The sequence below is a fragment of the Mobula birostris genome, chromosome 11 (genome assembly GCF_030028105.1).
Source record: "Mobula birostris isolate sMobBir1 chromosome 11, sMobBir1.hap1, whole genome shotgun sequence".
Classification (NCBI taxonomy): Eukaryota; Metazoa; Chordata; class Chondrichthyes; order Myliobatiformes; family Myliobatidae; genus Mobula; species Mobula birostris.
The window spans coordinates 28,353,172-28,641,529 of record NC_092380.1 but is presented as its reverse complement, the minus strand read 5'-3'; the positions used below and the strand labels follow the sequence as shown (position 1 = coordinate 28,641,529).

General features: G+C 46.3%; 5 protein-coding genes and 1 long non-coding RNA gene across 19 annotated transcripts; 3 read left to right on the top strand and 3 right to left on the bottom strand.

The window, feature by feature from the left end:
- The first annotated feature begins 89,450 nt into the window (after positions 1 to 89,450).
- On the top strand, positions 89,451 to 119,058 carry LOC140204650 (carbonic anhydrase 4-like). Its single transcript, XM_072271346.1, has 9 exons — positions 89,451 to 89,686; positions 102,358 to 102,422; positions 103,186 to 103,215; positions 103,585 to 103,752; positions 106,320 to 106,468; positions 106,813 to 106,902; positions 107,394 to 107,466; positions 118,140 to 118,303; positions 118,807 to 119,058. Exons 1-9 carry the CDS (start codon positions 89,451 to 89,453, stop codon positions 119,056 to 119,058), a joined length of 1,227 nt encoding a protein of 408 aa, XP_072127447.1.
- Positions 119,059 to 123,369: 4,311 nt separating this feature from the next.
- On the top strand, positions 123,370 to 210,156 carry stk36 (serine/threonine kinase 36 (fused homolog, Drosophila)). 8 transcript variants are annotated; one of them, XM_072272002.1, is made up of 27 exons: positions 141,796 to 141,884; positions 142,908 to 143,069; positions 143,348 to 143,488; positions 147,233 to 147,310; positions 148,415 to 148,545; positions 151,981 to 152,230; positions 152,466 to 152,559; positions 153,004 to 153,173; positions 153,481 to 153,662; positions 160,742 to 160,838; positions 166,976 to 167,122; positions 168,609 to 168,788; positions 170,156 to 170,244; positions 177,259 to 177,364; positions 177,799 to 177,949; positions 179,892 to 180,007; positions 185,493 to 185,600; positions 188,434 to 188,526; positions 189,028 to 189,122; positions 193,595 to 193,652; positions 193,930 to 194,040; positions 195,387 to 195,461; positions 195,886 to 196,048; positions 197,421 to 197,568; positions 201,874 to 202,030; positions 206,390 to 206,886; positions 207,624 to 210,156. In XM_072272002.1, the coding sequence occupies exons 2-26, from the start codon at positions 142,959 to 142,961 to the stop codon at positions 206,861 to 206,863; spliced, it is 3,525 nt and encodes a 1,174-aa protein (XP_072128103.1). In that variant the 5' UTR covers positions 141,796 to 141,884; positions 142,908 to 142,958; the 3' UTR covers positions 206,864 to 206,886; positions 207,624 to 210,156. The 8 variants fall into 8 exon arrangements, with proteins under 8 accessions (XP_072128106.1, XP_072128104.1, XP_072128103.1 ...); XM_072272001.1 differs by having other exon boundaries at positions 153,001 to 153,173; positions 166,979 to 167,122; XM_072271999.1 differs by having other exon boundaries at positions 153,001 to 153,173.
- Positions 126,572 to 141,720, bottom strand: rnf25 (ring finger protein 25). 6 transcript variants are annotated; one of them, XM_072271993.1, is made up of 10 exons: positions 141,656 to 141,720; positions 140,535 to 140,609; positions 139,568 to 139,670; positions 138,807 to 138,874; positions 135,301 to 135,370; positions 134,876 to 134,947; positions 132,441 to 132,581; positions 131,840 to 131,929; positions 128,446 to 128,580; positions 126,572 to 127,532 (listed from the first exon to the last, which is right to left on the bottom strand). In XM_072271993.1, the coding sequence occupies exons 1-10, from the start codon at positions 141,676 to 141,678 to the stop codon at positions 127,065 to 127,067; spliced, it is 1,245 nt and encodes a 414-aa protein (XP_072128094.1). In that variant the 5' UTR covers positions 141,679 to 141,720; the 3' UTR covers positions 126,572 to 127,064. The 6 variants fall into 6 exon arrangements, with proteins under 6 accessions (XP_072128094.1, XP_072128095.1, XP_072128096.1 ...); XM_072271994.1 differs by having other exon boundaries at positions 131,840 to 131,926; XM_072271995.1 differs by lacking the exon at positions 131,840 to 131,929.
- A 15,995-nt stretch (positions 210,157 to 226,151) lies between the features above and the next one.
- Positions 226,152 to 238,966, bottom strand: LOC140204964 (pseudouridylate synthase RPUSD4, mitochondrial-like). The gene is made up of 7 exons (XM_072271992.1): positions 238,749 to 238,966; positions 237,047 to 237,218; positions 236,554 to 236,755; positions 230,946 to 231,039; positions 229,257 to 229,407; positions 226,790 to 226,887; positions 226,152 to 226,663 (listed from the first exon to the last, which is right to left on the bottom strand). Exons 1-7 carry the CDS (start codon positions 238,908 to 238,910, stop codon positions 226,436 to 226,438), a joined length of 1,107 nt encoding a protein of 368 aa, XP_072128093.1. The 5' UTR covers positions 238,911 to 238,966; the 3' UTR covers positions 226,152 to 226,435.
- Positions 238,967 to 253,946: 14,980 nt separating this feature from the next.
- pus3 (pseudouridylate synthase 3) lies at positions 253,947 to 272,762 on the bottom strand. 2 transcript variants are annotated; one of them, XM_072271991.1, is made up of 4 exons: positions 272,031 to 272,762; positions 267,034 to 267,533; positions 266,306 to 266,496; positions 253,947 to 264,030 (listed from the first exon to the last, which is right to left on the bottom strand). In XM_072271991.1, exons 1-4 carry the CDS (start codon positions 272,487 to 272,489, stop codon positions 263,645 to 263,647), a joined length of 1,536 nt encoding a protein of 511 aa, XP_072128092.1. In that variant the 5' UTR covers positions 272,490 to 272,762; the 3' UTR covers positions 253,947 to 263,644. The 2 variants fall into 2 exon arrangements, with proteins under 2 accessions (XP_072128092.1, XP_072128091.1); XM_072271990.1 differs by having other exon boundaries at positions 267,034 to 267,560; positions 272,031 to 272,761.
- LOC140204965 (uncharacterized) lies at positions 267,577 to 271,818 on the top strand. Its single transcript, XR_011887726.1, has 3 exons — positions 267,577 to 268,386; positions 269,684 to 269,865; positions 271,029 to 271,818. It is a non-coding gene; the product is annotated as an uncharacterized lncRNA (long non-coding RNA).
- Positions 272,763 to 288,358: the final 15,596 nt, after the last annotated feature.

Here is a 288,358-nt window from a genome sequence, read left to right as displayed (position 1 = left end):
ATCCATTCCTGCCCTGGTGCCAGCCAAGTCTCTGTAATGGCCACTACATCATAATTCCATGTATGTATCCAAGCTCTCAGTTCATCACCTTTGTTCCTAATGCTTCTTACATTGAAGTACATGCAATTTAGCCCTTCTGCCTTGCTGTCTTTACACTGTTTATTCTACTTCTCTTTCCTCAAAGCCTCTCTGTATGTTAGATCTGGCTTTACTCCATGCACTTCCTTCACTGCTCTGTCGCTCTGGGTCCCATCCCCCTTGCAAATTAGTTTAAACCCTCTCGAACCATGCTAGCAAACCTACCTGCAAGGATATTGCTCCCCCTCGAGTTCAGGTGCAACCCATCCAATCTGTACAGGTCCCACCTTCCCCAGAAGAGATCCCAATTATCCAAAAATCTAAAACCCTGCCCCCTGCACCAACTCCTCAGCCACACATTCAACTGCCGTCTCCTCCAATTCTTACCATCACTGTCACGTAGCACTGGCAGCAATCCTGAGAACGCCACCCTTGAGGTCCTGTTCTTCAGACTTCTGCCTAGTTCCCAAAACTCATACTTCAGGACCTCATCCCTTTTCCTGCCTATATCGTTGGTACCAACATGTATCACAACTTCCAGTCGCTTTCCCTCTCATACCAGGATGTCGTGCACCCGGTCAGAGACATCCCGAACCCTGGCACCCGGGAGGCAACAAACCATGCGGGTGTCCTTTTCACGTCCACAAAATCTCCTGTCTGCTTCCCTGACTATAGAGTCTCCAATGACAACAGCTCTCCTCTTCTCCATCCCACCCTTCTGCACCACAGAGTCAGACTCAGTGCCGGAGGCCCTGCCACCGTGGCTCACACCTAGTCGGTCGTCCCCGCCAACAGTATCCAGGACGGTAAACTTATTATTCGGGGAATGGCTACAGGGGTGCTCTGCACTACCTGTCTGCTCACCTTCGCTTTCCCCCCTCTGACTGTCACTCAACGACCTGCTTCTGGCAGCCTAAGTGTGACTACCTCCCTGTAGCTCTCATCTATGACTGCCTCATTCTCCCTTATCAGTCAAAAGCCATCCAGCTGCTGCTCCAGATTCCTTACACGGTCTTCCAGGTCGCCCAGCCGTATGCACTTCTGGCAGATGTGACTCTGTGGGAGAGGGGAGTTCCCCCAAGACTGGAGTTTTAGCACTGGAGTTTTATAAAGCTGCAACACAACTTCCTCACTATTGAATTCAGTGACTTTACTAATAAAATCAGGCATATGCCTTCTACCAACCTATCAAACTGCAGACACATGCATGGAGATATTAACTCTAATGCATGGTCACTCTGAACATCAACACTTAAGGGTGCTAGCACTAACTACCTACTGTCCCTATACATTTGATCACCCAAAATAGAGGTACAATTTAATCTGGCCACATTTTCATGACTCAATTCACCAACTCTTGCAGCAACAAAAGTTTCCAGTACCTGATTGTTTGTGTAAAGCTCTTTCCAAGATATTCCATGTATTATTTCAATTGACTGCATTTAGTTTCCATAATGAGAAGGTGCTGGACTTCGTGAAATGCTCAAATAATCCTGGCAATGGTGCTCCCACACGCTTTTGGGGCAGGAGTTCCGGGATTGAAATTTCAGGAAATTGACGGGCGATATAACAGCGCTATGTGGTAACAGTAACAATCTTCTTTGCTAGTCATTTGTGCTGTTGGCCATGTAGTCTTATGGGCAAGGTGTCTGATTTTGGTGACAAGTACTTGAATGAGCAGAAGATTGCAGATTTGAGTCCTGCCATGGTTGTTTGTTGTTGCACAGACAAAAGATGTTTTCTGCTTTTCCTTAATGGGTGGAGTTGTTACCTCACAGCCTCAGGTATACAGGTTCAGTCCTGACTCCTGTGCTACTTGTGCGGAATGTGAGCTTCATTGATGGGAATGTCAGAAGGTACAAATCAGTGAAGGTTAACTGAAGGTCAGGGTGTTGTGTTGCTTGACAGAGATTAGAGAGGTTAAATGGCCTCCTTATACATCATACGGAAACGTGCAAGTATGGATTATTCACTGTCAGCTCAGTTCAGATTGGACTGGGGTTTGTATGCGGTGAGTTTCCCAGCCACCTGGTTTACCTGCTGATGGGTTACTGGTGTGGGTTCTGGAGTTGTTGCTGGAGTAACATAGATTGGTAAATGAAATCCAAACCCAAGATTATATCTGATACCTTTCAAGTTTGCAAGTGGAGGTTATCCATCGTGATTGTAACTTGCAATTTGTAGATGATGTGGGAAGATCTAAACTCCTGGGGAGGTGATTGGGCTTAATTTCTAGATGTAAGGAGCATTGTGATGTAAATAACTGTTGGATTAATCCTTTGCTTCTCAAACTCCCACTCTGCCACGTGCATTCCCCTGTAACTGAGATACAAACAAAAATGAACACTGGGAATGTCCATTACACAAGTAACTCAATTCCTGATTTGCCACCGTTCGCTAAAACTCAGAGTCACAGAGAACTACAGGACCGAAACAGGCCCTTCAGCCCATCTAGTCCATGTGGAAACATTTAAACTGCCTAGTCCCGTCGACCTGCACCAGCACTATAGCGCTACATACGTCTTCCGTCCATACTTGTTCTAAACGTTGAAATCTAGCTCACATGCACCACTTGTGCAGGCAGCTTGTTCCACACTCTCACAACCCTCTGAATGAAGAAGTTTTCCCTCATGTTCACCCTTAAACTTCTCACCTTTCACCCTTAACCTGTGACCTCTAGTTGTAGTCACACATAAGCTCAGTGGAAAAAGCCTGCTTGGATTTGTCCTATCTCTACCCCTCATAATTTTTGTATACCTCTGTCAAATCTCCTTTCAATCTTCTATGTTCCAATGAATAAAGACCTAACCTATTCAACCTTTCCTTATAACTCAGGTCCTCCAGTCCCAGCAACATCCTTATAGATTTTCTCTGTATTCTTTCAATCTTAATTACATCTTTCCTGTAAGTAAATGACCAAAACTGTACACAATACTCCACATTAGGCTTCACCTGTTTCTTATACAACTTCAACATAACATCACATCTCCTGTACTCAATACTTTGATTTATGAAGGGCAATGTGCCAAAAGCTTTCTTTATGTCCCTACCTACCTGTGATGCCACTTTCAATGTATCCCAGATCACTTTGTTCTACCACACTCCTCAGTGCTCCACACTTCACTGTGGAAGACCTACATTGGTTGATCCTACCAAAGTGCAGCACCTCACACTTGTCTGCATTAAATTCCAACTGCCATTTTTCAACCCATTTTTCCAGCTGGACCAGATCACACTGCAAATCATGATTGCCTCCTTGCAGTCTACTACACCCCCAATTTTTGGTGTCACCTGTAAATTTGCTGATCCAGTTAACCACATCATCATCCAGATCATTGATACAGATGGCAAACAATCCAGCACTGATCCCTGTGGCACACCACTAGTCACAGGCCTCCTGTCAGAGAAGCAACCATCTGCTACTACTCTCTGGCTTCTCCCACAAAGCCAATGACTAGTCAAATTCACTACCTTATCTTGAGTGGCAAGCCACCTGAACCTCTTGACCAACCTTCTATGTAGGACCTTGTCAAATGCCTTCCTAAAGTCCATGTAGACAACATCCACTTTACTGATAACTTCAAAAAGTTATGTATGATTTGTTAGATATGACCTATGATGCAGAAAGCCATGCTGAATATCCTTAACCAGTCCATGTCTATCCAAATACTTTATATATCTAGTCTCTTAGAATACCTTCCAATAACTTTCTTACTACTGATGTCAGGCTCACCAGCCTATAACTTTGTGGTTTATTTTTAGAACCCTTCTTAAACAGTGGAACGACATTGGCTATACTCTAATCCTCTGGTGCATCACCTATTGCTAAAAATGATTTAAATATCTCTGCTAAGGCAACAGCAATTTCTGCATTTGCCTCCCACAGGGTCTGAGGGAACACCTTGTCAGGCACTGGGGATTCATCCACCCTAAAGTCCATGAAGTTGATGCTGCTTTTCCTCATTTTTAAGCACTCTGTGTCTGTCTCTTAAGTAAACACAGATGCAAAAATTTCATTTAAGATCTCCCCAATTTCTTTTGGCTCCACACAAGGATAACCATTCTGATCTTCTAGAGGACCAATTTTGTCCCTTGCAATCCTTTTGCCCTTAACATAACTGTAGAATCACTTAAGATTCTATTTATCATCTTGTCTGCTAAGGCAACCTCGTGCTTTCTCTTAGTCCTCCTGATTTCTTTCTTAAGCGCTCTTGTCATGATGCACTCCCGAAAGACAGGACCCAGTACAGAGGAACGGCAGGTTTTCTCTAACACAGAGGTCGCTGGTGCTGACTAAACCTGGGAGCTGTGGCCAGCAGGCTCATGACTTGACACAGGAGTGGAGGAGCAGCAGGATCCTGAGGAAGAGATGGAAACAAAAGGCTAGACATAGGAACACCAACAGAGCCTCAGAGGAGTGATTGAGCAACACCGCAAGCCAATTCATTCTCTCCAACACAATGATCCTTGCTAAGGCACTGAATGGGAGACCTCTTTAAGGAATGTGGGCAACATGTACCAGCCACAATTAACTTAACAAGATTAAACCAAAAGCTCAAGGACTTAACAACTCTAGTTAAGATATTGATTAGAGAATACAGATGCCCAAGAACCCAAGAAGCTCAATGCTCTATAGCAAGCCACAGGATTCATGACAGCTCTCTTCCATTTTTTTATACTCCATAAGCACCTCATTTGTTCCCGCCAGTGTCACAAACAAGGGTCGTATTTAAAAGTTATTTAAAACTGATTGTATTTTCTCAGTGTCACCTCATGGGTATGCTACGGGTCTTGGATTATTGAACTTTTACGTCTTTGGACTAGTTCCGGATTCCCACTTTATTTTGCAAATGGCTCATTTGGGATCATGGGAGTTGTTAAACTCTCTTTGTATTTATCACTTTAATTCAATTTGGGATAATTTAATTAGTGTGATGTTTTCAATATCTTGCATTGTAGTTGTGGTCTTTGGTGATTATTGCTTTGTCTGGACACCAACGTTGCCTGATTGGTCCTGAATTCCGACGAACTTCAGGGACACATGCTAGCCCCTCTTTGCTCAGTCATTGTGGATCCTTGTCTGGTGAAACTCAAACCGAGTTCTTCTGTGTATCATGAATGACTTATGTTCTCCAAGATTCTAGTTAGCTTTGCTGGTTAATTTCTGTAATAAAACATTAGTTTTGTTTGAATTGCCGAAGCCCCTGTGACTTCTGCACTTGAGTTCACTAGTGACCCTTACAGTGCATCAGAACCAGAATAATGAACTCGACATGTGCAATCAGATCTGGTGAAACAGTGTCACAGTCAGTGAAACAGCAGGAAATGGCCACGTCTCTTTAGCTCAGGAATCAAGTACGCCACGACCTCGGGTGTAGAGTGCTAATAGCTCCCTAAATCTGCCTACTTTGGAGAGCTTTGATGGGAGTTCCGAGCGTGCCGTGTTCTGGTATAATTGAACTGACACAGCACAGGTTTCTTACTGAATGAAGTAAAGTGACTTACATTATTTCCTGGCGCTTGGTAAATCTCTAGAATGGGCAATAGCTAAGTGGGAGAGAGACCCTCCTGAATCACTCCATCGGTGGGCAGCAGGCTCCTGCGAGACTTCTTGGCATAAGGCAGGGGTCAAGGAGCATGGCGGACCATGCAATCGAATTCAGAACTTTGGCTCCGGAGAGTGGATAGAATGGTGAAGCTCTGGTGCCCATGTTCTACAAAGGGCTCAACAACAGTCTTAAAGATGACCTGGCAACTCACAATCCTGTACCTAATCCTGATGGGCTAATCGATTTAGCCATCAGTCTGGACATCCATTTGTCAGAACGGCACCAGCGGGTCCCCAGCTCATTTTCTACCTCCCTCTCCCTCCACCAGCCACTTCCTCCTACATCGTTGACTCCACCAGCCACTTCCTCCTACATCGTTGACTTACTCGGTGGATGCCGTCGATTCCATGCAGATGGGCAGGATCCACCTCTCGGTTGCTGAACACGTAAGAAGATTTGAAGAAAGACATTGTCTGCAGTGTGGAGAATTGGGCATTGCCCTGTCATGTACCCCAAGAGGTCGGGAAACTCTAGGGGCCATCCAGCGAAGGGAGATCTGTGACAGTCCCTGGGACTTCTCTCATAGGTACTTCCCCTGGGTTACATTTACCCTCTTGTTTGATATGGAATCAAACGGAGTTTCCCAATCGGCTATTTTTTGACTTGGGTTCTGTGGGTAACTGCTTAGATCTAGAGGTGGCACGACAGATGGAGCTCCCTATCCCTATGTTTGATCATCGTGTTACCGCCACTACCCTGGACGGTGGCCCTCTTGAGCCGGCTAAGGCTTGTTAAATTTCTGGATGGTTGGGCTCTTGGATTGAGAACCACTATGAAACCTTAAAGTTCCACTTGATCCATTCTACAGAGATCCATCTGAGTTTTGGGTATCCACGTTTGTCACAACATGTCCCTGTGATTGAGTTATTGAGTTATTATGGGTTGGTCCCCTAACTGCCAGAGTATTTGTTTTTATTATCGGCTTCCCAGAATCATGAGTGCGTGTTGTTCTGATTGCCAGAGGTCTAAATGAAGATCCTTGAGCCTGTGTCTGACCTTCCTGAGTTAGAAGTTGTTAACGATATTAAGAGAGGCCCTCCTGAATACTCAGATGTCCTGGCAGTTTTTAGCAGGGAAAGGGCCACTTTGCTGCCACCCCAGTGAAACTATGATTGCACCATTGAGTTATTGCTGGGTTCCTTCCCTTCCTGAGGAAGGACGTCCTCCCTCTCTGGTCCCAAGACTAAGTGCTGGATGATTACCTCAAAGAGCTGTTGACAGTGGGGTTTATCTGCAGGGGAGGGGGTTTTCTTTATTACAACGAAGGACGGCAGCCTGAGACCCTGAATTGATTATCGTGATCTTAATAAGATTACCATTAAAAGTCGCTACCTTCTACCATTAATGAACTCAGCCTTTGATTTGCCGCAAGAGTCCAAAGTTTTCGTTAAATCGGATCTCCGGAATGCCTACAATTTAATGTGGATTTGTCAGGGTGATGAATGGAAGAAGGCATTCAATACCCCCACTGACCATTCTGAATACCCAGTTGTGCCCTTTTAGGCTTGTTAACACCTCAACGAGTTTTTCAGGCATTCGTTAATGATGTCTTCAGGGAGACTTTGTCTTTGTGTACCTAGACGATATTTTGACTATTTTTCAAGTTCTTAAATTGAACGTCTCCCATGTTTGTTATGTTATTCGGTGTTCATTAGCAAAACAACTTAATTGTCAAACTAGGGAAGCGTGAATTTCATGTCCATAAAGTCTCCTTTTAAGGATTTGTTATTTCCCAAGGAGACTAGTAAAGGATCTGGATAAAACTCGTGCCGTTCAGGACTGGCCCGCTCCTACTTCTTTCAAGCAGATTCAGAGATCCTGGGGGTTTGCTAACTTCTGTAGGAGATTTATTAAGATTTTTAGCTACTGGGCTACTCATCTGATTAATCTTACCAAGAAAACGTCCAGTTGTTTCTGTTGTACAGCAGCGGAATCAGCATTTAACGATCTTAAGAATCATTTTATCACTGCTCCCATATTGCAGCCACACTATCCTGATCTGCCCTTTAAAGCTGAAGTAGACACTTCCAACATTGGTGTAGGGGAAGTCTTGTCCCAATGTTCCACTACCAATAAAAAGTTGCATCCCTGTGGTTACTTTTCGAAACAGTCGTCACTAACCGAATCCAATTAAGATATTGGTAACTTGGAGTTGTTGGCTGTTAAACTGGCCTTAGAAGGGTGGTGGCACTGGTTAGAAAGGATAGAGCCTCCATTTATAATTTAGCTTGTATCCAGAATGCCTAGTGTCGTTGGGAGTGCTTCTTTTTACATAATATGTCACTGATTTGGATAATGGAATCGATGGTTTTGTGGACAAGTTTTCAGACAATACAGAGATAGGTGGGAGGGCAGGTAGTGTTAAGAAACCAAAATCTAAGAAATCTTATATGGTATCTGAATAGACTTGCACTGATTAGACCATAGGACATAGGAGCAGAATTACACCATCTGGCCCATCAAGTCTACTCTGCCATTAAATCATGGCTGATCCTTTTTATTTTCTTCTCCTCAACCCCAGTTCCTGGCCTTCTCCCCGTAACCTTAGATAGGTTCTTGACTGGACATGGCATCAATCTCTGCTTTAAATACACTCTACGACCTGGTCTCTACAGTTGCATGCGGCAACAAATTCCACAAATCCACCACCCTTTGGCTAAAGAAATTTCTCCGCATCTCTGTTTAGAAAGGGCGCCCCTCTTTCCTGAGGCTGTGTCCTCTTGTCCTAGACTCTCCCACCATGGGAAACATCATTTCAACATCTACTCTGTCTACGTCTTTCAACATTCGAAAGGTGTCAATGAGATTTCCCCCCTCTTCCTTCCGTATTCCAGCGAGTACAGACCCAGGGCCATCTGGTGAACCTCCTCTGGACCCTCTCCAGCACATCTTTTCTAAGATAAGGGGTCCAAAACTGTTCACAATACTAAGTTTGAGGCCTCACCAGTGCCTTATAAAGCCTTAGCATCACATCAGTGCTCTTGTATTATAGACCTCTTGTTCCTCACCACCAACTCAATCTGCAAGTTAAACTTTACAGTGTTCCACACAAGGACTCCCAAGTCCCTTTGCATCTCAGATTTTTGGATTTTCTCCCCATTTAGAAAATAGTCTGCACGTTTATTTCTACTGCCAAAGTGCATGACCATGCATTTTCCAACTTTGTATTTCATTTGCCACTTTCTTGCCCATTCTCCTAATCTGTCTAAGTCCTTCTGCATCCTACCTGTTTCCTCAACACTACCTGCCCCTCTACCAATCTTCTTATCATCTGCAAACTTGGCAACAAAGCCATCTATTCCACCATCTAGATCATTTATATACAGCATAAAAAGAAGCAGTCCCAACACCGGCCCCTGCGGAACACCACTAGTTACTGGCAACCAACCAGGAAAGGATCCTTTTATTCCCACTTTCTGTCTCCTACCAATCAGCCAATGCTCTAGCCATGTTAGTAACTTTCCTGTTGTGACGGGGTCCTGAATTACCCCTATGAACTGAAAAGAGAGAGAGAGAGAATTGTTCAACACCAGACGACTTGTTATTAAGAGAGAGAGAGAGGCAAAGACTGCTTTGAGATGGTGTTATGGTTTCTCTGCAGCATGTTTACACTTCTGCAAGATCACTGGCAGCTTCCAAGTTCTTGCAGAGAGAGAAGGGAGGAGCTGCTTGATGGATAGCTGGTGTTCAGCACGGTGAGATAAATAGAAGGTCAGCTGTTAGACCTACAGACACATGGTTTTGGACACTGAATGAGCTCTGTTGTGCCCACAGAAAAAGTGTGTTTTGGAGGATCAAACAGGTGGATCGATCAGTGGCTCTCGCAGTATGAAAAGGGTGTGATCAGTGGGGAGTTATTCATGTGTCTGACCCTCGCCTGGGTTGATAATTCCACCACAGAAGAATGGTCCCTCTTGTTGCGGTCACAGTCGGTGACTTCTAAAGGATTTTGAAGGACAACAGGAAGATCGACGGCGTCAACTCACCTGAAGGCTCAAATCTCTCCCTCTCTCTCTCCATCACTACTCAACTCAATACCACGAACTGAACTGAACTTTTCTCATCATCGTAAGACTATCTAATTACCCCTAGACTTGAAGAAGCTCGGTTTTCATATATTTCCACACTTATACATATCTAATCATTGTTAACCTGTCTGATATATCTGCATTTATATTACTGTATTGCGTAGTTACTAATAAATACCATTAGTTAATAGTAATACCAGACTCCAAAGGTGTTTTCCATTTTTGCTGGTTCTTTAACCCGTCACGGGGTATGTGACACCTGTAATACCATGGGCTGTTAACTTGGTAAGCAGCCTCATGTGTGACACCTTGTCAAAAGCCTTCTGAAAGTCCAACATCCACTGCATCCCCTTTGTGTATCCTACTTGTAATCTCCTCAAAGAATTCCAACAGGTTCGTCAGGCAGAATTTTCCCTGAAGGAAATCATGCTGACTTTGTTCTGTCTTGTCCTGTGTCACCAAGTAGTCTATCATCTCATTCTTAGCAATTGATTCAACATCTTCCCAGCCACTAAAGTCAGGCTAACTGGTCTATAATTTCCTTTCTGTTGCTTTCCTCCTTTCTTAAAGAGTGAGGTGACATTTGCAATTTTCCAGTCCAAGAGTCCAATGATTTTTGAAAGATCATTTCTACTACCACAGCAATCTCTAATACTACCGCTTTCAGAATTCTAGGGTGGAGTTGATCTGGTCCGGTGACTTATGTACCTTTAGGTTTTTCTGCTTTTCAAACCCTTCTCTCCTGTAACAGTAACTGTACCCACTTCTCATTCTTCACACTACAACACCAGGCATACTGCTAGTGTCTTCCACAGTGAAGACTGATGAAAAATACTCATTTAGTTCATCCGTCGTCTCCCTGTCCCCCAATATTATTTCTCCTGCCTCATTTTCTAGTGGCCCTATATCCACTCTCATTTCCCTTTTATTTTTAACATACTTAAAAAAATCATTTACTATCCACTTTGATATTATTTGCTAGTTTGCTTTCATATTTCATCTATTCCCTTCTAATGAATTTTTTAGTTGCTCTCTGTAGGTTTTTAAAACTTCCCAATCCTCTACCTTCCCACTAATGTTTGCTTTGTTGCATGCCCTTTCTTTTGTTTTTACAATAGCTTTGTCTTCCCTTGTCAGCCATGGTTCTACTATTTCACCATTTGAGCATTTCTTCATTTTTGGAATACATATGTCCTGCACCTTCCTCATTTTTCCTAGAAACGCCCACCATTGCTGCTCTGCTGACATCCCTGCCAGCAGCTCCTTCCAATTTACTTTGGCCAACTCCTCTCTCATACCACTGTAATTTCCCTTACTCCACTGAAATACTGCTACATCAGACTTTACTTTCTCCCTATCAAATTTCATGTTGAACTCAATCATATTGTGATCACTGGTTCCTAAGGGTTCTTTTACCTTAAGCTCCCTAATCACCTCTGGTTCATTACATAACATCCAATCCAGTATAACTGATCTCCTAGTAGGCTCAACAACAAATTGCTCTAAAGAGCCATTTCTTAGGCATTCAACAAACTCACTCTCTTGAGATCCATTACCAACCTGGTTTTCCCAAATGACCTGCATGTTAAAATCGCCCATGACTACCATAACATTTCCCTTTTGACATGCCTTTTATATTTCCTGTTGCAAACTGTGTTCCACCTCCCAGCCACTGTTGGGAGGCCTGTATATAACTGCCATCAATGTCCTTTTACCCTTGCAGTTTCTTAACTCAACCCAAAATGATTCGGGTTAATCAGCATGGCTTTGTGTTTGTGTCTAACTATTCTTATGGAGTTTTTAGGACTTTACCGAGGTATTTAACAAAGAACCACATTGGGGATTAGTCAAGATGGTTCATCATTCAGCATTCAAGATAAGGTAGTAAACTGGATTTGACATTGGCTTTGTGGGAGAAGTCAGAGAGTGGCAGTAGATGGTTGCCTCTCTAACCAGAGTCCTGTGACCAGTGGAGTGCAACAGGGATTGGTACTAGCTCCGTTGCTGTTTGTTATCTATATCAATGATCTGGATGATAATGTGGTTAACATAGAAACATGGAAACATAGAAAATAGGTGCAGGAGTAGGCCATTCGGCCCTTTGAGCCTGCACCACCATTCAGTATGATCATGGCTGATCATCCAACTCAGAAACCTGTACCAACCTTCCCTCCATACCCCCGATCCCTTTAGCCACAAGGGTCATATCTAACTCCTTCTTAAATATAGCCAATGAACTGGCCTCAACTGTTTCCTGTGGCAGAGAATTCCCCAGATTCACCACTCTCTGTGTGAAGACGTTTTTCCTAATCTCGGTCCTAAAAGGCTTCCCCTTTATCTTCAAACTATGACCACTCGTTCTGGACTTCCCCAACATCGGGAGCAATCTTCCTGCATCTAGCCTGTCCAATCCCTTTAGGATTTTATACGGTTCAATAAGATCCCCCCTCAATCTTCTAAAATCCAATGAGTATAAGTCTAGCCGATCCAGTCTTTCAACATATGAAAGTCCCGCCAACCCAGGAATCAATCTGGTGAACCTTCTTTGTACTCCCTCTATGGCAAGAATGTCTTTCCTCAGATTAGGGGACCAAAACTGCACACAATACTCCAGGTGTGGTCTCACCAAGGCCTTGTACAACTGCAGTAGTACCTCCCTGCTCCTGTACTCGAATCCTCTTGCTATAAATGCCAGCATACCATTCGCCTTTTTCACCGCCTGCTGTACCTGCATGCCCACTTTCAATGACTGGTGTATAATGACATCCAGGTCTCGTTGCACCTCCCCTTTTCCTAATCAGCCACCATTCAGATAATAATCTGTTTTCCTGTTTTTGCCACCAAAGTGGATAACCTCACATTTATCCACATTAAATTGCATCTGCCATGAATTTGCCCACTCACCTAACCTATCCAAGTCACCCTGCATCCTCTTAACATCCTCCTCACAGCTAACACTGCCGCGCAGCTTCGTGTCATCCGCAAACTTGGAGATGATGCATTTAATTCCCTCATCTAAGTCATTAATATATATTGTAAACAACTGGGGTCCCAGCACTGAGCCTTGCAGTACCCCGCTAGTCACTGCCTGCCATTCTGAAAAGGTCCCATTTATTCCCACTCTTTGCTTCCTGTCTGCCAACCAATTCTCTATCCACATCAATATCCTACCCCCAATACCGTGTGCTTTAAGTTTGCACACTAATCTCCTGTGTGGGACCCTGTCAAAAGCCTTTTGAAAATCCAAATATACCACATCCACTGGTTCTCCCCATCCACTCTACTAGTTACATCCTCAGAAAATTCTATGAGATCCGTCAGACATGATTTTCCTTTCACAAATCCATGCTGACTTTGTCCAATGATTTCACCGCTTTCCAAATGTGCTGTTATCACATCTTACATAACTGACTCTAGCATTTTTCCCACCACTGATGTCAGGCTAGCTGGTCTATAATTCTCCGGTTTCTCTCTCGCTCCTTTTTGAAAAAGTGGGGTTACATTAGCCACCCTCCAATCCTCAGGAACTAGTCCAGAATCTAAAGAGTTTTGAAAAATTATCATTAATGCAACCACTATTTCTTGGGCTATTTCCTTATGCACTCTGGGATGCAGACCATCTGGCCCTGGGGATTTATCTGCCTTCAATCCCGTCAATTTACCTAACACCACTTCCCTACTAACATGTATTTCCCTCAGTTCCTCCATCTCACTGGACCCTCTGTCCCCTACTATTTCCGGAAGGTTATTTATGTCCTCCTTAGTGAAGACAGAACAAAAGTAGTTATTCAATTGGTCTGTCATGTCCTTGCTCCCCATACTCAATTCACCTGTTTCTGTCTGTAGGGGACCTACATTTGTCCTAATCAATCTTCTTCTTTTCACATATCTATAAAAGCTTTTACAGTCAGTTTTTATGTTCCCTGCCGGTTTTCTCTCATAATCTTTTTTCCCCTTCCTAATTAAGCCCTTTGACCTCCTCTGCTGGACTCTGAATTTCTCCCAGTCCTCAGATGAGCCACTTTTTCTGGCTAATTTGTATGTTTCTTCTTTGGAATTGATACTATCCCTAATTTCCCTTGTCAGCCACGGGTGCACTACCTTCCTTGATTTATTCTTTTGCCAAACTGGGATGAACAATTGTTGTAGTTCATCCATGCGATCTTTAAATGCTTGCCATTGCATATCCACCGTCAATCCTTTAAGTGTCATTTGCCAGTCTATCTTAGCTAATTCACGTCTCATACCTTCAAAGTTACCCTTCTTTAAGTTCAGAACCTTTGTTTCTGAATTAACTATGTCACTCTCCATCTTAATGAAGAATTAATGAAGAATTCCACCATATTATGGTCACTCTTACCCAAGGGGCCTCTTACGACAAGACTGCTAATTAACCCTTCGTCATTGCTCAATACCCAGTCTAGAATAGCCTGCTCTCTAGTTGGTTCCTCGACATGTTGGTTCAAAAAACCATCCCGCATACATTCCAAGAAATCCTCTTCCTCAGCACCCTTACCAATTTGCAGATTAAACCAAGACTTGCGGTACAGTGGACAGCAAAGAGGATTATCAGAGCTGGCGGTGTGATTGCGGCCAGCTAGAAAAATAGGCTAAGAAACACTGTATGCATTTTTTGATATTAACTGTAACCATTGAACCACTGAAAATAACAGATGGAGTGTAATGCAGACAAGTGTGAGTTGTTGCAACCAATCAGGGTAGGTCTTACACAGCGGTAGGGCATTGAGGAGTATGGTAGAACAAAGGGATCTGCAATTACAGGTCCATTATTCATTGAAAGTGGCGGTACAAATACATAGGTTGTAAAGAAAGCTTTTGGCATATTGACATTCATAAATCAAAGTACTGAGTACAACAGATGAGATGTTAAGTTGAAGCTGTATAAGACTTTACTGAGGCCCAATTTGAAGTATTGTGTGTAGTTCTGGTCACCTACCTACAGGAAAGATTTAAATAAGCTTGAAAGAGTACAGAAAAAATTTACAAGGATGTTGCTGGGACTGACAGACCTGAGTTATAAGGGAAGGTTGAATAGATTAGGATGTTATTCCTTGGAATGTAGAAGATTGAAGGGAGGTTTAATAGATGTATACAAAATCATGAGGGTTAAAGATAGGGTAAATGCAAGCAGGCTTTTTTCAACTGAATTTGGGTGGGACTACAACTAGAGGACATGGGTTAGGGGTAAAAAGTGAAAAGTTTAAGGGGAACATGAGAGGAAACTTCTTCCCTCAGAGTGTGGAATAAGTTCAATTTCAACTTTTAAGAGAAATTTGGATAGGTACATGGATGGCAGGGATATGGAGGGCTATGGTTTGGGTGTAATTCGCTGGGACAAGGTAATTTAAATGGTTTGCATGGACTAGATGGGCCGAATGGATTCTGCGCTGTACTTGTCTATGACTCTATGTAATGCTGAGACCTTGTAAGGCCACATTTGGAGTATTGTGAGCCATTTTGGGCCCCATATCTAAACACGTGCTGACACTGGAGAGAGTCCAGATGAGGTTTATGTGAATGATCCCAGGAGTGAAAGGGTCAGCTACCTAGAAGATGAAGTAAAATGAAGAAAATGAAGTCACTGTCCCAGTGAGCAAATGGGACATCTTGCAGACAGCTTACGAAACTACTGGATACTTTTCATATAAATATAATTTTTCTTTTGAACTGTGATTGATTGTGGTCTGTAATTTCCCTTTTACAAATATATTTTTCAGCCAACTGAAAAAATCTGGTGCTTCTGTGATCTCCTGGAGGATTCGGCATGGATGACATTATGTATCAATTCCTGATGGTGGATCATGAACCCATGGTTAGCTCCATTATTCCACTCTGATTAAAGCACTGAAAGTTAAAATCATTGAGGGTGTGAGCGGAAAACAAACAGGTTCAGCAATGTCTCCCATGTTTACCAATCTCTCTTGCAATTGCCATGGCAGGAATCTTGGGTCCCACGCTGTTGGTTGTGGGAGTTGCTTCTGGGCAGTCTCACCTCAGTGCTAAATGCAGCTGGCAGTGTGGACTTTCGGGGACCTTGTAATTCATATACCTTGTGTTCTTGTTTACTTTTCACTATGCATGATTTGATCAGGGGCTTCCTGTGGCCATTGGCATAGCACTGAGGACTCACTATTGGAGACTTTGTGGTTAATGTGACTTATTTACTTTTCATTGTTTGGATGATTTCTGTTTTAAGTACATTATGTGTTTGATGGTCTTGTGTGGACTTTATTCTTTGAAAGGTTCTATTGTATTTCTTTGTTTCGTGGCTGCCTGAAAGAAGACAATCTGAAGGTTGTATATTGTACATCTACTTTGATAATAAATGTACTGTGAACTTTGAAGACCTATCCTTGACCGTGCATTAGGTGGCAGGGGTACACCTTTAACAATCAGAATCAGGTTTAATATACCAGCATATGTTGTGAAATTTGTTGTTGTGCAGCAGCAGTATATTGCAATACATAATAAAATCTGTAAATTACAATAAGTATTAATCCATCTATCTATACAGTATATATATATAGCTATATAGGGGTGTATGGGGTGTCAGGGAGGGGTAGCACCTCTGGTGGGGGAACATGTCGCGTCCTTTTCAAGGCGGTTAGTCCACCTTTGGTCCCCACCTGGCACTCAGCTCTCACCTGTGGCTCCCTGTAGCTGTTTGCATGCGACAGCAGCCACACCCCGGGCAATGACCTCGACAAGCCGGCTAAACCAGGTGAGGGTAGCCAGCGGGTCTCAAGCCCTCGGTGAGATAGAGAGTTGTCTATCCCAGCATGTGAAGACGGACTCCGGCGGATTTAGCAGACGAGACCAATGGAAGGTCCAACGGTCAAGAAAGCAGTCTCTGCAAGCGTCGTGGAACGTGTAGAGCAGGACAAGACACAGAAGACGTCCTGGTCATCCACTGCGCCTAGTCCCATCTCCAGCCGTCTAGACTCTGTCTTGCCACTGGATCCAGATGGGAATTGGGAAGAGAGAGTGAGGCTGACACTGCGCAATTCTCCCTCACTTAAATCCAAATCACGCGCTAGGCTCGACACCATCATAATGGTGTCGAGGTCCTCATCGACATTGACGATGGACAAACACTTTGATAATAAATGTACTGTGAACTTTGAAGACCTATCCTTGACCGTGCATTAGGTGGTAGGGATACACCTTTAACAGAATCAGGTTTAATATACCAGCATTTGTTGTGAAATTTGTTGTTGTGCAGCAGCAGTATATTGCAATACATAATAAAATCTGTAAATTACAATAAGTATCAATCCATCTATCTATACACTACATATATATATATATATATATATATATATATATATATATACAAACGTATATGCAGTATATATATTGCAGTGTTGGTGCATGGCCACGTGGTTAAGGCATTCGTCTAGTGATTCGAAGGTCGCTAGTTCGAGCCTTGGCTGAGGCAGCATGTGTGACCTTGAGTAAGGCACTTAACCACACATTGCTCTGCAGTGATACTGGTGCCAAGCCGTGTGGGTCCTAATGCCCTTCCTTTGGTCAACATCAGTGGCATGGAGAGGGGAGACTTGCAGCATGGGCAACTGCTGGTCTTCCATACAACCTTGCCCAGGCCTGGGCCCTGGAAACCTTCCAAGGTGCAAATCCATGGTCTTATGAGACTAACGGATTCCTATATAATATATATATATTGCAAAAAGAGAAAAAAGTATTGAGGTAGTGTTCGTGGGTTCAATGTCCAGTCAGAAATCTGATGGCAGAGGGGAAGAAGCTATTCCTGAATCATTGAGTGTGTGCCTTCAGGCTCCTGTACCTCTGATAGTAGCAATAACAAGAGGGCATGTCCTGGGTGATGTCTTTAATGATAGATGCCTCCTTTTTGAGACATTACTACTTGAAGATGTCCTAAATGTTGGGGAGGCCAGTTCCCATGATGGAGCTGACGGTTCATAACTTTCTGCAGCTTATTTCGATCCTGTGCAGTGGAGCCCCATACCAGACAGTGACACAACCCGTTGGGATGCTCTCTATAGCACATCTGTAGAAATTTGCAAGTGCCTTTGGTGATGTACCAAATCTTATCAAAATCAGAATGAAATATAACCTCCGTAACGCCCTCTTTATAACTGTATTGATATGTTGTGCCCAGGATTGATCCTCAGAGATGTTGACACCCAGAAACCTGAAATTGCTCACTCTTTCCACTTCTGATCCCTCAATAATGAGGACTGGTGTGTGTTCTCTCACCTTACCCTTTCGGAAGTCCACAATCAATTCTTTGATCTTACTGACTTTGAGTGCGAGGTTGGTCCTGCACCACCACTCAACCAGCTGATCTATGTCACTCCTATACACCTTCTCATCACCGTGTAAAATTCTGCCAACTATAGTTGGTGCATCATCAGCAAATTTATAGATGGCATTTGGGCTTTGCCTAGCCTCACAGTGATGGGTGCAGGGAGACTAGAGCAGTGGATTAAACACTCATCCTTGAGCTGCACCACTCACTTCAGGCCTTTCCTGATTTCATTCTGATTAACTCGAACATTCATCTATTATTGTCTCCATATTTTCAATTGGACTGAATTGGAATATCCCACACCAACTTCACATGAAAACCTAACCCTTAGTATCTTTTAAGCAATAAGAGAGGGATCTGTTCAAGAGCAGGAAACATTGAAAAGAACAAGTCTTGTTTGTCTGAGTTTTATTTTGGAGTAACAAGATGGAAATCTGTGCAAGTGTGGGAACCATTCAAAAGAACCAATCTCATTACGTGTGAGTTTCACTGGAACCAATTAAAAAAGTAAGCTTTAGCAGAGTGGCCATTGTTGGAGTGGACGGGGTTAGAGTGGGCCACTGAAGCTTTGGCTAGAAGAGGTGAAGGCCAAGGTCCCTGTGGCCAATTTTAATTGACCATTGTTTGAGTGGGCCAGTGAAGGAGTCTGTGGTCTGAGGATTTGACTCATGAAGCTTTGGAAAGGAGGCACAGGTAGGTAAGAAGGTAAGAACAGTTAAAGTTTTTTTTAATTGTCAACTAAAAATATACCAAATTACAATTAATTACAGAGTGTGGAAGGTGCATGACGTGCAAGCCAGTAAACACATTGTGGTTCAGGATGACCACATCTGCAGCAAACGTTGGTGACTTGAAGAAATCATGCCTGCAACATTTAACATTATATTTAAATGATCTGCATGGTGGAACTGATGGCTTTGTGGCCAAGTTTGTGGATGATATGAAGGTAGCTGGAGGAGAAGGTAGTGTTGAGGAAGCAGGGACTTTGCAAAAAGATTAGGAGAATGAACAAGGAAGTCTATCATGGAATATAGTGACGGGAAGTGTATGGTCTTGCACTTTAGAAGGAATAAAGGTGTAGACTGTTTTCTAAATAGGGGGTTGAATTGAGAAATCAGGGGTGCAAATGAGCTTGGGAGTTCTCATGTATGATTCCCAAAAGGCTAACCTGCAGGTTCCCATAGTAGTAAGGGAGACAAATACAATGTTAGCATTCAGTTCAGGAGTATTAGAATATAAAAGCAAGAATGTCATGCTGAGACGGTGTAAGATAATGGTCAGACCATATTTGGAGTATTGTGAGCAGTGTTGGACCCCATACCTAAGAATGTGCTGGCATTGAAGAGAGTCCGGAGAAGGTTTATGTGAACGATCCCAGGTGTGCAAGGGTCAGCTCGTGGGGTGTTTAATGGCTCTAGGCCTGTAGCTGATGGCGGATAGAAAAATGAGGGGGGAATCTCATTGGATCTCACCAAGTATTGAAAGGTCTAGTGGATGTAGAGAGGATCTCCAATAGTGGTAGAATCCAGAACGAGTGGGTGCAGCCTCATAATAAAAGTATGTCCTTTTAGAACGGGGATTCAGAGCAATTTCTTTAGCAGAGGGTGTTGAATCTGTGTAATTCATTGCCATCAATGCTGTTTGAGATGAAGAAGCTAAAGTGAGATGTGTCTGTATTACAGTGGAGTAAAGGGAACTACAGAGGCATGAGAGAGGAACTGGCCAAAATTGCACATACACATCACCCAGTGTCACATTACATATCAGTCCATGTATACAACAGTTATCTGTACATTGTGTTTTATAGAATTGTTTATTTTTATAGTATTTTAGAATGTGTTTTATTGTATTTTGTTTTGTATTTTATAATGTATTTAAAACTATTTCATTTTTTTATCCTGCATCAGATCTGGAGTAACAATCATTTTATTCTGCTTTACACTGATAATAAAGTCAATGGCATCATACCTGATTCCGACTGTGAATGCAGGGATGTGGAGGATACACAGGAGGAGGACATTCATTACAATTTGGCATCAGGATTGGCACAACATCGTGGGTTGAAAGGTCGGTCTAGTCGTATACAAAGTGGAACACCCAAGGGAAACACATGTACGCAGGGTGAACGTGCAAACTGCACACAAAGGCAGTGACCTGTTTCTAGTGGTAAGTGGCAAGGCTCATTGCAGGACTGTGTCCAAGTGGAGTCACAGAGTAATACAGGAATACCACACGGAAAAGGGACCAAGACACGATGAACCACAGACACTGAGATCTTGAGCCACAGACAATCTACTGGAAGAATGAGAATCAGAATCAGGTTTATTGTATAAAATTTGTTGCTTTGTGGAAACAATACAGTGCAAGATATTAAAACAATCATCATAAGTTACAATAAAAAATAACATCTTAAATGGGAGAGTTTTTTCAGCATCTTAGTCACTGCCTTGTTCTTGCTCCTTTGCTTGCTGTTGTCACCATTTTCTAGGAGACTATTTCTTTTTTTCTATGCATTGCCATCTTAAAATAAATGTTTCCTGTAAAGAGTAATAGCAAAGTCATGTTCATGATTTCATGGGCCCTTCAGAATTCTAGTGGCGGAGGGGAAGAAGCTGTTCCTAAGACGTTAAGTGTGGGTCTTCAGAATCGTATTCCTCCTCCCCGATGGTGGTAATGAGAAGAGGCAATGTCTCCAATATGAGTGTCCTTAGTATGAACGCTGCCTTCTTGAGGCACAAGCTCTTGAAGATGCTCATGCCAGTGGCAAGGGTTGTGCCCATGATGGAGCTGGTTGAGTCTTACAACCCTGCGCATTGCGTCACTGTACCAGGCAGTGACGCAACCACTTTGCACCAGTCTGGGTGCTCTTCATTGTACATCTGTAGAACTTTGACCGAGACTTTGGATATTGAATCAACTTGAACTGCAGATGATATATAACCATATAACCATATAACAATTGCAGCACGGAAACAGGCTGTCTCGGCCCTTCTAGTCCGTGCCGAACTTTTACTCTCACCTAGTCCCACTGACCTGCACTCAGCTCATAACCCTCCATTCCTTTCCTGTCCATATAGATATCCAATTTAACTTTAAATGACAACATCGACCCTGCCTCAACCACTTCTGCTGGAAGCTCGTTCCACACAGCTACCACTCTCTGAGTAAAGAAGTTCCCCCTCACGTTACCCCTAAACTTTTGCCCTTTAACTCTTGTTTGAATCTCCCCCACTCTCAATGGAAAAAGCCTATCCACGTCAACTCTATCTATCCCCCTCAAGTTCCCCCCAACCTTCTACGCTCCAAAGAATAAAGATCCAACTTGTTCAACCTTTCTCTGTAACTTAGGAGATGAAACCCAGGTAACATTCTAGTAAATAGTAAATATCTAGCCACTGGCATGCATTCTTTGTGATTCCATCACATGTTGGTCTCGGGAGAGACCTCCTGGGATGTTGATGCCCAGGAACTCGAAGCTGCACAGGGGGAGCATGTAAACACCACACAGCACAGCAGTCTGTCGGCAATAGCAATGGACAAAGACAAGGAACCATGTTCTGGCAGAGCCACAGGCTCAGAGAGTGATTCCAAATGGAAATGGGAACCAAATCACGATGGACTACAGGTGCTGTGACCTAGAGAAACAGACAACCTTCTGGAGGAGCTCTGTGGGTCGAGCAGCATCTATGCGGGGTGGGGGGGGGGTGAGGAGGAATTGTCAATATTTTGGGTCAAGACCCTGCATCAGGACCAGGGACAACATATTACTTCACCATGTTGACACTCATTGTACACATCAAGCCACACAGAGGGATCTCAGAGAGATCTTCCCCTCACTCCCTGCACAGAGTAACCTGTACTGGACACACACTGACCCAAGGGATTCTCTGAGCTCCCTCATCTCTCTACACCCAGTATAACCTGTAACCCTTCCCCCCCACCACACACACACACACACACACACACACACACAATGACCCACCCCAATGAATCTCACGAAGGTCTGTCACCACTGTATACCTGTATAACCTGTCCTTCACAAACAATGACCATCCCAGGGCATCTTACCAAGCCTCCTCACCCATGTATGCCAGGTATAACCTGGACCCCATACACACTGACCCACTCCGAAGTATCTCCCCCAGCTCCATCACCAATGTACGCCTGGTATAACCTGTACTTGCCAACACCCTGACGCTCCCCGAGGGATCTCATTAAGCTCCCTCATTCATATACACGTAATATAACCTGTGCCGCCCTTACACTGACCCACTCTGAGGAACCTCACCCCAGTACCCCCCCCCCACACACACACACACACACACACACACACACACACACACACAGTAACCTATACCATGCATACAGCACCCACCCCATGGACTCTCACCAAGCTCCCTTGCCACAAGATCATAAGATATAGGAGTGGAATTAGCTCATTCAGCCCATTGAGTCTGCTCTGCCATTTGATCATGGCTGATTTACTATCCCTTCCAAAAGCATTCTCCTCTTAGCTATTGACACCCTTACCGATCAAGAATCTAACAACTGCTACTTTAGATATACCCAGTGACTTGCTCTCCACAGCTATCATTGGCCATGAATTCCACAGATTCACCACCTTCCCTCTTAAGAGATCCCTCTTCATCGTTGTCGTGGCTATCTCTTGAGGTTGAGGATGATGGTCTTCGTTCCGTACAGAGTGAAGATGCCTGTGTGTGTATTTGTTTAACGTGTACTTGATGTTGCACTCCAAGAAGCACACGATACTTCACAAATCAACCAACTGATTCCAATGGCATGGAAACCACGACGATTGGAGCTGATGGATTTGTTGCAGCCTTCATCCACCTTCACAGCCATTGAGTTCGAAGTAACTTCATCCACCTGTTCCACCGTTGAACTCTTGGTTGGATTGTTCTTTGTCAGGGACCTCACCCTCGACCTTACCGCCATGGGTGACCGTATCAGTGGCATAGCTCCAGACGGCATTGCTCTCGGGATCTCAGGACCACAACAAAGTGACAATCCACAGAGAAGTCCCTCTTCACTCCTGTTATAAAGGGATGTCCTTGTATTTTGAGGCTATGCCCTTTGACCCTGGACCCCTCTATAGGAAAGACCCTCTCCATGTCCACTCAATGTAGGATTTTCAATATTCGCTAGGTTTCAATGAGATCTCCCCTCACTCTTCTGAATTTCAGTGAGTTCAGGTCCAGAGCCATCAAACACTCCTCATATGTTAACCCTTTCATTCCTGGCATTGTTCTTGTGAACTTCTTCTGGACCCATCCACAAAGCGGGTATGTCCTCGCTTAGGTGAGTGTGATGGGAGACCTAGGCGAGGATGGTAAGGTGCCAAGTGCTGGAGAATCCGAGACTAGAATCAAGACATGATAGGAGACTGAGACAAGGACAGGGTTCTAAACTAGACACCAGATGAGAATCCAAAGTTGAGCTGATGATTGAGTGTTGAGCCTCGGTTCAGGTGCTCTTTAAATATTAAAATCCTGGCCCCAAAACTGGCCTTCAAAACATGGTAGGGTAGGGCTGAATCGTTAAGGGTGCTGTGCCAGCTATCCATATTCCAGAGAGCTGGAGTGGATAAACCCCAAAGCTGGTGCAGTCGGGTGCATGTTGTAATATGACACCCTCACCTATGTCCGACCTCTGACAGACCTGGCTGCTCAAAGACGTCATGATGGTAGTCACGGATGAGGGCTGAATCCAAGATGTCCATCCCAGGAACCCAGCACCACTCATCGGGTTGAAATCCTTCCCAGTCAATGGGGAACTGCCGGGCACCTCAAACAGTTCGTGAATCCGGAATTGTTTTTATGGTGAAAATCTGATCCCCATCAACAAATCTGGGTGGCAGCTGGGCTGATGGTGGTGGAGCTAAAGGACTGGTACTCATAGGTTCCAATTTGGATTTATGGAAGGTGGGATTGATCTTAAGAGTCTTGGGAACTGCAAGGTGTAAGCAACTGGGTTCACTCTCTTAGGAACCTTGAAGGGTCCAATGAACTTGGGTGCCAGATTCCTGGATTCCACTGGAGAGGTAAATCCAGAGTAGACAGCCAGACGTCTTCCTCAGGCTGCAAGGCCTATCTTTCCTGCAGTTGGCCTTCAGTTCAGCCTTACAGGTAGAGGCCAACAAAATCTCCCACACCCTAGTCCATTTCCCCTTGCAGCATCAAACAAGATTTTCAGTAGCAGGAACCCCAACCTTGGCTTCCTGCTCAGGGAGGAGTGGCAGAAAACACCCAAACTGGCATTCAAAATGGGGACATCCCACATGCAGAACGTTGTATTGTGTTGTAGGTGATCTCTGCCTGCATCAAATGGTCACACCAATAGTCTGTTCTTTCTGAGACTTAGCATCTCAGTTTTCACTCCATATCCTGGGTCACCCACTCCATCTGACTGTTGGACTGTGGGTGAAACCTGGAGGAATGGCTTGGTGCAGCATACAGCCCCAACCAGCATAGAGAACACCCTCCAAAAACATGACTTGAATTGTGGACCACGATCTGACACAACGTCCACCCGAAATCTGTAGATTCTGAAGACCTGATGAAGGACAATGTCAGCCATCTCCACCACTGACAGTAGTTTGTCCAATGCTATGAATTTTCAAGCTTTTGCAAAGTGATCTACAACCGACAAGATGATGGCCTTCCTCTCGGAAGGCGGAAATTTTGTGACAAAGTCCATGGAGATGTGTGTCCATGGTCTGTCTGGAACAGGTAGAGTGTGAAGGAGCCCCTGAGGTTGGGTGGACAGCTCCTTGTTCAGGGCACACACCTCACATGCCTGCATGAATTGTCAGATCTCTGTAGCAATTCCAGCCTACCAATATTTCCTCTTAATGAACTTGAGGGTTCATTTTAGATTCTTTGACCCTGGTCGATGGGCCAGAACAAAGCTAAACCAGTTAAAGAAAAGAGACCACCTGGCCTACCTGGAATTCAGTCTTTTGGCCTTCGGGTTTTTGTGGACTGTCCATACAATAAATGAGCTCTTGGCCCCCTCAAGCCAGTGATGCCATACATTCAATGCCATCTTGACCACAAACAGCTCTCTATTTCTGATATCACAGTTCACCTCTGCTGGTGATAGCCGCCTGGAGAAGGCGGGACATTGATGCAGTTTATTGTCCGGTGTCCACTGAGACAAAACCGTTCAACCCACTCTGACATCTGAGGCATCCACCCCCATGATGAAGGAAAGGTCCAGGTTAGGCGAGAGCAAAATAGGACATGTTGTGAACTGCTTTTTGTGCTCTGCAATAGGTCCCATAGATCTCTTATTTGGTACTGTCAGTGGAGACACCACTGAACTGAAATTCCTGATAAACTTACAGTAAAAGTTGGCAAATCCCAGGAATCGTTGGACTCGTTTCACATTGGATGCCTGTGCCAATCTTTGACTGCTTGTGCCTGAGTAGGATCCATCTTTAGATTGCCAGAAGAGATAATAAAGCCCAAAAATGAAACTGTGGTTACGTGAAATTCGGATTTCTCCAGCTTGACATAAAGTCCATGACTTAGGAGCCTCTTTAAGATATCTCTGACATGAGCAACTTCCTCCTCAATGGAATTTGAGAGCATTAGGATGTCATCCAAGTAGACAAAGGCATACTTCTGGAGAGCATCATTGAACACATCATTTATGAAGCCCTGGAAAACTGCTGGTGCATTAGCAAGTCTGAAGGGCATGACCAGGTATTCACAGTGCCCTGTCAGTGTGTTGAATGCAGTCCTCCAGTCATCAACCTCCTTTATGTGGACCAGACTGTATACACTCCGCAAGTCTAGCTTCGAGAATACTCTTGCCCCTTGGAGAACCTCGAAGACAGTATTCATGAATGGAAGAGGATAATGATTCTTGGTCATTATGTGATTCAGCCGTCTATAATCAATGCATGGTTACAGGCTTCCATCATTTTTCTGTATGAAGAAGAAGCCTGTGTCAGCTGTGGAGGTGGAGGGTGGGATGAATCCAATTGCAAGAGCATCTTTTGTGTACTCCTCCATAGCCCCTGAGAGCCCGTATAACTGACCCCATGGACTACAAGTACCAGGCATTAGATCTATTGAACAGTCATAAGGTCAGTGTAGTGAAAGAGTTGAAGCCTTTCCCTTGCTGAAGACCTCTTCCAAATCCTTGTAGACAGAGGGGATTTTGACTGTCTTGGGTGTTGCAACTGCCCCCGAACATCCCTCCAAGGATGATTCCTGAGGCTCCTTTGGTATACGGATAATCCAGCAGACCTCTGAGTCTCCTCCATAGATTCACTAGAGTCTTTGATCGAAACAGAGTCCAAATTGGAGTTCTTACCTAATTCCAGAGATTTGACCCTTAGAGTCCAAATCTTCAAATTTTCATCTGTATCCTCAGATGATGACAATGAATTGTCTTTGTCCTCCTGGGATTAGACTCCAAGGGACTACATTTGGAGCTTTTCCCTTAGACAGGACCTGGCTCCAGAATTTTTGGATACCTCCTTGGCAGGCTTCCTCTTGCTCCTGAACAAAAGACCCTTTCCCTCCAGTTCCAGTGCACCTCCGATGAGACAGGTTCGGGAGTCATACGGTCCTGTTGACTGGAGCCAGCAAGTCTGCTCTTGGAGGCAGAACTGTGTCTCCCCAAGTCTTCAGGTTACCCTGAGCAAACGTCTGCCTAGTCCTCAACCACTGGTCTCCGGAGTGTCTGGAGGTCAAATCACCAAACCAAAAACATTCCCTCTTGCAAAGACTTGATCATGCGATGATTATCCCTTCCTCCCAGTTCACAGAAGGGTTATGCTCAGACCGCCAAGAGTGTTTGAGGATCAGGGTAAGTGAGGAGAATCGAAAATATGAAACCAGATGTCTTCCACCTGCTTCTGTATCCTCATTCACAAAACCAACATCTACTGCACGATCTGCCCAGCCAAGAGGACAACGTTCAAAGTAGTTGTAGTCATATGCTGGCTCAAATCCTGCTGAGGTATGCTGAGCCAACAGGCTATCCCCAAGTCCAGGAATTTGCCAGCTGCCCACAAATGCATTCACCTCTCACCAGTTCTTTCCCTGGGAGATCTCCACCTTCAGCGTGAGCAATGGCTGCTGCCATCACGGTCCTCCTAGTACTGGTGGTCTTAGAAGTTCTCTCGACTGCCGCAGTTTTGGACATTTGGCCGGCAGGTGACCTAACTCCCTGCAGTAGCAGTGGCAACCTTGATTCCCGTGCCAGGACCTCTCATTGGAAGAGAGTCTTGTGCAGCCGATCTGCACTGGCTCGACAGGATCTTGTGCAGAAGAAGGGCTGGTCATTGTCCAAGGTTGATAAGTGGAACTGTGATGTGTTGAGGCCCAGAATCGGAGAAAATCTCCAACTTCCGTTCCCAATGCGCCGTGGCCCAAGCCAGAGCTCTCCCAGTCAGGAGAGAGATCATGAAGACCACCTTTCCACGCTCCATAGGAAACCGGAACGGCTGGATTTCAAACGCCAGCGAACACTGAGTGAGGAAGTTGTGGCAAGAACCCGGGTCACTGCCGAATCTCTGCGGGATCGGAAGATGGGCTGGCCCCACAGAGTGACTGACAGCCTCACCCGAGTGACTCAGGCTTCCTCCAAGGGAAAGCTGCGCATGGCGACCTGGAGGTCAGGCGCTGTCTTGAAATTTTCTCGCTGCGGCTCGTTACAGCAAATGAGAGGTACCGATATCCCGCTGGGTCCATGTTTGGCTTAATCGTACTGAGAAGAGAGACCTGTGCAAGGATCTAAGGACCAAGTGTGAGAGTATTCGAGACGAGAATCGAGACACAATACGAGACTGAGACGAGGACAGGGTTCTAAACGAGACGTAAGACGAGAATCCAAAGTAAAGCCGACAGTTCAGCTGCTCTTTTAATATTAAAATCCTGGAGTCACAGCATGGCCGACAATTGGCGGTGTGCACCTGAATCTTTAAAGGGGGCGCGCCAACTACCCATATGCCAGGTATTCAGAGCGTCTAAACCGCGAAAGCTGGCACAATCGGGTGCATATCATAATAGATGCGGTTCTCAATATATTCCAAGTGCGGTCTGACCAGTGCCTCATAAAGCCTTACATTACATCCTTACTTTTGTATGCTAGCCCTTTCTAACATTGCATTTGCTTTCCTTGCTACAGACTCAACTTACAAGGTAACCTTCAGGGAATCCTGCACAAGGACTCCCAATCAACGCACACAAAATGCTGGAGGGACTCAACAGGTCAGGCAGCATCTATGAAAAAGAGTAAACAGTCGGCGTTTCAGGCCGAGACCCTTCTTCAGGACTGGAGATAAAAAAGCTGAGAGGTCAGGTGAAGAAGATCAGGGGAGGGGAGGAAGAAATACAAGGTGGTAGGTGATAGGCGAAACCGGGAGAGAGGGAGGGTGAAGTAAAGGGCTGGGAAGTTGATTGGTTAAAAAGATAAAGGGCTGAAGAAGGGGGAATCGGATAGGACAGAAGGCCAGGGAAGAAAGGGAAAGGGGGAGGAGCACCAGAGGGAGGCGATGGGCAGATAAGGAGATAAGGTGAGAGAGGGAAAGGGAATGGGAAATGGTGAAGGAGGTGAGAGGCATTCCTGGAAGTTCGCGAAATTGATGTTCATTCTATCAGGTCAGAGGCTGCCCAGACAGAATATAAGATGTTGCTCCTCCAACCTGAGTGTGGCCCATCGCGGCAGAAGAGGAGGCCATGGTCTGACGAGGGCACCAAGTCACTTTCCACCCTCAATTTCTGAATTTGCTCCCCTATTTAGAAAATAATTTACACCCCTATTCCTTCTACTAAAGTGCATGCCTATACACTTGCCTACATTGTATTCCATCTGTTGCATGACTGTATTGTTAGATCCAGTTCAAATTGAGCCAACAGTGATGACACAACAGTGGTTGGCCTCATCAACAATGATGAGACAGCATACAGAAAGGAGGCAGGTTGTCTGGTACACTGTTGTGAGCAAAACAACTTGTGTCTCAACATGGGCAAGACTAAAGAGATGATGTGGACTTTAGGAAAGTTCAGGCTGACCACTCCTCTCTGCACATACACGGTTCCCCCTTGGGAGAATTGGGAGCACCAAGTTTCTGAGGATGCACATAATGAACAGTTTCGCCTGGTCCCTCAACACCACCTCTTTGGTCAAGAAAGCACAGCAGTGTCTCCACTTCTGAGATAAGTGAGGGCCCCCCCTCCCCCACACATTTTTACCAAGTTTTACAGGAGTACATCAAAACTGCCCTGACCAGCTCCATCTCCGTCTGACATGGGAGCTGCAAATCATCTGACCACAAGTCCCGACAAATAATTGTGAGGACTGCTGAGTGGATCACTGGGGCCTCCCTTCCACCCATCAGAGATATTTATCAGGAGTGCTGCCTACTTAGCATTGTCAATGACTCCCATCCATCCAACAATCTCTTTGAATCCCCTACCATCAGGAAGGAGATACTGTAGCATTAGGACAAGAACTGTTAGCATGAGAAACAGCTTCTTCCCCCAAGCCATAAGACCACTGAACTTCCTTCAACCACCCAGGTCTCATTATGTGTGAAATGCCAATAACGTTATACAGTTAACTTTTTAAACTTGTGTCGTAAATGCACCTATTACTTGTTAATTAACTGGTGATAATATTACTTCATGTGTTATGTGTGTGAGTTGTATGTACTGTTTTGTGTACCTGGTTATTACATGTGTATGGTTGAAAGTCAATAAACTGAACTTGATCCACCATTTCTTTGCCCAATCTCTTCATCTGTCCATGTCCTTCTGCAGGCTCCCTGTTTCCACGACACTGCCTGCCACTCCATCTATCTTTGTATCTTCTGGAAACTTGGCCACAAAGCCATCGGTTCTGTACACTCAGAACCTGGTACCCCACACACAATGACTCACCCCAAGCTTCCTCTCCCCTGTACACCCAGAATAACCTGTAACTCCACACACAATGACCCCCCCCTGTGATCTCGCCAACCTTCCTCGCCCCAGTGCAGCCAATCACTCACCCTGTTTACAGTAACTGTCCCATCCAAATGTTGGGAGCGTTTTTGAGCCTACCACCTCAGGATTTTAGAGGGAACATGTGCCTGCAAAGGGAAACCATCAGCATCACAGAGGAATTCTCAAATCGCACACCATCATTGCCAGAGGTCAGGATCGAATGTGCGTGCGTGGTGCTGCACTGACCACATCCTGCCTAGTGAGGGTGTAGTGGAACAGCATCAGATCCAGTTCACTGCTTACCTGCTTCTATCTTCCCATCTGTCTCTTCATCTTTCTCTTCCACTTACACTTTCTCTTTCTCCATCCCTCTCTCCTCTCTCCCACCTTCTTCCCCTCTCTACTGTCTTCTATCTTGCCATTCCTTCCTCCTCTCTATTCTCTTTTTCCCTCTCTCCTGCTCTTACCCCCTCTCTCACCTCTCTCCCTCCTTCTCTCTGTATTCACTCTCTGCTGCTCTCCTCCTCTCTCCCGTCCTCCCCTTATCTCCCCCATTCTGTTCCCTCTATTCCTGCTCCTCTTCTCTCTCCTGATCTCTCCCCTCTTTTCTGTCCGCTCCTTCCTCTATTCCCTCTCCCCATTCTCTGTATTCCCTCTACCCCACTCTCCTCTTCCATCTCTGTTTTCTCTCCCCCTCCCTCTTCTGCATTCCCTCCACCCATCTCTCCTCCATCTCTCCTCATTCTGATTCTCTCCCATTCTCTGTTACATTTTGCTCCTCTCTCCCACCTACTGTTCCTCCACATTCTCTATCTCTACTTCCTGCCCTTCGCTGTGCCTCCTTCCTCTCTCTCTGGCCTTCCCCCTGTCTCCTCCTCCTCCCCTTTCCATCTCACGTTGTCTGCACTATCTCTCTCATTACTTTTGCTCAGACCCTCATTTTCCACCCATCCCTCTCTCTTTCTCTTTCTTCCCTCTTCTCTCCTTCTCTCTTGTCTTTCATTGCATTACACCATACATTGGTTCCTTTCCTCTGCACACTACTACTACCCATCTGTCTTTCTCTCTCACCTCCCTCATTCTCAGTTCCCCACTCCCTCTCTCCTCAATATTCCCTATTCTCTCTTCTTCCCACCCTGTGTTTCTTCTCCCTCCCTCACATTACTCTCTCCCTCCTCCTTTTCTCCATTCCCCTCCTACACTTTCTCCACGTTTCCTTCCTTTCTTCGTTCTCTCTTTATTTAGCACCAGCTATCTCCCTCCTGTATTTTCTCTCCCACTCTCCCACTAAACCTTAGCACCTCACTTTTCCCTCTCCCTTTCTCCTTCTCTTCATTCCCTGTTTTCTCTGTCTCTTCCTCTCCCTCGCTTCCCACTCTCTTTACTTTTCCCTCCAGCCTATCACACCTCGTTTTTGTTTTCTCCCTGCTCTCATCTCTCCCTTCCGTTGTTCTCCTCCTCTTTTCCTCCCTTTTCTTTCCTCATAATCACTTACTCAGTCTTCCTCTTCTTCCGCTCTTCCTCTTCATTCCTGACTCCCTTTCTCTCTCCAGTACCACTACCCTTGTCCCTATGCTAGCCGACAGACTCGGCAACCTGCAGACTCCGCACAGACAGTGCCAGAGCTCAGGATCTAATTTGTGTGTACAGTGCTGCACTGACCACATCCTGCCTAATGGCGGAGCAGCGGGATAGCATCGGACCCAGGGCACTACTTCTCCCAGCTTCTATCTTTCCTTCTGTCCCTCCATTACCACAATAACACCCCCCTCACCCCAACTCTGTCCTTCTCTCTCCATCACTCTCTCCTCTATCCCACCTTTCTCTCTCCCTTCTCTAATGCTCTCTTTTCTCTCTCAATCTCTCCTCTCTCCCCTCTCCTTCTGTGTTCTCTCTCATCCTTATCTGCAGCTGCAGAATTATCTGCAGCTTAATGTGAAAAAGATTAAGGAGCTGGTGGTAGATCTGAGGAGAGCTAAGGTACTGGTGACCCCTGTTTCCATCCAGGGGGTCAGTGTGGACAATGTGGAGCATTACAAATACCTGGGGATACCAATTGACAATAAACTGGACTGGTCAAAGAACACTGAGGCTGTCTACAAGAAGGGTCAGAGCCGTCTCTATTTCCTGAGGAGACTGAGGTTCTTTAACATCTGTCGGACGATGCTGAGGATGTTCTACGAGTCTGTGGTGGCCAGAGCTACCATGTTTGCTGTTGTGTGCTGGGGCAGCAGTCTGAGGGTAGCAGACACCAACAGAATCAACAAACTAATTCATAAGGCCAGCGATGTTGTGGGGATGGAACTGGACTCTCTGACGGTGGTGTCTGAAAAGAGGATGCTGTTGAAGTTGCATGCCATCTTGGTCAATGTTTTCCATCCACTATATAATGTACTGGTTGGGCACAGGAGTACATTCAGCCAGAGACTCATTCCACTGAGATGCAACACAGAGCGTCATAGGAAGTCATTCCTGCCTGTGGCCATCAAAATTTACAACTCCTCCCTTGGAGGGTCAGACATCCTGGGCCAATAGGCTGGTCCTGGACTTATTTCATAATTTACTGGCATAATTTACATATCACTATTTAACTATTTATGGTTCCATTACTATTTATTATTTATGGAGCAACTGTAACGAAAACCAATTTCCCCCAGGATTAATAAAGTATGACTATGACTATCCTCTCTTCTTCTATCTCTCCCCTTTCTTCATTCTGTCTCTCTCCCCATTCTATCTGACCTCTTTTTTCTTCCTCCCTTCAGTCACCCACTCTCCCTAACTCATCATTCTCTCTCTCTCACTTTTCTGATCCTCCTTTCCCTCTGTAACCTTCCCATCCTCAATCTGTGCTCTCTATCCTATCTCTTCTTCTGACTTCCCCAACTCCCAACCTCTCTCTCTCTCCTCCTTCTCTTTCCACCCCTCAATCTCTTCATCTCACTTCCTCGACTTCCTCTTTCTTTCTCTTGCTCCCTCTCTTTTCTTTAACCTTAATCAGCCCATCATTTCCCACCCTCCCTCACTACTCTTCCTCTCTCCTTTCCTCCCCAGTTCTCTCTTGCCCCATCACATCTCCTTTTGCCTCAGTGTGACTCCTTTCCTCTGTTTATCCCCCCACCCAACTCTCTCTGTCTCTCTCCCCGTCTCTTACATTTTCAGTTCCCCACTCTTTATTTTTCCTATTCTCTCTCCTCTATATTCTCTACTCTCCCTTCTTCTCACCTTCTCTTTCTCTTTCCCTACCCTGCCAACCCCTGTCTGACCCCCTTCTCAATCCCTCTTCCACAGTCTCGCTCCTCATTCCCTTCCTGTGTTTTCTCTCTATTTGTCATCTCTATCGCACTCCCATTCTCTTTCTCTTTCTTTCTCCCTCAATCTCCTTCTTCATCCTTACTCAGCTCCTCCTTTCCCCTCACTCCATTTAATTCTCTTCATCTCCCATTTTCTCTGTCTTTCTCTGTCCTGCGCCTTTTCTCTTTCACTCCTTCCACCCCATTTCACTCTTCTTTATTTTCTCACCTCCCTCCTTCTCCCTCATCCTCTTTCACTCTTTCTCCCTCTCTCCTCACATTCATTTACGTTCTCTGCCTTTTCTCCCCCTCCCTATCTCCTATTTCAAAGGTTTCAAAGGTACATTTAATGTCAGAGAAATGTATACTTTCCCTCCCGTGCATAAATGGCAGTGAGCAACAATCCCCCCTCCCCCCACCAGCAAAAAAAAGCATCAGCACCCACCACAAAGCACTCAAGCGTGAGCAAAGCAACAGCAAAAACACAGACTTGCAGTACTCCAAAGATGACTAGTTCACCTGATATTTGACATTCCACAGGCTCTCTCTCTCTCCCTAATAAGGGAGAAAGAGATATCTCCGTTTCACAGTGAGAGGGGACACATAACAAACAACTCACTGGTTTACAATGTTAGAAATTCATTGTGTCGCTTTTTCTAAGCTCTGTGCCCAAAGATCTTGGGTCTCTGGGCACACAGCCTTAGATCTTCCATCTCCCATGACACACGGACCTCCTGCACGGAGATCCCCCCGTCTCCAAAGCCACAAAATCTCAGTCCTCTGAAAGCAAATTAAGGTCTCAGGATGAGCTCTTGATGTGCTGAATAACAGCCATTCGTGAAACCCCGAGAGTGGGTCCCATGCCCGCAAAAAACCATATTCAGCATGTAAATCTGAGTAAGGGTCTTCAAAAGAACCCTGAAAGGGAAAAATAGAGATATTAAAGATGGAAATAGAGCTGTTTCCGATGATGCAAGCAAAGGAGTTGCCGTTAGGCGCCATTAATCCTCCTATGCTCCTGACTCTCCTTGTTCACCACACATCCCCTCCCCACCTCTTCCCTTTACTCTCTAGATCAGGAAACCTGCAGTCAGGATCAAACCTGTGGGAACAGCGCTGTACTGACCACGTCCTGCCTCACAGGGGTACAGTGAGACAGCATCAAATCCAGGCACAGCTTCCTCAAGATTCATACCTCTGGGCATCTGCTTCCTCACCTCCCCATCTGTTGCCTTCTCCCCACCTTCTGCCACCCCCCCATCTCCCCCATCTCCCACCTCCCAATCTCTTTCTCCCATACTTGCTCTCTCCGCACCCTTTTCCTCATGCTCTCTCTACCCTCTCTTTCACCTTTCCCCCACTCTCTCTCTTCATCCTCTCCTTGCTCCTCAGTCTTTCCTTTTCTTCCTCTCTCAGATCTCTCTCTCCTCCTTCCACCCCTTCTCTGTCTCATCTCAATCCCACTCTCTGCACCTTATCTTTCTCCTTCTCTCTCTCACTCTCGCCTGACCTGCCCATCATTTTGCATCTCTCCCTCTCCAATTCATCACTCATTCCCCACTTTTTACTCTCTTTCCCTTACATTCTCACTCTCAGCCACTCTCTTTCACTCTTCCACTCTCCCTTTCTCTTTTCCATCTCATTTCCACCATCTCTTATCTTTCTCCTTCTCATTTTCACCTAATCTGCCCCTTATTCTGCATCCCCTCTCTCACTCTTTCACTACATTCCCTGCTTATCTCTCTCTCTTTCCATCACCTCTCATCTCATTTCATTCTTCTCCCCATTCTCTGCCAACTCACCTCTTGCTTCCCTTGTTTTTGCCCATCCTCTCTACCCAATGGTCAATGGTTCTTTGACTTCACTTTGGAAACAAGGGTGTTGTCAGGGCATCCACATGCCTGGCCAGTTCCACACCATCTAAGTTGAACCATTCTTTGGAGGGCGACAGGTTTGATTCTATGTGAGCTGGGCATGGAGGCCATTATCTGGGCCTGTGCCAATGATGTACTCTTCATGCTGACGAAACCTGTTGACATGCCAATTTTAACTCTTGATTTAACTTGCGCCCTATATCCAGGCTACTGTTTGGGGGCCTGTAGATAACTCCCATTAGAGTCTTTTTGCCCTTACAGTTTCTCAGTTCTATCCATACTGACTCTACATTTCCTGATTCTGTGCCCCCTCGCAAGTGACTGAATTTCATTCCTCACCAACAGAGCCCCCCCACCCCCTCTGCCAACCTGTCTGTCCTTTTGATAGGATGTATAGCCCTGAATATTTATTTCCCAGCCCTGGTCCTCCTGCAGCCATGTCTCTGTTATTCCCACAACATCATACTTGCCAATTTCCAACTGAGCCTCAAGCTCATCCACTTTATTTCTTATACTCCGTGCATTCATATATAATACTTTTAATCCTTTTAAAGTAATACTTTTACTCCCCTCTCCTTTCATATCGATTCCTATTGCACTTGCCCATACTCTCCGATCCCTTCCTGATCTTTCTGCCCTTTTAATTCTGTTGCCTTTCTTAACTTTTCTTATTCCAGACATCCCACCTCTCCCGGAAGTTCCGGGATTCTCTTGCATATTAATAGTGGCTCCCTGATGCCCGCAAATTATATACAATATCCCGGAAATCAATTTCTTTCAGAGCGAATGAGAGAGGGGGAGAGAGAGAGAGAAAGAGAGGGAGTGAAGAGAGCGCGAGCGCACGCGAAAGAGAGAGCACGAGAGCGACCACGAGAGAGAGAAAGAGCGAGCGCGAGAGAGAGAGAACGAGAGAGTGAGCACGAGAGAGAGAGTGAGAGAGCATGCGAGAGATAGTGAGAGAGAGAACACGGGAGAGAGAGCGAGAGAGTGCAAGAGAGAGCAAGAGAGAGGGAGAGAGAGGGAGCGACCACAAGAGAGAGCGAACGTGAGAGAGAAAGAGAGCGCGAGAGAGAGAGCGAGAGTGCGCCATGGCAGAGTGTTCCAAAAAAAGAAAATATAAAATGTATGTCACCCCAGACTACACTAAAGTGTACCCCTGCCTAATAGGGGTTAAAAATAATGACAGTGTTGCTCACTGCACTGTTTGCAACAGTGACTTTTCTATTGCCCATGGTGGGTTAAAATGTAAAAGACGTGTTGAAGTGAGTTTAACAGGTGTCATTCATTCATTAGCATAGCTAACGTTATTTCAACTAGCTGGCTAGCTGCTCAGGAGCTACTCTGTTGCAGACATCCCACCTCTCCCAGAAGTTCCGGGAGTCTCCCGCAAAATTGATGGTGCTACCTCCCTGAAATGAGTTTTTGCAGGGTGCGATATCCGTTATTCTCTCATTCCCTTTAACTCCATTCTTATATTTCCCGTTCATCCCCTCCCCCTCACTACTTAGTTTAAACACACCCGTGTAGCAGTGGCAAACCTGCCTGCCAGAACACTGGTCCCCCGTTTGTTAAGGTGCAACCCGTCCCTTCTGTACAATTCATCCTTACCCCAAAACAGATCCCACTGGTCCAAGAATCTAAATCCCTGCTCCCCGCACCAACTCCTCAGCCACACATTCAGATCCCCTATCTCTCTGTTCATGTCCTCTCCAGCACAAGGAACTAGAAGCAAACGTGAGATAACCACCCTGGAGGTCCTGCTTTTTAGCCTCCTTCCGAGTTCTCTGAAGTCATGCTGCAAAATGTCTCTCATCTTCTTCCCGACGTCATTTGTGCCGACATGCACCACCTCCTCTGGCTGATCACCTTCTCCCCTGAGGACGCCCTGCAATCGTTCCGTGATATCCTGGATCCTGGCACCAGGGAGGCAACACACCATCCTTAAATCCCGCCTGTTGCCGCAGAAACCCCTACCTGTACCTCTCACTGTGCGATGGGGGGAGACAGAGAGAGGGGACAGGAAAGGAGAGAGAATGTGAGGGGAAAGTGAACGAGGGAGAGGGGCAGCAAGGAAGAGGAGGGAAGCAGAGAGTGGGAGAACGAGGGAGCAGGGGAAGGAAAAGGGATGGAAAGTGAAGGGGCAGAGGGTAAGGGGAGTGGAAAAGGGAGGTGAGATGGAGGGGAGAAAGGGAGAGAGAGGAGGAAGATAGGGGAATGGAGTAAAGGAGGATGTTGTTCGTCCATCATTGACGTCAATGAGCACCTCGACACCATTATGGTGGTGTCGAGACCAGTGCTTGATCTGGATTTAAGTGGGGGAGAGTTACGCAGCGTCAGCCTCACTGTCTCTTCCCATTCCCATCTGGATCCAGTGGGAAGACAGAGTCGAGACAGCTGGAGATGGGACTAGGCACAGTGGATGACCTGTGTCTTGTCCTGCTCTACACGTTCCACGACACTTGCAGGGACCGCCTTCTTGACCGTTGGACCTTCCATTGGTCTCATCGGCTCAGGAGGATAGAGAGTGGGAGGAGGGGATAGGCGAGTCGGAGAGTTAGGTTGGAGGGAATGAGAGGGGAAATAGGAGAAAAGGGGAGAGAGAGGATGGGAGAGATGGGATGAGGGAGGAAAGGGGATAGAGAAGAGGGAGGATAATAGGAGAGGAGAGGAGGGCAATAGGAGAGAGGGAGAGGGAGGGAGGAGGACAGAAGGGGAAGGGAGATAGGAGAGAGGGAAAGACGGACAGAGGATAGAGTGGGGGAGAGTGGGGAGAGAGGATTTGTAATGGTATAAACACTACACATCCATACTTAAGTCATTCTACAGATGCACAGTAGAGAGCTGTATCACTGCTGGGTACAGAAACTGCTGTGTAACAGGCAGAAAGGCTCTAGAACAGGTAGTCAAAACAGCCCACCGCATCACAGCATCAACCTTCCTGCCATCAAGAAAAGGACCAGTCACACATGAAGGATCCCACGCACCCTGCTCAGGGACTGCTTCTCCAACTCCCATCAGAGAGGAGGCTACGTAGCATCCACACCAGGGCCACCTGGCTCAAAAAGAATCTGGCCCCAAGCAATAAAACTTATCAGAATCAGAATCAGGCTTATTATCACTAGCATGTGTCGTGAAATTTGTTAATATAGCAGCAGCAGTACAATGCAATACGTGATAAACATAGAAAGAAAAAAATAAGTAAATCAATTACAGTAAATGTATATTAATTTGACAAGGTACCCCATGCGAGGCTTATTGAGAAAGTGAGGAGGCGTGGGATCCAAGGGGTCATTGCTTTGTGGATCCAGAACTGGCTTGCCCACAGAAGGCAAAGAGTGATTGTAGACAGGTCCTATTCTGTCTGGAGGCCGGTGACTAGTGGTGTGCCTCAGGGGTCTGTTCTGGGACCCCTTCTTTTCGTGAGTTTTATAAATGACCTGGATGAGGAAGTGGAGGAATGGGTTAGTAAATTTCCTGATGACACAAAGGTTGGGGGTGTTGTGGATAGTGTGGAGGGCTGTCAGAGGTTACAACGGGATATTGAAAGGATGCAAAACTGGGCTGAGAAGTGGCAGATGGAGTTCAACCCAGATAAGTGTGAGGTGGTTCATTTTGGTAGGTCAAATATGATGGCAGAATAAAGGATTAATGGTAAGACTCTTGGTTGTGTGGAGGATCAGAGGGATCTTGGGGTCCGAGCCTATAGGACACTCAAAGCTGCTACGCAGGTTGACTCTGTGGTTAAGAAGGCATATGGTGCATTGACCTTCATCAACCCGTGGGATTGAGTCTAGGAGCCAAGGGCTAATGTTGCAGCTAGATAGGACCCTGGTCAGACCCAACTTGGAGTGCTATGCTCTGTTCTGGTCACCTCACTTCAGGTAGAATGTGGAAACCATAGAAAGGATGCAGAGCAGATTTACAAGGACGTTGCCTGGATTGGGGAGCATGCCTTATGAGAATAGTTTGAGAAAACTCGGCCTTTTCTCCTTGGGGTTGAGAGGTGACCTGATAGAGGTGTATAAGATGATGAGGGGCATAGATCGCGTGGATAGTCAGAGGCTTTTCCCCAGGGCTGAAATGGCTAACACAAAAAGGCGCAGTTTTAAGGTGCTTGGAAGTAGGTACAGAGTAAGTTATTTCTTCAGCAGTTTGATCAGGGCATGACTGTGTAAGTGTGTAGATGTCAGCCAGTGAAAACAGTGAGAAGAGTTTGAAAGGAGACAGCTTTATAGAACGGGCTTCCGAGGAGCGCGCGAGGGAGTAGAGGGAGACAGAGTAGGAAAGCTTTGGCTCAACAGGGCTTCGGCAATAACAGGTTGAGGTGAGGTAGGTTGCTAGTGTAGAATACAGACAGGAAGAATGTGTGTGAGGCAGCTGTTCTGTGCCCGGTATCAGATGTGGGAAGTCGGGGAGATTCCCGGCCTCCTGGTCGGCCACATCCGCGCCAGGTGTGTCGAGCTGCAGCTCCTTAGGGACTGTGTCAGGGAACTGGAGATGCAGCTTTGTGACCTTCGTCTGGTCAGGGAGAGTGAGGAGGTGATTGATAGGAGCTAAAGGCAAGTAGTCACACCGGGGCCTCGGGAGACAGATAAGTGGGTAACGGTCAGGAGAGGGAAGGGCAAGAGTCGGATGCTAGAGAGTACCCCTGTGGCTGTCCCCTTTGACAATAAGTGCTTTGAGTACTTTTGGGGGGACGGCCTACCTGGTGGAAGCAACAGTGTCTGCGCCTCTGGCACAGAGTCTAGCTCTGTGGCTCAGAAGGATAGGGAAATGAGGAGGACAGCAGCAGTGATAGGGGACTCTATCGTTAGGGGGTCAGGTAGGTGATTCTGGGGACGCAGGAAAGAAGCCCGGATGGTAGTTTGCCTCCCAGGTGCCAGGGTCCGGGATGTTTCTGATCGCGTCCACGATATCCTGAAGTGGGAAGGAGAACAGCCAGAGGTACATATTGGTACCAACAACATAGGCAGGAAAAGGGAAGAGGTCCTGAAAGCAGACTACAGGGAGTTAGGAAGGAATTTGAGAAGCAGGACCACAAAGGTAGTCATCTCAGGATTACTGCCTGTGCCACGTGACAGTGAGTATCGGAATAGAGTGAGATGGAGGATAAATGCATGGCTGAGCGATTGGAGCAGGGAGCAGGGATTCAGATTTCTGGATCATTGGGACCTCTTTTGGGGCAGGTGCCACCTGTACAAAAAGGACGGGTTGCACTTGAATCCCAGGGGGACCAGTATCCTGGTGGGGAGGTTTGCTAAGGCTATTGAGAAGAGTTTAAACTAGAATTGTTCGGGGGTGGGAACCAAACTGAAGAGACAGAGAAAGAGGCGGTTGATTCACATATAGAGAAAGCTTGGAGACAGTGCGAGGGGGAGGATAGGCAGGTCAGACCGATGGTTTGAGATGTGTCTATTTTAATGCAAGGAGTATCATGAACAAAGTGGATGAGCTTAGAACGTGGATCAGTACTTGGAGCTTTGATGTTGTGGCCATTACAGAGACTTGGATGGCTCAGGGGCAGGAATGATTACTTCGAGTGCCAGGCTTTAGATGTTTCAGGAAGGACAGGGAGGGAGGCAAAGGATGTGGAGGTGTGGCACTGTTGATAAGAGATAGTGTCATGGCTGCAGAAAAGGAGGAAGACATGGAGGGATTGTCTACAGAGTCTCTGTGGGTGGAAGTTAAGAACAGGAAGAGCCAATAACTCTGCTGGATGTTTTTTATAGACCACCCAATAGTAATAGGGACATCGAGGAGCAGATAAGGAGACATATTCTGGAAAGGAGTAACAATAACAGGGTTGTTGTGGTGGGAGATTTTAATTTCCCAAATATTGATTGGCCTCTCCCTGCAGTGAGGGGTTTAGATGGGGTGGAGCTTGACTCTGTGGTTAAGAAAGCATACGGTGCATTGGCCTTCATCAATCGTGGAATTGAGCTTAGGAGCCGTGAGGTAATGTTGCAGCTGTATAGGACCCTGGGCAGACCCCACTTGGAGTACTGTGCTCAATTCTGGTCACCTCACTATAGGAAGGATGTGGAAACTATAGAGAGGGTACAGAGGAGATTTACAAGGATGTTGCCTGGATTGGAGAGCATGCTTTATGAGAATAGGTTGACTGAACTCGACCTTTTTCCCTTGGAGCGACGGAGGATGAGAGGTGACCTGATAGAGGTGTATAAGATGATGAGAGGCATTGATCATGTGGATAGTCAGAGGCTTTTTACTGGGGCTGAAATGGCTAGCACGTGAGGGCACAGTTTTAAGGTGCTTGGAAGCAGGTACAGAGGGGATGCTAGGGGTAAGATTTTTACGCAGACAGCGGTGAGTGCATGGAAAGGAACGCCGGCGTTGGTGGTGGAGACGGATATGATAGGGTCTTTTAATAGGCTCCTGGACAGTTATATGGAGCTCAGAAAAATAGAGGGCTGTGGGTAACCCTGGGCAATTTCTAAGGTAAGGGCATGTTCGGCATAGCTTTTTGGGCCGAAGGGCCTGTATTGTGCTGTAGGTTTTCCATTTTTTCAGATGTCAGGGGTAATTTTTTTATGCAGAGTGGTGAGTGCATGAAGGGCTTGTATTGTGCTGTAAACTTTCTACATTTCTATGTAAATAGTTAAATTAAAAATAGTGCAAAACAGAAATAATATTTTTAAAAGGTTGGTCGTGTTTATGGGTTAAATGTTCATTTCGGTATCGAATGGCAGAGGGGAAGAAGCTGTTCCTGACTCACTGAGTGTGTGCCTTCAGGCCTTTGCACTTCATTCACACGGTAACAATAGGAAGAGGACACATATGCATGATCAACACCTCCACCCAGTAACTCTGCCACTTCTTATTATTTCCTATCAATCACTTTATGTACAGCCTAGTGTCATCCTATGTGCTTGCACTTATTGTGTTTTTTATCTTTTGTTTTTATTTTTTTTCCTCCATCGGATCCAGAGTAACAATTATTTCGTTCTCCTTACACTTTTGTACTGGAAATGACATGAACAATCTTGAACGATTGAAGACCCACTCTTAGTTCTGTCCACCCTCTGCCCCATCTCTACACCTCTATTTCTCTCAGCTATTTCGATACCTTCCTGTCTCACACACATTGTACATCATTGCTGATTAATGGCGATCTCTGTTCTGTACAGGAATGATAAGATTGAAGGAAGTTCAATGAAAGTATTCATTCATGTGAAAGAAGTTTTACCGTGCTTGATAGATAACTCACATCAAAGGGAATGCTTCCCATTCTTCCTAGTCTAAATGGAAATACTTTATTCATAAACAAAAGAGCTGCTGCAGATTTTGTAAACCTTGACCTATACACATAAACTGCGAGAGGAACTCAGCGGGTTAGGCAGCATCTGTGGCTTGGAATAAACAGTTGATGTATTGGGCTGAGATGCTCCATCGGGACTGGAAAGGAGATGGGGTGTGTGGCCGGAACAGGACAGTGACGGGGGGAGGAGGCGAAGGAGCACAAGCTGGCAGCTGGTAGGTGAAACCAAGTGAGGGGAAAGTGGGTGCGCGATGAAGTGAGAAGCTGGGAGGTGGCGGGTTGAAGAGGTGAAGGGATGAAGAAGGAGGAATCTGATTGGAGGGGACAGTGGACAATGAAAGAAAGGGAAGGAGGAGGGGAACCGGAGGGAGGTAATGGGCAGGTGTGATGGGGTGAGAGGGAAATGGAAAAAGGGAGAAATGGAAGGGGAAGACATTTGTGAAATGGATGTTCATGCCTTCAAGTTGGAGGCTCCCCAGATGGGATATGAAGCATTGCTGCTCCAGCATGAATGTGGCCTCATGTGGCAGTAGAGGAGGACAGGGACTGATATGCCGGAATGCAAATTGGAAGTCGAATTAAAATGAGTGGCCACCAGAAAAATACCATCTTTTGCAGCATAAGTGCTCATCAAAGCAGTTCATCAGATCTCACCAGCGCAGAGGAGGCCACACTAAGAGCACTGATAGACTTCAGCTGAAGTGTCACCATGGCGGGAAGAATGTTTGGGGCCCTAAATGGTGGTGAGGAAAGAGGTGTAGGGGCAGGTACAGCATTTGTCACACTTGCAAGGACTTTAATCGTAAACGGCACATCACCTATTATCCTGACAAATTGGTCACAATAATAACACAGTCACACTGGCAGCTAGCTATGCTTCCTTAGGAGTTCAAGGAGATTTATAATGTCACCAAGAACTCTAACAAACTTCTACAGATGAAAGGTGGAAAGTATTATGACTGGTTGCATCACCATATATCACAAAGGCTCCAATGAACATGATCAAAAGAGACTGCAGATAGTTGAACGTTCAGCCAAGTCCATTGTGGGCATGACCCTCCCCGCCATCAAGTACCTTTAAAAGGTGGTGTCGCAAGAAGGTAGCATCATTCATTATGACCCTCACCATCCAGGACGTACCCGCTTTTCAATTTTATAATCAGGGAGGAGGTGCAGGAGCCCGAAGACCCACATTCATTGCTTCAGTAACAGCTCCTTCCCCTCCACCATCAGATTGATGAATGGTCCTTGAATCCACCAACATTTTATTGTAACTTACATAGAAAAACATAGAAACATAGAAAACATACAGCACAATACAGGCCCTTTGGCCCACAATGCTGTGCCAAACATGTCCCTACCTTAGAACTACCTAGGCTTTACCCATAGCCCTCTATGTAGCTCCATGTAGCCATCCAGGAGTCTCTTAAAAGACCCTCTCATTTCCGCCTCCATCGCCGCCGCCGGCAGCCCATTCCACACACTCACCACTCTCTGCGGAAAAAACTGACCCCTGACATCTCCTCTGTACCTACTTCCAAGCACCTTAAAACTATGCCCTCTCGTGCTAGCCATTTCAGCCCTGGGGAAAAGCCTCTGACTATCCACACGATCAATGACTTGTACACCTCTATCATGTCACCTCTCATCCTCCGTCGTTCCAAGGAGAAAAGGCCGAGTTCACTCAACCTATTCTCATAAGGCATGCTCCCCAATCCAGGCAACAACCTTGTAAATCTCCCCTGTACCTTTTCTATGGTTTCCACGTCCTTGCTATAGTGAGGCGACCAGAATTGAGCACAGTATTTCAAAGGGGGTCTGACCAGGGTCCTATATAGCTGCAACATTACCTCTCGGCTCTTAAACTCAATCCCACAATTGATGAAGGCCAATGCACCGTGTGTCTTCTTAACCACAGAGTCAACCTGCGCAGCAGCTTTGAGTGTCCTGTGGACTCAGACTCCAAGATCCCTCTGATCCTCCATACTGCCAAGAGTCTTACCATTAATGCCATCATATTTGACCCATCAAAATAAACCACCTCACATTTATCTGGGTTAAACACCATCTGCCACTTCTTAGCCCAGTTTTGCATCCTATCAATGTCCTGTTGTAACCTCTGACAGCCCTCCACAATATCCGCAACACCCCCAACCTTTGTGTCATCAGCAGATTTACTAACCACTTCCTCATCCAGGTCATTTATAAAAATCACAAAGAGTAGGGGTCCCAGAACAGATCCCTGAGGCACATCACTGGTCACCAGCCTCCATGAAGAATATGACCCGTCTACAACCACTCTTTGCCTTCTGAGGGCAAACCAGTTCTGGATCCACAAAGCAATGTCCCCTTGGATCCCATGCCTCCTCACTTTCTCAATATGCCTTGCATGGGGTACCTTATCAAATGCCTTGCTAAAATCCATTTATACTACATCTACGGCTCCACCTCCATCATTGTGTTTAGTCACATCCTCAAAAAATCCAGTCAGGCTCGTAAGGCACAACCTGCCTTTGACAAAGCCATGCTGATTATTCCTAATCATATTATGCCTCTCCAAACATTCATAGGTCCTGCCTTTCAAGATCTTCTGCATCAACTTACCAACCACTGAAGTAAGACTCACTGGCCTATAATTTCCTGGGCTACTCCTACTCCCTTTCTTGAAAAAAAGGGAACAACATCCACAACCCTCCAATCCTCTAGAACCTCTCCCGTCCTCATTGATGATGCAAAGATCATTGCCAGAGGCTCAGCAATCTCCTCCCTCACTTCCCACAGTAGCCTGGGGTACATCCCATCCAGTCCCAGTGACTTATCCAACTTGATGCTTTCCAAAAGCTCCAGCACATCCTCTTTCTCAATATCTACATTCTCAAGTTTTCCAGTCCACTGCAAGTCATCACTACAATCGCCAAGATCCTTTTCAGTAGTGAATACTGAAGCAAAGTATTCATTAAGTACCTCCGCCATCTCCTCCGGTTCCATACACACTTTTCCACTGTCACACTTGATTGGTCCTATTCTCTCAGGTCTTATCGTCTTGTTCTCCACATACTTGTAGAATGCCTTGGGATTTTCCTTAATCCTGTCCACCAAGGCCTTCTCATGGCCCCTTCTGGCTCTCCTAATTTCATTCTTAAACTCCTTCCTGCTAGCCTTATAATCTTCTAGATTCATATCATTACCTAGCTTTTTAATTACTTAAAGATAATTTCTTATGTCATGCACTATACTGCTGCCAAAAATACGTGACATTTTGTGACATATATCAGCGATAATAAATCTGATTTTGATACTGGCATAATGGACAGTGCAGAAAGTTACAACAGAGTGTAGACTGACTGAGAAAGAGGACAAAGGAATGGCAGATGGAATTTATTGATATTATAATAAGTTTATTCTTGTCATAAGCACCAAGATACAGTGAAAATTTTGTTTTGCATTCTTTTCATACAGATTGAATGATTACATGAGCACTTAACGTAAAACCAGGTAAAATAATAACAAGATAGAAGGCAAAACAATAAGGTGAATAATCATAGTCATAGTCATACTTTATTGATCCCAGGGGGAAATTGGTTTTCATTACAGTTGCACCATAAATAATAAATAGTAATAGAACCATAAATAGTTCAATAGTAATATGTAAATTATGCCAGTAAATTATGAAATAAATCCAGGACCAGCCTATCGGCACAGGGTGTCTGACCCTCCAGGGGAGGAGTTGTAAAGTTTGATGGCCACAGGCAGGAATGACTTCCTATGACGCTCTGTGCTGCATCTTGGTGGAATGAGTCTCCGGCTGAATGTACTCCTGTGCCCAACCGGTACATTATGTAGTGGATGGGAGACATTGACCAAGATGGCATGCAACTTAGACAGCATCCTCTTTTCAGACACCACCGTCAGACAGTCCAGTTCCATCCCCACAACATCACTGGCTTTACGAATGAGTTTGTTGATTCTGTTGGTGTCTGCTACCCTCAGACTGCTGCCCCAGCACACAACAGCAAACATGATAGCACTGGCCACCACAGACTTGTAGAACATCCTCAGCATCGTCCGGCAGATGTTAAAGGACCTCAGTCTCCTCAGGAAATAGAGACGGCTCTGACCCTTCTTGTAGACAGCTTCAGTGTTCTTTGACCAGTCCAGTTTATTGTCAATTCGTATCCCCAGGTATTTGTAATCCTCCACCATATCCACACTGACCCCCTGGATGGAAACAGGGGTCACCGGTACCTTAGCTCTCCTCAGGTCTACCAACAGTTCCTTAGTCTTTTTCACATTAAGCTGCAGATAATTCTGCTCACACCATGTGACAAAGTTTCCTACAGTAGCCCTCATCTCCCTTGCTGATGCATCCAACTATGGCAGAGTCATCCGAATACTTCTGAAGATGACAAGACTCTGTGCAGTAGTTGAAGTCCGAGGTGTAAATGGTGAAGAGAAAGGGAGACAAGACAGTCCCCTGTGGAGCCCCAGTGCTGCTGATCACTCTGTCGGACACACAGTGTTGCAAGCACACGTACTGTGGTCTGCCAGTCAGGTAATCAAGAATCCATGACACCAAGGAAGCATCCACCTGCATCGCTGTCAGCTTCTCCCCCAGCAGAGCAGGGCGGATGGTGTTGAACGCACTGGAGAAGTCAAAAAACATGACCCTCACAGTGCTCGCTGGCTTGTCCAGGTGGGCGTAGACACGGTTCAGCAGGACGACGATGGCATCCTCAACTCCTAGTCAGGACTGGTAGGCGAACTGGAGGGGATCTAAGTGTGGCCTGACCATAGGCCGGAGCAGCTCCAGAACAAGTCTCTCCAGGGTCTTCATGATGTGGGAGGTCAATGCCACCGGTCTGTAGTCATTGAGGCCACTGGGGTGCGGTGTCTTCAGCACAGGGACGAGGCAGGACGTTTTCCACAGTACAGGAAAACCTCAGGCTCAGGTTGAATACATGGTGAAGTACTCCACATAGCTGAGGGGCACAGGCTTTGAGCACCCTGGTACTGACACCATCCGGTCCTGCAGCCTTGCTTGGGTTGAAACGTTTCAGCTGTCTTCTCACCTGCTCAGCCGTGAAGCCCACCATGGTGGTTTTGTGTGGGGGAGGGGTATAGTCATGAGAGCAGGGTGGGAGACTGTGAAGAGGGGTAGGAGGTGAGAGTGGAACATGTGTTGATTGGGGGCCGACAACAGATGGCTCATGTGGGGGATGAGTAGGGGTCACAATGTCAAATCTGTTAAAGAACAGGTGAAGTTTGTTGGCCCTGTCCACACTGCCCTCAGCTCCTCTGTTGCTAGATCAGAGCAATGTAGACTGTGAGATCAAGATTCCAATTTATCTTACTGAGGAACAATTTTATAGTCTTTTAACAGTGGGATAGAAGCTCTCCTTGAGCCTGGTAGACTATTTTTTATCTTCTGCTTGATGAGAGGGGAAGAGAAACTGTCCGGGGTGGGAGAGGTCTTTAATTATGCAGGGTGTTTTCCCTGGGCAGCGTGAAGTATAGGCTCATTTCTGAGATGCACTAAAGTATGACGCAGCAATAAAAATTAGTGAGAGTCAAGGGGGAACATGCTGTTTTGCCTTTCGCCTCCTGAGGAAGCAGAGGTGTTGCTGACCAGGATAAGCTGGGCATGGTGTTCAGTCATGGGAACTTGAAGGTCTCAAGATGCACACCCCCAACAGCAGCGTTGTCGACGGGAGCATGTGCTTGAAGTCTATGGTCTCCAAGAAAATTTAACCCAAACAAGTACAATGTGATGCATTTTAGGAAATTAAAGCAGGGACAGCCAACACAGAGGAAGTTGGGATCCTGGGTGAGTGCTGTGGAATAGAGAGCCCAGGGGTACAGGTGCATGGCTCACCAAAAGTGGAAATACAGGTAGGATGGGTGGTGAAGAAGATATCTGGCATGCTGGCACTGAGACAAGATGTCACATCACAGTGGTGCAACACGTTCACGAGATTGCACTTGGAGCGCTGTCTGCAGTTCTGGCCGACCAGTGATTGGAAGTGTGGGACTAAGCTGGAGAGGGAGCAGGGGAGATTCACCAGGATATTCCCTAGTCTGGAGGGTTTGAGTTATAAGGAGAGACCGGACAGGTTGGGGCTGTTTTCCCTGCAGCAAAGGAGGTTGAGGGGTGACTTGAGGAAGGTTTATAAAACAATGAAGGAAGGGTTTCGCTAAGATGTGGGGGTGGCAGTCTTTCACCATCAGGGGAGGGTGGCACAGGTGTAAGGTAAGAGGGGAAGGACCCAGTACATCACAGCAACAGGCCCTTTGGCTCAGAATGATGTGGAAAACTAATTAAACTTGCAATTAAATGCCTAACAAACAGTCTGGCACGTGGAGAGATGTTGAGCTTTAAAAAAAAGCCATAAATGGAAGAATTCAGGGTTCATAAAGAGTGAGTACTGGGTGATAATAATCGTTAAAAAAAAGAGCAGAAGCAGCTGGCTCTATCGGAACGATTGACGACTTTGATTACATGGTGGATATTTGGATCGCTGAGCTATTGGAACAGTATTTTGAAGCGAATGAAATAGCCAAATGAGAAACAAGTGCCGATTTTGCTATGTGCATTGGGTTTAAAGGCATACAGTTTGCTACAAAGTTTGACTTCTCCAAATGACTGCTCAGAAACGAGCTTAGCAGCTATAGTAAAAGTGATGCAGGAACACTTAGGACCAAAGCCAATGTTGATTTGAGAATGTTTTAGGTTTCAGAAGTGGAATCAAAAGGAAGTGGAGTCCATTTCAGTGCCGAATTGAAGAGATTGTCTGAGCGTTGTCAGATTGGTAATGGTCTTAAGAGATTGTTTACTTTGTGGAATCTTAAAAGAAACCATTCAAAAATGACTCCCGATGGAAGCATAACTCACAGTTAACAGAGCAATTGAAATTTTCGTTTCAATTGAAACTGCAGAGAGGGACACACTGGAGTTGCAGTCAGAAATGAACGTGAGTGGGAATAAAATAGTAGCATCTAAGTAGAAACCAGCCTGTCCAAATTGTGTTACCGTTGTGACAGGGGCGTCACATACTCCAGACCAATGCAGATTTAAAGGTGAAACTTGCAGCAATGTGGGACGTATACAAAGAGCATGTTGGGCAGACAAAATTAAATGGTCTGCACAGAAAAGAGAAGATGTTTGAAAAATCAAGTTACAGTTTTGAAAGGAGCACTAATCTGCATGCTACTGATGAAAAAAATCTCATAATGATGAGCATGACACAGGATTGTGTAGCTTTGAGATTTACAGTGTGAAAATTTACAACAGACAAGCAATATGCCTTGCACCAGAGGTGAATGGCAAATTAATTAAAATGGAAATGGACACTGGTTCAGTTGCTTCAGTCATTCCACAAAATGAGTTTGAGTGACATTTTAAAGATACTGAACTGAAGCCTGCAGGTAGCCACCTAAAAACTTACACTGGAGAAAAGATAACTCCTGTGGGAATGACATTCATAAACGTGAAATACACAACCAACAAAGCACATTGATATTGTTTGTGGTAAAAGCAGGAGGACTAGAATTGTGAGAATGTGATTTGCTGAGACAATTACATGTCATAAGGAGGTGGGTAGGAACAGACCCAAGTGCAAGACACAGCCACTGAAGTACTAGAGACAGGACTAGGATACAGAGTGAGAGCAAGGACATAGACACGGAAACTGGGAACCCGGAACAGGACTGAACAAGGGAGTTAGGAGCCCAGGTTTGGACTCTGAGCCAGAGACTAGACGAGGACCCAGTACCTGGGTCTTTCCTCTGGCTCAGACCCCAGAACTAGGCAAGGACGAGGCTTGGCTGGCAGGCAGGACGAGACTGGAGTCTTAAGGCTTGAGGCTAAAGGCTAGAGACCTGAGGCGAGGCTTGGCAGGAGGCAGGAGGCTGGAGTCTTCAGGCTTGAGGCTAGAGGTTAGAGACTTGAGGCGAGGCTTGGAAGGAGGCAGGAGGCTGGAGTCTTCAGGCCTGAGGCTAGAGACCCGAGGCGAGGCTTGGCAGGATGCAGGAGGCTGGAGTCTTCAGGCTTGAGGCTAGAGACCCGAGGCGAGGCTTGGCAGGAGGCTGGAGGCTGGAGACTTGACTGGAGGCCGGAGGCTAGAGGCTCCTCCTGGGCAGGGCGCAGTACTCCTGGGCAGGGCGCGGATCACCATCCGACAGAGGCAAGGGACAGGAAGGGACAGAACCAACCACAGGTAACGGCAAGACAGCCTGGCTTACCCGACGGAGGCAAAGATTAGGAAGGGACAGAACCAACCGTAGGTAACGGCAATACAGCCTGGCTTACCTGATGGAGGCAAGGGACAGGAAGGGACAGAACCAACCGCAGGTAATGGCAAGACAGCCTGGCTTACCTGGGCGGAGGCAAAGGACAGGAAGGGAGCTAGGTACAGGGTAGCTCCATGACAAGACTGCAGGCGAGACAAGGCGAGAGTTACCAGCAAGACAAGGCAAGGCTTCTGGCAAAGCAAGGCAAGACGAGAACTGCAGGCGAGGCGAGAGTTACCAGCAAGACAAGGCAGGGCTTCAGGTGAGGAAGCAGAAGGCAGAGGAAGAGATACAAGGAGTCAGGACAAGAACAATCCAGCAGCCACGCCCTGGTCTCTGAAGGTATTTATGCAGCCAGCCCCAACGAGCATCAGCTGCCTCAATTAGAGCTCAACAAGAACAGAAACAGGGTAGACAGGAAAACCTGGAGCAAGGGTCGATGGTCCGGACCGTGAACCGGAATACGGACTTCACCGACCAAACCATGACATTACAATTTGGTTAGGGATCCATCCGCCAGTTGCATGCCGTATCTACTGCAATGAAGCCAACTGAAAGCAAATTAAGAAGTGTACTGGATGATGCCAAGCACCGTGAACTGTTGCCCAACAGGTGTTGGTGCCAGTCTCTGTGCCCCTGGTTGGAAAGAATATTAGACCAAAGAGGGAAGTGTGAAAGTGACGAAAGCACTGGTCCGAATATGACAGTACTTGTAGGCAACATATCTGAGAAAGCTTCTGATATGTTAGTCAGACATATGAAATGTGGCTTGGTTTTAACCTAGAAGAGAGTTCAAGGAGCTTCAGGAAAGATGCAAGCATTTGGCTTTTCTGAGTATAAAGAACCAGAATCTACTCTGCATGCAGTAACGATATTGCATGAAGTTCAAGTGGGAGACGAAAAGCTACTTGTGAAAGTAGATGCTAAAACCAAAACCCAGCTGGATGAATGGAAGACAAAAAGGAAAAGAGTCAATGGAGATAGGAAAACAGAGGATTTGTCAGATGATGCTGTGGATGAGGAAACCAAGAGGAAAGATCAGGTTGTTAAAGGAGCAATAGAAAGATTAATAAGAGAATACTTCAGTGAACTAAATAGACCTTTCCAAGATCAAGATGCACAAACCAGAAGGACAAGGAAGAAAAAATGTAGCTACTATACAGAACCATTTCCTACAGTCTCATAGTCAACACCTACAACCACCATGGAAGAGGCCCCAGAATCTGAGATAGTTTCATGGCCAGAAGTCTCACTTACCAAGCACTTAGACCTCCCTTGTCAGGAAAAACATAATCCCACAAGACCAAAATATACTTCACAGTGATTAAATCTTTAGGTCTGAATGGGACAATTTAAAATTTACTATGTTGTAGATGTCTGCAGGTAGTAGTTGTTTAGTATACTGTGAGTCGGAGCTTATAGCTAAGCAAGGAGGAGTGTTATGCATTTAATATTTAAGTAGTATCTGAATATTCTTGTATGTATATATATTGCTTGATTAAAGATTCTTGGTTGTTTAAATAATTCATTACCGGCTATATGTATAAATACGTTAACTGCATATGTCATCACACTACCAAATGATATGTGTGCACCTCACTAAAAATAAAAGACAAAGTCAGACCTGTATTTCAGACTCCATGTGTCTTCCTTTGAATTAATTTAATGTTTTGAAGTTACAAACCCCTTGCTCTGAGAAACAGGTATAATTCAGAATACTTAAAAGTTACTTGGACATTTACATGTATAGGAAAGGCTTGGAGGGATATGGGCCAAATGCAGATATCTGAGGACAGCAGGGATGAGTGAAGGGCCTGTTACTGAGCAGTGATACTCTATCCCTCTACACCGCAATGTACCAATTAGCAGTCGTTCATGGGCACCGCCTGCACTGTGGCTTTCCAAGTTGCAGAAAATTCTCCCTGACAAAAATCCACAGATCAATGGCCAAAAATCTAAGGCATGGAATAAATATCAAGAAAATGAGATGAAGAGTCCTTGAAAGTGATTTATAGGTTGAGGGAATGGTTCATTGATAAGGCAAATAGTGAATTTGTGTGAGCTATCCCCACTGGTTCAAGAGCCTGATGGTCAAGGGATAATAACTGTTCCTGAGCATGGTGGTGTGGGTCCTGAGGCTCCAGTGCCACCAGTGAGAAGATAGCATGGCCTGGGTGGTGGGGGTCCTTGATGATAGATGCTGCTTTCCTGCAACAGCGCTCCAAATAGTTGTGCTCGACTTTAGAAAGAACTACACCTGTGATGAACTGAGCCATATCCACTCATTTCTGCAGGATTTTCCATTCAAAGGCGTTGGTGTTTCCATATCAGGCTGTGATGCAGCCAGTCAATATACTCTCCACCACACATCTATAGAAGTTTGTCAAAGTTTTAGGTATCATGCCAAATTTATGCAAATCTCTAAGAAACTAGAGGTTGTCTTTTTTTTGTTATTACACTTACAGATCCTCTGAAATGATAACTGAGGAATTTAAAGTTGCTGACCCTCTCCACCTCTGATCACCCAATGAGGACTGGCTCATGGACCTCTGGCTTCCTCATCCTGAAGCCAATACTCAGCTCATTAATCGTTGCTGACATTGAGCGAGAGGTTGTTTTTGTGGCACCACTCAGCCAGATTTTCAATTTTTCTCCCATACACTGATTCATCACTACCTTTGATCTGGCCAACAACTGCCGTGCCATCAACAAACTTAAGAGACTGCATTGGAGCTGTGCTTAGCCTCCCCATCATAAGTATAAAGCTAGCGGAGCAAGGGCTGAGCGCACAGCCCTGTGGTGCACATGGGCTGATGGAGATTGTGGAGGAGATGCTGTTGCCAATCTGAGCTAACTAGGGTCGCAAGTGAGGAAATTGAAGATTCAATCACACAAGGAGATATTGAGGCAACGCACATAAAAAGTGGTGGTGAACACAGCAGGCCAGGCAGCATCTATAGGAAGAGGTACAGACGGCAGTCGACATTTCGGGCCGAGACTCTTTGTCAGGACTAACTGAAAGAAGAGATAGTAAGAGATTTGAAAGTGGGAGGGGAAGATCCGAAATGATAGGAGAAGACAGGAGGGGGAGGGATGGAGCTAAGAGCGGGAAAGTTGATTGGCAAAAGGGATACGAGGCTGGAGAAAGGAAAGGATCATGGGACGGGAGGCCTAGGGAGAAAGAAAGGGGGAGGGGGGGAATCCCCAGAGGATGGGCAAGGAGTTATAGTGAGAGGGACAGAGGGAGAAAAGAGAGAGGAAAAAAGGGGAAAAGAAAAAAAGTAATAATAAATAAATAACGGATGGGGTACGAAGGGGAGGTGGGGCATTAATGAAAGTTAGAGAAGTCATTGTTCATGCCATCAGGTTGGAGGCTACCCAGACGGAATATAAGGTGTTGTTCCTCCAGCCTGAGTGTGGCTTCATCTCGACAGTAGAGAAGGCCATGGATAGACATATCGGAATGGGAATGGGACATGGAATTAAAATATGTGGCCAAGATCTTCAGATATGTTAATTGGTTTTGAATGGATGATAGTACTGAATGCTGAGCTATCTTTGCTGTACAGATGTTCCAGGGATAAGTGAAGTGCCACTGAACTGACATCTGCTGTACACCTGTTGTGCCACTAGGAAGATTAGAGCAGGCAGGGGTTGGAATGCTTCCTCGCTAGCCTTGCGAAGCACTTTGTTACAGTGGATGTATGTAATTGCTGCAGGATAACTCATTAAGGCTGTTACCACATTCTTCTTCAGCACTCGTCTTTGTTAATCAAGAAATGGTAAACGGAATTCAATTCAGATAGTTACCAAGAATTGCAATTTTGGGAAGTCAAACCAGGGTGGGACTTTCAGAGGAAATTTAGGGCCCTGAGAGCTGTTGAGGAACAAAGGAACAGAAGAGTACGGTCACAAAAGAAATAGGAACAGGAATGGCCGTCTATCCTGTCGCGCTTGCTCTGCCATTCAGAAAGATTGTGGTTGCTCCGGTTGTGGACTCAGCTCACATATGCCTTTCCCTTCATAACTGAGGTGGTAAGCCAGTGGCACTGCAGCACCACAGGGGACTGTCCAGTCTCGGCTTCTGTCCACACTGTACACCTCAGACCTCCAGTGTAACTCTGAGTCTTGCCACTTGCAAAAGTTCTCTGATGATGCTTCGGTGGTTGGGTGTATCAGGGATGGGCGGACAAGTTTGTGGAATAGTGCGGGAGGAAGCACCTGCTCCGGAATGTGGCCAAACCCTGGGAGATGGTGACTGATTTTATGAAGAGGTGTCATGGTCCGGTCCGTGAAATCCGCATTCCGGTTCACGGTCTGGTCCATCGACCCTTGCTCCAGGTTTTCCTGTCTACCCTGTTTCTGTTCCTGTTGAGCACTAATTGAGGCAGCTGATTCTCATTGGGGCTGGCTGCATAAATACCTCCAGAGACCAGGGCGTAGCTGCTGGATTGTTCTTGTCCTTACTCCTTGTATCCCTTCCCCTGCCTTCTGTTTCCTTGCCTGGAGCCTAGACTTCTCTTGCTGGTAACCCACGCCTCGCCGGAAGTTCTTGTCTCGCCTTGCATTGCCTGAAGCCTTGCCTTGTCTTACTGGTAACTCTCGCCTCGTCTCGCCTGAAGTCTTATCTTGGAGCCACCCTAAACCTAGCTCCCTTCCTGTCCCTTGCCTCCGTCGGGTAAGCCAGGCCAGCTTGCTATTACCCTGTGGTTTGGTTCTGTCCCTTCCTGTCCCTTGCCTCCGTCGGGTGGAGATCTGCGCCCTGCCCAGGAGGAGCTTCAAGACCCCAAGCCTCTAGCCAAGCCTCGCCTCAAGTCTCTAGCCAGGCCTCGCCCCAAGCCAAGCTTCAAGACTCCAAGCCTCAAGCCTCTAGTCTCCAGCCTCACCTCAAGTCGCTGGTCTCCAGCCTCGCCTCACCTCGCCTCAAGCCTGATGACTCCAGCCTCGTCCTGCCTGCCAGCCAAGTCACGTCCTTGCCTAGCTCTGGGGTCCGAGCCAGAGGCAAGACCCAGATTCTGGGTCCTTGTCCAGTCTCTGGCTCGGAGTCCAAGCCCAGGCTCCTAGCTCTCTTGTCTAGTCCTGTTCCAGGTTTCCGGTTTTCGATTCCATGTCCTAGCCCTCACCCTATATCCTAGTCCTGTCCCTAGTACCTCAGCGTCTGTGTCTTGCACTTGGGTTCGTTCCCAGCCACCTCCTTATGACAGGAGGAGGACTGTGACGAGTCCTGTAATCTTTTTGGGAGAAGAAGTTGTGGTAGTGGAGGAGTACAAATACTTGGGTGTTCACCTCGACAACAAACTTGACAGGAAAACCAACACCAAGGCTGTTTACAAGAAGGAGATGAGCAGACTCTATTTGCTAAGGAAGCTGAGATCCTTCAATGTGTGCAGCAGGATGTTGGAGATTTTTAGCAGTCTGTTGTAGTGAGTGCAGTCTTCTTTGCTGCTTTATGTTGCGGGAGCAGCGTCGGTGCTGCTGATATGAAAAGACTAAAGAAGCTCCTTAAAAAGGCTGGATTCAGCCTTGGCTACAACCTGGACCCTTTTGAGCTTGTGGTGGAGAGGAGGTCACTGAGCAAACTGTTACCCATTGTGGACAATCTGGCACATCCTCTCCATGACCCTCTGAATAAGCAACAGAGCACCCTTTGGAACAGATTCAGTCAGCTCTGCTGTACAAGGATCATTACAGAAAATCTTTCCTACCAAATGCAATAAGCATATAGAACAGTTCATAGGGATCGAAGCATCAAGTCCTATTAGGTCTACTGACCTTAAGAACATAAGAACATAAGAAATAGGAGCAGGAATAGGCCATCTTGCCCATCGAGCCTGCCCCGCCATTCAATAAGATCATGGCTGATCGGTCCATAAACTCAGCTCCATCTACCTGCCTTTTCCCCATAACCCTTAATTCCCTTATTATGTAAAAACCTGACTGTTTCTTTCTTTCTTTCTTTCTTTTCAAATCTTTTTATTGTATATATAGGAAAAATAACATGAGTACGTCGAAGTAGCAACACTTACAATGCCTGAAAAAAACCCACCATCTTAAATATTGAAAACAAAATTTTGTGATAACAAAAAAAACCTTACTGAGCAGAAAAGTGAGAAAAAAAAGAGACCCCATTAGGCTTACAACCCCGGAGCCATGCGTCATACAAAAAGCTTCTAAAAATAAACATCAAACCACCAGCAAGAAAAGAAAATATACTAAAAGAATTTACAATTAGATCGTGGAAAAATTATACCAATGGTAATAACGAGCAAATGAGCCCCATCTTTTCTCAAAATCAAATAAAGGTTCAAAGGTTCGACTTCTAATTTTCTCCAAACTAAGACATAGCATCACTTGAGAGAACCATTGTGACAAAGTGGGAGCCGATGTATCCTTCCACTTCAACAAAATGGCCCTCCTAGCTATCAATGTAACAAATGCAATAACATGTCGGTCAGACACAGAAATACCATGAATATCTTGAGGAAATATTCCAAAAAGCACAGTTAATTTATTAGGTTGTAGATTAATTTTAAGTGTCTTAGAAATTATTGAGAAAACCGACTTCCAGAACTGTTCCAATATAAAACAAGACCAAAACATATGCGTCAGTGTAGCTATCTCAGTTTTACATCACAATGACTATCAACATTAGGAAAGATTTTAGAAAGTCTCTCCTTTGTCAAATGATAACAATGTACAATTCTAAATTGAATCAATGAATGGCTAGCACAAATTGAAGAAGAGTTAACCAACTTCAATATCCGCATCCAATCCTCCGTCATAAAAGTCAGATTAAGTTCCTTTTCCCAATCCTGTTTAATCTTAGACAAAGGAATCTTATCCCATTGTAATAGTAAATTATAAATTCTTCCAATAGAACCCTTCATCAAAGGATTCATACTCATAATAGTATCTAACAGGTCAGCCTCCAATATGTAAGGGAAATTACTTAAATATTTTTGTAAAAAATGTGTGTTTCTTAAATATATTTAGTGAGGAAGCCTCAACTACTTCCCTGTGCAGAGAATTCCACAGATTCACCTCTCTCTGGGAAAAACAGTTTCTCCTCATCTTTGTCCTAAATCTTCTCCCCTGAATCTTGAGGCAATGTCCCCTAGTTCTAGTCTCACCTACCAATGGAAACAAGTTTCCTATTTCTATCTTATCGATCCCTTTCAAAATTTTGTTTCAATAAGATCCCCTCTTATTCTTCTGAATTCCAGAGAGTATAGTCCCAGGCGACTCCATCTCTCCTCATAGGTTACCCCCGTCATCCCTGGAATCAACCTAGTGAACCTCCTCTGCACTGCCTCCTAAGCCAGTATATCCTTCAAGTGTGGAGACCAGAACTGCACACAGTACTCCAGGTGCGGCTTCACCAGTACCCTGTATAGTTGCAGCATAACCCCCCTGCTCTTGAATTCAATCCCTCTAGCAATAAAGTCCAACATTCTGTTTGCCTTCCTAATAACCGGTTGTACCTGCAAGCCAACTTTTTGCGATTCATGAATAAGCACTCCCAAGTCCCTCTGCAATCTTTCACCATTTAAATAATAATCTGCTCTATTGTTCCTTCCAAAGTGGATGATCTCACATTTACCAACATCGTATTCCATCTGCCAGACCTTGGCCCACTCACTTAACCTATCTATATCCCTCTGCAGACTCTCCACATCCTCTGTACAATTTACTTTTCCACTCATTCAATTACAATTTTTTCCACCCTCAAAATAGCCTTTTCTAGGAGGTACCTGGACTCAAAGCAGTCCTGTGAGTGCACCTCTGCCTCCTTGACCATACCTTTGCGGTTCTCACTACCAAGTCTCTGCGGTCTTTAGTCTCTGCTTATACAATAGGAGTCAAGTACAAAGTGTGGGTGTGGGATAGCATGGTAAACATTCTTGATGGTAGTATAACAGTGGTCAAGTGCGTTGGCTCCTCTGGTTCCATTGGTAGTAGTTGTTCAAGCTGGCCTCATTGAAATCCCCCACAATAATAGGGAAGGCATGAGCGTGTGCTGTTTTGTGCCTGCTGACTACGAAGCTTAGCTGCTATACTGCCTGCCTGATGTTGGCCTGAGCAAAAACTCCCTCGGTAAGTAAAATGAATAACATTTGACTGTGAGATGTTTCAGGTCGGGTAAGCAGTATTGAAACAGAATGGATTCTGTTCTTCCAAAATGTGCACAAAGTGGAGGTTAATGAATTTCGAGAATATTATCAGCTGCTAAATTGAAAATTTGGTCTCACTGTTTTTTCTGGCTTTTCTTTTTAAAAATTATTACATGGTTGTAAATATACTCCACATGTGATGAAAATCCACAGGGTAACATTGGGCACCACAGTAGCGTAGCAGCACGATGCCAATAAAGCTCGGGGTGTTAGAGCTTGGAGTTAAATTCTGACGCCAAATGTAAAGTTTGTCTATCCTTCTTGTGAGTGCATGAGTTTCCTCTGGGTCTTCTGGTTTCTTCCTACATTCCTTAGACATAGTGGTCAGAAGGTTAATTCATCATTGTGAATTGTCATGTGATTAGGATTAAATAGGTAGGTTTGGAAGGGCCTGTTTCACATTTCACATCTTCTGGGAGAAAACCAGTGACTGCTGTGAAAGTGCAGCTGGTGACAAGGGAAAGACCGTGTGACAGCTGGAGAGACAGCTGACAGGAGGAAATAGACCCGGGCTAGTTACCCATAACAGCAGGCTCCGTCACCTTGTCAGGGCACAAGAGCCACCCTCACTTGGCTATGGAAAGCTTAAAGAGAAATATGGCCCCAGAGTCTGCAAGAGCGGGGGCACAAGAAGACTCTCTGGCTGACCTCCCGGTAACGAACCTTGGCATGGACACGACAATGAATCAAGAAAGTGGCAATACTCTTGAGAAACCAGCAGCTGGACATGTTCTTCAGATGTGTAGGTGTGGCTCGACTAAAGTAACGTCAACTCGTGGTCTTAAAATTCATCAAGGATGGAAGAAACGTTTGAAAATCTCCAACCCAGGGCCCGCATTCCCAGATTCTGTTAAGAGGAAGGTCAAATCAGTCGGATGAAACTCAGTGGCAGGAAGAAACCCACAGTCTGCAGAGTATCAGCACCCTACGGGATGTGGAAGGAGTTTCAGGCACAAGCAGTAGTCCAAGGCACAGCCAGGTACATCGTAAAGTGGAGAACATGCAAGGACGTAAGCTGTTGGTGAAATGGCCAAAGTCTAACAGCAAGGAGTGGGAAACCATCAATGCAGATGTGAACCTGATCTTAAGTGGCATCAAGGGATCAGCAGAAAAGAAATTGGAGAGGATGGGCGACCTGATTTACAGCTACAGAAAGAAGAAATTTGGAGTGAAGGAACAAGTCAGCAGGAAAGATATGCCTCCTCCCCCCAAATCCTGTCATCTCCAGGAAATCCAACAACTGTTAAAAAAAGAAGAGGCCTGAGGAAGTCGTGGAAAAAAGCAACAGCAGAAAAAATGGAGGGCATCAACCTCCTTCAAGAGGACCTAAAACAGAGGCTCTCGAAGCTGCGCGGAGCAGAGAATTTATGGAAACGATGCAAAAAGAAGGAAAAAGCAAGAACAGACTTCTTCAAAGGTCCCTTTAAATATGTGAAAGAGAAAGAGAAAAGCTGATCCTTGAAAATATCAAAGGAAGAGGTTGAAAGACATCTCAGAACCATCCACACTAATGAGCTAAAAGATGAACCGATACTTATCCCAGCTGACATTCCACCAATCTCACCCTCACAACATCAATTTAACGTCAGCCCTCCCAGGCTGAGTGAGGTGAAAGAGGCAAGATCGGCATCAGCGCCAGGCCCTAACGGTGTTCCGTATTGTGTCTACAAGAACGCCGCAGATGTTCTGAAATTTCTCTGGAGAAGCATGAGGATTGCGTAGGAAAAGCAAGTGATCCCCAAAGCCTGGAGGAGAGCGGGGGGAGTTCTGATCCCAAAAGGAAAGGTTTCTTCCGGCATCGAACAGTTTCGCCAAATAAACCTTCTGAACATAGAGGGCAAGATCTTTTTCAGCGTGTTGGCGTAAAGACTTACAAAGTATCTGAAACAAAACCATTTAATTGGTACGTCAATCCAAAAGGCTGGTATAGCAGGTTTCTCCGGATGCCTTGAACATACCAGCGTCATATGGCATCGCTCCAGATGGCTAAGAAAGAAGGAAAGGATCTGCATGTCTTGTTCCTCGACCTGGCCAACGCCTATGGATCAGTTCCTCATTCCCTACTGTGGACTGCTTTTGAATTCTTTCAGGTGCCTGCAACAATAACAAATCTGGTAAAACACTACTTCCAGGATCTGCAAGTTTGTCTCACAACATCAGACTTCACCACAGCGTGGCAACCACTGGAAGTAGGCATCATGGCGGGGTGCACCATCTCCCCACTGGCCTTCACTATGGCAATGGAGCTCATTATCAGAGCCTCAAAATGGGTTGCAGGAGGAAAAGGGCTACAGTTTGGTCAACGGTTACCACCAATATGAGCCTATATGGACGATATAACAATACTGACGACAACTGTCCCCTGCACCAAGAGACTTCTGGAAAAGCTTCATCAAAATATCACATGGGCGAGGATGAAGATCAAGCCCAGCAAGTGCAGAAGCATCTCCATTGTCAAAGGTCAAGTCACCGATCAAAGATTTCATATTGACGGAACACCTGTCCCAACTGTTTCCGAAATGCCAGTGAAGAGCTTGGGCCAATGCTATGATGCTCAGCTCAAGGACACCGAGCAGTTTAAACAAACAAAAGGATACCATCATGTACAGAGCTCGCATCAACAAAACCTAGCTATCAGGAAAGCTCAAGCTGTGGTGCTTCCAATTCGGCATACTCCCAAGACTCATGTGGTCTTTAACAGTGTATGAAATCCCCACCAACAAGGTGGAAAAGCTCGGAAGAGTGACTAGCACACATGTGAAACAGTGGCTTGGACTTCCACGATGCTTAAGTCCTGTTGGACTGTACAGGAATGGCAAATTAGAATTACCAATTGCAAGTCTTGTGGAAGAATTCAAATGTACCAAAGCAAGGTTGGTCATGACCCTCACTGAATCTGAAGATACTGTTATTCGAACAGTGGCCCCCCGTATGGCAACGGGGAGGAAGTGGACTCCATCTGAAGCCGTTCAGAGTGCTAAGTCTGCTCTTCACATCAGGGATGTGGTTGGCCAAGTCCAACTTGGGAGAGCCGGGCTCAGGCTCGTCCCAAAGCTCCACAGTGGCACAGGGCAACATCAGTGCAGAAAAGACGGCTCATGGTGGTGGAGGTAAGAAGACAGGAGGAAGCAGAGCGACAAGCCAGGGCCATCTCAAAGGCCAAGCAGGGCCAATGGACTAATTGGGAGAGCCTGGAAAAGAGGAAACTTAGCTGGCGTGACAACTGGGCGATGGAGGGATCTCGGCTAAGTTTTGTTATCAGAGCCACTTATGACCTCCTACCCACACCCCAGAACCTGAACCAGTGGTGGGGAGAAGACCCGGCTTGCTCTCTTTGTCAAACACCTGGATCACTAAGGCACATTTTAACAGGATGCACCTCGAGCCTCACCCAGGGGCGGTACACTTGGTGGCATAACCAAGTTCTCAGACAGCTGGCATCAATCTTGGAACAGAGGCGAATCACCACAAATGCTCTCCCACAAACATCGGCAAGAAATGTCCACATCACATGATTCGTACCAGCAGGCCAACCTCCAGAGCACCATATAACATCAAATGATGTAAGCGTTCTGCAGGTTGCTCAGGATTGGAAAATGGACATGGACCTGCGAAAAAAAGCTTGTTTTTCCCCCAGATATTGCGGCTACAATACTCCAGCCAGACATGGTCCTGTGGTCAACAACAGCCAAGCTGGCATATGTTGTGGAATTGACAGTACCATGGGAAGATGGTGTCAAAGAAGCTTATGAGAGGAAAACGACCAAGTACTCTGAACTGGCAACTGAAGCTGCCCAGAACAGCTTGAAGACCAAGATTTTCCCTGTAGAAGTGGGATGCAGGGGATTTGTGGCTACATCTATGACCAGTCTATTGAAAAAGATGGGGGTGAGGGGTTATTCACTCCAACAAGCAATCAAGTCCTTGTCTAAGGAGCTGGTGGTAGACCTGAGGAGAGCTAAGGTACCGGTGACCCCTGTTTCCATCCAGGGGGTCAGTGTGGACATGGTGGAGGATTACAAATACCTGGGGATACCAATTGACAATAAACTGGACTGGTCAAAGAACACTGAGGCTGTCTACAAGAAGGGTCAGAGCCGTCTCTATTTCCTGAGGAGACTGAGGTTCTTTAACATCTGCCGGACAATGCTGAGGATGTTCTACAAGTCTGTGGTGGCCAGTGCTATCATGATTGCTGTTGTGTGCTGGGGCAGCAGGCTGAGGGTGGCAGACACCAACAGAATCAACAAACTCATTCATAAGGCCAGTGATGTTGTGGGGATGGAACTGGACTCTCTCACGGTGGTGTCTGAAAAGAGGATGCTGTCCAAGTTGCATGCCATCTTGGACACTGTCTCCCATCCACTACATAATGTACTGGTTGGGCACAGGAGTACACTCAGCCAGAGACTCATTCCACCGAGATGCAACACAGAGCATCATAGGAAGTCATTCCTGCCTGTAGCCATCAAACTTTACAACTCCTCCCTTGGAGGGGCAGACACCCTGAGCCAATAGGCTGGTCCTGGACTTATTTCATAATTTACTGCATATTTTACATATTACTATTTAACTATTTATGGTTCTATTACTAGTTATTATTTATGGTGCAACTGTAACGAAAACCAGTTTCCCCCGGGATCAATAAAGTATGACTATGACTATGACTATGACTATGACTGTGACTAAATGCAGCAGAAGAAAGCAGTAATTGGATTTGGATTAAAAGGAAAGACAACAACTGGGCTGCAAGATGAAGACAGGAGGGTATGGAACTGAGGGGGGTGTATCTGGGACGCCAGGTAGCACCTTTGAGCCCTCTGGAGATGCCGTGGGCTTGTCAACGAAACGTCAAAGAATGAGGGTGCCCACCTGATGACCCCGATGAGGTACCTACCCTCCCTCCTTGTCACCACTCCAAGCCCACTGCCAACATCGAGAGTGTCGACTTACGATAGGGATTGAAATATCAAGTCCTATTAGCTCTACTGTGTGACAGGAGAACACACATCATAGTGCAACAGTCTGTTTCATTATTTCATACATTATTATTGCACATTACTGCCTATTTGTATATTATTATTGTGTATGTTATTATTCTGTACTTTATTATTAGTTAAGCCTGCACACTGCTAAGTGTGTTTTTAAATGTTGCTGCTGTAACAAAAGAATTTCCCACTAGGGATCAATAAATTACTTACTATTAATTATTATTATTATTGTTATTGTTATTATTAACCCTTCATTCCCCAATAAGGTTGCCTCCACTGCTTCCCTAGGCAGAGAATTCCACCAATTCATTACTCTGGGAAAAACAGTTTCTCCTCCTCTCCTAAGTCTATTCCCTTCAATCCTGAAGCTATATCCCCTAGTTCTAGTCTCACTTACCAGGGTGTCTTGGGGTAAAGGTACATGGGTCCACTGCAAATGGTGTCCACAGCAAGATCGGGCGAAGAAGACAGTTAGCAAATTGGAGTTTATCAGTCAGGGAACTAAGTACAGAATTTAGGAGATTATGCCGCAGATGTGCAGGACACCGGCTGCACCTGAAGTACTGTGCTCAGTTTTGGTTGTTTTGTTATGGGAAATGTGTCATTAAGCTGGAAAGAGAGTGGAGAAGATTTACAAAAAATACTGCAGAAACTTGAGAGCCCGAGTCACATAAAGGATATTTGGGCAAGCTGGGACTTTATTCCTTGGAGTATGGGAGGAAACTAAGGATGATCTCATAGAACTGTGTAAAATTATTCCTATCGCCACCTGTAATGAGCTTGCACATTCTCCCTGTGACCACATGGATTTTTTCCAGGTGCTCTGGTTTCCTCCCACAGTCCAAAGACGTACTGGTTGGCAGGTTAATTGGTCATTATATATTGTCATGTGATTATGCTAAGAATACATTGGTGGATTGTTGTGTGATGCGGCTTGAAGGTTATATTCAGTGAATGTTGAAGGCAAGGGAACATCAAATGCCACTTATATTCTCAGGAATATTATCGAAAGGTCAATAGAAGTACAACAAGACCTATACTTCTGTTTCGTTGACTACACAAAAACACCAAGTCATCACGAAAATGCTTAAAGATATTAATATCAACGGAAAAGATCTAAGAATAATCAAGAATCTCTACTGGCAACAAAGTGCAACCATACGTATAGACAATGAGATTGGTGAATATCAGCCAATAAAGTGAGGAGTCGAGCAGGGTTGTGTTCTATCACCAGACCTGTTCTCCTGTACAGTGAAAACATCATGCGAACCATACAAGACTTACCTGGAATAAGTATAAGAGGATACAATAGCAACAGCCTCCGCTGTGCGGATGATACAGTACTGATAGCAAACAGTGGAGTACATTTACAGAAACTAGTATCTACCATCAGCACAGAGAGCGAAAGACTTGGCCTAACCTTAAACAAAAAGAAAACTGAAGTAATGGTAACCTCAAAGAAACCAGATATCCCAAACTGTAGGATTGTATTGGGAAATGAAATCCTGAAACAAGTCCACAACTTCAAGTACCTTGAATCATGGGTAACATCTGATGGCAAGTGCGAAACAGACATAAAAGCAAGATTAGCAATGGCAAGATTAGCATTGACAGAAATGAGAAACATCTTAACGAACAAGAAAATAGTGATTGACATCTGCCTTAGGACTCTCAGCTGCTACATTCTTCCTATATTGATGTATGGCTGTGAGTCATGGGACCATCACAATGGAATGGAAAAAAGAATCAGTGCGGCAGAGATGTGGCTCCTCAGAAGAATGCTATGCATATCGTATACGGACGGGATAACCAACGAAGAAGTTCTATAGAGAACGACAAAATGCACATTACTTAAAAGAATCAGAAAACAACAATCAAAATTCTTTGGACACATCATGCGAAGAGAGACATTAGAACATTTAGATACAACTGAAAAGCCAGAAGGGAAAAGAAGCAGCAGCAGACAGAATGAAAATGATAGATGGAATGATATCATGGTTAGAAGCAGGGGAGGCAACAACTACAATTCAGAGGGTCAGGGACCGTGATAGATGGAGAGACATGATCGCCCATGCTGAGCGGCAAGGCACCTGAGTGATAGAGTGAATGTACGATCTTTTTCCCCAGTGTTGGAGAATCAAGAACTGGAGGACACAAGTTTAAGGTGGGAGGGGTTAATAAGAACCTGAGGAGTGTTTTTTTTCTTATATGGAATGAGCTGACAAAAAGCACTCGAGGCAAATACAAGTTATTTTTGACAGGGACATGGATAAGAGCTATTTCGAGCAATATCAACTAAACACATGCAGATAAAACGAGCTCAGATCGGAATCTCGGTCAACATGGACTAGTTGGGCTGAAGGGCTTGTTTACATGCTATGTGACTCATATTTTCCATGGAAAGGAATGGTGCTGCTCATTTTTGAAAATATAAACCCCACTCCTTGAAACGTAAGAAGGTGTGTGCACAGGAAAACCAACAGGTTTAGGAGGGAAACATGAGGGGAAGAGACCAGAACGCCCAAGGGAAACCCACACTGTCACAAGAGAAGAATGCAAACTCTACACAGACAGGGCCGCAGGTCAGGTTAAATAATGGAACGCTCCCCATTTTCTCACCGGTCTGATTAAGAATGGATGATAAATGCCAGTCGAGTTACCAATATCTTGAGGGGGTGATTATGTAACAGGTGATCAATGCTGGCAAGTTCGCCAACATCTTGAGGAGTGAATGTTTGACTCAAAAACATGTTCCAAGAAAGAAATCTCCCAGTGGCCACACATTTTAATTCCACATCTCATTCCCATTCTGATATGTCTATCCACGGCCTCCTCTACTGTAAAGATGAAGCTACTCTCAGGTTGGAGGAACAACACCTTATATTCCGTCTGGGTAGCCTCCAACCTGATGGCATGAACATTGACTTCTCAAACTTCCACTAATGCCCCACCTCCCCCCGTACCCCATCAGTTATTTATTTATATACACACATTCTTTCTCTCTCTCTCCTTTTTCTCCCTCTGTCCCTCTGACTATACCCCTTGCCCATCCTCTGGGTTTTTCCCCCCCTCCCCCCTTTCCTTCTCCCTGGGCCTCCTGTCCCATGATCCTCTCATATCCCTTTTGCCAATCACCTGTCCAGCTCTTGGCTCCATCACTTCCCCTCCTGTCTTCTCCTATCATTTTGGATCTCCCCCTCCCACTTTCAAATCTCTTACTAGCTCTTCCTTCAGTTAGTCCTGACGAAGGGTCTCGGCCCGAAACGTCGACTGTACCTCTTCCTAGAGATGCTGCCTGGCCTCCTGCATTCACCAGCAACTTTGATGTGTGTCTCTTGAGGAGTGAGTAAGGCAGGCAGCCTCCCTCCCCACACACTCAGTCACACTCATGCCTTCTCGATGGGGTGACTCAGATGGGTGATTAATGTGGGTGGGTACCAGTAAACATAATAAATCTTAATGAATAAAACAAAAATGGTGATAGTTATCTGCCAAGGTGTTATTTGCAGTTCTCATTCTTCAATTACCAGCATACCACAAACTAATCATTCCTGTTTGGTTAGTCTGTTGAAATTACTTCTCAAGAAGCCGCTGACCATCTTTGCAGAGAGAAACAGAAGTCTGTGTCTGCCACCCTCTGTCTTGTGCATCACTGGCTCCCAGCCCTGAAGCACGGATACCTGGCAGGGTCCCAGGGAGCTCTGGTTACAGAGGTAGTTGGCACAAAGAGGCAGGGTGCTGGAGAGAGGCAAAGTGTTGCCCTTTCTGTCTCTCTCTCTCCCTCTTCTTTTCCTCTCTGCCTTCTCTCTCCCTCCTCTTCTATGTCACTCTTTGCTGTTTCTCCCATCCTCTAGGTCCCACTCCACTGTCTCTCTCCTTCCCTCTTTCTTTCTGCTGCCTCTAACCCTTTCATTTTCTCTTTCTCTCTCTCTCCTTCTCCCTTTTCTCTGCCTCTCTCTCCTTCTCTCTTTTCTCTCCTTCCCCCATCCTTTGCAAGGGTAAGAAGACCCTGATGACAATTATATACAGAACCCCAAACAGTAGAAAGGATGTGGTGTGCAAATTACAACAGGAGATAGAAAATGCATGCCAAAAGGGCAAGGTTGCAATGGTCATGGAGATTTCAATATGAAGATAGATTGGAAATACCATGTTGGTGCTGGATCCCAAGAGGAGGAACTTTCTAGAATATCTACAAGATGGCTTTGTAGAGCAGCTCGTTGTTGAGCTCACTAGAGAATCAGCTATTCAGCATTAGGTGTTGTACAATGAACCAGAATTGATTAGAGATCTTAAGGTAAATGAACCCTTAGGGGAAAGTGATCAGAATATGATAAATTTCACCCTGAAGGTAAAGAGATAAAGTCGAATAAATTGGTATTACAGTGCAATAAAGGGAAGTAGAGGCATGAGAGAGGAGCTGGCCAAAAATTGATTGAAAAAGAACACTGGCAGGGATGATGGCAGAGCAGCAATGGCTAGAATTTCTGGAAGCAATTCAAAAGTTATATACAGTACATCTCAAAGAGGATTCTAAAGGGAAGATAACAATACCGGGGCTAACAAGAGAAGTCAAAGCCAACATAAAAGCCAACAAGAGGGGGAAAATAGAGCAAATTTAGGGGGAAGTTAGAAGAGTCGGAAGCACTTAAAACACAACAGAAGACAACAAAAAAGTTGGAAAAGATAAATCATCGAATAATTTTAAAGAGGATACCAAAAGTTTCTTCAGATACATAAAGAAGGAAAGATGGGTGAGAACAGATATCAGACTGCTGGAAAATGCTGCTGGATAGCAGAGGAAGACAAGACCATGGCAGACAAACTGAATAAGTATTTTGCATCACTGTGGAAGGCACTAGCAGTACACTGGAAATTCAAGAGTGTCAGAGGTTAGAAGTGTGTGAAGTTGCTATTACTAGGAAAAAGGTTCTTGGGAAACTGAAGGTAGATAAATCATCTAGATTAGATGGTGTACACCTCAGGATTCTGTCAGAGGTGGCCGAAGAGATTGTAGAAATTAATAATGATCGCTCAAGAATCAATTGAATCTGGCATGGTTCCAGAGGAGTGGAAAATTGCAAATCTCACTCCACTCTTCAAGAAGGGAGAGAGGCAGAAGAAAGGAAACTATAGGCTAGTTAGTCAGGCCTCAGTGGTTGGGAAGATGTGGAGTTGATTGCTAAGAATGAGGTCTCGGGTGCTTAGAGGCACATGATAAAATAGGCCACAGTCAGCATGATGTCCTCAAGGGAAAATCTTGCCTAACAAATCTGTTGGAATACTTTGAAGAAATAACAAGCAGGATAGACAAAAGAGAATCAGTGGATATTGTGTACTTGAATTTTCAGAAGGCCTTTGACAAGATTCAACAAATAAGCCTTCTTAACAAGTTAAGACCCATGTCATTACAGGAATGATATTAGCATGGATAGAGCAGTGGTCGATTGGCAGAAGGCAAAGAGGGGAAATAAAAGAAGCCTTTTCTGGTCAGCTGCCATTGACTAGTGGTGTTCCACAGGGATCTGTGTTGGGACCGCTTCTTTTTACATTATAGGTCAATTACTTGGATAACAGAATTAATGGCTTTGTGGCAATGTATGCAGACATTACATAGATATGTGAAGGGGTATGTAGTTTTGAGGAAGTAGAGAAGCTACAGAAGGACACTGCCTGTAAGGAATTTGTATGTTCTCCCTGTGACTGTATGTGTTTCTTCCAGTGCTCCAGTTTCCTCTCACAATCCAAAGGCAGACCCGTTGGTAGATTAATTGATCTTTGTAAATTTTCACAGAATTGAACTGAAAATGCACGTGGACTAAGATGTTAACTGTCCTGTGCTATCACCAGTGGGATCATCAGTTGATGTGCTACATGATTAGGCTAGCATTAAATTGGGAGGTTGCTAGGCAACATGTTGGAAAGTCAAGAAGGGCCTACTCCATGCTGTATCTCAACTGATAAATAATAAAACTGAGACAGATTAGGAGAATGGGGAAAGAATGTAGATGGAATACTGCATTCCATCTGTCAGGAAGTGTATGGTCATGCACTTTGGTAGAAAGAATAAAATGATAGACTATTTTCAAAATGGAGAGAAAATTTAAAAATCTGAGGTGAAAAGAGGCTTGGGAGTCCTTGTGCAGGATTCCCTAAAGGTTAGTTTGCAGGTTGAGTCTGTGGTGAGGAGAACAAATGTGATGTTAGCATTTATTTCAAGAGGACTAGATTATAAAAGCAAGGATGTAATATTGAGGTTTTATAACACTTGGAACATTGCAAACAGTTTTGGGCCCCTTATTTAAGGCAAATTCTGCAAGAACGATCGCGGTTTGAAGCTCCACCGAGTGAGGGTGAAGTGTCTGGCAGGAGCAGCACATCGCACAGGTGTCCAACCTGGTGAGACGAAGGAGGTGCCAGGTCTGGAGTCACCCCATAGTGCCCAGAACCTCCAAGTGTTGCAAACAAATCCCTCTAGCATCAAGTCTAACAGGAGGCAGATCAAATGGCCTGCAGCTGACATGACTTCACTGTGAAAGCAGTTTGATGAAGATGTCAACCAAATTCTGGAGGCAACAGCAAAGGGAGGGGTCGATAGGAAGCTGCAAGCCATGACAACAATCATTGTCAGCATTGCAGCTGAACGGTTCAGAGAAGAGGAGAAGAAAGGTTTCAAAACACCTTACTCGGAGAACCAAAGAGCGTTGAGGATCCACAACATCAGGAAGTCCCAATACAAGGAGGCAGGAGAAGAGGAGCGCATTGGCTTGGCCCAGCTGATGTGCATACTACGAAAGAAGATCAGGGTCCTCCGCTGGGCAGAGTGGCACCGGAGGCGTCATCGTGAAAGGGCCCAAAAATGTGCTGCCCTTATCGCCAACCCCTTCAAGTTCACCAAGGAGTTGCTGGGGGAGAACAGTGGGAAACTGGCCTGTTCGCAGGAAGACATAGACCAACATCTGAAGAAGATATATATTGATCCTGAAAGAGATCAGGAGTTGGGAGAGTGCAACATCCTAATAGACCCATCTGAACCGAATGTGCAGGTCGACATGTCAGAGCTGCAACTAAAGGAAGTCAGAGAGATTGCCCGCAAAGCAAGGGTAAACTTGGCTCCAGGACCAAGCAACACATCGTACAAAGTGTACAAGAACTGCCCCAAACTCCTGCTGCGTCTGTGGAAGATCCTGAGAATCTTCTGGAGGAGGTGGAAGATCCCAGAACAGTGCAGAGTGGCTGAAGGGGTGTGGATCCCGAAGGAGGAAAACGTCACCGTGTGTCGAGGCGAAGATCTTCTTCAGCCCACACTGACCAAACATCACATCCCCAACAGAATCAGAGCTGATTATTACAGCAACTTCAGGATGAGGGTCTCTTCAGGAGCAATTACATCAACCTGGCACAAGGTGGAGATCGGCATCATCACAGGGTGCACTATCTCAGTGACACTGTTCTCCCTAGCCATGAGCATACTCACTAAGTCCGCTGAACCAGAGTGAAGAGGGCCCAGAATGAATTCTGCTCAACGGCAACCACCTATCAGGGCATTCATGGATGACCTCACAGTCACCACAGAATCAGTCCCAGGCTGTCGGAGGATTCTACAAGGGCTCGAAAAGCTGGTGGAGTGGGCCCGGATGTGTTTCAAACCTGCCAAATCAAGATCGATGGTGCTGAGGAGAGGGAAGGTGGAGAACAAGTTCCGGTTCAGCATCGCAGGCACAGTCATCCCAACCATCACAGAAAAGCCAGTCAAGAGCTTAGGCAAAGTTTTTGACAGCTCTTTAAGGAACACAACATCCATTCAGGTGACCTGCACTGAGTTGGATGGCTGGCTGAAATCTGTGGACAAGTCTGGCCTACCTGGGAAGTTTAAAGCCTGGGTGTATCAGCACAGCATTCTTCCCAGAATCTTGTGGCCCCTCCTCGTCTATGCACTTCCCACTTCGACAGTCGAAATCTTGGAGAGGAGGGTTAGCAACCACCTCAGGAGATGGCTGGGGCTGCCAAAGAGCCTGAGCAGCATCGCACTCTATGGACACCACAACAAACTGCAACCGCCCTTCAAATCCTTGGAGGAAGAATTCAAGGTAACGAGAGCCAGAGAAGTGTTACAGTATAGGGACTCAAGTGACCCGAAGGTGGCTAGAGCAGGGATCCAAGTGAGGACTGGCAGGAAGTGAAGGGCAGAGGAAGCTGTTCAGGAAGCAGAGGGAAGGCTGCGTCACAGGAGGCTGGTGGGAGTGGTCACACGAGGCCGAGCTGGGCTAGGATCCTTTCCAACTCGCTAAATGGACACCATCGGAGGGAAGGAAAGGCGTCGCCTAGTTCAGGAGGAAGTGAGAGCAGTAGTGGAGGAGATGAGGGCCTGCAAGGTGCTGGGAATGAAGCAACAGGGAGCTTGGACAAGATGGGAGAATGCAGTTTAGAGGAAAGTGACCTAGGCTGATCTTTGGAAAGCCGAACCACACCGCATCCAATTTCTCATCCAAGCAGTGTATGATGTACTTCCAAGCCCATCAAACCTGCACACAGAGTCACTGTGCTCCAAGCGAGGAACCCTGCAGCACATCCTCAGCGGCTGCGCAAGGGCCCTTGGTGAGAGATGGTACTGATGGAGGCATGATCAGGTCCTGAAGACCATCGCTGAAGCCATCAGAGCAGGAGTTGAGTGGGCAAAGCGGTCCCGACCCTCCAAGCAGACCATTGCCTTTGTCAGAGCTGGGGAGCAGCCAATACCTGTCAAAAGAATATCTGCAAGCATTCTGACCTCTGCAAGGGACTGGCAGCTGTTGGTGGACCTCGAAGGGCAGCTGAAGTTCCCCAACCATATCGCAGCCACCACCCTGCGACCAGACATTGTCCTAGTGTCTGAGTCTACTAAGCAAGTGGTGCTGCTGGAGCTGATAGTCCCATGGGAAGATCGCTTGGAAGAGGCCTTTGAAAGGAAGCTCTCCAAGTACACAGGACTGGTCAGCAACTGCCAGCAGGCTGGATCGAGAGCGAGGTGTCTCCCAGTGGAGGTTGTTTGTAGGGGATTTGCAGCCCGTTCCTTAGCTACAGCCTTCAGTGATTTGGGCATCGAGGGTGAGAGGAAGAGGAGAGGCATCCGCAGTCACACCGATGCGGCAGAGAAAGCCTCAAGATGGCTGTGGCTCAAAAGAGGGGAGCCATGGAGTCATAAGTAGCTAGCCATCTGGACACAAGCTGGGGTCTGATCAGCCCCGGCTGGGCCACTTGGAGGAGGATGTACGATGTTGAAAGACCTGAAACACCCAGTGATTCCAGGGACGTCATTGAAGGTGTGTCGAGATGCATCAATAGATGTATGCACACAGAAGAATAGATGTGCTGACATTAAAAGATGGCTCAAAGGAAGTTTACAAAAATGATTCTGAAATTTAAAGACATCATATGAAAAGTGTTTGATGACTCAGGGCTTCTATTCACTGGAATTCAGATAAATGAACAACATACATAGAACATAGAATAGTACGGCACAGTACAGGCCCTTCGGCCCACAATGTTGTGCCAACCCTCAAACTCTGCCTCCCATATAACCCCCTCACCTTAAATTCCTCCATATACTTGTCTAGTAGTCTCTTAAACTTCACTAGTGTATCTGCCTCCACCACTGACTCAGGCAGTGCATTCCACGCACCAACCACTCTCTGAGTAAAAAACCTTCCTCTATTATCCCCCTTGAACTTCCCACCCCTTACCTTAAAGCCATGTCCTCTTGTACTGAGCAGTGGTGCCCTGGGGAAGAGGTGCTGGCTATCCACTCTATCTATTCCTCTTAATATCTTGTATACCTCTATCATGTCTCCTCTCATCCTCCTTCTCTCCAGAGAGTAAAGCCCTAGCTCGCTTAATCTCTGATCATAATCCATACTCTCTAGACCAGGCAGCATCCTGGTAAATCTCCTCTGTACTCTTTCCAATGCTTCCACATCCTTCCTATAGAGAGGCGACCAGAACTGGACACAGCACTCCGAGTGTGGCCTAACCAGAGTTTTATACAGCTGCATCATTACCTCGTGACTCTTAAACTCTATCCCTCAACTTATGAAAGCTAACACCCCATAAGCTTTCCCATAATGAGGGGTGACATTTTTCTGTTTCTATTGAATATGAAAGGCCTCGATGGAATGGATGTGCTGAGGATGTTTCCTATGGAGAAGGAGTCTAAGAGCAAAGATTGCAGCCTCATACACACCCCCGTCACTTACTCCCAATGTATCTCCCCCTCACCTACCTTTCCACCGCCATCTCCCCCTTCTCTCTCACTTTCCCTGTTGCTTTGTTTGAACCCTGCCTCTCTCCCATTCCTTGCCTCTGTCCCTTATCTCACCTTTCATGAACTTTCCATCACTCTCCCTCTCTCTCACACCACTTCTCTCTCTGTCCGCCTCTCTCTTTCTCAACCTCTCTGTCTGTCTCTCTTGTCCTCTCCCTCCTACCTTCCTTCTCTGTCTTTGCAATTCCCTGTCTCCCTATCTAGCACTCTCATTTCTCAGTCATTATTTTTCTCTCTCTTCCTCTCCAGAATCAGAATCAGGTTTAATATCACTGGCATATGTCATGAAATTTGTTGTTATGTAGCAACAGTACATTGCGATACATAAAAAACCTGAGAATTACAGTAAATACATCTTAAAATATTGGACAATATCTAGTATATTAATATATAATATAATAATATTTAGTAACATGAGGAAACAAATTGAAGCAGCAGAGATGTGGTTTTTGAGGAGGATGTAAAGAATATCATGGACGAAACGAACATCTAATGAGGATGTCATGAACAGAGCAAGCACAAAAAGAGAAATAATGTATGAGATCATGAAAAGGCAACGTAACTTCATTGGACATGTGATTAGGAAAGAGGAGTTAGAATGCACAGTAATTATGGGAAAGATTGAAGGGAAGAAAGCAAGAGGAAGGCAAAGACAAATGATGATGGAGACAGCAGCCAGAGAACTGGAAATGAATACCAATGAATTGATCCACTTGACCTGAAACAGGAGTGTGTGGGCCATGGCAGTCAAAGCTCAAACTGGGCACGGCACCTGATGATGATGATGATGATGATATCTTAAAAAGTTCAATTAAATAAGTAGCACAAAAGAGGGGGAAAAGTGAGGTAGTGTTCATGGGTTCAATATCCATTCAGAAATCTGATGGCAGAGGGGAGGAAGCTGTTCCTGAATCATTCAGTGTGTGCCTTCAGGCTCCTGTATCTCCTCCCTGATGGTGGCAATGAGAAGAGGGCATGTCCTGGGTGATGGATGCCACCTTTTGATTTATCCATAAAGAAGCTACTGAGGCTGGTGCCTGTTAGAGTGGATTTCTTTTTGGGTAGATGATTTGTTAACACTTAAATGACTTTGGCCACCAGACTTCTATTTTAACCGTTTGAAAAAGGACTGTGGATTGTGTCCACCACAATGGGCTTCCTAAAAGGTGTAAATACCAGATGCTTCTGGTGCCTGATGCTGTAGTTTCGAAGACAGTCTTATCTATACATTATAAGTATTAATTGTCTTCTATGTTAGCACGTAAAATGTATTGTGGATTGAACTAAAGGCTGTGGATACCAACACAGACATGTTGGCGTCAGAAGGAAAGGATGAAATCCGAAGGTGTGATATTTGTATGTAACTTCAAAAGGAAGCGTTGTCTGTAGCTTTTTAAGTAGCGATTGCCTTTGTGTTTAGCATATAAATACCGAGCCCACATTTTAGCTAGCAGAGCTTTCTGCGGAAAGCGTCTCGGTACGTAGATACCTGCTGTACCTTGTTGTGTCGAATAAAGAAGCTGCTTTGTATCTACCAGTGACTCTGTCTCTCCGGTAATTTCATCCACGCTGCAACATTTGGTGTCAGGAGTGGGATACTTCGTGACCCGTCGTGTGGCCAGCGTTCCTAACAGTCTTAAATTGGTGAGTATTTTTCTAAAATAACACTCACACTTGGATCTGTCCGGTCGGTGGTGCACGGGTCACGAGGTAATCACGAACGTGGAGAGCAGAACTGGTAGATATTAAAGTAGTGTGTGCATGTGGATGTGTGTTTTTGTAAGTGAGGAATCTTTGCATGTTAACTTGGTTAACTTGGTGAGAGTTGGACCACCAGTTGCAAAAGGTGGTAACCAACGGTACGGTTCGAGACGTCAGCGTGGGGGTCTGTATACTCGTTCCGGGAGCTGCATTTTAGTGTATGCGTGTGCAAGTGTGATGCAAAGGAATACGGCAGGCATCATGAGTTCAGGTACCCAAAATTGGCAGATTGCGGAGGGCTTGCTTTGCTTGCCAGCAGCCAGGGCACCTAGCAAGGGACTGCCGGACCAGGTATAAGGCAGTGAAGGAGCAGATATTTTACAGCTGTGGCCTATCGGGACATGGCTGGAGACAGTGTCCAAAAGGGAGGGGGAAAACCCAGGCGAAGGTCACAGCAGACACCCAGTCACTCACCCCATTAGCAACCAGTCTGACTGTGGATCAGATCAAAGGGTTAGTGAAAGCGCCTCTTAAGGCAGAAAATGATGTGGCAGCGGGCTCCACGTTCAGCTCTGATGACTCACGGATGTACATAACGGCATTGTTAGGGGGACGGCAATGCAATATGTTAGTGGACACAGGGGCATCTGTATCGATAACAGACTTACCCTTACCAACAACCGAGCAGGCCAGTTATATCAGGGGTGTGGGAGGAAAAACAGTAAAAGCAGAAAGAAGCGAGAAGCAAATACTAGAAATCGGGGGAGTGAAGCTTCCAGTGTATTTCTGGGTATGTCCAAATAATGAAGGCACGATCATTGGAATAGACATCCTAAGGGAAGCAGGAGCTGTCATAGATTCAGGAAAAGGAGAAATAATATGGACGAGTCAGGGGCTGCGAACGCGTACAACCAACAGAATACTCGGCCTGGCTAGCATAGGCGCGGCTGCCCCGATCATTAGAGACTGGAGCCAGGATGGTGTCTATGGGTTACCCTGTCAGCAGTTCCCAGCTGTGTGGGCTAGAGACAAGCAAGGTTGTGAGCAGGTAGAGATAGAGCCAGTTAAAATAGAGGAGGGTCTGTATAAAACCCCTAAGCAGGACCCTGTACGAAATGACACACTGACCGCTGTTCAGGGTATAGCGAAGGAACAAAAACACCAGGGGATACTCGGACAGACTGCGGCCATTCCAGAACATAAAGTTTCCCCAGTTCCTCTGAGGGCAGGCATTACTGAAAATAAGGAAGCAGAGGAACACGAGGCAATTGAAATTCCAAGTGTGCAGGAGGAAACGACAGAAGCCAGCTTAGTATATGAAGAGGTAGAGGCAGAAGAGAAGGAAAAATGGAGGAGAAAAGGAGCGAAGAAGGGACCAAATGGGTGCTGGACACATGGGAATGTTGAGAAATTCTGCCGCCGTTGTATCACTTGTGCCCAGCATAACCCCGGTAAGGGCAGAAAGCTACAGCAGGTAAATCAGCCTCGGCCGAGGGGACCCTGGGATAACATCCAGACAGACTTCGCAGGGCCCCTGCCAAAAGGCAGGGGGAAATTAAAAGACCTTTGTAACCAACTTAAAGTATTAAAGGATCAAGCGAAACAACAGCAGCGAATCGCTGATCAGAGAGAGCCAGAGGGAAAAGGGATAGTTCTTCCAGAGCCCGGCGACCAAGTTATGGTGAGGGTGCTGCCAGAAAGACCAGGGTTTGCCCCCAGGTGGATAGGACCACAGACGGTACTCTTAACCAATGATACGTGTGTCTGTGTACAGACTCGGCGAGGCAGCCAGTAGAAACACTGGACTCAGTTTAAAGCATACAACTCACCCTCTTGTTGCTCCCACAGACGGAGTGGGGACCCAAGTGTACCCAGTAACCATGTAATTACAGAGAACCTAAGAGAGGAACACCAGGTGGCCATGGCAGACCTGACCACAGCTGATGAAAACATACCCGGAGAAAACGCAAAGGCAGAAAAGGCTGAGAGCGTGGCAGAAGACACTGAGAACGGGTTGGAAAACCATGAATAGCCTGCCAAAGTGTAACGACGATGGTACTCTGTAAAGAAGGCTGGTTGCTGAAGGTAAATGATTAATTTTATAGCATAGTATAGAAAATTATTTGGGAAATAGATGGGGAGGGATTTTTGAGTTAAAGCAGAGACGGCAAGTTCCACCACTTCAATGGCATTTCAGACTGCACACGGTATCTGAAAGCAGTCACCCCGAGTCTGAAGAGCTGAGCCCTTTTCAGCAGTTGGGCCAGTGATCCACCGGACAGTTCAGAAGGGGGTGCCACCAGGCAGAGGTCCTTGCAGACATTTATGTAGAGCCCACCCCAATCCTTTCCTGTACATCGATGAGAGAGAGCCCGTGGGTGCTCCTGGAAGGAGAGTTTCAGCGACCCGAGGATAAGGGGCCGAAGACAAAGGAATGTGATTTAAGATTAGCCTGCAGGCACATGAAAGGAACTGCATTCCTAAAGACTTGGAACAGCCTCTCTGCTTAACATTTGGTAGGTAATGCTAGGATAGATGTCGAGGTACATAAAATTGGGGGGGGGGGGTGGATTTTGAGACAGGGCATTTTTCTGCCCTATTTGAGCAGATCCTCCTAGGTTGGCCTTTCCTGATACAAATTTAATTTGTCCAGGAGGGCCAAGAGGAGGGACTGTTAGAGTAGATTTCTTTTTGGGTAGATGATTTGTTAACACTTAAATGACCTTGGCCACCAGACTTCTATTTTAACCGTTTGACAAAGGACTGTGGATTGAGTCCACCACAATGGGTTTCCTAAAAGGTGTAAATACCAGATACTTCTGGTGCCTGATGCTGTAGTTTCGAAGACAGTCTTATCTATACATTATAAGTATTAATTGTCTTCTATGTTAGCACTTAAAATGCCAAATAAATGTATTGTGGATTGAACTAAAGGCTATGGATACCAACACAGACATGTTGGCGTCAGAAGGAAAGGATGAAATCCGAAGGTGTGATGTTTGTATGTAACTTCAAAAGGAAGCATTGTCTATAACTTTTTAAGTAGCGATTGCCTTTGTGTTTAGCATATAAATATCGAGCCCACATTGGACTAGCAGAGCTTTCTGCGGAAAGCGTCTCAGTCCATATGATGCCTACTGTACCTTGCTGTGTCGAATAAAGAAGCTGCTTTGTATCTACCAGTGACTCTGTCTCTCCGGTAATTTCATCCACGTTACAACAGTGCCCATGATGAAGCTGACAGAGTTTACAGCCTTCTGCAGCTTGGGGCATCATGGCAGTGTAGCAGTTAACATACCGCCTTACAGTACCAGCGACTCGTGTTCGGTTCCCACCACTGCCTGAAAGGAGTTTGTACGCTCTCCCTGTGACCTTGGGGCTTTCTTCTGGGTGCTCTGGTTTCCACCTATGATTGGTAGGTTAATTGGACAGCAAGGGGCAGCACTGTATGTTAATAAATCAACTTGATCCTGTGCAGTAGCCACCCCCCACCCATACCAAACAGTAATGCCGCCTGTCAAAATGCTCTCCACAGTACATGTGGAGAAGTTTGAGTGTTTTAGATGACAAACCAAATCTCCTCAAACTCTTAAAGAATAGAGCTGCTTTCTTGCCTTCTTTATAGCTGCATCAATATGATGAGACCAGGTTAGATCCTCAGAGATATTGACACCCAGGAACTTGAACTTGCTGGCACTCCCCACTTTTGATCCCTCTACGAGGACCAGTTTGTGTTCCCTCATCTTACCCTTCCTGAAGTCCACAATCAGCTCTTTAGTCTTATGGACTTTGAGTGCAAGGTTGTCGCTGTGACACCACTCCACTAGCTGATATGTCTCGCTCCTGTACGCCTTCTCATCACCATCTGAAATTCTGCCAACAATAGTTGTGTCATCAGCAAATTTATGGATGACATTTGAGCTGTGCCTAGCCACACAGTCATGGGTGGAGAGAGAGTAGAGCAGTGGGCTAAGCACACATCCCTGAGGTGCACCAGTGTTGATTATCAGCAAGATGGAGATGTTATTTCCAACCCATATCGACTGAGGACTTCTGGTGAGGAAGTCAAGGATCCAATTGCAGAGGGAGGTACAAAGGCCTAGGTTTTGGAGCTTTTTGAACAGATCTGTAGAAATGATTGTGTTTATCACTGAACTGTAATCAATAAACAGCAACCTGACATAGGTATTGGTATTGTCCAGGTAATCCAAGGCCAAATGAAGAGCCAATGACATTACATCTGTTGTAGACCTATGGTGACGATAAGCAAACTGCATTGGGTCCAAGTCCTTGCTGAGGAATGAATTAGTTCTAGCCATAACTAACTTCTCAAAGCATTTCCTCACTGTAGATGTGAATGCTACAGGATGACAGTCACTAAGGCAGCTCATCCTGCTCTTGTTGGACACTGGTATGACTGTTGTCTTTTGACCTTCCGACTGTAGCAATTTGAACACACCCACTAGTTGTTTGTCACAAGCTTTCAGAGCCCACCCAGGTATTTCATTGGGGCCTGTCACCCTGCAAGGATTCGCCCTCTCGAAAGATGATCTGACGTCGGCTTCCGAGACAGAGATCACTGGGTCACTGGTACTGCAGGGACTCTCATAGCTGTAGTTTTAGTCTTGCTTTCAAAGTGTGCATAAAAAGTATTGAGCTCGTCTGAGAGTGAAGCGTCACAGCCATTCATAATGTTATATTTCACTTCGTAGGAAGCAGTGGCCTACAAATCCCGCCAATCGGATATGCATCCAATTCTGCCTCTAACCTGAATGGTTAGAAGTTCTTTTGCTTTTAAGATAGCCCTCTGTAAATTGTACCTGGCCTTCTTGTGTAATCTTGGATCCCCAGACTTGAATGCCACAGATCTAGCTCTCAGCAGATTATGAACCTCCTGGTTTATCCTCGCTTTTGATTTTATGAATTTTATAAACACAGTCCTGTCCATCGATTCAAAGCAGTCCTGTAAGTGCCCCTGCATCTCTCTTATCCATCCTTCTTGGCCCTCACCTTTGATGCTGCGGTCTTCAGTCTCTACCTATACTCAGGGTGTAGAAGTACAGCCAGGTGACCACACTTTCCAAAGTGTGAGCACAGTAAGCACTCTTGATGGTTCTATAACAGATTGTTTATTGTACTCCCTCATTCCCTCATTGTCTTTTTATCTCTCTTATCTCTATGTCGGCATCTCACTCTCCCTCTGACTTTCACAGATCATTAAAGCTAAACACAAACACAGCAAATAAATATCAGTCAGAACAGGTGTACAGGAATGCCTTGCCCTTCTATACTTTGAAGATCACCTGTTCTCCCGGAACTAACAATACCCCCAGCCCTACTGGAAATACCTGATGCCACGTACGTGTGAAAGAGCAGTCCCAGCACGGCTGAATCAGTGCTCTCATCTCAAGTTACCAGGTGTAGAGGCATGCAGAGAGGGAGGGAGTGAAAGAAGCTGAGGAGAGAATGAGAGCGACAGAGAGGGAGGAAGAGAGAGGGGGTGGGGGAGAGAGGAACGGAGGGAGGAAAAGGGAGGGAGAGAGGAAGAGAGAGGGAGGGAGGAAGAAAGAGAAGGAGGGAGGAAGAGAGAGGGGGTGGGGAGAGGAAGAGAGGGAGGGAGGAAGAGAGAGAGGGAGGGAGGAAGAGAGAGGGGGAGAGGAAGAGAGAGGGGGTGGGGGAGATAGGGAGGGAGGGAGGGAGGGAGGGAGGAAGAAAGAGAAGGAGGGAGGGAGAGAGGGAGGAAGAGAGAGAGGGAGGGAGGAGGAGAGAGGAAGGGAGGCAGAGAGGGGCTGGGGAAGGGACAGGGAGAGAGAGTGAGAGAGATTTATGTTACAGAGTGAGTGCATCCCTCACTACCCAGATGTATATACAACAGACATATCATTGTACAGAAGGACGCAGAGACACAGAGAAAAAGATACTGACGGAACTCAGTTAGTGTAAAGAGACAGACAGGCAGACAGAAAAAGACAGAGACAGAAAGAGAAACAGAAAAAGACACTGACAGAGCTCTACATGAGGAGGGAGGGAGAGAGAGAGAGCGCACAAGAGCACTGTGTGTTACAGTGCATTGATGCCCCATCATGCAGATGTATACACAACACACATTGTCCCGATACCACTCCCTCTCTCCTCCTATTTCTCCCTCCTTTAATTGTTGCTTGATCTCTGTGACACTTTCGCTCACATTCTCACATTTTTCCTTTCATCTCTCTCCCCTCTCTCGACTCTTCCCTTCCTCATTCTTCCCCTCATTCCCCATCTCTCTCTGCTCTAGTCTCCATCTCTGCTTCTCTCCTCTCACACTCCTTCGACCCATCTCTCCCTCCCTCTAACCCTCTCCCTTCCCTCTATCCCTCGCACTCTCTCTTCTCCATATCTCCCTCCCTCTAGCCTTTTCTCCTGCTGTCCCTCTCTCCCCTCACCGCCATCTCTGCTTCAAGACTCCCTCCCTCTACCCCTGTCTCCCTCTGCCTTCACAGATCATTGGTAGCAACCCCACCCTCAGCTGGGACTGTTCTCTCTGAATCAAGAGAGGCAGAAGGGAGAGTGAGTGTGCATGTGTTTAATGTATTTGTGTGTGTGCGTGTGTGCTGTGTGTACAGTGGTATTAGAAAGTTTAGGAACCCTGTAGAATTTTTTTCTATTATCTGCATAAATATGACCTAAAATGTGTCAGATCTTCACGCAAGTCCTAAAACTAGATAAAGAGAACCCAATTAAATAAATAACACAAAAACATTATACTTGTTTATTCATTTATTAAGAAAAATGATCCAATATTACAAAGTAGGTGAACATTTGCTTTCAGTAACTGGTGTAACCACCCCCCCCACCCGCCACATTTGTACACCAATAACTTCAACCAAACATTTCCAGTGACTGTTGATCAGTCCTGCACATTGGCTTGGAGTTGGCTATTTTAGGCCAATTCTTACAAAACTGCTTCAGCTCTGTTGGTGGGCTTCTTTGCATGAACTGCTTGCTTCATGTCCTTCCACAACATTTCTACAGGATTAGGGTCAGGAATTTGACTCGGCCACTCCAAAACATGAATATTCTTCTTTTTAAACCATTCTGTTGTTGATTTACTCTTGTCTTTCGGATCACTGTCTTGTTGCATTGTCCATCTTTTATTAAGCTTTCAGCAATGGACTGCTACCCTGATGTTCTCCTGTAAAACGTCTTGATACAATTTTGAATTCTTTGTTCCCTCAATGATTGCAAGCTGTCCAGACCCTGAGGCAGCAAAGCAACCCCAGACCGTGATGCTCTTTCTACCACGCCTCACAGTTGGGATGAGGTTTTGGTGTTGGTCTGCAGTGCCCTTTTCCTCCAAATGTAGCAATGTGCATTTCTGCCAAAAGGTTCAACTTCTGTCTCATCTGCCCACAGAACCTTGTCGCAGAAGTACTGTAGAATATCCAGATGGTCTTTTGCAAACTTGAGATGTACATCAATGTTTTATTTTGGAGAGCAGTGGTTTCCTCCATGGTGTCCTTCCATGAATATTCTTGTTCAGTTTTTTTTCTTATAGTGAACACATGAACAGAGACTTTAGTAAGTTCTGGAGATTGCTGCAGGTATTTTGCTTTTACCCTTGGGTTCTTTTTCAGCTCCTTCAGCAATGCAAGTTGTTGCTACTCTCCTAGAGAAAGTAGCAATAGTACTGAATTTCTTCCATTAGTAGACAATTTCTCTTACTGTGGACTGATGAACACTCAGTATTAGAAATGCTTTTGTAGCCTTTCCCAGCTTCATGCATCTCAACAATTCTTCTTCTAAGTTCCTGTGAAAATTGTTTTGATCGAAGCATGCTGCATATAAACAGATCTTTCTTGAGGAGAGCAGGCTCTGTCAGTAACCTGACTTTGTGTGTCTTTTTATAGGGCAGGGCACCTCTACACCCCACACCTCCAATCTCATTTCATTGATTGGAACACCTGATTCCAAATAGCTTTCATAGAAGGTATTACCCAGGCATTACATGCTTTTTCCAACAAATACGTAATATTGGATCATTTTTCTCAATAAATAAAAAGAACGAGTATAATGTTTTTATGTTATTTATTTAATTGTGTTCTCTTGACCTAGTTTTAGGGCTTACATGAGGATCAGATCACATTTTAGGTCATATTTATGCAGAAATAGAGAAAATTGACAGGGTTTGCAAACTTTATAGCACCACTATGTTATGTATGTGTGTCTTTAAGTGTATGTGTTTGGTGTATGGGTGTGAGTGTGTGTGTGTGTGTGTATATATGTATGTGTGTGTGTGTCACATGCTGCCAGAGCTGGTGGTGGGTGCAGACACTACAGTGATGTTTAAGAGGTAGTTACACAGACACATGAAGAGGGCAAGTAGTGGAGGGATATGGCACATGTTCAGACCGATGCAATCAATCAGGTCATCAGGGACACTGTCAGCCAAAGGGCCTGTTACTCCACTGTTCCATTTTTTCCATTTTCTATTGAGATTACACCATGGTGTGTAAGCATTCTCCTGAACCACTGCCCTCCCAGAATGACTCTCAGTCACCAAGAGAACCCAACAGCAGGTCAAAGGAGCAGGGAGCCCTTCTCCCGTCTCAGCAGACACATCTCTATACCCGTACGCAACTATTCAACCTCTCTCCTCATGCTCAGAGATACCTATCGTTATACAGTATGGGCCCGATGTTTCTATATACAGGCTTATATTAATTTATTTATCACATGTACATCAAAACAACAGCGAAATGCGTCATTTGCATTAATGACCAATACAATCTTGGGGCTTAGAACAGGCAAAGAAGTGGCAGGAGAAAATTCAGAAACCAGAGGTGCGGAGGGGCTTTTAGGAGTCATTGTGCAGGATTCCCTAATGGTTAACTTGCAGGTGATTCATTGCTGAGGAAGGCAAATACAATGTTAGCGTTCATTACTAGAGGACTAAAATATAAAAGCAAGACTGTAATGCTGAGGCTTTATAATGCATTGTTCAGGCCAAACTTAGAGTATTGCGAGCAGTTTTTGGCCGCTTTATCTAAGAAAGGATGTGCTGACATTGGTCAGGGTCCAGAGGAAGTTAATGAGAACGATCCCGGGAATTAAAGGGTTAATGTACGAGGAGCATTTGATGGATCTGGTCCTGTGCTCACTGCAGTTTAGAAGAACGAGAGAAGATCTCATTGAAACCTTTCGACTCCTGAAAGAGTGTGGGGAAGATGCTTCCTTTATTGGGGGAGTCCAGGACCAGAGAGCACAGCCTCAGAATACAAGGACATCCCTTTAGAACAGAGATGAGGAGGAATTTCCTTAGCCAGAGATGAGAAGGATTTACTTTAACCAGATGGCTATGGAGGCCAAGTCAATGGGTCTATTTAAAGCGGAGGTTGATAGGTTCATGCTTGATAAGGGTGTCACAGGTTATGGGGAGAAGAAAGGGGAATGGTGTTGAGAGGGATAATAAATCAGCCATGATGGAATGGTGGAGCAGACTCGATGGGCTGAATGACCCACATCCTATAGTCTTACAGCAAGCGTCACCACATACTTTCCAGTGCCAACATAGCTTGCCCACAGTGTTCAGCAGAGCAATACAGGCTGCAGGAGTAAAACAAGCTCCTTTCCCACCCTTCCATTCACAGACAGCCTCCAACCCCAGGACATACTGCCTCTGTGACCCCGACCACCAGTCCCCGGCCCTGGACTCCCAGGCCTCTGGCCTCACCAACTTTGATCTTCGACCTTCAGGCTCCAGCTACCAGACTCATCGATCCCTGGACTTCAACATCTGGGACTTGGTTTCCGGACGCACATGGGCGTCAACCTCGAGTCTCGCCAACCTGGAGTTGGTCCACTGGCCCTTATGCCTCCTGCCTACAATATCAGTCTAAGTGCCTCGTGAGCACAGTGACTGTAGCCAATTCCATCACCTACTCTGGCAGCTCATTCCATATATCCATCACTCTCAATGTGAAATTCACCCCTCAGGTCCCCTTTGAATTTTTTTCCTTTGCCCGTTTTTCCTGCTCCAATACCATCTGATTATTTTTTAAAACCTTTCTACACTTTAAAAAATCTACACTTTCTTCCACCTTCTATCATTCCCCCACTTCCCTCGCCCCCCCCCCCCCGTAATCTCTCCCGATAGTTGAAGTTCTCTGAATTAAGGTAATGTCCTGGGTAACCTGTGCCTCTCCAAAGCCACCGTGGCTTTCCAATAATGTGGACAACAGAACCTCATGCACTGTACTCTTGGTGCACCTCTCTCACTCCTCCCTCCCACTCGCCCTACAGAGACCAGTGGAGTTCATTCCATTACCCGGTTCCTCCTCTAAAGGTGCATCACTTCCCCTCTGTCGGGAGTAAACTCCCTTTGCTACAGTTGTATTTAGGGATCAAGCAACACACATCAAAGTTGCTGGTGAACGCAGCAGGCCAGGCAGCATCTCTAGGAAGAGGTACAGTCGACGTTTCGGGCCGAGATCCTTCGTCAGGACTAACTGAGGGAAGAGTTAGTAAGAGATTTGAAAGTGGGAGGGGGAGGGGGAGATCCAAAATGATAGGAGAAGACAGGAGGGGGAGGGATGGATCCAAGAGCTGGACAGGTGATTGGCAAAAGGGATATGAGAGGATTATGGGACAGGAGGCCCAGGGAGAAAGACAGGGAGGGGGGAAACCCAAAGGATGGGCAAGGGGTATAGTCAGAGGGACAGAGGAAGAAAAAGGAGACAGAGAGAAAGAATGTGTGTATAAAAATAAATAACGGATGGGGTGCGAGGGGGAGGTGGGGCATTAGCGGAAGTTAGAGAAGTCAATGTTCATGCCATCAGGTTGGAGGCTACCCTGACGGAATATAAGGTGTTGTTCCTCCAACCTGAGTGTGGCTTCATCTTTACAGTAGAGGAGGCCGTGGATAGACATGTCAGAATGTGAATGGGATGTGGAATTAAAATGTGTGGCCACTGGGAGATCCTGCTTTCTCTGGCGGACAGAGCGTAGGTGTTCAGCAAAGCAGTCTCCCAGTCTGCGTCGGGTCTCGCCAATATATAGAAGGCCACATCGGGAGCACCGGACGCAGTATATCACCCCAGCCGACTCACAGGTGAAGTGTCGCCTCACCTGGAGGGACGGTCTAGGGCCCTGAATGGTGGTAAGGGAGGAAGTGTAAGGGCATGTGTAGCACTTGTTCCGCTTACAAGGATAAGTGCCAGGAGGGAGATGAGTGGGGAGGGATGGGGGGGACGAACGGACAAGGGAGTCGCGTAGGGAACGATCCCTGCGGAAAGCGGGGGGGGAGGGGAAGATGTGCTTAGTGGTTGGATCCCATTGAGGTGGCAGAAGTTACGGAGAATAATATGTTGGACCCAGAGGCTGGTGGGGTGGTAGGTGAGGACCAGGGGAACCCTATTCCTAGTGGTGTGGCGGGAGGATGGAGTGAGAGCAGATGTGCATGAAATGGGGGAGATGCGTTTGAGAGCAGAGTTGATGGTGGAGGAAGGGAAGCCCCTTTCTTTGAAAAAGGAGGACATCTCCCTCATTCTGGAATGAAAAGCCTCATCCTGAGAGCAGATGTAGCGGAGGCGGAGGAATTGCGAGAAGGGATGGCATCTTTCCCTCCCTCCCCCCCGCTCTCCGCAGGGATCACTCCCTATGCGACTCCCTTGTCCATTTGTCCCCCCCATCCCTCCCCACTGATCTCCCTCCTGGCACTTATCCTTGTAAGCGGAACAAGTGCTACACATGCCCTTACACTTCCTCTCTTACCACCATTCAGGGCCCCAGACAGTCCTTCCAGGTGAGGCAACACTTCACCTGTGAGTCGGCTGGGGTGATATACTGCGTCCGGTGCTCCCGATGTGGCCTTCTATATATTGGCGAGACCTGACGCAGACTGGGAGACCGCTTTGCTGAACACCTACGCTCTGTCCGCCAGAGAAAGCAGGATCTCCCAGTGGCCACACATTTTAATTCCACATCCCATTCCCATTCTGACATGTCTATCCACGGCCTCCTCTACTGTAAAGATGAAGCCACACTCAGGTTGGAGGAACAACACCTTATATTCCGTCAGGGTAGCCTCCAACCTGATGGCATGAACATTGACTTCTCTAACTTCCGCTAATGCCCCACCTCCCCCTTGCACCCCATCCGTTATTTATTTTTATACACACATTCTTTCTCTCTCCTTTTTCTCCCTCTGTCCCTCTGACTATACCCCTTGCCCATCCTCTGGGTTTCCTCCCCCTTGTGTTCTCCCCGGGCCTCCTGTCCCATGATCCTCTCATATACCCTTTGCCAATCACCTGTCCAGCTCTTGGCTCCATCCCTCCCCCTCCTGTCTTCTCCTATCATTTCGGATCTCCCCCTCCCACCTTCAAATCTCTTACTAGCTCTTCCTTCAGTTAGTTCTGACGAAGGCTCTCGGCCTGAAACGTCGACTGCACCTCTTCCTAGAGATGCTGCCTGGCCTGCTGCGTTCACCAGGAACTTTGATGTGTGCTGCTTGAATTTCCAGCATCTGCAGAATTCCTGTTGTTTGTATTTAAGGATGTTCTGTTGTGCTGTGGATGGGCCTGCAATTTATGCAGGGATTCAATGTGTGTGTGTCTGTGTGTGTGTATATATGTTTTGTGGGTTTGTGTGCGTGTGGGAGGTATGCAGTGTGTTTTTCTGGGTCTATGGTGTGTAGGGGTTACATAGTGTGTGTGCGTGCGCGCACGCGTGTAGTATGTATGGGGTACATAGTGTGCGCAGGTGTGTTGCATGTGGAGGGGTATGTGGAGTATGTAGAGTAGATAGACATGCCACAACACACATACACAACAGATGCATAACACACCTTGGTGGCATCAGTTAGTTTCGCGAGACCATGGATCTGCGCCTGTAAAGTCTTGCTTCAGGCCGAGTTGGTAGAGCAGCGTCTGTTGTGGAGACCCACACGGGAGTGACAGTCTCGGCTGCAGCGACTGCACTTGAAGGCGCTGTCCTCCAGTGTTGACTTGGTGCTGATTTTTCGGCGAGTGCGCTTTTCTTCAGCAGCAAGTCTCAGCTTCTCTTCTCTTTTTAGACCACTGCGTAGCTCTAGCGTCAAGCAAGAGCGATCGCTTGCAAAGTCCTCCCACCTCTCGACGTTCATGTTCAGTGACTTCATGTCTCTCTTGCAGACTATTTGGAAACGAAGATGGGGCCGCCCTTGTCCTCCCTTGCCGGAGGCAAGCTCCCCGTACAGCAGGTCTTTCGGAATCCTTCCATCTGACATGCGATGTTCGTGGCCCAACCAGCGGAGACGGCGTTGTTGGGGCAGGGTGAAGAGGCTGGGTATCTGGGCGCGGGCCGGGACCTCATTGTCGGTGACTCGGTCAGTCCACTTGAAGTCCAGGATGCGTCTCAGGCTGCGAACGCATAACACAGACATACGCATGTATGCAACACACTCATAAATACACAAGGCACAGTTAGACTCGCTGTCTCTCCCTCCCCCTCTCACACTTACATAACACACACAGTGAAAAGGTGTCGCGCTCAGGGAGTAAGGAGCAGCGGTATCCCGGGATCTGGCAGAGAAAATTGGCTGCGGTAATGAGACTGAAATTGCTGACACTTCCCCTGGAGCCGGCCGGAGTGGCGAGAAGGAGCGATGTGACACCCCTCTCTGGCGAGCCGCTGCTGGGCAACGACTGTTACAGGAGCGGGGTAAAGCCCACTCAAGCGGCTAGCTGTGAACATCAGCGGGGCCGGCGGATAACAATTATCGCCGAGGAACAACAATCCGCAAACACTGAGAGCCGCGCCGCGCTGCAGGAGAGGAGGGGAAGGTGTAGAGAATGGAGTAGGTGAGAGAGGAGTGGGGAGAGAAGGGAGTGAGGAGGGGTTGGAGTGGGAGGAGGAGCTAGAGAGGGGGTAGAGGGGAAGAGGTGGAGGAGGAGAGGTTTAAGGGAGAGAGGAAGGGGGAGAGGGGAGAAGGAGGGGAAGGGGAGGAGGGGGGGAGGAAGAGGGGAGAGGGGAGCAGAGAGGATGGGAAGAGAAATGGGAAAGGAAGGGGAGGGGAGCGGGAGAGTGGGAGGAGTGGAGAGGAGGGGATAGGTGATAGAAAGGGGAGGGACTATGTATAATGATAATAAATGTATATTTGGACATACGAGGCCGTTTGGTCCTGCTTGCAACATCCATGCACCCAGTTTAGAAGATGCTTTGCTCGGAACTCATCCAGCTCGGTCAGTGGTGGTGCAAACAAGCCACTCTTGGTAATGGACAAAGGCATGGCACAGTTTTAAAATATTGACCCCTCCTTGTTTGTAAATTTCTCACCAGTGAGAAGATTTTGAGTATACCCTCTTAAGACCCTTTGAAATTCAATATTTTTGAAAAAGGACACACCTCAAACTTTTAAATATCAAGGAGCACAGGCCAAAACTGTCTAAATATTTCTTAATAGGAGAATCCTCTCACGTCAGGAATTAGCCTGATGAATCTCCTTTGGAATGCCTCCAGTGTTGTATTTTAAATAATGGGATCAAACCGTACATATTATTCTAAGTGTGACCTCAACAAACCTTGCTATTATTAAATTCCTACTCCTTTGCAATAAAGCCAAAATCCCATTTGCCTTCTGAATTTGTTGAATCTGGTTACTCACTATTGTGAGTTATGCACACCGAGATTCCCTTGAATGCCACACATTTGCAGTCTCTCCCCATTCAGATAATCATTTTCCTTTTGATTCCTCTTAGTGAAGTGCATGGCCTCACTTCCCCACGATTACAGGGTTACATACGATCACTATATCCCTATGCTGACGCAGAGCCACAATGTCTCCATCAAAACATACTCTTCCACCTTTCTTTCTATCATTGGCAAATTTGGAAACCTAATGTTTTATTCCCTACTCCAGGTTATTACAGTAAATTGAAAATAATTGAAGGCCAAGAACCTATCCCTGGGATACTCTATCAGTTATGTCCCTCCGACCTGAAAAGGACTCAATAATTTCAATAGTTTCCAATCCATTCCCTTACACATCCTCCAGTATCTTGGGTTCTTAATTTATATGCCAACCTCTCATGTGGTGTCATGTTTATAAGTTTCCAGGTCCTGATCAGGTTGATCCAAGGACCAATTGAGAAGCTACAGAAAAAAAAATTGCAGGATATATGCATCATAGTCAGTGTTGGGAAGGTGCCAGAGGACTGGAAGGTGGCTAAATTACTTAATTTAAGAACAGTTGTAAAAAAAGGCCTAGAAAGTTTCGACCAGTGAGCCTTACATCTGTGGCAGGTAAATTATTAGAGAGAATTCTGAGGAATAAGATATATGGGGGTGATTGATAAGTTCGTGGCCTAAGGTAGAGGAAGTCAATTTTAGAAAACCTAGTACATTTATTTGTCCTGCATTGACATACTTAGTCCAGCAGTCGTGGAGCATACGGATCCCTTCTTTGTAGAAGTCGGCATCTTGGACCTCCAGAAAGTGGTCCACAGCAGGGGTGATTGATAAGTTCGTGGCCTAAGGTAGAAGGAGATGAGTTATTAACTTCAAACTTTCTGCATTTTCACTCAAAGAGTTGAACTGCACGTGCATGTAACAAGAACAGTATAACTCATCTCCTCAAACATGAGGAATTCTGCAGATGCTGGAAATTCAAACAACACACATCAAAGTTGCTGGTGAATGCAGCAGGCCAGGCAGCATCTCTAGGAAGAGGTACAGTCGATGTTTCAGGCCGAGACCCTTCGTCAGGACTAACTGAAGGAAGAGCTAGTAAGAGATTTGAAAGTGAGAGGGGGAGGGGGAGATCCAAAATGATAGGAGAAGACAGGAGGGGGAGGGATGGAGCCAAGAGCTGGACAGGTGATTGGCAGAAGGGATATGAGAGGATCATGGGACAGGAGGCCCAGGGGGAAGGAAAAGGGGGAAGGGGGGAAAACCCAGAGGATGGGCAAGGAGTTATAGTGAGAGGGACAGAGCTTTCCGCAGGGATCACTACGCGACTCCCTTGTCCATTTGCACCCCCCCCCCATCCCTCTCCACCGATCTCCCTCCTGGCACTTATCCTTGTAAGTGGAACAAGTGCTACACATGCCCTTACACTTCTTCCCTTAGCACCATTCAGGGCCACAGACAGTCCTTCCAGGTGAGGCGACACTTCACCTGTGAGTCGGCTGGGGTGATATACTGCGTTCGGTGCTCCTGATGTGGCCTTCTATATATTGGCGAGACCCGACGCAGTCTGCGAGATTGTTTTGCTGAACACCTACGCTCTGTCCGCCAGAGAAAGCAGGATCTCCCAGTGGCCACACATTTTAATTCCACATCCCATTCCCATTCTGACATGTCTATCCACGGCCTCCTCTACTGTAAAGATGAAGCCACACTCAGGTTGGAGGAACAACACCTTATATTCCGTCTGGGTAGCCTCCAACCTGATGGCATGAACATTGACTTCTCTAACTTCCGCTAATGCCCCACCTCCCCCTCGTACCCCATCCATTATTTATATACACACATTCTTTCTTTCACTCTCCTTTTTCTCCCTCTGTCCCTCTGACTATACCCCTTGCCCATCCTCTGGTTTCCCCACCCTCCCCCTTTTCCTTCCCCCTGGGCCTCCTGTCCCATGATCCTCTCATATCCCTTTTGCCAATCACCTGTCCAGCTCTTGGCTCCATCCCTCCCCCTCCTGTCTTCTCCTATCATTTTGGATCTCCCCCTCCCCCTCCCACTTTCAAAGCTCTTACTAGCTCTTCTTTCAGTTATACCTGACGAAGTGTCTCGGCCTGAAACGTTGACTGTACCTCTTCCTAGAGATGCTGCCTGGCCTGCTGCATTCACCAGCAACTTTGATGCATGTACCTCATCTCCTTCTACCTTAGGCCACGAACTTATCAATCACCCCCTGTATCCACGTTTGGAAAGATGAGTCAATTAGGGATAGTCAGCGCAGTTTTGTGTTTGAGAGATTACGTGTTATGAACTTGACTGAGTTTTTGACAGAAAGTGTTTGAGGGCAGGGTGGTTCTGCATTACAAATTTCTCTGAAAGGTTACACCCCATTGGATCCACAGAAGGCGAGCTAACTGAATACAGGAGCCAACTTGATGGCAGGCAAGAAAGGATGATGGTGAAAGGTTGTTTTTCAGACTGGAAACCCATGACTTACATCTCAGAAGTTGTTGCTGGCCCATTATTGTCATCTACATCAATTACTTGATTGAGAATGTACAAGACATAGTTAGTTTGCAGATGACACTAAAATAGATACTGTTATAGACAGTGACTAAGGCAATCAAGAAATACAGTAAAATCTTGATCAGTAGGTGAGTGAGCTAAGGAATCACAAAAGGAGTTTGGTGCAGTTAAGTGTAACAAGTTATGAGCCCAAGGTATTACATGGAAAATTCCAGCATGGATAAAGTAATGGCTGATTGGCAGAAGGCAAAGAGTAGGAATAAAGGGAGCCTTTTCTGGCTGGCGGCTGGCTGCTGGTGACAAGTGGTGTTTCACAAGGTTCTGTGTTGGGACTGATTCTTTTTACGTTATATGTCAATGATTTGGATGATGGAATTGTTGCAAAGTTTTGCAGATGATATGAAGATGCGTGGAGGGGCAGGTAGGTTTGAGGAAGTAGAGAGGCTACAGAAGGACTACAGCAGATTAGGAGAATGGGCAAAGAAATGTCAGATGGAATACAGTGTAGGGGAGTGGTGGAAGAAATAAAAGGGTTGACTATTTTCTAAAAGGAGAGAAAATACAAATAACTAAGGTGCAAAAGAGCTTGGGAGTCCTCGTGCAGGATTCCTTAAAGGTTAATTTGCAGGTTGAGTCTGTGGTGAGGAAAGCAAATGCAATGTTAGCATTAATTTCAGGAGGACTAAAATATAAAAGCAAGGATATAATATTGAGACTGTATATGGCACTGATAAAGCCTCACTTGGAGTGTTATGAGCAGTTTTGGGCCCCTTATCTTAGAAAGGATGTGTTGAAACTGGAGAGGTTCACAAAAATGATCTCAGAAGTGAATGGCTTGTCATCAGAAGAGCATTTGATGGCTCTGGGCCTCTACTCACTGGAATTCAAAAGAATTGACAAATGTTTGAAAAATCTTATCGAATTTTCAGAAGAGGTTACTAACAAAGTTGACGAGGGTAAAGCGGTGGATGTTGTCTATATGGACTTCAGTAAGGCCTTTGACAAGGTTCCACACGGAAGGTTAGTTAGGAAGGTTCAATCGTTAGGTATGAATATTGAAGTAGTAAAATGGATTCAGCAGTGGCTGGATGGGAGATGCCAGAGAGTAGTGATGGATAACCCATCCTTCCCCTTCCCTTCCACTCCCCTCCTCACTCATCCTCTCTACCCTCCTCACCCATCTCCCCCTCCTCCTCACTTGCCCTCCCCTGCTCCCTTTCCCCTTCTCTTTTCTCATAAGACCATAAAATATTGGAGCAGAATTAGGCCATTTGGTCCATTGAGTCTGCTCCACCATTTCATCATGGCTGATTCAATTTTCCTTTCAGCCTCAATCTCTAACCCTTCATATCCTGGAGGCAGCAGAGGGGGGGTGAGATGGGTCACGAGGGCAGGACGAGGAGGGGAGATGGGTGAGGAGAGGGGAAATGAGGGAGGGGAAGGATTTGATGGCATTGGGGGAAGGAGGGGATAGGAGGAGGGAAGTGGTAGAGAGAGAGGTGAGGTGGCAAGATAGGTGAGGGGAGGAGGGAAAAGCAGAGGACGGAGGGTAGGAGATGTGGGAGGAGGGAGGGGAGATGGGGAAGGAAGGGGGAGTGGTAGAGAGGGAAGAGGGGAGGGGATAATGTTGAGGAGAAAGGGGAGGGGAAAGGAGAAGGTGAAAGGGAGTGGGGGCGAAAAGGGGAGGGAAGATGGGTAGGAGGGGGCAGATGGGTGAGGAGGGAAGAGAAGAAGGCGACACTGTTGGAGGGTGACGGGGGTGTAGGAGTGAAAAGTGCAAAGGAGCGGGAGGACTTTGCCGAGTGATCGTTTACCGGCGGAGGGAGCAGCTCAATGAGAAGGGCGGTGCCGAGGGTGTGCGCTGCTGGAGGGGCGGCGCGGAGGCAGCAATTACATAAAGTGCGATTAACGACTTTGATGCGTTAAGTTTCTGCGCGGAGACAGGCAGAACCGTCAGCAGCAACACATCGCACATACTGCACCCACAGGTGCACATTCACCTTCCAGGGAACGCAGTCCTTCTCGGTCGGACACGTATAGAAAAGCTCTATACACTAGGGTAAGTCCCTTCCTCGTTCAGGGTCGTGGGGAGACCGGGATGACTGGCGGAGAGGAAATAGGGCGAGGAAGAAAGAGGGGGGAAAGGGGGTAGGGGAGAGGAGAGGAGAGGGGAGGGGAGGGTAAGGGAGAGGAGAGGGGAGGGAAATGGGGTCAGGGAGTAGAGAGGGGAGGGAAAGGGGGTAAGGGAGAGGAGAGGGGAAGGAAAGGGGGTAGGGGAGAGGGGAAGGAAAGGGGGTAGGGGAGAGGAGAGGGGAGGGGAAGGAAAGGGGGGGGGTAGGGGAGAGGAGAGGGGAGGGGAAGGAAAGGGGGTAGGGGAAGGAAAGGGGGTAGGGGAGAGGGAAGGGGGTAGGGGAGAGGGGAGGGAAAGGGGGTAAGGGAGAGGGGAAGGAAAGGGGGTAGGGGAGAGGAGAGGGGAGGGAAAGGGGGTAAGGGAGAGGGGAGGGAAAGGGGGGTAGGGGAGAGGAGAGGGGAGGGAAAGGGGGTAAGGGAGAGGGGAGGGAAAGGGGGTAAGGGAGAAGAGAAAGAAAGGGGGTAAGGGAGAGGAGAGGGGAGGGAAAGGGGGTAAGGGAGAGGGGAGGGAAAGGGGGTAAGGGAGAGGGGAGGGAAAGGGGTAAGGGAGAGGGGAAGGAAAGGGGGTAGGGGAGGGAAAGGGGGTAGGAGAAAGGAGAGGGAGGGAAAGGGGTGAGGAGAGGGGAGGGAAAGGGGTAAGGGAGAGGAGAGGGGAGGGGAAGGGAAGGGGTAAGGGAGAGGACAGGGGGAGGAAGGGGGTAAGGGAGAGGGGAGGAAGGGGGTAAGGGAGAGGGGAGGAAGGGGGTAAGGGAGGGGGAGGAAAGGGGAAGGGGGTAAGGGAGAGGGGAGGAGAGGGGAAGGGGGTAAGGGAGAGGGGAGGGTAAGGGAGAGGGGAGAGGGTAAGGGAGAGGGGAGAGGGTAAGGGAGGGGAGAAGAGAAGGGAGGGATAGGGTAGGGGAGAGAGGAGGGGAGGGAAAGGGTAGGGGAGAGAGGAGGGGAGGGAAAGGGTAGGGGAGAGAGGAGGGGAGGGAAAGGGTAGGGGAGAGGGGAGGGAAAGGGGAAGGGAGGAGAGGGGTGGGAAAGGGGAAGGGAGGAGAGGGGAGGGAAAGGGGAAGGGAGGAGAGGGGAGGGAAAGGGGGGAGAAAGAGGAGAGGGGAGGGAAAGGGGGAAGGAAGAGGAGAAGGGAGGGGAAAGGGGAAGGAAGAGGAGAGGGGAGGGAAAGGGGGAAGGGAGAGGAGAGGGGAAGGAAAGGGGGAAGGGAGAGGAGAGGGGAGGGAAAGGGGGAAGGGAGAGGAGAAGGGAGGGAAAGGGGGAAGGAAGAGGAGAGGGGAAGGAAAGGGGAAGGAAGAGGAGAGGGGAGGGAAAGGGGGAAGAGAGGAGGGAAAGGGAGAGGGGAGGGAAAGGGAGAGGAGAGGGGAGGGAAAGGGGTGGGGAGAGGAGAGGGGAGGGAAAGGGGGAAGAGAGGAGGGAAAGGGAGAGGGGAGGGAAAGGGAGAGGAGAGGGGAGGGAAAGGGGTGGGGAGAGGAGAGGGGAGGGAAAGGGAGAGGAGAGAGGAGAGGGGAGGGGAGAGGTGAGGGGAGGGAAAGGGGTGGGGAGAGGAGAGGGGAGAGGAGAGGGGAAGGGAGAGGGTAGGGAAAGGGGAAAGGGAGAAGAGGGGGAAAGGATGGGCAGAGGATAGGGGAGGGAAAGGGGGTAAGGGGAGGGGAGGGAAAGGGGAAAGAGAAGAGGGGGAGGGGAGGGAAAGGGGGAAGAGAAGAGGGGGAAAAGGATGGGGAGAGGGGAGGGAAAGGGGGTAAGGGAGAAGAGGGTGAAAGGGATGGGGAGAGGAGAGGGGAGGGAAAGGGGGTAAGGGAGAGGAGAGGGGAGGGAAAGGGCGTAAGGGAGAAGAGGCAAAGGGAGTAAGGGAGAGGAGAGGTGAGGGAAAAGGCAGAGAAGAGGAGGGAGAAAAGGAGAGGTGAGGAGTTGGGAAAACGAGGAGGGAGTCTGTTCAGGAAGAAGGAGGGGAGGTAAGTGGCTTGCATCTCTCCAGTGATCCACTTTGCCCCCGTTCTGATCACAATTTGTTGATGATCCCTGGGGATTACCAATCGCCCAAGTAGCTGACCTCCTTGAGTTAATTATCTCTCTGGGTTACCGATCTCCAGAGTTTTTGACCTCTCTTGGTCAGTAATCTTCCAAAGTCACCTACCAATTTAGTTTACCGACCTGCCCCAGTTACTGACCTTTCCGGGATAGAAATCTTCCAGGATCTATAGTTTAGGTTACCAGTCTCTCCGAGTCAAATCTCCCCACGCTGGAACCTGCCCTCCCCAGCAGGCACACATTCCGTCTTTCTCGCACTCTTTCAGGCTGGAAACGTTCACCAATCTCCCGCTAAACATTCCCAGCAATTCTGGCTCAGGTATCCAGCTCCTGCACATAACAGCAGCCCAGGTTCATTTATATGGGGCCGGCCGGCGGTGTAATGGCATCCGCAGCGGACTTCGAGGCGACTGTTCCCGGGTTGGAATCCGGCCGGCTCCTTGCTTTCCATCCGTGCTGGGATGAGCGTCGAGCAAGCAAGCAACTCGGACTCTTTTTTTTTGTAAAAAAAAGTAGGCAAATGTTAAAGAAACGGCGAGGTTGCCGCCCGATGCGCGGAAAGGAACAAAATTCAGATATCAGACTCATTCTGGTAGCATCTGGCCTTTATTTTTCTGCGTACCTGTTCAAATAATTATAGCCACCTCTCCCACTTTCTCTGGCAGCTCGACCCATTTACCAATGCCCTCTGTGTGGAAAAATCTCTAGAGAGAGTGCCGTCCTACTTAATTACAGTCCTATTGTACTGCTGGACAAGTTGTTCAAGTCAGTGTTTGTAATTCACACACGCACATTCGCCTCCTATAAATACACTTGAGCGCACATATACACACACACACACACACCTGTCCTCTAAATGCACTTAGACCTCTATAAGTACACACACACACAGAGCTCAACACAATATTTATTACTCTGAAACCCTCCCTCCACAGAAGCAGAAGGACCCAGACCGAAGATCCTGGGGTTGGATGGAGTTTGCTGGATACAGGAGGGCACGGTGTGATGGAGCTCCACAGAAGGTGGGGGGGGGGGGGTGTATTTAGATGGAGCTCCCCAGATATAGGACTCTCAGAAAAGAGCAATGCAGATGGAGGAGAGGAGGGAGTGATGAAGCTCCCTGGTACAGGGCATTGGGGTGAGAGGGAGCTCTCCAGGTATGGGTGGGTGGGATGTGAGGCAGCTTCCCAGGTACAGGACTCTTGGATGAAAGAGAGCTCTCCAGATACAGGAGGGAGGGATGAGGGAGCAGTCTGGGTACAGCCCCTTAGAGGGGTATCTCTCTGGATATAGGAGTGGGGGTTATGGGGGGGGGTGCTCCCCAGGTGTATGATTCTAGGCACTGGGGTGAGAGGAAGCTCACCATTTGACAGCCCAATTTCCCTCTCCCTGACTCAGAGTTTTTTTATCTTCATTTCAGCCCACCGTTCCAACCCCCCCCCCCATTGCCTTCCCTCTCCTGTCAATCCTCCTTCCCCTCCCTGCAGATTTCCGTTCTCATCATGTGGAATGCTCCATCAACTAATCTTGTGTATCAGGGCCTGGTCCATACACATCCTCTTGCCCAAGGCTGCTCAGTATGTAGCCACCCACCCCTCTTCTTACTCTGGCAGTTTCCTTTCCCCTTCTCCCTCCTTCTTCAGCCACAGCACCCCCCCCCCCGCATCAATACAGCATTTCAGAGCATTATATAACACAGAAACATGTCCTTCAGCACCACTACTCCCAAGGTCTTTCCCTGAGCTGGTCCCCGTGGGACTTTATCTCTCTGAACCTTTCCTATCTGTGTACCTGTCCAAATGTCTTTTAATTGTAGCCACCTCTCCCACTTCCTCTGGCAGCTCGACCCACATCCCCACTGCCCCCATGTGGGCAAAAAAATTCTCCCTTTAAACTTTGCCCCTCTCACCTTAAACCTGTGCTCTCTAGTTTTAGACACCCCTAACCTGGGGGAGAAGGATGGTGACTGCTCACCCTCAGCCTCCTTCACTCCAGGGAAAATAACCCCAGCCCTCCAGCCCTATCCAGTCTTTACTTGTAACTTAAACCCTCCGGTCCAGGGAACGTCCTGGCGAATCTTTCCTGCACGCTCTCCAGCTTAATCCCACCCTTCCTATAGCTGGGTGACCAGAACTTAGAATCAGAATCATTACTTAAAGCCATGCTCCTGACAAATCCAATTAAATCTAACCTAACCTTGGGACAATTTGCAATGACTAATTAACCTGCCCGGTAGGTATTTGCAGGAGGGAACTGAAGGGCCCAAAGAAAGCCCATTCATTTCATGGGGAGGATGTACAGAGACTCCTTCCAGAATGGCACCAGAATTGAACTCTGGAATGCCCTGAGTTGTCAGAACATTGTGGTAACCACTACGCTGGAGGTCAGAGCCTGAGGATCTGAGCCGCCCTCATTCCCACCCCTCCGCAAGTGGACCCGAGCTCTTTCTATTCACTCCCTTCATCAGCACTCCCAATGAATCCCATTGTGTGATGCACAGACGGACCCCATCGCTTCCCATTCACTCCCACTGTCTATGCTCACAATAGAACCAATGAAAGACCTCACCCAATAGGACAGAAAAACAACTTGTGTGAAAAAGAAAGAATAAAAAAGACAATTATAGTAAATAAATAGCAAGTAACTGAGATGAAGAGTCCTTGAAAGTGCTCTCAAAGGTTGTGAGAACAGTTCAATGATGGGTTGAGTGAAGTTATCCCCTCTGGTTCAAAAGCCTAATGGTTGAGAGTGGGCTTCCACACAGAAATAGGAGAGAGGAATTCCCTACATATTGAGGAAGGAACACAGATACAGGAGAGAGGGGAGCTCCCTGCACAGATTTCCAAGAGGGAGGTCTGTTCAGATATAAAGGAGAGCAAACTCACCATGGATACAGGAAGATGGGCTCCCCAGGGATACAAGGGAGAGGGATCTTCATGGAGAGATCCCTGGATAACCACAGAGAAAAACAGGAGTGTGGTTCCTTCCCCACTCCTCCCAACCCCACTGGATCCCAGAGCGGTCAGCAAAACCCACGTACAGGGAAACAACTCTGAAACGGTGGGCGGGGTGGGGGCACCCCACCTCGCAAGGCCACTGACTGGCAAATGAGGAACAAAAACACCCTCGCCCTCTGCTCAGCCATCTCTTCCTGGAGTGCCCGGTCCCACTGCGTTCCAGCAGGGAGATCAGATTGCTGGCTCCTGCTGGTCTCAGTGGGCTTGGGTCATCCGTGTGCTCTGGTCCACTGAGAAGTCAGTGGTGGGAAGGGAAGCAGCTACAAGTTTTTTTAGTTATTGATTGAGATACAGTGTGGAGTAGTCCTGTCGGGCTCTCCGCTGATTTAACCCTAGCCTAATTATGGAGCAATTTACAATGACAAATTAACCTACCAACCGGTATATCTTAGACTGTTCCTGGGTGTCAACACCTTAGAGGATTAATCCCGTGCCCAAAATATCGATGCAATTACAAAGAAGGCATGCTGGCAGCTGTAATATTTTAATAATGATGAGACTTGGGTTTCACTTTATTTGGCACAAGTATATCAAAACATACAATTGAAATCCATTGTTTGCATCTAATCAGATCAAAGAGGTTAGAGCTACACTTCCAGCACGAACAATTTACTAATCCCAACTTGTACGCTTTACAGACAGCGGCAGGATAGCAGCTATTCAAAGTGATTGTGTTAACCCCTGTGCTGCCGTGCCAAAGTTTAGAAGTTTGAGGAGATATGGTATGTCACCAAAGACTAGCAACTTTCTATAGATGTACTGTGAAGGGGATTCTGACTGATTACAGCACTGCCTACCATGGAGGCTTCGGTGCGCTGGATAGCGAGGGGCTGCAGAGGGTTGGAAGCTCAGGCAGATGCATCTCGAGCACAACCCACCCCACCATTCAGGGCATCTTCAAGAGGCCCCAAGAAGGCGGTATTGGCATTGAGAACCCTCACCACCAGACGCATGCCCTCTTCACATTACTACTGTCAGGGAGGAGGTACGGTGCTTGAAGACCCACACATTCATTTTAGGAATAGCTTTTGCCCCTCTTAGCAGATTTTTAAACAGTCCATGAACACTCCCTCAAGTTATTCATTTTTTTGTTTTTATTTATGTAACTATGTGCTGTACCACTGGTGCAAAATAAATTTCGCAGCCTCTGTCGGTGATAATAAACTTGCTTCTGGTTCTGAAGGAGCTGTCAGAGAAGGTGGTGGAATCAGGAACAGTCCTTTATTAAAGAGGTATTTGGACAGGCAGGAAGGACAGACAAGAATCTGGTCCCAACAGAGGCACAAGAGATTCTACAGATGCTGGAAATCCTGAGTAACACCCACACAAAATGAGGGAAAATCTCAGCAAGACGGGCTGTTTGGTTCCCTCCATTAGTTGCTGCTGGACTTGTTGAGTTCCTCCAGCATTTAGTGTGTGTTGCTAATGCAAGCACGAGAGATTCATGAAGATAAAGAGGGAGAGCATTCTGACAGGCTGCATCACTCTCAGGCATGGGAGGGGGCTACTGCACAGGACTGAAAGAAGCTGCAGAGGGCCGTAAATTTAGTCAGCTCCATCTTGGGCACTAGCCTACAAAGTACCCAGGACATCTTCAGGGAGGGGTGTCTCAGAAAGGCAGCGTCCATTATCAAGGATCTCCAGCACTCAGGGCATACCCTTTTCTCACTGTTACCATCAGGCCCACACTCAGCAATTCAGGAACAGCTTCTTCCCTTCTGCCATCTGATTCCTAAATGGACATTAACCCTTGGACACTACCTCACTTTTTTAATATACTACTGTATATTTTTGCACGTTTTTGAAATCTATTCAATATATGTATACTGTAATTGATTTAGTCATTTGTTATTATTATTTATTTATTCTCTTCTATATTATGTTTTGCATTGAACTGCTGCCAAGTTAACAAATTTCACATCTCATGCTGGTGATAATAAACCTGATTCCGATTCTGGAATGTACGCATTGGGCTGTAAGGCTTGCTTTCTGTGTTAATCAATTTGGTGACAATTCCCCAATCATTTGGGGAGTCTTTCAGCTCACAACAGATCGTTGATTTCTCCTGGGAGAAATAAAAGCATTTTGTCCTCCTGAAATCGGTCATGGTATCCTCTGTGTTCTGCTTTCAGGGAGACAATGATGTTTCTAATCGCCATCCTGCTCCTGGGAATCCAACAACTCAATGCGGCTACCGGTAAGTTGAAAAGCGACTGTTCTCACTGTGTGTCTGGATCGGGGATAAGGAATTGGGAACAGCATTTGGTGTTTTTGGTGTGGGTCTGATCTAGGGATACGGAGGTGGGAATCATGCATGGTTATGGATTTGATCCAGGGATATGGAGACTGGTACTTCTCCTAGAGTGTGAACTAGGTATAGGAAGAGGAACACTGTGCCAGGTTCTCCCAGAGTGAGTCTGACCTAGGGGATATGGAAACGGGAACCGTACAGAGTTCGCCCGCTGTGTGTCTGACCCAGGAGTATGGCAAGAGGAACTGCACAAGGGATCTCAGACTGAACTCAGGATATAGAGATGGGAACTGTGCATGGTTCTCCTAGTGTAGCTCTGACCAGGGTATATGGTGATAGGAATCATTAATAGTTTTCCCAGCGTGGGTCGGATCCAGGGATATGGAGGCAGGAACTAGGCACAGTGCTCTTGGTATGGATCTGACCCAGGAGATGCAAGGACAGGATTCGTGAAAGGTTTTCTGGTTTGTGTCTGATCCAAGAATAAGGAGACAGGGACATACATAGTACTCCTAGTGAAGGTCTAACCTGGGGAGACAGACGTGAACTGTGCCTGGTGCTCCCGGTGTAGATCTAACCCAGGGGAGACAGATGTGAACTGTGCATGGTGCTCCCAGTGTAGGTCTAACCCAAGGGAGACGGACATGAACTGTGCGTGGTGCTCCCAGTGTGGTCCAACTGTAATTTTTTTCCTCTTTATTTTTTCTAGGACCTTTCTGCTACCATGACCCTGCATGTGGTAAGTTGATAAACAACAAGTACCTTGTGGCCTGTGACATGCAGTCCTCTCCACTCTTCCGCCTGAGACGAGGTATTGAACATGCCATCCTCTCCTCTGCCAGCCAGCAAGGTCGTCACAGAGAATCAGACACACATCTTCTCCCTTCTGGCACCGGTTGTCAGAGGGAGGGTCTAAGTGACACCAGTCAGTCTATGGATATCTTGCTGAGAGGGAGGGTCTGAGAGACAGTGTCAGTAGATCTGCAAAGATCTCTCCCTAAGAGAGGGGAACAGGGAAACACCCATGTATACATACATACACACACACACACACACACACACACACACACACACACACACTGGATGATTCCTAATTTTTCTCTTCTAGCTCCCGCCAAGTGGCCCGCCAAGTATCCGGGTTGCAATGGCACCCAGCAGTCCCCAGTCAACATCACCACGGGCAAAGCAGTCCGGAAGTGGAACCTCGGTCCTTTCTCCTTCCAAAACTATGACAACTCCAGTCTGCTGCTTGAGATCATGCACACCAAGAACACCAGTGAGTGGGGACATGGAGGTGGGATGCGGGGGGTGGGAGAGAAACGACACACCAGGAGACTCCCAGCCCAGCTTCCTTCAGGGGCCAGTTGGCCAGCTGGGAGCACCCCTACCCACCCCATTTTCTTCTTCCAACCCAGAGTGGCTCAGAAAGAGCACACTGTATCACCCCTCATGCTGACCTGCCATCTGCATTTGGAAGGCCTACCTCCTCACTATTTCTCTCCACAGTATATTCACTGGTAACTGGGAATCTGCCAGGGAGCAAGGTCCCTTTGTTACTCCTTAATGCCACCCCTACTGAATAAATTGCATTCAATTGACCTCAGTCTCTCTTGTGGGTTTCTGAATGAGCTATTAGAAACACTGAAGAACAGAGGGACCTCAGCGTACAAGGGCAGGATAAGCATCATGAAAGGTGAGAGGTATCGAGGAGCAGAGAGACCTCAGTGTAAGAAGCTAGGGCACACACAGTGAATGGGCGGGAGTACCAAGAAACAGAGGGTCCCCGGCGTATGAGAGGGGGGCTCACACTGTAAATGGTGGGGCATTGAGGAACAGGGGGACCTTGGTGTATCGAGGAACAAGAGGTGGAAGGGGAGGGGTTGGGAAAGAGGGAGAGGAGAGGGATTGGGAAAAGCGGATCAGGAGAGGGTTGGGAAGGGGAGAAGGTGGGTTCCGGAGAGTGGGAGCAGAGAAGGGGTGTAAGGAGAGGGGAAGGGGAGAGGGATATGAGGAGAACGAAGAAGGCAGGAGGGAGAGGGGAGCATAGGCCACACACTCTGAATGGTGGGGGGCATTGAAGAACCGAGGGACCTTGTTATCTAAGAGACAGTAGGCCACACTCTGTGAATAGTAGGGAATATTGAGGAACAGAGGGACTACAATGTACAAGGGAGGCAGATCAATGACTAACACCTGTGGTGGCGAAGTTACTGGAATGAAGTTTGAGTGACCAGATATACCAGCATTTGGAAAGACAGGTTGATTAAAATTTGATCGCACACATTTGTCTGTAGGAAGTCATGTCTCACGAATTGGATTGAGAATTTTGAAGAAGAGATCATGAAGGTTGATGAGGGTAAGGTAGTCAATGTGGTTATATGGTCTTCAGTAAGGCTTTTGTTAAAGTTCCAGATGGTAGATTGTTCTGGAAGGTTAGATTGCATGGAATCTATCAAGAGCTGCTAACCGGACAAATAATTGGCTCACCGTTGGAAGCAATGGTAGAAGGTTGAGTCTCTATTTGGAGGCCTGTGACTAGTGTTAACTACATGGGCTGGGCCCTTTGTTGTCTTTCATCTATATCAACACTATGGATGAGAATGTGCAAGGTCTGGTTAGTAACTTTGCAGATGACACTAAAATAGGTGATGATTTCAACAGCAAAGAAGATAAGCCTGATTTATACTTCTGTGTCAAATGTACACCATAGGGTGACATGCACCTCTCCAAAAAAGTAACTCACGCATCGTGGCGATGCAGACCGCAACAACTGTGATTGGTTCGCTTGGTAGCATCGCATTTCCTTCTACGCATTTCCGGTTGCTTTTCTCTGCCATGTCTGTACACTGACGTGAAATAAATGGTTGGAGACGATGAACCGAATTGTCAAATCTACTTGACGACATCTGAAAATATTTGAAATGTATTTCCTCGTCCATGCCTCTCACGAAGAAACTCAACACAGTGGCATAGAAACCCCACCGCCAACTAGCGTTTTGGCAGTGAATTGCAGAGCGACGCAGACACAACTACGCATGCTCGCTATGGCGTAGGGCTATGCAAAAGTATAAATCAGGCCTACGGCGTAGCCCGTACGCGTAAGTATAAATCAGCCTTTAGTCAAGAATTATAGGGGCTTTTTGATCAGCTGGGTAAGTAGACCGAGGAATGGCAAATGGAGTTTAATTCAGATAAGGATGAGGTATTGCATTTTGGAAAGTCAAAATCAAGGTTGGCTTTCACAGGACCCTGAAGTACATTTTAAAATAAAGGGATCTAGGAGTAGAGGTACAAGGTTCCCTGAAAATGGCATCAGGGTGATGAAGAAGGCTTTAGGCACAATGGCCTTCATGAGTCAAGGTACTGAGTATAGGACTTGTGAGGTTATGTCAGTGAGGACACTCCTGGAGTGTTGTTTAGTCTTAACAGTTTAGGTCTAAAATACTATGTTTAGATACTTAGCTGGAGAAAGTGCAGAGGAGATTTATGAGGATGTTACAGGGACTCAAGGGACTGGAGTTGTGGAGAGAGGCTAGGTCTTTATTCCTAGGAGCACAGAAGACATTGGGGTGATCTAATTGATATACACAAAATCATGAGGGGCATTGGTATAGTGAATGCACACAGAGTTGAGGAATCGAGAATGCAGAGGGTGAAAGAGTCAGAAGAAGTGGCTGGGGCAGGCTCTTTAATAATATTTAAGCAGCACTTGGACAGGTACACAGAGAGATAGGGGTCAAACATGGGCAAATAAGATAAGCTGAGATAGGCATCTGGGTTGGCCAAAGGGCCTGTATCTGTACAATCTAACCCAACTACATCTCTGCTCTGTCTATGCTACAGTCCGAGTCACCACTAGCACCCAGATGAAGCTGAGCGGAGGTGGGCTGCCTGGAACATACCTCGCCACCCAGTTCCACCTGCACTGGGGCAATGGGAGCCATTATGGGGGGTCTGAGCACTGGATGGATGGCAGGCAGGCCAACATGGAGGTGAGCATGTTGGGGAGGGTGGGTCAGAGGGAGGTGTGGGAGGGATGGGTGGGGTGGGCAAGAGAGACAAGGGGGAAGAATATGGGAGGAGGGAGGAAGTGTGGAATATGGTGGAGAGGAATGAGGGAGGAGGGGCTGGGAGATAGAAGAGGAGGGGGAAGAGGTCAGGAAGTGGGGGTGAGGGCTCTGGGAGAGGGATTAGGAAGGGTGAATCAGGGAAGTGGAGAGGATGGGGAAAGCGGTCAGGAGGGGGAGAAAGGGGAAAGGGGTAGAGCAAATGCATTGAGAGAGAGGGGTGGGGTTGTTGACACTGACACCACTGACCCCGTCTGCATCACCATCAGCTCCACATCGTCCACCGACAGCAGGGACTGAACCTGACCAACGTCTTTAAAAAGCCAGAGGGACTGGCAGTGCTGGGATTCCTCATCCAGGTGAGGGTAGGGGGGAAGGGGAGGGAAAAGGGGGGGGGGAGTGGAAGGGAGGAGGGGTTGGGCAGGAGGAAGTGCAAAGAGGTAGGGAGGAGGGGGAAGGGAGAGCGGAGGAGTGAGGGGAAGGGAGTAGGAAGGGGGAGGGTGGAGTAGGAAGGGGGAGGGTGGAGGAGGAAGGGGAGGGTGGAGGAGGAAAGGGAGGGGGAAGTGGGGGTGGAAAGGGGGAAGAAGGGGGAGAGGAAAGGACTGAGTGGGGAGAGGGAAGGAAAGATTGGGGAGAAGGAAGTATGGAAGAGGGAGTGGGGAGGGGGAAGTGGGAGGGTCGCTGGGAGGGGGAGGGGTAGGTGGAAGGGGAAGAGTTGGAGGGCAAGAGAAACTGGGAGGGAGTTAGAGGGTGAGAGGAATTGGAGGGGGCATGTGAGGCAGAGATTTACCTCCCTTTCTCTCACTTCCCGAGTGATATCCACTTCCATGACACCAGAGTTGTCTTCCAGATTGAATCCAACATCTCCGAGGACCAGTCCTGGAAAAACCTGACCAAACTTGTCTCGAACCTGACAGAGGATGGTAGGTCACACAGAATGCCAGCTGATATCTGCACCCTGACCACTGTTTCTCAGGGAGAGATCTATATCCTGACCAATGGCTCTCAGACCCCTTCTCTCAGGAGATACCTTGACATACCATAAGACATCGGAGCAGATCTGCACCATTCAGTTCATTCAGTCTTCTCTGCCATTCAATCAAGAATAATTTATTTTCCCTCTAAACCCCACTCTCCTGCCTTCTCCCTTGAACTTTTGACATTCTTACTAATCAAGAACCCAACAACCTCAGCAATAAATATACCCAGAGACTTGGTCTCCACAGCCGTATGTGGCAATGAATTCCACAAATTCACCACCATCTTCTCTCCAATCACTATTAAGTAATTAATTTAGAGCTACAACGTAGAACAAGCTCTTCCAGCCCAATAAGCAACACCAGCCAACAATCAACCTATCACAGGACAATTTACAATGACTAATTAAACCATTGACAGGTACGTCATTGGGATGCGGGAGGAAAATCACATCTCATGGGAAGAACATATAAGCTTCTTACCGACGATGTCAAGATTGATCCCCTAACTCCAATGCCTTCAGCTGTAATGGTGTTGTGCTAACTGATATTAGTAATGGGAAAAGTCTCTGTCTATCCACTTGAATTATGTCTCTTCCCATCTTGTGCACCTCTATCAAATCATCTCCTTTGCTTCAAAGAGAAAAGCTCAACCTATCCTCATAAGACTTGGTCTCTTATTAGGGAAGGATCCTGGTAAATCTCCTCTGCACCCTCCCCAAAGCTTCCACATCCTTGCTATAATAAGGTGACGAGTACTGAACACAATATTCCAAGTGTGGGTCTAATCAGGGTTTTGTAGAGATGCAGCTCTTGAATTCAATCTCCTGAATAATAATGCTTTCTTAACAACCTTATCAACTTCTGCAACAACTTTGAAGGATCCATGGACATGGACCTCAAGATCCCTGTAGTCCTCCACACAGCCAAGGATCCAGCATTAACTATGTATTATGCGAATTTACAAAGTGAATCAATTCACACTGTTCTGGGTTGAACTCCATCTGCTACTTCTCAGGTCAATTCTGCACCTTGTCAATATCTCGTTGTAACCAATGACAACCTCCTACACAATCTACTGCTCCACCAACCTTTGGGTCACCTGCAAACTTACTAAACCATCTTTCCCCTTCCTCATTTATAAAAATCAAAAGCAGCAGGGGTCTCAGAACAGACTCCTGTGGAACACTATTTGTCATTAATGTCCAAGTTGAAAGTGCTCTACCTACAACCACCCCACCCCCCTTATATGGGCAAACCAGTTCTGAATCCACACAGCCAAGTTTCCCATTCCTTCTGACTTTCTGAATGAGCCTACCATGAGGAACCTTAGAAAATATCTAAAATCCATATGCACCACATCCACTGCTCTACCTTCATCAACGTGGTTTGTCGCATCCTCAGTGAATTCAGTCAGGCTTATGAAGCATGACCCACCCCTCACAAAGCTATGCTGGTTTACCCTAATCAGACTATGCTTCTCCAAACTCTTGTAAATCCTGTCACTAAGAATCCTTTTCCATAAGTTGCCCAACACAGAAGTAATATTCACTGGTCTGTAATTACCAGGGTTATCCCTACTCCTTGAATAAAGGAATAACACTGGCTACCCTCCACTTCTCTGGTACTAGTCCTATGGTCAGTCAGGATAAAAAGATCATTGACTAAGATGCATGAGGAATCTCTTCCTCGCTTCCTGTTGTCCTTTATTAGGAGTTTGAAGAGATTTGGCATGTCAACAAATGCACTCAAAAACTTATATAGCTGTACCGTGGAGAGCATTCTGACAGGCTGCATCACTGTCTGGTATGGAAGGGCTACTGCACAGGACCGAAAGAAGCTGTAGAAGGTTGTAAATCTAGTCAGCTCCATCTTGGGCACTAGCCTACAAAGTACCCAGGACGTCTTTAAGGAGCGGTGTCTCAGAAAGGCAGCTTCTATTATTAAGGACCTCCAGCACCCAGGCCATGCCCTTTTCTCACTGTTACCATCAGGTAGGAGATACAGAAGCCTGAAGGCCCACACTCAGCGATTCAGGAACAGCTTCTTCCCCTCTGCCATCTGATTCCTAAATAGACATTGAAGCTTTGGACACTACCTCACTTTTTTAATATACAGTATTTCTGTTTTTGCAGATTTTTAAAAATCTATTCAATATACATAATTGATTTACTTGTTTATTTATTACGTTTTATTTTATTTACTATTTTCTTCTCTCCCTCTGCTAGATTATGTATTGCATTGAACTGCTGCTGCTCAGTAAACAAATTTCACGTCACATGTTGGTGATAATAAACCTGATTCTGATTCTGAACTGGGGTATATCGATGCCAGCCCCAGGGACTTATCTGTCCCAGTGCTTTTCAAAAATTCTAGAACATCCACTTTCTTAACCTCAACATGTTCTAACATACCAGCCCACTTTGTGCTCACCTCACAAACATCAAGGTCCCTCTCACTGAAGCAAATATCGTTCAGAACCTTCCCTTCTTCCTGTGACTCTCTGATCATTTCTACCCTCACTCTAATCATCCTCCTTCTCAGCACAAAATGTGGACCGTTTTGTGGTTTTCCTCAATTCTACTCACCAAGGCCTTCTCATGCCCCATTCTAGCTCTGCTGAGTCCATTATTAAGCTTCTTTCTTCCTCTTCCCTAGACTTTCCACATTTCTTGTCAACCATGGTTCCTTAACCCTAACACACTTTGCCTTCCTCAATGGAACAAACCAATCCTAGAACCCCATGTAAGTTCTCCCTAAATAACCTCCACATTTCCAAAGTGCATTTCATGGACTCTTATCTATTTCAGCTGATGCTCCAAATGTCTGCCTCATAATTTCCCCTCCTTAATTTAATACCTTCCCATACTGTCTGCTCCTATCCCTCTCCATTGCTATAGTGAAGGTCAGGGAGTTCAGAGCACTCTCTCTGAAATGCTCATCCGAGAGGCCTGACACCTAACCTGGTTCATTGCCTAGCACAAAGATCCATTATGGCCTGTCCTCTAGTATGCAGAACTACGGATTGCATCAGGAATGCTTCCCAGACACACCTCACTTACCTCCGCCCCATCTAAACCGTCTGCACTTAGAAGGTACCAATCAATTTTAGGGAAGTTGAAGTCACCCATGATAAGCCCATTATTTCTTTTTTGCACCTTTCCAAAAATCTGTCCCCAATTAATGCTCCTCAATATCTCTGCTATTGGGAGGGCTATGGTATACTCCCAATAGTGGTTGCTCCCTTCCTGTTTCTGGAGTCCATCCACACTGACTCGTTACACAAAATAGAATAGAATAGGCATCCGTTAGTCTCATGAGACCATGGATTTGTGCCTTGGAAGGTTTCCAGGGCGCAGGCCTGAGCAAGGTTGTATGAAAGACCAGCAGTTGCCCATGCTGCAAGTCTCCTCTCTCCACGCCACTGATGTTGTCTAAGGGAAGGGCATTAGGACCCATACAGCTTGGCACCGGTGCCGTCACAGAGCAATGTGTGGTTAAGTGCCTTACTATAAGACACACACGTTGCCTCAGCCAAGGCTCGAACTAGTGACCTTCAAATCACTAGACAAACACCTTAACCACTTGGCCACGCACCAACCTTCCTTTCTACAGCTGTAATATATCCATGATTAGCAATATTACTCCCCCAGCTCTTCCACCAATCTTCCAGTCCCTTCTGAAACATCTAAACCCCAAGTCATTCCTGCTCTTGTGACAGCTGAGTCTCCGTAATGGCAACAATGTTGTAATCTCACATACTGACCTGTGTTCTATGCTCCTCACCCTTGTTCCCAACTTTTCTTTCATTAAAATAGACATAATTCATTTAACCCACCCCACTGACTGCAATTTTGCCCTATCAACTGCCTATCCTTCCTCCGATACACTGCATCTAATTTTACACAAATGACCACATTCTCTGACCAATCACTCTGGTTCCCATATCCTTACCAAGCTATTTTAAACACTCCCCAGTAGCTCTAACAAATCTTCCACAGGGTCTTGGTACCCTTCAGGTTCAGGTGTAGCCCAACCTTTTTGTACAGGTCCTGCCTTTCCCAGAAGAGATACCAATGATCCAGAAATCTGAAACAATATCCCCTGCACCAATTCCTCAGCCAAGCATTCATCCTATACTTACCCTTACTGGTGCATGGCATGGGCAATAATTAAGAGATTACTACCCCTGAGTTCCTGCTTTTCAGCTGTCTACCTAGCCTCCTCATCAATTTTCCTATGTATATAGTTGATAGCACTATATACCACAACTTCTGGCTGCTTACTCTCCTCCTTTAGAATGCTGTGCTCCTGATCTGAGATGTCCTTGATCATAGCACCCAGGAGGCAGTATACCATGTGGGCCAGAGTTTTTGATGCCCATAGAATCTCCTGTCTGCTCCCCAAACTATAGAATGCTCAAATACCACTGCATTTCTCTCCATTTACCTTCTCAGCTACAGAGCCAGACTCAATGCCATATTACTGGTCACTACATCTTTCCCTGGGAAGTTGTCCCCTCCCCCAATGATATCCAAAGCAGTACAGTATACCTGTTATTGAGGGGAATGGCCACAGGGGTACTCTGCATTGTCAGGCTATTCCTTTTTCCTCTCCGGACAGTCACCGGCTACCTGCCTGCTGCAATTTAGGAATGACAAACTCCCTGCAGCGATTATCTGTCCTATCCTCACTCTCTTGTATGAGCTGAAGGTCATCCAGCTCCAGCTGCGGTTCCCTAACATGGTCTGTAAGGAGCTGCAGCTGGATGCACCTCATGCAAATGTAGCTATTAGGGAGACCGGAGATTACGCAGAACTCCCATATCTGAAGTGAAGAAAACACCATTGACACTGGAACCATTCTAGCTAGGAGAAATAGACAATAGGTGCAGGAGTAGGCCATTTGGCCCTTTGAGCCAGCACCACTATTCGCTGTGATCATGGCTGATCATCCACAATCAGTATCCAGTTCCTGCCTTATCCCCATAACCTTTGATTCCGCTATCTTTAAGAGCTCTATCCATCTCTTTCTTGAAAGCATCCAGAGACTTGGCCTCCACAGGCTTTTGGGGCAGAGCATTCCATATATCCACCACTCTCAAAGGAAAGAAATAAATTTACCTTAGCCCCTTTTCTTACCAAAATGTCTAGCTTTCCAGTCTGTACGCTTGCACAGTGGCCACTCTGCTTAAATCACACTTAGTTTTATAGGCATTTGCCAAATGCCTAATAAACTCACAACTGAGGTAGGTCATTATCCTACAATCTTCTGATGATATTGCATCAGACTCCATATCCATTAGGCCACCAAGTTGTACACTTAAGGAAACCATTCTGACTTCAGCCTATTTTATCATGTGCCGCCAAGTACCCTGAAACCTTGTCCTTAATAAAGGACTATAACATCTACCCAGCCACTGAAATCAGACTAACTGGTCCATAATTTCATGTCCCTTGCCTTTCTCCCCTCTTAAAGAATGGCATGACTTTGACAATTTTCCAGTCTCCAGAACCATACCAGAATCTAGTGGTTCTTCAACAATCACAACTAAATGCCTCTCAGCTACCTTCTCAGAATTCCAGGCTTTAGTCCAGCTGGTACTGGTGACTTATCTACCTTCAAACTTTTCAGCTTCACAAGCACCTTCTCCTTAGTAATAACGACAACATTCACTTTTGCCTCCTGACTTCCATGAATTTCTGGCATACTGCTGGTGTCTTCCACAGAGAATAATAATGTAAAATACTTAAGCAGTTCATCTGTCATTTGTTTGTTTCAATTACTACCTCTCCAGCATCATTTTCCAGTGGCCCAATGTCCGCTTTTATCTCTCTTTTACTCTCTATACTGCATATCTGGAAAAAGAACTTCTAGTATCCCCTTTTGGCTGGCTTATTATTGCCTAGCTGATGTTCATGTTTCATATTTTCTAACCTTTTTTTAGCTGCCTTCTGCTGGATTTTAAAAGCTCCGCAATTCTTTAGCTGCCCACTATTTTTTCCTATTTTCCATGCTCTCTCTTGCTTTTATGCTGCTTCAATTTCCATTGTCAGCCATGGATGTCTCATCCAAGCTTACCCCATCGTTCTGCTGCTCTAACAGTCATAACGCCATGAGATATAGAAGCAGAATTAGGCCATTTGGACCATCAAGTCTGCTCCACTATTTTCCATGATCCAATTTTCCTCTCAGCTCCAGTCTCCTGCTTTCTCCCTATATTTCTTCAGACCTTGACCAATCAAGAATCTATTAATTTCTGCCTTAAATATACATAAAGACTTGGCCTCCACAGTTGCCTGTGGCAAAGAATTTCATAGTCACCACTCTCTGGCTAAAGAAATTCCTCCTCATTTAATTTCTAAAAGGATGGCCCTTTATTCTGAGGCTGTGCCCTCTGGTCTTAGATGCTCACAACATAAGAAACATCCTCTTCACATCCATTATATCAAGGCCTTTCACCATTCGATAGGTTTCAATTAGGTCACCCCCCATACCAATAAATTCTAATGAATATAGGCCCAGAGCCATCAAACGCTCTTCATATAACAAGCCATTCAATCCTAGAATCATTTTCGTGAAACTCCTTTGAAACCTCCCCAGTTTCAGCGCATCCTTTCTACGATAAGGGACCCAAAACTGCTCACAATACTCCAAGTGAAGCCTCACCAGTGCTTTATAAAGTCTCAACATTACATCCTTGCTTTTATATTCTCATCCTCTTGAAATTAATGCTAACATTTCATTTGCCTTCCTCAACACAGACTCAACCTGTAAATTAATCTTTAGGGAATCCTGCACAAAGGTTCCCAAGTCCCTTTGCTCCTTGTTTTTTTTTGTATTTTCTCTCCATTTAAATTTCTTCTTCCAAAGTGCATGACCATGCACTTCCCGACACTGTACTCCATCTGCCATTTCTTTTGCCCATTCTCCTAACCTGTTTAAGTACTTCTGCAGTCTCTCCACTTCCTCAAAACTACCTGCCCCTCCACCTAGCTTCACATCATTTGCAAACTTTGCAACAAAGCCATCAATTCATCAATTCCATCATCAAAATCATTGGTATATAATGTAACAAAAGAATAGGTCCCAACACAGACCCTATGGAACACCACTAGGCACCCACAGCCAACCAGAAAAGACTCCCTTTATTCCCACTCTTTGCCTCCTGCCAATCAGCCACTGCTTTGTTCATGCTAGAATCTTTCCTGTAATACCATGGGCTCATAGGTTGTTTAGCAGCCTCACATGTGGCTCCTTGTCAAAGACCTTCTGAAAATCCAAGTACACAACATCAACTGGTTCTCCTTTGCCTATCCTACTTCTTATTTCTTCAAAGAATTCCAACAGATTTGTCAGGCATGATTTTCCCCTGAGGAAACCATGCTGACTACAGCCTATTTTATCATGTCCCTCCAAGTACCCTGAGGCCTCATCCTTAATAATCAACTCCAACATCTTCCCAACCACTGAGGTCAGACTAACTGGCCTATAGTTTCCTTTCTTCTGCCTCTCTCCCTTCTTGAAAAGTGGAGTGACATTTGCAATTTTCCAGTCTTCTGGAACCATTCCAGAATCTAGTGATTCTTGAAAGTTCATTACTAATGCTTTCACGATCTCTTCAGCCACCTCATATAGAACTCTGGGGTGTACACCATCACTCTATCTGGTAATTGTTCCTCTTTTCCTTACCTACTACCCCATCATTCTCTTCAACTTCTGCCATCTCCAAAGGAGTCTTACCACCAAACATAGCTCTACCTCCCACACTATCTGCTTTTGAAGAGATTGCACCCTCTGCAATTCCTTCCTCTATTCATCCCTCTCCACATATCTCCCTCTCTGCACTTATCCCTTCCAGTGGCCTAAGTGCCACACCTGCCCATACACTTCCATTCAGGGTCCCAACAGTCCTTCCACATGAGGCAACACTTCACCTGTGAATTTTCCCAGATCATCTACTGTGCCCAGTGCTCCAGATGCAACCTCCTCTATATTGGTGAGATCCATGGTAAACTGGGCGACACCTTGGTCAAGCACCTCCATTCCATCTGCTACTAGTGGAACTTCCCATTTTATTTCTGATTCCCATTCGGAAATTTAAATCCATTGCTTCCTCCATGCCAAGATGAGGAGACCTCAGGATGGAGGAGCAACACCTTATATTCTGTCTGTGAAGCCTCCAACCTAAGGGCAAGAATATTGATTTCTCCTTCTGGTAACAATTCTTCCCCTCTCTTCCCCCTCTTTCTGTATTCCCCAATCTGGTCTTTTATCTCTTCTCACCTGCCTATCACTTCCCCTGGGTCCCTTCTTCATTCACATACTCTTATGATCCACTCTCCTCTTCTATCAGATTCTTTCTTCTCCAGCCCTTCACCTTCCCCACCCACCTGGCTTGACCTATCACCTTCCAGCTAGCCTCCTTCCCCTCCCCTCACCTTGTTATTCTGGCATCTTCACCCTTCCTTCTCAGTGCTGAAGATGTGTCTCAGCCCAAAATGTTGACTGTTTATTGATTTCCATACATGCTGCCTCACATGCTGAGTTCCTCAAGTACTTTGTGTGTGTTCCTTTGGATTTCCAGCAGCTGCGGACTTTCTTGTGTTTATAAATTCTATCACTGCCTCCTAAGGGTTCCTTTACCTTAAGCTCCCAAATCAAATCAATTAGATTACACAACACCATAAACTTATGACTCAACCATAAACTATTTGAAAAAGTAATCTCTTAAGCATTCTTCAAACTGGGATCCAGCAACAAACTGATTTTTCAAATTTTCTTTCATATTGAAATCCCCAACATCTTTACTCTTTTTTGCATGCTTTTTCTATCTGTTGTAATTTGTACTACTTGGAAGCCTGAATGTAATTTCCATCATGGTCTATTTATCCTTGAAGTTTCTATACCCACACCAATTTGACATCTTCTGCTTTTATATCACTTCTTTGTAAGGACATGATTTATTACCAAGGGAACCACTCCACCCTCTCTGCTGACCTGCCTATCCTTTTGCTACGACGTGTATCCTTGGTTTTTAAGTTCCCAGCTATGATCTTTCAAATATGACTCTGTGATGCCCAGAACATCATACCTGGCAATTTCTAGCGGCACCATAAGCTTATTTCATATACAGTGTGCATTCAAATATTCTTTTCACTGTATACATGAATGATTTGGATGAAGGATTTGATGCATTGGTGGACAAGCGTGGGGATGGAATGAAGGTAGGTGGAGGGGCAAATGCAGTTGAGGATGCAGAGAGTGTGCAGAATGGCTTAAGACAGATTGGGAAAATGGACAAAGAAGTGGTGTATGGAATATAGTGTAGAGAATTGTACGGTCATGTACTTTGGTGGAAGGAATAAAGGCATAAACTATTCTATAAATTCAACAATCAGAGGTTCCAAGGGACTTGGGAGTCCTTGTGCAGGATTCCCTAATGGTTATCTTGCAGGCTGAGTTAGTGGTAAGGAAGGTAAATGCAATGTTATCATTCACTTTGAGAGGATTAGAATATAAAAGCAACTATGTAGTGCTGAGGATTTATTGGGCTTTTGGTTAGACCGCACAGAGTATTGTCAGTAATTTTAGGCCCCTTAACTGAGAAAAGATGTGCTGGTATTGTTGAGAGTCCAGAGGAGGTTCATGAGAATAATGCGTGGGAATGAAAGGGTCAATGTATGAGGAGCATTTGCTGCAGTCTCTGCAGTTTAGAAGAATGAAGGGGGATCTCACTGAAACTTTTCAACTCTTGAAAGGGTGTGGAGAGGATGTTTCCTTTCATGGGGGTGTCAAGGACCAGAGGGCACAGCCTCAAAATACAAGGATGACCCTTTAGAACAGAGATGAGGAATAATTTCTTCAGCCAGGGGTGGTGAATCTGGAGAATTTTTTGCCCTTGTATGGCTGTGGAGGCCAAGTCATGGAGTATACTTAAAGTGGACTTTGATAATTTCTTGTTTAGTTCTGGTGTCAAAAATTATGGGGGAGAAGGCAGAAGAATGAGGTTGAGAAGGATAATAAAACAATCATGATAGGTGGTGGAGCAGTCTCGCTGCGCTGAATGACCTATTTCTGCTCTTATGTCTTATAGTTACAAATATTACACCTTCAGTCCTTTTTTTCACCACTCTTCTCAATATTATTTCCATGTTGCCTGAAGTTAAATTCTTATCCCTTTCTAGACTTTCTAATTCTTCACATTGGGGACTTCAGTAACTTCTTCCACACCCTCCTTGCATTTTACTTTATTCCTATGTTTCCAAACTGTTCCAAACTGTTTCCCAACTGATGAACCCATCCCTTACTCTTTAGTTTAAAACCCAAACCTATCCAGAGGCCAATTATGCGATGTGCCAGGATCCTGGTCCTGGCATGGTTCAGGTGGATCCCATCACATCCGAACAGCTCCCTCCTTCCCCAGTACAGTTGCCAATATCCCATAAATTCAAACAGACTTCTCCCATACCAATCTTTGAGCCATATATTTAATTCTATGATCTAATTAAACCTATGCCAATTTGCGTGTGACTCAGGGAACTATCCAGATTATTACCTGTTTCTGTGATTGATTCTGACCTCTCCACCACCTCACCTGACCCCACTCTCCTCTGTAGGTGATAAACTCACACTTGATGGGGCATTCTCGATGATGGATCTCATTGGCAGCATCAACCTCACCAAGTACTACCGGTACAACGGCTCCCTCACCACCCCAGGGTGTAACGAGGTCGTCCTCTGGACTGTATTTGAAGAACCCATCCGCCTCAATGCATCACTGGTGCGTACATCATCTGCCTGTGGGGGGAGCTTTACTCTGTGTCTGACGTAGGGAGTGTGTGATGGGATGATGTGGAGGGAGTCTTTCCCTGTGTCTGATCTCAGGAGTGTGTGACTGAATAGCCTGGAGGGAGTTTCACTGTGTCTTTCACCCTAGGAGTGTGTGATGGGATGGTGTGAAAGGAGTTTCACTCTGTATTTGACCCTTGGAGGGTGTGACTGGAAGGCATGCAAGAAGCTTCACTCTGTGTCTCATACCAGTAGTGAGAAACAGAGTCAACAGGATGAAGCCTGTGACAGGATGGTGTGGAGGGAGTTTCACTCTCCCTGTCTGACATCGGTAGTGTATGATGGGATGGTGTGGAGGGAACTTCCCTATGTCTGAAGCTGGAAGGGTATGACAGGGCAGCGCAGTGGGAACTTTGCCCTCTGTCTGACCACTGGATGGTTGGTGAATGACTCCTCTCTTCCCTTCTCTCACCCCTCTACTCTCTCCCCTCACAGGTGGAAACTTTCTACACCGACCTCTTTGTCAACGCCACCCAAGGAATACACTTGCTCAACAATTTCCGCCCCGTCCAGGAGAACAGGAACCCAATCTGGGCCTCACGGGAGGCATCCCAGGCAGCCCCCACAGTCATCCCCACCACCATCCCCCCCACCATCCCCCCCACCACCACCGGAGGGAGCTCAACTGTCTGGACTCACCCCCTTGGCCTGCTCCTGCCTCTGGCTTCCATCCTGAAGTTGCTCTGAGTTCCTCTCCTCCACAGTGAATGACACTCCCTTGCCCCACATGGAGCAGGCAGAGAGGGGGGAGTTGAAGTGTTTGGAAGGACTGATAGAGGGAGCCTTAAACCATAAAATCAAATTGAATCGAATCATAAGCGCCTGATGTGACAGGAAGGTGCCCCATCCAACCTGATCCAGTCTGGTGAGGGATTGTAGGTTAATTGGTTATTATAAATTGTCCTGTGATTGGGCTAGGATTCAATGGGTGGGGTGCTAGCCAGTGCACCTTATTGGGCCTTTTCTGCAGCTGTCTCAAAAAAATCAATCAACCAATCAATAACTTATTAAATAAATACAGAACACCTAGATCCACTCCAATGGGAAGTCTGATCCAGTCCAGTGAGGAGTTCACTCTGTCCCTGATCAATCTGATGTGATGTCCAGTCCAGCCCAGCCCAGCCCAGCCCAGCCCAGTTCAGTTCATTTTGAGCTAACGGGTTGTGGAACATTGGTGGGTGCCATTAGGATGGGGGCACAAGCTTAGCACTCTGTCCTCCCTGTGTTGAGAGTCTGGACTGTCAGCTGCAGAGCTCCACAGGGAGCAGAGCCGAAATGCGGTCCCAATCACCTTCGTGTGATTGCACCCCATCATTTTCTCTGGTGACAGGTTGGGTGGCTGGGCATGGTGCCTGAATTACTGTGTCAGTTCATATTATCTCAATGCATAATTATTTCAATGATTAAACTGAATTTTATATGTGACATTGTGTCTCGTGAGAGGATTGTGTCCAGTCCATACTACATACATCTTGTTCAGTATTGGGTCCCCATAGTAGGGAGGCAGGGGGAATGTCCTGATTAAAGATGAGAAATGAGAAAAAGAAGGAAGGAGGGGAGATGGGGGGGGTGTTTTGGATGAGAATAAGAGGAAGAGTGAGTATGTGTGTGTGAGGGGAGTGGAGGAGGTTAGTTGGGAGGGGTATTTGGGTGATGTGGGGGAACAGGAGGAAAATGTTCTAATGAAAGAGGAGAAATGAGAATGGAAGAGGGGTGTTGTTGAGAGCTGAAATGAGATTGGGTGTGGGTGTGGGAGTGGGGGGGGGGTGGGAGGAGGGTAATGTCCTAGCTAAAGAGGACAAATGGAGAAGGGAGAATGTGCGAGAACAAGGCTGGGGGGAGGTTGGTGACTATGGAATGAGAAAGAGTGAGTGTGAGGCTGATAGTGGGTGGGTTGGAAGGGGGGAGAAGAAATGGGGAAGGGAGGAGGAGATACAGGAAGGAGAGGGAAGAAAGGATGGTGGGGTGGGAATGAGGAAACAGGATGACTCATCATTTTGGAATTGCCTGTTCTGTTCCCTGACAACACCAATGATACCAAAGATATCAGACCCACTGCTCCACCAGTTTACTCTGCAGACATAACTGCACTACCAGATCCAGCTCAGAACACATCAAGTTCGCTGATGATACAAGTGGTTGTCCTCATCAGCAACAGTGATCAGTCTACATACAGAGAGTTGGTAGAGCTTGATAAATGCATCTCAAAGTGGACAAGACAAAGATGATTGAGGACTTCAGGATGCGCGGGTTGACTCAGTCCATTGCGCATCAATGACTCTACCATGGAGAGAGGGAAGAGCACCAAGTTCTAAAACCTAAGTTTTTAATGCACAATCTAGCTTCGATCCCCAACACCTCCTCATTAGTCAATAAGGAATAGCCATGTCTATACTTTCTGAGCAGGTTAAGATGTGTAAGGCTCCTTGACCCCATTCTAACAACTGCCAGTGAGGCCAGATCATACAGTTTAAGGATTTGGTTAGAAGGGAGGGCATCAAATTTTTGGATCATTTGCCTCTCTTCCAGGGAAGGTGGGACCTGTACAGAAGAGATGGTTTGCACCTGAACTGGAGGGGGACTAATATCCAGAAGGAAGATTTTGCTACTGTTGCATAGAGGTGCGGGGCGGGGGGGGGGCGGTGTTATACTGGTGTTGCTGGGGATGGGAACCAGAGTGCCAGAACATATCAGAAATCAGATGTTGTTCGGACCTCAGCCAAAGTCATGAATCAAAAGGTTGAGCACGGTGCAACTAATGTTCTCAGCAGTGTATATTTCAATGAAAGAAGTATTGCAGGAAAGGCAGATGAGCTCAGGTGGTGGTATGGCTTTGTCAAATTTTAGAATGTATTATTGGGCAATTAATATTTGATATATTACTTTTTGGATTCATTATTCAGACATACATAGATGCCCTTCATGGTTGGTTTTGGAGAAAAACTCGGTGAAGGGTTTCTCTTTGGTCTCTTTACTGGGAGCTCCTCTTCCCTTTTTGTTTTCTAAGATTAGTAGACGAGACTTTAATCCCATTATTAAACATACATTAAGTATTTGGTTTCAGTTTCATAGATTTTTTGAGTTAAATAATTTTGTTCTTTCTAGTAATATCCATTCCAATTATGTTTTTAAACCATCAATTTTGGATAAGGCCTTTTTAATTTGGAAAAGCAAAGGAATAACAACTTTTTCAGATTTGATGTTAGGGGATTGTTTAATGTCTTTTTCACAGTTAGTGGATAAATATGATTTATCTTATGTACATGTTTCTAGATATTTACAAATTAAAAATTTTTTACATGGTTTGCTGCCAAATTACCCTTCTGCTTACCCACCTAATATGACAGATGCTCTCTTTCAGCTTAAACCACTTCAAAAAGGGTTGATAGCTATAATTTATAAATGGTTATTGAATTTACGAATGACATTTAATGATAAAATTAAACGTGCTTGGGAATTGGAATTTCAAGAGTCATTTTCAGATAATCAATGGAGTAAAATTTTTCATTTGGTTAATAACTCATCTATTTGTGCCCGTCATTCCTTGCTACAGTTCAAGGTAGTGCATCGGCCCATATGTCAAAGGATAAACTAGCAAGTATTTTTTCCAACATCAATCCTATTTGTGACAGATGTAATATTGAGGTGGCCACTTTAACTCATATGTTTTGGTCTTGCATAAAGCTAGATAATTTTTGGAGAGATGGTTTTTAAAACGCTATCAAAAGTCTTGGATCTGGACCTACAACCTAATTTACTTATCCCATCGGAAGCAGGAAATATTCCTGATTCTGCTCAATGTATGATAGCCTTTTCAACTTTATTGGCTAGGAAAGCCATTTTAACGAAGTGGAAGGATTCTAATCCACCTATTGTCTTTTACTGACTTTCCTCCATTATGTCCTGTTTAAGTTTGGAGAAAATAAGTTGGACATTTGATACATCCTTTAAATTTGAGCAAATCGGACGACCTTTTATTCAATGGCAGCGTAGGTTCACAAGGTTAATTCCTGGGATGGCGGGACTGTCATATGTCAAAAGATTGGAGTGACTGGGCTTGTATACTCTGGAATTTAGAAGGCTAAGAGGGGATCTTATTGAAACATATAAGATTAAGGGATTGGATACGCTGGAGGCAGGAAGCACGTTCCCGCTGATGGGTGAGTCCAGAACCAGAGGCCACAGTTTAAGAATAAGGGGTAGGCCATTTAGAATGGAGTTGAGGAAAAGCTTTTTCACCCAGAGAGTGGTGGATATATGGAATACTCTGCCCCAGAAGGCTGTGGAGGCCAAGTCTCTGGATGCTTTCAAAAAAGAGATGGATAGAGCTCTTAAAGATAGCGGAATCAAAAGTTATGGGGATAAGGCAGGAACTGGATACTGATTGTGGATGATCAGCCATGATCACGGTGAATGGCGGTGCTTGCTCAAAGGGCCAAATGGCCTACTCCTGCACCTATTGTCTATTGTCTGTATTGTCAATATTTTCATTTGATTTGATTTATTACTCTTCCAATTATTTTTTTTTCAAGTTTTAGATTTGATCAGAAAGTCTTTCCTTTTTTTTTGGTCGTATCCTCAGAATGGACTGCCCAGTTCCTTCCCCCCACCCCCTTTTTCATATAGTGTAGTGGTTTTTTTGTCTCATTTTAAAAATTTAAAGTTTTTTCCTCCCTTCATGAATTGAAAAGAGGAGAATTGGCTGTCTTCTATTATATACTACATATTAGCTTAATACTATGTATGATTTTGATAACATCTATTTCACTGTTTGTATTATTGATATATATATTCGAGATAATTCTCCTCCTGTTTGTACATATGCTCTTTTTAAATCAATAAAAAGATTAAGAAAGGAAGAAAGAAAGAAAGAAGAATCAACACATGGAATTACAATATTGTAGCCATTAGTGCGATTTGGATGCAGGAAGTGCAAGACTGGCAGCTTAGCGTTCCGGGGCTTCGTTGCTTTCGACATGACGGAGGAGACATTAAAAGGGGAGGGGTGGCATTAGTCAGGCAAAATGTCTGGACGGACTGGAGGACTCTTCGAGTGAGGTTTTATGGGTGGAACTGAGGAGTAAGAAAGATATGGCCACATTAATGGAGCCATATTAATGGGGTGCGGCCCGTGGACAACCGATTCCATGCCAGTGTGGCCGAATGAGGCGTTGCAGAAGGAACATCAACATTTTGTGGCGGCGGATGCAGCTGTCTCTGTACTTGAGTGATTGCTCCCTCTCTTTCTCTTCACGGTTGGGTGAGTTTACTACTGATTCTACAGTTGAAGAATCTCATAAAAAGTAACGCAGCAGACTGTAACACCGTAACAGCGACTCTTTGCTAGTCTCAGAGGGAGAGAGCGACTGTGGCTGTCACCAGGTTTGGATATGGCCCAAGTGTGGAGTGAGAGACGCTGAAACAGGTCACAGATTTTTATGCGAACAGTGTTAAAGGGTAAGAAAACAATAAACACTGGGCCAAACGGGATCGTTAACTAAAACTCCCCAATGGAAAACGAACCCTACACTGCTGCTGAGAAGTTAAACGAATACCGCTTGTCTTCAGATTCAGTTGACTCAACAGTCCAATTTCCTCAGGCAAAACGGAAAGATGATGCGCTGCCGAATCTGTGGTTGTGGCAGTGGCACGTCAAACTGTCGGGTAAACAATAGCGTTTGGTTACTGCAGATCATGGCTCCCTTTGGGGGATTGGTGGGTGGTGGGTGCTGATGCTTTCTGCTGAATGGAGGGGGAGATTAACCCTTTGCCGCTGCTTGTGCGTGGGAGATGGAAAGGGGGCTTTGGGGGGTCTCTTGTTTTTGTGGATGTCCGCGAAGACTAAGAATCTCAGGTACACATTACTGCATACATTATCCGATATTAAAACGGAACCATTTGATATTATAAACCACACAACAGCACGCGGAATTTTGAGGAACAAATTTGTCAAGAGACGGCAGACAGTTGCTAGAAACACAAGATTGTTATAATCGGTGACTTTAACGTTCCATATTTTGAATGGTACTCCCATGCTGTAAAAGGACTAAATGGGGTAAGGCCTGTCTAATGTGTTCAGGAAAGTTTCCTTAATTAGTACATAGAAGTCCCAACAAAAGTGTGCGATACTTGATCTGCTATTAGGCAATGAGACAGGACAGGTGACATCAGATTGTGAAGGTGAACACCTTGCATCTAGTGATCCATTACTTTCCATTGCCATTACTTTCAAAGTAAATATGGCAAAAGATAAGCCTGGTCCACAATTCTAAATTGGAGAAAGACCAAATTTGGTGGTATCTGGCATTTGTGGACTGGGACATCTATTTTCTGGCAAAGGTGTATTTGGTAAGTGGGAGGCCTTCAAAAGAGAAATATTGAGCATGCAAAGCTTGAATGCACCTATCAGAATAAAAAGTAAATATGGTAGGTTTAGGGAACCTTAGTTTTCAAGAGATGGAGGCCCTGGCTAAGAAAAAAAGGAGCTGCGTAGCAGGTATAGGAGGTAGGAACAAATGAGGTGCTTATGTAAGAATTGCAGGAGAACACTTAATAAGGGGGGGTTCAAAGAAGACATGAGATTGTCCTAACAGACAATCTAAACATGGAGCCAAAACAGTTGGGGGAGATCTTAAATGTATTTTTTTTGCTTTAGTATTTACCTAGGAGACCTACACAGTCTATAAAAGTGAGGCACAGCAGCAGCGAGGTCAGACTCTAGAGATTAGAGGAGGAGCTACTGTTGTCTTGAGGTGGATTACATGGCAATGTAATGGATGGAAGTATGGAAACATAGGCATAACTCACAACCACCAACATAGAGAAGCTGGTCTGACATGATGACATAATTACGTGAAGTTTTTTACCGTGCCTTTTATGTTCTGTTTTGGAGGACAATAAAAGTGTTGTTATAATTTCCCTTAAACTTAAAGGTCCTCCGCTGTTTTATTTGCAAAAACCCAGAGCTTGACAAGGTGTTCCACAGACCTTGTAGGAGGCATATGCAGAAATTGCGGGGGCCCTAGCAGAGATATTTAATTCATCCTTAGAGACAGGTGAGGTGCTAGAGGACTGGAGAAGATAAAGTTGTTCTGCTTTTTAAGAAAGGCTCTAAAATAAGACCAGGAAATTATAAGCCGGTGAACCTAACATCAGTAGTAGGAAAGTTATTGAAAGCTATTCGAAGGAACCAGATATATGAGTATTTATCCAATATGATGGACCGATTAAGGATAGTCAGCATAGTGTGTGTGGTAGGTCAGGTCTAACCAATCTTAAAGAATTTTTTGAGAAATTTGATGAAGGCAGTGGATGTTACCTTGAAGAGTGAAGAGTGCAGTTGGACAAAGGGATCTGGGAGTACAGGTCCATAATTCATTAAAAGTGGCATTACAGGTAGATAGGGTCGTAAAGAAAGTTTTTGGCGCATTGGCCTTCATAAGTCGAAGTACTGAGTATATGAGATGGGATATTATATTGAAGCTATACAACAGTGAGGCCTAATTTGGAGGATTGTGCACAGTTTTAGTCTCCTATCTACAGGAAAGATGCAAGTAAGGTTGAAAGAAAACAGAAAAAATTTACAAGAATGTTGCTATGATTGGAGGACCTAAATTATAAGGGAAGATTGAATAGGTTAGGACTTTATTCCTTGGAACATAGAAGAATGAGGGGTGATTTGATAGCGGTATACACAATTATGAAGGGTATAGCTACGGTAAAAGCAAGCAGGCTTTTTCCACTGAGGTTGGTTGGGAGTACAAGTAGAGATCATGGGTTAAGAGCCAAAAGTTTAAGGGGAACACGAGGGAAACCTTTTTTTTTTAAAAACTCAGAGGGCATGAGAGTGTGGGATGAGCTGCCAGAGTAAGTGGCTGCATCATTGCATGATATGGAAGCTGCAAGGCATTGGGCTGCAAAACCCAACACAGGATAGTGAGAACCGCCCAGGGAATCACTACAGACTCCCTCCCCCCATTTCTGATAATTACCAGAAGTGTTGTATATGAAGGGCCCAAAGCATTGTTGACGATCTCTACCACATAACCCACTACCATCAGTAAGGAGGTACAGGAGCATCAGGACTAGAACTGCTAGACTGGGTCTGTGAGTCTCATACATAAGTTGCCACCACTGAGGTCTTGTCACAAGGACAGCAATACTGTTAACTAATTATCTGTGCTGCACACATAACATGCATTTTGAAATATATTTTATTAACTTATTTGTGGGAACATTTTGTTTAATGTGCTGTATGTACACTGTGGTATGGAGGAACACTGTTTTGTTTGGTTGTGCATATGTACAGTCAGATGACAATAAACTTGAACTTTAACTTATTATCCGGGTGGACCACACAAGGTATTCACCCCCAGATCCCAGAGTGAATCACAATGGACTCGTCACCAACCTGTCCTGGGACCCAGACCAGATCGGCATAGACCAGACCCATCACTGACCTTCCCCTAAACCCAGTCAGATCAGCATGGGCCGATCACCAACCCCCCTTCAGGACCCACACCAGGTAAGAATACACCGGACCCATCACTGAACCTCCCCAGGACCTGACCCAGATCAGCATGGACCAGACCAATCACCTATCCTACCTGGAACCCAACAGATCAACATGGACTATCCTGGACCTAGCACCGATCATCCATAGGACCCGATGGGATCAGTACCGACTGCACCCTTCAGTGACCCTCCCTGGGAGCCTCCCCAGGCTGCGGGTCAGCAGGATCCTGTGGCAGGGGGCACCCCTTGCCAGGCCAGCCACGCCCCCTTCCCCATCCCCGCCCCCAGCCAATCCGGCCCCTCCCAACCCTGGGATGGGCACCCCCCTCCATCCTGGGCCAAGGGCCTCGAGCCTGGGGCGGACTTTTCTCAATCTCAGTCTCCTGCTGGGGCTTGGTGAGCCGCGATGTGTGTGAGGCCTCAGCCGATGTCTCCACCTCCTCCTCATTCTCCTGCCTGACACCTTGGGTCTCAGAAGGAGCCCGTGTCCCATGATGGCCCCTCCTGGCGGGGCGTGGGCGGCGGAAGGGGCGGGAGCCCTGGGGGTGTGGAGCCCGAGGGTCCGTCTGCTGAGGAGGAGGGCCAGCAGGGGAGGGCGTCGCTGTAGTCTCCTTCCGCTCCACCTCACGGGCCATGACGTCCAAGGGCTGTGGAAGTGCAAGAAACTGGGGTTAGTGATATAGTGGAGGGATGAGGTAGGGGGTTGAGGAGAGGAGAGGATGGGTGTAGGGGAGAGGGACAGAGGAAATGTAAGGGTGAATAAGGGGAGGCATACTGGAGGGAAGGAGCAGGGAGAGAGGTAGCAGGGTGGAGGAAGGCAGGGAGGGTGAGGAAGAGAAGAGAGAAGGAGAGAGAGGAAGGTAGGGAAAGGATAGGACAGGGAAGAAGAAAGGAGGACAGGGAAGAAGGAAGGGGAACAAGGAGGGAAGGGGAGTGAGGTAGAGACAAGACAAAGAGGAAGGGGAAGCATAGGGAGGGGAGGAAGGAACAAGGAATGGGCAGTTGGAGAGGGGAAAGGAGGGAGGCAAGGGGAAAGGGAGATGGGGAGAGGAAAAGAAAGGGGAGACTGTTAAGACGAGGAGGATAGAAACTCCTGTACCAGTCCCAATGTCACCTCCTGGGATCTTCCTTTACAGCAGCCCCAAGTGCATTCCTGTACCAGACAGCATCCCCCCAGGATCTACCTGTAATGGACATGATTCCCCCACCAGCCCCTCCCCCGAGCTCTTCTAGTGTCCCAGTATCTGTGACCTTCCCATACTGGATACTGACCCCCCTCGGATTCTTCTTATACCAAGCCATCAATCCTGGGATCCTCCTATAATACTCTCAGACCCAGGATCTTCCTGTATGGACCCTACCCCCCCACCCCGCAATCTTCCTGCACTGCACACCCAGCCCCAGGATTTTTTTGTACTGGACCTCATTCCCCGCGATCTGCCTGTATCAGATCATTGTACCCCTAGGGTTTTCCTGTACAGGTCCCCACTCCCTGCCTCGAGGCATCTTCCTGTAGTGTACCCACAACACAAGGATCTTCTTGTATCTGTTCCCACTCACTCTGGTCAAGCTAACGAGGAAGCGATCACGGTCAGCCTGGGGGTCTATGATCCCCCCACGCTCCTTCTGCCGGCGGTAAATCCTCTGAAGCTCCTGCCACCTCTTCACCCACGTCTCATCTGGCTGGTAGGGTTCCTGCAGGCAGAAGGGAAGATGGTGGGTGTCCAGACAGAGGCCAGTTGCTACATGTCTAAACATGACCAAGAAGTTGCAGGCAGAAGGAAGATAGACAGCTGGGAGAGCAAGGAATCCATAAGACATCGGAACAGAATTAGGCTACTTGGTCGGAGTCTGCTCCACCATTCCATATTGGCTTTTTTTTAAAAATCCCTCTCAATCCAATTCTCCTTTCCCTTGTAACATTTACGCCCTGATTAATCAAGAACCTATCAACCTCCGCTTTAAATATACCCAATGATTGGGCCTCCACAGCTGTCTATGCCATTAAATTCCACAGATTCACTGCCCTCTGAATAAAATCCGTCATCTGTCCTAAATGGATGTCTCTCCATTCTGAGGATATGTCTTCTCTTCTTGGACTCCCATAATATTAAAAAAAAATCCTCTCCACATCCCCTATATCTAGGTCTTTCAATATTCCATAGGTTTCAATGAGATTACCCCTCATTCTTCAGAATTCCAACATGTACAGGCCCAGAGTCATCATATACTCCACATTCATTTTTGGAATCATTCTTGAGAACCTCCTCTGGACCTTCTCCAATGCCAGCTTTTATTTATTTAGACAAGGGGCCCAAACTGCTCACAATACTTCTAAGCAGTCTGATCAATGTCTTCTAAAATCCTCAACGTTGAATGCTTGCTTTTATATTTGTCCTCTTGAAATGAATGCTAACATTGCATTTGCCTTCCTTACCACTGACTCAATCTGCAATATAACCTTTAGGAAATACTGCACAAGGACTGCCAAGTCCCTTTGCACCTCAGATTTTTGAATTTTCTCCCCACTTAGAAAACAGTCTACACCTTTATACATTCTACCAAAATGCATGACCATTCACTTCCCTACAGTTTATTCCATCTACTGCTACTTTGCCCATTCTCCTACTCTAAGTCCTTCTGCAGCCTCTCAACTTCCTCGAATCTACCTGCCCCTCCACCTATTGTCTGCAAACTTGGCCACAAAGCCGTCAATTCCATCATCCAAATTATTGACGTACAACATGAAAAGAAGTCGTTACAACACCGACTTCTGTGGAACACCATTAGTTACTGGCAGCCAACCAGAAAAGGCTCCCTTTATTTCTATTCTTCACCTTCTGGCTGTCAGCCAGTCTTCTAGCCATGCCCATTTCTTTCTTGCAATACAATGGGCTCTTATATTACTAAGCAGCATCACGTGCAGTGCCTTGTTACAGGCCTTCTGAAAATCCAAGCAAACAACATCCACTCACTCTCCTTTGTCTATCCTACTTGTTACTTCCACAAAGATTTCCAACAGATTTGTCAGGCAAGATTTCTCCTTAAGGAAAACATGCTTACTTTGGCCTATTTTACCATATGCCCTGCCGAAGGATCTGGGCCCAAAATGTTGACTGTACTTTTTCCATAGATGCTGCCTGGCCCATTGAGTTCCTCCAGCATTTTGTATGTGTTGTTTGGATTTCCAGCATCTGCAGATTTTCTCTTGTTTGTTCTACAATTTCTTGTCTTTTGGTTCCCTCCCTTCTTTTGAGTGGAGTGACATTGGCAGTTTTCCTGTCCTCTGGAACCATTCCAGAATCTTGAATCTTAATCCCTCCACAATCTCTCCAGGTGCCTCTTCCAGAACCCTGGAATGTAGTCCATCTGGTCCAGGTGATTATTTACCTTCAGCCTTTTCAGCTTCCAAGGCACCTTCTCCTTAGTAATATCAGCTACACACTCAAACTTCTGACATACTGCTAGTGACTTCCACAGTGAAGACTGATTAAAACTATTTATTAAGTTTGTCCATCATTACTTTGTTCCCCATTACTATCATTTCCAGTGGTCCAATATTTATCCTCATTCTTTTCACTCCATTGTAGTAATAATACATTTGACTTTAGCTTCTCCCTCTCAAACTCCAGGATGAATTATGATCACTACCTCTTAAGAGCTTCTTTGCCTTAAAGATCTCTAATCAGATCTGGTTTGCAACTCAACACCCAATCCTTCTGGGTAGGCTCAACCACAATTACTACTACTACGTCGACTCAGGCCTAGGGGGCTGGCGTCGGGCATGACGACGGACTCTCCACTTCTCCCTCTCCCTCATCAATGTGTTCAGTTCATCTACATTAGCCACGCTGCTGTCTTCTAGGAGCCTGTTGACCAGTCTTGGGAGGGTGCCCAGGGTTCATCCTCCCACGCTTGGGCTCCCGTATGATGACTAGGCTGGCAGGTAGCTTGGGGTGGTGTAGACAGTGCCCCGGTAGCTGCAGTTTTCTTGCCTCAATTTTAGTGGTGAGCATTGGTAGGTTGTTATAGAGCTCGACGTTTGTTATGTGTTGTTACCAACTCACGTCAAGAGCCATCTGGAGCATTCGTGTATAGCAACCATCTAGAGACTTTCGCATCGTCTTGGTGAGTGTCCACGTCTCTCATCCGTATGTGAGAATGGACTCTATGACTGCTATGAAAATCCTCTTTTTAAGCCCTCTGGTCAGGTTTGACTTCCAGATTTCCTTCATGTCATTCATGGCCCTCCACGCCAGCGCCTTCTGTATCTTTATGTCCTTCTCTGAACTCATCATTCTTGACCCGAGGTACTTGTAGTCAAAGACTTTCTTAATGGTATTATTTTTTACGGTCTTGAGGGTCAATGGTGGTGCGAATCCTGTTCAAGATCATCCGATTGTATAGCTTTGCTAAGATGCAGGTCAAGCTGATACCATGGTAACTATCTGTCTTCGTGAGGGATCCAGACTTGGGGACTGGGATAATGCTTCAGAGTGATCACTGTTCCGGTTTGTCACCTTTCATCAGTGCCGTATTACGTACGTCCAGCAAGATGTCGTCCAGGTCGCCATTCTTCAACCACAAACTGCTCTAAAAAGCTATCTCAAAGCCATTCTGTAATTTCCCTCTCTTGAGATCCAGCACCAACCTTCTTTCACACCAACAGAATTTCCTGTTTGTTCCTCTCATTATCTGATCGGCTATCACTATTGCCCCTCTTCCCTTCTGAGCCACCGAGTCAGAGACCTGGGCGCTGCAGCTGTCCCCTTTGGAACTGAGTCTGAGGAAGGGTAGACTGTGCCTAGACAATCTGGTGCGGAGGGGAGGTGAACACAATTGCTAAGGGTTAACCGCACCCATCCACTCCTCCTGGTGACTTCACAACCCCTGACCACACCTACCACTCCCAGTGATTCCACGGCCCCTGATGTCCCCCATGCCCCCTCCTCACCAGCGGGTGACTAGGATCGGCAGCCGATGACAGCAGGCCCAGGTTGTAGGTCAGAGGTTCCCGGCAAACAGGGCAGAGAACACCCACCTGCTAGAGGCAACAGGGAGATGCAGTGGTTACTAAGGGGAAGAAGGGTGACAGGAGGGTTCCCTACTCCCCCATCACCCTTTCTCCCTCAACCTTTTCCTCCTTCCACCTCCCCTATTTCACTGAACCGCTCTTCTTCCCCACCTTGCTCCACCCCACCAACTCCCTGTCCATCTCCCTCATCAACCCTTAAAGCTTTCCCATACTCGCCCTTCACATAGTTCCCCATTCCCCTTATCCAGCTTCTCCCTCAATCCCTTTTTCCACTCAGCAGCCTCCCATTCCTATCTCCTCTCCCACTCCCCTTCTTTTCCTATCCCTCCTCTCTGCTGTCCATCCCCTCCTCCATGCTCCCAAATCTTCTTTCCCTCCTCCCTGTCCCCTCCCCACTCCCAACACAATTCCCACCCCCCCATTCCCCCAACCTATTTCTTACTCCCCATGGCCTCATCACTTCCTTACCCATTTATCCCTCCTCCCACAGTCCCTCCCCTCCCCTCCATGAGTTCCTTACCGTCTGTGTGTTGGGGGGTTTAGAGGAGGGCAGAGGAGACCCCTGCATCCTGAGCTCCGCCTGCACGTGCTGAATGTAAGAGGCCAGGCAGTATGAATGGAAGTGGTGGTAGCAGCTGGTCCGGGTGAAGTCGTCGCTCTCCTGGGGAGACAGACAGACCAGATGCCCAGGTGGGTGAGGCAGGCGGAGCATATGTTGGTGCGGGGATGGGGGGCGGGGGATGAGGCAACTGGGTGCACCACATGCTGGGTGAGTTCAAGGTGGCTGGAGCAGAATTCTTCCGGGGGAAGAGATGACTACGACCGGGGGAGTGGGGTCAAGGTGGGCAGTGCAGGTATCAGGAATGGAAGAGGCAGGTGGAGCTGACGTTGGTGGGGGGAGGGTGGAAGATGTGGGCAGAGCTGGCATTGGGGATAAGAGGCGGGTGGACCAGCTGTCGAGAAGGTCGGCAATATAGGCACAGCAGTTTTCACTATGGGGGTGGTGAGGGCAGATGTCGGTGGGGTGGAGGCGAGGCAGACACAGCAGATATCCATGGGGGGGGGGTATGTGGAGGCAAGGCATATAAAGCAGATATCCATCCTAATGCACAGGAGAGGGGTGAAGGAGGCAGAACAAACATCAGGGAGGGTGGGCACGACGGGTGATGGTGGGGTCGGAACAGGTGGAACAAGCTTCCAGTAAAGCAGGAGCCAAGGTGTTGGCGTGGATTCACGAGGCAGGTTGGGCAGATGCAAATGGGGGGGGGGGGGAGGCAGAGCAGATGTCCCAGCGTGAGGAAGGTTGTGCAGCTGTATAGTAGAGTAGGACAAGCAGAACAGATATCTGAGTGCGGTGGGCAAGATGGGCAGAGCAGAAGACTCGGGGTGGTGGGGTGGAGTTGAGGCAGGTGCAACAGATGTCTTGTGGTGACACGGACAGACAAATTGGACATCTGGAGCTCTGTGGACTATCCACTCCCCCACCCATTGCCCTGCTCATGCCATCAATCACCAACTCTGCATCTCAAACTCCATTCCCCTCATCATCAGGAACTGCTTTGGGTTACTCTCCCCCATCCTCTCCTCATCCCTACCCCATTCTCTCCTTGTCCACTTCCTTCCACCCCTGTGCACTCATCATCCACCTCTCTTTAATTCCTCCTATGCTATCAAACACTACACGTCCTCCAACCCCACCACACTCCCTCCTCTCCTTAACCCTTCTCTTCCAACCACCTTCCCTCCACTCTTATCTCTCTCCAACCTTGCCATCTCATCTGGGATTCAATGCAGACAAGTGTTATTTAGGAGGATAGATGAGGGTAGGACTACATAGTGAACGTTAGGGCACTGAGAATTGTGGTAGAAAAGAGGGATCTGGGAATACAGATCCAGAAATCCTTGAAGGTGGCGTCACAGGTGGATAGGGTCATAACATGATCTTTTGGCACAATGCGCTTCAGAGCACTGAGTACAGGAATTGGAATGTTTCACTGAAGTTGTACAAGAAGGCAAATTTAGAGTACTGTGTGTAATTCTGGTCACATACTCACAGGAAAGGTATCAATAGATCTGAAAGAGTGTAGAGAAAATTTACAACCATGTTGCCAGGACTTTACCATCCTGAGTTAGAGGGAAAGGTTGAATAAGTCTGGAGCATAGGAGAAATAGGGGCTATCTTAGAGGCATACAAAATTGAGGGACATAGATATGGTGAATACATGGAGGCTCTTTCCTCTCAGGTAGGATGAAACTAGAACTAGAGGTCATAGGTTTTGGGTGAAAGGTGGAATACTGAAGGGTGGTGTGAGGATCAGATGACAATCAAGTGGAAATGGTACATGGAGGTTCAATTGAATCATTCAAGAGAGGTTTGGACATGTATATAGACGGGAGTGATATGGAGGACTATGGCCTGTGTGCATGTAAATGGGACTAGGTAGAAGATTAGTTCTGTGCTGTCATTCTCTCTGACTCCGTAACTCTACCCACACATACTAATTCCTGCTCTCTGTCCCACCCATCCCTCCCTTCTCCCTACCCCTCACAAACTCCTTGCTCAACCTTAAGCCCTTCCCTATCAAACATCTAATACCTCATCACCTGCTCTTTCATCTCCATTCCCTCTTCCACTAGCCTTGCCCTCGCCCCTCTCCCACTGACCCATTCCCCATGAGACACACAGCGGCACTCTCTTCTCCACTTCCTCTTCTCACACTACCCTGCCTCCTCACTGATCCTCGTCTTCCCTTTCCCTACACATCATCACCCACTGCTACTCCTCGACCCTATCAGACACCAATCACAGACCACACATCCACCGTCTCCCCTCCTCTGCCACATTCACCTCTTCCACCCTTGAATCTTTTCCCAACATTGTTGCCCACTGCTGCTCCCTCGACCCACTCCCCACCAGGCCACAGAGCACCACCCTTCCCTGTTTGGCCCCCTCACCTGAAAACAGTTCAGGCAGATGACACAATGACCAAAGGGCACATTGTTGTTAGTGAGGATCTCCTTCCCCTTCTGAAAAGCACAAGAGCAGGTCATTCAACACGACAGCTGAGTCCCTGGAGTAAATCTAGTTTCCTCACACCATCCTTCAGGAACCCCTCTCCCCCAACTGTCATGATACTGACTATATCCCAACTGATGTTAATCCACCTCCCTCACGTCGTCCCTCTACCCATGTTCTGTGTCACTGACTATCTTCACTGATTTTAATTGTTCTGTCAACGACACTTTCCTCTAGGACCCTATCACTCACTATATCCCCCCTGATGTTAATCCTGCACACCATTACCTCCAGCTCCCACCCCACATCCCCTTCGAACGCAGACCCCACATTGGCAAATCCTGCCACTCAATCCCTTGCTCACCTCGATCAACTGGTAGAGCACCTGCCCTCCTCTTCCCGCCTCTGCCTCCTCCTCCAATTCTCGCCGGATACTGCATCATCAGAAAAGGCACATTCCTGTCAGATTATCCCCAGTGAGACCAGTCACCCTCACATTCTGGCTGAATCTTTACACCACCCCACTTTGTTAAATTGATTTATGATTGTCATGAGTACTGAGGGATAGCGAAAAACTTGTTCTGCAACCTATCCATTCAGACTACTTTATCGAAGTACGGATATGTTAGCATATACTTCCTTGAGGTTCATTTTCCTGCAGGCATTTACAGGAGAAAAAGAAAACCGATAGTATTTTACCAAAAACTACATAAACAGATAAAGATCAACTTACGACCAATGTGCAAAAGAATGCAAACTGTACAAATAAAAATAATACTGAGAGCATGCGTTGTAAAAAGTCCTTTAAAGTAAGTCTATAGGTTGTACAATCAGTTCATAGAGTTGAACGAAATTATCCATGCCAGTTCAGGAGCCTGATGTTTGTAGAATAAATGTTGCTGAACCTGGTCAGGTGGGGCTCAAGGCTTCTGTACCTCCTGCCAAATGGTTATAGTAAGAAAAGGGCATGGCCTGGTTGGTGGGCATCTTTGATGATGGATGCTACTTTCTTGTGGCAGCATTATAAAACAGCATCAGTACATTCAGAGAATACAAGTCAAAAACAATAACAGAATACAAGAGGAAGTGTTATAATTAGAGATAGAGATCAGAGAGAGACGGGAGAGGGGGTGGGAGAGAGAGAGTGTCAAAGTGTTGTGACAAAGTCTGATTCAGTGGAAATCATTTTTGTTGTGGAAATAAACAACACCTTTTCTGGTTGGCTGCTGGTGACAGGTGGAGTTCTGCAGGACTCAGTGTTGGGACTGTTTCTTTACATGTTATATATCAATGATTTAGATGACTAAGTTGATGGCGTTGTGGCCAAGTTTATAGATGATATTAAGAAAGATGTGGGGGCAGGGAGTACTGAGGAAGTAGGAAGTCTGCAGAAGGGTTCAGGTAGATTAGTAGAATGAGCAAAAAGATGGCAATGAACTACAGTGTAGGGAAGTACATGGTCGTGCACTTCGGTAGAAGGAAGATAGACATATACAATTTTCTATATGGGGAGCAAATTTAGAAATTGGAGGTGCAAAGGAACTTACTTCAAAGTCCCAGTGCAAGATTCCCCAAAGGTTAACTGCAGTCAGTAGTAAGACAGCAATGTTAGCATTCATTTCGAGAGGACTAGGATATAAAAGTAAGGATGTAATGCTAAGGCTTGGAGCATTGTGAGCAGTTTTGGGCCTCTTATATAATAAAGGATGTGTGAGGGTCCAGAGGAGGTTCACAAGAATGATCCTGGGAATGAAAGGGTTAACATAGGAGGGTTTGATGGCCCTGGGCCTGTACTCACTGGAGGTTGGAAGAATGAGAGGGATCTCATTGAAATCTATCGAATATTGGAAATCCTAGATGTTTAGAGAGAATTTCCTATATTAGGGGACTCTAGGACCAAAGGACAGTATCTCAGAACAAATGGATATCCTTTCAGAAAAGATAAGGAGGATTGGTGGTGAATTTGTGGAACACTGCCACAGACTGCTGTAGGGGCTGTTATTGGATATATTTAAAACGAAGGTTGATAAGTTCTTGATTAGTAAAGGCATCAAAAATTACTGAATTGAAAAACTTACTCAATGACATTTATGAGACTGGAATAATACCAGAAGAGATGAAAAAAAAATCAGTATTTATCACTCCGCCTAAGAAATCTGGAGCAATAGAATGTGAATTACAGAGAACCAAAAATTTAATGAGTCATATCACCAAGATACATCTAAGAATTTTGGTGACAAGAGCTATACGTAAGATACAAGCTGAAATAGGTAAAGAACAATGTGGTTTTGTGAAAGACAAAGGTACAGGAAATGTGATATCGATGTTAAAGATACCATAAGAACGAGCTATTCAAGTGCAAAAATGTTTGTTTTATCAACTACACAAGAGCTTTTGATAAAGTGAAGCACAATAAGTTATTCGAAGTATTACAGGAAACTCTAGATCTATATTTGAAAGACCTCTGCCTAATCAGAAATCTGTACTGAAAACAAACTGCTGCTGTAAGAATAGATGGAGAAGTGAGTCAGTTTACGAAAATCAAGAGAGGCGTTAGACAAGGGTGTGTTTTCTCCCCTGATTTGTTTAATACGTACAGTGAAACAATATTACAAAAAATAAGAGACATCTTGGGAATCAAAGTTGGCGGTGAAAACATCAATAATTTTAGATATGTGGATGACACTGTGTTAATTGCAAGTATGGAGGAAGAACTACAAAACTTAATTGATATAGTTGTTGAAGGAAGTGCAAAAATGGGTCTATCAATTGCAAAAAGACAGAATGGATGGTGATATCTAAAAAGGAGAATCCTATCTGCAGGCTGAGAATAAACAGGGAAGACATAAAACAAGTACAAAACTTTTGCTACTTAGGAAGCTGGGTGACATCAGATGGCAGGTGCAACATGGCCATCAAAAGAAGAACAGGGATGGCAAAAGACAACTTTATGAGAATGAAGAGTATACTGACCAACACTAAACTAGGCATGACAACCCACTTCAGAACACTGAAATGTTACGTTTATCCAGTTATGTTATATGGCTCAGAATGTTGGACAATATCTAGTAACATGAAGAAATGAATTGAAGCAGCAGAGATGTGGTTTTTGAGGAGGATGCAAAGAATATCATGGACGAAACAAATATCTGAGGATGTCATGAACAGAGCAAACACAAAAAGAGAAATAGTGTATGAGATCATGAAAAGGCAACATAACTTCACTGGACATGTGATTGGGAAAGAGGAGTTAGAATGCACTGTAATTATTGGAAAGACTGAAGGGAAGAAAGCAAGAGGAAGACAAAGACAAATGATGATGGAGACAGAAGCCAGAGAACTGGAAATGAATACCAATGAATTGATCCACTTAACCCGAAACAGGAGTGTTGGGCCATGGCAGTCAAAGCTCAACCTGGATATGGCACCTGATGATGATGATGATCAAAAGTTACAGGGAGAAAGAGGAGAATGGAGTTGAGAGGAATAGTAAATCAGCCATGATGGAATGACAGAACGTACTCAATGGGCTGAATAGCCCAAGTCTATTCCCATGTCTTATGGCCTTGGGACTTACACAATGAATGGTAGTGCACTGAGAAAAGCAGTAGAACACAGGGATCCAGAAATACAGATCCATAATTCTTTGAAAGTGGTATCATAAAGAGATCTTTTCACACATTTGCTTTCATAAATCAGCACTGAGTACAGGAGTATGGATGTCCTGTTGAAGTTTTATTGATCAGGCCAAATTTATTATGTATGATTGTGGTCAACACCTACAGAAAAAAAGTTGAAAGGTCCCCACCACTCTCCACTGCCATAACAAAAGGCAAGACACTCGGTAAAACCCGCAAAGACATTTCCCACCTGAGGATCCGGTCATCTGACAAGCCTCGAGGATTCCAGATTGAGATCGATGGCGCTATGTCAGGATACTGGGAGGAGTGGGAGGGAGGAAGGGAGGAGACAGGGTAGAAAGAAGAGAGAATGGGAGAGTGGGAAAAAGAACCCCAAGCAGAAAGGGGAAATCAACAGATTAATCTCCTGACCTGAACATCAAGCTGCAGTGTTAATTAATGTCAATGACAGCGCGCTGGGGGCGAGAAGTTACTGAAGGAGAGTGTAAGGGAGGTAGTTGAACATTGGTGGAGTTATAATCAACCACATAGGCCCAGGTACAGCCTGGGCCAAATCCTAAGTCACTTAAGACTCAATTCTGAGAGCACAGTGGGAGATGGCAGCAAGTAGGGAGGAACTGCCATGGGAGAGTGTGGTGCAAAGTGAGGGTGCAGGAGGGAGGCAAGCAGAAGAGGAGGGCAGGGAAGATGGGCTAGCAGCGAGAAGGGATTGAGAAAGGATGGGGAACATGGAGGTGGTATGCTGTGTTAAGGGATGCTAAGGTGGGGTGGGGGAGGAGGGGGGCTCTGGGAGAGACTGGCAAAGTGGTGGGGAGGGTGTGTGTTGGGGCATTAATTTTCGTAGGCAGCAGGGGGGAGTGGGAGCAGCAAGGCATAAGACAGAGCACGTGGTATCGGACCACGCCTGGGACGCTAAGGGCCATCAGTAGAGTGTATAGTCTTTCGCTTCTCACACTCACCCTCTCTCACACCCAACTTCTCCACACTCACCTGGGCAGTTAAGGAGAGGCCAAGGGTGAGGCAGACGTACTGGGACTCGGTGACGTCAGCTGTAGCCGGGTGCAAGGTGATACTGAGTTCCCAAGGGTGTTGCCTAGAGGTAGGGAGGGAGAGGGTCAGCAGGCAGGCAGGCGGAGGGGGAGGGGGGAGGAAGGGGGGGAGGGGAGAAGGGGAGGGGTGTGAGGACAGTGAGGTGGGAGGGAGGAGAGGGAGGGATGGAGGGGAGGGGGGGAGGAGGGAGGGGGGGAGGAGGGGGGGGAGGGGGGGAGGAGGGAGGGGGGGAGGAGGGGGGGGAGGGGGGGAGGGGGGGAGGGGGAGGGGGGGAGGGGGGGAGGAGGGAGGGGGGGAGGAGGGGAGGAGGGGAAGGGGAGGAGGGGAAGGGGAGGAGGGGAAGGGGAGGAGGGGAAGGGGAGGAGGGGAAGGGGAGGAGGGGAAGGGGAGGAGGGGAAGGGGAGGAGGGGAGAAGGAGAAGGGGAGAAGGAGAAGGGGAGAAGGAGAAGGGGAGAAGGAGAAGGGGAGGGGTGGGTGTGGGGTAAGGGGTGTGAGGACAGTGAGGTGGGAGGGAGGTGAGGTGGGAGGGAGGTGAGGGATGGAGGGAGGAGAGGGATGGAGGGAGGAGAGGGAGGGAGGGAGGAGAGGGAGGGATGGAGGGAGGAGAGGGAGGGATGGAGGGAGGAGAGGGAGGGATGGAGGGAGGAGAGGGAGGGATGGAGGGAGGGAGGGATGGAGAGGAGGAGGTGTGTGGAGAGGAGAAGGGGTAGTGAGAAATTGGGGAGGGAGAGGGAAATGGGGGGTGCCGGTGGGTAATTGGAAGGGAGGATGTGGAGGGAGAAGGATAAGGTGAATGGAGAAAGAAGTGGGAAGTCGGGGAGGGGAGGGGAGTGGAGTGGAGGGGTGTGGGTGGATAGGGTATGTGGAGGGCTGGAGGAAGGAGAGGAACAGCTCCACAGCTACCTACCTGTTTGAATCGTGTGAAATCTTCAGCTCATCCAGGTAGATGGAGCGAAGGATTTCCAGCTCTGAGCCCAGGTCCCTGCAAGAAAGGGACAGAAAACTGTGTCAGAGTGGCAGAACAGTGGACAGGCCCTTCACCCCAACTTGTCTATGCTGAACAAGATCCCACTCAAGCCATACAGCTGCAACATAACTTTCCAAAGCCAGCATCTCAAATGAGATGATGCTGAACAGCAACGTCCATTGGATTTGTGGGTCAGACTTATTGTACTGGGCTTGTAGTAAAGCATGAGAATTTAGAGGTCTGGTGAGATGTCGGCCAGAGATGAGGGGAGTGAGATGGCAGAAGCAGTAAATAGCTGCAAGTCGGAGACCAGCAAGCCCCAGAGATTGTGGTGTGAGGACAGTGAGTCCTGTGATTCAAGGGCCAAGGTTTTTTGACAAGTTCCAAAGTCAGAGGCCTGTGATTGGCAAAGAGGAGGTCGAAGTCCTGAGATTTGTGAGTATAGAGGTTAAGCCTGAAGTTCAATGCCCCATGCGACTGTGGGGCCATGGTCTGGAGGTTGGAGGTCGGAGGTCTGGATGAGGTGTGGGTGTGTGTAGGAGAGGGGGGGAAATAGGCTTGTTTTGCTGTTTTTGCATGTTTTTCTGTGAACGTTGTGAGCATGCTCAGTTAGCACCAGATTGTATGGTAACACTTATGAACTGTCCCCAGTACATCGTCAGCTTGTATTAAATGTGAATAATACATATAAATCTAACCTGATCTAGCTGTGACTCCACTCACAGGAAACCTTGCATTCTAGTCTACAAAAACACCCAGGACCCCTTTAACATTGGAGAGGCAGAGGTCGATAGATACATGATTAGTCAGGACATGGGGAGAACGCAAGAGATTGGGGCTGAGAGGGAAAATGGCAGGGGGAGGGGGAGGATGGAGAAAGGAGGAGAGAGGCGGGGAGGGGGTGGGGAAGCGGGACGGAGAGGGAGAAAAGCGGGGAAGGGAACGGGAAGGAGAAAGGTGATCCCGGTTCTCTGGAGGTACCCTCTACTCCTGCGCCCGCCCAAACCGGCTCTCCCTCCCTCACCAGCCCTCCTCCACTCTTCTCTCTTCCCAGCTCTTACCCCTCCTCTCCTTCCTCCGCCATTTTGTAGTCTTCCGGCCGCCGGCACTCTGTACTGTCTGATGATTGGCTGCAGCAGCTGTCAATCAGATGGGGTGCTCGGCCTCTCTTGTTTCGTTCCCGAGACGCGGCGTCGGTTGCCATGGCGGCGGGCGCGGGGTCCTCTATCAGAGCTGGGCTAACTTTGTTCCGCCTGACGGGCAGTAGACACACGGGGAAGGGGGAGACAGGTGAGGTGGGAATGGAGGGAAGGGAGAGATGCTTGGAGTGAGGGAGGGAGGAGGTACAGACAAATAAATGGGGTGGTGGTTAACGGGAAGGAAAAAATTAGAATGTGCGATGGAGTGAGAGGAATGACGGAGGGAGGGGGATGAAAGTGAGGAATAACGGAGGGAGGGAGAATGAGAGTGAGAGGAATGACAGAGGGAGGGGGAACGGAGAGCAAGAGGACTGATGGAGGGAGGGGGAATGAGAGTGAGAGGAATGGCGGAGGGAGGGGGATGAGAGTGGGGAATAACGGAGGGAGGAGGAATGAGAGTGAGAGGAGTGACGGAGGGAGGGGGAATGAGAGTGAGAGGAGTGACGGAGGAAGAGGGAATGAGAGTCAGAGGAGTGACGGAGGAAGAGGGAATGAGAGTGAGAGGAATGGCGGAGGGAGGGGGAACGGAGAGCAAGAGGACTGATGGAGGGAGGGGGAATGAGAGTGAGAGGAATGGCGGAGGGAGGGGGATGAGAGTGGGGAATAACGGAGGGAGGGGGAATGAGAGTGAGAGGAGTGACGGAGGGAGGGGGAATGAGAGTGAGGAGTGACGGAGGAAGAGGGAATGAGAGTCAGAGGAGTGACGGAGGAAGAGGGAATGAGAGTGAGAGGAATGGCGGAGGGAGGGGGAACGGAGGGATGGATGCCGATGGGGGTTAAGGGGAATGAATCGAGGAAAGGATGGGAAAGGAGGGTGGGGAGGAGAGGGGAATGGAATAGACGGATGAGGAAGGAAAGAAGGGTGGAAGGAGTGGGATGGTGATGGAGAGGTGAGGGAAGCAGAAAGTGAGCAGCAGAGGAGAATAGAGAGGAAGATCATCAGATGTAGTGGGACTGAGTGAGGGAGTGATCGAAGACAGGGAGGATTGTACTTTTGCAAAAGAGAAGGCTAGCAGTCTTTCCCTGACTGTTGGAAAGGGCTGATAGGGGTCTCAGGTCGGGAAGAAGGCTAAATCCCCACATCCCACTGAACTCTTGCCCTCACCCTCTGCAGGCAGATCCGCGGCTCCTTCGCTTGGAGCCATCGTCTCCCGGTAACTCCGGGATGGAGAACCCACCACTAGGCTCAGGGTTGAAGGATTACCATGTGCTGAATCTGATCGGCGAGGGGTCCTTCGGCAGAGTCTATAAGGGCCGCAGGAAGTTCAGTGGACAGGTACTGAACCTGTGCCACCTCTAAACACTACCTCCCCAAGTCCCCTGCGCATCGCCTCCCCTGTTGTTGCATACTGCCTACCTCTACCCCCATTCCCCCAGTGACCTTGTACGTCCTCCCACCTCTTCCCCTGCCCCACCTCCTTCTTCATTGATGACACCCCTTGGTGCCCCTGACTCTATTTGACTTCTGTTCCCACCCCCATATGACCACGTGCTCCAGCCAGCCCTCCACCCTCAGTAACCTCTTCCCTGGTGACCGAAGCCCTGTCCCCGCAGGTCGTGGCGCTGAAGTTCATCCCGAAGGTCGGCCGCTCGGAGAAGGAGCTGAGGTGCCTGCAACGGGAGATTGACATCATGCGGGGTCTCCGGCACCCCAACGTGATCCAGCTGCTCGACAGCTTCCACACTGACCAGGAGGTGAGGAACTGATCGGCTTCGGCAGACTGCACCCAACTGTGGCCGCCACGCCGTGACTGGCTGTTGCGCCTTTTTTTACAGAAGTGCATTGTTACGAATTACATTCTAGAATACTAATCAGAATCAGGTTTATTATCACTGCCATACAACATGCTGTGAAATTTGTTGTTTTCCAGTGGCAGTACATTGTAACACATTAAAAGAAATTATATGCCTTTTGAAGGTGTCCTCGATACTGGGGAGGCCAGTGGCCATGATGGAGCTGGCGGAGTTTACGACTTGCTGCAGCTTTCTCTGATCTTGTGCAGTGGCCCTTCTTTACCAGACAGTGATGCAACCAGTTAGAATGCTTTCCACTGTATACCTATAGAAAATTGCAGAGTGGTCTTCAGTGATTCTCCTTAGGCTTCTAGTGAGGTATGGCCGCTGTTGTGCCTTGTTTGTGATTGCATCAATATGTTCAGCCCAGGATAGACCTTCAGAGATATTGAAACTACTCACTCTTTCCACTGCTAATCCCTTGATGAGGACAAGTCTGCGTTTCCTCAACTTTTCCTTCCTGAAATCCACCATCAATTCCTTGGTCTTACAAACGTTGATGATGAGGTTGTTGCGACATCTGTCAACCAGCCGATCTATCTCAATACTATAGACTCCTCGTCACCATCTCAGATTCTGCCAACAATAGTTGTGTCATCAGCAAATTTATAGATGGTGTTTGAGCTGTGCCTAGCCGCACAGTTATGGGTGTAGAGAGAGTTCAGCAGTGGGTTAAGTAAGGATGCATCCTTGAGGTGTGCCAGTGTTGTCAGTGAGGAGGAGACGTTATTTCTGAACTGCACTAACTGGTCTCCTGATGTTGGAAGTCAGGGATCTATTTACAGAGGGAGGTACAGAGGCCTGATTTGGGAGCTTGTTCATTAATACTGAGGGTATGATGGTGTTGAATGCTGAGCTGTAATCAGTTGACAGCAGCATGACGTACGTATTGCTGTTGTCCGGGTGATCCATGGTTGAGTGGTGAGCTAGTAAGATTATATCTGGTGTAGGCCTGTTGTGGTGATAGGCAAACTAGCAGGTCCAAATCCTTGCTTTGGCAGGATCGAGTCTGGTGATAACTACCCTCTCAAAGCACTTCATCACAGTAGAGACGAGTGCAACTGGGCAGCTTATCTGCTCTGCTTGCGCAATGATGTGATTGTCGCACTTTTGAAGCAAGATTGAAGATGTTCTTGAACACTCCCACCAGTGGATTGGCACAGGTTTTCAGTGCCCTACAAGGTACACCATCAGGGCCTGATGCCTTGCAAGGGGTCACCCTTGTGAAAGATGTTCTGACGTTGGCCTCTGAGACAGAGGTCACAAGGTCATTAGATGTTGCAGGATTCGCGTAGGTTTAGTTTCTCGTCTCCCTTTCAAAACACGCATAAAAGGTGTTCAGCTCACCTGGGAGTGAAGCGTCACAACCACTTATGAGGTTTGGTTTTGGCTTGTAGGAAATAATGGCTAAAATTAAATGACCATTACAGGGGTGAGCCATATTTCCAGGAAGCAGACCCCGATATAACCTCTGGTACCGAAATGTTGTTCTGAGTTCTTCTATTTTACTTTACAGAGACTACGTTCACCAGTAGCATAGTTGGGATTGGTGGTCTAAAGGCTCTGCATTTCAATCGTACCTGCAAACTGCCCCACGCTCACTTTCTTTTTCTTAAAGAGGAACTGCACTCACAACGTGAGCCTGTGATCCAAGAACGGCTGATTTTGAGAATCGATAGGTTTTTTGAATGTCTTAAAATGATGTTACTTATTGGGAACCTATGTCTATGACTGGATTTCAACTGTAGTAGTTCTAAACTGATGTGAGATGGATTCTTGTGAGGGCAAAAGAACACCAGATGGACATCTATATGTGCTTTACTGACAACATCAAAGCCTTCGACTGTGCCAATCATGTCTAACTGTGGATCACATTAAGACACAAGGCTGTATCAGAATATTTGATCGTCCTCGTGTGCGATCTTTATATCAATCAAGAGGCAGCAATTCGATCGGAACAAGGAGAAACAGAGTGGTTCAGCATCCGTAAAGGCATATGATAAGGCTGTATTCTCTCGTTTAATTTGTACACCGAACAAATCTTCAGAGATGCAGGAATATACAAGGATAATCAAGGGGTGAGAATTGATGGCAGAATCATCAATAATCTTCGTTGTGCTGATGACACCACAATACTGGCTGAAAACGAAGAACATCTGAAGCAAATGCCAACCAGCATCAAGTTACGTAGGCTGAAGATGGGTCTGCACCTTAATCTGAAGAAGGCTAAGATTTTGACTACTGGCAGCACAACTGATTTCAATCCTGATGGAGAGGAAATTGAAGTGGTTGACAGTTTCAGTTTACTTGGATCAATGATTGACACTGAAGTGGTAAGCAGTCAAGAAATCCAGTGAAGAAGCACCCTTGGCAGAGCAGTCATGGAGGATTAAGAGAAGATTCTTGGAAACAGGAACCTATCTCTACGTACAAAGATTCGACTTGGGCAGGTGATGGTGTTCTCAACAACATTATATGGATGCGAAAGTTGGATGGTAAAGAAGGAGGATAGGAAGCAGATCGATGTCTTTGAACTGTGGTGCTGGAGAACAGAAGAAACAAATCGGTCCTCAATGAGATCAAACTGTCTCTCTCTCGAGTCTCAAATGACAAGTCTCCACCTATCACTCTTTGGGCACATCATGTGAAGAAACAGCTTTCTGGAAAAGGATATCTTGCTTGGCAAGGTGGAATGACAGTGGAAGAGAGGAAGGCCGCCAATCAGATGGACATAATAAGGACAGCTATGAATGCAACGCTATCTACAATGAACCGCCTTTGCGAGGATCGAAACTCATTTAGGACAACTACCCATAGGGTAACCGTGAGTCGATGACTCAATGGCACGTAACAACAAATAGTCAATGGGAATATTTGATACTATAAACACAGAGACATTAACAGTAACTGATATAATCACTAACACAAACTAAATTATATGAAAATATCCCCATCCTGATTCTGGATGACTCTCATCCCATGTGGTGCCTAACTGTCCTGGAACAGCTGCATGATACCTGTGTTTCACCTCCACTGTTACACAGGCACGGACATATGCCTGGAACGTCGCCTAGACAAAAACCTCTGCTGCCCACTTCCAGGACCTATGAATAGTTATCTTTGCCAACCCCAAGAGCAAATTTACTGGGACATCTTCAGCCCTCCTTCCACCCTCCCCTTACTGGATGAATGCATTTAAATAGGGTCGCTGCACCCCTGGACAGCATGGTCCAATTGTGGTCACAGTGCCACTGGTTGGGATGGTCTGATTGTGGTCACCACGTCCTGGTCAGCATGGTCCAATTGTAGTCACCGTGCTGCAGCATCACCGTCCGATTGGAGTCACTGTGTCCCCGATAAGAGTGGTTTGATGCTGGTTGCTGCATCCCCGGGCAGGACGGTCTGGCTGTGGGCACCATACCCTGGGACTGGGCAGTTTGATTGTTGGCACCATCTGTTTGGGCGGGATGGCCCAGCTGTAGTCTCTGCACCTTTTGAACGAGTTGCATCTTGACCTCATTTCTGGGTTTGTGGGAGCGCACCATATATAAAGACAATTGTAGACATGGTGGTGATGGGTGTGGAGCGATGTCATGTCTGGTGTCTCACTCTGACTTTCTTCCACTGACTTGTTCCTTACTGCAGGTAGTGGTGGTGACAGAGTATGCAGAGGGCGAACTCTTCCAGGTGTTGGAGGATGACGGCAGCCTCTCCGAGGAGCAGGTGGGTGAATCTGTGCCAGACCACCCTACAATCTCCACAGCATTCCTCCACCCTGTTCACTCCCTTGCCTTCACTTTCCTCTCCCACCCTCTCTGATTACCTCCCTCCTCCACCCCTGCCTTAAGCACACTCTACATCCCTGTTCATCTTGCCACTGTCCTGCCCCCACCCATTACCCCTCTCGTCCTCTCCTCCCTCACCCCTTTTGCCAGCCTCCAGGTACTTCACTCTCCTCCCTCTATCTTTCTCCCCCACGTCTCTCCCACTGTCACTTACACTCCATGTCCCATTCCCCGGCATCCCCCACAAGGTCCCCTCTAGCTGATCCCCCCGACACTCCCTCTGATCCCCCCTCAACCCCCCACACACTACCTCATTCCCTCTCAATCCCTCCCTCAACCCTCCCAATCCCTGCCTCACATCTGTCCTCCTTTCCTTCTCTGTCGTCAATCCTTCCCTCCCTCCCTTCCTCGCCGCCCACATCTCTCACTCTTTCCTTTTCCTCTCTTCCTTCCTCCCCCTCCCCCTTATCTTTCCCTGCCACACCCTCTCCCCCTCCTTTTCTCTACCCTGCTGCCAGCTCCGCTCTGACCTCCTTGCTCTATTTCTAGGTCCAGGAAATGACAGGTCAACTGATGTCTGCTCTGTACTACCTACCCCTTCCCCCCCAACATCTCTCCCCCCCGACATCTCTCCCCCCGACATCTCTCCCCCCGACATCTCTCCCCCCCGACATCTCTCCCCCCCGACATCTCTCCCCCCGACATCTCTCCCCCCCGACATCTCTCCCCCCCGACATCTCTCCCCCCCGACATCTCTCCCCCCCGACATCTCTCCCCCCAACATCTCTCCCCCCCAACGTCTCCCCCCAACGTCTCTCCCCCCCAACGTCTCCCCCCCAACATCTCCCCCCCAACATCTCTCCCCATTAACATCTCTCCCCCCGCAACCTCTCTCTCCCTTCACCCTCCATCTCTTCCCCCACAACATCTCTCCCCCCCCACAACATCTCTCCCCCCCCCCCAACATCAACATCTCTCCCCCTCCTGGGTAGGATAACAGCTCCTTTCTTGCCCTGCTCTGATCTTTCTGGTCTATGTGCAGGTCCAGGAGATCGCGGGGCAGCTGGTGTCTGCTCTGTATTACCTGCACTCCCACCGCGTCCTACACCGGGACCTGAAGCCTCAGAATGTTCTGATCGGCAAGGGAGGGATCCTCAAACTCTGCGACTTTGGGTGAGCTCAGACCGGGGACCTCCCACCATTTTTGCCAGCGGCAGTGCTAAGGGAGGTCCTGAAGTGTGGTACATGGCCTCTTTAGTCGGTTCTTCACAGGAATATCTGAATTAGACACAGCACTCCCCTCGGCAACTAGGAGTGCTGGCATGGGGAAGTGTTGCAGTGAGTGGAAGTGAGTGATGAGGGGCAGGCATCAGAGTCTGGATAGGAAATGGAACATTCAGTAGTAGAGCACGTTAAAGGCTCCCATGATGTTGTGCCAACCTTTTAAACTACTCCAAGTTCAATTTAACCCTTGCCTCTCACAGAGTCCTCCGTTTATCTTTCATCCGTGTGCTCATAAATGTCCCTTACATGTCCTCGTCCATTGACCCCTTAAATATGCTACAGAAGTTGGTAGAGTCCTTAAGAAGGCATATGGTGGGTTGGCCTTCATTAGTCAGGGGATGGAGCTCAAGAGCTGTGAGGTAACATTGCAGCTCTGTAAAAACTTTGTTAGACCCTCACTTGGAATGTTGTGCTCAGTTCTGGTCACCTTATTATAGGAAGGATGTGGAAGCTTTAGGGAGGATGCTACCTGGAATAGAGGCCATGCCTTATAAGGTAGGCTAAGTAAGCTAGGGATTTCTCCTTTGGTACGAAGGCGGATGAGAGATGACATAATAAAAGCATGCAAAATGAAGTATAGATTGAGTAGATAACCAAAAGACTTTTTCCCCAAGATGAAAATACTTATAAACGTGATTGGAGGAAGGTATAGAAGGGATGTCAGAGGTGAGTTCTTCACACAGAGAATGGTGTGTGTGTGGATAGTGGTAGAGGCAGATACATCAGGCACATGAATGATGGAAAAAAAATGAAGGGCTATGTAGGAGGGAAGGGTTAAATTGATTTTAGATTAGATTAAAAAGTTGGCACAATACCATGGCCTGAAGGGTGTGTACTGTGCTGTAATGCTCTGTTCTATGTTTTATCCAATTCTCACCCCGTCACCCACCATCTGTTTAAAATAAACCCCGCCTCTGACATTCCCCTTCCCTCTATTCCTTTATTCCAGTCACCCTCTCGTACTAACCATTTCTGCCCTGGGAAAATGGTGCTGGCAGGCCACTCTGTAAATTCCTCTTATCTTCTTATATACCTCTGTCAAGTCACATCTAAATTTTCCTTGCTCCAAAGAGAAAAGCCCAAGCTCGCTCAACCATCCGAGCAGGCTCTCAATACAACCATCCGTTGTACAAGTTGTACTTTTTCAGTCACTGAAGTTGCACTTCGGAGCAGAGATGAAGTGTGCTAAGTGTCTTTTTCCACTTCCTCTCACAGCTCGTTCGATTTCTGGAGAGGAAATGGAAGGGATGGATATAGTAAGAAAACTTAAAAGAGGCAGGAGCACCGATAGGTCACAATCTTTCTCTCCTGGGGAGGGGACTCCAAAATCAGAGGTCACAGGTTATAGGAGAGAGGAGAAAGGTTTAAAGGGGCAGGTTTTCCCACACAGAAGGTGGCGGGAATATGGAATGAACTGCCAGAGGAAGTGGGAATAGCGACTACAATTAATTATACTTGGACCTATATTTGGCCTCAGAATAGGAACGCCAGGTTTCAGAGATCACAGCTTCATTATGTTGCAGGTATAGAAGTGTAATGAATGGTACGTATGCAGACCTCGACAGCTAAAACTATAGCAAACTTCTATAGATGTTTGGTGGAGAGTATATTCTTTTCTTTTTAAATCTTTTTATTAATTTTCCAAAATTATAAACAGAATAACAACATTGATACAGAGAGATTGGAATTATCTTATTGTTGATAAACATGTACAAAAAAGACTTCAAATAATACAGGTGTAATAGACTTCCAAACTCTTAATATAGTTAATCATAGAGAAAAAAATAAATAAAAAGAAAAAAATAATGCAAAGAAAACCCCCCCCAAAAAACAAAAAAAAAGAAAACTAAATACTAAACCCAAAAAGAAAGCAAATGGAACAAAACAAGGCTAGACCAATATCTTAAATCGAATATGTTCAATAATGTCGTTAACTCTGCTCCTCTGTTCATATATTTTAAGTTAATAAGAAGGATTCGGAAAAGGTCAAGTCACATCATATGAGAATGTTGAGGTGGACGGTATATTTAGTGGCTGCATCACAGCCTGATATGGAAACACCAATGTCCTTGAACGGAAAATCTGACAAATAGTCATGGATATGGCCTGTCTATCACAGGTAAAGTCCTCCCAACCATTGAACGTATCTACATGGAGCGATGTTGCATCAAAACAACATCCATCATCAGGGACCCACACTACCCAGGGCATACTCTCTTCTCGCTGCTACCATTAGGAAGAAAATACAGGAGCCTCAGGACTCACACCACCAGGTTCAGAAATGGTTATTAACCCTCAACCACCTTCCTTGGACCAGAGAAGATAACTTCACTCAACTTCTCTTTCCCTATCAATGAACTGTTCCCACAACTATGGATTCACTTTCAAGGACTCTTCATCTCATGTTCAGAATCAGCATCAGGTTTAATATGGCATATGTCATGAAATTTGTTGACTTTGAGGCAGCAGTGTGTAATAATGGAAAAAAGCTGTATTACAGTAAATATTTATAAAATAAAAAGTGCAAAAATAGAATAATAAGATTGAAAAAGTAAAGTGCAAAAATAGAAATTTAAAAAAAATAGAGAGCTAGTATTCATGGGTTCAATATCCATTCAGAAAACAGATGGCAAAGGGGAAGAAGCTGTTCCTGAATAGCTGTGTGTGTGTCTTCAGGCTTCTGTACCATCTTCCTGATGGTAACAATGAGAACAAGGCATGACCTGGGTGATGGGGGTCCTTAATGATGGACACTGCCTTTTTGAGACATCGCTCCTCAATATTTATTGCGTATTTATTATTTTTGTTGTTTATTTATATATTTGCACAGTTTATTGTCTTTTTTATTGTCAGGCTGTCCGTTCCGTTGGAGTGGTCTTTCATTGATTCTATTATGGTTATTGGATTTATTGAGAACACTTGCAAGAAAATGAATGTCAGGGTTGAAGATGTGACATACATGTACTTTGATGATAAATTTACTTTGAACTTGAGGAGAGGGACCTTGGTTTGAGTACAAACACGGCAGTCCTGTATGTAACTCTGATCTCTCTTCACTATTTGTACCCATTCCAAACCCATTGCTGTATTTTGTTTACTCCTCCTCCTCCTCCTCTTTGATTTGCTCTCCCCACTTTTCCCTCTCTCCCTCCCCCTCTCTAACCTGCTTTATGTACCTCTCCCTCTCTCTCCCCTTCCCCTCTCCTTTCTCTGCCTCTCCTTACTCGCTATTCCCCTCTCCCCCATCTCTTTGCCTTACACCACCCTCCACCCTATCTCCCTCCCCTCCCCTCCCTCACTCTCTCCATCATTTTTCTCCCCTAGCTTTGCACGGGCCATGAGCCAGCAGACCCTAGTGCTGACCTCCATCAAAGGGACCCCACTGTACATGAGCCCAGAGCTGGTGGAGGAGAGACCCTACGACCACACTGCCGACCTCTGGTCCTTGGGCTGCATCCTCTATGAGCTCTTTGTCGGCACTCCTCCCTTCTACACCAGCAGCATCTTCCAGCTGGTTAGCATTATCGTCAGAGACCCTGTCAAGTGGCCCAAGGGCATCAGCTCCCAGTTCAAGGTCAGTCAGCCTCAACCTCCCTCTGTGGACTTTGGCGGGGGTTTTGACGTGTGGGGTAGAGTGTCCATGAGGTAGGGGAGGGGATTTAGTGGGTGGGGGGAGTTGATTGGGGGAGTATCTGTGGGCTCTGGCATGGGATTTGGTGGGTGGGGGAATCGGTGGAGAATGGGAGGAATCCCCTGCCCATTGCAGAGCTTCTGATCCAGTCTCTCACCACCCCGCACCCCCAACCCAGGAGTTTCTGCAGGGACTTCTGACCAAGGATCCAAACCAGAGACTCTCGTGGCCTGACCTCCTCCACCACCCATTCGTGGCTGACAGAGTATTCGGTGAGAGGGTCAGGGAATGGCAAATGACGGCAGGGTGATAGAATATGGAGGGAGAGGTGTGGGGACAAATGTGGAGAGGGAGGTGGGACAGAGAGCTGGAGGATGGCAGAAAGGAACAGAGGGTGGGAGGCAGGTGTGGGCTGGAAAGGGAGGGTTGGGAGGGAGGGGAGGGCTTTCGAGAGGGTATGGGCTGGAGGGAGAGGGGGGTCAGGGAAAGAGTGAAGGAGGAGAGGGAGGAAGCAATAAAAGTAGGAGGGAAGTGGAGAGGGAGGTCTGAGAGGATGGAGAGGGTCTGAGGGATAACAGGGTGGGGGCTGGAGGGGAAGTGATAATCCCTCCAGCCCTGTCTGTCTCCCACCTGTCAGTGGTGGAGGAAGGGAGGGAGGGAAGAGTATGATGATCGCCCTGACTCTGGTTTTCACCCCCCCCCCACCCCCACAGTAGTGGAGGAGGAGAGACAGGATGAGGCCAGCTACAAGCCCCTGACCCTTGTGCTAAGCCCCGAGGAACAGGCACGGAAGGAAAAGCAGAGCCGTGAACGGGCACCCACCTCTGGTCACTCTCGCATCCTGAGGAAGGCCCGGCAGAGAATGCTGCAGGAGGGACGCAACAAGGTCAGAAAGAGAGGGTGAGGGAGTGGGGGCAAAGGTGGAGAAACAATGTGTGGATCGGGCTGGGGGATGAAGTGCTGGCGTGTGGGCAGGGGTGGGGAGCAGAGAGAGGATGTAGGACAGAGACTAGAGAGGAGAGAGCCTCTCTCTATACCCTGCATCCATAACTTCTCTCCATCCCCTTCCCCCATCTGGAACCCCCTACTCCTCTTCCCCCCCCCCCCCCACATCCCTCCTGGTGTGCCGGGTTGGATTTTTCTTGCATTGAAGGATCCTGGGCCATCACCAACACCTCTTTTTACCCCCACAGGACTCGAGTAATCAATTGGTCATCCAGGAGACAAACCCAAGGGTGGATTCCAAGGCCCAGGAGAGTAGGTGGCCTGCAGGAGAAGAGGCTGCTAATGACTGGATCCCAGCACACAGCGCTCATCCATGTGTACGGACCACCAGCCACCAGGGAAGCACACAGGCCCAGCAGACGGGGCAGAGGTGAGGGGGAGCGGATGGGTGTGGGAACCAGCATTGGTTGGAAGGAGGTAAGAGGACAAGAGGGGAACAGGGTGGGAGGAAACTGCAGAAGTCCAAACTTCTTCCTAATTAGGGTCCATTGATTTGGCAGGATCCCTCAAATCTCTCTCGCAAAAGTTGGTGGTGGCACAGTGGTAGATTCAGAATTAGCTTTATTATCACGGACTGTCAAGAAATTTGTTATTTCGTAGCAGCAGTACAGTGCAAGACATAATAACATTTACTAAAAGTCACAAAAAATAGTGCAAGTATCATGTAACAAGGTAGTGTTCATGGACCGTTTAGAAATCTGATAGTTTTGGGACAATGTTTCAGCTGTTCATAAAACGTTGAATGTTCCTGTACTCCTCCCCGATGATAGCAGTGCAAAGAAAGTGTGTCACAGACGGTAAGGGTTCGTAATGAAAAACACTGTCTTCCTGAGTCATTGCTGCTTGATGGTGGATCTGGTTTGATGCTGTGCATTGAAGCCTCTGCATCAGACAGTGACACAAGTGCTCTGCTGTAGAAATTGTCTAAGAGTCTTTGACACACCAAAGACTCTGCGGTGTCTACCTTATGAGGTGATGTGCTATTTCCGCCACTTGCTCAGGGCAACTCCACCCCACCACAAACCTGCCTCAGTACAGGACGACAGGGTTCTCTACATTTTCCTGAAGGCTCCTCCTTCAGTACTTCCAGGGCATTCAGGGATCAGCAGATATGTTGCAACGGAAGGCTTTGAGAACATCCTTGGAACTTGTGGGAAATGAAATTAGGAAGGTGGGTTAGAAGGTATGGAAGGAGTGAATGGGAGAGGAATGTTAACCAATGATGCCCCAAGTGGATTGAGTGGATACAAGTGACGCCTCCAAGTGGATTGGGTCATCAAGAAGGTGTGAGCCATGCTTGCCTTCGAAGGTCATGGCAGAGAATATAAGAGTTGAGACATGAAGTTGCAACTTTACAAAACTGGTTAGATTGCGTGGAGTATATTCTGTGCATTTCTGGTCTCCACAGTATAGGAGGGACGTGATAGCACTGGAAAAGATGCAGAGGGGATTTCCCCAAGACAGCAGCTGTATTGAGAGGACCGTAATCACACAGTGAAATTGGAGAGGATGGGACTTTATTCACTGGAGCGAAGGAGGCTGAGGGGGTGACCTGAGAGACGACAGCTTCAGTCTCCCAGTTATGAGACTATTGAACAGTCCCCTAGTACCATAAGACAGAGTCTTGATCTCCAAGTCTACCTTGCAATGGCCTTGCAAATAGACGGGAGGAGAAGATGGCGGCATGACGCAGCTCGCAGCGGCCACTCCGGTGGAGATATCTGTTATCTGTCAAGTAGGGTGCCGTGCACAATCCTGATTTGATGGAGACAGACGTGAGAGCACGGAGGAACATCTGGTGAAACTTCTGAAGTGCCTGCTTCGCTACCGCTGCTACTGTGTGATCCAGAATCTCCGGAGGGGAGGGCCCCGAGTCCTCGGCTTTGCTTGTTGCTCTGTGGCCGGGCGAGGTCGAAAGCACTCAGCAGAGGATGGTGCTCGGTGCTCAGTGTTGGAGGGCTGGTCGGAGGCTCGAAGTTTTCGGACGGACTCAGAGTCGGCTGCGGTCCGGTGCTTCCAATGCATCGGTAAGTTTGCGGCGCTTGGAGGTTCATGGCAGGGAGAGTTTCTCCCTTCTGCCGTCTGCATGAGATGATGGGGCTATCGGGACTTGAGACTTTTTTTTACCGTGTCCATAGTCTGCTCTTTATCAAATTATGGTATCGCTTTGCACTGTTGTAACTATATGTTATAATTATGTGGTTTTGTCAGTTTCGTCTTGGTTTGTCCTGTGTTTCTGTGATATCTTTCTGGAGGAACATTGTATCATTTTTTAATGCATGCATTTCTAAATGACAATAAATGAGGACTGGGTGTCCTCATAATCTAAAATTATTATCTGCCTGCACTCCACTGTGGTAATAAAATGGTCTGTACAGATGGCATTCAAAACTAAGTTTTTCAATGCACCTCAGTACATATCTCTAAAATAAATTATTTACCCATTTGATCTCAAGGTAATGCAAGAGAAAAGCAATTAACAGAATGCAAAATGAAGTGTTACAGTTACAGAGAAAGTGCAGTGTAGGAGGACAATAAGGTACAAAGATCACACGAGGTAGTCTGTTAGGTCTTATTGTACCGTTAATCAATACTTTTATAACAGTGGGGCAGAAGCTGTCCTTGAGCTTGGTGGTGTGTGTTTTCAGGCTTCTGTATCTCTTGCCTGATGGTATTGTTTATTATTGTCACGTGCACCAAGATACAGTGAAAAGCTTGTCTTGCATACTGTTTATACAGATCAAATCATTCAAATCATACAGTATCTACAGTCTCTGATGTCAGTATTATACATAATTGATGTCAGATCTCTTCTGTTTTATTGTGTTGCTGGTGGCCATGCTATGTTGGTGTGAAAATGTGCAGTGACACTTAAAGGTTGCCCCGGCACATCTTTGGGTGTTTTGCTTGGTAATGCAAATGACATATTTCACTGTATGCTTCGAAGTACATGTGCTAAGTCTAAATCATGACATAGTGTATTAAGGTAGCACAAAGTAAAGCGATAACAATGCAGTATAATGTTAAGGCTATTGAAAAAGTGCAGGGCAGGTAAACAATAAAGTGGAAAATCATAATGAGGTAGTGCGGTGAGGAGTCCACTTTAACGTGAAATAGGTGAGCGGAGAAAAGAGTGTGTCTCGGATGGATAGGGGTTTTGATATACCGGCTGTTTTGCAGAGGCAGTGAGAAGTATAGAGAGTCCATGGAGGGAAAGCTGGATTCCGGGAGGTGCTAAGCTGTGTCCACAACTCTCTGGAGTTTCTTGTGGTCATGGGTAGAGCAGTTGCCGTATGAAGCTGTGATGCTTTCTGTGGTGCATTGATAAAAATTGGTGAGGGACAAAGGGGACATGCTGAATTTCTTTGGTCTCCTGAGGATGTAACGGTTCTGTTCTGATGCTCAGAATCTTTATTCCCAGGGTAGGGATGTCAGAAACAAAGGCACAGATTTAAGGTGAGAGGTTAGATATAGGGTTGGCATGATGGCATAGCAGTTAGCACATTGCTTTACGGTGCCAGCAAACACAGATTAGGGTCCAATTCCAGCAGCTGTCTGTATATTTTCCCCATGACACCGTGGATGCTCCAGTTCCCTCCCACAATGTATTGTTAGGATTAGGGTAAATCATTTATGGACATGCTTTGTTGGCGCTGGAAGCTTGAAGACACTTGCTGGCCGCCCAGCACAATCCTTGCTGATTTGAAAATTATACATTTCACACGATGTTTCAATATACTGTACATGTGACAAAAAAAGGTAATCTTTCTCTTAAAGGAGATCTGAGGGATGAGTTTTCACATACAAAGAATAGATGAGATCTGCCAGAAGAGATGGTGGAATCAAATACAGTTACTACGTTTATGCGGCATATAGACAGCCTGGACAACCAAGTCTAGCTCTTAGCCTTCACGTGTGGCTTAGCTACTAAGCCCAGTGGAACTGTTTCTACTGACGAGAGAAGGGACAAAGGCGGTTTACTGATGTCTTAAAACCAGTTGCTCTAGGCAGATGGGGCTTGTTAGCTGTGGTTGGCAGCTCATGGGGAAGGCTTTGGGAGTAAACCCGAGGGAAAAATCCAGAGCTGTAGTCCCTAAGGCAGTCCTATGTTGAGTTCAACACTGACTGTCAACTATGTGATGCTGCTTGTGCCAAACTGTCAGTCTCTGCCGTTGCAACACACACAAAAAATGCTGGTGAACGCAGCAGGCCAGGCAGCATCTATAGGAGGAGGTACAGTTGACGCCTTGGGCCTAGAACCTTTGTCAGGACTAACTGAAAGAAGAGATAGTAAGAGATTTGAAAGTGGGAGGGGGAGAGGGAGATGTGAAGTGATAGAAACATAGAAACATAGAAAATAGGTGCAGGAGTAGGCCATTCGGCCCTTCGAGCCTGCACCACCATTTATTATGATCATGGCTGATCATCCAACTCAGAACCCCGCCCCAGCCTTCCCTCCATACCCCCTGACCCCCGTAGCCACAAGGGCCATATCTAACTCCCTCTTAAATATAGCCAATGAACTGGCCTCAACTGTTTCCTGTGGCAGAGAATTCCACAGATTCACCACTCTCTGTGTGAAGAAGTTTTTCCTAATCTCGGTCCTAAAAGGCTTCCCCTCTATCCTCAAACTGTGGCCCCTTGTTCTGGACTTCCCCAACATCGGGAACAATCTTCCTGCATCTAGCCTGTCCAATCCCTTTAGGATCTTATACGTTTCAATCAGATCCCCCCTCAATCTTCTAAATTCCAACGAGTACAAGCCCAGTTCATCCAGTCTTTCTTCATATGAAAGTCCTGCCATCCCAGGAATCAATCTGGTGAACCTTCTTTGTACTCCCTCTATGGCAAGGATGTCTTTCCTCAGATTAGGGGACCAAAACTGCACACAATACTCCAGGTGTGGTCTCACCAAGTCCTTGTACAACTGCAGTAGTACCTCCCTGCTCCTGTACTCGAATCCTCTTGCTATAAATGCCAGCATACCATTTGCCTTTTTCACCGCCTGCTGTACCTGCATGCCCACTTTCAATGACTGGTGTATAATGACACCCAGGTCTCGTTGCACCTCCCCTTTTCCTAATAGGCCACCATTCAGATAATAATCTGTTTTCCTATTTTTGCCACCAAAGTGGATAACTTCAGATTTATCCACATTAAATTGCATCTGCCATGAATTTGCCCACTCACCCAACCTATCCAAGTCACCCTGCATCCTCTTACCATCCTCCTCACAGCTAACACTGCCACCCAGCTTCGTGTCATCCGCAAACTTGGAGATGCTGCATTTAATTCCCTCATCCAAGTCATTAATATATATTGTAAACAACTGGGGTCCCAGCACTGAGCCTTGCGGTACCCGACTAATCACCGCCTGCCATTCTGAAAAGGTCCCATTTATTCCCACTCTTTGCTTCCTGTCTGCTAACCAATTCTCCACCCACACCAATACCTTACCCCCAATACCGTGTGCCTTAAGTTTGCACACTAATCTCCTGTGTGGGACCTTGTCAAAAGCCTTTTGAAAATCCAAATATACCACATCCACTGGTTCTCCCCTATCCACTCTACTAGTTACATCCTCAAAAAATTCTATGAGATTCGTCAGACATGATTTTCCTTTCACAAATCCATGCTGACTTTGTCCGATCATTTCACCGCTTTCCAAATGTGCTGTTATCACATCCTTGATAACTGACTCCAGCAGTTTCCCCACCACCGACGTTAGGCTAACCGGTCTATAATTCCCCAGTTTCTCTCTCCCTCCTTTTTTAAAAAGTGGAGTTACATTAGCCATCCTCCAATCCTCAGGAACTAGTCCAGAATCTAACGAGTTTTGAAAAATTATCACTAATGCATCCACTATTTCTTGGGCTACTTCCTTAAACACTCTAGGATGCAGACCATCTGGCCCTGGGGATTTATCTGCCTCCAATCCCTTCAATTTACCTAACACCACTTCCCTACTAACATGTATTTCGCTCAGTTCCTCCATCTCACTGGACCCTCTGTCCCCTACTATTTCTGGAAGATTATTTATGTCCTCCTTAGTGAAGACAGAACCAAAGTAATTATTCAATTGGTCTGCCATGTCCTTGCTCCCCATAATCAATTCACCTGTTTCTGTCTGCAGGGGACCTACATTTGTCTTTACCAGTCTTTTCCTTTTCACATATCTATAAAAGCTTTTACAGTCCATTTAGGAGAAGACAGGAGGGGAGGGGTGGATGTAAGAGCTGGATAGTTGATTGGCAAAAGGGATACGAGGCTGGAAGAGGGAGAGAATTATGGGATGGGAGTCCTAGGGAACAGGAAAGGGGGAGGGGGGAAGCCCAGGAGATGGGCAAGGAGTTATAGTGAGAGGGACAGAGGGAGAAAGAAGAGAGAGAAAAAAAAATAACAGATGGGGTACGAAGGGGAGGTGGGGCATTAACGGTAGTTAGAGAGGTCAATGTGCCGTCTCTGCCGTAGCTTTGGATTCATCAGCTGCATGGAGAGGGGGAGCCTGCTGCACCGGCAACAGCTTCCTCACCAAGTTGTACTGCCCAGGATTGTTTACTGGCTTGAGTACAGCAAGAGTGGAGCATCCAATGGTTGACCAACCAACGGAGGCCTCACTAGACAGGCAGTTAAACAACAGGATGCGGAGAGATGTGGTCCTAATATAGACAGATGGGACAAAGGGTCAGCAGGTCACAGTGGGCCAAAGGACCTTTTTCCATGCTGTACCATACTATGATGGTCATGTTTTGAGAACCCCATACGCCATAGAAATGGTGGGATTAAGCTGGAGAGGGTACAGTAAAGATCCACCAGGTTGCTTCCGGGACTAGTGGATGTGAGTTATGAGGAGAGATTAGACATGCAGGGATTGTTTTCCCTGGAGTAAAGGAGGCTGAGGGGTGGCCTAAAAGCACATCGGGCATGGATAATTTGGGTGATTACAGTCTTTCTTCCCCAGAGGAGAGGAGTCTAAAACCAGAGGGCACAGGTCTAAGGTGAGAGGGGAAAGGTTTAAAGGGGTAAGTTTTCCTACACAGAGTGTGATAAGGATATGGAACAGGCTGCCAGAGGAAGTAGGAGAAGCTACAATTAAAAGACACTTGACAGGTACACAGATAAGAAAAGTTTAGAGCAGCCATTTCCAACCTGCTCCACCGACCTGGTTAAAGGTGGGGGTCCAAGGCATAAAAAAGGATTTAGAGGTATATGGGCAAATGGGACCAGCTCAGGAAGGCACCTTCCTTGGCAGGGACCAATTGGGTTGAAGGACCTGTGTCAATGTTCAATGCACCCTATTAGTGGCAGAGGTCAATGGTGTGAGACTGCCGTGGGGAGGGAAATGGGGGGGATGGAGAGGGGCTGATGCCCTGCCAGCCTCCCTCCCCAGAGCACAAGGTATCCGTTGGTTCTCCTCCTGGGGCCTGATGAGCACTTTCCTGCCAACAGTCTTCAACAGATCAGCCGGGATTATGAGCTGGAGTTCCCCGAAGTCCAGATCTCAACGAGGATGGTGAAGAAGAAAAGTCACAGCACAGAAAATGAGGTACCATCTATTCCTATGTCACCATCACTGACTTTTTGCCATTCCATCATATAATCCCATGGTCAGACATAGAGTAAAGCTCCCTCCATACTATTCCATCGCATAATCTTCTGGTCAGAGACAGAGCAAAGCTCCCTCTATATCATCCCATCACACACACCTGGGGTCAGTACGAGGAGAATAAAATAGGACAGTGCCAATGTGTCTTTGTTAGTACAGATTTAATGGGTTGAAGGGCCTGTCTCTGTGTGGAAGGACTCCCTGGCACTACTTCCTAGGATAAGGGTAATGCAGTGAGTAACATTATCCAGGGCACTCTCCCAGGGATGTAAAGGCTGTAAAATGTGGGGCTGGATCATACAGTGGCTCAGTCAGTAGAGCTGCTGCCTTTGGGCACTGAGACTTGGGTTCAGTCCCTCCTCCACAGCTGTGTGTGTGTGTGACTGCGATTCATGTGTCGTACTAATTATGACTATAAGAAATAGAGCAGAATTAGACCATTTGGCCTATCGAGTCTGCTCTGCCATTAGATCATGACTGATTTATTAACCCCCTCAATCCTATTTTCCTGTCTTCTCACTGTAACCTTTGACACCCTACTGAACAAGAAATTATCGGCTGATGTCTTAGCCTCCACAGCCATCTGTGGCATTGAATTCTACAGGTGCACCACACTCTGACTGAAGAAATTGCTCATCTCTATTGTAAAGGGGCATCCTTGTATTGAGACTGTGACCTCTTATCCTAGACTGCTCCAATGTAGGAAATGTCCTCTCCACAACAACTTTACCTAGGCCTTTCAAAATTTGATAAGTTTCAATAAGATCCCCTTTCTTTCTTCTAAGCTCCAGCAAGTAAAAGCCCAGAGCCATCATAAGCTCCTTGTATGTTAACCTTTTCATTCCTGGGATTATTCGTGTGAACTCCTTTGGACCCTCTCCAATGCCAGCATATCTTTCCTTAGATAAGGAGCCGAAAGTTGTTCATTATATTCCAAGTGCACTCCGACCAATGCTTCATAAAGCCTCACCATTACATGCTTGCTTTTATATTCGAGTCCTTTTGAAATGAATGCTAACTTTGCATTTGACTTCCTTACTACTGACTCGACCTGCAAGTTAACATTTCGGAGGTCCTGCACGAGCACTCCCAAGACCTTTTGCACTTCTGATTATTGAATTTGCTTCCCATATACAAAATAGTCTATGCCTTTGTTCCTTCTACCAGAATGCATAACCATACACTTTCTGACAGTCTATTCCATATGCCACCTTTGTCAATTCTCCTAATCTGACCAAATCCTTCTGAGGACTCCCTGCTTCCTCAACATTACCTGCCCCTCTTCCTACCTTTGTATCGTCCACACACTTGGCCACAAGTCCATCAATTCAGTCATCCAGATCATTGACATATAACATGAGCAGAAGCCGTCCCAATACTGACCTCTGTGGAGCACCATTAGTCCGGTGGCAGCCAACCAGAAAAGGCCTCCTTTAATCCCACTTTTTGCCTCCTGCTAGTCAGCCAGTCTTCTACCCAAGCTAGTATCTTTCCTGTAATAACATGGGCTCTTTCTGCCTCACGTGTGGCAACTTGACAAAGGTCTCTAGAAAGTCCACGTAAGCAACATCCACTGACTTTCATTTGTCTATCCTGCCTATTATTTCCTGAAAGAATTACAAAGGTTTGTCAGGCAAGATTTCCCCTTAAGGAAGCCTTTTTAATATGAGCTTCCAAGTACCCTAAAGCCTTATTCTTAATAATGGGCTCCAACATCTTACCAACCAATGAAGTCAGGCTAACAGGTCTTCTGCCTCCCTCCCTTCTTAAAGAGTGAAGTGATATTTGCAATTTTCAAATCCTTTGGAACCATGTCAGCATCTAATGATTCTTGAAAGGTCATTACTAATGTCTCCACAATCTCTTCAGCTGCCTCTTTCAGAACCCTTGTGTGTAGCCCATCTGGTCCAGCTGAAGGTGTAAGCAAAATATTGAGTTTGTCTGCCATTTCTTTGTCTCCCATTACTAGCTCTCCATATCATTTTCCAGCAGTCTGATCTCCATTCTTGTCTCACTTTTACTCTTTATATATCTGAAAACATTTTTGGTATCCTCCTTTATATTATTGGCTATCTTACCTTCACATTTTATCTTTTCTGTCCTTATTGCTTTTTTAAAAAATAGCCTTGTGTTGATTTTAATGGCTTCCCAATCCTCTAGCTTCCCATTAATTTTAGTGATGTTATATACTCTCTCTTTTGCTATTATGCTGTCATAGACTCTTCTTGTCAGGCATAGTCACCTCATCCTCCTTTTAGAATCCTTCTTTCTGGGGATGAATCTATCTTTTGCCTTCTATATTACTCCCAGAAACTCTATCCATTGCTATTCTGCCATCAACCCTGCAAATGTCCCCTTCTAATTAACTTTGGCCAGGTCTTCTCTCACGCCACTATAATTCTCTTTACTTCACTATAATAATGATACATCTAACTTCAGCTTCTCCCTTTCAAACTACAGGGTGAATTCTATCATACTATGATCACTGTCTCCTAAAGGTTCTTTCACCTTAAGCTCCCTCATCAAGTCAGTTCATTACACAAGACCCAATCCAGAATTGTTTTTTCCTACTGGGTTCTACCGCAAGCTGCTCTTAAAAAGCCATCTCAAAGTTCAATGTAAATTTATTATTATTATATTTATTTATTATCAAACTAAATATATGTCTCCATATGGAACCCCAAGATTCATTTTCTTGTGGGCATTCACAGGAAACACAATAGAATCAATGAAAGACTACACCCAACAGGATGGACAAACATCTGGTGTGCAATATAAAACAAACTCTGCAAATACAAAAGAAAAAAGATAATAAATAAATATTGAGAACATGAGATGAAGTGTCCTTGTAAGTGAGTCCATTGGTTGTGAGAACAGTTCAGTGATTGAACAAGTGAAATTGAGTGAAGTTATCCCCACTGGTAGTTGAGCCTGATAGTTAAGAGATAATAACTGTTCCTGAATCTGGTGGTGGGTGTCCTGAGGCTCCTGTACCAGCTTCCTAATGGCAACAGCGAGATGTCCTGGTTGGTGGAGGTCCTTGATAATGGATGCTGCTTTCCTGCAACGGCGCTCCATATGGATGTGCTCAGTGGTGGGGATGGATTTAACTGTGATAGACTGGGCTGTTTCCACTACATTTTGTAGAATTTTATGTTCAGGGGTATTGGTGTTTCCATACCAGGCCATGATGTAACCATTTATTATACTCTCCACCACACATTTGTGGGTGTTTTGTCAAAAGTTTTAGATGTCATGCTGAATATAAGGAAGTAGAGGCACTGCCTTGCTTTCTTCATATTGGCACTTGGGTGTTGGGCTGGACAGATCCTCTCACACGCTAACACTGAAGAATTTAACTTGCTGACCTTCTCCACCTCTGATTCCCCCGATGAGGACTGGCCCATGGACCTCGGGTTTCCTCCTCCTGAAGTCAATAATCAGCTCCCTGGTCTTTCTGACAATGAGTAAGAGGTTGTTGTAGTGGCACTACTCAGCCACATTTTCAATCTCCCTCCTAAATGCTGATTCATCGCCACCTTTGATTTGACCAGTGACAGTGGTATCGTCAGCATACTTGAACGTGGCGTTGGAGTTGTGCTTAGCCTCACAGTCATTAGTATAAAGCAAGTAGAGCAGGGGGCTAAGCTCACAGCCTGTGGTGCTCATGTACTGATGGAGATTGGAGGAAATGTTTTGCCCTTCTGAAATGACTAGAGTCTGCAATTGAGGAAATCAAGGATCCAATTACACAAGGAGGTATTGAGGCCAAAATCTTGAGCTTAGAAGCTTGCAGACATTCAACAAATGAATTCTTTTAGAATTCAGCACCAACCTGATTTTCCTAATCTGTCCGCATAATGAAAACCTCCATGACTACGTGCCTTTTCTATCTTTTGTAATTTGTATCCCACATTCTGGCTACTGTTCGGAGGCTTCACATCAGGGTTGTTCTTTTTTCACCCTTGCAGTTTCTTAACTCTGCCCTTGAGGATTCTGCATCTTCTACATTAAACTACTGACACCTCAGCCCTCTGCCCACACACCCAATATTGCTCCATTCTCTACAGATCCATGTGCTTAGGAGCCTCTTAAACACTTCTATTGTACCTGTCTCAACCATCACATCTGGCAGTGCATTTCAGGCCCCCATCACTCTCTGCGTAAAAAAAAAACTTGCCCTGCACCTCTTTAATACCCTCCTTCTCAATTAAGATGCATGCCCTCTGGTGTTAGGATACTGGCTGCCTACCCAATGTATGCCTCTCATAATCTAATAAAACTCTTAAGAGGTCTCATTTCAGCATCCTGCACTCCAGTGAAAACAGTACAAGTGTGTACAATCTCTCCTTATAGTTAATGCCCTCTAATCCAGGCAGCATCCTGGTTAACTTCTGCACCCTCTCCAAAGCCTCCACACCCTTCCTGTGGTGGGGTGACCAGAACTGAATGCAGCCTTGAACTCAATGCGTCGACTAATAAAGGTAAGAATGCCAAACATTTTTTTTACCACCCTATCAGTGTGTCCAGTTGTAGGGGGGCTTGGACTGTGCACCAACACTATTAAGGGTCCAGCAGTTAACTGTGCACTCTCTCCTTACTTAAGACTCTGGTTAGCCTCACTTGGGAGTATTGTGCTCAGTTCTGGTTGCCCCAGAAGGATGTGGAAGAGTTACAGAGGGTGCAGAGGAGATTTACCAAGATGATGCCTGGACTGGAGAGCATGTTTTATGAAGAGATGTTGAACAAGCTAGGGCTTTTCTCTTTGGAGTAAAGGAGGATGAAAGGTGACTGGATAGAGGTGATTAAGATCATAAGAGGCATAGATAGAATGTTCAGCCAGCACCCGTTTCCTAGTTTGGCAATGGTTAATACAAGAGGAGCGACTTTTAAGATGATTGGATAAAAGTAATGGGGGGATGTCAGAGGTAGGCTTTCTTCCACACGTGGTGGGTTCATAGAATGCGCTGCCAGTATTAGTGGTAGAGGCAGATACTTTAGGGACACTTAAGTTTAAAGTTCAAAGTAAATTTATTATCAAAGTACATATATGTCATCATATACCCCGAGATTTATTTTCTTGTGGGCATTCACAGTAAATACAAAAGAATCACCACAGAATCAATTTTAAAAAACACACATAACAAGACAAATAGACAGCCAATGTGCAAAAGACAGCAAACTGCAAATACAACAAATACCCAAAATAATAATAATAAATAAACAATAAGTATTGACAACATGAAATGAAGAGTCCTTGAAATGAGTCACTACATGGTGGAAACAGTTCAGTGTTGGGTTGAGTGAAGTTTTCCCCTTGGTCCAAGAGCCTGATGACTGAGGGTTAATAACTATTCCCGAACCTGGTGGTGTGAGTCCTGAGGCTCCTGTTCCTCCATCCTGAAGGCAGAGCAAGAAGAGAGCATGCCCTGGATGGTGGGGGTCTTGATGATAGATGCTGCTTTCCTGTGACACCATTCCTTGTAGATGTGCTCAGTGGTGGGGAGTGCTTTACCTATAATGGACTGGGTTGTATCCACTAATTTTGGATGATTTTTCCATTCAAGAGCATTGGTGTTTCCCTATCAGGCCATGATGCAACCAGTCAGCATACTCACCACTACACACCTATAGAAGTTTGTCAAAGTTTTGGATGGCATGCCAGATAGACTCTTAGATCAGCCCATGGATGAAAGAAAAATAGAGGGTGTTTCAGGAGGGAAAGGTTAGATTAATCTTGGAGTAGATTAGAAAGACAGCAGAACATTGTGGGCTGAAGGGCCTATACTGTGCGGTACTGTTCTGTGTTCTGTGCTTGTATTTGACCTCCCAATGTGCAACATCTCAAACTTGCCTGGAATAAACCCCACCTGTGTCTGCAATCAGTCTGTATCCTGCCGCTTAACTCGGAGACCCTCTGCGAGGTCACATTTCAGGTCATGGGGAGAGATTCCAGTGGAAGTTTGGATGGGGGGATTCTGGATTACGCCCTCACTCCAGCAGTGACATGATGGTGGAGAGAGGAGGGAATGTTGATTAGCAGGAGCCAGTCACAATGTCCTATCTGTCCCCTTCAGCAGGCGGTGGACAGTGATGATGAATGGCAACAGCTGATCGAGGCCACTGACCCATCTGCTCTGCAGCTCAGCACCCCGCTGGCTCTCCTGCAGGACCCCATCTTCCGCGAACGACTGCAGACAAGGCTGGAGAACTCCAGCACACAGGTACAGGTTACAGAAGCTGCGGGGGGGGGGGGGTTCTGTTCTGGGTGGTGCGCGGCACAGAGACTCTGGAAAGGGGAGGTTGGTGTGGAGGGGCGCTGGTCCTGTGTGGTGTATGTCACAGGAATCCTGGAAGGGAGGGAGGTTATCAAACCACAAACAAGAGAAAATATGCAGATCTGGAAATCCAAGCAAAACACACAAAATGCTGGAGGAACTCAGCAGACCAGGCAGCATCCATGGAAAAGAGTAAACAGTTGACATTTCAGTCCAAAACCAGTCGTCAGGACTGAGAGAGGTTAGCTTGGGGGTGGGTGTCCCTATGGAATGGGGATGAGAGAGATCAGCAATGGGACCAGGTCACTGCACTGTGTCCAGGCTGGTGTAGCAAGGAGACCCAAGGAGGGCATGAGGGTAGGAAGTTGTCAGCGCAGGGAGAGGGACAAGGTATCTCAGGTGGTGTTCGGCACAGGGAACAGAAAAGGGTGGAGCTGGTGTAGGGGGAATGTGGTGTTCCTGTGTGTTGTAGGGTACTTCGAATCCAGGGGAGGGGAGAGGTTGGCGCGGGGGGAACAGATTATGGCACAGAAGCCTGGATGGGGGAAGTTGGTAAGGTGAGCACTGTTCCTGAATGGTGTATGGTGTGGAGCTCCGAATGAGAGATGGAGTATCTATGTGGAGAAATGGTGGGTGTTCTTGAGTCGTATACGGTATGGGAGCCCAAGCAGGTGAAGGGGAAGTTGGTGCAGAGGTGATGGTCTTGGGTGGTGTATGACATAGGAGCCTCAACTGCTCGGGAGAGCCATGCAGGGTGGTGTGGGGGGGGGGGGGCAGGTGTTAAGCATCACTGGGTGTGGGTTTGTGCACACGATCAACGAGGTGGGGGGGTTCGTGTGCAAACACGAGATCAATGACATGTGTATGTTGTGTGTGTACTCATGCAGACAGGGTGTGTGCTATGTGTATGCATGTCTGCATGTAGGCAGCATGCACTGTGTGTACACGTGCAGATGGGGTGTGCTGTATGTTTGCATACAGACAGTGTGCACTGTCTAGATATACATAGAGATTGAGTACATGTGCAGACTGGGCTTTGCATTATGTCTACACAGAGAGATGGTCTGTTATGCGTAGATGCATTGTGGCGACGGGATAGCAGTGTAAATGCACGTGTTTATGCATGCAGAAAGGATTTGTGCAGTTTATGCATGCAGATGAGTGTATGTTGTGTGTTCATGTAGATCGTATATATTTTGTATGTGCACGTGCTGACAGAGCTCAGACTGCTTGCATGTTCAGCGTGCACGTGTCCATGCCACACATTGTGTGCATGGGCAGCCCGTACACGTGCATGCAAGCTCTGTGTGTGTGTGTGTGTGTGTGTGTGTGTGAGTGAGAGAGACAGAGACAGTCAGACAGACGGACAGACACCGACCTGGACCCCCACCTGTCCATGCTGCCCCTGATCATTTCCTTCCCCATTGCGTAGGTACTGGAGGGGATGCTGGAGGGAGCCTCCCGATTACGCCCAGTGCTGCGCGTCACCACCCACCTGCTGGCCACGCGATGTGACAGGGAGCTGCTACACACCTTCTGTCAGAGCCTGCGCCTGCCCCAGCTCCTGCTACAACTCATCGGGGCTGTGCTGCAGAGTGACCATCTCCGACAGGTGAGTCACAGCCGTCTCTGTTCTTCGTATCCATCTCCGACAGGTGAGTAAGCCCTTACCCCGTTTCCTGTACCTTAGCCCCCACTGTTCCCTATCTCCCTCACGTCACCGATAGGTGTGTAACCCCTGTACATTGTTTTGTATACCTCAGCTCCCACCGTCTCCCATCTCCTCCCCTCACCCCATCCCCCATCTTCCATAACCCACCCTCTTCCCCCAAAATCTTATGCCATCTCCTGTCTTGTCTGTTGTCTCCCACCCTTCCTCTCCTGTCTCCCATCACTCATCTTTCTGATCCTGTCTCCAATCTCCCTCCCTTCTCCCATTTCACAGCACCTCTTATCTCATTCAACTCTCCTGTATTCCTTGACTCCACCTTTCCCTTTCCAACCTCCTTCCCCACCCCTCTTCTGTTTCCCTCCACTCCCTTCCCATCTTCCTACCCTCTCTTCATCCATGTCCCTGCTCTTTCTGTCTCGCCCCCTTACCACCTCATATATCCCGTCCCCCTCCCATCATTCTACTGTCCCTCCTTGCCCTTCCTAGCTCCTCTACCTTCCCTTCTTTTTCCTTCCCTTTCCCTCCCTTCTCTCGCCTCAGCTCACTTCTCCTGTTCAAGGGAGTTCTCCTTCCCAGCTCCCATCTTCCATCTCATTCCTGTTCCTATTCCCATCGCTCTCCTCCCTTTTCCCATCTAACTCCCCTACTGTCTCCCGTCTGCCACCCTGTTCCTCTCTTATACTGCCTCCCCTCCCTTCTCCCAACTTGCAGCACTTGCTATTTCCTCCCTTTCTCTCCTGACCCCCCCCCACCAATCTTGCTGACCCCACCCCTAACCCGGTCTCACCATCCGTCTCCTGCACCCTTCCACTTGCCCACCTTGCTGACCCCCCCCATCCTGTGCCTCCCACCTCTTGCACTGCACTGTGCTCCCCCCATTTTGCATTGCCACCATCTGTCCCACACTGCTGCCAACGCCCCCCATGCCACACCGCCACCTCTTGTCCGGCTCCGGCCTCACCTACTTGGCACTCCCCTTCCATCTCCCTCTCTTCACATCTCCTTCTCCTGTATGCCTTGCCCTCATCTCCTGTCTCCCGCATTCAAACTCCTATCTCCGAACATTCCACTCAATCCCCCTGCTACTTACTATAGCCAATCCCCCCCATACCCTCTTGCCCTTAGCAGTCTTACCTCTGTTTACCCTCTCCTCTCTCCCCACCTCCCTATGCCCATTGCCTTCCCATCTCTACTAACATACTCTCCCTCCCCCACCCTGTCCCTCCTTCACTCACCGTCCCCCACCCCGGCCCTCATTAGCCCGATCTCTCTCACTCAACTCCCCTCTGTCTCTCTCTGTCCTACAGCAGCCCTGGAGAGCACCCGTTCTCTGCGACCTCCTCTCTGCCCTATCTGCCTACTTTGCTGGTGACTTTGGCACGGATTCTGATAGTGGGTAGGTACCCAGCATATTTTTCATTGGTGCACTGCTTTTTCCCATTATCCAGATGGCGTGGGGTCAGTGCGCTAATCAGCCCCATTGTGTGGGTGAGGCAGAGAGTCGAGAGGTTTTTGGGAGAATAAAAGGGGATTGGCCCAACATATTGATCCAATTACAAAGAAGGCGCAACAGTGGCTCTATTTCATTAGGAGTTTGAGGAGAATTGGTATAACAAAAACGCTTGCAGGTTTTTACAGATGTACTGGGGAAGAATTCTAACTGGTTGCATCACTGGATAGTATGGAGGGGTCACTGCACAGATCAAAAAGGTCTGGTAAAATTGTAAACTTGGCCAGCTCCATCGTGAGCACTAGCCTCCTTTAACATCCTGACACCTTCAAAAGGCGAAGGCTCAAAAAGGCAGCATCCATCATTAAAGACCCCCATCACCCAGGACATGCCTACTTCTCATTGCTACTATCAAGGAGGAGATACAGGATCCTGAAGGCACACACTCAACATTTCAGGAACAGTTTTCTCTCTTCTGCAATCAGATTTCTGACTGGACAATGAACCCATGAGCGTTACCTCAGCATTTTGCCCCACTCTTTTTGCATTACTTATTTAATTTATTTTTATATCTCCTTACAGTTATTTATTACAATCATATTGCAATATACTGCAGCTGCAAAGCAACAAATTTCATGACATATGCTGGTTATATTAAATCCAATTCTGAGGCTTTACAAGGTGTTGGTCGGACCACATTTGGATAACTGTGCACAGTTCTGGGCGCCTTATCTAAGAGAATTCAAAATTCAAAGTACTTTTATTATCAAGGAATGTGTAAATTACACAGCTTTGAGATTTGCTTGCTCAGAGGTAGACAGAAAGAAAGAACCCAATTTAAGAAAAAAAAAGAATAAAAATAAAAGACCAACACTAGTTGTGTAAGAGAAAGAAAAAAAAACTCAAATCTCACAAGCAGTTGAAGCGAACAACAACATTCTGAACCAAATTGAGCCCTCAGATCCAAACCCTGGAGCAGCCAGAAGAGGACTTAAAGCCTCGCTTATCAGTTCACCATATTAGCGGGCACAGAGCACAGCAGCTGGGGCAGTCTTCATGGCGTCAGTGCCATGGAGAGAGGGATATTCATCATGGAGAACGAGTGCAACTGGCTCCCTGGGCCAGCATCTAAATTGACCAAACAACAGAACAGCAAAAGGCTCCGGTACCCTAAAGAGAGGAATGAACATCGCGGAGAGTGAAAGAAATCAGCTCTCCCCTTCGATTTGGAACACTGCTTTAATTGTCTAAACAGTGTATTGTACCTCACACTTGGACCTGGGTACCACTGCAGCAAAAGACTCTGGGCCTAGAACACGCCACCCAGCAACTCGCTCCTGGCCCAAATTTTACTGCCCAGCCCGAAGCCACTCTTAATCTCGGCAAATTAGCTCTACACTCAGAGAAATCCAACCTTGCACACGGGCCAGTTGTACAGGCATTGAATCTCCTCTGCCCAGGCCTCGACTTCTGCTCTTGGCACCCAGAGTGATGCAACCTCGCACCTGGGCCAGTTGTACTGGAATCAGAACTCCATCTGCAACAATTCTGCAACACACCATCTCGGCTCATCCCCTGAATTCACCTTGCCGTCACTCACCCCTTCACTGTTTCCAGCAATAACTTAACACAATTTACCTCAGGAAAGGTATTTTTAGTGATGTTTTTAGTCAGATTTCTTAACTTTTTAACTATTGCTTGTGTTCAGTGGTGCCATCTTAACTGGAAGTAAGGAATGTACTGGCAATGGAGAGTGTTCAGAAGTTTACGAGCACGCTTGCAGGAATGAAACGCCTAATGTATGAGGAGTGTTTGATGGCCCTGGGCTTATTCTCACTGGAACTTAGAAGAATGATTGGGGGGGTCTCATAGAAACCTTTTGACTTTTGAAAGGCCTATATAGAGTGGGCACGGAGAGGATGTTTCCTGTAGTGGAGGAGTCTGGGACGAAAGGGCATACCCCCAGATCATAAGGACATCATTTTAGAACAAAGATGAGGAGGAATTTCTTTAGCCAGAGTAGTGAATCTGTGGAATTCATTACCACAGATAGCTGAGTAGGTGAATACTAGGTATATTTAAAGTGCAGGTTGATTAGTCAGGGCATTGAAGGTTATGGGGAGAAGACAGGAGAATGAGATTGAGAGGAATAACTAATCAGCCATGATGGAATGACGGAGCAGACTTGATGGGCTGAATGATCTAATTCCACTATGTCTTCTAGTCTTACGATCCCCTTGAAAACCTCCTGGATATGAAAAGTCTGGATAGAGTGGGCATGCAGGAGCTGTCTCCATTAGTGAGTGAGTCCCAGGATCTGAGTGTATGGCCACAACATAAAGGGACGTCTCTTTAGAACTGAGACGAGGAGAAATTTCTTCAGCCAGAGGGTAGTGAATCTACAGAATTGAAGAGGATGGGAACCAGAGTGCTAGAATAGATAGTGAAGAGGTTGTGGAGACAGTTGTTGTTAAGATCTCAGACAAAGTCAGGATTCAAAAGGTTGATCATGGTGGGACTAATGTTCTGAGCTGCATATACTTCAATGTAAGAAGTATTGTGGGAAAGGCGGATGAACTCAGCATGAATCAGCACATGGAATTATGATATTGTAGCTGATACTGAGACCTCCAGGAGGGGCAGAACTGACAGCTCAATATTTTGGGATTCCATTGTTTTAGATGCGACAGAGCGGGAGGGATTAATAGAGGAGGGGAGTGTTACCACTCAGGGAAAATGTTATGGCAGTGCTCAGTCAGGATAGACTCGAGAGCTCATCCAGTGAAGCTTTATGATAGAAATGAGAAATAAGAAAGCTATAGCACGTTAGTGGGATTATGTTACATCAGTTCACGGATTTAGAGGAGCAAATTTGTTGAGAGATCACAAACTGTTGCAAGAAACCTAAGGTTGTAATAGTTGGTGATTTTAACTTTCCACATATTAACTGGGGCTCCCATACTGTAAAAGGGCTGGATGGGAAAGAGTTTGTTAAATTTGTTCAGAAAGAAATTCCTTAATCGGTACATTGAAGTCTTTTCTTGCCAGTGCGATACCAGATCTCCTTTAGAGAATGAGACAGGGCAGGTGATAGAAGTTTGTGTATGGGGAACACATTGCATCTACTGGTCATAATGCTATTAGTTTCAAGGTGATTATGGAAAAGGATAGGTATGGTCATCAGGTTGAGATATTAAATTGGGGAAAGACCAGGTTTGATGGTATCAGAAAGGATCTGTAAAGTGTGGACTGGAACAGGTTGTTTTCTGGCAAAGGTGTACTTGGTAGGTGGAAGGCCTTAAAAATTTAAATTTTGAGAGTACAAAGTTTGTATATCCCAGTCAAAATGTGAAAGGTAAGGATAACTAGGTTTCGGGAATCTTGGTTTTTGAAAGATATTGAGGCCCTGGTTAAGGAAAAGAAGCAAGTGCACGGCAGGTATAGGAAGGCAGTTACAAACGAGGCATGAGGAGTATAAGAAATGCAAGAAAGTACTTAAGGAAATCAGGAGGGCTAAAAGAGGTCATTAGGTCACTCTAGCAGACAAGGTGAAGGAGAATCCCACAGGCTTCTACAGATATATTGAGAGCAAAAGGATAACAAGGGACAAAATTAGTCCTCTGGAAGATCAGAGAAATGATCTATACATAGAGCCAAAAGAGATGGGGGAGGTCTTAAATAGATATTTTACATCTGTATTTATTCAGGAGACAGGGTCCATAGATGTGAGGCAATGCAGCAGCGAGGTCATGAACCTGATAGAGATTACAGAGCAGGAGGTGATTGCTGTCTTGAGGCAAATTAGGATGGGATTTTTTCTTGGACCTTGTGGGAAGCAAGTGCAGAAATTGCAGGGGCCCTAGCTGAGATATTTCAAACATCCTTAGCCATAGGTGAGATACTGGAGGTTTGGAGGATAGCTAATGTTATTGCATTGTTTAAGCAAAGCTCCAAGAATAAACCAAGAAATCAAAGGCCAGTGAGCCTGACATCAGCAGTGGGAAAGTTAATGGAAGGTATTCTAAGGGATCGAATATGTGAGTATTTGGATAGACAGGTACTGATTAGGGATGGTCAACATGGCTTTGTGCACAGTAAGTCGTGTCTAATCAATCTTATAGAGTTTTATAAGATAGTTAGTAGGAAAGTAGATGAAGGCAAGATTGTGGATCTTGTCTACATAGACTTTAGCAAGTCCTCTGACAAGGTCCTACATGGAAAGTAGGACAAAAAGGTTCAGTTGCTTGGCATTCAAGCTGAGGTAGTAAACTGGATTACACACTGGCTTCATGGAAGAAGTCAGACAAACTTCTATAGTTGTGTGGTGGAAAGTATATTGACTCTCATGGCTGCATCATGGCCTGGTTTGGAAACACCAATGCTTTTGAACAGAAAATCCTACAAAAGGTAATGGATTCAGCCAGTACATCATGGGTGAAGCCTTCCCAAACATTAGCACTTCTACATGAAACGCTGTTGTAGGAAAGCAGCATTCATCATCAAAGACCTTCACCACCCAGGCCATGCTCTTTTTTCACTGCTGCCATCAGGTGGAAGGTACAAGAGTCTCAGGACTTACACTACCATGTCCAAGAACAGTTACTACCCTAAAACCATCGAGCTCCTGAACGAAAGGGAATAGCTACACCCACTTGCCCATCCATTGTGATGTCCCCACAACCAATGATCTCACCCTAAGGACTCTTTATCTTGTTACTTCATGTTCTTATTATCTATATTTGCATTTGCACAATTGTTGTCTTCTGTACTCTAGTTGATCTTTCATTGATCCTATTGCTGTTCTATAGATTTGCTGAGCATATCTGCAGGAAAATGAATCTCAGGGTTTTATGTGGTGACATATATGTTGTTTAATAATAAAGTTTACTTTGAACTTTGAACATCAAAACACCTTCATTCTGTCTGCAACAGACAGGATTTGCCAGTGGCCAATCATTTTAATTCCATTCCCCATTCCTATTTCAACATATTGGGTCAAGGCTTCCATATTCCGACTGGGTAGCCCCTTCCCTGATGGTAGGGACATTGATGTCTCTAACCCAGTAATTTCTCCCTGCTTCCCCTTCTCTCTTTTCCATTCCCCATTCTGTCTCCCCTCTTACCACTTCTCGCCTGTCTATCAACTCCCTCTGGTTCTTCTCCTCTTTCCCTTTCTCCCATGGTCCACTTTCTTCTCCTTCCAATTTCCTCTTCCTTCCAGATTCCTTCTTCAGTTCTTTACCTCTTCCACCTATCAACTCCCACATTCTCATTTCGTCCCTCGTCCCTCATCCCCCTCCCACCTATCATCCTCCTCACCCAGCTTCACCTACCACCTGCTGGCTTGTACTCCTTCCCCTCCTCTCACCACCTTATTCTGGCTTTTTACCCCTCCCTTTCTAGTCCTGATGCGTCAGCCCTAAGCATCAACTCTCTGTTTCTGCTGCCTAACCTGCTGAGTCCCTCCAACATGTTGTATGTTGCAATGAAATGCATCATTTCGTGAAATCAGGAGTCAGCGAGGACCGCGCTGGGGGCAGCCCGCGAGTGTTACCACACTTCTGGCGCCAAAATAGCATGCCCACAGCACACTTACCGTAACCCATGTGTCTGGAATGTGGGATGAAACCAGGCACTCAGAGGAAACCCACACGATCATGGGCAGCAGATAAAAACTCCTTACGGACAGTGGCAGGAATCGAATCTTGATCTTACAGCTAGTGCTGTAAGGCATTGCACTAACTGCTATGCTACTCTGCTGCCGTCTACTCTAGCAAAGTTTTACTGGTGCACTGCAGAGAACATTCTGATTGGTTGCATCACCATCTGGTATGAAGTCGCCAATGCAGAGGATCAGGAAAAAAAAAACCCTGAGGGTTGGAAACTCAGTCAGCTCCATCATGAGCACTAGCTTCTCACCATCGAGGACATCTCCAAAAGACGATGCCTCAGGAAGCCAGCATTCATCATCAAGGACCTTCACTCTCCAAGACAATGAGAATGTACAAGAGCCTGAAGACACACTGTCAATGTTTTAGGAACAGCCTCTTCTCCCGCACCTCCAGAATTTATTTTATGTTTTTATTTTTATTTAGAGATACAGTGTGTAATAGGACCTTCCAGCCCTTTGAGCCGCACTGCCCAGCACCTTTCCCTCTCAGCTGCATAGATGTGCAGTGCGCAGTAACTGAAATGCTGCCGTGCACATAGCCTTTGTTGCCATGCAGCTGGAATTTTCTTTTACATAATGTTAGTATAATGTGCTCGTAGTTTTCAGACCGTGTAAAAAAAAAAAATTCCTGCTCAGGGCAGTGGTTGGTCTGTGCAGCTGTGGAAAAAAAATAGAGGAAATGTTTCCACACAACAACCCACAAGTTAACCCTTGCCTCATCACGGGACAACTTACAATAAAGAATTAACCTACTAACCGGTACGTCTTTGGACTGTGGGAGGAAACTGGAAGTCCTGGAGAAAACACATGCATTCCACAGGTAGTATACACAGATACCTTACAGATGAGGTCAGAAATGAACCTGGAACTCCACTCTGAGCAGTAATAGCATCATACTAACGGCTATACTACCATGGCTCCCTATCTGAATGATCCAAGAACACTTCCTCACTATTTTCCCCTCTTTCTGCACTACTTATTTTTGATTTTTCTCATATTTCTTTTTGTAACATGTAATTCTTTTGTACACATTGCACTGTACTGCTGCCACATAAAAACAAATCTAATAACATTATGTTAGTGATAATAAACCTGATTTTAATTCAGAACTCAACACAGTACTCTAGGTTGACTCAGCACTTGAATAACATGATGAACTTATTCTTCTCCTGTACCATATGGCATTATTGCTTGGATTGAATCCTGTTATCAGGCACACAGTGACAGTGGTTCAGGCAGCCCCAGGTACCAGCTCCCCATCCTCACTGGTTCCTTCTTACTCTTTCCAGGATACAGGCATTGGACCAGTCTGCCTCACAGTTCCTCTCACTCCTCCCTTGGCTGCTGTCACAGGGGTCCGTCCAGGAACCGCGGCTGAAGGAACAAGCTCTCACGGTAAGTGGAAAAGGCATTAGGATAGCGTGGTAGGTACCCTGTCTCCCCCAGGAACCGAGTGTCAAATTAAGTCCTTTCCCTCCCCTCTGGGACCGGGTGTCGTGCACACACCGTCCTCTTCGATCTGTCAAAGAGACAGTATTGTGGGAGCTTTACACTGAGTGACTCTGGGGGTAGATGTATAATGGGATGGTGTGGAGGGGGCTTCACCCTGTGTCTGACCCCAGTTGTGTGTGATGGACAGTGTGGAGGAATGTTCATGCTATGTCTGACTCTGGGAGTGTGTGCTGCAGTGGGTGGGAGGGAGCTTCATTTTATATCCCACACTGGGAGTGTGTGATAGGACGATGTGGAGGAAGGTTCACAATGTTTTACTGTGGAAATACACTGCATCTGTTTTAGTTGTGACCTGTGTTTCTCCTTTCTGCCCCCAGTGTCTCATCCTCCTGTGTGAGGCAGTGGATCGAACCTCTCGGGCTTCCTCTCGCTTGGTTTATGAGTCTCTGCTGTCTGAGCACCAGGCTGTATTGGACAGTTTGCTGCAGGGCAGCCAGGAAACGCAGCAGCCACCCACAAAGCAGCAAGGTAGTATGTGACAGTGTTTGCAAAATTTACTGGGAAGAGCTAGCTAGGGACATGCTTCCAGCATATAGAGGAGAAATTCTGATGTTCAATAGGTACATTTAATGTCAGAGAAATGTGTACAATATACATCCTGAGATTATTTTACTTCGCAAACATCCACATGCCCCAAAGAATGAATGACAGTTAGTGAGAACCCCAAAGCCAGCCCTCAGCTCCTCCCCCATGTGTAAGCAGCAGCGAAGCAACACACCCCCCCTCCCCCACCAGCAAAAAAATAAGCATCGGCACCCCCCCATCGAGCACTCACGCGTGCAGCAAAGCATCAATAAAGACACAGACTTGCAGTACCCCAAAGACTACTCGTTCACCTGGTAATTCAACATATCACAGGCTCTCCCTCTCCTTAATAAGGGAAAAAGAGGTATTCCTGTTTCACAGCGAGAGGAAGACATAACAAGCAACTTGTCGATTTATGATGTTAAAAGTCTGTTGCGTCACCTTTCCCAGCCCTGCTCCCAGAGAATCGGCCCCGGAAAGGCTCGGGTCTCTGGACACACAGCTCCCGATTTTCCATGTCCTCCCGTGAAGCCTCAGTCAGGGGCACCAGCCTTGAGTCAGCCCAACTCCAGAGCCACGGAAATCCGGCACCCTGAAGGCACACTAGTCTTCCAGGCTGTGTCCTTGGCATATCAAAAAACGTCCAGTCGTGAGGCCCCGAGAGCGGGTCCCCTTCCCGCAAAGAACCAGAGTCAGAGTGCAACTTCATGTCAGGGTGTTCAAAAAAAACCTTGAAAAGGGAAAATAGAGATATCAAAGATAGAAATAGTGCTGCTTCTGAAGATGCAAACAAAGGAGTCATCATTTAGCGCCATCTTAACTTTGCTCTGCCTTCTTCCCAGACGTGCACAGAGCTCCCAGTGTGGGTCTGACTCGGGGATTCAGGGATGGGAACCGTGCACTTTGTTCCTTGTGTGGGTCTGACCCAGGGGGCACAGACGTGAACCATTTGCGGTACTCACAGTGTGGGTATAATTCACAGGTCATGGAGGAAGGAACTGTGGTCAGTGCTCTGGGTCAAACCTGAGGTTGGGGTGGGAACAGTATTCCTGTTGTGAGTCTGAGCTAGGGGATACAGAGAAAGGAACTCTGCATGGTGCTCCTGGTGTGGATATAACTCACATAAGTACATTGAAATATATGCAGCTCAGAACATTATTCCCACCAGCTCAATTTGTAGCAGGGAACCATGCACAGTGCTGCTGGTGTGTGACTGACCCAGGGAATACAGGGACAGAAACAAATGCGTGATGCTCCCATTGTGGTTCTGATCTGGAGAATAGAGAGATGTGAACCACGCACAGTACTCCCAGTGTGGGTCTGACCCAGAGGGATAAGGAAACAGGAACTTGTTGTTGAGTACATTGTAGATCACCAATGTTTCATTCGAAGTTGCACTGATGATGTTACTTAGCTGGGTAACAAAACGTCTGCAAGCTAACAAGCCAGCTCGGCGAGCCACTCAACAACAACATCCTCAACCCGAGCTACAAATCTTTTCCAACATCTTGAAGACAGGAACTGTGCACGAGGCCCCTGGACTGAGACTGTCCCGGTGTGGATCTGACCAAGAGATACAGAGATAGGAACTGTTCACGGTGCTACCACTCTAGGTCTAAACTAGAGGAATCGTGTAAGGTGCTATTTATGTGCTGTGACCCAGGAACCATGCATGGTACTCCCAGTGGGGTCTTGCCCAGCGGACCCAGAGCTGGAAACCATGCGTGCTACTCCTGGTTTGGGGTGGACCTGTATCTGACCCAGAGTAATATTGAGATGGGATTGTGAAGTCTGGGTTTGTTCCCTGTGAGGGTAAGACAGAGACCAGTCAGAACACCAGAAATAAGCCCCTGCTTGTTCCATTGTGCCTACCTTGTTCTCACAGGTTTGGAAGGGTTTTTGGAGTCCCAGGATCACCTTCAGGTTGTGCACACTGCTGCAGTGGCTGCTGTCTGCCACGTCCCACCAGGAGGGAGCTGCTGTCAAGAATCCAAGCGCAAGGTAACATCTGGACACACTGTTGTGTTCGTTATTGAGGGACAGTGCAGTGCTCACCAGAATGCCAGCATGCAGCATACTCATCTGAACTTTATTGCTATTCCTGCTTGTAGAGTGTGTAAACTCCCATGAGGAAGTGGCTAACTGAGTGGCATAGGAATGACACTATTAACTACCACAACATCTCTTCTTGAAAAAAATGAAAACTAGGTGTGTACTACTTGTCGAAAGAACTGCATTGAAATTATAGTCACTAAAACGGAACGATTCAGTTCACTTTACCTATAGCACATAACTTATGCTTTTTATATAAACATAAAAAAGAATTTTCAACATTATATCTGTCTTTCTCTTTGTTTTTAAGTCTCACACTCTTGGTATAAAAAAGAATTGCCAACATTATAACTGTCCCTCCCCCCTCCCCTCCAAAAGGAATGGTGTCACTCTTGGCCTCAGTTGGATAAGGTACTCTTCTTTCAATAACCCCAGGCATGCGAATAACTCCAAGTAGTTCTCCTGCCACTGAACATTGTTTAGCCAATCCAATTTTGCAATGAGGTTCAGCTTCTCAATGACTTGTCATCCCAGTAGTGGTGAGAAGAGATTCTGAACGATGTAGACATCCTCTTTTAACTGTTTCTCAATTTTATGGATGGAAGCAGTAAACATTCCTTACACAGTGAGCTTATGTTTCCCTGGCTCCATGAGCACTTTCTTTGTTGGGTTTAGCGTAATGCCTGTTTTCTTCACCAGTTTTGTGAACAGACATTTGGGGATGGTTATGACATCTGCCCAGGGTCCATTTTGAACATTACTGCCTCATTACGCAACTGAACCATAGTACACCAGTCTTGTCTATTTGAATCTTGAGCCCCAATGAAAGCTCTCTCTTCATTGGTCTTCTTTGCCCTCCTGAAGAACTGTGACACTGATCTTTATAATGGCCAACTCTATTTCACTGGTGGCATTTCACTTATTTTGCTGGACAGAGCTCTTTTACATGGACTGGAAACTTGCTGCATCTCCTGCAGTTGGACATCTTACCTGCTCTTTGTTTCGCTTGTCTGTTTTGTTTGAACTGAGCTCTACTGTCACCTCTTTCTGTAGTCATTATGACTGCACCTTGTTTGTACCCTTCTTTCTGTACAGCTTCTAGCTTTACCTCAGCGTTGTTTTCATGCCTGAGTTCCACCTGTTGCTGACGAACATTCTCACTCTGCCTGACCATCGTAATAACTTTCTTCAGTGTGAGACTTGCCTGCAACTGAAGTCTTATCTGACAATTTGGTGTCAAGTAGCCCAACAGCAATGCCATCTCTAATGAGCTCATCTCCCAGATTTCCATATGCAGAGTTGTCTGACAGGGTATACAATGCTAAGAGGAAGTCATTTACACTTTCATCTACCTTCTGTTTTCTGGAGTTGAACTTTGCTTTCTCCTGTATCGCATTTTACTTTCCTGTGAGGTACTCTTTGAATTTATCCTGCACTGTTTTGTACTCCTTTTTCTGATCATCTTTCGGTCCTAATGCACCCATAATGTCATCTGCTTTGCCACCCATGCTGTATATCAGTGTGATTACTCGATGCTTTTCTGAAGCCTGAGTGAGATTGCTTGCAACTCTACATCTCTCAAAGTGTTTGTCATCTCTCAAAGTCCCTTGTTTTAGAGAAATCAAATGTCTCAGGAGTCTTTATTAGTAAGTAGATGTAGGTACTGCATGTATATGCTCCATTTTTCTGTTTGTTGTTTTATTTATTTGGACTGCAAAAGTCTTCTCTCCCTGAGAGTTTGACTGACTGCTCTGCTGTGTCTGTGTCTCTGTGCACTTCCCCAGGCTAGTGGCCCACAGATTATTACAATGTATCCACTTTAGGGTAAAGCTGAAGGCATTTCCAAGCAACCCTGGACCTTTCTCAGCTCATGTCTCATGGTTCATACAGTTAGCAAACTAGCATAGGCAGTTTAAGGTACTAAGTCTCTGGATATTTTTCATAGATATATGTAAACAAGAACAGTCTTACTGTAAATTCTTTCTTGTTGGGGATCTCACTTGGTCTGTAGCACCAATTCATCGACGATCAACCTCTTCTGACACCGTGTTGTGTTTGTTATTGAGGGAGAGTGCAGAGCACACCAGGACACCAGCATGCAGGATATTCAACTGAACTTTATTGTTAACCTTGCTTGTACAGAATGTGAACTCCTCCCATGTGGGAGTGGCTAACTGGATGGCATAGGATTAACACTATTGACTACCACTACACACACTACAAGGCAAGCAGAAGACAATGGACTGTCAAGAGAGTCTGTGTTCCCAGCAACTAGTCTTCCAGAGGCTTATTTTTATATTCTAATGTCAGCGAGTCTACAGAAGGAATTGGACTGGTTGGGGGAGTAGGCAAATAATTGGCAGGAGAAATGCAGTCTGGGGAACTGTGGGGTGATGCACTTTGGTAGGAAGGATAAAGGTGTTGACTATTTTCTAAATGGGGAGAGAATTCAGGAATTCAAGGTACAAAGGGATTTGGGAGTCACAGTTTAGGATTCTCTTGAAGTTAACCTGCAGGTTGAGTCAGTAGTAAGCATGGCAAACTAAACATTAGCATTAATTTTGAGAGAACTGGAAACTGAAAGCCAGGATGTGTTGCTGAGGTGTTCAGATCTTATCTGGAGTATCGAGCAGTTCTGGGCTATGTATCTAAGGAAAGATGAGCTGGCTGTAGAAAGGATGCAGAGGAGATTTAGAAGAATGATCCCAGTATGAAAGAGTTAACATACAGGGTGCATTCAGTGCCGCTGGACCTGTACTCAGATGGGTTGAACGGAGGATCTCATTGAAACCTCTTGGATGTTGACAAGTGGATGGAGTGAACATCGATACAATGTCCCCATCAGTGGAAGAGTCAAGGATTTGTTGCGTAGATGAGACAGTTAGCCTTTGAGAGATCTCACTGGAATTCAGAAGAATGAAAGGAGATCTTATAGAAACATATAAAAATTATGAAAGGGAAAGGGGCAGGAAAGTAGTTCCCACTGGTAGGTGAGACTAGGACTAGGGGATATAGCCACAAGATTCATGTGCCTAGGTACAGTGAAAAACTTGTCTTGTGTACTGTTCAATTCACTATAAAATGCATTGACAAAGAATAAGGTAAAACAATAATGTAGAATAAAGTGTAAAGATTCAGAGAAAATATAGTGCAAGTAAACAATACTTACTAGCAATCGCCTCTTCCTAATGATCATACCAAAGAGCGTGTGGTAAAAGCATGGACCCAGCATTATCTGTTTCACAGTCATGGGCGTGCATGTGTTGGAGGCCCTGCTGACTGGGCTTGTTGAGGCAGGGAAAAGAGGAAGTATTATGCACCTCTACTGGGCTGAGTGTAGACTATCAGAAATTTTAGCAAGCTCCCTATAGTCATTCACAGGTATATTAGTGAGGGCTGTGCAAACTGGATCAGGCTTTTGCTGAACGAAGAGTTCTTTAAAAATAAAACAACAGTGGTGATTTTTCAGGAGAGATAGCATGTGGTAGCTCTGAAGGCCAGCATCTCCCAGACCAGGCAAAGGAAACAACTTTAGCGTGCTTAGACTCCAATAGACCAAAAGTCTGTAAAAGCTGGGTTTTCAGTGTGCGATGTTTTTCATGTTCTGTCAGATGTTCAAGCAGGCTCACCACACTCTCTGCCCTGGAGCTACTGAGCCACACTACTACATAGTAATATCTGGTGTTGTCAGCAGAGATTTCTCGCAGCACGAATTGGGCCTTGGCTTGTGCAAATCAAGTGATGGCATTTTATTTCCAAAACTCTGGCAGTATCAAAGTGACTGCATTGGTCGACATCTTGAATAACTCTGGAATCACCTGGAGCATTGAGAACACCAATGTAGGTTTTTGTAAATAACACAGCAGAGGCAATTTAAGTTTAAGGAAAACTGTAACATCTCCTTTGTTGTCCACTAAATACAGAACACGAAGTGCAGTGTAAAACTTCACGTCATTATGTCATCACGTCAGACCAGCCTCGTAAAGTGAGCCCCAACTCAATGTCAGTGGTTGTGAATTATGCCAATGTTTCCACCCATTACATTACCCTATACAAGCCCTGTCCAACCTCTCCTTATAACTCCAGCCTTGCAGGCCCAGGAATGTCCTGGTGAATCTTTTCTGCATCCTCTCCAGCTTAATCCCACCTTTCCTATAGCCGAGTGACCAGAACTGCACACAGTACTCCAGTACTCACTGACATCTTGTACAGCTGTAATGCGGCATCTTGTCTCATGTGCTCTGACCGAAGGCCAGTGTGCCAGTCACCCCCTTTACCGCCTGTGTACCAATCTCCACTTTCAGTGAACCACGATCTTGTATCTCGGGGTCTGTCTGTTCTACACACTCCCCATTATAGGTTACAGTTCTGGTTGAAACATTACAGGAAGGGTGTCAAAGCTTCAGAGAGGATGCGGAAGAGGTTCACTAGAAGGCTGCCCGGATTAAAGGACCTATGCTCTGAGGAGAGATTGGAGGCACTTGGGTTGTTTTCTCTGAAGAGGCAGAGGTGAGGGTAGACCTGATAAAGGTTTATCAGATTATGAGAAGCATCAGTACAGTAGACAGAATCCTTTTTCTCACAGTTGACAGTCCAATACTAGAGGGCATGCGTTTAAGGTGAGAGTAAGTTCAAGGGAGATATGTGGGACTGTTTTTTTTATTAAACAGAGATTAGTGGGTACCTGGTTTGCTGCCAGGGGTGGTGGTGGTGATGAGGTAGATATAATAGAGACATCTAAGGGGCTGTTAGACAAATAATTGGAATTGGTATTGGTTTACTATTGTCACATGCCCAGATACAGTGAAAAGCTTCTCTATACACACCACACACGGGCAGAAAGGATTCAGTGTTAGACATGAGGTACTGCAGATACTGGAAATCTACAGCAATACACACAATGTGCTGGCAGAGCTAAGCAGGTCAGGCAGCATCTATGGATGGGAATGAACAGTCGATGTTTCGAGCCAAAACCCTTCATCACGACTGCACAGAGTACTCCCTAGTGCAGTCTCACTGACATCTTGTACAGTTGTAACGTGGTCTCGCGACTTCTGTACTCGATGTCACATCCAGTGAAGGCCAGTGTGCCGAAAGGAATTGGTTTTATGGTGCATCATGTTCAGCATAGATTTGACGGGATTGAAGAGGCTGTACACTAAATTCTAGGGACTCCAAGCTCTCCACAGGAGGGCCCAGCAAGGCAAGTGAGAAGGTAGAGAGACAGACTATCTGTGGGGTAGATGAAAAGACCAAGAATGGGTTCAGGAAGCAGGAAGGTTGGGGATGGAGGGAGGTGGTCAGAGACATGTCAGGGTGGGGCTGGAACCTCTGTCAGGGAGTGGGGGAGTGGGGAGGTTTGGGATGCTGATGACTCAGGATGGGGTGTGCTTGCGAATGATGGGAGAACTCTGAGCCTCTTTCTTGTTTACAGGTGACTCAGTATGTGAACAACCGCCTCTTTCCCACAGAGAAGCCACGGGCACCGAACAGGTTTCTGAATGGAATTAAAGACCAGACCCTGGTGCTGTACACACTAAAGGTAGGGAACATGGACAGGGACACTGGTGTACGGGTCTCCCCCTGAAGGAGAAACCATAGTTAGTGTTCAGCTCTCACACTGAAAGACACTGGTTAGTGTACAGATATTTCCCTGACAGAGGGACTGAGAAACACAGTGTGTAGATCTCCCCCGAAAGAGATGGACTGAGAGGTACCTGTCAGTGTACAGATTATCCATCCGAGAGAGCAGGACTGAGACACAAGGGTCAGTGTGCAGATCTGCTGCTCAGAGAGAGGAACGGTGGGACACCAGTGTACAGATCGAACCCCTGAGAGGAAAGGATGACAGTGTACACATCACCTGCTGAGAGAGAGGGACTGAGAGACATTTGTCAGTGTACAGATCTGTCCCTGAGTGAGCGGGGCTGAGAGACACGAGTCAGTGTACAGATCTCACTGAGAGCGAGAGACTGAGCAACAGCAGTCAGTGTACAGATCTCACGCTTAGAGAGAGACACGAAGACATTGGTCATTGTACAGACAACCCCCCTGAGAGAGAGAGAGGCTGGGAAACACTAGTTAGGGTACAGATGTCCCTTGAGAGAAAGAGACCAAGAGACATTTGTCAATGTACAGATCTCGCTCTAAGAGCAAGGGACTGAGAGACATCAGTCAGTGTATAGAGCTCCCCCAAGAGAGACTGACTGAGAGGCGCTGGTCAGTATACAGATTTCCCCCTGAGTTAGAGGGACTGAAAGACACTGGTCATTATACAGAGCTCCCGCTGAGAGAGCCTCATTCAGAGACAACAGTCAGTGTACAGTTCTCCCCTTGAATGAGAAGGATTGAAAGACACTTGTCATTGTACAGATCTGTTCCCCGAGAGAGGGACTAATAGTCACTAGTCAGTGTATACAGATCTCCCTCTGCAAAGCACCATTCAGTGTACGAATCTCCCCCTGGGAAAGAAGAACTGATAGACACTGGTCAGTGTACAGGTCTGAGAGAGAGAGGGAGAGGCACTTGTCAGTATACGGATCCCCTGCAGAAAGAGAGGCAATGAGAGACATCGTTGTGCGTACAGATCCCCCGCTGAGAGAGAGGGACTGAGCATCATCAGTCATAGAGTCATATAGAAGTACAACACAGAAACAGGCCCTTCAGCCCATCTAATCTTTGCCGAAACCATTTAAACTGCCTACTCCCATCAATCTGCACCGGGACCATAGCCTTCCATATCCCTACTATCCATGTACCTATTCAAACTTCTCTTAAACTTTGAAATCGAGCTCATGTGTACCACTTGCATTGGCAGTTCGCTCCACACTCTCACCACCCTCTGAGTGAAGAAATTTCCCCTTAAACTTTTCACCTTGTACCCTTAACCCAATACCTCTGGTTGTAATCCCACCCAACCTCAGTGGAAAAAGCTTGCTTGCATTAACCCTATCTATACCCCTCATAGTTTTGTATACCTCTATCAAATCTCCTTTAAATCTACATTCCAAGGAATAAAGTCCTAACGTATTCAATCTTCCCTTGTAACTTAGGTCCTCCAGGGCAATATCCTTGTAAATTTTCTCTGTACTCTTTCAACCTTATTTACATCCTCCCTGTAGGTGTTGGGCACGTGGCCAAGTGGTTAAGGCGTTTGTCTAGTTATTTCGAGGTTGCTAGTTCGAGCCTCAGCTGCGGCAGTGTGTTTGTGCCCTTGAGCAAGGCACTTAATCACACATTGCTCTAGTCTGTGCGAGGAGTGGCGCCCCACACAGACTTCCAATGTGCACCTTGTAAGGCATGAAAATGCCCGACGCCGGCCTCTCGTGGTCTGAGTCGACGTTCCCTCCCTCCCTGTAGGTAGATGACCAAAACTGCACACAATACTCCAAAATAGGCCTCACCATTGTCTTCTACAACTTCAACATAACATCCCATCTCCTGTACTCAGTACATTGATTTATGAAGGTCAATGTGCTAAAAGCTTTCTTTATAACCCTATCTACCAGTGATGCTACTTTCAATAAATTATGAAACTGTAGTCCTAGATCCCTTTGTTCTACCACACTCCTAAAAGCCCTACTGTTCACTGTGTAAGACCTACTCTGGTTGGTCCTACCAAAGTGCAATACCTTACATTTGTCCGCATTAAATGTGATCTGCTATTTTTCAGCCCATTTTTCCAGCTGATGCAGATCCCTCTGCAAGCCAAAATTTCCTTCCTCACTGTCTACTACCCACCCGCCCAAACCTTGCTGTCGTCTGCAGATTTGCTGATCCAGTTAACCATATTTGGTCAGTATACAGATCTCCTGCTTAGAGAGAGGCACTGAGAGACTCTGGTCGGTGTATAGATAAACATATACATACATATATAGAGAGAGAGAGAGACAGAGACAGAGAGAGAGACAGAGACAGAGACAGACAGACAGACACAGACACGAGTGCATGTACAGATCTGTCCAAGAGAACAGAACTGAGCGACATGGTCCATGTACATACCAGCAAGAGAGGGACTGAGTCACCAGTCAGTGTAAATATCTCCCTGAGTGAGGGGAACTGAGAGACAATGGCCAGTGTATAGGTCCCCACACTGAGTGAGAAGGACTGTAAATCACCAGACAGTGTAAATATCTCCCTGAGAGAGAGGGACTGAAGTTACCAGTCAGTGTACAGATCTCCCCTTGAGAGAGAGGGACCAAGAGAAAATAGTCAGTGTACAGATTTCTACCTGAGAGAAAGGACTGAGAAACGCCAGTCAATGCACTGCAATCCCTGTGTGTGTGTGTGTGTGTGTGTGTGTGTGCAAGAGAGAGAGAAAGGGAGAGAGAGACATGCACAGGTGCTTACTTTGTTTGTTTCCTCCATTCTCTCAGGTTATCTACTCCTGCTGTAATGTCAGTAAAGACACATGTCAGCTCGTCATGGACGAGGCTTTACAAAACTTGATTGGGCTCCTGGAAAGTCAGGTAAGTTTCACTCGGAAATCGGACAGCAGTCTCACCTGCTTGACTGTCAGGGTCGGTCTCACACACTGTTTACCTTGCCCCTCCTTCGACTATGTGTAAGACACACCGTCCTGCTCCCACCACCCCTCTCCCCAAGGACTAGGTATTGGGTGCACTGTCCTCTCCCCACCATCAGGAACTGGGCTTAAGTGTGATCATCCTCTTTCACACCTCCACTCCCCCATCCCTGCCCCCACCCCCGTGACAAGGTGGTGGATACACTGTGTTCTTCATGTCCTCTTTACATCCTCTGGGACTGGGCATCAGACAGATCGTCCTCTTCCCCCATTACCCCCTCCGCCGGTACCAGGCTTCAGACACACTGTTCTCTCCCCACCCTCTGGGCTTCGTATACTCCATTCCCTCCCCCTCCAACAGTATTGGACGTCAGAAACACTATCGTTTCCTCTCTCTGGAGTAAGTTAGCAGCCCCTCTCTGTATAATCTGTGTGTGCTCCACAGGTCTCCCCCGAAGACCCCGTCTGGTCTCAGCTCTGGGAACTTTCTCTCTTCCTTCTGTTGCTGGTGGTGATACAGTTGGATCATGTCCCAGACAGGTGCGTTATGTGCTCTCCATGTTCTGACCCTTCCCCTCTCTTCATATCCCAATTGCCCATGCAAGATGTGGCAATTCATCTCCTGTCCCTCTCCCAGAGAGGTCATTCCTTTGGATGGCCACCTCTGACAGCACTGGTTACTACCATGTTCTGTGACCTCGCCACTCCAGACTCCAGGGGAATGCGTTCCTCCAGAATTCCTTGCTAGGTGTTTTTTACCTCCCTGGGTGTTGCTTATTCGGGGTATGGGATTTTTGGGGAGCTTGCCAGCATTCGCAAGGCCCCAACTTCACAGGCAGTGATTGCCCATCCCTCCTCACCCCTACGGATTTGGGTCTTGCCTATCTCCCACCACCTCTGGAGAAGTCCGGCTTGCAGCATCTTTGCCCATCCCTCATCGTCCCTTTGAGAATGTGTGAAGCTTGCCAGCATTTAACGCTCATCCGTCATCGTGCCTTGAGAGAATGGAAGTTTGCCAGCATTTGTTGTTCATCCTCTGTCATTCCCTCCCCGCCCCCAATAAGGTGCTTACTTGCCTGCATTTATTACCCATCCATCAATGCCCCCTCGAAATGGTGGGGTCTTGCCAGCAGTTATCACCCATCCCTCAACATGCCTGGAGAAGGTGAATTTTTGTTGTCATTTATTATCCATCTGTTATTACACCTTGATAAAGTTGTTGCTTGCCAATATTTATTGACCATCGCTCATTGCCCCCTCGAGAAGGCAGGGAGCTTGCCAGCATTTATCAGACAAAAGACCTTGGAGCAGAATTAGACAATTCGGCCCATCAAGTCTGCTCTACCATTCCATCATGGCTGATTTATTATCCCTCTCAACCCCATTCTCCTGCCTTCTCCCTGTAATCTTTGACATCTTGATTAATCTAGAACCCATCAACCTTCACATTAAATATACCCAATCTCCTAGCCTGCACAGATTTACCACAGTCTGGGTAAAGAAATTTTTCCAACATCTCTGTTCTAACTGAATGTCCCTCAATTCTAAAGCTGTGCCCTCTGGTCCTCCGGGTGCAGTCTACCCAGTGCTCTTTAAAGCTTCAGCATTCCATCCTTGCTTTTCAGAATCAGAATCAGGTTTATTATCACCGGCATGTGACGTGAAATTTGTCACTTTAGCAGCAGCTGTTCAATGCAATACATAATACAGAAGAGAAAAAATAATAATAATAAATAAAATAAAAATAATAACAAATGTAAATCAATTACTGTATGCTTATATTGAATAGATTTTTAAAAAACATTCAAGAAACAGAAATACTGTATATAAAAAAAGTGAGGTAGTGTCCAAGGGTTCAATATCCATTTAGGAATCTGATGGCAGAGGGGAAGAAGCTGTTCTTGAATCACTGAGTGTATACCTTCAGGCTTCTGTACCTCCTACCTGATGGTAACAGTGAGAAAAGGGTGCTGGAGGTCCTTAATAATGGACGCTGCCTTTCTGAGACACCGCTCCTTGAAGATGTCCTGGGTACTTTGTAGGCTAATACCCAAGATGGAGCTGACTAGATTTACAACCCTCTGCAGCTTCTTTCGGTCCTGTGCAGTAGCCCCCACATCAGGCAGTGATGCAACCTGTCAGAATTCTCTCCACAGTACATCTATAGAAGTTTTTGAGTGTATTTGTTGACATGCCAAATCTCTTCAAACTCCTAATGAAGTATAGCTGCTGTCTTGCTTTCTTTATAACTACATCGATATATTGGGACCAGGTTAGATCCTCAGAGATCTTCACACCCAGGAACTTGAAACTGTTCACTCTCTCCACTTCTGATCCCTCTGAGGATTGGTATGTGTTCCTTCGTCTTACCCTTCCTGAAGTCTACAATCAGCTCTTTCGTCTTACTGACGTTGAGTGCCAGATTGTTGCTGCTGCACCACTCCACTAGTTGGCATATCTCACTCCTGTACACCCTCTAGTCACCACCTGAGATTCTACCAATGATGGTTGTATTATCAGCAAATTTATAGATGGTATTTGAGCTATGCTTAGCCACACAGTCATGGGTATACAGAGAGTAGAGCAGTGGGCTAAGCACACACCCTTGAGGTGCCCCAGTTTGACTGTCATCGAGGAGGAGATGTTATCACCAATCCACACAGATTGTGGTCTTCTAGTTAGGAAGTCAACGATCCAATTGCAGAGGGAGTTACAGAGGCCCGGGTTCAGCAACTTCTCAATCAGGATTGTGGGAATGATGGTATTAAATGCTGAGCTATAGTCGATGAACAGCATCAATGAATAGCATTTTAATCCTCTCAAAATTAATGTTAACAGTGCATCTGCTGTCCTTACCACCGACTCAACCCGGGAGTTAACCTTTAGGGAATCTTGCATGAGGACTCCCAAGTCTCTTTGAATCTCCCCATTTAGAAAATAGTCCACACTTTTATTCCTTTTGCTAAGTGCATGTACTTCCTGACACTATATTCCATCGGCTGTCACTTTGCCCTTTTACCCAATCTGCCCAAGACCTTCTGCAGACACCCTCCTTCCTCAACACTACATGCCCTTCCACCTACTGTATCTTTATAATCACCTGCAAATTTGGTCCAAATCATCAATAAGTAAGTGAAAAGAAACAGTCCCAACACAGACCCTGCGGCACACCACTAGACACCGGCAGCCAACCAGAAAAGGCTGCCTTTATTCTCACTCTTTGCTGCCTGCCAGTCAGCCAATTGTCTACCCATGCTAGTAGCTTTCCTGTAATACCACGGGCTCTTACCTTGTCAGCTTGATGTGCAGCATCTTGACAAATGCCATCTGAAAGTCCACATAAACAACATCCACTGCCTCTCCTTTGACTATCCTGCAGATTATTTCCTCAAAAGATTACAATAGATTTGTCAGGCAAGATTTCCCCTTAAGGAAACCATGTTGACTTCAGCCTCTTTCATCATGTGCCTCCAAGTACCCTGAAACCTTATTTTTAATAATGAAATCTAACATCTTACCAACCAAAGAAGTCAGGCTAACAGGCCTGTTATTACCTGTCCTTTGCTTCCCTCCCTTCTTAAAGAGTGGAGTAATATTTGCAGTCTTCCAGTTCTCCAGACAATTCCACAATCTAGTGATTCCTGAAAGATCTTTGCTTATGCCTCCTCAATCTCTTCAGCTTCCTCTTTTGAAATGCTGGGATGTAGTTCTTTTGGTCCAGGTGACTTACCTATCTTAAGACTTTCCGCCTTCCCAATCCTTAGTAAAAGCCCCTTGACACTCTTGCATTTCTGGCATTCTGCTGGTATCTTGCACAGTGAAGATTGACGCAAAATAGTTACTAAATTCATACGCAATTTCTTGGTGTACCCTGGATGTTAAGCTCCAAACTATGACCTCCTTTTAGCCATGACTAAGAAATGCCCACAGCATCATACCTGCCAAACTCTGTGCTATAAGATCATCTACCTTATTCCATATACTGCGTGCATTCAAATATAACAACTTCGGTCCTGTATTCATTACCCTTTTTGATTTTGGCTCTGTTACAGTTTAACTCATCCCACTGACTTCAATATTACCCTATCATCTGCCTGTTCTTCCTCAGTCTCACTACAGCTGGCTGTAGTGAGACTACACTACCAAGTGCCCCATCCTTGGCCCGATCACTCCTGTTCCCATGCCCGTGTCAAATTAGTTTCAACACTCCCCCACAGCTCTCGCTACGTGAACCACTACTTGTCATTTCTTCTGGTGTTGCAGTTCCCACAGTGCCGTCGGGTAAGGGGATCCTGGGATTCAGACCTGGCCTCTGCGAAGGAAGGCTGGGACAGTGCAGGGGGTGAGGTGGGAGATCAGGCGAGGATGGTCTGTCCTGGATGGTGTCAAGGTTCCCAAGAGCTGTTAGAACTAAGTATATGGAGAGTGTTCCCATCACACTCCTGACCTGCAGATAGGGAAGAGGTAATGTGGCAGTTATCGAGTCCATGGACTATCTCCACCCAGGGAAGTGGGAAGTGTTTCAGCACTTTTCTCAGAGGCTTCCCACCTCACCCTGCCCATTCTGAGCCTCCTGCCCTTATCCTGCTTGAGAGGTTTGGAATGGGTAGTGGATTGCAGGAATCCCTGACTTGGAGATCTCCTCCCACCTGTTGAAGGTGAAGTAGGGGGCTGGGGTCAGTGTATCTGTGCAATGTATAGGATGGGTCCAAATGGGGAAGTGGTGTCACTCGGTGATCTATAGACTGATGACCTCTCTCCCCAAACTACCCCACTCAATATTTCTTTCTTTCCATTCGAACTCTCTCCCCTCTTAATCACGTTTCTGTCTCTATTCTGTCACCCACCCCCACTCTCTCCCTCTGTCATCTGCCCTGCCGCCACCTGCCCCCCTCACACTCTCTCTTGCACGCCTCCACTCTTTCCCCCTCACCAATTCCTGCCCCTCTCTCACCCTTCCTTGCCCCCTCTCTCCTGAACTCTTCCCACCCCCTTGCTCTCTCTGCTCACAGGCTGGAAGATGCAACCGGTGCAGTCGTCTCGATCTTACTACGATCTCCAGTTCACACTGTGAGTACAGCAGCAATGTGGTTGGGTCAGGGAACGGGAGGTGGAAGGTGGAAGGAGGGACCACTACAGTGGGGTCTATTTACAGGTCTACTCTCACTGTCCACTCTGCCGATTTCACTCACATCCCGGCTCTGGCCCCCACTCCTTCCCTCCGCCTCGCCCCTCCCCCCACCGTAGCCCTCTCCTTACCCCTTTCCATCTTGGTGCCACCCTCTTTCTATTCCCTCTCTCTACTCGCACCTGTCCCTCCCCCCTCACCCTCACTCCTCTTCCACAGAGCGCTGCAGCCCTCCTCTTGATCGAATTGAGGTCTCGAGGTTGTTCCGTGGAGCTTCAGCTCGAAGACCTTCTGCAAGCAGCCCTTGTCACGCTGACTTCCAGCTTCCAGGTAGGTGTAGCACCTCCCAGCTCCACAGGGAGTGTGTGATGGGAGGGCGCAGAGGGAGCTTCACTCTGGGTCTGACCCCAGGAGTGTGTGGTAGGTTGGTGTGGAGGGATCTTTACTCTATGGCTGATCCTGGATGTGGCTGAAAGGGTAGTGTGGAGCTACCTTCACTCTGATATGTGGAGGTGCAATTAGTATGGAGGGACCTTCACTCTGATAGGTGGAGGTGCAGTTAGTGTGGAGGGACCTTCACTCTGATAGGTGGAGGTGCAGTTAGTATGGAGGGACCTTCACTCTGATAGGTGGAGGTGCAGTTAGTGTGGAGGGACCTTCACTCTGATAGGTGGAGGTGCAGTTAGTGTGGAGGGACCTTCACTCTGATAGGTGGAGGTGCAGTTAGTGTGGAGGGACCTTCACTCTGATAGGTGGAGGTGCAGTTAGTGTGGAGGGACCTTCACTCTGATAGGTGGAGGTGCAGTTAGTGTGGAGGGACCTTCACTCTGATAGGTGGAGGTGCAGTTAGTGTGGAGGAAGCAGGGAGTCTGGTCAGATAATTGGCAGATGGGAGGCATTGTAGAGAGAAGGGATAAAGGCGTAGACTATTGAATAAACAGGGAGCAAATTCAGAAATCAGAGGTGTAAAGGGACTAGTGCAGGATTTCCTAAAGGTTAACTTGCAGTTTGAGTCAGAAGTAAGGGAGACAAATGCAATGCTAGTATTCATTTTGTGGGGACTAGAATATAAAAGCAAGGATGTAATGCTGCATCTTTTTAGTATTATAAGCAGTTTTCGGGCCCTAAATCTAAGAAAGGATGTGTTGCTATTGGTTAGGGTCCAGAGGAGGTTACCAAAATTGAGGGGGTTAACATATGAGGAGGGTTTAATGGCCCTGAGCCTGTACTGACTGGAGTTTTAGAAGAATGGTGGGGGGTGCATGGTGGATCACATCGAAACTTACCGAATATTAAAAGGCCTGGACAAAGTGCATGCAGAGAGGATGTTTCCTGTAGTGGAGTCTAGGATCAGAGGGTGTAGTCTCAGAATAGGAGGGTGTCCCTTTAGAACAGAGATGAGGAGGAATTTCTTGAGACAGGGTGGTGAATATGTGAAATTCATTGCCACAGCCGGCTGTGTATATGTGTATTGTGTGGATATAAAAAGAAGGTTGATGGTTCCTTGATTAGTGAAGCCATCAAAGGTTATGGGGAGAATGAATTGAAGAGAGATATTAATGATAGAATGGCAGAGCAGACTCAATGGGCCAAATGGCCTAATTCTCTTCCTATGTCTTAAATAGCCCTGAGGAGTGTGTGAAGGTGGGTATAAGTACTGTGTTTCCTTATTTCAGCATTCAGTTACCCCACCACAAGACCTGGGCATGTTGGACGGGCTATTGATCCTGTTGCTGCAGATAGCTGCTGAGGTATGGACTGAAAAACACCCCCTCCACTCTACACCTCTGTCACTCTCACTCCCCCATCCTCTCCATCGCTTCCACCCTCCCCCATCACCTTTTCTCGTTCTCCCTCACTGTCACTCCCTTTCGCTCCTGTTGTTTCCTTTCTCTCTCTCTCTCTCTCTCCCTCACTCTCTCTTCCCCCCACCTCCTTCTCTCTTCCATTATGACTTAGTGACTCTCTTTCCCCCTCACCCTCCCAATCACTCTTTCAATCCCTCTGCCCCATCTCTCTCTGCCTCTCTCTTTCTCCCACCCTCTCTTGCTTTCCTACCCTCTCTTGCTTTCCTACCCTCTCTCTCTCTTTCCTTCCCTCTCCTTCTCTTGCCATCACTCTCTTTCCCTATGAGTCAGTGACCCTCTCCACCTACTCCCTCCCTCCCTCCCACAGGGTGCAGCTGCCATTCTCCAGGGTTCTGAGGTGTGGCCACTCAGCTGGCGGAGGGTGTGCCGCGCCCTGCGCATCTGCCCGGAGGGGCCGCTGATGGAAGGGGACACGCCGAGACCAGGAAGACCCACCCCTGTCCCCAACTGGAGCTGTCTCTCTCCCACAGGTGAGTCCAATTCTGCCTCCTCCCTATGACCTCTACCACCCACCCTCTCTCCTCACCTCCCCACCTACCACCTTCTTGCCTGTCCCTTCTCCTGATCACTTCCCTCTTTCCCCCATCCTCTCCCTCTTTTGCCACTCCGTCGTTAGGTCGCATCTGGAATTTCCACTTGGTGGATGATTTCCCTCCACGCCGCTCTGACATATTGAGGGGTTACAGCATTGCCTACTGCCAGGTGGCTTTAAAGAGATCACCACCTCCTGCAGTGGGTGACAAGGACGTCTAAGTGCCTTGTTGTGCTCTTAGCGCTCCACCACGCCTGCTGGCCTGCCTTCTTGACCGTTGGACGATTAATCGGTCTCTTCCACTCAGTCAGCCATGGCCAGACTTCACACGCTGGGATAGGCAGATCTCCCACCGCACTGAGGGTCGAAGACCCGTCGGCTACCATCACCTGGTTTGGCCTGTCTGCCGAGACAGTTTACCAGGATGTGGCCGCTGTGTGTGTTACAGCTACTTGGAGCCACAGGTGAGAGCTGAGCGCCAGGTGGGGACCAAAGGTGGACGAGCTGCCCTGAAAAGGGCACAGCAAGCCCCCCACCAGAGGTGCTACCCTCCCTAGACACCCCATACACCCCTTCACTCTAATCGTCACTTCCCTTGCCTAAAATCTTCCACTCCACACCCTCTTCTCACCTTCCCCTTTCCCATGCGACCCCTCTCTCCTACATGCCTTTCTCCCCCTCTCACTGCTTCCCCCAACTCTCCCTATCTTTCCTCTCCTTCTTCCCCCTCCCTCTTTCCTCTCCCCTCCCTCTTTCCTCTCCCCTCCCTCTTTCCTCTCCCCTCCCTCTTTCCTCTCCCCTCCCTCTTTCCTCTCCCCCCTCTTTCCTCTCCCCCCTTTCCTCTCCCCCTCCCTCTTTCCTCTCCCCCTCCCTCTTTCCTCTCCCCCTTTTCTCTCCCCCTTTTCTCTCCCCCTTTTCTCTTCCCTTTCCCTTCTCCCCTCCCCTTTCCTCCTCCTCTGCTCCCCCTCCTCCCTCCCTCCCTCCCTCCCTCCCTCTCTCCCTCCCTCCCTCCCTCCCTCCCTCTCTCCCTCCCTCCCTCCCTCTCACCCTCCACCTCACCTCCCACTCCCTCCCTCTTCTCCCCCTCCCCCTTCGCTGGCTTGGCTCACTTTCTCTCATGACAACCCTGCTTCCTCTTCTGGGTACACCTGTCTTCCTAATAGCCCCTCCTTTCCAGGAAACCCCACCCCTGCACCTCTCCTGGCTCCCTCACTCCACCTCCTCCAACTCTCCCACGTCCCACACCTCCCTACTTGTTGCCCTCGTTATTTCTCTCTCTGATTTGCTCCTGCTCTCTCTTTCCTGGACAGGGCTTCTGGCTTTCCTCAGTCTGGCCACACTGGTGTTTGCCACCGTTCCCTACCAATGCATTCCGCTGCTCTCCAGTCCCTCCAGTGTCGTGTTGGCAACACTCGGGCATCTGCTGTCAGAGCCATTTCTCGCTCATCTGAGTCAAAGGTCAGTATCCTGGGCCAGGCACAGAATGAGACAACCTCCACACCATCCCATCATATAATCCCCATGTCAGGTACAGGGTGAAGTTCCCTCTGTACCGTACCTTCACACACTCCTGGGATCAGACCCCAGATTGAAGCTCCCTCTGCCCCATCCATGAAATTGTCTCGGGGTCACGCAGAATGAGGCTCCCTCCACGCTGTGTCATTACACGTTCCTGGGGGTCCGACACACAGTGAAGGTGGCTCTGCACTGAGCCATCATACACACCTACAGTGGCATGCAAAAGTTTGGGCACCGCTGGTCAAAATTTCTGTTACTGTGAATAGTTAAGTGAGTAGAAGATGAACTTATCTCCAAAAGTCATAAAGTTAAAGATGAAACATTCCTTTCAACTTTTTAAGCGAGATTAGTGTATTATTTTTGTTTTGTACAATTTTAGAGTGAAAAAAAGGAAAGGAGCACCATCCAAAAGTTTGGGCACCCCAAGAAATTTGAGCTCTCAGATAACTTTTACCAAGGTCTCAGATTTTAATTAGCTTGTTAGGTCTATGGCTTGTTCACAATCATCATTAGGAAAGGCCAGGTGATACAAATTTCAAAGCTTTATAAATACCCTGACTCCTCAAACTTTGTCCCAACAATCAGCATCCATGGGCTCCTCTAAGCAGCTGCGTAGCACTCTTAAAATTAAAATAGATGGTGCCCACAAAACAGGAGAAGGCTATAAGAAGATAGCAAAGCCTTTTCAGGTAGCCGTTTCCTCATTTTGTAATGTAATTAAGAAATGGCAGTTAACAGGAACGGTGGAGGTCAAGTTGAGGTCTGGAAGACCAAAAAAACTTTCCAAGAGAACTGCTCGTAGGATTGCTAGAAAGGCAAATCAAAACCCCCGTTTGACTGCAAAAGACCTTCAGGAAGATTTAGCAAACTCTGGAGTGGTGATGCACTGTTCTACTGTGCAGTGACACCTGCACAATTATGACCTTCATGGAAGAGTCATCAGAAGAAAACCTTTCCTGCGTCCTCACCACAAAATTCAGCAACGCTCACAGCAGAGGCCCTATAAAGAAGGTGGGGGGAGGGTGGGAAGGAGAAGGCTGGTAGGTTCCAGGAGAAAAACCAGTAAGGGGAAAGATAAAGGGGTGAGGGAAGGGAGGCAGGGAGGTGATAGGCAGGAAAGGTGAAGAAAAAATAGGGGAAAACACAATGGGTAGTAGAAGGAGACAGAACCAAGAGGGAGGAGGTAGGCAGCTGGGGGATGGGGCCCCTTCCCCCTACAGTCCTGGCGAAGGGTTCCGGCCCGAAACATCGATCGATCTTTTCCACTGATGCTGCCCGACCTGCTGAGTTCCTCTAGCGTGTTGTGAGTTTTGCTTTGACCCCAGCATCTGCAGATTATTTTGTGTTCACAAAGTTCAGCGTCAGAAGTTTGCAAAGGAACATCTAAACAAGCCTGATGCATTTTGGAAACAAGTCCTGTAGACTGATGAAGTTAAAATAGAACTTTTTGGCTGCAATGAGCAAAGGTATGTTCGGAGAAAAAAGGGTGCAGAATTTCATGAAAAGAACACCTCTCCAACTGTTAAGCACAGGGGTGGATCGATCATGCTTTGGGCTTGTGTTGCAGCCAGTGGCACGGGGAACATTTCACTGGTACAGTAGAGGGAAGAATGAATTCAATTAAATACCAGCAAATTCTGGAAGCAAACATTACACCGTCTGTAAAAAAAAAAAGCTTAAGATGAAAAGCAGATGGCTTCTACAACAGCGTAATGATCCTAAACACACTTCAGAATCCACAATGGACTACTTCAAGAGGTGCAAGCTGAAGGTTTTGCCATGGCCCTCACAGTACTCTGACCTAAACATCATCGAAAATCTGTGGATAGACCTCAAAAGAGCAGTGCATGCAAGATGGCCCAAGAATCTCACAGAACTAGAAGCCTTTTGCAAGGAAGAATGGGCGAAAATCCCCAAACAAGAATTGAAAGACTCTTAGCTGGCTACAGAAAGTGTTTACAAGCTGTGATATTTGCCAAAGGGGGTGTTACAAACTTTTGCTTCGGGCCCTTTTCCTTTTTTATTATTTTGAAACTGTAAAAGATGGAAATAAAAAAGTAATCTTGCTTAAAATATTAAAGAAATGTGTCATCTTTATGCCTTTTGGAAATCAGGTCATCTTTTACTTGCTTAGCTATTCACAGTAACAGAAATTTTGACCAGGGGTGCCCAAACTTTTGCATACCACTGTATGTCAGAGAATGAATGAAGATCCCTTTACACCATCTCGTCCACTCACACAGAGTGAACTTTCCTCTGCACCATACCTTCATACCTATCCCCACCCTCCAAAGTCAGCTACAGGGTGAAACTCTCTCAATTTTGTTGTGTTGTTCGTTATTTTATCACATGAACTGAGCTATAGAAAAGATTTTTGTTTTACATGCCTTCCATACAGACCATTCCATACATCTTATCATTCACACACCCCTTGGGCCTGGGGTCACAGAGTGAAGCTCTCTCTACACTATTTTATCACACGGTCTCAAGGTCAAACACATTCAAAGCTCCTTCTACATCATCCTATCATGCACTCCCAGAATCAAACAAGGTGAAACTCCCTCCACACCATCCCATCACACACAGTCCGTGGTCAGACGCAATAAAAACTCCCTCTACATTGCCCCATCACACACTCCTGGGATTGGACTGAATAAAACTCCCTCACACTGTTCCATCACACACACGCCCCAGGGTTGAGACACAGGTTGAAATTCCCTCCACATTATACCATGACAACCCCTGCCCGCCCCCAGAGTCAGACACAGAGTAAAACTCCCTCCACGCAGTCTTATCACACACACAAACCCCCCTCCCCCCTCAGAGTCAGACACTGGATAAAACTCCCACCACATCATCCCATCACACGCTGCTGGGATCAGACAGAGTGAAACTCCCTGCACACCATCCCATCATGCAACCACCCTGGAATCAGACACAGAGTGAAATTCCCCCCACACCATCCCACTGCACAATCCCCAGAGGTGATCTACAGGGTGAAATTCTCTCAACTTTGCTGTATTGTTTGTTACTTTATCACATGAACCGAGCTATAGGGAAGATTTTTGTTTTACATGCCTTGAATACAGACCATTCCATACATCATATCATTCACACACGTCAATTCATTGGAACAATGCATTCAGATGCTACTAAAGTAAAACATTAACAATGCAGAATAAATTGTCAGATTGCACAGAAAGTGCATTGCAGCCACAATGAGGTACACTGTGTGGTCAAGAGTTCATCTTGCTCAGTAGTCTTACAACAGTGGGTTAGAAACTGTCCTTGAGCCTGGTGGGATGTGCTTTTGAGCTTTTATATCTTTTGCCCTTTGGAAGAGGGGAGAAGAAAGAATGTCCAGGTGGGTGGGGTCTTTGATTATTCTGGCTGCTTTTCTCAAGTAGCAAAGGGTATAGACAGAGTCCGTGGAGGGGAGGCTGGATTCCGTGACGTGCTGAGCTGTGTCCACAACTCTGCAGATGTTTCTGGGGTCCTGGGCAGAGCAGATGTACCAATCGATGATGCATCTAGATAGGATCTTTTCTGTGGTGTATCGGTAAAAACTAGTAAAAACCAGGGGTGTGCTGAATTTCCACAGAGGAAGAGGTATTGGTGAGCTTTACATGGTTGGACCAGGACAAGGCTGCTCGTGCCATTCACTCATTCACTTAGAGCTCTCAGCCCTCTCGGTCTGACATCGTAACCGTTGATCTTCATCGCCCTCTTCCTGAAGTCAGTGACCATCTTTTTTACTGACATTGAGAGGCTGCTCAACCCCACAACCTTCCACTTCTCAGCCCATCGGTGTGTGAGTATTTTAGGTGGGCTGCCTGAGCCCATACATTCAACTACGGACAATTTACTGTTAATTTCTGAAGCTAAATGAGCTCTTGTGGCTAGTTGAACTGACAAAGGTAGCCTATTTTACATTGCATGGTCAACCTTCTGAAATAAAGATCTGTATCTACTTGTTCTGTGTCACGTGGCCAGCATCTTGTTTAGTTCAGGGATTTCCCCCTCTGACCATGGGCCAGAGAGCAATTTACAGTGAAGGTTGCTGCTGCTACCAGCATAAGAGGTCTCAGGGGACGAAGCAATCTCCGGTTCAGTTGAACTGAATTACCGGTGTCTATATATAAACAATTTATCATCTACATATCATGTTATCAGGTTGTCTTGACACCCTGTTTCTGTTCTCTCTGGTAAATGAAGTGTCCCATTGTCCTGGTTTTGCATGTGCAGGTTCTGCTCCGAGCCCGGCCAGGACTTCGTGTCCTGCCTGGTGCTGCGAGTGTGCCAGCTCCTGTGTTTTCCCTTCGCCACAGATGTGGAGGAGCCACTCTTCAGTAATGTCCTGCTAGCCCTGCTGGAGGGAGACATGGTCCAACACCTAGTGCAGGTATGTGACACACATGTCCAGCCATGCACAGAGTGGCAAGCGACGCTGCGCACTGCAAATGGTCCACTAGCATGGGCCTTCAACCCGGTATGATACACACGGTCCACATATACAGACATGTTCCACCAGACACACAACCCACACTATACACACACTCCACATGCACAGATAATCTCACAGTCCCCCATAGTGCACATGCTGCAAATACACAAACATGCAACTACGCTTAAACACACACTCCTCGTGGACACTTAACCCCATGCCATACACATACCCCACATGTATAGACTTGCAACACCACACCGTATAATTCATTTAATGGTCGTGCAATCGTACATGAATACAGCCAAATGAAAAATCGTTACTCCGGGGCCAAGGCGCACAACACAGTACCAACGTCATTCATAGCACCAGGCACACAAACAGGACCTATCAAAAATCAAAAGTATTCAGCCCACCCTCCCCAGTAAGTTTTAATTTTTATTGTGAAACCCCTTGGTTTCCTCGGCTGTGTAAGTCTGGGGAAGACAACCTCTGGCCCCGCCAAACTCGTGAGATTGAGGCTCGATCCCACCCCAAGCCCCCTGTTTTTGTGCAGGGTGTGTAATTTGCTACCCTGTTACAAATTAGTGCCACGGAATAACAGACAGTACGCCACATATGACAAAGATTTATGTTTATAATTCTTAATTTGACTAAAGGGTTAGTAAAGAAAAAAGCCTATTTTAATGAAACAGTCTAATGTGCACAAGTTGGAGCTGTCAGTTTCTCCAAGTCACCAGTCCTCAATCGATCTTACCCTGGGCTTCGTCAAATCACGGTCCTGCTCCAGGTCAAATCCTATGACTCCTTCTCTCCAGCGTCTTCCGTCTTCATCTTGTCTGGAACAAATGCCCCAAACCCAATCTTAGTGTCCCTCACCAGAGAAACCTCCCCTTAATTCCACCATCCTAATTGGATGGCACACATTTCTCTTCATCTCTTCATCTTCAACAATAACCCAAACATAAGCTGAAAACAAGCAGCTCTCACAGAACTGCCAAAATGAAATACATACAGCATAACAGTAAAAATATGAACCAGGGTATTACAATTGTTTTACAACATTGAATCACATTGGATTTAATTTGGCTTTTTTAACACTGCTCAACAGAAAAAGCCTCTTTCAAAGAGAAAACTAATCTCTACAAAGTGATCTAAATGAATTACAAATATAAAACACAAAATAATTGATTGCATAATCAATTACTGACCCCCTTCAAGTCAGTATTTAGTAGATGCACCTTTGTTAGCAATTACAGCCTTGAGTCTGTGTGGATAGGTCTCTATCAGCTTTGCACATTTTGCACCATTGGTGCAATTTTACACCACTCTTCTTTACAAAACTGCTCAAGCTCCGTCAGATTGTATGGCAATCGTGAGTGAACAGCCCTTTTCAAGTCCAGCCACAAATTCTCAATTGGATTGAGGTCTGGACTCTGACTTGGCCACTCCAGGACATTGACTTTGTTGTTTTTAAAGCTACACATTCCTGTGTAGCTTTGGCTTTATGCTTGGGGTCATTGTCTTGCTGGAAAACAAATTTTCTCCCAAGTCGCACTTCTCTTGCAGACTGCATCAGGTTTTCAGCCAGGATTTCCCTGCATTTTGCTGCATTCATTTTACTCTCTACCTTCACAAGACTTCCAGGGCCTGCTGCAGTGAAGCATCCCCACATCATGATGCAGACACTGCCGTGCTTCACTGTAGGGATGGTGGGATAGTAGGTTTTTAATGATGTGTGGTGTTTGGCATAGCCAAACATAGTGTTTAGTCTGATGGCCAAAAAGCTCAATTTTGGTTTCATCAGACTGTAGAACTTTCTTCCGACCAATTTCAGAGTCTCCCACATGCCTTCTGGCAAACTATGGCTGTGATTCTATGTGAGTTTTTTTTTCAACAGTGGCTTTCTCTTAGCCACTGTTCCATAAAGCTGCGACTGGTGAAGCACCCGGGCAGCAGTTGTATGCACAGTCTCTCCCATCTCAGCCAATGAAACTTGTAACTCCTCCAGAGTTGTCATAGGTCTCTTGGTGGCCTCCCTCACTAATTCGCTGCTTGCATGGTAACTCTGTTTTTGAGGACAGCCTGCTCTCAGTAGAGTTACAGCTGTACCATATTCTTTCCTTTTCTTGATGATAGACTTAACTTTACTCCAAGGATATTCAGCGACTTGGAAATTTTCTTGTTTCCACCTCCTGACTTGTGCTTTTCAAATCACAAACAAGAGAAAATCTGTCGATGTTGGAAATCCAAGCAACACACAAAATGCTGGAGGAACTCAGCAGGCCAGGTAGCATCTGTGGAAAAAAGTACAGTCAACGTATGAGGCCGAAACCCTTCGGCAGGATGCTGCCTGGCCTGCGGAGTTCCTCCAGCATTTTGTGTGTGTTCTGCTTTTCAGTAACCTTTTCACGGGGTTGCTTGGAGTACTCGTTTGTCTTCATGGTGTAGTTGTTGTCGGGGTACTGACTCACCAGCAGTTGTACCTTCCAGATACAGGTATATTTTTACTACAATCAATTGAAACACCTTGACTGCACACAGGTCTGCAAAAACAGATCTCAATTTAACTAATTATGGGACGCCTCAAGCCAATTGCCTGCACCAGTGATGCTTTGGTATGTCATATTAAAGGGGAAGGAGGAATACTCATGGAATCAACTATTTTGTAATTAATTTAGATCACTTCGTAGAGATCTGTTTCCACTTTGACACACGTCTTTTTTGTTGATCATTGTTTTAAAAAAAAGCCAAATTAAATCCACTGTGATTCAGTGTTATAAAACAATAAACATGAAACTTCCAAGGGGTTGAATACCATTTACAGGCACTGTAGCATATGATAGCAGTAAAATACAGTCACACACAAACAAAATATTCCAAGGCCCTGTATGAATTGTGCAGCAGTCTGCAGTCAGACAATAGATCTTGTCTTCTGCCAAGTGAACACTGGATGGCGCCACCAACTCCAGCATGAACACTGCAACACTGCCTCAGGCACTCCAGTGGAGCGCACCGACTCCAACGCCTCTCTCCTGGGCAGCTGCAAGCGGGTGACAACACCGTTTGAAGCCTGGTCCTCTCTAAGACGGAGGCCATGCAACTCCCCCCACTATTCGCCAATCAAACAGTGAATCAGACTTCCACATCACCTGAAAAGTAAGTCTCACCGTTACCCTGCATACAGCCTTCGCAGACCGATGTCTCTCTGATGCTGACAGCAGCACCTAGTCCAGTTCCTTCAGTTTCTCCACCAACCAGCAGCTCGCTGATGGGGTAGACCTGCGGTACTTTAAGTTCTTTATGTTCAGTAGGGTCTTGTGATCGTAACAAATACCTTTAAAGAAAGGTAATAACACCTTTAGACACAGCCCCATAGAAGCTGCTGTGTCTTAAGCCTATATATACTTCTACGTCAAATGTAAGCTGTAGGTACCGCATACCCTACACAGTAGGGTGATGTGCACCTCCACAAAAAAGTAACTTACGCATCGTGGCGACGCAGACCGCAACAACAGTGATTGGTCCGCTTGGCATCGCATTTCCTCCTACGCATTTCCAGTTGCTTTTCTCCGCCATGTCTGTACACTGATGCGAAATAAATGGTTGGAGACGATGAACCGAATTGCCAAATCTACCTGCCGACATCCGAAGATATTTGAAATGCATTTCCTTGTCCATGTCTCTCACAAAGGAACTCAACACAGTGGCATAGAAACCCCACCGCCAGCTAGCGTTTTGGCGGTGAATTGTAGAGCGATGCAGACACAACAATGCATGCTCGCTATGGCGTAGGGCTATGCAGAAGTATAAATCAGGCCTACGGCGTAGCCCGTACGCATAAGTATAAATCAGGCTTAAGCGTGCCACCACCTTTATGAGAGGTAGAGATGCTCCACGTGCTCTGTACTGGCAGTTTTACTGTAACACTTCCTTCCCAAGCACTCTCTTCACCAGCCTTCTCTTCCCAGTGCCCACATCTCCTTTTACCCTACCCTCCTCCAACAGTCTGCACCCTGAATACACTTACATTGCAATATAAGCCACAGACACAGAAGTTCACAATGCAAATAGTTTTCTTTAGAAACAGCTTTATCCTGAACATAACCATTCGAGTGAATTAAATATTTTCTCTTTCTCTCCCCCTTCTTCCTCCTCTTGTCTCCTCCCTCTGCCCACTCTTGCCCTTCTATACCCTCTGACACCCCGCACTCTCTCTCAATCTGTATCCATCCTCTTCCCCTTTTCTTCCCTGCCCCTGTTCTACCCTCTCTCCCCCTTGTATAACCCTCTCTCTCTCTCCCTCCCTCCCCCCAGCTGACTCTGTGTGGCCTGCCCTCCCCAGAACCTGACCTGCCCCTGTCTCTGCTCTGCCACCTCTCCCTGTCGGCAGTGGGCCCCATCCAGGAGCGGCTGCTCTCCAGCCTGCCCCCTCCTACCCGCCTCTCCTCTCTGCTGAGCCAGCTCCTCTCCTCTCCTCCCCCCTCTGCTTCACCCTCCTCACCACCCCCTCCTGCTCTCTTACTGTCACTCCTCTCCTTGCTTTGCCGCCTCTCTCCCCCTACTCGGCCACTACTGCGAGATGCATTGGAGGGAGAGGGAGGCGAGGGGAGTTCCACGCCCTGTCCCTCCAGACCCCTGCTCCAAGCTCTGTCCCACCCACACCCTCTGGTCCGGTCCCAGGCATGTCAGCTGGCCTCTGTCCTGCGACTGGAGGGCGAAGCGGCAGGGAATGGGGTCACCTCTCCAGGATCCCCACCCGCTCCCAGAGCTTTCCCTGAGGGAGAGTGAGCTGCTGGGCAGGAGTCCAAGAGGTGAGTGAGAATTTGAGGAGGAGGAGGAGGAGGAGGAATGATGGTGGGAGAAGGGAAAGATGAGTTAGGGGGCCTGGGAGTGGAGAGAGGAGGCAGAGGGAGAAGTTCCACGAGATGTGAGTGAATAGGGAAGGAAAGGGGTGAAGAAGAGAGGTGGGTTAGGAGGGTGAGGGTATAGAGGGAGGAGGCAGAGTGTCTGAGGAGTGAGTGAGGGTTGACGTGGCAGGTAGATGGAGGTTTGGGTGGACAGAGAATGAGAGGAAAGGTCAGGGTAGGTGGAGTGGGGGGAGGGGACAAGACTGGGAGGGGGAGAATTATTATATAGGCATCCGTTAGTCTCACAAGACCATGGATTTGCACCTTGGAAAGTTTCCAGGGCGCAGGCCTGGGCAAGGTTGTATGGAAGACCAGCAGTTGCCCATGCTGCAAGTCTCCCCTCTCCACAACACCGATGTTCTCCAAGGGAAGGGCATTAGGACCCATACACCTTGGTACCGATGTCGTCGCAGAGCAATGTGTGGTTAAGTGCCTTGCTCACGGGCACAACACGTTGCCTCAGCCAAGGCTTGAACTAGCGACCTTCAAATCACTAGACGATTGCCTTAACCACTTGGCCACGTGCAAGGGACCTTTCTCCAAGAGGGAGAAAGGTCCTTTGATTTCCAGCATCTGCAGATATTCTCTTGTTTGTAACTTGAGCATGCACAGTGAGACTAACTCTCTCCTACTTCCCCCAGGTCCTGATCTCCCTCAAGGCTCCCAAGCTTCTGGCCCAGCTGTGGGATTGGTCTGTGCCTTCTCTCACCACCCCTGGCATGCACACCCAGTCATCGGTCCAGAGGTCTCTCCATCACTACTCCCAGAACTTGGACATCTTGTGGTCACCTCCCCTCCTGACACCATGCCTCTCTCCTGGGACAACAAGGGCTGAGGGTTGTAAGCAGGATGGGAGCTGACAGGGACCGAGGCAGCCAAAGGCAAAAGGTTGGGCTGGGTTGGGGGTAGTGTGCAAGAACAAAGTCCGTGGTGTTGAGAGGTCACAATTCAGTGGTGGAGATCACATAAGTGAGGGGCGAAGGGCAGAGGTCAGATCAGTGAGAGATTGCAGGTCAGGGATGGAGCCTAACAACAGAAAGGTCAGGGCACTAAGGGGTTGGAGGTCAAGGGTGGTGAGAGGTCACAAGTCCGGCAAAAGTGACAGACAATGGGTCAGGAACGAAGGTTTGGGCACAGGTCGGTTACAGGTCAGGGTCAGCTAGAGATCAGCTACACAGGCTGTGAGAAGTCAGTTGGTCTGGGGTTGAAAGCAGACACAGCAGCTATTTTACCTGAGGGGCTCCAAGAGCTGTTCCCTCCCTAGGTATAGGGGGATGGCAGGTGGAGGGAGGGAAATGGGTAGAGAGACCTCCACTTCCCATTGTGCACCATACCATCCATCAGCTCTGTATGTCCTCACATTAAATTCTATCTGATAAACTATCACATCCAAATATTGCATATTTAGTTCATCCATAGCTTGTACGTTGCTGTCGAGTGAGTGCTGCACACAGGGTTGCTAGCCTTGAGTGCCTGTGCCAGTCTTTCCTGGAGGTCAGCTGTCTTTCCAGCATCACTGACCTTTCTCAGTTGCCATCCAGTCTTTCCTGGAAGTCACTGGTGCTCCAGATGTCGCTCACATCATACACCAGAGTGCTCTCTTCAGTTACCTGATGAGGTAACCATAGCCTTTGGCCAAGAGCAGGTGCCCAACCCTCCAAGAGTGTTTTGACCCCCTAACAATGACACTCCCCAGTTGGCTGGTCAGCAGTCACTACCCATCTGCTGACTTCCAGCTTAGCTCCTCCCGCCTGCTCCATATCCAGCAAGAGGCTCTTTCTGCTTCCTCCCCCATCCCACGAGCTGCTTGGTTCTTCTTTTCATCAAGGCCCGGCACAGACAACAACCTCCATGCCGACCTTGCTGGGAACTCTGTACAGCCAATCTCCATGGGGAATAGCCACATCTGCTGTGCTTTGTCTCTGCACTCCTGGATTAAGGACTGATACTTAAGGGCCTTCCTCTTGTGAGTCTACTTGAATCCTTCCTCCCATGGTACTATGTGTGCCACCAGGATGATTTTCTTGTCTTCGGTGGACCACAGTACAAAATCTGGTCAAAGTGTGGTTTGCACCAGTTCTGGGAACTGCAACTTCCTCCCCACATCAACCCTCATCTTCCATAAAGCACTGGTGAGGCCTCACTTAGAGTATTGTGAGCAGGTCTGGGCCCCTTATCTTAGAAAGGTTGTGCAGAAACTGGAGAGAGTTAAAAGGAGGTTCATGGAAATTACTCCAGGATTGAATGGTTTGTCATATGAAGAACATTTGATGGCTCTGGGCCTGTTTTCATTAGAATTCAGAAGTATGAGGGGTGACCTCATTGAAACATATCAAATGGTGAAAGGGCTCAATAGAGTGGATTTGGAGAGGATATTTCCTATGGTGGGAGAGCCTAGGACCAGATGACACAGCCTCAGAATAGAGGGGCAGCCTTTTAGATTGGAGATGAGGAATTTCTTTAGCCAGATAGTGATGAGGCAGCTATGGAGGATAAGCCTTTATGTATATTTAAGGCAGAGGTTGATAAATTCTTGATTGGTTAGGACTTGAAGGGAGATGGTGAGAAGGCAGGAGATTGGAGTTGAGAGAGAAAGTGGATTAGCCATGATGAAATGGTGGAGCAGACACAATGGGCCAAATGGCCTAATTTGGCTCCTGTATCTATGATCTTATGGGCTTAATTTCCAGATGAGAAGTTATTTAGTGTTCTGTGGTTGGATATAGCATGCACAATTTTGACTGTTGGGCTCTCTATTTGTCCTGCATGATTCAAGCTGGTAGCTGATTGAGAACAAAGGGCCACAAATGACCAATTGTCACTTGCTGGAAAGAGGGTAATAAATGGATACTGGGTTAGAGCAGAGCCAGTAAGAAGGTGCTAAAGGTTAGACGTGTGACGTGTAGCCAGTGACTGAAACGCAATATTTGAATTGGTAAGAAATGAGTATTAAAGAAAACATTCCGAGTGTGCTGGCAGCACTCTGGGGGTTTACTATCGTGGATCTGAGGTGCCCCATTGACATGAAGATTCGAATGGGACTATGAGAAACACGTCCAGCAGCAAATATTCCTTTTTAACTTGTATTATCTTTTCTATTTGGTTGGTTAAATTCATGTGTTCTTCTGTTGAGATAATAAAGCCTGAGAAGAGTTTATTTGTAATAAAGGTACATGTCAGTAATTACAGATTCTCTCTGTGCCTCCCTGATCATTAGTACAAGGGGTGATACTAGTAACAGAATTGGCATCCCTGGGTGGGCTTGAGGTTCAAACTCCCGATGAGTCAGCTGGAGACTCAAGTCAGACCACGTGGGGCATGGTAGCTAGTTAGTACCAATCCAGATGAAAAATTCAGGGAATTCTGCAAGTCCAAAGGACTTAGATTATTTTGATTGGAGGGGATTCCTCCAGAAGTATGTATTGGGGAAATGGCCCCAATATGGGGAGTATGCTGGACACACCAGTGGTGAAGGTGGCAAAGCTCTTCTAAAAATTGCCAAAGGGAAATTGTCAGACAAGGAATTTAAGTGGCTACTAAAATCAGTAACAGTGGCCTGCCTCAATGAGGAATTAAACAGGATATCAGCAAAAAGCTGACACCAAACGAGATAGGTTACAATAGGAAATATAGGAATGATGGCAGAAAGCTGAAGCGGAGCAATATTGGTGAGAAACTAAGATAGAGTGGGATAATTTAGAAGATGAAAACAAAAGACTCCAAGAGGAAGTAGAAACCCTTCAAGGGAGATGCAACTATTTGCAGGGACTGAGACTGAGACATTTGGTGCATGTGAACCAATATCATCTGAAATGTGAGAATCTAGATAAAGAAAGGAGTAAACAGAAGGAAGAAGCCAATTTAGCTGAGAACAAATTGGAGGAATTAAAGAATCAGTGCAGTGATTTTAAAGCAGCTATGTAGGTGATACAGAAATCACCCAAGAGGAAATGCAATACGATTGATCATACGAAGTGTTTAAAACAGATACAAAAGCTGCAGGATCAATATGCTACACAGAGAGGAATAATACTTGCCCACTTGCTTCAAAAAGGCAATGATTATATCAGTGCCTAAGAAGAATAATGTGAGCTGCCTTAATGACTATCGCCCAGTGGCACTCACATCTACAGTGATGAAATGCTTTGAGAGGTTGGTCATGACTAGACTGAACATCTGCCTCAGCAAGGACCTGGACCTATTGCAATTTGCCTATCACCACACTAAATAAAAGGCAGATGCAATCTCAATGGCTCTTCACATGGCTTTAGGCCACCTGGACAATACAAACACCTGTGTCAGGATGCTGTTCATCGACTGTAGCTCAGCATTTAACACCAATGTTCCCACAATCCTGATTGACCAGTTACAGAACCTGGGCCTCTGTACCTCCCTCTGCAGTTGGATCCTTGACTTCCTAACCAGAAGACCACAATCTGTGCGGATTGGTGATAACATCTCCTCCTTGCTGATGATCGACACTGGAGCACCTCAGGGGTGTGTGCTTAGTCCACTGCTCTACTCTCTATATACCCATGACTGTGTGGCTAGGCACAGCTCAAATACCATCTATAAATTTACTGATGATACAACTATTGTTGGTAAAATCTCAGATGGAGACAAACAGGCACACAGGAGCGAGATATGCCAATTAGTGAAGTGGTGTTGCAGCAACAACCTGGCACTCAATGTCAGGAAGACGAAAGAGCTGATTGTGGACTTCAGGAAGGGTAAGACGAAGGAACACATACCAATTCTCATAGGGGGATCAGAAGTGGAGAGAGTGAGCAGTTTCAAGTTCCTGGGTGTCAAGATCTCTGAGGACCTAATCTGGTCCCAACATATCGATGCAGTTATAAAGAAGGCAAGACTGTGACTGTACTTCATTTGGAGTTTGAAGAGATTTGGTATGTCAATAAAAACACTCAAAAACTTCAATAGATGTACCGTGGAGAACATTCTGACAGGCTGCATCGCTGTCTGGTATAGGGAGGGAGAGGGGCTACTGCACAGGACCATCAGAAGCTGCTAAGGGTTGTAAATTTGGTTGGCTCCATCTTGGGAGTCAACTAAAAGTACCCAGGACATCTTCAAGAGCGGTGTCTCAGAAAGATAGCGTCAACCTAAGGCATACCCTTTTAAGACCATAAGATATAGGAGCAGAAGTAGGCCATTCGGCCCATCGAGTCTGCTCTGCCATTCAATCATGGGCTGATCAAATTACTCCAGTCATCCCCACTCCCCTGCCTTCTCCCTATACCTTCTGATGCCCTGGCTAATCAAAAGCCTATCTATCTCTGCCTTAAATTCACCCAATGACTTGGCCTCCACAGCCGCTCGTGGCAACAAATTCCACAGATTTGCCACCCTCTGACTGAAGTAATTTCTCTGCATCTCTGTTCTATATGGACGTCCTTCAATCCCGAAGTCATGCCCTCTTGTCCTAGGCTCCCCTACCATGGGAAATAACTTTGCCAAATCTAAAATGCTCAGGCCTTTTAATATTCGGAATGTTTCTATGAGATACCCCCTCATTCTCCTGAACTCCAGGGAATACAGCCCACCAGTACTTTATAAAGTCTCAACGTTACATTCTTGCTTTTATATTCTCATCCTCTTGACATAAATGCCAACATTGCATTTGCCTTCTTCACCACCGACTCAACCTGCAGGTTATTTCCATTGAGAGTGGGGGAGATTCAAACAAGAGGACATGAGTTGAGAGTTAAAGGGCAAAAGTTTAGGGGTAACATGAGGGGGAGCTTCTTTACTCAGAGAGTGGTAGCTGTGTGGAACGAGCTTCCAGCAGAAGTGGTTGAGGCAGGTTCGATGTTGTCATTTAAAGTTAAATTGGATAGATATATGGACAGGAAAGGAATGGAGGGTTATTGGCTGAGTGCAGGTTGGTGGGACTAGGTGAGAGTAAGAGTTCGGCACGGACTAGAAGTGCCGAGATGGCCTGTACCCGTGCTGTAATTGTTATATGGTTAAATTCTAGGCATCCTGCACAAGGACTCCCAATTCCCTTTGCACCTCTGCATTTTGAATTCTCTCCCCATCTTAATAATAGTCTGCCCATTTATTTCTTCCACCAAATGCATGAACATACACTTCTCAACATTGTATTTCATTTGTCACTTTTTTGGCCATTCCCCTAAATTATCTAAGTCTCTCTGTTTCCTCAACACTATTCGCTCCTCCACCTATCTTTGTATCATCATCAAATTTAGCACAAGTCCAAATCATTGACATTCATCATATAAAAAAAAACAGCGGTCCCAATACCGATCCCTGTGGAACTCCACTGGTAACTGGCACAGCCAGATAGGATCCCTTTATTCCCCCTTTCTGTACTGCTGATCAGCCAATGCTCCACCCATGCTAGTAACTCCCCTGTAATTCCATGGGATCTTGTCTTGATAAGCAGCCTCATGTGCAGCACCTTGTCAAAGGCCTTCTGAAAATCCAAGTACAGCATATCTAATGTATCTCTTTTGTCTACCCTGCTTGTAATTTCCTCAAAGAATTGCAGTTGATTAGTTAGACAGGATTTTCCTTTCAAGAAACCATGCTAGCTTTAGCCTATCTTGTTATGTGCCTCCAGAAATTCCGTAATCTCATCTCTAACAATTGATTCCAACAACTTCCCAACCACTGATATCTTTGATATTAGTCACCAGCTTCCTTTCATAATTCATCTTTTCCTTCCTAATGACCTTCTTAGTTTCCGTCTGCAAGTTTTTAAAAGCTTCCCAATCCTCTATCTTCCCACTAGCTTTGGCTTCCTTGTATACCCTCTCTTTTGCTTTTACTTTGGCTCTGACTTCACTTATTAGCCAAGGTAGTGTCCTTTTTCCATTCGAAAATTTCTTCTTATTTGGAATATATCTGTCTTGCACATCCCTCATTTTTCACAGAAACTCCAGCCATTGCTGCTCTGCTGTCCTTCCTGCTAGTGTCTCTTTCCAGTCAACTTTGGCCAGTTCCCCTCTCATGCCCTTGTAATTTCCTTTATTCCACTGAAATACCGACAGATTGGAATTTAGTTTCTCCTTCTCAATGTGAACTCGATCATATTGTGATTACTGTTCCCTAAGGGTTCCTTATCCTTAAACTCTCTTATCACCTCTGGATCATTGCACAACGCCCAATCCAGCACAGCCAATCTCTTTTTCTCATTGCTACCATCGAGTAGGAGGTAGAGAAGCCTGAAGGCACACACTCAGCGATTCAGGAACTGCTTTTCACTCTGCCATCCAATTTCTAAATGGACATTGAACCCGTGAACACTACCTCACTTGCTTAATATATATTTGTTTTTGCATGATTTTTTACTCTATTCAATATATGCGTTCTGTAATTGATTTTCTTCTTTATTACTTTTCTTCTGTATTATGCATTGCATTGAACTGCTGCTGCTGTTAACAAATTTCACGACACACCCCGCTGATAATAAACATGATTCTGATTCTGATATGTGCTTTTGGGTCTAAGAGAGGAGCGGAGGATGAATATGGAGCTAAGTATTGGCAAGATTTAGCAGATAAGGCATCCAAATATGGTCATGATGAGGAGCTCCGGCCCCCCCCCTCCCCCGCCGACGTACAATCAAAAAGAGCCTGTACTACCGATGGCATGATTGACCCTTCTAGTTCAGAGGGAGATGCCGGGGCAGGGAGTCAAACCCCAGAATATAACATACACTTCACCATTCGGGGTACAGCAGCTGATGCATATTACTAAGGATATTCTGACATATATGCCAGGGGACGATCCGAGGGAACTGTTTCAGGTAATTAGTTACCAGAAAGCAATACGTGGTCTTGATTACGCCGAACGAAGATTGATTATAAAGTGCTTGCATCATATCGCCTGCTTTGCCAGAAGCATATCGGTACGCTGGGGGAACAAACTGAGGAGTTAAAGAAAGAAATATTGGCTGTTATGGGTAATAACAGCGGGGACCCAATAAACAAGTTATGTAAATGTTAACCAGAGGAAAGGACAACGTCACGTCTGTGGATGGTGTTTCAAGCGGTGTATTGGTCAACGGCCCACAAATAAATGGTTAAGGACATTAGTGTCTCGTAGCACCGTCGAATCTAGAACAATGTTGGAATTGTTTGATCCTTAGGAAAATGATTAGAGCTTGGGAGAATGATGTGCGGGAGGTAAATTTTAACTTTAGGAATACTCCGGAGGCTCTTTCGAGAAAATGCACGGGACATCGTGTGGGAAATGCGGGTGAAGACAGAAGCCAGCAGAGATTGTGGAAGGGAAGTAACACCTCGCTGGATGGTGCGCCTTCACGCAATCAGGGAAGCTGTTGTCGGGGGCAGTACGGCGCAGTTTTGTCGTATTGTATCTGAATATTTTGGTAACGGTTTAACCCTTAGGAACAAGATATTTTCTAAAATGATTGGAAGTGTAACTGGTTTGCATGTTTCAAGTGTGTAAAGTGCATTTTAGAGAGAGAGAGAACATGTGTGTGTGAGAGGGTGGGGGGAGAATGAATATATCTGTATATTAAATAGTTAAATTAAAAATAGTGCAAAAACATGGGGGGAAACAGTGAGGTAGTGTTCATGGGTTCAATGTCCATTTAGACATCAGTTGGCAGAGAGGATGAAGCTGTTCCTGAATCACTGAGTGTGTGCCTTCAGGCTTCTGTGCCACCCTCCTGATGGTAACAATGAGAATAGGGCATGTCATGGGTGATGAGGGTCCTTAATAATGGACGCTACCTTTCAGAGGCACCACCCCCGGAAAATCTCTTGGATACTACAGAGGCTAGTATTCATGATGGAGCTGACTAATTTTACAACTTTCCGTAGCCTCTTTTGATCCTGTGCAGTAGCAGCACCTCCCCCCCCCCACCACACACCACCGCCATGCTAGACGGTGATGCAGCCCATATCTGTAGAGTTTTAGGTGACAACCCAAATCTCCTCATGAAATATAGCTGCTGTCTTGCCTGCTTTATAGCTGCATCAATATGTTGGGACCAGGTCAGATCCTCAGAGATATTGACACCCGGGAACTTGAAACTGCCCATTGGTTCGTGTTCTGTCGTGCATCCTTCCTGAAGTCTACAATCAGCTCCTTGGTCGTACTGATGCCGAGTGCGGGGTTGTTGCTGCAACACCACTCCAGTAGTTGGTGTATAGCGCTCCTGTACACCCTCTCGTCTCCATCTGAGATTCTGTCAACAATAGTATCATCAGCAAGTTTATAGGCGGCACTTGAGCTATGCCTAGCCACACAGTCATGGAAGTATAAAGAGTAGAGCAGTGGGCTGAGCACACATCCTTGAGGTGTGCCAGTGTTGGTCTTCAGCAAGGAGGAGATGTTATTACCAATCTGCACAAATTGTGATCTTCTGGTTAGGAAGTCGATTATCCAATTGCAGAGGGAGGTACAGAGGCCCAGGTTCTGTAGTTTATCAATCAGGACTGTGGGAATAGTTAAATGCTGAACTATAGTCAATGAACAGTATCCTGACACAGGTGTTTGTATTGTCTAGATGTTCTAAGGCTGCATGAAGAGCCATTGAAATTGCATTTGCCGTAGACCTGTTGAGGCATAGGCAGATTGAAGTGGGTCCAGGTCCTTACTGAGGAAGGAGTGATTCTAGCCATGACCAACTTCTCAAACCATTTCATCACCGTAGATGTGAGTGCTACTGGATGATAGTCATTAAGGCAGCTCACACTACGCTCCTTGGGCACTGATATAATTGTTGACCTTTTTTTAAGCTGGTGGAAATTTCCAACTGTAGTAGTAAGATATTTAAAATGTCTTTGAATATACCTGCCAGTTGGTTGGCACAAGTTTCCAGAGCCTTACCAGGTACTTCATCAGGGCCTGCCGCCTTGTGAGGGTTCACCCTCCTGAAAGACAGCCTGACATCGGCCTCTGAGACAGAGATCACAGGGTCACTGAGTATAGCAGCGATCCTCACAGCTGTCGTTACATTCTTCCTTTCAAAGCAGGCATAAAGGGCATTCAGCTCATCTGGTAGTGAAACATTTCTAGGAAGTAATGTCCTGCAAACCCCTGCCAGAGTTGACCTGCATCCAATGTCGCCTCCAACCTTGCCCAGAATTGTTTCTTTACTCTTGAAATAACCGTTTCTGTATCATACCTGGTTTTCTTGTGTTAATGGGGCACTTCCACCCAGCAGTTTTTCCTCTCTTCCACGGTTTTTTGAAAATTGTGTGAAAGCTTTTCATGGAGGTAATTAACTGTTTATTTTAAGTTTTGCAGTTACTTGCGGAAGGTTCTAAAGGAAGAACAGTACAAACATTGATTTTTGTTTGTCCTGACTATTTTTGTTCTGTGTTTCTTTATTCATTTTCCTCGGAAAAATTGAGATTCCACACTGGCCGGGTGTAATCTGGGTTGAGAATGAAACTTGCGCATCTCTATTCTGGATAGGAGATGCCCACATTTCTGAGGGAAATGGGCATTCGGGGAAATTGCTCATTAGCGGATAGTTAAATTTGAAATTTGAAATTAATATTTTGGGAAGACTGGAACACTTGATAGGCAATCCTAAAAGCTGCTTTTACTAACAAAACTGCTTTCTTCTACAGAATATAAAAGGTGTTGCTCAAGATTTTTTACATATTGATAAGGAGTTTGAGATCCCTTGGAAATTAGTTTTGAAGCAACCAGTGTTGTGTTATGTAAAGTGCAAATGGAAGCTCAATTTAAATATTGGACTGGTCCAAACAGCATTTCAGCATTTATCTAGCTACTGCTGGATGTTCAAGTTAAAATGTCTTGGTCAGTCAACTTTGGCACTACAGGGTTGAGATGTAGCTGTAAATGGTATTAAAGTTTCGATCTTCCTTGTAGACAATCTATATTGTACTGGAGAACCACATGAGCATCCAGATACGATAGCAAATGATCCCAAGGGACCATTTGTATCAAAATAATAAAGCGGGTGGGGGGGAGTGAAAAGAGATTAGAAAGCAGTTCGTGGTATGGAAGTTGTCCTGTCCAAGACCGGAAGAAGCTGCAGAAGATCGTGAACACAGCCTAGGTGATCACACAAACCAATCTTCCGTCCATGGACTCACTTTACACCGCACGCTGTCGGAGCAGTACTGCCAGGATAATCAAGGAAACGACCCACCCAGCCAACACACTTTTCATCCCTCTTCCCTCCAGAAGGCTCAGGAGCTTGAAGACTCGTACGGCCAGATTTGGGAACAGCTTCTTTCCAACTGTGATATGACTGCCGAATGGATCCTGACCCGGATGGGTATACGGACCTGCCTCTCGGGTTTTTTTTTTGCACTACCTTACTCCTTACTTACCCTTTTCTATTTATGACTTATAATTTAAATTTTTAATATTTACTATCGATTTGTACTCCAGGAAGCGCGAAGCGCAGAATCAAATATCGCTATCGCTATGATTGTACGCTCTAGTATCAATAGTTTGGCAACAATAAAGTATAAAGTATACCCGAGAACAAAAAAGGCTCCTCATCAGTACAGATGGGTGAGAGGAGTACTGTGTGTGGTATATATGTCGAGGATGAAAATAGCCAAGGTAGGTAAATTATAGCTATAAAATTACGCAACACCATGAGTGCTCAGGCAGCTGTGGTATATGTGGTTAGCCACCTAGAACGCTGCCAGGATCAGTCATACACTTTGATAGCATGTAATGTACATTTGTAATAGGCTTACAGAACATTTGCCTCTGTGGGAAGCAAGTGCGTTTGTTTCAGTGGACGGAAAGCCTCTCCCATCTGCTGCTCTGTTGCGGTATGTATTTGAAGGAGCCCAAGGGGAAAGAATATGGAGCCATAAAGGTGAAAGCCCACTCAGATTAATCCCGAGAGGAATAGGAAGGCTGATGAGTTAATGGTTTAAATGGGTAGGAGTGACAGCCACAGATTGGGGAGATGGGTTACTGTTATGGATTTAACCGAGGAGCAGAAGAAAGATAAAAAATTTGAAAACTAACAGAAGGAGCAGGGTCAGATATATACAAAGAGCTGGATGTACATGTTGAGGGTGGAGTAGTCCTAGTGTATATGAAGGGAAGTTTGTGGTCCTAGAGGCGGGGACAAAACCAGATGATTCACTGGTATCAATGTCTATGGGGATACCAGGGATCTGATAGCACCCTGGAAAAGATAAAGGAAGTATATTAAGTGTCCTAGGATGGACGATATGGAACACCTTGTCAAAAATTACATTGATTTGTGCACAATATAATCTTGATAGAAATGTAAAGGAAGGAGCCCGCCAACATACTAGACCAATGGAAGGGCCTTAGACTAATTTTCAGATAGATTATGTTGGATTCTTGCCACGACAGGAGAGTACAAATACATTATTTGTGGTGGTAGGAAGGAATTTGTAGTGGGAGGAAGCTTTCCTCAACTAAGACAAACATAACCAAAGCCACTGGAAAGGGTCTTCACTCACTGGGGATTATCCCAGAGTATCGAATCGGATCAAGGAACACGTTTTACAGCCCGGATAATGCAAGCTATCATGGCTCTTTTAGGGATCAAGTAGAAATCTCATATACTCTATAGATCACAGTCTTGTGGAATTGTGGAAAGGATAAACTGAACACCAAAAAATATGATTGCCAAAATGGTGCAACAACATGGCAGGTAGTTTTGCCTTATGTGCTAATGATAATAGGGAATACAGACAGGCATCGTCAATGGGTTACACCCCTTATAAACTCATGACCAGAAGGGACATGAGAGGATTGGAGATGTTAGGTTTAGATTTGTCAGAACCTGAAATAGATGAGATTGTGTCAGAAAAGTTGGTAGAGACAATAAAGGAGGTCACTTATGTGGCAGCCCATCAATTATGAAAGAAAAAGCAACAGGGTAAAGTAATACACACAAAATGCTGGAGGAACGTGGAGCAACAGAGTAAAGTCAGTCCCATAGAATTAAGTCCAGGACAAAGTGATGATTAGAATACAGTAACCCACCTCACTTTTAAATCCAAGCTTTGCAGGGCCCTATGAAATTATAGACAAAGCAAGTCCATCAGTGTACAGGGTACTGATTTCTCCAGATAATAGTGAATGGTACGTATCACGCAGTTGAAATTGGTAGGGGAGAAAAAGGACAATTATCACCATTGGCATGTAACAATTGATGAACATGATGGTCCCAATTTTGGAAACTTTAACTATCAATGAACTATCCTGATTTAGAAGATTTGGGGTTGGAAAAGCTGTTCCAAGTAGTTGGTGACAGATTTGACCAAGGAGGAATTTTTCCATTCTCTCAGTCTGAGAATTATGGGAGTTTGTTAAGAAAAAAAAAGGAAAAACATGTTGGTTCCCACCTCCCCATCAGTAAATGAAATTGGGTAGGAAAAGAAAGATGGATGACTTGAATCCAAAGACAATTGGAAGCCCGGGTTAGATGAGCTAAAAAAAAGATAGAAAATATGGACTTAAAATGATTTATGATTGAAAATTGTAACTGGAAATAAGAGCTGTAATACTTCTGTGTTACAAGTTTAATTTGATAGGATGAGAGTAATGTAAAATCGACTAACTTCAAGTAGCTAGAACTACAGCAGAGCCTAAATGTAGTGAGACCCAGTGTAACACAAAAGGAATAGGATTTGTGTTAAAAGATACAGGGGAATTTGTCACTTAGGTACCAAGGCATGTGCAAGTAATTTTCAATCTAACTGAAATAATGGTACTTGAATGGTGCTCGTCTACAATGGGACAGTTATTTACTCATATTCTTGGGAGACAAATAGAAAGAAGAGAGGGCTACTGGAAATAGTAAAAGCCTGTTATGCAAACAAGAGAAAATCTACAGAAGCTGGAAATCCAAACAACACACACAAAGCACTGGAGGAACTCACTAGACCAGGCAGTATCTATGGAAAAATGTACTGTCAACATTTTGGGCCGAAACCTTTCAGCAAGACTTGAAGAGCAGCACGGATCACATTGAAGGACCAGTGAGAGAGTGTTTCACTGAACTCCTATCGAAGGGAAGATTTAAACTTCTTCAGGGTAAGCATCCCTGGAAGAGACTTCACAGAGTAGTAATCAAACCACAAATGAGAAAATCTGCAGATGCTGGAAATCCAAACAACACACACAAAAAGCTGGAGGAACTCAGCAGGCCAGGCAGCATCTATGGAAAAAAAGTACAGTCGATGTTTTGGGCCAAAACCCTTCGGCAGGACATGTTAGGCATCAAGGTTTGTGATGGCAAATACTTTAGATACAGCAGAGTTAGGAAACCAGATACAGTCCCTTCAGTAGAAAATGCAGGTACTACTGGAGAAAATTATCAGGATCAGATGCAGTCTAATTAAATTGCTCAGAGTGCATCACAGGTAACTCTGGATTTACTTAAATTTCTGAAGCCCCCTCAAGATATAAAAAAAATCTGATTATTGACTGCATATACCTCTTACCTAAGGAAATACATAAATCAGAGATCTGTACTACATGTACTAGTTGGTTGCTCGCCATGATTGGTATGAATCTATTACAGTTTGATGCACACCATGTACCTAATTGGGTTTCAGATGAGTAACAGAATGGGTTGGAGGAAAGGTCCCCCTGTGTCATATTAGAAGTCTTAAACTAACTAAGAGAATACTGGGTACCTGTGATGGTTTTATGTTGGTGCAGTATTTCATATTCCCCAACATGGAAATAATCTAACCTACTCTTTGAAAAAGGTTCACAATGTGGGCAAATATCATGATAATACTTGGCTATCCTTAAGTAACCCACCAACACATGCCATTGTTATTAATGGTACCTGGTAAGGGATAGATTTATCAAGATGCCATCAAAAGGGAAAACCACTTGCCCAGAAGAAATGACACGACAAAAATGTCTGAATTGTGGTTTCAGTACTAATGAGAGTTGTTCATTGTCTATTCTGCCTGTAAATAATGAGTTTTTCTTACATATGCAGTGGTGGGTGGGACAGACATAAAGTAACAGCAACAATGACTTTTACCAAGGGATGTAAAGAGTGTCCTTTGGAAAGTCACAATGTTGCACTTGGGAGCATGACTTTAGATTTGACTATGGGAGGTTGAACTTTGCCTCAGCCAGCAGTAGCTAAGGTAATGAAGGAGAACCTTTCAATCCAATGCACTGATACGGATTGATATTTATGGGACTATGTTGTTAACAAATTGCAACTGATTCCTCATTTGACTACAGACTGGACACAAGTTGTGGAGTAGGCAAAGGAGGTAATCCATCAATGGACTAAACATACAAAAGTTATTAAGACACACTGATAAAGCAAATTAAATATTGAGTGACTCAGATTTTTGGGATTACTTTTGAAATTGGGATCAAATGTTCAATTATATCCATGGCTGAGGAGAGGATAATATTGCATGCTGCTGTAATATCAATTTTATATACCCTGATAATTGTATTATTTAATGTGCATCACATTAAAAGGTGGAAGGCTGAAGGTGAACAAAAGGAAGAGGACGGTGTACAGAGAAGATGGTTGTCTCTGAACCAGAGCCTCAGCGTCTCTTGAAAACCAAAATTCTCTACATTTGTTATCTTTACCCTTTATTCTGACAGGCATATACAAGCTTTGTACTCTCAAAATTTTGTTTTTGAAGGCCTCCCACTTACCAAGTACACCTTTGCCAGAAGACAGTCTGTCCCAATCCACAATTGCCAGATCATTTCTAGTGCCATCAAAATTGGCCTTACTCCAATTTAAAATTTCAACCCATGGAACAGACCCATCTTTTTTTGCATTTACCTTGAAACTCATGGCATTGTGGTAAAATGTTCTCCTACACAAACTTCTGTCACATGCTCTGTCTCATTCCCTAATAGCTGATCCAGAATGGTAGGCTGTTGGGACTTCTACAAGCTGATGAAGGAAACTTTCTTGAACACATCTGACAAACCATTTTGTCCTTTTACAGTATGGGACTCCCAGTCAATATATGGAAAGTTAAAATCACCTACTATAATAATTTTATGTTTGTTGCAACAATCTGTTATCTTTACAAATTTATTCCTCTAAATCCCTAGCACTGCAGGGTTGTCCGTAATATAGCCCCCATTAACGTGGTCATATATTTCTTATTTCTCAGTTCCACCCAAATACCTCACAAGACGAGTTCACCAGTCTGCTCTGATGAAGCACTGCTGTGACATTTCCCTGACAGGTAACACTGCCCCTCCTCCTTTAATCCCTCTCACTCTGTCGCATCTAAGACAACAGAACCCTGGAACATTGAGCTGTCAGTCCTGCCCCTCCTGCAACCAATTCTCACTAATGGCCACAATACCATAATTCCAAATTTTGATCTATGCCCAGAGATTGTCCACCTTTCTTATCATACTTCTTGCATTGAAATAGAGGTTTCCCCCGCCATCCGAAGGTAGAGCGTTCCTATGAAACAGTTCGTAAGCTGAAATATCGTAAAGCGAAGAAGCAATTACCATTTATTTATATGGGAAAATTTTGTGAGCATTCGCAGACCCAAAAATAACCTACCAAATCATGCCAAATAACACATAAAACCTAAAATAACAGTAACATACAGTAAAAGCAGGAACGATATGATAAATACACAGCTTATATAAAGTAGAAATACTTCTCCACAATGATTGCCTGCACAGATCTCGGTAGCGAAAATCTCACGCAAGTGCTGTTGGCATAAACACGCTCTCCAGTAAACTTTAAACTATGAAGCTGCCAAATCTACCAAATAACTCGTAAAAATACACAGCCTATATAAAGTAGAAATAATGTATGTACAGTGTAGTATTACTTATGGGAATTGGGAAGACATCGAGCATACTGATGATGGTGTGTTAGGTGGAGTCGTCGCAGGTTGGGGTGGTGCAGTGGCCCCCACCCTCCAGGCCGCCAACTGATACACTGCTGCAAAGCATGCAGGGGTAGCCGGGAGGCACACAGGACATCTTTAAGAAAAAAGCCAAAATAAACATGCTAATTAATTAGGTGCTGCCTGGCACGTAGATGTCAGCGCAAATCAGAGGCGATTGCCCATTGCATCGGCACTGATCTGGGCCGACAATTACGCGCTAGGCGGCACCTAATTAATTAGCATGTTTATTTCGGCTTTTTTCTTAAAGATATGGTGTGTGCCTCCCGGCTACCACTGCATTCTCCGCGAATCGGTACAGTCTCTGTCCGGGGCCCAGGGGTTGGGGTGGTGGGACACGGGAGTGTCATCTCATTGTCGATCAGGGCAGGCAGCTCATCTTCTCCTATGACTGCCTGCCTCGATGTTGAAGGTCGAGGTTCGTCGTCTGCTGTGGCTGATGTGGAAGGCTTGCTTGACTGCTGAGCCTCGAGCATTTTTCTATCGCACAGTTCTTTGTAAGGACTCAAAACATCCTGCAAATATCCCCTAAACCTACGTACCCTTTCAAAATTAAAGTTGTACTTTATCATTGCAGCGAAAATCTCACGCAGTTGCTTCATGTTCAGTTCCTGGACAACTTCACTTTCGCTACTGCATTTGGTTTTGATTGTTATCCTTTCCTCTTCCAATTGCATCAGCTCTTCATCTATCAGTTCTTGGTCATGAGATGCCAAAACCTCTTCAACATCATCTTCGTCAGCTTCCACAAGCCAAACTCACTTTGTCCTTGCTTTGTTCACCACGATCAAAATGCTTAATCATGTCTAGTTTTACGCTAAGTGTAACACCCTTACGAACTCTTTCAGGCTTTTCCGACACCTTAGAACTCATCTTGCTAACGGCTGCTCAATGCAACGTGCTTAAGCAATGCCAGCAAGAATCCGGGGGAGGGCGGCTGCTCAGGGTGCGCGCTGCCATTTATCGCGCGCCGCCTTTTATCACGCGCCGATTTTGTCGCGCGCTGCCTTTCTTCGTAACAGTGAAAACACCTTCTGAAAGCGAAGACAGTACTAATGTAGGTCTTTCGTAACAGTGAGGTTTCGTAAAGCGAACGTTGGAAAAGCGGGGGACACCTGTATATGCAGCTTAGTGCACTAGTCACACCATGCTCAACCTTTTGATTCTTGACTTTGTCTGAGGTCTTACCAACAACTGTCTCCACAAACTCTCCACTAACTGTTCTGGTACTCTGCTTCCCATCCCCTTGAAGCTCTAGTTTAAACCCCACTGTGCAGCATTAGCAAACCTTGCCGCTACAATATTAGTCCCCTTCCAGTTTAGGTACAAACTATTCCTTCTGTACAGGACCCACCTTCCCTGGAAGAGAGCCCAATGATCCAAAATAATATTCCCTCCTTCCTTTACAAACTCTTGAGCCACATGTTAAACTGTATAATTTTCCTAGTTCTGGCCTCACTAGCACATGGCACGGGTAGCAATCCTGAGATTACAACTCTGCAGGTCCTGCCCTTTAACTTAGCACCTAACTCCCTAAATGCCCTATGCAGAACTTCTGTTCCTCTGGCATTTCCCCAACTCTCCATACTGACTGTGCAAGACCTTTTCCCTCTTTCTGTCTATGTAACTGGCACCAATATGTACCACGACCTCTGGCTGCTCATCCTCCCTGTTGAGAACCTTTTGAAGCCGCTCTGAGACATCCTGGACCCTAGCACCTGGGTGGAATGCACCATCTTCCTGATGAAGGGTCTCGGCCCGAAACATTGACTGTACTCTTTTCCATAGATGCTGCCTGGCCTGCTGAGTTGCTCCAGCATTTTGTGTGTGTTGCTTGGATTTCCAGCATCTGCAGATTTTCTCTGGTTTGAGGCTGACAGGTGACCTGACACAGATTTATAAAACGAGAGCTGCAGAGGATAGGTGGTACAATCTTGCTATCTATGAGGTCAAGGAGTCTTAAACTGGAGAGCAGAGGTTTAGGATGAACAGGGAAACATTTAAAGGGACAGGCTGCCTACACGGAGGTAGTGATTAGAAGGAATTGTCAGAAATGGGAGAAGCAACTACAATTAAGACATGAATTGGTATTAAGACATAAACAGGTACACAAATAGAAAAGGTTCAGAGCAATATGGGCCAAACATGGGCAAATGGGATCAGCTCAGGAAGGCATCTTGGCTGGCAGCAATGAGCTGGGTCAAAGGGCCTGTTTCTGAGCTGTGTGACTCAGTGCCATTGGTAACATACTCTCACCCAGACCCAAAGAAACAGAACCTTCAATGTATGTGAAGTTCACAGTTTTATTCAGGAGAGTGAAAAGATCAGGTGAGAAGAGGGGTTGAGGAAGGAGGGGTAGGGTGTAAGGGGAAGGGCACGGAAGGGGGAGACAGGGTCTGGAAAGAGGAGAGGAGAAAAGGCAGGAGGGGTGGGGAGGAAGGTAAAAAGGGATGGGTGGAGAAGAGGAATGGGTAGGGAGAGGGGAAGAGCTGAGAGGGGGAGCTGGACAAGAGGGGAGTGAGCAGTCAAGTCCTGAGGCGAGTCTTACTTCTTCTCTCCACACCGTCCTGCCCTCAGTCATTCACTGGTGGGACGTCCTTGCTGGTAGTGGGGAGATGGAGCCTGAGCTTGCGGAGGGAGTGCAGGATGTGGGGAGGGAGGGTGGAGAGGAGGGTAGGGGTCGGGGGGATGGAGGGGGACGATGGTGGGAGGGTGAGCTCCCGGCAGTGTAGGTGCAGACCCAGGTGACGTGAAGCTGGTTGGGTCAAGCCCAGGAGGGTGAGTACTGAGCGAGGTAGCTTCTGTGTGGAGACAGGAGAGAATGAGTTAGTGTCGTGTGAGAAGGGGAAGACCCCCAGCCCTCTAACGCCTCCCACTCCCTCCTGCCTCTTTTCCCCTCCCACCTCACTCTATCCCTCCACACATACCTGTGGCTCCAGGCTGCTCCACTTGGAATACTTGTGGTCACCGAGGACAGGGCAGCCGAGACCCAGGGCCATGTGTACCCGCACCTGGTGCTTCACGGCTAAGGAGAGAGGAAGTGGTCAGTGGGCAGAGACACACTGTGGAGAGGACTCACCAAGGTCCTTACTTCCACCTCGACTCACTCCCCATAACTCTCTGCCTCCTTCCCCCGCACCCCACCTAATCCCCGCGATCCCCACCTCTGTCTCCATGACCCCGTCCCACCCATGCGCCCCTCCCCATCTCCACGAACCCATCCCTCCAATGCGCCCCCCCAGTCTCCATGACCCTATCCTTTCTGAGCCCCTCCCGTCTCCATAATCCCGTCCCTCCATTGCGCCATTCCCTCTCTGCGACCCTCTCTCCCTCCTCTATACCCCTATCCATTTCTGTGACACCCTCCCTTTCCTACACCCGAAGCCATACATTATTTTCTCTCCCCCTCTCCTGTTCCATGAGGGTGATTGATCTAGTGACTGCTACAGCAAGGAATGAGGTCCTTTGGCTCACCTCAATCATACCAATCAAAATCCTGCCGGCTTTGCCCTTTGGAAGGGGAACACACTGACCCCAGTCTCCCTCTGTCCAAGTCTGTCTCTCCCCAATCAACCTTTGCAGGTTCTTGTCTATCACTTTTAAAATTAGCCCTAATTGAGAACTTTAACTTTCAGGCCAAAACTCTCATTTTTCCCAAGCTATTTTTAAAGATAATCAGAATTGGATCTATGCTGTTTTGGGAAAGCAGTACTGTGCAAGACAAAATATAACTACAAGCTACAATATAAATAAATATTGATACAGAAGAGTAGTGAGATAGTGAACAACAGACACAGAATGCTGGGGGAACAGCAAGTCAGGCAGCATCAAGAGAAATCAACAAAAGTCAACGTTTCAGGCCAAGACCCTTCCTCAGGACTGGGATAGTGAGATAGTGTTTACAGGTTAATGGACCATCCTAAAATCTGATGGTTGAAGGGAAGGAGCTGTTCTCAAAACGTTAAGAGTGGGTCTTCAGTAACCAGGAGAGGGCATGCCCTGGATGGCGAACACCCTTCACGATGATGCTGCCTTGTTGAAGCATTGTGTCTTGAAGATGAATTCAAGATGATGGGGTAGGTTGTGCCTGGGATGTAACTGTCTGAGCCTGCAGCCTTTTGCAATCCTATGCATTGGGACCTTCCATACCACATGGTCCCAAAGTGCTCCTCCACCAACATCTTAGTCACCAGCCCTGCTTCATTTCCCAAGGGAAAGTCCAGTTTTCCTCCTCTAGTTGAGCTATCTATGCATTGTTTGGGAAACATTCCCTGGACACACTGAACAGCTTCTGCCCTATCCATGTAGTCCCAGTTCATTACAGAGTCACTAAACGTTCTTAATATTCACACCCCATTATTCCTACACTATCCGCAATTTCACTGCATGTGTGATCGTGCTCTCGCTCACACTGAGGTGACCACAGAGCAGTTCAGCAGAGGAACAGGTCCTTCAGCAGACAACGTCCACACCAACCAGGGTGCCAAATTAAACTCTGACCTAGCTCCCTGTGCATGGTCCATATCTCTCTGTTCCCTGACTGGTCAAGCACCTACCTAAATGCTTCTTAAATGCTGTCATACCTGCTTCTGCCACCACCGCCCCTGAAAGCCTGTTCCAGAAACCCACCACTCTGTGTTAAATATACTTACCTCACACATCTCTCTTAAACATCTACCTTAAATATATGCCCTCTCATATTTGACATTTCTGAACCCATCTATGCCACTCATAATTCTATAAACTGAGGAAAAAAAACTTGCCCCGTGCACCTTCCTTAAGCAGCTCCTCTCTTGCCTCAAACATACACTCCCTTTTATTTGACATTTCTTAACCTTTCTATGCCTCTTGTAATTTTATAAACTAATCTGTGTTTAAAAGCACATACCCCGCCCAGCTCCTTTAAGTTTTCCATGCTATTAGACATTAGACTATTAGGGAAAAAGGCTGTCTACTCTATTCCTCTCATAATCTTATAAACCTCTAATAGGACTTCCTTCAGCTTCTACAGAAAAGAACTGAGGTGTATTCAAGCTCGTGCCCTCTAATCCAGGCAGCTCCCTGGTACCTTTGTGTGAAGATAAAATAACTGACCTTGGAAACCTCCTTTAATGCAGAATCAGAATCAGGTTTAATATCACCGGCATATGTTGTGAAATTTGTTAATTTAAACCCTGAGCAATGAAGACAAACATGCCAAATGAATCCCTTCTAATTCCCAAATCCAATCTCTGCAGTCTCACAGGACATTTCCCTTGGGAATATTATATCCAAGCCCTGTCCTGGCCTTCCTTGCCTCTCCTTCCATCCCCCTCAGGTGACAGAGATACACAGACAGCACCCCCACTGATTAACACTACATGACGACCTGCCACGCGTGTTGCTAGGACTTACCTGTGATTGGCTGAACCTCCACCAATGCCGTGGGACCGGAGGTATCCAGCACTCGGTAGCGCGTCACTGCGCTGTGTGCCGACCGGTTCTGCCTCACCCTCACCACACTCCCTGCAGCATCACCCATTCGAAAAAGGGGAGCTAGGGCCATCTACGGGACAGAGAGAAGAAATGTCACTCTGTGTCTGACACTGGGGGAGGATGATGGGACAGTGCAGAGGGAGCTTCATTCTGTGCCTGAACCTGGGAGTGTGGAATGGGGGAGACGGAGACAGGAAAAGGAGAGTTGGAAGGGAAGAGTAAGATGTGAGAATGACTGAGGGGGTAGAGGTATAGATAGGGAGAGGAAGAGGGGCAGAAAGAGGGAGAAGTAGGTGCAGGGGAGGGAGAGAGAGAGGATGAATGGGAGATGAGGGAGATGGGGGTGGGAGGAGAGTGGGGCAGGGTAGAAGAGAGGTTAGAATGAAGAGGAAAAGTGGGAGGGAGAAAGTTTCACAGGATGAGAGAGGGAGGCAGGGGAGAAGGGGGGGCAGGAGAAAGAGAAATGGGGAGGGCGAGGGAGGGACAGAGAAAAGTAGGGAAAGGGAGCTGAGAGAAAGGGGAGGAAAGGAGTGGAGAAGGAAGATGGGGACCAAGAATGGATGGAGGAAGCACGAGGGCAAGGCTCGCCATTCACAGGCAGTGTGCTCTGAGGCAGGGCAGAATACTACCAATACAGGGGGTGGGCAGACCCTCCTGTGAGGGCTTCCTGCAGACAGAGGCTCCAACAGGTCAACACAGGACAGGAACTGCTCACGGATCAGAGAATGGGAATAAACTGACCTTACTGTGGCTGAGAGAGGGTGTCCCAGGCGTCAGTGCTCGAGTCTTACCTTCCAAAGCCGCTGAGAGTGCTGAACCCGATGGGAGATTTCTATAACGTTGCCCCTCCTTCTCCTACATTCCACGGACTAAGGCCCTAGCCTGGCCAACCTCTCCCTATAACTCAGGCCCTCTTGACCTTGCAACATCCCAATAAACCTTTTCTGCACGCCTCCCAGCCTAAGCAAGTCTCTCCAACAATAGGAGTGACTATAACTGAACACAATACTCCAAGTGTAGCCTCACCAATGACTTATACAATTGCAACATAACATACCAACTCCTAAACTCACTGTCCTGACTGAAGAAGGCCCACATGCTTCACCACCCTGTCAGCCTGTGTCACTGCCTTCAACTAACTTTGCACCTATCCTCTGAGGTCTCTCTACTTCAACTCCCCCTCCCTCGTGCCCTGCCGTTCACAGTACAAATGTTTTGCTGGGTTGACCTTCCAAAATGTGTCACAGAGGGTGCACAGGTCTGTTGTACTGGGCGAAAAGGCGAAGCACAGATTGGGACTCTATACCCTGGAGATCCAGGAAGGGAGAGAAGATCTCATTGGAGGACAAGGTTGGGTGCAGGGAGGGTATTTCCACAGTGGGGGGGATGAGCATTGTGAGAAAAACAGGGCAGCCTGCATGCCGGGGGTGGGGGAGAAGATTGACAGTGGAAACATCAGGCGAGGGGCTGGAGGGCATCTTGGTGCTCTAACTCCCTCGCCTGGAGATCAGAACATAATAAGACATTTTCCCGGGTGGGGGGAGGGGGGGGAGCAGTGGCAAAGTGCTGGAGAAGAGGGTGCTCATTCGAGGGCTCCCATTCTCTGACCTTGAAGTGCTTCCTGGGCCGTGATGCCTCTCGTTCCACCAGGGGGATGTCAATGATTCCTTCCGAAGGCACGGGGACTCCCACTGTGACCAGCCTGAGATAGAGAGAGAGGGCAGGTCAACACTCAGAGAGGTACAGTACAGGAACAGACACAATATCAGGCTGTACTACTTAAACAAATGACACCTTATCTTCTCTGCCTACACAATGCACATATCCCTCTATCCCCTGTACATCCATGTGTGTAAGAGCCTCTTCAAACACCTCTACCACTAATACCCCTGGAAACACATTCCAGGCACCCACCACTCTGTAAAAAAAAACTTCCCCCCGCTCCCCCATACATCTCCTCTGAACTTCCTCCCTCTCCTTTCTGACATTTCATCCCTGGGTAAAGATACCAGCTTGTCTAATCTTTCTTTGCCTCTCCTAACCTTATAAACCTCCATGAGGCTTCCCCTCAGCCACTACCGCTCCAGAGAAAATAACCCAAGCTTGTCTACGCTTTCGTAATAGTGCATGCCCTGTAATCCAGGCAGCATCCTAGTGAACCTCTTCTGCACCCTCTCCAAAGTCTCCACATCCTTCCTGTAACAGGGTGATCGGAACTGAATGCAATGCTCCAGGTGTAGCCTGACCAAAGTTTTATACAGGTGCAACTTCCTGATTCTTGTACTCAAGGCACCGACTAACGACGGTGAGCATGCCGTACAGCACCTTTACCCCTCGCTCCACTTGCATGGCCAGTTTCTGGGAGCTGTGGACTTGGATCCCAAAATCACTCTGTACATCAACAATGTTACAGGTCTTGCCATTAACAGAGTACTGACTCCTTACGTTTGACCTCCCAAAGTGGAACACCTCACACTTACCTGGAACAAACTCCATCTGCTATTTCTCTGCTCACATCTACAACTGATGTATATCCCACTGTGTCCTCTGACAAATTTCACTGTCCATAACACCACCAATCTTTGTGTTGTCTGCAAACCCACTAACCCACTCTCTTACACTTTCATCCAGATCATTTATATATTTCACCGACAGCAGGCCCCAACTGTGGAAGTTGCAGCAAGGCAAGGGTTAGGATAGAGTAAAGGCAGAGACAGTGTGCAGACATTGTACAGTTACCTAGCCGAACGCACCTATCAAGTTAAACTTAGACCTAGCTCTCCTTTGCACAGCTTCTTTCTTCAAACATGGGAACAGGGGACACCAGACACATCCCAGAATCAGAATCAGGTTTAATACCACTGGCACATGTTGTGAAATTTGTAGTTTTGCAGCAGCAGTACAATGCAATACATAATAATTTTAAAAATTGGAATCAAAAAATATATATACACACACACACACACATATATATAATTTATATATATAGAAAATAAAAGTGTGTCATGCACATGGGTTCATTGTCCATGCAGAGATCTGATGGCAGAGAAGAAGCTCTTCCTAAAATATTAAGTGTGCCTTCAAATTCCTGTACCTTCTCATTGATGGTAGCAATGAAAAGAGGGCTTGCCTGGGTGGTGGATGCTGGCTTTTTGAGACATTACCTTTTGAAGGTGTCGTCGATGCTGGGGAGGCTAGTGGCTTTGATGAAGCTGGCTGAGGTTACAACTTCCAACAGCTTTTCCTGATCCTGTGCAGAGGCCCCTCCATACCAGAAGTTCATGCAACCAATTAGAATGCTCTCCACATCTGCAGAAAGTTGAGAGACTTTGGTGACATGCCAAGTCTTCCCAAACTCCTAATGATATACATCTGCATCAGACAGTAATTGCATTAACATGCCGGGCCCAGGAAAGACCTTTAGAGATGTTTTCACCTGGGAAATTGAACTGCTCACCCTTTCCACTGCTGATCCTTCAATGAGGATTAGTGTGTATTCCCTGAAGTCCATTATCAATTCCTTGGTCTTAGTAACGTTGACTGCCAGGTTGTTGTTGCAACACCACTCAACCAGCTGATCTCGCTCCTGTACACCACCTTGTCATCATCTGGAATTCTGCCAACAACAGTTGTGTCATCAGCATATTTATAAATGGCGTTTAAGCTGCGCCCAGCCACATAGTCACGGCTGTAGAGTGAGCAGTGGGCTAAGCACGCATCCTTGAGGTGTGCCAGTGCCAGGGAGAAGGAAATATTATTACCAATCCATACTGACTGTGTTCGTCCTGTGAGGAAGTCAAGGATCCAGTTGCAGAGGGAGATACAAAGGCCCAGGTTTTGGAGCATGTTGATTAGAACTGAGGATATGATTGTGTTGAACACTGAGATGTAATCAATAAACAACTGCCTGACGTAATAATTGCTGTGCAGATGATCCAAGGCTAAGTGGAGAGCCAGTGAGGTTGCATCCTTTACAGCCTTATTGAGAGACAGACAAATTTCAGCAGGTCCAGTTCCTTGCTTATCCAGACAAGGATGCCAACAGTCTATGGTGGCCAGTGCGATCATGTTTGCTGTTGTGTGCTGGGGCAGCAGGCTGAGGGTAGCAGACACCAACAGAATCAACAAACTCATTCGTAAGGCCAGTGATGTTGTGGGGATGGAACTGGACTGTCTGACGGTGGTGTCTGAAAAGAGGATGCTGTTCAAGTTGCATGCCATCTTGGACAATGTCTCCCATCCACTACATAATGGACTGGTTGGGCACAGGAGTACATTCAGCCAGAGACTCATTCCACCGAGATGCAACACAGAGCGTCATAGGAGGTCATTCCTGCCTGTGGCCATCAAACTTTACAACTCCTCCCTTGGAGGGTCAGACACCCTGAGCCAATAGGCTGGTCCTGGACTTATTTCCTGGCATAATTTACATATTACTATTTAACTATTTATGGTTTTATTACTATTTAATTATTTATGGTGCAACTGTAACGAAAACCAATTTCCCCCGGGATCAATAAAGTATGACTATGACTATTTTTCACTACTGAACTGTTATTTCAGATCATAAGGAGCAGAATTAGACCATATGGCCCTTCGAGTCTGCACCGACATTTCATCATGACTGATCCATTTCCCTCTCAACTCCATTCTCCTACCTCCTCCCAATATCCTTTCACACCCTGACTAATCAGAAAACTTAGCAACCTCCACCTTAAATACACCCAATGATATGACCTCCACAACCACTCGTGGCAACAAATTCCAGTTTCACCACTCTCTGGCTAAAAAAATTCCTCATCTCTGTTTTAAAAGGGCATTCCTCTATTTTGAGGCTGTGCCCTCTGGTCCTAGACACCTCAACAAAGGAAATATATTTTTCAAATCCACCCATAGGTTTCAATGAGATTGCCCCTCCTCCTCCTTCTAAATTCCAGTGAGAACAGGCTCAGAGCCTCCGGGCTGCTGCTCATATAACTCTTTCATTCCCAGAATCATTCTCATGAACCACCTCTGAACCCTCTCCTTACTTACTTTTCCGCACTGTCTTGAGGTAAATTAGGGTAGATAAGACCAGGCCTGTCAAGGTGGCCCTGAGAACCTATCCATCCTAATTTGACCCAAGACGGCAAGCTGGATACATTCGGATTCTGTAATCTAGATACACTAGTGTTGCTATTTAGAGGTACTGTGTGAAACAGGCTCTTCTGGTCCAATGTGCTGCACTATCCAGCAACACGTTTATGTAACTTTAACCTAATCACAGGACAATTTACTATGACTGGTATGTTTTTGGAATGTGGGAGGAAACCGGAGCACCTGGAGGAAACCCACATGTTCACAGCGGGGATGGGCAAATTCCTTATAGAAGGTGCCAAAACCGAACTCCAAACTCCAATACCCCCCAAGTTGTCACAGCACCATGCTAGCCTCAACGCACCATGGCGCCCCACTACCATGGAGATCATACAGAAATTTATGAAATTATTGTGTGCAGAAGGGTCAGTTTGTGTGCCACACTGTTCTGTGTGTACACTGAGACAGGTATGAGTGAGTGTGTGTGTGTGTGTGTGTGTGTGTATATACACATTGATGCTTCCCACATAAACTCACTCTGACACGCACATACACACTCTCACACACTCATGCACAGACTTTCACACCGAATGGAGCTCCCTCTGCACAGTACCATCACAGTAGGGAGTTGTCTATCCTAGCACGTGAAGACAGACTCCGACGGATTGAGCGGAAGAGACCAATGGAAGGTCCAATGGTCAAGAAGGCGATCTCTGCAAGCATTGTGGAACGCGTAGAGCACAAGACACAGAAGACGTCCTGGTCATCCACTGCACCTCGTCCCATCTCCAGTCATCTGGACTCTTGTCTTGCCACTGGATCCAGATGGGAATTGGGAAGAGAGAGTGAGGCTGACGCTGCGCAACTCTCCCTCACCTAAATCCAAATCAAGCGCTAGTCTCGACAGCATTATCATCATCATAATGGTGTCGAGGTCCTCATCGACGACGATGGACGAATAACCAACCATCATACACTCCCACCTTATCTACGCCCCTCAGCCTGCTTCACTCCAGGAAAAACGGTTCCAGCCCTGTTCAGTCTTTTCTTACAACTCAAGTGCTCCAGTTCCAAGAACGTCCTGGTGAATGTACCCTCTGGCTTAATTCCACCCTTCTGACAGGTGGGCATCCAGAAGTGCACACAATACTCAGGTGCAGTCTCACCAATGTCTTGTTTCACAACATCTCAACTCCCGTGCTCAGTGTCCTGTCCGAAGAAGGCCAACGTGCCAAACACCACCTTCACCCCCTGTCTACCTATATCTCCTCTTTCAGGGAACCATGTAACTGTAGCAATACACACAAAGAGGAGCTCAGCAGGTCAGGCAGCACCTCCGGATGGGAATAAACAGTCGCTGTTTTGAGCCGAAACTGTTCATCGGAACCATGCAACTGGACCCGTGTTCTCCAACACTGCCCAGGCCTCCACAATTATTTAACACAGTTGTAATTGCCCCATGACAGGAAGGTCACGAGGAGACGCTTGGACTGTTTTCTTTGAAGCGACGGAGGTTCAGGGGAGACCTGATAGAGGTTTAAGTTTATGAGGAGCATAGATAAAGTAGACAGCCAGTATCCGTTACCCATGATCGAAATCTCGAATACTAGATGAAATCCATTTATGGTATGAGGGGATAGGTTTCTTCAACACAGACAGCAGAGGGTGCCCAGAATATGCACGCAGGGGTGGTGGTGGCAGCAGATATGAGAGAGGTGTTCAAGAGGATAGATAAGCAAACAAATATACAGAGAAAAGGACACTGCAGGCTGAAAGGATTAATTGAGTTCAGTATTTAATTACTAGTTTAATGAGTTCTGCACATCATTGTGGGCCGAAAGGTTTATGTGAACACTGACACAGATGTATGTGACAGTGCAAGTGCGAGTGTGTGTGTGTGTCTGAGTGAGAGAGAGAGAGAAAGAGAGAGAAGACGTCAGAACACAAATTAATGTCTCCTACAGAGACGAACACACACATTTTCAGACCCTCACTCTCATATGCACTGACACCAATATACAAACATACTCACACGACGACACACATGGACACAGCTGTGCAGATGCGTGCACAAACCCATACACACAAAGCAAACACAACCCCCTTGCTCAGGACAGGCACTGTGATGAGGAACACCTACCAGAACTTCCTGGTGACCTGCTGAGTCTGGAACAGCTGTTGGACCCTGCAGGCTGAAGATTGGTCACAGGCCAGAAGCAGGACGCCGCTGGTGTCCTTGTCCAGCCAGTGGCAGAGGTGCAGAGGCTCCGCACGCATCCCGTGCAGCATCTTCGAGAGGACGGGCAGCACGTCATGGACACTGGGGCCCCCCCTGGGACAAGCTTCACACAGGGGAGGGGGGTGGAGAGGTAAGGAGAGGACGAAATTAAGATTGTGTCTACATAGTAAAGCTCCTTCCACACTGTCCTATCACATACTCCAGGGGTCAAACATACCATCCTGGGATCAGACACAGACTGAGGCTTCCTCCACACTGTCCTATCGCACGCTCCCAGGGTCAGACACAAAGTGAAGCTCGCTCCACACCGTCCCACCACGCACTCCCTCTCCCATTCCCAGGACACAGGTGTGTTCAGATTCCCACCCCCTTTGTGCTAGAACCCATGATCCACCTTCCATTGGGACCCCGTAGGGTTTGCTGACGACCACCAGCTCTGGGCTCTGGAAGATCAGTCCCTTCTTCAGCACCTTCGCCAGCACATTGGGATGGGCCTGTTGCAGAGAACGGGTCATACGCCTCAGCTTTTGGACCCGCTGGGAGTGCAGCGTCTGCCCCTCCCCGCCCTGTCAGAAGGAGAGTACCAGAGTCACAGATGAGTACCACACAGTAACAGCCCCTTCAGCCCAACAACTTGTGCCAACCCAATCGACACCAGTTCTAGCTACCATATTTGGTCAGTATCCCTCTACAAATAATGCCAATTAAATGCCTCACGCAGAGGCTGCTCCCTGGCAGATATTACTTTACTTTATACTTTATTGTCGCCAAGCAATTGATACTAGAACATACAATCATCACAGCGATATTTGACTCTGCGCTCCCCGCTCCCTGGATTACAAATATTAAATATTAAAAATAGTAAAAATTAGTAAATATAAAAAATTTAAACTATAAATCATAAACAGAAAATAGAACAATGGAAAGTAAGATAGTGCAAAAAACCGCCAGGCAGGTCCGGATATTTGGAGGGTACGGCCCAGATCCGGGTCTGGATCCGTTCAGCAGTCTTATCACAGTTGGAAAGAAGCTGTTCCCAAATTTGGCCGTATGAGTCTTCAAGCTCCTGAGCCTTCTCCCAGAGGGAAGAGGGACAAAAAGTGTGTTGGCTGAGTGGGTCGTGTCCTTGATTATCCTGGTAGCACTGCTCCGACAGCGTGCGGTGTAAAGTGAGTCCAAGGACGGAAGATTGGTTTGTGTGATGTGCTGCGCCGTGTTCACGATCTTCTGCAGCTTCTTTCGGTCTTGGACAGGACAACTTCCATACCAGGTTGTGATGCACCCTAGAAGAATGCTTTCTACGGTGCATCTATAAAAATTAGTGAGGGTTTTAGCGGACAGGCCAAATTTCTTTAGTTTTCTCAGGAAGTAAAGGCGCTGATGGGCCTTCTTGGCAGTGAACTCTGCTTGGTTGGACCAAGTCAGGTCATTTGTGATATTGACCCCGAGGAACTTAAAGCTTTTGGCCCGTTCCACTTGTGCACCACCGATGTAAATTGGGTCGTGCGGTCCGCTACTCCTTCTGAAGTCAACAACCAATTCCTTCGTCTTGCTGACGTTGAGGGATGTTATTGTCTTCGCACCATGCCACCAGGTTCTTAATTTCCTCTCTGTACTCAAACTCATCATTACCTGAGATACAGCCTAGAACTGTTATTAACCACACTCGTTATTAAAACTCTCTCCCTTCACCTCAAACCTCTCCTATCCGTGTCCTATGTAGGTGCATATTCTAGGCAGACACAGTGCTGAACAACCCCTTCTATCCCATCGCCCAACCCACCAATTTAACACTAGCCTAATCACAGGCCAATTTACAGTGACCAATTAACCGGTACGTCCTTGGACTGTGGGAGGCAACCGCAGCACCCGGAGGAAACCAGCGCGGTCGCGGGGAGAACGGATGGGAGGCTTGGGAGTTTAAAGATAGGAAGGACTGAGGGGTGGCAAGGAAGGTAGGAATGGATGGATGGAGGGGGCAATGGAAGTGGACGGGGTGCCTGACGCCATTGTCCCGAGCAGTGACGTCACGCAAACTCGCATCGCAACGACGTCAGCCTTACTCCCCCCCGCGCATGACGTCACGGTGCGGTTACCTGGGCCTCCTGCTCGGCTTCCCGCCGTACCCGGGCCGCGAGCTCCGCCGCCGTCAGCCGGCCGGCGCCCGCGCTCCCGACCGCCAACCCCCGTCGGCACACGGGTGTGTCCCCTAACCCCGCACTGACTGGCGACAGTAACCGCGTGAGACGCCGCGCCATTGCTAACCGTCGCCAGGCGTGCGCTTCCGGAAGTCCGGAACTAGGCCCCGCCCCGTTTTCCCGGTCCCCAATCCCTGTCGCCTCGTGTACGCCCCCTTGCTGATCGGAAGTCCCGGGGTCTCATAACATCGGTACAACAGTCTAAGCCCCAGAACTTCAGGTGTCAATAAGTAACAGCTTATATTATAAACTTCCAATTGATACTATTGAAATATTATTCTTGCATTGCAATGGATGGAAGATGTACAGCCTAACTCTTATCCTCCTAAGGTGAGTGCCTCCAATGGTCGGACAGATGCCCTGTCGGAAGTTACACAAATATTATTATGTTGCTTATTTAGGAGTGTATGACTGTTTTTTTGTGGATCCCAGCTCTAGTAGGGGTGGAAATAAATGAAGCAGTCGATTGGCTGGGTGAACAATCTTAAGAAAATCAGTTCTGGTGATATTGATATTCCGCTAAGGAGGAAACAAAGCTTTTAATTAAGGACCGTGTTCTCTCTATCTTGGATGTACTGTGAGATACGCAATTGAAGGGGAGACATTTATATGGAATTCAGAAAAGGTTACTTCTCTTCAGAGGACAGGAGAGGAGGGAGGAAGTTATAATTAGACTTGGCCATACTGGTTTAAATGCCACATTGATTGGACTTGGTAAACATACTTCAGGTGAATGTAGACAGTGTCAACTTCCAGAGACATTCCCACATGTGTTAACAGAATGTCAGGCATATTAGTGGGAGAGAAGGCAGACCCGAGGAAGTGATATTGTTAGTTTAATGGAGTATGGTCACGAAGCACAAGAGAACATAGAACAGTACAATACAGGAATGGGCCATTCGGCCCACAGTGTTGTGCCAAACCAGCTAAAAAGCAAATCAAAAACACCCAAACACTATTCCCTACCTCCTACACAATGTTTATATCCCTCCAGCTTCCTTACATCTATGTGCCTATCTAAATGTCTCTTAAAAACCTATAATGTATTTGCCTCTAACACTCTACCAGGCGGGGCATTTCAGGCATCTCTAACTCTTTGAGGAAAAAAATACCCCTCACGTCCCCCTTGAACCTATCCCCTCACACCTTCAATGCATGCCCTCTGGTATTAGACATTTCAACCCTGGGAGACAGATACTCTCTATCTATGCCTCTCATAATCCTCTATCAGATCTCCCCACAGCCTATGACTCTCCAGAGGAAACAAGGCACGTTTGTCCAGTCTCTCATGATAGCACGCACCCTCTAAACAGGTAGCATCCTGATAAACCGTTTCTGCACCCTCTCTCCAAAGTCTCAACATCCTCCCTGTAGCGGGACGACCAGAACTTAATGCAATACTCCAGATGTGGCCTCACCAGAGTCTTATGAAGTTGTAACATAATCTCTTGACTTTTGAACTCAATGCCTCAACTAATAAAAGTAAGTATTCCATAAGCGTTCTTAACCACCTTATCGACCTCTGTAGCCACTTTCAAGGAGCTTTGAACTTGGATCTGAAGATCTCTCTGCTCAGCAATACTGTTCAGGACCTTGCCCTTAACAGTGTACTGTCTCCTTGCATTTGCCCTGCCAAGGTGCAACACCTCACATTTATCTGGGTCTAACTCCATCTGCCATTTCTCAGTCCATATCTGCACAGGACCGAAAGAAGCTGCAGAAGGTTGTAAATCTAGTCAGCTCCATCTTGGGCACTAGCCTACAAAGTACCAGGATATCTTTAGGGAGCGGTGTCGCAGAAAGGCAGTGTCCATTATTAAAGACCTCCAGCACCCAGGGCATGCCCTTTCCTCACTGTTACCATCAGGTCGGAGGTACAGAAGCCTGAAGGCCCACACTCAGCGATTCAGGATCAGCTTCTTCCCCTCTGCCATCCAATTCCTGAATGGACTTTGGATCTTTGGACACTACCTCACTTTTTTAATATTCAGTATTTCTGTTTTTGCACATTTTTAATAATCTATTCAATATCCATAATTGATTTACTTGTTTATTTATTATGTTTTATTTTATTTTTTTTCTCTCTCTCTGCTATATTATGCATTGCATTGAACTGCTGCTGCTAAGTTAGCAAATTTCACGTCACATGCCGGTGATAATAAACCTGATTCTGATCTGCAACTGATCTATATTGCGCTGTATTCTTTGCCAGTTTTCTACTCTATCCTTATCTCCACCAATCTTGCTATCATCCACAAATTTACTAACCATCCCATTTACATTTTCATCCAGGTCATTTATATACATCACAAACAGCAGAGGTCCAAGCACAAATCCCTGTGGAACACCACTAATTACAGACCTCCAGCTCAAATAAGTCCCTTCAACTACTACCCTCTGCCTTCTATGCACACGGCAATTCTGAATCCAAACAGCCAATTCACCATGGTCCCCATGCATCTTAACCTCCTGGATGAACCTGGAAGGGACTTTGTCAAACACTTTACTAAAATCCATTTTGACAACATCTACTGCCTATTTCTTTGGTCTCTCTCTCTCTCTTCACTTTGTCAAAAAACACGATCAATTTGGTAAAACACATGTTTACCGCACAGAAAGCTATGCTGACTCTCCCCACTTAGGCTACCGGTTTCCAAATGCTCATATATCCTATCCCTAAGAATTTTCTTAACCAATTTCCCTACGACTGACTTGAGATTGACTAGTCTATAGTTCCCAGGATTTTCCCTTGATCCCATCTTAAACAGAGGTACATTAGCCATTGGCCAGACCTCTGGGACCTTGCCTGTACCTACAGAGGACACAAAGATACTGGTCAAGGGACCAGCATTCTCGTCTCTTGCCTCCTATAATAACCCGGTGGAAATCCCACCTTAATACTCATTCAGAGACCCAACACCTCCTCCTCCTTGAACTTGAAATGCCCTAATGTATTTATACACTCAGCACTGATGATCTGGTCCTCCATATCCATTTCCTTGGTAAATACTGAAGCAAAGTACTCATTAAGTACCTCACTCACATTCTCCACATCCGAGCAAATGTTCCCCCTTTATCCTTGAGTGGTCTCACCTTCTCCCTAGTTATCCTCTTGCTCTTGATATATGTATAGAATGCTTTGGGATTCGCTGTAATCCTACTTGCCAAGGACTTTCCATGGCCACTCTTGGCTTTAGTTCCCTTTAGTTCTTTTCTGGCTCCTTTATACACATGTGCTTCATTGGTCACAACTTCTGAAGCTTTACATACTTTTCCTTTTTGACTAAATTCATCACTTTTCTGGACATCAAAGGTTCTCATATCTTTCCATCCCTGTCCTTCCTTCTAACAGGAACATATCTTTCCTGTACTCTGTGCAATTGATCTTAAAACACCCTCCACATATCTGACAACACACATAAAAGTTACTGGTGAACACAGCAGGCCAGGCAGCATCTCGAGGAAGAGGTACATTCGATGTTTCGGGCTGAGACCCTTCGTCAGGACTAACTGAAAGAAGAGCTAGTAAGAGATTTGAAGGTGGGAGGGGGAGGGGGAGATCCAAAATGATAGGAGAAGACAGGAGGGGGAGGGATGGAGGCAAGAGCTGGACAGGTGATTGGCAAAAGGGATATGAGAGGATCATGGGACAGGAGGCCTAGGGAGAAAGAAAAGGGGTGGGGGGGGGGGAAGCCCAGAGGATGGGCAAGGGGTATAGTGAGAGGGACAAAGGGAGAAAAAGGAGAGAGAGAAAAAATATTCCTGGATTTCAGTGCTTTAAAAGGGATGGGGGGGGAAGGGGATGAGGGGTGGCATTACTGGTCAGGGATACTATTACAGCTACAGAAAGGGTGGGTAATGTAGCAGGATCCTCTTTTGAGTCAATATGGGTGGAACTCAGGAACAGGAAAGGGGCAGTTACTCTATTGGGAGTATTCTATAGGCCCCCTGGTAGCAGCAGAGATACTGAGGAGCAGATTGGGAGGCAGATTTTAGAAAGGTGCAAAAATAACAGGTTTGTTATCATGGGTGACTTTAATTTCCCTAATATTGATTGGCACCTGATTAGTTCCAAGGGTTTAGATGGGGCAGTTTGTTAAGTGCGTCCAGGATGGATTCCTGTCACAGTATGTGGACAGGCCAACTCGGGGGAATGCCATACTAGATCTAGTACTAGGTAATGAACCAGGTCAGGTCACAGATCTCTCAGTGGGTGAGCATCTGGGGGACAGTGACCACCACTCCCTGGCCTTTAGCATTATCGTGGAAAAGGATAGAATCAGAGAGGACAGGAAAATGTTTAATTGGGGAAGGGCAAATTATGAGGCTATAAGGCTAGAACTTGCGGGTGTGAATTGGGATGATGTTTTTGCAGGAAATGTACTATGGACATCTCTCACAGGATGTTAGGGATAAATTTGACCCGGTGAGGAAGACAAAGAATGGTAGGGTGAAGGAACCATGGGTGACAAGTGAGGTGGAAAATCTAGTCAGGTGGAAGAAGGTAGCATACACGAGGTTTAGTAAGCAAGGATCAGATGTGTCTATTGAGGAATATAGGGAAGCAAGAAAGGAGATTAAGAAGGGGCTGAGAAGGCCTTGGCGAGTAGGGTAAAGGAAAACCCCAAGGCATTCTTCAATTATGTGAAGAACAAAAGGATGACAGGAGTGAAGGTAGGACAGATCAGAGATAAAGGTGGGAAGATGTGCCTGGAGGCTGCAGAAGTGAGCGAGGTCCTCAATGAATACTTCTGTTCAGTATTCACCAATGAGAGGGAACTTGATGATGGTGAGGACAATATGAGTGAGGTTGATGTTCTGGAGCATGTTGAGAATAAGGGAGATGAGGTGTTGGAGTTGTTAAAATACATTAGGACGGATAAGTCCCCGGGGCCTGACGGAATATTCCCCAGGCTGTTCCACGAGGCGAGGGAAGAGATTGCTGAGCCTCTGGCTAGGATCTTTATGTCCTCGTTGTCCATGGGAATAGTACCGGAGGATTGGAGGGAGGCGAATGTTGTCCCCTTGTTCAAAAAAGGTAGTAGGGATAGTCTGGGTAATTATAGACCAGTGAGCCTTACGTCTGTGGTGGGAAAGCTGCTGGAAAAGATATCTTAGAGATAGAATCTATGGGCATTTAGAGAATCACAGTCTGATCAGGGACGGTCAGCATGGCTTTGTGAAGGGCAGATCACGTCTAACAAGCCTGATAGAGTTCTTTGAGAAGGTGACCAGGCATATAGATGCGTGTAGTGCAGTGGATGTGATCTGTATGGATTTTAGTAAGGCATTTGACAAGGTTCCACACGGTAGGCTTATTCAGAAAGTCAGAAGGCATGGGATCCAGGGAAGTTTGGCCAGGTGGATTCAGGATTGGCTTGCCTGCAGAAGGCAGAGGGTCATGGTGGAGGGAGTACATTCAGATTGGAAGGTTGTGACTAGTGGTGTCCCATCTGATCTGGGACCTCTACTTTTCGTGATTTTTATTAACGACCTGGATGTGGGGGTAGAAGGGTGGGTTGGCAAGTTTGCAGACGACACAAAGGTTGGTGGTGTTGTAGATAGTTTAGAGGATTGTCGAAGATTGCAAAGAGACATTGATAGGATGCAGAATTGGGCTGAGAAGTGGCAGATGGAGTTCAACCCGGAGAAGTGTGAGGTGGTACACTTTGGAAGGACAAACTCCAAGGCAGAGTACAAAATAAATGGCAGGGTACTTAGTAGTGTGGAGGAGCAGAGGGATCTGGGGGTACATGTCCACAGATCCCTGAAAGTTGCCTCACAGGTAGATAGGGTAGTTAAGAAAGCTTATGGGGTGTTAGCTTTCATAAGTCGAGGGATAGAGTTTAAGAGTCACGATGTAATGATGCAGCTCTATAAAACTCTGGTTAGGCCACACTTGGAGTACTGTGTCCATTTCTGGTCGCCTCACTATAGGAAGGATGTGGAAGCATTGGAAAGGGTACAGAGGAGATTTACCAGGATGCTGCCTGGTTTAGAGAGTATGGATTATGATCAGAGATTAAGCGAGCTAGGGCTTTACTATTTGGAGAGAAGGAGGATGAGAGGAGACATGATAGAGGTGTACAAGATAATAAGAGGAATAGATAGAGTGGATAGCCAGCGCCTCTTCCCCAGGGCACCACTGCTCAATACGAGAGGACATGGCTTTAAGGTAAGGGGTGGGAAGTTCAAGGGGGATATTAGAGGAAGGTTTTTTACTCAGAGACTGGTTGGTGCGTGGAATGCACTGCCTGAGTCAGTGGTGGAGGCAGATACACTAGTGAAGTTCAAAAGACTACTAGACAGGTATATGGAGGAATTTAAGTTGGGGGGGTTATATGGGAGGCAGGGTTTGAGGGTCGGCACAACATTGTGAGCCGAAGGGCCTGTAATGTGCTGTACTGTTCTATGTTCTAAAAAGTGTGTGTGTGTATATAAATAAATAACGGATGGCGTACGGGGGGGGGGGGGGGAGGTGAGGTATTAGCGGAAGTTTGAGAAGTCAATGTTCATGCCATCAGGTTGGAGGCTACCCAGACAGAATATAAGGTGTTGTTCCTCCAACCTGAGAGTAGCTTCATCTTTACAGTAGAGGAGGCCATGGATAGACATATCAGAATGGGAATGGGAGGGGGAATTAAAATGTGTGGCCACTGGGAGATCCTGCTTTCTTTGGCGGACAGAGCGTAGGTGCTCCACATATCTGATGTGGATTTGCCAGAGAAAGGGTGTTCCCAATAAACTTTTAGTTCCTGCCTAATGTCCTTGTAATTTGCCTTACTCCTGTTAAACAATCTCCCTCACGGACCATACCTATCTTTATCTACAGCTATCCTGAAAGTTAAGGAATTGTGGTCACTGTTCCCTAACTACTCACCCACTGAAAGGCACTGGCCAGGCTCGTTATCCAACACCAGGTCCAGTACAGCCACTCCTCTCATTGAACTGTCTACATATTGATTTATGAAACCTTCCTGGATACACTTAACAAATTCTGCCCCAACTAAACCCCTTGCAAGAAAAAAGGTCCCAGTTATATTAGGCAAGTTGAAAGTCCCCATTACAACAACCCTATTATTTTTACACATTTCCTTAATCTAATACATATCTGTTTCTCAATATCTCAGTGGCTATTAGGGAGTGGGCCTGTAGTACAATCCCATCAGTGTGATTGCACTCTTCCTTTTCCTGAGTTCTACTCAAATGGACTCAGTGTGTGACCCTGTGACCCCTCCATTATGTCTGCTCTGAGTGCAGCTGTGATATTGTCCCTGAGTAATAGTGCAATCCCACCCCTTACCCCCTCCTCTATCTTTTTTAAAACTTCAAACACCTGGTACATTAATCACCCATTCCTGCCTCTCTCTCAACCAAGTTTCTGTAATGGCTACATCATAGTCCCATGTACTAATCCATGCTCTATTCATTACCCTTACCCATAATACTCCAAGCATTAAAATATAGAGACACTTCAAACTATCCAACCCATCATACCTGTTATTTTGATTTTGCTTTTCAACACTTTCCCTGACATCTACCTTCCGGTCCAAACCTTCCCTCACTGATCTGGGCTCTAATTCCCAGCCCAAAGCAAAACTAGTTTAAACTCTCCTGGGTCACATCTGCAAACCTCCCAGGCAGGATACTGGTTGCCCTCCAAATCAGGTGCAACCCGTCCCTCTTATACCGGTCACCCCTTCCCACAAAATGTTCCGATGATCCAAAGCACTTGAAACCCTGCCATGCTAACACCCCATTCCTACCTGCACTAGCCCATAGCACAGGGAGTAATCCAGAGATTATAACCTTGGAGGTCCTTTTCTTCAGCCTCTTTCCTAACCCTATATACTTACTGCCTAGCACCTCTTCCCCTTTATGCCTATGTCATTGGTTCTGATATGCACCATGACCTCCGGCTGTTTCCCCTCCTCTTTGAGAATATTTTTGGGGCTTTGACCAGTGATCAATCAGCGTTTGGGATTGACTAGCAGGAACAAATTAAGGAAGGCAGGGACAAGCGCAGCTGCCTTTGTTGAAGTGGATACAGTTAGTGATCTTCAGCCTTTAGCTCTTCAAGGCTTCAGTCAGAGACGGCAAAAAAGAAATGCTTTCCGAAAAGTTTTTACTCCCCCCCCCCCCCTTTTGTTTTATCTGCTCAGTTAGGACAGTAGAGATGCCAGGCAGGACAGTTGAATTCTCCTCTTGTGGGATATGGAAAGGCAGGGTGACGTCCAGTGTCCCTGACAACTACACCTGCGAGAAGTGCATCCAGCTGCAGCCTCTAACAATGGGCATTAAGGAGCTGGATGAACTCCTGATCATTTGGCAAGCTGAAGGGGTGATAGGTAGTAGAAAGGTAGTTACACCCAAGCTGCAGAACACAGGAAGGGTGACAGTCAGGAAGAGAAAGGGGTTAAGGAGCCAGTGCAGAATACTCCTGTGGTGATCCCACTCAACAGGTATACCACTTTGGATGCTGTTGAGGAGGGATGACCTAGCAGCGGATAGTCACAGCAGTCAGGTCTCTGGCACTGAGTTCTGGCTCTGTGACTCAGAAGGGAAGGGGAGGTGGGTGAGAAGAGGCATGCAGTGGTGTAGGGGGTCCGGAACATCTCGGATCAAGTTCTATGTGTTCTCAAGAGGGAGGGTGAACAGCCAAAGGTCGTGGTCCATGGGTGGGACGAGAATGAGGTTCTGCATAGGGAGTTCAGGGAATTAGGTGCTAAGTAAAAGGGCAGGACCTCCAGGGTTGTGATCTCAGGATTACTACCCCGTGCCACGTGCTAGAGTAGAACTAGGAAGATTTACGGTTTAACACGTGGCTAAGGGATTAAATCTAGAGTTGCATGGGGATGGGAAACAAAGTGCCAGGACAATTAGTGGAGACGTTGTGGAAACCTCATACAAAGTCGGGAATCCAAAGGCTGAGCATAGTGGGACTAATGTTCTGAACTGCATATATTTCAATGCAAGAAGCATCGTAGGAAAAACAGACGAGTTCAGGGCATGGAGCAACACCTGGAATTATGATATTGTAGCCATTAGTGAGACTTGGTTGCAGGAGAGGCAGGACTGGCAGCTCAATATTATGGGATTCAATTGTTTTAGACGTGACAGAGCGGGAGGGATTAGAGAAGGGATGGCATTACTAATAACGGAAAATGTCATGCCATCAGAACAGACGGGAGAACTCATCCAGTGAGATGTCATGGGTGGAAGTGAGAAATAAGAAAGGTATGACCACGTTAATGGGGTTATATTCCAGACCACCAAATAGTCCGAGCGATTTAGAAGAATAAGTTTGTAAAGAGGTCGCAGACTGTTGCACAAAGAATAAGGTTGTTATAGTAAGTCATTTTAACTTTCCACATGTTGACTGGGAATCCCATACTGTAAAAGAATTAGATGGGGTAGAGTTTGTCAAATGTATTCAGGAAAGTTTCCTCCATCAGTACATAGAAGTCCCAGTGAGAGAGAGTGCGATACTTGATCTTCTATTAGGAAATGAGACAGGGCAGGTGACAGAAGTTTGTGTAGGGGAACAATTTGCATCCAGTAACCACAATGCCATTAGTTTCAAAGTCAATATGCAAAAAGCTAGGTCCGGTCGACAGGTTAAGACCCTAAATTGGAGAAAGGCCAATTTTGATGGTATCAGAAATGATATGGCAAGTGTGGATTGGGACAGACTATTTCCTGGCAAAGGTATACTTTGTAAGTGGGAGGCCATCAAAATTGAAACTTTTTATCTTCAGTAGAGGAAGCACCTCTACTTCCTCAAGAGTCTGTGGAGGTTTGGCATGTCATTGAAAACCTTGGCAAACTTTTATAGATTTGTGGTGGAAAAGAGTTGGCTGGCTGCATTATAGCTGGTATGGGAACACCAATACCTTTGAGTGGAAAATCCTACAGAAGGTAGTGGATTTGGCTGAGTGTATCACAGGTAAAACCCTTACAAACATTGAGCACATCTACATGAAACGTTACTGTAGATGTAACAGCATCCATCCTCAAAGATCCTCACCACCCAGGCCATGCTCTTTTCTCACTGCTGCCATTAGGTACAAGGTACAGGACTTAGGACTTGCACCACTAGGTTCAAGAACAGTTACTACCCCTCAACTGTCAGGCTCTTGAACAAAAAGGATAGCTACATTCATTTAGGGACTGTGCTATATCGTTAGTTCATGTTCTTTATTTGTTGCTATGTATTTATACCCGCATGTACAGCTTGTTTAGTTACTGTTCTATAGATTTACTAAGTATGTCCGCAGAAAAAGAATCTCGGGGTTGTATGTGATGACATCTATATACTCTGATAATAAACTTTACTTTGAAGTTTGTTGGAATAAAAGGTAAAGGTAACAAGTGTGGGGAACCTTGATTTTCAAGAGATATCAAGGTCCTGGTTAAGAGAGAAAAAGAGCATAGTAGGTACAGGCAAGTAGGAACAAATGAGGTGCTAATGGATTATAAGAAATGCAAGAGAACAAATTAAGAAATAAATCAGGAAGGATAAAAGAAGGCACGAAGTTTCTCTGGCAGAGAACATGAAGGAGTATCCTAAGGATTCTATAGGTATAATGAGCAAAAGGATTGCTAGGGACAAAATTAGTCCTCTGGAAGACCAGAATGGTAATCCAAGTGTGAACCCAAAACAGATGATGGAGATCTTGATTTTTTTTTTTTGCATTTGTATTTACTCAGGAGATGGATACAGAGTCTATAGAAGTGAGGCAAAGCAGCATCAATTCATGGATTCTGTACAGATTACAGAGGATGCGGTGTTTGCTATCCTCAGGCAAATCAGGGTGGATACATCTCCAGGGCTTGAAAAGGCGTTCCCTTGGACCTTCCAGGAGGCAAGTGCAGACATTACTGGGGCCCTGGTAGAGATATTTTAATCATCCTTAGCGACAGGAGAAGTACCAGAGGATTGGAGGATGGCCAATGTTGTTCCACTGTTTAAAAAAGGTTCTAAACATAAACCAGGTGATAACACTAGAAATCAAATTGACTTTATTACTATAAACCAAAGATTTAGAAACTCAATGACTCAATGCAAAACATATCCAGGTATAGACTGTAATAGTGACCATAACCCAGTAGTATGTCATGTAAAAATAAGACTTAAAAAACTAAAGAAGCAAAAATCTGAACTATCCCTCGACTACTTGCAATTAATTAAAGAAAACTTAAGACAAAAATTTACAATTGAAGTAAGGAATAGATTTCAAAGTTTCGAAATAGAATCTGTTGAAGATGATAGCAATAATGTAGAAATGAAGTTTAACTCTCTAAAGGATGTCTTAGCATCAGCAAAGTCAGTGAGTCCTAAAAAAAGAAAAAAGCACAAAGAATAAATGCATGATAGATGAAATCAAAAATCTAATGGAAGAAAGGAGACAGAAGAAAGCAAATCCTATAGAATATAAATCCTTAGATAAAAAGGTTAAAAGCTTATGTCAAAAAGCCAAAGAAGAATGGTTAAACCAGGAATGTGAGCAAATAGAAAGAATCCCTATTACTGATCCAAAAAGGTTACATCAACAAATCAAGAATATCACTGGTAAAAAGCTCCTCTGTTCTTCAGGTGGATGTTTGAAAGCAAAGGACGGTACCATTATCATGGAAAAAGATGAGATTATGAACAGATGGACGGAGTATATTCAGGAATTGTTTGAAGACGATCGAGGTGAAAAACCAGAAATTAAGAAAAACATTGAAGGTCCAAGTATTTTAAAATCTGAAGTTCGTAATGCAATAAATAAGATGAAGAAAGGAAAGGCAGCAGGTCCCGATGAATTAGTAATAGAACAAATTATCGCCCTTGAAGATTATGGAACTGAAAAACTTACTGATATAATCAATGGCATTTACGAGACTGGAATAATACCAGAAGAAATGAAGAAAATCAGTATTTATTACTCTTCCAAAGAAACTCAGAGCAATAGAATGTGAATTACATAGGACCATAAGTTTAATGAGTCATATCACCAAGATACTTCTAAGAATTTTGATGACAAGAGCTAAAAGTAAGATACAAGCTGAAATAGGTAAAGAACAATGTGGTTTTGTAAAAGACAAAGGTACAAGAAATGCAATATTGATGTTAAGAATACTATCAGAACGAGCTATTCAAGTGCAAAAAGATTTGTTTGTTTTATCAACTACACAAAAGCATTTGATAAAGTGAAGCACAATAAGTTATTTGAAATATTACAGAAAACTCTAGATCTAGATTCGAGAGACCTCTGCCTAATCAGAAATCTGTACTGGGAACAAACTGCCGCTGTAAGAATAGATGGAGAAGTGAGTCAGTTTATGAAAATCAAGAGAGGCGTTAGACAAGGGTGTGTTTTCTCCCCTGATTTATTTAATGTGTACAGTGAAACAATATTACAAAAAGTAAGAGACACCTTGGGAATCAAATTTGGTGGTGAAAACATCAATAATTTCAGATATGCGGATGACACTGTGTTAATTGCAAGTATGGAGGAAAAACTACAAAACTTAATTAATATAGTTGTTAAAGAAAGTGCAAAAATGGGTCTATCTATCAATTGCAAAAAGACAGAATGTATGGTGATATTCAAAAAGGAGAATCTTATGTGCAGGCTGAGAATCAACGGGGAAGACATAAAACAATTACAGAACTTATTCTACTTAGGAAGCTGGGTGACATCAGATGGGAGGTGCGACATGGACATCAAAAGAAGAATAGGAATGGCGAAAGACACCTTTACGAGAATGAAGAGTATACTGACCAACACTAAACTAGGTTGACAACCCACCTCAGAGTACTGAAATGTTACATTTATCCAGTTATGTTATATGGCTCAGAATGTTGGACAATATCTAGTAACATGAGGAAACAAATTGAAGCAGCAGAGATTGGTTTTTGAGGAGGATGAAAAGAATATCATGGACGAAACAAATATCTAACAAGGATGTCATGAACAGAGCAAACTCAAAAAGAGAAATAATGTATGAGATCACGAAAAGGCAACATAACTTCATTGGACATGTGATTAGGAAAGAGGAGTTAAAATGCACGGTAATTATGGGAAAGATTGAATTGAAGAAAGCAAGAGGAAGACAAAGACAAATGATCATGGACACAGCAGCCAGAGAACTGGAAATGAATACCAATGAATTGATCCACTTGACCCTAAACAGGAGTGTGTGGACTGTGGCAGTCAAAGCTCAAACTGGGCACGGCACCTGATGATGGTGATGATGAAACATAAACCAGGAAACAATAGGCCAGTGAGTCTGACATCTGTGGGAAAGTCACCAGGAAAATGGATGAAGGCAAGGCAGTAGATGTTGTCTGTATGGACAAGGCATTTGACAAGGTCCTGCATGGGAGGTTGGTCAAAAAGGTTCAATCACTCAGTATTCAAGATGAGGTAGTAAATTAGATTAGACATTGGCTTTATGGGAGATGCCAGAGAGTGATAGTAGATGGTTGCCTCTCTGGCTGGAGCCCTGTGACCAGTGGTGTTCTGCAGGGATCAGTGCTGGGTCCTTTGATGTTTGTCATTTATATCACTGACCTGGATGATAGTGTGAACAACTGTATCAGCAAATTTGCAGTTGACACCAAGAGTTGGGGTGTAGTGGACTGCGAGGAGGGCTATCATAGCTTGCAGAGGGATCTGCATCAGCTGGGAAAATGGAAGATGAAATTTAATGCAGACAACTGCGAGGTTTTGTATTTCGGTAGGACCAACCAAGGTAGGTCTTAGACAGTGAATGATAGGACACTGAGGAGTGTGGTAGAACAAAGAGATCTGGGAACACAGGTAGATTATGCATTGAAAGAGGTGTCACAGGTAGAAGGGGTGTAAAGCAAGCTTTTGGCACATTGATCTTCATAAATCAATATATTGAATTCAGGTGACGGAATGTTATGTTAAAGTTGTACAAGACATTGGTGAGGCCTATTTTGGAGTACTGTGTGCAGTCTTGGTCATCTACCTGCAGGAAAGATGTAAACAAGGATGAGAGAGCACAGAAAATTTACAAGGATGTTGCCAGATCTGGAGAACCTGAGTTATAGGGAAAGGTTGAATAGTTTCATCTGTATTCCTTAAAACATATAAGACTGAGAGGATATTTGAGACAGATATATATAATTATGAGGGGATTAGATAGGGTTAATGAAAGGATTTTTTTTCCCATTGAGGTTGGGTGGGACTACAACCAGAGGTCATGGATTAAGGGTGAAAGATACAAAGTTCAAGGGGAATATGAAGGGAAACTTCTTCACTCAGAGGGTCATGAGAGTGTGGAATGAGCTGCCAGCACAAGTGGTGCATGTGAGCTCGATTTCAATGTTTAAGAGAAGTTTGCATTGGTGCATGGATAGTAGGAGTATTTTGGGCTATGGTTCCAGTGCAGATCCATGGGAGTAAGCAGTTTACATGGTTTCAACATGGACTAGATGGGCTGAAAGACCTGTTTCTGTGCTGTACCTCTCTATGTCATTGGTGCCAATATATACTACGGCCTCTGGCTGTTTCCCTTTCCCCTTGAGCTACTCTGATACATCCTGGACCCAAGTATTGGAGATGCAACACACCATCCTAGAGTCTCTTTTGTGGCCACAGAATCTCCTTTCTGACCCCCCAGCTATCGAATCCCCTATAAATACTGGACTGCCTGACTTTATCCTTCTTAAATTCTAAAAACTTGTTGGGTTATTCAATACAATTTAACTCAATAGGGCTGGGTGTATATAAATAAATTTTTAAAACACTCCAGTTCAGTAGGTGGCATTAATACATCTACTTGGTTGGTCTACCATACACAAGTAAAAACCAATAAAAGAAAAAGAAGAAGTGCACAACCTCCGATCCTGCCCCACGTCACCAAACCCTGACCTCGGCCTGCCAGATCCCTCTTCCCATTCACCAGACCTTGCCCACCACCCCTATCCCCAGATCTCCCCCTCGGCCCCCTCCTGATGCACCACTTTTCCTATGATTCTGTCACCCAGACTCAGTACCCTTGGTACCTCTGACCCCTTGGACCTTGTCCCAAGGCACTAGACCCCCACCCCCAGTTCCCCAGACCCCCTTCCCTGTCCACTAGATTTCATCCCATCTCCTAGAGCCCACACTGCACATAGGTTCAACAAGGCCCTCCATGTATCTGGAGGTTCCCCGTCACAGGGCATTAGGGCTATGGTGTTGGGGAGAGGGAAACCAGTCCATGGTGGTAGTTTAGGGAGAGAGGGAGGGGATTTAAGTTTCACCAAAACTCCTCTGGGTCCCAGACTTCTCAAGAATGGGACGGTGGGGAGTGTGCGCTCCAGTACAGAATGTGGAACATCAGGAAGGATAAACCTCAAGAACACACACCTGCCCTTATTTAGGCATCAGCAGTGGAAAGGGTGCACCACTTCAAATTCTCACATCAACACCTCTAAGGATGTCTCCAGGGCCCAGCACATGGATGCAATCATGAAGAAAGCATGGTAGCATTTATATTTCAGTAGGAGTTTGAGGGGATTTGGTATGTTACCAATTGCAAATTTCTACAAGTGTACCATGGAGAGTATTGCAACTGGTTGCTTCATGGCTTGGTATGAAGGCTCCAATGCACAGGACCACAACAGGCTGTAGAGTTACTGCAGTATCACGGGCACAACCATCCCCACCGTCAAAGACATCTTCAAGCGGTGATGCCTCAAGAAAGTGGTATCCATCACTGAGGTCCTTCACCATCCGGACTTCTTCTCTTTACTACTATCCGGATGGAGGCACTGCAGAACCTCCGTGTTGGTGATTCTGTCCTGCCAGATGTGTCTGAGGCATGTTAAATGAGTTTGGCCTTTTCTCCTGGCTGATGTATGGTGTCCAAACCTCACTGGCATAGAGGAATGTGCTGAGCACACGTGCAGCTTGGTCTTCTTTGTCAGCTGTCTGTTGTTCCACACTCCGTTGTTCAGTCTGGCCATGGCAGCTGCAGTTTTGGCAATCCTGCTGTTCACCTCTGCTTCGAGAGATAGGGAACTGGTGATCGTTGACCCAAGATAGGTGAAGGAGTCGACTACATCAAGAGCAACCATCAGTGAAGTTTGAAGGAGATTCTACACCTAGGGTCTTCTTCAGACAATGGTTAACCCAAAGTCCTTGCAGGCATGGGCGAAATGGTTATCAGTTGTTGGAGTCCCTCTTGTGTGTGATGTCAACACTGCATCATCTGCAAACAGCATCTCGCGGATGAGGGCTGTCCTAACTTAGGTCTTGGAGCACAAGCAAGCAATGTTGAACAGCTTGCCATCAGTTCTTGTGTGAAAGTAGATGCCGTAATTGCAGTCTGTGAAAGCATAGTGAAGGAGCATGGTGAAGAAGATTCTAAGGAGCATCGGTGCCGGGACACAACCTTGTTTCACCCCACTGCTCACTGGAAAGGCATCAAAAGTTGCTCCATTGAAGCAGATAGTGCCATGCATGTCCTTGTGGAAGGATGGTATAATGCTGTGCAATCTTGGCGGGGGGGGGGGGGGGTCATCATACTTCAGTACGAGTTTGAAGAGTCCAGTTCTGCTGGGGAGGTTGAACACCTTGGTCAAATCAATGAAGGCCGTGTACAGTGGCTTCTGCCGCTCTCAACACTTCTGCAGCTGGAGCAGTGAGATCATGTCCACTGTAGACCTGTCTGCTCTGAACCCTCACTGGGATTCTGGACGCAAGGCTTTGAAGTCATGCCAAAACGATGCAGGTGGACACTTCCACACAATACTAAGGAGAGATATGCCATGGTACTTGTTATAATCACTATGTTCGCCCTTGTTTTTGACAATATTGGCATATCACGTCTCAAGGGATGTGGTCTTTCTCCCAGTAAAGACACAGATGCTTGTGTAGATGATACAGCAAGGCAGGCTTCCCGCTTTTTAGACGGGGGGGGGGGTGCAAAATTCCATCTTTCCCGGGGGGGGGGTCCCACTGATGATACAGTCGATGGCCTTGCTGAGCTCTTCCACAGATAGCAATCCATCAAGCTCTTCCATGACACGCAAGTCAGAGAGCGCCTCCAGGGCAGCATTGGTCACCACGTTCCGGTTTGCATACAGCTCTTGGTAATGTTGTATACCAGTGCACAATCACACTGTCCTTATCAAAATGTATCTGTAAAATTTTTGCATTATGAGAAAACTTGGAGACCTTACCTTTCATTCCCTCCTACCTCATTCTAAAGTACAAAGTAAATTTATTATCAAAGTACAGTGCCTATAGAAAGTATTCAACCTCCGCCCCCCCATGAATTTTCTTGTTTTAGTTTTACAATATTGAATCACAGTGGATTTAATTTTGCTTTTTTTGACACTGATCAACATAAAAAGACTTTCGTATCAAAGTGAAAACAGATCTCCACAGTGATCTAAATCACATATAATACCCAAAATAATTAATTGCATAAATATTCACTCCGCTTTAATATGACATACCAAATAATCACTGGTGCAGCAGCCAATTGGTTTTAGAAGTCACACAATTCATTAGATGGAGATCTGTGTGCAGTCAATGTGTTTCAATTGACTGTAGTAACTGTATCTGTAAGGTCCAATTGCTGGTGAGTCAGTATCCTGGCAAAAATAACACCATGAAGACAAGCAACTCTGCGAAAAGGTTACTGAAAAGCACAAGTCAGGAGATGGATATAAGAAAATTTCCAAGTTACTGAATATTCCTTGGAATAAAGTTGTCAACCATCAAAAAATGGAAAGAGTATGGAACAGCTGTAAATCTGCCGAAAGCAGGCCATCCTCAAAAACCGAGTGACCATGCAAGAAGCAGACTAGTGTGGGAGACCTACAACAACTCTGGAGGCGTTATAAGCTTCAATGGCTGAGATGGGAGATACTGTGCATACCTGGGTGCTTCAACAGTTGGAGCTTTATGATAGAGTGGCAAAGAGAAAGCCACTGTTGAAAAAAACTTAAATGAAATCTCGGCTAGCGTTTCCAGAAGGCATGTGGGAGACTATGAAGTAAGCTGGAAAAGGTTCTATGGTCTGATGAAACCAAAATTGAGCTTTTCAGCCATCAGACTAAATGCTATGTTTGATGTAAGCCAAATACTGCACATCATCGCTACTCTGAAGCCTGGTGGTGGCTGCATCACATGTGGGGATGCTTCATTGCAGCAGGCCCTGGAAGGCTTGTGAAGGTAGAGGGTAAAATGAATACAGCAAAATACAGAGAAATCCTGGAGGAAAACCTGATGCAGTCTGCAAGAGAACTGTAACTTGGGAGATTTGTTTTCCAGCAAGACAATGACCCTACGCATAAAGTCAAAACTACATAGGAATGGCTTAAACACAACAAAGTTAATGTCCAAGAGTGACTAAATCAGAGACCAGACCTCAATTCAATTGAGAATTTGCGATTGGACTTGAAAAAGGCTGTTTACTCTCAATCCCCATGCAATCTGACAGAACTCGAGTGGTTTTATAAAGAATGGGAAAAATTAGTGTCCAGATGTGCAAAGCTGATAGACCTATCAACACAGACTCAAGACTGGAATTGCTGCCAACAGTGTACCTAATAAAAACTGACTTGAAGGGGATGAATACTTGTGCAATAAATTATTTAGTTTTATATTTGTAATTAATTGTAAGATCTGTAGAAGTGTCTTTTTCTGTTGATCAGCGTCAAAAAAGCTAAATTAAATCCATCTTCCCTCTGGGAGAAGGCTCAGGAGCATGAAGACTTGTACGGCCAGATTTGGGAACAGCTTCTTTCCAACTGTGATAAGACTGCTGAATGGATCCTGACCCGTATCTGGGCCGTACCCTCCAAATATCCCGACCTGCCTGTTGGTTTTTTTGCACTACCTCACTTCCCATTTTCTATTTAAATTTTTAATATTTACTATCGATTTGTACTCCAGGGAGCGGGAAGCGCAGAATCAAATATCGCTGTGATGATTGTACATTCTAGTATCAATTGTTTGGCGACAATAAAGTACAAAGTATAAATCCACCATTATAAAACAATAAAACTCGAAAACTCCCAAGGGTGGTGGTGGTGGTGAAATACTTTTTATTGGCACTGTATTAATGTCACCATATGCAACCCTGCAATCAGACACAATAAAACCAAGAAACAATAGAATCATTGAAAGACTGCAACCAAATGAGCAAAAGGGTACAAACTGTGCAAACACAGAGGAAATAATTCAGTAGTAAGAACATGAGATGAAGAGTCCTTGAAAGTTGAGTGCATACATTGTGGGAACAGTTCAGTGACGTAGTGAGGGAAATTATCCCCTTTGGTTCAAGAGCCTTATGGTTGTGGGGTGATAACTATTCCTGAACATGGTGGCGCAAGTCCCAAGGCTCCTGTAACTTCTTCCTGATGGCAGCAGCGTGGAGAAAATGGCCTGCGTGTTGGGGGTCCTTGATGACAGATGTTACTTTCCTGCATCAACACTCCATGTAGATATGCTCAATAGAGGGAAGGGCTTTACCCATGGACTGGACTGGGCCATATTCACTACTTTCTGTTCAGGGGCATTGCTGCCTCCAAATCAGGCCATGATGCAATCAGGCAATAGGAACTCCACCATACATCTATAGAAGTTTGTCAAAGTTTTAGATGCCATGCTTAATCTTCACAAACCTCTAAGTACAGCAGCTGCCATGCTTTCTTCATACTGTGGGCCCAGAACAGATCCTCTGAAACAATAACGCTGAAGAATTTGAAGTTGATGCCCCTCTCCACCTCTGATCTACCGAAGTGGACTAGCTCATGGACCTCCGGTTTCCTCCTCTTGAAGCTGATAATCAGCTCCCTGGTCTTGCTGACATTCAGTGAGATTGTTATGGTGGCACCAATCAACCACATTTTCTTGCTCCCTCCTATATGCTGATTTGTCACCATTTGTGGTTCAGCCAATGATGGTGGCGATGTTAGCAAACTTAAATATGACATTGGACACTATGATGGGCACTAACCTCTGTACTATCGGGGACATTTTCAAGGAGTAGTGCCTTAGCAAGGCAGTGTGCATTTAGGACCCTCATCACCCAGGACATGCCCTCTTGTCATTGCTACCGTCAAGAGTGAGGTACAGAAACCCGAAGGCACACACTCAGCAATGGTTTCTTCCCCTCTGCGATCCAATTTCTGAATGAACATTGAACCCATGAACACCATCTCATTGTTTTTATTTCCCTTTTCTTGCACTACTTATTTAAAACCATGATATATATATATATTTTTTGTGTTTACTGTAATTCAGTTCTTCGTTATCATGCATTCCCTTGTACTGCTGCCACAGTTAACAAATTTCACGACACGTGCCAGTGATATTAAACCTGACTCTGATTTGAAATGTGCATAGCCTCAGTCAAGTATAAAGCAAGTAGAGCACACCTTTGTGGTGCACCTATGCTGAGGGAGATTGTGGAGATGTTTTTACCTATCCAAACTGAACACTGATTAACGTAAATTGTAACCGAGAAACCACAGTTGTGAGCACAGCTTAGCACTTCACAGAAACCATCCTCCCTCCATTGTCTATTCTTCTCAGTCTCAGTAACGCAATCAGCACAATTGATTACACCCCTCCCCACCCCAGTCATTCTTTCTTCTCCCACCAGACAGATTATAAAAGTCTGAAAGCACATACCACCTGGCTGAAGGACAGCTTCTACCTGTTATCAGACTTTTGAATGGACCTCTTGTGCGATAAAATTAAAATCTTGATTGCACAGTCTACTTCGCTTTGATCTTGCACCTTATTGTTTACTTTGCACTGCACTTTCTCTGCAGCTGATACACTTTATTCTGCATTCTGTTTGGTGATTTGATCTGCATGAACAGTTTTTAGCTGTATCTTGGTACACGTGACAATAATAAACCAATACCAACATGTTTTGTTATCTGTACAATAACTCAAAATTCCAAATTAAAAGCTTGTAAAAGAACACAAGAGGAGGAAGGAGGTGGAGCAGTGGAAGGTGTCAGAAAGTTAAACTGTAATATAGAGGCAGTGGACTGTGATGTGAAATCCGTTTGGATTGAAGTTATAAACAGCAGGGACACAGTTAGAAATATCAAGTCTCCCAAATGTGCCCAGCAGCCAGATGCAATCAAGATAAAGGCTCAGCAAAACCTCTACTTTCTGATAAGCCTGTGGGGATTTGGCATGTAACTGAACTTCTGCAAATGTTTTATGTAGAAAGGTTCAGCGAGCTGGGACTTTGCTCTGTGGAGCAAAGGAGGATGAGAGACAAACTGGTAGAGCTGCACAAGATTATGAGAGGCATAAAGTGGACAGCTGGTGCTTTTTTCCCCCAAGATGGCAATGGGCAATATCAGATGACATCTGTTTAAAGTAAGTGGAGGAAAGTGTTAAGTGCATGGTACACACTGTCAGGGATGGCAGTACAGGCAGACATATTAGAGATATTTAAGGCACTCTTAGGAGGGTTAGATAGACCATGGTGTACAGTAAAAGGCTGGCATTACATTGTAGGCCACAAGGCCCACAGTGTGCTGTACTGCTGTGTGTTTCATGTTCTAGAGTCATAAAACATTACAGTACAATAGGGCCTTCAGCCCATGTAGCCCAAGCTGACCCGTTCTTTCTGCCTAGACCCTTCTACACATTCCCAGACCATCACTCTCCATACCTCTCACCCACATACCTATCTAAACGTCTCTTAAATGTAACAACGGAACCTGCATCTATCACTTCCAGTGGCAGCTTATTCCACTCACACCACCCCGTAAATATTTCACCTTTCACCCTAAACCCACAACCTCTAGTTTGTCTCACTCGAACTGAGGGGGAAAACCTTGCACACATTTACCCTATTTATTGGCCTCATAAATTTGAATATCTCCCTTCCTTCTATGCCATAGAAATTATGACCCCTCGTAGGTAACGACAATCACAGAATTATACATAACTGAAATGCGAGACTGCTTGTGCTAATAAAAGAACACAATCAAAGATGTGAAAGATAGAAACAAGTCCATGACAGTGCAAAAGGCAGTCAATAATGTTCTGTTGCTGAGACGGTGATTAGGGCGTACAGATCAGATCAAGAAATGAATGGTGGAAGGGAAGTAGCTGCCTGAATGGTGGGGAAGGACGTTCCCGTAAAGTATTGGCACAAATCCAGTACTTTCTACAACTCGTTACGTACCCGTGCATTCAAATTGCCATACAGGCATAAAGGTTACTGTTTATGTTGAAGCATTATACACCCCAGCTCAGGCCCCATTGTCTGGAGCATTACATTCAATTCTGATCAGGAAAGATGTGGAGTCTTGGAGAAGGTGCAGAAAAAAGTTACAAGAATGCTGCCTGGGTTATAAGGAGAGGATGGGTACACGTAGGTTGCTTTCTCTGGAATGGAAGAGGTTGAGGGGAGACCTGATAGAGACTTGTATGATTATGAGGCACAGAGACGCAGCAGTATCTTTTATTGCTCAGGATGCAAATACCTAAACAAGAGGGCATGCACTTGAGGTGAGAGCAGTTAAGTTCAAAGGAGATGTGCAGAACAAATTTTTCCACATAGAAAGTGGTGGGCACTGGAATGTGCATCCAGGGGTGGCAGATATGATAGTCATTTAAAAGGCTCTTGGATCGGCACATGGATATGCAGGGAATGGAGGGATATGAACCACATACAGGCAGAAGGGATGAGGTGTCCTCAGTTTCGTTCGGCACATTGTGGGCCAAAGGGCCTGCTCTGTGCTGTTCTATGTTCCAAGTTTGCCAGAGAAAACCTAGAAACACACAAGACCTCCACCAGCTTCTAGGAAAGTAGTCGCTGCCATACCTTCATCATGAATACATCTGTTTGCTGAGCCCAGGACAACACACAAGAGGTATTTACGTATTTACATCCAAGAATCGGAAACTGGTTTCACACCAGCTGCTGGCAATACAATAGAGTCAATAATGAAAGCTGAAGTAACAATTTGGAATCAAACCAAACCAAATGTGCTTTACCTTTGGTTTTATCAAAGGTAAAGCACATAGAGGATGAGGGGCTGGACAGGTTGGGTTTGTTTTGCTTAAAGCTGAGGGGTGACCTGGCAAAGGTTTATAAAACTCTGAAGGGTGTACACAAGGTGGGTAGTCACTGTTGTTCTTCCCCTGGGGGAGGGGAGTCTCAAACTAGAGGGCACAGGTTTATCGCGAGAGGGAAAGGTTAAAGGATCATGTTTTCCTCACACACAGGTCAGTGGGGAACGACTGCTGGCTACAATTAAATGGCACCTCAACAACTTCTCACTCGATGTCAGCAAAACTAAACAGCTGATTATTGAAACCAGGCAGGAAGAGAAAGCCAGAGGTCCATGAACCAGACTTCATTAGGGGATCCTTGCCAGAGGGTCTGTCCTGGGACCAGCACATTACAAAGAAAGCACGGCAACACCTTCCTCAGAAGTTTGGCAAGATTCGGCATGTCATCTAAAGCTTTGACAAACTTCCATAGATGCACAGTCGATGGCCTGATTGCCATGGAAACACCTATGTCCAAGTACAAAAAAGCATACCAGAAGTGGTGGATACAGCCCACTCCATCACAGGAGAAGCCCTCCCTACCATTGAGCACATCCAGAAGACACCAGCATCCATCTTCGAGGAACTCCACCATGTAGGCCATGCTCTCTTCTCGCTGCTCCCATTACCTTCGGGAAGGAGGTACAGGAGCTTCAGGTCCTATATCACCAGGTTCAGGAACAGTTATTACCCTTCAACCATCAGGCTCCTAAACTAGCGTGGATAACTTCACACACCTCACACTGAAGTGATTCCACAACCTATGAACTCAGCTTCCAGGACTCTACTACTGATGTTCTCAGCATTAATCAATCAACCATTTTGTTTTTATTGCAGAGTTTGTATTCTTTTGAGCATTGGTTGTTTGTCGATCTATGTGTGTAGTTCTTCATTGATTCTAATACATTTCTTTGATTTTTTTGTGTTTCTGTGAATGGCTACAAGAAAATGAATCTCAAGGTAGTATACGGGATACATATTTTGATGATAAATTTATTTTGGACTTTGAGTTTTCTTTCATCTATGTATCTACTAAGAGTCCCTTAAATGTCCCTGCTCGAACTTGTGGGAGAGTCATGATCAAGGGGATACAGTGACAAAGTAAAGGTGTCAGTAGCTTAAAACTGAGATATGCAAAAATTCCTTCTGAGGTTGCTGAGTCTCTGAAATTCCCTGCTCCCCCCAGCCCCCAAGCAGGATGGAGATTGGAGCATTGTGAATATAGTTATGGCGGAGAAACAGAAATAATTGCAAGATTGAGGAATAGCGGGTAATGGAGAACACACACAGAAGAGGAGATTCACAGTTAGAGTGAGGGATGTATCAGAATTCATCTAATGTATTAGGTGCTCTGCCTTTACAACCCCAGCCCCTCTTTTCCAACCCTCCCATCGCTCCTTGACCTTCTCCCTCCCTTATCCCTGGATGAGTTTCCCATTAATTCTCCCCATACATCTCCAGTGTTGCTCCTCACCCCTGGGCATCTGCGGGTCCCTGGGATGCTGCTACCCAGCACCTCCCCTGCCTCTGCCTGTGCCCCTGCTTCTCTCCATCCCTCCCCCTGGGTCCTGCTGTCCCTCTGGGCCCATCAGCTGCAAAGGATCCTGCAGCCCCTCCAGTTCATGGGCCATAACACGGTCCTGCTGCCTTTCCTGTTCTTGGGGACTCTCGAGAGTCCTGCCACACCTATAATTTCTTGTACATGCAGGCACCCTACAGTTCATGGTCCCTGTGCTCCTGTGGCTACAGCATCTCCATATTGTCCTGCTGTCCTTCCATCTCTGGCACCTCCACTGAGTCCTGCTGCTTTTCCTTCCGCTCTCGGTTCTTTACAGAGTCCTGTTTTCCCTTCAGCTCTTGGCGCTCCGCAGAGCCCTGCTGCTTTACCAGCTCCTGGCAATCCTCAGGGTCCCTCTGCCCCTCTGCCTCCCTCATCCCTTCAGGCAGCTGAATGCGGCCCTTCTTGGCATAGTGCCTGATCCGGGACTCGAGCTCCTCGCAGGTCGGCCGCTCCATCAGCCGCTTGTAGATCCTGGGCTTCACTCCATCTAGCAGCACGTCAGAGAGGTTGGTGACAGGTGGTTGAGTCCGGGCCCAGGTAGTCAGAGTGCTCTCCTCTTCCTCTGGCTCTGCAGGAGCATAAGCAAAGGAATGGCAGTTATCCTCAGTGCCCAATTCAATTCCCCTCCCACTCACTCCCCACCCATCTTCCCCACTGCTCCCTCCCCCCAGTGTCTGGTGCTCCCAAAGCTCCCACTGCCCCTCCAGCTAGTGGAAAGCGCTAGGGTCTCACTGCCCCTCTAGTTCCAGCCTCTCCTACAAGGTCAGAGTTACAGAGCACTACAACATGAAGCAGGCCCTTCAGCCCATCTATTCTGTGCCAGCCAGGTCTTCTGCCCACTCCCAATTATCTGCATCCAGACCATATCCCTCCATACACCTTTTATCCACATAACTATCCAAACTTCTCTACATGTCGCAATTGAACCCTCATCCACTTCAACTGGCAACTCTTTCCACACTCGTACCACCAACTGAGTGAAGAAAATCGCCCTCAAGTTCCTCTTAAATATTTCACCTTTCACCATAAACCTAAGACCTCTAGTTCTAGTCTCATGCCACCTGAAGGGAAAAAGTCTACATTCATTCACCTGTCTATACTCCTCAATATTTTGCATTGCCCTGTAAGATTTCCTCTCATTCTCCTAACTCTGCGGAATAAAGTCCTAACCAATTCAACCTTTCCCGATAACTCAGGTCTTCCAGCAGCATCCTTGTAAATTCTCTCTGTACGCTTTCAAGTTTATTGCTATCTTTCCTGTAGGTAGGTGACCAGAACTATACAATACCCCAAATTTGCCCCAACCAGTGTCTTGTACACCTTCAGCAGAACATCACAACTCCTGTATTCATTGCCCTGATTTTGGTAAGCCTATGTACCAAAATTTCTCCTTACAAATTCATTTACTTGTTGAATTATGGATCTGTATTCCCAGATCATTTTGTTCTACCCCTCCCTAGTGCCCTACTACTCTATGTGCAAATCTTACCATGCTTTGTCCTACCAAAGTGCAAATCCTAGGACCGACCCTTTGCCCTGCACCAGAGGACAGTCTAATACAGAAGGCATTGGGCACACTTGCCATCATGTCAAGAACTGGGACCTCATGTTGCACACCTGGAGTACAGGAACAGGTCTTCACCAACTACCATGTCAATCTAACTGATCCCATCTCCCTCACATGATCCACACCCCTCCGTTCTCTGCCTGTTCGTGCAGCTGCCTCCTGAACTTCTTATACAGTCAGCCCTCTGTATCCGCGGGGGTTTGGTTCCAGGAACACCCCCCCCCCCCGCCCATGGATACCAAATTCCACGGATGCTCAAGTTCCATATATAAAATGGCATAATATTTGCACATAACCTACACACATCCTCTAGTATACTTTAAATCATCTCTAGATCGCCCACCCCCGTTTCCTACACCTCACCCGCGCCCCCGTTCCCCATACATTGCCCGCGCTCCCGTTCCCCGCACATCTATGTTCCTATCTAAAAGCCTCAAAAGGCTCTATCATACCTGTCTCCATCACCACCCTGGCAGCACAGTTCACACTGCTCTTTATGTAAAAAATATTTACCTCTTCACCTTCTTTGAACTTCCCCCTCCCATCTTAGAATCATTCTCTCTGGTATTAGATGTTTCCACCCTGGGAGAAAATAAACTGGCTGTCACCCTATCTGTGCCTCTGATCATCTTATAAACCTCTATCGGAACTCCCCTCAATCTCAACTGCTCCAGACAGAATAACCCAAGGTTGTCCAACGTGTCCTTACAGCAACAGGCCTACAAATCCAGACAGCATCTTGCTGGAACTCTTCTGCAACCTAACCCACACTCCTCCTATAACAGACATATCCAAACATGTGTGGCCTGACCAGAGTTTTACACCCTTGACTTTTCCTGATACTCAACTACACTTAACAAAGCTTTCCCAAACCAATTAACTAGTAATTAACAACAAAACCCTTCTCCCTGCACAATGTTCAGGTATGTCCCGTTCCAGAACATCCATGCACCCATCTAACAGACTAAAACACTCCCCTTTCCCAACCTCTTCACCACCCCAAACATGCACTCTCCCTTCCCACTCACACTCCTCCACCCACAAACTCACCCTCCCCCACATGCACTTTCTTCCTCCCCCACACACACTCCCACCCCTCACTCACCCTCACATACACACCCACATCCTCCCCCATTCATACTCGTCCTTCCTTTCACGCCTACCCCCTCTGTTGATCACAGACTGCTCCCAGTCTCTCACACACACGTACCCCTCCCAGTCTCATAAATATGGGAGGGGAGAACGAACACACACACCTCCCCCCAGCCGCCCCTACCTGGTTCCTGGGGAATGGGTGGCTGTCCCAGTCCGCTCAGCATGGTGTGCAGGATCCGAGTTTTGATGGTGTGACTTGCCCACAGAGCCTGGAGATGCCGCACATTGAAGGCGTGTACCTCCGGGTCGAAGATCCACTTCACGTTTTCATAAGCACAGTCGTACAGAATGAGGGGGTAGTCCACAGCCATACTGCAGAGAGGGGTGGAGAGGGTAACATCAGTGAACACACGCCAAATCCCCACTGTTAAAAGCAAGGGGAATGGGAGTCGGGGGTCCCAGGACGAGCCAAGAAACAGAGGGTGGATAGGACACACACCGGGATTGGTGAGTAATAGAGTAACAGAGGAGCCTAGGTGTACAAGGGTAAAGCAGACAACTGACATAGGTCAGAATGCCCTGGGGGGGGGGGGGGGCAGATGGGGCTGGGGAGGTCAGAGACCAGGGGTTAGAGGACCTAACTGGTTGGGGTCAGAAACCTGAGTGGTTGACTGTCAGGAGTCAATACCTGAAGTGAGAGATCAGGCTTCCAGGAAGGCCAGGGTCACGGGTGGACTGGGGAGGTTGAGAGTCAGAGGGGCCAGGGAGGCCAGAGCTTAGGAGTTGGAAGTTGGCCGGCTGGAGAGATCATGGATCAGGGGTTGGCAGTCTTGCATCAGAATGTCGGTGAGGTTGGAGCCTAGAGGTTAGAGGGCCCAGAGAAGTCACAGGCCAGGCCGGAGGGCTCACCTGTACTGCGGCTTTCGGGGGTGGCGATGGACGTCGAGCAGCTGGTCGATGACATCGGGCTCCTCCAGGCCACGGCCCACCAGCAGCAGCACGGCAGCCATGCAGCGCACCTGGTGGTAGAGAAAGGCACGCGCCCGCACTTCCAGGCAGCCGAGGCCAGGCCCGGCCCCCAGCACTCTCACTCGCATCACTGTGCGTTGGTACTCCAGCACACCTCCCGCCACGTCTGGCCGGCACAGGTTGCGGAAGTCGTGGGTGCCCTCCAGTCGGCGGCCCGCCTCCCGCATGGCGTCCAGTCGCAGTCCGGCCAGCGGGAACAGGTAGCGGTAGGTACGGTGTAGGCAGCTGAAACGGGCACTGAAGTCTGTGGGCACCGGTGCCCAGGCTAGCGCCCGTATGTCACCCGGTAGCACACGGTTCAGCAGCCGGGTGTAGGGCAGCTCCCCCTCTTCCCCCTCCCTAGCACCTGGCACTAGCTCTGTCCCGTCCGGAGACAGTGTCTGTGAGCGAAGGTCCAGGGAGATCACCTGGGTGGGTGGGGGGGGGGGAGTGGGTGAAGAGTGAAAGAAAGGGAGAGAAAACAAGAGAAAGAGAGAGATAAGTCAAGTCACAGTGTTAGGGTTGCACCAAACAGAAGTAGGACCCTCAGATCCCAACTCAATACCAATCCTCCACTCTTTTACTCCAACCATACATCACTCCTAATTACATCTCCCCTCCCCACATCGCCACCCACTCCTCACCATCCCTCACACCCCCCTCCCTTATCCTGCAAAGTTGGGGTGTGGGAGGAACCCAGAGCTCCTCGAGTGAATAGATAGAGAGAGACAGAGACACACACACGAGGGATACAGATGGGCAGACACTGAGCGAGAGTGAAAGGGAGAAAGAGAGTAAGAGACATGGGGGCAGAGAGAATCAAAATCAGGTTTACTCTCATTCACATATGTCATACAGCACAACACATAAAAACTACAAGTTCCAAAAAGTGAATAGATGGAGGACGGTGAAGTCACTTTCATGACTGTTCAGAAAGTATTGACACAGAGACACATGTAAAGGCAGAGGTCCGGTTTGAAGCCAGGTCTCGGGGACTGAGTGATTCTGTCTCTACCCGCTGAGATACGATAGATGCCTACAGCTGGAGCAAATTGTGACACACGTGTGCTGAAACCCTTGGAGCAGAAGGTTCAACATTTACCTTCCCAAACTTCAAGCTCTGGACATCTGAAGCTTCACACTCCCGTAACTCCAGAGGCCATTCCCTTAGATAACCGACCAGAAGGGAAATGAAAACCTTCGCGGAGCCCCTGGAGACCCAGATTCAATACTGAACTCCTCCACTCAGTGCGTGTAGGTGTCTGAACTTGTCCATGTGTGTGTGTGTCCGTCTGAGCATCTCTCTGTTACTGTTCACTTCTCTCCCACTCTCCATCCCTTCTCCCGTTCTCCCTCTCTCCCTGCAGCTGCATGTCTATACTTCTCTGTGTTTGTATACCAATACAAGCATCTTTCTCATCAAAGTTGCTGGTGAACGCAGCAGGCCAGGCAGCATTTCTGGGAAGAGGTGCAGTCGACGTTTCAGGCCGAGTCCCTTCGTCAGGACTAACTGAAGGAAGAGTGAGTAAGAGATTTGAAAGTGGGAGGGGGAGGGGGAGATCCAAAATGATAGGAGAAGACAAGAGGGGGAGGGACGGAGCCAAGAGCTGGACAGGTGATTGGTAAAAGGGATACAAGAGGATCATGGGACAGGAGGTCCGGGAAGAAAGACAAGCCGGGGGGGGGGGGGGGGGGGAACCAGAGGATGGGCAAGGGGTATATTCAGAAGGACAGAGGGAGAAAAAGAATGTGTGTATAAAAATAAGTAACAGATGGGGTACGAGGGGGAGGTGGGGCATTAGCGGAAGTTAGAGAAGTCGATGTTCATGCCATCAGGTTGGAGGCTACCCAGACGGAATATAAGGTGTTGTTCCTCCAACCTGAGTGTGGCTTCATCTTTACAGTAGAGGAGGCCGTGGATAGACATGTCAGAATGGGAATGGGATGTGGAATTAAAATGTGTGGCCACTGGGAGATCCTGCATTCTCTGGCGGACAGAGCGTAGATGTTCAGCAAAGCGGTCTCCCAGTCTGCGTCGGGTCTCGCCAATATATAAAAGGCCACATCGGGAGCACCTGACACAGTATATCACCCCAGCCGACTCACAGGTGAAGTGTTGCCTCACCTGGAAGGACTGTTTGGGGCCCTGAATGGTGATAAGGGAGGAAGTGTAAGGGCATGTGTAGCACTTGTTCCGCTTACACGGATAAGTGCCAGGAGGGAGATCAGTGGGAAGGGATGGGGGGGACAAATGGACAAGGGAGTTGCGTAGGGAGCGATCCCTGCGGAATGCAGAGAGAGGGGGGGAGGGAAAGATGTGCTTAGTGGTGGGATCCCGTTGGAGGTTACCAGCAACTTTTATGTGTGTTGCTTGAATTTCCAGCATCTGCAGAATTCCTGTTTGTTGCAAGCATCTTTCTCTCCTGCTGTCTCATTGTACGTTTCCTTCTCTCTCTGTTCAGCTGTGTCTTGCACCCACTCTGTCTGTCACCCCCCTTTCAATCTGTCCAACTGCCCCTCTCTCCGTCCATTTCAATCTTTCTGTTTGCAGGACACAGCGAAGCACCTCACGGTGGCCCCTCAGCTGCGGAACTGAGTACCTCTCCCAGCAAGGATGAGGGCAGCAAAAACCCCCCAAAGCTGAACTCCAAACCCACAGACCATCGGCTCTGTGAAATACAGAACAGACACAGTACATCCTTTGACCCATGACGTTGTGCAACATTAACTAAGGTAATGACTTTTCATCACTTCTGCCCACAGAGGCAACCCCCTAATCCCAACACATCCTCTTGCCAATCTAAAAGCCTCTTAAACACCTCTACTGTATCTTCCTCCTCCACCAGCAGCCCTGGCAACACATTCCAGGCACCACTCTGTGTAAAAAAAATCTAGCCCCACACATCTCCTTTGAACTTAAATGCATTCGACACTGCGGGTGGGGGAAGATCCTGCTATTTACTCCATCTGTGCCTCTCTTAATCTTCTAAGTCTCTATCAGGTCTCCTCTCAGGCTCCCCCACTCCAGCAGCTCTGCTTCATTAGGAGTTGGAGGGAGGTGGTATGTCACCAAAGACAAGCACATTTCTACAAATGCTCGGTGGAGAGCGTTCTGACTGGTTGTATCACTGCCTGGTATGGAGGCTTCAACACATGGCATCACAAGATGCTGCAGGGGGTTATAGATTCAGATGTACCACAAGCTCCCCACCAGCAAGGATGTCTTCAAAACTTTATAATATTAAGCAGTTAAAACTTATTAGTTATATTGTAACATATAGTAATTTTTGTTTCGCATTGTACTGCTGCCATAACAAATTTCACAATGTGTCAGTGAGAATAAACATAATCCTGGTTGAAGACAACAATCGAGTTTGTCCAACCTCTCATTATAGCTCATAATCGAGGCAGATTCCTGGTGAAACTCTTCTGCACCCTCTCCAAAACCTCCAGATCCATCCTGTAATGGGGTGACTGGAACTAAACCCAACACTCCAACTGCAATCTGACCGAAGTTTTATACAACTACAATACAACTTCCTGCCTACACTCAGCACCCTGACTGATGAATGCAACCATGCCATAAATCTTCTTTACCACCCTTCAATACTGTGTGTGGCCAATCTCAGGGCAGCGTCCATTATTGAGGACCTCCAGCAACCAGGGCACACCCTTTTCTCACTGTTACCATCAGGTAGGAGGTATAGAAGCCTGAAAGCACACACTCAGCGATTCAGGAACAGCTTCTTCCTCTCCACCAATTCCTAAATGGACATTGAACCCTTGGACACTACCTCACCTTTTAAAATATACAGTATTTCTGTTTCTTTGCACATTTTAAAAAAATCTATTCAATATACATAATTGATTGACTTATTTATTATTATCCCTTCTAGATTATGTATTGCATTGAACTGCTGCTGCTCAGTTAACAAATTTCATGTCACATGCTGGTGATAACAAACCTGATTCGGATTGAAACCCAAGATTCCTTCATACATTGATGCCATTTTGTGGCCTGCCATTGATTGTGGAATTCAGGAAGGGGAGGTCAGGAGAACACACACCAGTCCTCATCAAGGATTTAACCGTGGGAAGGGTGAGCAGCTTCAAGCTCCTGGGTGACAATATCTGAGAGGATCTATCCTGGGCCCACACATTAATATAATCATGAAGGCAGCACAGCAATGGCTCTACTTCATTAGCAGTTTGATGAGATTTGCTACGGCACCAAACACTTGCAAGTTTCTACAGATGTATTTCTACCGTGGGGAGCATTCTGACTGGTTGCATCACTGCCCGGTATGAGGGAAGGAGCAGGATCCGAAGGAGCTATGGAGGCTTGCGGACTGGGACACCTCCAGCTCAGTCACAACTCTTCCCACCATCAAGTGCATTTTCAAAACGGTGTCTCAAGGAGACAGCATCCACCACTTAAGGCTCCTCATCATAGGTACGTGCCCTGTCTCATTACTACCATCAGGGAGGTGGAACAGGATCATGAAGAACTTTTTAGGAACAGATTCTTTCCCAATGGCATCAGATTTCTGAACAGTCCATGAACACTGCCTCGATGTAAGACACTATTTATTTATTTTTGTGTCGTATAGTAATTTAAAACGCTTTTCTTTGCACTGCTGCCGCAAGACAAGAAAAATCATGGCATATGTCTGTGATAATAAACGTGATTGTGATTAACTGTGTACTGTCCCTTTATATTTGATCTCCCAAAGGTGGTCGGACAGACGTTGAAGTTCAACATCGGAGGAAGAATGAGAGGGAGAGGGAGAGGGAAGGGGGGATGGAGAAGGGGCGAAGGGGAAGGAGTGGGGTCCGTGCGGCTCACCCCAGATCCCAACCGGTTGCCCCGCCAGGGTCCAACTGCACCCTTCCCCCACCTGTCCAAAGGCGCTGACTCCCTTGTCGGTGCGGCCGCTACGATGGTAGTTGGCCGTCTGTCTGCTCTCCACCAGCCGGGTCTTGGTCAGCGCCTCGAACAGCTTAGCCTCCACCGTGTTGCTGGTGTTCTCCTGGCTGGCGAAGCCCTGGTAGCCCCAGCCCAGGTAGGCCAGCCGTAGCGCTACGTGGCGGCGTCCATGCCGGCTAAAGTCGAAGGGGCGCTGGGCCCGGCGGCGGCGAGGGATATGGGGTCCGGGTTCGGCATGGGCAGCCAGCCCCAGGGGCCGGTCTACTTCACCCAGGGGACCTCCACACTTACGACACTGAGGCTCTCCGCCTGGAGTACCTCTGCTCTGGGGACACTGGGCAGCTCCGCCCGGAGGACCTCCGGCGTGGGGACACAACGACCCACCACCCAGGGGCGGTAGGGTCGCTACATCATTCTGGGGAGTGTCCATCACAACCCACACTCCACGCGGACCGCGGGCTCCTTACGACTTCCGCTCCGGCCCAACTGCCGGTAGTGACGACAAAAAATTATCTCCGCGCTAGCTGGGAGTTGTAGTTTCGGACTAACTCCTCATTTAACATCGTGGGAGGGGATTTGCGTCCCCAGACAGAGATCGGTACATGGGAGATCCTGGAGTCGCGGGGATAAAATTCGGATCCCGGAGGTGGAGAAACCCGTTGCCTGCAAGGAGCCAGGACTTTCGCTGCCGGAGGGAAGGAGAGCCGGCAGTGGGGCGGGGAGACGGCAGTACGCCTGCGCACTGCGGAGTGGGCGAAGCAGCGCCTCGACAGAGCGCATGCGCGAAGGGAGCTGTAGTGCTGTCTGCGTTAGCGAGGACGGTCCCGTTACGCTTTTGACGTGTAGATCGGGTGGGAGTGGAGGAGGTACAGTAATGCTAAAAGTAAATTTATTATCAAAGTACGGTGAATTCCGGTTAACTGAGAGATCGAGACCATTGCATTTTGGCCCAATTAAGTGCTGCCCCAGTATCATGGAAATAGTTAAAAAGGTATAAAAATAACAAACTGAGTATCAAATTATGTATTTCAATGAAATACAGAACAAATTAGAACACTAATAATAGTAGCTAGTGTAGACAATGGACTACCTTCATATAATGCTGTAAACAATTGCATCCTCCAACTCTTCATTTTCATGGTAACATTCAAGATGAGTGCTGATACCGTCAAATTCTTCAATAGTCCTAACTTGTTGAAGTAGTGAAATTGTTTCATTTTCACTGGCCATTTCTGGCATCCCTAAGCCTGAATGGTTGAAATAGCAGTGATCAAAACAGTTTGGAGTTGCCTTACTGCATGTGTCTCTCCAATTATCACAATTTTTTTTGAACACAAACGTGGAATTTAATGCTACTTAAAAACTGTTTGTTCTAAGCATGGTGTAGTGTCTAATGTGCACGTGGCTGGCGTTAGTTAGAACCTGTTGAACAACAGTCTACTGCCCCATTAATCATCATAGTATCCCAAATAAAGAAAGGGAATCTGACAAAGGTTTCCGGCCCGAAACGTTGACTCATCATTTCCACTGATGCTGCCCGACCTGCTGAGTTCCTCCGGCATGTTGTGAGTGGTGCTTTGATCCCAGCATCTGCAGATTATTTTGTGTAAGCAATTTTCTTGATTCGTGTTTGTTCTGTAAAAGTTGTCCAAAATAGCGGCTGCTCCGATTAATCATGGTCCAATAAATGGGAATACGCTGTACATACCGTGTATGTCTCCATAGATTACCCTCAGATTCATTTTTAGAGGCCGTTCACAATAAGTGCCCGCTGGAAAGGAGAGCCGATTCACTCACTATCCGTGATGGTCACTCCTCTTTCTGTGGCTGTGGCGCTGGCGCTATGAATACTTCCCTGGCTGCTGTGCTCCGTGCCTGCTAATATGATGAACTGATAAGCGAGACTTTGGGTCTACTCCGGGCTGCTCCAGGGTTCAGATCTGAGGCCCCACTTTGTTTCAGAATTTTCTCATTCACTTCAATTGCTTGCATGATTTGTGTTTTACTTCCCCTTTCTTTTGCACATCGACTTTTCTTTCTTCAATTGGGTTCTTTAGGGTTTCTTGCTTTGTGGAGCAAACAAATCTCAACGTTGTATAATTTATACATTCTTTTATTATACAATCTTTTGAATCTTTAAAATACAAAGAAACACAAAGAATCAAGGAAAAGACTACACACAAAGACAGGCAAACAATTAACATACAAAAGACAACAAATTATGCAAATATGAAAACAAAATAGTAATACTGTAATATAGAATCAGAATCAGGTTTATTATCACCAGCATGTGATGTGAAATTTGTGAAATTAGTAACAGCAGTTCAATGCAATACATAACTAGCAGAGAAAAAAAACAATAAAATTTTAAAAATAATAAAAAATAAATATGTAAATCAATTATTTATATTGAACAGATATTTTTAAAATGTGCAAAAACAGAAATACTGTATATTAAAAAAAGTGAGGTAGTGTCCAAAGATTCAGTGTCCATTTAGGAATCGGATGGCAGAGGGGAAGAAGCTGTTCCTGAATCGCTGAGTGTGTGTCTTCAGGCTTCTATAACTCCTATCTGATGGTAACAGTGAGAAAAGGACATGCCCTGGGTGCTGGAGGTCCTTAGTAATGGACACTGCCTTTCTGCGACACTGCTCCCTAAAGATGTCCTGGGTATTTTGTAGGCTAGTGCCCAAGATGGAGCTGACTAGATTTACAACCTTCTGCAGCTTCTTTCGGTCCTGTGCAGTAGCCCCTCCATACCAGACAGTGATGCAGCCTGTCAGAATGCTCTCCACGGTACATCTATAGAAGTTTTTGAGTGTATTTGTTGACATGCCAAATCTCTTCAAACTCCTAATAAAGTATAGCCACTGTCTTGCCTTCTTTATGACTACATCAATATGTTGGGACCAGGTTAGATCCTCAGAGATCTTGACACAGAGGAACTTGAAGCTGCTCACTCTCTCCACTATGACCCCTCTATGAGGATTCGTATGTGTTCCTTCGTCTTATTCTTCCTGATGTCCACAATCAGCTCTTTCATCTCACTGACGTTGAGTGCCAGGTTGTTGCTGCAGCACCACTCCATTAGTTGGCATATCTCACTCCTGTACACCCTCTCGTCACCACCTGAGATTCTACCAACGATGGTTGTATCGTCAGCAAATTCATATATGGTATTTGAGCTATGCCTAGCTACACAGTCATGTGTATACAGAGAGTAGAGCAGTGGGCTAAGCACACACCCCTGAGGTGCACCAATGTTGTTCGTCAGCGAGGAGGATATGTTATCACCAATCCACACAGATTGTGGTCTGGTTAGGAAGTCGAGGATGCAATTGCAGAGGGAGGTACAGAGGCACAGGTTCTGCAACTTCTCAATCAGGATTGTGGGAATGATGGTATTAAATGATGAGCTATGGTCAATGAACAGCATCCTGATGTAGGTGTTTGTGTTGTCTACGTGGTCTAAAGCCATGTGGAGAGCCATTGAGATTGCATCTGCCATTGACCTATTGTGGAGACAGGCAAATTGCAATGGATCCAGGTCCTTGCTGAGGCAGGAGTTCAGTCCAGCCATGATCAACCTCTCAAAGCATTTCATCACTGTTGATGTGAGTGCTACCGGGCGATAGTCATTAAGGCAGCCCACATTATTGTTCTTAGGCACTGGAATAATTGTTGCCTTTTTGAAGCAAGTGGGAACTTCCGCCCGTAGCAGTGAGAGGTTAAAAATATACATTAGTGATAAATAATATTGACAACAGGAGTTGTTGTGTCCTTGACAATAACCTATCCCTCAACATCAGCAAGACGAAGGAATTGGTTGTTGACTTAAGAAGGAGTAGCGGACCGCACGACCCCATTTACATCAGTGGTGCGCAAGTGGAATAGGGTCAAAATCTTTCTATTCCTTGGGGTCAATATCACAAATAACCTGACTTGGTCCAACCAAGCAGAGTCCACTGCCAAGAAGGCCCACCAGCGCCTTTACTTCCTGAGAAAGCTAAGGAAATTTGGCCTGTCCTCTAAAATCATCACTAATTTTTATAGATGCACCGCAGAAGGCATTCTTCTAGGGTGCATCACAACCTGGTATGGAAGTTATCCTCTCCAATACCGGAAGAAGCTGCAGAAGATCGTGAACACAGCCCAGCACATCACACAAACCAATCTTCCGTCCTTGGACTCACTTAGCAGTGCTGCCAGGATAATCAAGGACACGACCCACCCAGCCAACACTCTTTTCGTCCCTCTTCCCTCTGGGAGAAGGCTCAGGAGCTTGAAGACTCCTATGGCCAGATTTAGGAACAGCTTCTTTCCAACTGTGATAAGACTGCTGAACGGATCCTGACCCAAATCTGGGCCGTACCCTCCCAATATCCAGACCTGCCTCTCGTTTTTTTTTGCACTACCTTACTTTCCCTTTTCTATTTCCTATTTATGATTTATAATTTAAATTTTTAATATTTACTATCGATTTGTACTCCAGGGAACGTGAAGCACAGAATCAAATATCACTGTGATGATTGTACATTCTAGTAGCAATTGTTTGGTGACAATAAAGTATAAAGTAAAGATGTTGTTTCCGTATTCAAGAAAGGGAGTAGAGGTAGCCCAGGAATTTATGGACCAGTGAGTCTTACTTCAGTGGCTGGTAAGTTGATGGAAAAGATACTCAGAGGCAGGATTTATGAACATTTGGAGAGGCATAATATGATTGGGAATAGTCAGCATGGCTTTGTCAAAGGTGCCTTAGGAGCCTGACTGAATTTTTTCAGGATGTGACTAAACACGTTGATGAAGGTAGAGCAATAGATGTAGTGTATATGGATTTCAGCAAGGCATCTGATAAGGTACCCCATGAAAGGCTTATTGAAAAAGTAAGGAGGTGTGGGATCCATGGGAACCTTACTTTGTGGATCCAGAATTAGCTTGCCCACAGAAGACAAAGAGTGGTTGTGGACGGGTCATATTCTGCATAGAGGTCGGTGACCAGGGGTGTGCCTCAGGGATCTGTTCTGGGACCCCTTCTTTTTGTGATTTTTTATAAATGACCTGGATGAGGAAGTGGAGAGATGGGTTAGTAAATTTGCTGATGACACAAAGGTCGGGGGTGTTGTGGATAGTGTGGAGGGCTGTCAGAAGTAACAGTGGGTCATTAATAGGATGCATAACTGGGCTGAGAAGTGGCAGATGGAGTTCAACCCAGATAAGTATGAGGTGGTTCATTTTTTTCGGTCAAAATACAGTATTAATGGTAAGACTCTTGGCAGTGCGGAGGATCAGAGAGATCTTGGGGTCCAAGTCCATAGGACACACAAATCTGCTGCACAGGTTGACTCTGGTTAAGAAGGCATATGGTGCATTGGCCTTCATCAACTGTGGGATGAGTTTAGGATCCAAGAGGTAATGTTGCAGCTATATAGGAGCCTGGTCAGACCCCACTTGGAGTACTGTGCTCAGTTCTCATAACCTCACTACAGAAAGGAAGTGGAAACTATAGAAAGGGTGCAGAGGAGATTTACAAGGGTGTTGCTTGGATTGGGGAGCATGCTTTAGGAGTATAGATTGAGTGAACTCGGCCTTTTCTTCTTGGAGCGGTGGAGGATGAGAGGTGACCTGATAGAGGTTTATAAGATGATGAGAGGCATTGATCGTGTGGATAGTCAGAAGCTTATTCCCAGGGCTGAAATAGCTAAAATGAGAGGGCAGAGCTTTAAGGTGCTTGGAAGTAGGTACAGAGGAGACGTCAGGGGTAATTTTTTTACGCAGAGAGTGGTGAGTGCGTAGAATGGGCTGCTGGCAATGATGGTGGAGGCAAAAACGATAGGGTCTTTTAAGAGTTTCCTGGATAGGTACCTGCATCTTAGAAAAATAGAGGGCTATGGTAATTTCTAAAGTAAGTACATGTTCGGCACAGCATTATGGGCCCGAAGGGCCTGTATTGTACTGTAGGTTTTCTATGTTTCTATGTTTCTTCGTGTGCAAAGGGGCAATTCGGGACCAAACTGAAGAATGCTTTGACAGCTGTGGAAGGGCTTGAATGCTATCACATCCTACAAGGTGAAACCAAGCAACAGAGGTGAAAAGAAGGCCTCGTTCCCAGATGAGCTCAATGCCTTTTTTGCTTGTTTAAGACTGTCAAACAAAGCAGGCATCTTCACAAACTCCCACAGTGCCCGGTGACCCTGTAATTTCAGTCTGAGGCTGATGTGAGAGTATCTTTCAGTGTCCAATCCAGACAGCATACCTGGCCAAGTACTAAAGACTTATGCTGATGAACTAGCTGGAGTGCTGACTGATATCTTTAACCTCTCACTTTGGCACTCTAAAGTACCTACCTGCTTCATGCAGACTTCAATTATATTGGTATTGGTACCTGGGAAGAACATAGTAACCTGTTCTTCCGTCATGAAGTGCTACTATCATCCAGTAGCAATTACATCCACTTTGATGAAGTGCTTTGAAAGGTTGATGATGAAGTACACAGTATCAACTCTTGCCCAACAAACAGCTTGGATCTGCTCTAATTTGCCCACTGGCACAACAGGTCGACAGCAGATGCCATTTCATTGACTTTTCACTCAGCATTGGAACATCTGGACAATGAAGATGCATATATCAGGTTGCTCTTCATTGACTATAGCTTGGCATTCAGTATTATCATCCCTTCAAAACTAATCAATAAGCTTCAAGATCTGGGCCTCAATACCTCCTCATGCAACTGTATCCTGAATTTTCCTACTTGCAGACGCCAGTCAGTTCACATTAACAATAATCTTCATCAGCACAGCCGCACCACGAGGCCGTGTGTTTAGCCCCCCTGCTCTACTCACTTTATACTCACCACTGCGAAGCTAAACCCAGCTCCAATTCCATATTTAAGTTTGCGGATGTCGTAGGCCAAATCAAAGGTGGTGATGAATCAGCATGTAGTCAGGAGATTGAAAATCCGGCTGAGTGTTCCCGCAACAACACTCTCACTCAATGTCAGCAGAACCAAGGAGCTGATTACTGATTTCAGGAGGGGGAAACTAGAGGTCCATGAGCCAGTCCTCATCAGAGGTGGAGAGTTTCAGCAACTTTATAACCTTGGTGTTATCATTTCTGAGGATCTGTAGGAGATCTAGCTTGTAAGTGTCCTTATTTGGAAAGCATGCAATGCCTCTACTTCTAAGAGTTTCTGAAAATTGGGCATTTCATCTAAAACTTTGACAAACGTGATAGATGTGTAATTGCATCAAGGGTTGGTATGGAAACTCAATCCTTCACGGCTAATGTGGAATTCTATAGGGAATGCTGTTGCAGGAAAGCGGAATCCAGCATCGAGGACCCCCACCAGTTAGGGCATGCTCTCTTCCCGCTGCTGCTATCAGGAAGAAGGTGCAGGAGCCTCGTGACCAACACCACCAGGTTCAGGAACAGTTATTACCCCTCGACCATCAGGCTGTTGAACCAGAGGGAATAATTTAACTCACCCCCATCACTGAACTGTTCCCATGACCGGTTGTCTGACTTTCAAGGGCTGGTCAATGCAGCGGCGTGGTGGCACGGTGCAGTACAGTACCAGTGACCCGCGATCAATTCCTGCCGCTGCCTGTAAGGAGTTTGTACGTTCTCTGTGTAACCATGTGTGTTTTCTCCAGGTGCTACAGTTTCCTCCCAGATTTTGAAGATGCACCAGTTTGTAGGTGGATTGGTCATTGTAAATTGTCCCATGATTAGATTTGGATCTAATCAGAGGATTGCTGGGCTTTGTGGCTCAAAAGGCTGGCAGGGCCTATTTCACACTGTATCTCAATAAATATATAAATTACTAGTTTTCTTGCTATTAATTTCTTATTTATTTATTTTCTCTTTTTGTGTTTGCAGAGTTTGTCGTCTTTTACATATTGGTTGTTTGTCCTATTGGGGATGGTTTTTCCTCAATTCTATTGTGTTTCTTGTATTTACAGCGAATGCCCACAAGAAAAGGAATTTCAGGCTGTATATAATGACATATATGTACTTTGATAATAAACCAACATCGAAGAGCCAATGAAATGGCATTGCTGTAGATCTGTTGTGATGGTGGGCAAATTGGAGCTATCCAAGTTGCTCCTCAGGCAGGAGTTGTCACTATGTTTGGATATGCCCAAAGTGCGGAATGAGAGGCACTGAAGTGGGTCAATAGTTCACAGATTTTTAGAGTTTGAGGGAAAAGAAAACATTGAACACCAGTCCAAGCAGGGCTATTAACTAAAACTCTCAAATGGAAAATGAAGCCAACACTGTGGCTGAAAGGAATAACTAAGTACGAAATGAATATCGCTAGTTGACTCGACAGTCCAATTTCTCAGGCAAGGCCGAATGCAAGCAGGCAGCGAAACATTGCTGCGCTTTTGCTCAAGTCTCAACAAGTGCTACAACAAAAAGAGTGGAGTTAAATACCATCACAATGAAATGATTAGCTGAGACGTGCACATTCACGAACGCAATTGCTATATCTGTTGTGCTGCCGAATCCATGGTTGTGACAGGAGTTGATATATTTCAATACCTTCATCGCAGTGAATGTAAGTGCTACTGGACAATAGTCATTAAGGCACGCTTTTCTTGGATACTCGTATTATTGAAGCATGCTCAAAGCAGGTGGATATCTTAGACTGCCAAAACAAGTGGTTAAAAGATATCAGCAAACAGTCCAACCAGTTGATTAGCATAGGTCTTCTGTACTCGGCCAGCTACCCTGTTTGGGCCAGATACTTTCCATAGGCTCACCCGCCTGAAGGATGCTCTCAATTCAGTCTCAGAGACTGATATCACAGGGTCATTGGGAGCTGTGGGAGTTTGTGAAGGTACCTCTATGTTCTGACAGTCAGAGAAAGCATAAAAGGCTTTGAGCCCATGTGAAAGTGAAACCATGTTACCATGTAAGTGGCTCGAATTTACTTCGTATGGGATGCTAGCCTTCATGCTCTGCAACAGATGTCAAGCACCCTTCTGTGATTCAAGTTTGGTCTGAAGTTGCCACTCGCATGTGAGATGGTTTTCTGAAGGTTGTACCTGGGCTTCTTGTACTTTTCTTGGTCACCAGACCGGAATGTCACTGATCTAGCCCTCAGCAGATTGAGGTTCTCTTGGTGTATACAGAAGACTCTGAATGTATTCTGTCTTTTTTATGTATATTTCTTGTTACAGTGAAACACACAGCCCTGCCTCTTGTCTTCTCCAAATTGGTAGTTCATCCATCCAGTGGATCAAGAAGCCCTTGTGCCAGACAACCACGTCTAGAGTGTCTATGTCTCTGCAAAACAGAGAATGCAGCAATCCCTCATTTCCCTCCTATTGGCTAGAAAGACCTACAGTTTACAAATCAGTGAATTCGGATGAATCAAGAACAGTGGAAACAGACAAACCAATTACTTGTTCTTGCCAGATGATGGAGGTGGCCATTTTTGTGAGACTATCCCTGCAGGCCCCCATTTTGTGAACTCTGAATTGATTCTTGCTCTGGGATAATCTAATCAGAGCAATTGAAAGCAGACACAAGGAGTTTCAGCTAATGGCCGGTTAAACCTCACACCATTCTCAGACGAGTAGCTATTTATTACATAAGGTGGCAGGCTTGCTGGAGAAGCAATCCGTCATCTGGTTAGACTCAGTGTTTGGGTCACCTAGTTTAACTGGTCTGAACCAGAGCTGAAAGGAACAAAGGCACAAGGCTGGGGGCAGAAACCATAGAACGATGCTGGTTGTACCCCTGGACCAGAGCGAATGATAAGGTGACTCAGGTAGGTCAGGTGACCTTGAGCCAATGGGATGGAGATGCATCAGTTGAACTGTTGAGGAACACTATAAGAATCAGGAGTTTCAAATAGGAGGGGCAATAACTCGCCGACAAGCAGAGACCGACCATCATAGATGTGGAAGACCCCATGGGCATGTGGAGATCTGGACCATGAGTAACACCTAGACTCCTTTCCCGGGTGGTACCTTTTTTCTTCATTGTCTGTTCATGAAGGGTCAGGGTATCCTAGTGGGTGTGCACACAAGTAGTTAGTTTGTGAATCTACATGCTTTTTAGCTTTTTAGTTGAGACAATAAAGGTTACTTGTTGGTAAGTACAGATTCTCTCTGATCATTATTACTAAGGAGTAGATCCTTATAACAAAGTTGGCGTCCCTGGGTGGGAGCTCAAGAATAAAGCTCTTTGCTGAGTCAGCAGGAGACTCAAATCAAACCACATGGGTGAGGTACAGAGCGCTATGGTACTGGGTAGAAACCATAACCCAGGATAAAAAAAAAAAGTAATCGTGGAAATTCTGCAACTCCAAAGGACTTAGATTGTTTTGATTGGAGGGGTTTCCTCCAGAAATATGTGTTGGGGAAGTGAAGAGCTTCTGAAGGGGATGCTCTTTGGAGAATCACCCAAGAGAAGCTGTCGGGCAAGAAGTTTAAACGATTAGAAGAAAAAAACAGTAGCAGATGACTGCTTAATTGAGGAGTCGATATACTTTCGACAGAATGCTAAGGCAGAATGGCACGGATTAGACACGGAAAATGAACGTCAGCATAAAGCAGAAGCCGAGCAAGATAGATCATGACAGGAAATCCTAGAGAATCGACGTAAAGCAGAAGTGGAGAAGGAGAAATTAGAAGAAGAAAACAAAAGGCTCCAAAAGGAGGAAGAAACCTTGAGAGAAGGGGTTGCTGACTTGCAGGGTCAGAGGGGTATGGACTGATGCGTATGAGCCAGTTTCAGTTGAAGTGTGAGAAATTGGTTAATGAAAAACGTTAACAAGAGGAAGCTGATGAACTAGCAAAGAATGAAGAGGAAGGATCAAGGAAACAATGTAGTGAGTTGAAGACGGCAATGAATACGATTAAGAAATCAGCACAGGAAAGGAAGGGTAACACTGGGCATCATGCAAAGCATTTAAAGCAGATATAAAAGCTGCAGGACCAACTCCAGCGCAGAGAGAAATAATATGTGCTTTTGGATCTGAAAGATGGGAGGAAGGTGAATATGGAGCCATCGTTTGGAGTGATTTAGCAGATGAAGCGGCTGGATACAGGTACAATAATGACGAAGCACCATCTCCACGAGGAATCCCCACCAACACACTACAAACAGGAGCCGGATCTACCCACTGCAAGAAATCAAAATTAGAATATAACAAATACTGCACCGTTCGGGTACAGCAGCTTAGAGACATTGCCAAGGATATTGGGACATGTGCTCGGAGACTATCCTTGAGAGGTTTCCAATCAACTGATAGTCAGAGAGTAATACATGGCCTAGATTACTCTGAGGAAAGGAATTTGATTATGTTTGCATACCAAATGCACTCAGCTTTGCCAAGTGATGACGTTGTACTGAACACTAGGCTGCGTCTTTTCATTGTGGAGAAGATGTTCCCTGTAGTGGGAGAGTTGAAGACCAGAGGACACAGCCTCAGATAGAGGGGCATTCTTTTAGAATGGAGGTGAGGAGGAATTTCTTCAGCTACAGTGTGCTGAATCTGTGGAATTCGTTGCCACAGGCGGCTGTGGAGGCCGTCATTGGGTATATTTAAGGCGTAGGTCGATAGATTTTTGATTGGTCAGCGCAAGAAGGGATATGGGGAGAAGGCAGGAGATTGGGCTGAGAGGGAAATGGATCAGCCATGTTGGAATGCCAGAGCAGACTCGATGGGCCAAATGGCCTAGTTCTGCTCCTATATTTTGTGATATAAAGTGACATGGTGGGGGAACTAGTGAGGAATTAAAGAATGCAATATTGACTGTTATGGGACCCGGTAGACTGCTAGCAAAATGTTACCAGTGGAGAGGTGAACATCCCAATGCATTTGCATCCTGTTTATGGATGTGTTCCAAGGAGTAAATGGAACAGCATTAGAATGAGACTGTTTAGGAGCAGAGCCCTCAAACAGATGGTTAAGGACACTGGTGTCTCACTGCATTGATGAATCTAAAAATGCCATTGGAAATGTTTGATCCCATTGATCCTACACATACTGAGGCAAAGGTACTGAGGAAAGTGAGTAGAGTATAGGAAAAGGAGATACAAAGGCCAACTGAACCCTCTAATGGGAAAGTGCTGCCTATTAAAAGGCAGGCAACTTCCTGGAGAAATGAAGGTAGAGGACCCACCTCAAGGGTCTCCCCACCACAGTACCAAGTGGCAAGGAAGGGCAGAGAAGGACAGTGCCCAGGAATAGAGAGAACTGAAGGAGATTTAAATGCTACAACTGTGGTCTAGAGGAACAACATTGAGAGAATATCCAAACCTGAGAGAGTGACACACACACACACACACTCACACTCTAGAAGGGTCAGAAACACCAAGCCCACAAAATAACATGGAAACACTACCATCCAGGGAATTGTACCCTGGGTTTCAATGACAGTGTCAGGCCTCACCAATACGTGTGTGTGTGTGAGAGACACGCGGTGGGATGAAACCGGAAGACCTCTATTGAGTGGTAGGGTTGGAGGCTGCTCTGTTACTTTTTTTTTTATGGGACACTGGAGGATCCTGAACCACCATCAACACCACTAATGTAAATAACGCAAATTAGGAGATGAAGGTAAAATTATCCTAAGTAGATACACAGGACATTCGCAAGTGGGTCATGTGAGTTGGAACTCAGAATAGGAGGCACAGCATTGGAATATTCCATAGTGTTGGTGGAATTATCCAGGGAACAGGAACATTTACTGGGAATGATTACAATACTATTGTCTAAAGCGAGGCTTTGTATTGACCCAGTTAATTGTATGATTTGGCAGATTCCAACTGGCATGAATAACATCCACCACATGCAGATCCCGGCAGGAGAATATCAGGGTAGAATATGCACAATGAGTGAAGTGTGGATCAAACTAGAGGAGATGAGCAATGATCAGAAGGTGCAGCAAATTATTGCACAGAACTCAGGGGCATTTGCAAAGTTCAAGCATGAATGCGGAAAGATGGGTGGCAGTATCTGTCCAGACCCCAAACCACAAAAGCAATATAGGTTTCCAAGACAAGCAGAGAAAGATGTAGGTAAGGTAATATGGAATTTGGTACAACAAGGGATAGTGAGGCAAGTAGCCTCCACTAACAACTCCCCCATTTGACCAGTAAGGAAAGCAGGTGGTAGTTGGAGATTGGCAATAGACTATCAGGGACTGAATAAAGGAACCCCATTAACTGAATAAAGTAACTGACAGCGACTAATCTGGAAGAATGGTCAAACAGAATGAAAGAGCACAATGGTTCACAGGTTTAGACATAAATGATGGATTTTGGCCTATTCTTCTAGAAAGAGTGTCAATACAAGCTTGCATTTACCTTTCTGGGACAGCAGTATACCTGGACTGCCCTACCTCAGGGGTTTCATAAACTCCCATATATATTTCACCAGTGCTTTGGGGATGGGTTAAAACAGTTCTCAAAACCTGTGCTTGGTGCAATACGTGGATGATCTACTTCTGCAGACTGAGACCAATTAGGAATGTTATCAACTATTGACAGAACTGCTGCATTGGGACTAAAGGTAAACCCCAAAAAGCGTTGGCCACAAAAGACTCCAAATCCAAATAAGCCATTCTCATTGGAGGTGGCCACAACTGATGCCACCTTCTCAGCAGTGCTGTTACAGGAGATGCATGGGAAGTTAAGACCAGTAGCGTATGCATCATGCACGCTCTCACCAGTAGAACTGCATGTGAAAAACACTGGGAGGTACAACATCTCACCTACAAAGTGGGACATAATCTCCTTGCAATACTGACAGAACACTATTGGATGGAAGGATTAAAGATGGTTTAGTAAGCCAAAACAGAATTGCTATATAGGCATTGCTGTTGCAAGGAAGAAATATTAGTGTAAAGCAAGTAAACACTACCTCAATGTTAGCCGATAACCCGGTGTACCAAAGAAGTGAACACGAGTGTCAAGTTATGATAGCAAATTATCCTAAGGGACCCTTTGTATCCAAACAAAAAGGAGGGGATGGAAGTAGATCAGATAAAATAATGTCTGAGAACAAAGACAAAGGAAAAAGAAAAAAGCCTATTTTAACATATTTGTAGACGGCTCCTCATCAGTACAGATGGATGAGAGGAAAACTGGGTGTGGCATATATATAGAGAATGAACATGGCCGGGAAAGGTATAGTATAGCTTCAAAGTTACCCAAAACCACGAGTGCACAGGCAGCAGAATTGGCAGCTGTAACATATGTGGTTAGCCACCCAGAACGTTTTCTGCCTCAGTCAGTCATACATTCTGACAGTAAGTATGCCTGTAACAGCCTCTCTGGGAAGCCAGAGGGTTTGTTTTAGCCGACAGGAAGCCACACCCGCCTGCCGCTTTATTGCAATATATACTTGATGAGGCAAGGGGAAAAGAAAACATTCATTAAGGTGAAAGCTCACTCTAAATTATCTCCTGAGGGTAATAGAAAGGCTGACGAATTGGAAAAACAAGGTACTTTAATTGCGAAAAATTGGCAGCCACTGATTGGTGAGATTGGAAGGCAGAAGATAAGGTTATGAATTTAACAGAGGAGCAGAAGAAAGATAAAGAATTTAAAAAAAATAGGAGCAGGATCTGAAATATACAAAGAGCACAAGGGAGTGTTTGTCAAAGATGGAGTTGTCATTTATGAAGGAAAGTTTGTGTTTCTGGATGGAGGAGGAAATCAGATGATCCATTGGTACCATGATCTTTGGGGATACCAGGGAGCCAAAAGCACCCTGGAAAAGATCAAGAAAGTGGGCTGGTGGCCTAAGATGAAAGACAATGTGGAATACTATGTCAAGAATTGCTTGATCTGTGCACAGCATAATCCTGATAGAAATGAAAAGAAAGGAGCTCTCCTACACACCAGACCAGTGGAAGGGCCTTGGACTAATTGGCAGATAAATTACGTTGGTCCCTTACCACCCACCCCACGAGATTACCAATATATTCTTGTAGCAATGAATACTTTTACAAAGTGGGTGGAAGTTTTCCCAACTAAGACAAACAGAGCATAGGCCACCACAAAAATCTTACTGGAAAGGGTATTCATACGCTGGGGATTACCCCGGAGTATTGAATCAAATCAAGGGACACATTTCAAAGCCCAGATAATACACGCTATCACGGCACTCTTAGGGATCAAGAAGAGATTTCACATACCCTGTAGACCACAGTCTAGTCGAATTGTGGAAAAGATTATTTGAACACACAAAAAAAAATGATTGCCAAAATGGTGCAACAACAGGACAGATAGTTTTACCTTGTGTACTGATGGTGGCATCATCAACGGGTTACACCCCTATAAACATGAACGGAAGGGATAGGAGAGGATTGCAGGAGTTGTTAGGATTAGATTTGTCAGAACCTGTTAGATGTGTCAGAAAAGTGGGTACAACAGTTGGAGAAAGAGGCCAGTTATGTGGCAGCCCATTAAATAGGAAAGAAGCAGCAACAGAGAAAGCCTATTTGGACTCAAAAGTCAGTCCCATTGAATTGCCCAGAACAAAGAGTGATGATTAAAATACACCAACACATCCCATTTTTAAGATGTTCTGGAGCATGCTGATATTAAGGGAGAGGAGGTGTTGGAGTTGTTAAAATACATTAGGACAGATAAGTCCCCGGGGCCTGACGGAATATTCCCCAGGCTGCTCCACGAGGTGAGAGAAGAGATTGCTGAGCCTCTGGCTAGGATCTTTATATCCTCGTTGTCCACGGGTATGGTACCGGAGGATCAGAGGGAGGCGAATGTCGTTCCCTTGTTCAAAAAAGGTAGTAGGGATAGTCCGGGTAATTATAGACCAGTGAGCCTTACATCTATGGTGGGAAAGCTGTTGGAAAAGATTCTTAGAGATAGGATCTATAGGCATTTAGAGAATTATGGTCTGATCAGGGACAGTCAGCATGGCTTTGTAAAGGGCAGATCATGTCTAACAAGCCTGATAGAGTTCTTTGAGGAGGTGACCAGGCATATAGATGAGGGTAGTGCAGTGGATGTGATCTATATGGATTTTAGTAAGGCATTTGACAAGGTTCCACACGGTAGGCTTATTCAGAAAGTTAGAAGGCATGGGATCCAGGGAAGTTTGGCCAGGTGGATTCAGAATTGGCTTGCCTGCAGAAGGCAGAGGGTGGTGGTGGAGGGAGTACACTCAGATTGGAGGATTGTGACTAGTGGTGTCCCACAAGGATCTGTTCTGGGACCTCTACTTTTCGTGATTTTTATTAACGACCTGGATGTGGGGGTAGAAGGGTGGGTTGGCAAGTTTGCAGACGACACAAAGGTTGGTGGTGTTGTAGA

Bases quoted from the DNA above. Each gene is read 5' to 3' on its own strand.
- LOC140204650 (XM_072271346.1), top strand. From the start codon at position 89,451: ATGAGACTGAAATTGCTGACACTTCCCCTGGAGCCGGCCGGAGTGGCG. The intron at 106,903-107,393 runs GTGAGGGTAGGG...GTTGTCTTCCAG, and splicing joins TGCTGGGATTCCTCATCCAG to ATTGAATCCAACATCTCCGA. The intron at 107,467-118,139 runs GTAGGTCACACA...TCTCCTCTGTAG, and splicing joins CTCGAACCTGACAGAGGATG to GTGATAAACTCACACTTGAT.
- rnf25 (XM_072271993.1), bottom strand. From the start codon at position 141,678: ATGGCGGAGGAAGGAGAGGAGGG. The intron at 132,582-134,875 runs GTGAGGGGGCCA...CTGTCTCCCCAG, and splicing joins TCTGCCTGAACTGTTTTCAG to GAGAGCGACGACTTCACCCG. The intron at 127,533-128,445 runs GTGAGTGGGAAC...GCACTTCCACAG, and splicing joins TCCTCGTTAGCTTGACCAGA to CCCTTGGACGTCATGGCCCG.
- stk36 (XM_072271999.1), top strand. From the start codon at position 142,959: ATGGAGAACCCACCACTAGGCTCAGGGTTGAAGGATTACCATGTGCTG. The intron at 152,560-153,000 runs GTGAGAGGGTCA...CCACCCCCACAG, and splicing joins CGTGGCTGACAGAGTATTCG to TAGTGGAGGAGGAGAGACAG. The intron at 188,527-189,027 runs GTAAGTTTCACT...TGTGCTCCACAG, and splicing joins TTGGGCTCCTGGAAAGTCAG to GTCTCCCCCGAAGACCCCGT.
- LOC140204964 (XM_072271992.1), bottom strand. From the start codon at position 238,910: ATGGCGCGGCGTCTCACGCGGTTACTGTCGCCAGTCAGTGCGGGGTTA. The intron at 229,408-230,945 runs GTCAGAGAATGG...TCTGTCCCGTAG, and splicing joins GGCCCAGGAAGCACTTCAAG to ATGGCCCTAGCTCCCCTTTT. The intron at 226,888-229,256 runs GTAAGTCCTAGC...CTCTCTCCTTAG, and splicing joins GGAGGTTCAGCCAATCACAG to CCGTGAAGCACCAGGTGCGG.
- pus3 (XM_072271990.1), bottom strand. From the start codon at position 272,489: ATGGACACTCCCCAGAATGATGTAGCGACCCTACCGCCCCTGGGTGGT. The intron at 267,561-272,030 runs GTGGGGGAAGGG...CCACCCACCCAG, and splicing joins GAGTCAGCGCCTTTGGACAG to GTGATCTCCCTGGACCTTCG. The intron at 264,031-266,305 runs GTAGGGGCGGCT...ATGCTCCTGCAG, and splicing joins ACCCATTCCCCAGGAACCAG to AGCCAGAGGAAGAGGAGAGC.